Source organism: Pipra filicauda, unplaced genomic scaffold (assembly GCF_003945595.2).
Source record: "Pipra filicauda isolate LSUMZ 115617 unplaced genomic scaffold, ASM394559v2 scaffold72_size3293161_pilon, whole genome shotgun sequence".
NCBI lineage: Eukaryota > Metazoa > Chordata > Aves > Passeriformes > Pipridae > Pipra > Pipra filicauda.
Genome location: NW_024104898.1, coordinates 1,241,435 through 1,500,310, shown reverse-complemented (window position 1 = coordinate 1,500,310; position 258,876 = coordinate 1,241,435). Strand labels below are relative to the sequence as shown.

At 46.7% G+C, this 258,876-nt stretch overlaps 13 protein-coding genes and 1 long non-coding RNA gene across 29 annotated transcripts; 8 read left to right on the top strand and 6 right to left on the bottom strand.

The window, feature by feature from the left end:
- Positions 1-25,608: 25,608 nt before the first annotated feature.
- On the top strand, positions 25,609-35,840 carry LOC113995251 (epoxide hydrolase 1-like). 3 transcript variants are annotated; one of them, XM_027735127.2, is made up of 11 exons: positions 25,609-25,749; positions 27,076-27,099; positions 27,225-27,289; positions 27,959-28,172; positions 28,970-29,150; positions 29,937-30,167; positions 30,547-30,676; positions 31,626-31,840; positions 33,922-34,030; positions 34,362-34,487; positions 35,432-35,840. In XM_027735127.2, exons 1-11 carry the CDS (start codon positions 25,609-25,611, stop codon positions 35,631-35,633), a joined length of 1,638 nt encoding a protein of 545 aa, XP_027590928.1. In that variant the 3' UTR covers positions 35,634-35,840. The 3 variants fall into 3 exon arrangements, with proteins under 3 accessions (XP_027590928.1, XP_027590929.1, XP_027590930.1); XM_027735128.2 differs by lacking the exon at positions 27,225-27,289 and having other exon boundaries at positions 25,615-25,749; XM_027735129.2 differs by lacking the exons at positions 27,076-27,099; positions 27,225-27,289 and having other exon boundaries at positions 25,665-25,749.
- Positions 35,731-38,740, bottom strand: LOC113995252 (MAD2L1 binding protein). The gene is made up of 2 exons (XM_027735130.2): positions 38,486-38,740; positions 35,731-37,967 (listed from the first exon to the last, which is right to left on the bottom strand). Exons 1-2 carry the CDS (start codon positions 38,669-38,671, stop codon positions 37,437-37,439), a joined length of 717 nt encoding a protein of 238 aa, XP_027590931.1. The 5' UTR covers positions 38,672-38,740; the 3' UTR covers positions 35,731-37,436.
- Positions 38,741-39,133: 393 nt separating this feature from the next.
- On the top strand, positions 39,134-50,661 carry GTPBP2 (GTP binding protein 2). 3 transcript variants are annotated; one of them, XM_027735135.2, is made up of 12 exons: positions 39,134-39,326; positions 42,285-42,311; positions 42,939-43,123; positions 43,430-43,538; positions 44,080-44,277; positions 44,560-44,734; positions 45,371-45,590; positions 46,023-46,158; positions 46,557-46,615; positions 47,366-47,537; positions 47,816-47,980; positions 48,402-50,661. In XM_027735135.2, exons 3-12 carry the CDS (start codon positions 42,990-42,992, stop codon positions 48,597-48,599), a joined length of 1,566 nt encoding a protein of 521 aa, XP_027590936.1. In that variant the 5' UTR covers positions 39,134-39,326; positions 42,285-42,311; positions 42,939-42,989; the 3' UTR covers positions 48,600-50,661. The 3 variants fall into 3 exon arrangements, with proteins under 3 accessions (XP_027590936.1, XP_027590935.1, XP_027590933.1); XM_027735134.2 differs by lacking the exon at positions 39,134-39,326 and adding an exon at positions 39,355-39,466; XM_027735132.2 differs by lacking the exon at positions 39,134-39,326 and adding an exon at positions 39,803-40,094.
- A 2,096-nt stretch (positions 50,662-52,757) lies between these two features.
- POLH (DNA polymerase eta) lies at positions 52,758-62,232 on the bottom strand. 2 transcript variants are annotated; one of them, XM_039389495.1, is made up of 11 exons: positions 62,069-62,232; positions 61,850-61,984; positions 61,552-61,763; positions 60,982-61,151; positions 57,704-57,807; positions 56,696-56,815; positions 55,966-56,089; positions 55,458-55,523; positions 54,625-54,788; positions 53,921-54,057; positions 53,738-53,829 (listed from the first exon to the last, which is right to left on the bottom strand). In XM_039389495.1, exons 1-11 carry the CDS (start codon positions 62,203-62,205, stop codon positions 53,816-53,818), a joined length of 1,383 nt encoding a protein of 460 aa, XP_039245429.1. In that variant the 5' UTR covers positions 62,206-62,232; the 3' UTR covers positions 53,738-53,815. The 2 variants fall into 2 exon arrangements, with proteins under 2 accessions (XP_027590996.1, XP_039245429.1); XM_027735195.2 differs by lacking the exon at positions 53,921-54,057 and having other exon boundaries at positions 52,758-53,829.
- Positions 62,233-62,428: 196 nt separating this feature from the next.
- XPO5 (exportin 5) lies at positions 62,429-92,227 on the top strand. Of its 3 annotated transcripts, none has more exons than XM_039389466.1 (33): positions 62,429-62,586; positions 62,852-62,973; positions 63,600-63,672; positions 64,271-64,408; positions 64,711-64,893; positions 65,835-65,876; positions 66,722-66,745; positions 67,037-67,222; positions 67,906-67,982; positions 68,428-68,527; positions 69,964-70,047; positions 70,462-70,587; positions 70,835-70,925; positions 72,334-72,462; positions 73,184-73,299; positions 74,225-74,380; positions 74,800-74,841; positions 75,476-75,565; positions 76,879-77,078; positions 77,673-77,772; positions 78,654-78,835; positions 83,570-83,670; positions 84,779-84,875; positions 85,388-85,524; positions 86,128-86,225; positions 86,702-86,748; positions 86,945-87,039; positions 87,902-87,964; positions 88,442-88,524; positions 89,259-89,366; positions 89,547-89,684; positions 89,829-89,993; positions 90,544-92,227. In XM_039389466.1, exons 1-33 carry the CDS (start codon positions 62,482-62,484, stop codon positions 90,682-90,684), a joined length of 3,639 nt encoding a protein of 1,212 aa, XP_039245400.1. In that variant the 5' UTR covers positions 62,429-62,481; the 3' UTR covers positions 90,685-92,227. The 3 variants fall into 3 exon arrangements, with proteins under 3 accessions (XP_039245400.1, XP_027590841.1, XP_027590842.1); XM_027735040.2 differs by having other exon boundaries at positions 66,719-66,745; XM_027735041.2 differs by lacking the exon at positions 65,835-65,876 and having other exon boundaries at positions 62,482-62,586; positions 66,719-66,745.
- A 1,725-nt stretch (positions 92,228-93,952) lies between these two features.
- POLR1C (RNA polymerase I and III subunit C) lies at positions 93,953-106,394 on the bottom strand. Of its 2 annotated transcripts, none has more exons than XM_039389463.1 (9): positions 106,224-106,394; positions 97,801-97,872; positions 97,522-97,629; positions 96,867-96,999; positions 96,629-96,748; positions 96,265-96,417; positions 95,944-96,093; positions 94,597-94,713; positions 93,953-94,270 (listed from the first exon to the last, which is right to left on the bottom strand). In XM_039389463.1, exons 1-9 carry the CDS (start codon positions 106,230-106,232, stop codon positions 94,152-94,154), a joined length of 981 nt encoding a protein of 326 aa, XP_039245397.1. In that variant the 5' UTR covers positions 106,233-106,394; the 3' UTR covers positions 93,953-94,151. The 2 variants fall into 2 exon arrangements, with proteins under 2 accessions (XP_039245397.1, XP_027590851.1); XM_027735050.2 differs by lacking the exon at positions 106,224-106,394 and adding an exon at positions 97,955-98,057.
- Positions 98,078-103,354, top strand: YIPF3 (Yip1 domain family member 3). Its single transcript, XM_027735051.2, has 9 exons — positions 98,078-98,212; positions 98,291-98,497; positions 98,580-98,686; positions 99,317-99,362; positions 99,651-99,743; positions 100,086-100,217; positions 100,738-100,851; positions 101,326-101,449; positions 102,846-103,354. The coding sequence occupies exons 1-9, from the start codon at positions 98,129-98,131 to the stop codon at positions 102,965-102,967; spliced, it is 1,029 nt and encodes a 342-aa protein (XP_027590852.1). The 5' UTR covers positions 98,078-98,128; the 3' UTR covers positions 102,968-103,354.
- Positions 106,395-107,533: 1,139 nt separating the features above from the next.
- LRRC73 (leucine rich repeat containing 73) lies at positions 107,534-113,951 on the top strand. Its single transcript, XM_027735052.2, has 6 exons — positions 107,534-108,133; positions 108,606-108,766; positions 109,797-109,919; positions 111,108-111,208; positions 111,773-111,956; positions 113,496-113,951. Exons 1-6 carry the CDS (start codon positions 107,862-107,864, stop codon positions 113,564-113,566), a joined length of 912 nt encoding a protein of 303 aa, XP_027590853.1. The 5' UTR covers positions 107,534-107,861; the 3' UTR covers positions 113,567-113,951.
- Positions 111,728-114,019, bottom strand: LOC120324858. The gene is made up of 2 exons (XR_005566524.1): positions 113,421-114,019; positions 111,728-112,181 (listed from the first exon to the last, which is right to left on the bottom strand). It is a non-coding gene; the product is annotated as an uncharacterized LOC120324858 (long non-coding RNA).
- A 1,154-nt stretch (positions 114,020-115,173) lies between these two features.
- Positions 115,174-155,761, bottom strand: TJAP1 (tight junction associated protein 1). 4 transcript variants are annotated; one of them, XM_039389467.1, is made up of 11 exons: positions 155,648-155,761; positions 154,557-154,631; positions 132,495-132,589; positions 127,930-128,088; positions 125,443-125,471; positions 124,161-124,322; positions 123,449-123,515; positions 122,949-122,978; positions 121,593-121,700; positions 120,818-120,901; positions 115,174-119,117 (listed from the first exon to the last, which is right to left on the bottom strand). In XM_039389467.1, exons 3-11 carry the CDS (start codon positions 132,573-132,575, stop codon positions 117,801-117,803), a joined length of 2,037 nt encoding a protein of 678 aa, XP_039245401.1. In that variant the 5' UTR covers positions 132,576-132,589; positions 154,557-154,631; positions 155,648-155,761; the 3' UTR covers positions 115,174-117,800. The 4 variants fall into 4 exon arrangements, with proteins under 4 accessions (XP_039245401.1, XP_039245404.1, XP_039245403.1 ...); XM_039389470.1 differs by lacking the exon at positions 122,949-122,978 and adding an exon at positions 130,345-130,398 and having other exon boundaries at positions 154,557-155,759; XM_039389469.1 differs by lacking the exons at positions 154,557-154,631; positions 155,648-155,761 and adding an exon at positions 130,345-130,398 and having other exon boundaries at positions 132,495-132,581.
- Positions 155,762-166,201: 10,440 nt separating this feature from the next.
- Positions 166,202-175,667, top strand: DLK2 (delta like non-canonical Notch ligand 2). The gene is made up of 6 exons (XM_027734931.2): positions 166,202-166,267; positions 168,387-168,488; positions 170,057-170,120; positions 171,985-172,115; positions 172,723-172,867; positions 173,403-175,667. Exons 2-6 carry the CDS (start codon positions 168,416-168,418, stop codon positions 174,178-174,180), a joined length of 1,191 nt encoding a protein of 396 aa, XP_027590732.1. The 5' UTR covers positions 166,202-166,267; positions 168,387-168,415; the 3' UTR covers positions 174,181-175,667.
- Positions 175,668-176,065: 398 nt separating this feature from the next.
- Positions 176,066-199,268, bottom strand: ABCC10 (ATP binding cassette subfamily C member 10). Of its 4 annotated transcripts, XR_003543282.2 has the most exons (23): positions 199,106-199,267; positions 192,170-192,366; positions 189,879-191,247; positions 188,408-188,635; positions 188,041-188,197; positions 187,208-187,347; positions 186,662-186,741; positions 186,342-186,513; positions 185,225-185,323; positions 184,801-184,990; positions 184,367-184,444; positions 183,798-183,989; positions 183,244-183,379; positions 182,658-182,853; positions 181,579-181,922; positions 181,250-181,419; positions 180,794-180,954; positions 180,128-180,381; positions 179,664-179,809; positions 179,096-179,184; positions 178,786-178,898; positions 176,586-176,824; positions 176,188-176,275 (listed from the first exon to the last, which is right to left on the bottom strand). XR_003543282.2 is itself a non-coding variant. In XM_039389486.1 (22 exons), the coding sequence occupies exons 1-22, from the start codon at positions 199,259-199,261 to the stop codon at positions 176,086-176,088; spliced, it is 4,857 nt and encodes a 1,618-aa protein (XP_039245420.1). In that variant the 5' UTR covers positions 199,262-199,268; the 3' UTR covers positions 176,066-176,085. The 4 variants fall into 4 exon arrangements, 3 of the variants coding, with proteins under 3 accessions (XP_039245420.1, XP_039245421.1, XP_027590728.2); XM_039389486.1 differs by lacking the exon at positions 176,586-176,824 and having other exon boundaries at positions 176,066-176,275; positions 199,106-199,268; XM_039389487.1 differs by lacking the exons at positions 176,586-176,824; positions 199,106-199,267 and adding an exon at positions 192,981-193,130 and having other exon boundaries at positions 176,066-176,275.
- Positions 199,269-199,276: 8 nt separating this feature from the next.
- Positions 199,277-231,503, top strand: ZNF318 (zinc finger protein 318). The gene is made up of 11 exons (XM_039389485.1): positions 199,277-199,772; positions 204,772-204,917; positions 209,742-210,375; positions 211,488-212,912; positions 215,314-215,413; positions 216,171-216,457; positions 219,675-219,878; positions 220,354-220,453; positions 221,492-221,610; positions 222,002-227,024; positions 227,319-231,503. Exons 1-10 carry the CDS (start codon positions 199,419-199,421, stop codon positions 224,669-224,671), a joined length of 6,039 nt encoding a protein of 2,012 aa, XP_039245419.1. The 5' UTR covers positions 199,277-199,418; the 3' UTR covers positions 224,672-227,024; positions 227,319-231,503.
- Positions 231,504-236,630: 5,127 nt separating this feature from the next.
- Positions 236,631-254,666, top strand: FAM98A (family with sequence similarity 98 member A). Of its 2 annotated transcripts, XM_027735084.2 has the most exons (9): positions 236,631-236,830; positions 237,073-237,151; positions 240,034-240,182; positions 241,738-241,872; positions 244,715-244,899; positions 247,106-247,186; positions 248,511-248,627; positions 251,140-251,307; positions 252,801-254,666. In XM_027735084.2, exons 2-9 carry the CDS (start codon positions 237,099-237,101, stop codon positions 253,545-253,547), a joined length of 1,635 nt encoding a protein of 544 aa, XP_027590885.1. In that variant the 5' UTR covers positions 236,631-236,830; positions 237,073-237,098; the 3' UTR covers positions 253,548-254,666. The 2 variants fall into 2 exon arrangements, with proteins under 2 accessions (XP_027590885.1, XP_039245409.1); XM_039389475.1 differs by lacking the exon at positions 236,631-236,830 and having other exon boundaries at positions 237,001-237,151.
- Positions 254,667-258,876: the final 4,210 nt, after the last annotated feature.

Genomic DNA, 258,876 nt, shown 5'->3' with positions numbered 1-258,876 from the left:
GGTTACCATCACTGTTATTAAACAGTTTGAAAGCAGTTTCTCCCATTCCTCGCCATCCCAGGCTCAAACAAGGAGCTGCTCAGCAATCGGGCAGCCAGGAGGGAAGAGAGGCACCAGGCATCATTCAGCCAGCTGCTGGCTAGGTGGCTTTTCTTGAACACCTGCTTTCAGTGAGGGAAGGAGTCACAGCCCAGCAGCTCCCATCAGAGGACTGAGCTCTCCTGCCTCTGCACAGAACACGCACATACCTGTGTGCCAAACAGCTTCAGCTCCTCCCAGCTCTGTCCTTTAGAGCTGGCATCCTTTTGGGTGAGAAATCAAACTTGAGTTCCCTTCCTCTCATCTCAGGCAAGGTACAGAACATCAGAGCAGCATCAGAGTTAAACTACTTGTTTAAGTAAGTTGCTGCTGTGTGCACAGTGACTCCTGTATGTTTGCACAACTTCACAAAACATTTGAAAATACTTTTAGTGATGTAGTAGGAAGTGAGTTCATCTTCCTTCATGTTCTTCGGTATACCTTATCTCAAAAGAAAGAAAAATAGCTACCTTTCCATGTCACTTCAATTTCTGCTGGTACAGATTAAGAAGGCTGTTCTCAAAATACTCTTGCAGGACAACTATTGCGCTGTTCCGGGTTTCCGTTGGGCTGACCCTGATCACAAGTTATACTTCTATCCATCATCCACTTTTTCATGTTGTTGGGATAATCTGCAGCTGGTTCTGGTGCAGCAAAATATAGATAGGGGTCATTCCTTCCAGGTATGTTGAATATAAAGTCTGATTTTCCTACAAATTATCTCAAAAATTCAGACTGTCTCTGGCTTCAGAAACATTGCAGCTTTGAATCATTTCCTTGCATGTAAGTCATTACTGTATAAGGATAGTAAAAGATAGTAAACAAGAGAGAAAAGTACAGAGTTTTTCTGAATAAGGAAGGAGCGAAAGATGGCTGCTTGTCAGGAGGGGAGGAGTCTGTGGAAGACAAACAGCTGAACAAACTTCAAGAACTGCAAAGTGAAGCCTTGAGCTATGCTGAGCAAAAAGTGAGGAACTAGAGCCAAGTAACGGTTTAACAGCAACAGAAGGGATCAGGGATGTCCCTATATGATATAGTACAGACACTTTCCTCTCTCTTGGAAATTGTACTAAATATGGAAAAACTTTGGGAATACTTTGACTGCAAACTGTTCAAAGGAAAAGGATGTGGGTCTTTTGGCTTCCCCAGGATCAATGCCATTTTCTCCATTAGTGAGACCTGAGTTAGCTGTGTGCAGTCATGGGGAGACTCGGAGAAGAAGGGGTGAAAGTGCAGCATGTACCATGAGCTGGACTCCTCCACTTCTGGAATTCAGTCTGGAGTAGCACTCTGGGTAACAAGTCAGCAAGAAATTAGGCAAGTAGGTCAGGATGGGAGCAGCTGTGCTAAAATATAGAGGAAATCTGCAGGATGACTGTGACAAGCCTTCCCTAGAGATTCTCTTTGGCATAATCCTGGGCAGGCAATATGCCCAAAAAAAGTATTTCTCCTACCCAACTCAGGAAGAGACAGGCACAAGAGCCAAAGAGCTTTGTCATTTTGTGACATGAAGTTTTCTATGTCTTTAAGGTCTGTTTCATGCCTTTCATCACTTCCCTAATAGCAGCTGTCATCTTGACTGCTCTTGGTGCAGCGGGCAGGTAAAGAGTCTACTGGGGTAAGAAGTACCAATGTGCAGGGTTATATCATCTTGCCTGGGCATCACATGAGTAGCTGTGATTCTTCTAGCTGGCAGCTGAACACGCATGTCTTGGTTGTTTTTCAGGTACCCAGAGGGGTGTGGTGCAGCATTCTGACCTTGCACACACGATGCTACCAGTCAGAGTGCCTGGGAAAGACAAAACAGAACAGTGAGAAACTGCTACGTCAGTGTAGTTCTGGCTGTGACTAGGCTTCAAGAGAATTTAATGCATTAGTGTAGGTGTTATCCACATTTCAGGCTACTCGTTGTCCTAGCGTATTTGAACTAGGATTTAATAGAACAAATAACTAATACAGGGTTTTTCAAACATCCTACAAGGATAGGATAGGCACTGTATGAAAGATTGCTGAATTGTTTTGGTGATTCCTTGGAAGCAGCTTGCTGACGACAATCCCTGGTCTTGATGAGTTCAATTTTTAGGACTGACACTCATCCTATCTCTGCAAGCTGCAGATGCTACAACAAAATGGTGGAAAAGCATGTGTTATAGTACAGGAACCTGAATGATTTAGGCTTTTCAGAGCCATGACGAAGACCACATATCACAGAGAGGAATGAATCAGAAGCCATCAAGTAATCACAGTCTTGGTGTAACAAAGTTTAATCAACTTGTCCTTGGAAAAGAGCTCAGCAAGTCTGAAGCTTTCAGGTGGCTCCAGGCAGAAGCTTTCTAAAGCATTTAAGCAAAGGAGCAACAGGGACCTGGGTGATGCCTGATGCATGTGGCAAACTTAGGATCGCATGAGAGTTTCTGGCCTACCACTGAAGAGCCTGGAGTTGAAGTGAGGAAATGGATCCAGGGATGATCTGGGATGAGAACAATGGACGGGGCAAATCTCTTTAACTAAAGATGATATTTTCAGAAAATATCTTCCTTGTAGTAAGCCTTGTTTTTATCTAGGCAGAGCTTATTCTGTTGGAGATAACTGCTTGTCTCTCTTTGCCAGATAGTCAGAGGCCACTGGCCTTTTCTCATGTCACTTTCTATAGTGATTGTTATTTTCAACATTTTTTTCTCTCAGGAAAATACTTACCAGTGTGACATTTCTGCCCAGTCTCAGGCACCTGCTTAGGTCTACTAACCTTTAAAAATATGTAGGAATCAGAGACCAACTGACGTGGGGTGCATGGTTTCAGATAACTGTGTCCTCCAAGCATCCAACATCCAGAGAGGTGTGTGCATCCCCATCTTTGGGGCACTGACTCTTGTCAGCAAAGCTCAGCCATCCACTTAACAAGCCTTTTGCCTTTGTATGGATTCACTCACCCACCTGCTGCTGAATTACTTTGTTTTAAAAACCCAGGTGGTTTATGCTGACACTTGTATTTGGTTTCTTTTTCCATTAATAGAGTGGAGCCAGGTAAATTATACCTGAGAAAGGGAGGAAAGAAGGGTTCCCTGCGCAGCATCTGCTGCAGAGTCTGTCCCTCCACATGCAGCATGTGGCCCTCGCCCAACTAGCCTTGCAGTTGCACCAACAAAGTGAAACTCGTTTTTACTGAAAGACTGAAAAATATGTTCTGCCTAGTTTAGGAGAAAATGTTGCTCCTCTGAAATTTTTAGCCTTTCTTTTCCTCCTCTACTCAGTTCAGGGCAGAGATTGAGGAAATCTGAGATGACCCAGGAGAGAGAGCAACAGAGACCTCTGCCTAAACTGTTTGAAAAGATAATACCCTTTCCAAATACTGGCACCTGGGAATCCTTTAATGACTTGGATGGTGCCTTGGGTAGACTAAATATCTCCTTTCAGAAACAAAGGATTATTATTACTATTATTATTCATTTATCTGCCTTAAGTCTTACAAGCAGCTAGAAAGTAACTCTTTCTTGTGTTATATTCCTGCCTGTTCTGAATGTCCTGAGGTCCAAGTGTGTTCTCATTTACTCTGATTTAACTACAAGCGTAAATCTGTATTAGGGCAGGTACCTTACATCAAATTTCCAAAGAGCAGAATTTGTCCCTATTTATTTAGTAAAATCTTAGACACACATTGCCCATTCAGAAAGGAATTATATGTGAAAAATTCCAAATATTAAATGGATGTGTGCCTCCAACATAGCTATTGAAAAGCTAAGTGATCATTTGTAAGTGAGATGATAGGGTTGTCACTGAAAGAGGTAATAGACCACCCTGTAAAATGTATTTTATCCTCTGCATTGGGAAATTTTTTTAAAAACTGAACCTTTATTGACAAAGCTCTAGTAGGATAAATTTTTCCTTCTTGTCTGCACAGAGACTTCTACTTGATCTAAAAAGAGAATGTGGTCTGTGGTTTCATGAGTATGCATGAAGACTCTTCTTAATAACCTGATCCAGAGTCCTAATCCTCTGAAATTTATTTCTTACCTCTCTCTGTCTTACCTTGATTTGTTTATTATTGTCTGCCTCACTGCCAAAATCTGATTACCTCTATAACACCATAATTTGTACACTTGAGCAACACATTCTTTGCAGACTCCAGCCTTATTTGGGTTAAGCTCTTTTCCAGTTCTTTGATCCTTAAACAAGTGGAAGAATTGATAGCAAAAAAAGTGAACAAGTAAATGCTGCAACTTTAGAGCTTTTGCTTTACGTGAGCCCAGCTTACAATTGTAACCTGCAAGGGTGGAGGGCCACTCTGGGTTTGTTTGGGACCCAGCAGAATTAATCCGCTTCCCACTCTCACTTGTTGCCTTCAGTCTACATGGGAATACAAGTAGTGTGGCATGTAATAACAATAACAAGTACCAGCTTGCTTTCCTGCAGTAACTGTTATATATGCCTTTGCTTCTACCAGCCTGTACCTCAGAATTTCCTGCAGCACAGTGACCTTGTCCAGCAAGGTCTGGAGGTCATTGCAGATCTGAGCCAGGGAAGTTTCCTCAATGACAATAAGAGAAACCACATGCCCAAGTCCCCACTGTGAGTTTGTCAACGCAGCAGCACAGCACTATGCCCATTGGGGATGGTGTGGATCTCACACAGCCAGTTATTTGGGTTTCATAGCCAGCCACAGGGAAATTTCAAGCTCAAAAAAACTTTTGAGGCATAGAGGTGCATCGGAACTGCAAGGCCTGGGGCTGTTTTCCAGCTTGGAGGCCCAGATGTGCACTGCAGTCACATCCTGCTTGTTTGTCAGGATGCAACCTGGGTGTGTAACTGTCTGCCCTCTCTTCCCTCTCCTTCCTAACATTCTTCCAGCTTTCCATTGGAAAGAAAACTGGGATTGAGTGTAGGAGAGTGGGTGCTGTGGTGGACTCCTGGTTTAGACTGCTTTAGAATCTTATACAGTTCACCTCAGACTAATAACGTCACATCACGAAGCTTGACCTGACACAGTAGAATCACTGTGGGATGGACTGTTGCCAACTTCTGAGCAACTAAGACATGCAGACTCAGACTATGGAGGTGCTTTTGAATCAAATTTCCTGTCTCTGAGAACCACCACTAGGTGACCTCAAGCACTGTTTTACAGTTACCACTACCAGCACGGATGAGCTAAGGTATAATTGTTTTGGGAGAGGGCTGTTAGGGTCAGTACTGGCTTATCTGGATGCTTAGTTCTAGGACTTCAGTGGGTGTCTGTGTGCAAATGCTTAAACAATTTCAAAATACAAAACAACTTAAAGTTTTCTTTTCATTTGACCACAGCTGTTAACTGCGGTTAAATTTGCCCCTGTTAACCCAGAATCACATCTTGTCAGCTTGAGATCATTAATCTTAGAAATTATGGGCCACAGCTGTATGAACTTGGCTGAGGGAAGGTGAATGCATGCTATTTCTAAACATCATCTACTCGATGTAAACAGAAATTGGAGCTCAAGTAGGCTGTTAGATATGTATTGTTGAGTGGTTGGAAGAATGGTGCTGTGAAAAAAAATGAAATCAGGAATGGGTTAAAATACCAGTTTAGCAACAGCCAGAGGCTATTGGCTGAAGCCTAGGTCCGGCAGAAGTCAGTGTCAAAGCTTTCATTGATTTTGTTGGATCAGAATCTCATCTGGAGAGTGCAAAACGAGGAGTCAACGGAACAGCAATTGCAGAAACAGTAGTAAAACAGTTGTGGTAAGGTCAAGTATGATGGTCAATGTTTCTCCTGGAGAAACAAAATTACAAACCTACAATATGAACTTGATGAGAAAGTTAAGGTGGTTGTGAAGTGCCTACATGTTCTCAAGAGGAGTTGTAAGATAACATCATGGGAGATGATTAGAACATGACCTGGGCTCTGGCCGTTGGGCTTACCTCTCTCGCAGAGAAAGCTCACAGCTGCCTCATATTACTGACTGAAGTGGACTCCAAAGGGAGAGATTCCTCACTAATTACTTGTTGTGAGAGCACAACAGCATGGTTCAAACTCCCAGAGGATTTCTAGTTACAATTATATGACAATGCTGAAGTCCATCGAGTCCATTCCTTAAGCAAGTAACCTTGGCTGATGACTAGCTCCCTTGTATGCTATAGAAATCCTACCTTGTAAACATTCAGAGACTTCATACCCACCAGAGCAGCCCCCTTGCTCCCTCAGTATCAAGAACATCAAGGCACCGATTCCTACCCTTCCGTTGGTTTGGGAGAAGGCTGCATGCAAGATATCTCTTTTTGTTTAGTTTAAACAACACCTCCTTGGGTACTCTGAATAGTAACGTAATTTCTCCTCCCCTCCACTGTTTTTAAACTGAGAGATTTAATGCTAATAGAACCTGAAGGTAGCAAGGGAAGCTTTTGTTTGTTTCTTTAGTAAGTATTTTTTTATAAATCATAAGGGTTTTTGCTTTGCAAGGTTATGACTAGAAAAGACCTAGAGTGGACGAAAAAATATCTCTCTGTCTCAGATACTGTCTTCAGAAAAAAGTAGGAATTATGTTTTATGGGCAACATGTTGATTTCTTTTATTGTTACAGTGGTTGGACCAAAAAAAAATAGTGAAGGTAGTGAATATAGCAGGCCTATGAGCAGCCTAGGGAGCAGGCGAGCAGCAAATGGGAATTCTACTGAATTGATTTTGTACAGCAAAAGCTTGGTACACAGTGCCCCCTCTCTTTCCCAAAGAAGAGTGCATCCCTCTGAGCCTTGCTGTCGCAAGAAGCAGAGTTCTGGCTAAGAAGTATGTTGAAGAGGTGCCAGCCGTTCAGCTTGGCCTCCTCCTTAATCTTTGTATGTTTGGAAATCCTGTGCAAGTCAGGGCTCCTCCAGCCCAAACTGGAGGCCACAACAAATATCTGAGCTTAGACATTTGTGTCCCGGCGGGGAGATCTAACAGACATGGACACACAAGCCTCTGCCAGCAGAAGTAAAGAGGGGCTTTGACCCTCTGTAGGAGCACCAGAATTGTGTCTCCTTCAAACGCTCTTTCTGTTGAAAGACTCTTGGAATTTGGAGCGCTTGCAGGACCCATATGCAGAGATCCAGTGAGATCCTCACTCATTGCATTCTCTGTGCCACTACTAGAGTTCAGGCAGGTTTGTCACAAGTGGAACTGTCTCTCCTCTCCTAATTTTGGTAGCAACAGGAGGATGGGTCTTTTTGGAGAGCCCTCCTGACTGAAAGAAACACAAAAGGCAGAGGTATCAGAGGCTGAGTTTTCACACTCCAGGAAAACACAAAGTCTCCGGAGTTAGAAACAAACCGTCATGGGAAGGATCTGGAAGTAGCCTGTTGCCCAGTGGTGTGGGAATGTGTGTGGTGGAGAGACTGCACTCAGCATCTGGGGATGCAGCAGCTGCCGTGCCTGGCGCACACACAGGTGCTACTGAGGCCTCAGCCGCTCTCAGTTCCAGGAACTGGAGGAAGAGGCAGCCAGGAGGAGCAAAGAAAACATAGACTGAATAATCAGGAAAAGAAGATAAACTGTGCTGAGTGGCAGCTGGTCTTTTGAGAACAGGCTGTGTAAATACCCCAAGGGCCTTGTGCATCATCCCTGGGAAGCTAGTCCCCAGAGAGGGACTCAGTTGGATCACCGTGCCACTCCACACTGGAAGTATGTTTACTTCTGCGCAGTCTTCAGTGTTTCCTGTGAGAACATTCCCCTGCTCATAACCAATATCTGCTGACCTTTCAAAAAGCAATGTTTCCTTTCTGTGTCTGTACACATCTACCCGTGCCAGAAAAAGCCTCCAAATAAACTATTTGCTGCTCATCCTCTTCTAGACACGGAAGACAGAGGTGCAGTCCAGTCCCACTTTTTGCAGTGTCAAGAGGGGAGACTAGCTACCAAATAACAGGATTGTTCATTTTGTCTTCAACGCATAGGTGACACACACTGTAGTTTCTCTACCTGTATGTTCTTATAATGGAAGCGGTTTGTAGGAAAATCTTGCCTGGCATAATTTTCAGCATCATATATACTGACAGCTCTATACTGATACTGTTGCAGCGGTAGAGGATGGGTGTCTTTTAGAGGAGGAATGCAGCTTGTCAGCACGGTGTTTGAATGCCTGCTGTTAATGTTGCTTCTGGCTGTAATTGTGCAAACCATCCTTCAGTGAGTATTTAACAAAAGGTATCACCAGTTTGCCCTTCTAATTTACCCATAAGTCCATTTTGTGTCTGCTATGTCCTTTTCTTTTTCTGCTCGTCCTTTGCTGTGTTTCCCTCTTCTCCCTCTGTCCCTCCCTCCCATTATGAGCCTCATAATGTTCATTCCCTGCAATTCATTTGTACTGGTGGACTTGCCAGTGCTGGAGGCACACAGCGGTTTTGGCACTGGCTTTGACATGATCTCCAGTGATCTTGGCAAAACCCAGCCTGGAGCTGTAGGTTTCCTTATGGTGCTCTGCAGAGGCCCCAAAGAGCAGGGATGAGCAAGGGAGAGGAACAGCTGAAATAATTTACTATCAAATGGTTTCTTTGTCGAGGCTGAGGTTTGTATCAGAAGAGCAGTGCTGTTGAAGCAGCACTAGGTGCCCTCCAGCCCTGCTTGGCCCTTGGGCTGTAGCTACTGTAACAGTGAGATCTTTGGTCTTGCACCAACCAAATCCTTGGTCTTCCTTCCACTCTCCCTGGCCTGTAGTTTCCACCCACCTTTTCCATGCTTTTGGTACCTGTCATTACCCAACTCTTGGTTCAGCAAAGGAGCTATCTGTCAGAAAACTTTCAGTGACTAATTTACTCTAGGTAATAAACAAACAAGAAACTCTGCCTAGTAGAGTCCATACCAATGGCCTGTCAAGCGCACTGCAGTGCTGCAGACACGCTGTGCTTGCTCCCTGACACAGACAACATCCCTGCTCCTAGGAAACTGTCAGTCTGATTTGGAAATGAAAAACAGCAAGAGACAGGGGGAAGAAGAGAGATATCTCTGCTCCATGGCAGAGATCTGCCTTCCCTCCAAAGAATGCATGTTACTTAGAGTGTTTATTTCATGCAGGGTAAAGGAGCTGGGGTTAGCTGTTGTCTTTACTCTGCAGGCAAGCATCAGGTAGTAGAAACAAACCAGAGAATGGAAAAGAAATGTAAAGAATTAACTTGGATGTTCAGAAAAGATGAAAGGAACTAAATGCATGGTGACTCCTGGAGTCTACTTCTGAACTTACTGTTCCACTCCTTAGTTCTTTATCTAAGATCCATACAGTGTCAATTAAGGATCTGCGTCATCCTTTTGTTTACTGGCTGTTGATGGTGCCCACAGACTCCAAATGAGAACAGATAATTAATTGCATTTACTGCAGTACTAGGGAACTTGTGTGTGTATCAGAATCTAATTGTTCTAGGAATACAAACAAACAGACAACACAGAAGCACAGAAAAAAAATCTAAGTTGCTTTCAGACTAAGTCGATAAAAGAAAAAGCTGGAGAGAGAAAGCATTATCACTTCCTTTTCATGTATGGGAAATAGAGCATTAAGAGATCAAATAACTTGCACAAAGTCATAGAGAGGGTGGGCCAGGAAGTGAACCCAATCCATCACTAGCCTTTGCTTGCAATCCCATCTCTTCTTTGAATAAGAGCTCTGCTCCACCTGTGCAGGGAATGTGGTCATTTAGCTACCGGGCAATAGTTTGAAGGGGGGCATAAAACTCCCACTTTAGGATGTAAGTTAAATTGTAGTTTCTATGAGGTATAAGAACTAAACTTCAGGATTTCTGTCAGAACTGATGCTGCTACTGACTGGCTACTCAATTCCACAGATCCATCAGAAGGACTCAGATTATTTCTGTGTTTATACTCACTTGCACCTGTAACTTGCCTAAATCTGAAAACTTACAGGAGCTGCAATAATCACCTAAATACTAAGGGCAATGTTTTAGGACAGGAAAGCAGGGAAACTAAAGACTTGGAACAAAAATATCTTTTGTGCTACCTAGTTTTTAGTGGAGACTGTCCTGAATATCCTCTTGAAGAAAGCCTGTCTGGAAGTTGCTGAGAGATGGAAAAGACAGCTTGTTTTTCCAGAAGCTGAAGTGGTTGCAGCCACTTCTTGTAGAGCAGGTGGGCAGTGGGCATACAGCTGGTGGCTCCTGCAAGCCCATCAATTTGCCACTGTCATCACAGCTGCTGGAGATCCATTCCTGTATCCCGCCCTCTGTAAATAGCAGCTCATAACCACAAAGCATCAAGCGTTTCTGGTCCAGCATCAGCTCAGGGAGCCAGAGAGCTGCTTGCTGAAAGCTGCTTTCTATTTGCTTGCAGATGTGTCAATATTTACTGAGTGAGGCTCCACTCTTGCCCAGCTGGAGCATGACAGCTTTGCCACTCTTGCACTCAGTGGCCCTATCTTCCAGCATTAACATCAGGAGGTGATGAGTGACCAAGCTGGCCTGATAAATGAGAAGAGATCTGCAAACAGAGAACAGCAAACACTTCCTGGGGGGCTCAGGACACCTGCTGAGAAAGATGTTCTTTTTTTTTTTCAAGGATCAGGTAGCTTATGATGCTGTATCAGGAGAGACATGGGAAAGGTGCTATTGGTGGTGTTGGGTGCTGGGGAAGGCTCAGCTATGAGCAGGGGTACACAGGGAGCTGTTAAGGTGGTCTCATGGGGAAGGCATAGTGCCACCTCAGAGTTGTAGCTGTGTTGCTGGACTTTCAGCAGAGCCCTGTGAGTGCAATAGCAGGGAGGGGGAAAGAGTCCAAGAGACGCACCAGCAAGGTTGAGCTCCTCTCCTGTTTTCGACTGCATAGGGGATGGGGAAGGCAGGATGCAGGATACACTTGCGGAGAAGGTACCATCACAGGCTGAAAGGCAGTGAGCTCTGCTGCACGATTACAGCTGCAGTTCCTCAGTTATCAAATGTGTTTGAGTGAGCCATTATATGCAAATAAATTCAAGAGGCCAGTTTCTGACGTTAAATGTTCAAGCTTAATTCTCTGGGATTTCACAGCTATTTGCAGATACTGTGGTGGCAGACACATTACAACTAATGGTTTGAATTTGGCAAGGCTTACTGGCATGTTCTGCTCTGCATTAGGTGGACAATAGCTCTCAGTGGTGGGGACTGGCAGAAGGGAGGGATTAGTAAATAGCAGAAAAGGCTTAGAGATACCAAGGGAGAATGAATGTTCAAAAAAGGATAAGCTGTTCAGTTTGGGCTGCTTGTCTTAGCTATTTTTTTTTTTAAACCCTCTCCATAGGGACCCTCTAGGGAAAGAAATTTGAATTACAAAAACTGGGCCTTTTTGTACTCTCTAAGTGATAGAGGAGCATAAGTTCTCCAGAGCTGGCTGATGCACCTTCGAAAATCCCTCAGGGATGTCAGTGTGGGTGGTAGCATTTCCCTGAGGATTTAGGAAACAAGAGAAGGTGAGCAAGGAGGATATGAGGACAGGGAGTCCAGTCATTATGTACGATCCTAGAATCATTTAGATTGGAAAAGACTTCTAGGATCATTGAATCCAGCTGCTAACCCAGCACCACCACGTCCACCACTGAATGAGTACAACAGAGTGCAGAATAAGGGAAGCAGGGATAGACAGAGTATTGAAAGGAAAGCTATGGACAATGAAAGGAAGACAGGAAAAAAAAAATACAAAAATGGGGAATAATGTAGCTTATGCACTAAGTGAGAAATAGAAGTTTGGCAGCTGAACTGTGTATACAGTCAGATAGTGTCAGTAGCCTTTTCTAGGCTGCCTGATGGCAAGCTTTGCAACATAGATGGTTTAACATGGCTTGGCACTAATGACCCAGAGGTTCAGATTTCCTTTCGCATTATGGATTGGACAGTTCACCTCAGTGGGGACTGGCATCCCACAGTGAAAACAGGGATTCATTTAAATGAATTTTTACAAAAATGTTTGAAACAAGCCGCCAGAGCAGAAACGGGTACCAGCAGGGCCACACTCAGCACTGTCCTCTGAGGAGCAGTGCAAGGTTACAAAGATCTCAGCCCTGCTAACAGAGCCTGAGGCAGACGGCAGCTGCACTGGACTGCCTCCCGGGAGCAAGGTGGACAAGATCAGCCAACATCTGTTCTCCTTTAATCTCTTGTTCCTTTATGTCTTGGTGTAGTGTTTTTGCGCATAATGAGTTGCTCTGGCACATCCCCAGCCACTGTCCTGGATGGTGGTTCCTCAGGCAGGCAGTGCTGCTGGGACTGAAGAGCTCTCCAAGGCTGGGATGTGTCAGGAGGTAGTACAGGCTACAGACTCTGGTGTGTTTCTGATGGCCCACCTCCTCCTGCCCCACCAGACTTGGCATGATTCTCAGGACTCACTAGATCCCATTGGGAAGAGGCTGAACCACACAAGTTGGTTCCCCTTCATGTCACTGCTTCCAGTTGTTTTGATTACAAGGGGTGCGAAATCAGGACAACTTTCAGGGCTTCCTTCCACTCACACCCCTTTACACAGTCAGTGCCTGCACCTGCAGGGTCCACTTGCCTGGAGCCACCAATGCTTTTAAACTTGTGCAGATGCCATTGAGCATACACGGTTGCTCTGGGAGAAATGGAAAGAGGGGAATAATGTACTAACAGTCTTCCACAAAGGCCTTGTGTATTCTCAGCTTCCACCACTGCTTCCAGAAGTCTATTTGGGCCCTAGGAAGGGAGCTAGAGATGATCTCCTGCTGAGAAAAGTGGTCACAGATACTTTGTGGCATATCGCCATTTAACCCCCTGCTGGAGGAACTCACAAAGCAGCATCCAGGGCAGCAGCCTGGAGGATGAAAGCTCCTTGTGAAATAAATGATTTAGACAGACTTCAGGAGGGGAGGTGCTCTTCTCTCTAAGCAATGTATGAAACTCAAGATAACTTCCTTATGTCTTGGTGTTTGACGGTGTGCCTGCAACTCCTCCAGGTCGGGAAGCACAGGAGGATAATGTTAATTGCCTTCCACCTCTGAGCCTTTTGAAACATTAGGGCCAGGATCCTTGCAAATATTTGTCTTCCAGGAAAGCATCAGCAAGAGGAACGTATACAGGACCGAACTTAGCTGAAGTAGTGAGGTACCAGCTTCTGCATGACAGCATGCTGCAGTCAGGAGCGGTAATGATGGCAGTATTGCATGTGGAAGAGCAGTTCAGAGGGAAAAGGAATGTCAGAAATACACAATGAGACAGATACTGGAGGGCAGTGAACACAGAGCAGCTCTAAAGGATTGTGAAATGACCCTTCTCCATGTCCAGCTCTAAGACAAAGCTGGCTTGGTCTGTATTCCCAAAACTCAGAGCAAGGGAGGATGAATAAAGCATGGGGCCCTAAGCAGAGGGAGCTGCTGGCTTCCACATTTTCCAGACCAACATCACTCTGGCCAGTGTGTCTCTGCTTAGGTGGATGTGTTCTCCTCTTGACGTCAGAAGGGGAAAGGGTGGAATAATGACACCCTGCGGCTAAAGTAAAATAGTGAGAAAAGACCTGGAAAGCTGAGCCGCTGTCCTGCTGTGCTGGTTTCAGCTGGGACAGAGTTAATTTTCTTCATAGTAACAAGTATGGGGCTATGTTTTGGATTTGTGATGGAAACAGTGTTGATAACACAGGGATGTTTTCTTTATTGCCGAGCAGTGCTTGCACAGCATCACAGTGTTTTCTGCTTCTCACTTCATCCCACCAGCATGGGGGCTCGGGGTGCCCAAGAAGTTGTAAGGGGACACAACAGGGATAGCTGACCCCAACTGACCAAAGGGACATTCCATATCCTACAGAGTCATGCTTAGCATATAAAGCTGGGGGAAGAAAGAGGAAGGGGGGGACACTCAGAGTTACTGTGTTTTGCCCTCCCAAGTTACTGTTCCACACGATGAAGCCCTGAACACCTGCCTGCCCATGGGAAGCTGTGAATGAATTCCTTGTTTAGCTTTGCTTGTGTGTGCAGCTTTTGCTTTAGCAATTAAACTGTCTTTATCTCAATCCACGAGTTTTCTCACTCATGTGAGGTTAAACCACGACACCTGCTTATACATCCAAGAGGTAGAAGCCGTCGATGGCTGTGACCTGTTGGTGACACACCAGCAGGTATTTGGACACCTTTTCCTGTCCGCATCTCTGTGCTAGAGGGAGGATGCTGGACTTCCTCGCACCTCCTCCTTTGGGCTCTGTGCAGTAGGGAGGAGCTGTCACAGCTGGGGAGCACATATAGCTGTGGAAGCTACTACTCTTCCATGGCTGGCTATTCAAGGGCTCAACCCTTTGTTTTTTCTTTCATGCTCACAACAGCTTTATTTTCCAGAAGCCAGTGAAAAGAGGATATGATGAAATCAAGTGAACCTCTCCGATTGCTTCTCCCAGGAAAACAGCCTATGGGCAAGGACCCTATAAAGCCAGGAAGGAACTGCCAGAAAAAACAAAATAGTCTCTTAGCAGTGACTTCCCCTCCAGCTAGAGGAACCTCTGCCACAGTCTTCCATAACAGAACAATTTGTATCTCCCTCTTCATACCACTGCACAGATCAGGTACTGGGATGCATTGCCTTTTGTATGTTGCTTTGCAACAGTAGAACTTAAGGGTAGGAGAAACAAATACAAACAGAGCAATAAGCACTTCAGTTTCCCCTTCTCATCCCCTGCTGATAGATACCCAGTTTGGGAACCTGCAGAGGATGCTGATAAAGAACAGATGGGGCATTATTTTACCTCAAAGGCCGTGGCTTAGTGCCCTCTATTGGAAAATCACTTTGCGTTTTTTTGCCTTTTTTTTCCCTAACAATTTCTTCTAACTTTGCAGGATAGGGACGTGTTGTATGCCCTTACTTGCTGTGGGTCCCGGCTCCTGTGCCATGGAAGCATGAAAGCCTTTTGGGCGCAGAGCTGCCCACACCAACTACCTGGAAGACAGAAAGAGTAATTTGTCCTCTTTCCTGGGAATCAGTGGTTCTCAGAACAACTGAGCACTCACTTGGTTTGCTTTTACTTAAACAGAGATAGAGGCTTAAATCAGTATAAGAGTCAAAACAAAAGCTGTTTGCTCTTTGATTATTAATCTTTAACAGAAATCTGAAAACAGTGGACTGTAGCAGAGGTGGTGCATTAGTGCCTCCAGGATCTGAGATAGACTGATGTATTTGAGCGTTGACTTCTCAATCTCAGGGAAAAAAATATTGTTGCAAACTGTAGGAAAGGCATCTATTTAGCCATATTTACAAATAAGTTCTCTGAGAGGAGAAATAGATTTTCCTTTTTTTCCTTTTTTTTGAAGACCTATCATCATTGGTACACTTCAGTCCCGTAATGGGGCTGTTAATAGAATCAGGATTTTCTTTCTTAAATATGGAATCTAAGAAGAGAAGGAGGAATTGCTGTATTTTATAGCTTTCTGTTTGGAGTCAATTTGGTTACTTAAGCTTGTTTTACTTCCTAAATTTTCAGGCTTCATCACACATAGGGCATGCCTACCCCAGCATCAGTGTTTAAATGCATCATAGCAACTGCATATAAACTCTAACAGGATTAAGTAACAGCAAGATAGACATCCAGGGAGGCCAGTTAAGTCCAGCCAGGGGCTTGAGCAAGCTTGTTAGACCATGCTTCTGCAGCTCCAATGCTGTTGACAGCTTGGCTACTTGGAGCTAGATGAATCTGCCAGTGCATCATTCCCTTTTCCAATAGCATTTTAAAAAGGAACATCTTGTGGATTCCTCTGTGAAGTCCTGGTGTAATGTGCCACTCTGCACAGGTCCAGAAGTGCCCCTTTGCCAGGGCTCTCCAGTGGCTCCAGATCACCCTAAAGGTTTTAGCTCTACACTTTTTAAGAAAATGAATCCCAAATCCATGCAGAGAGCTCTGTGCAAAGAGCTGATTTTCATGCTGGTGTGTCCCAAGGGCTGGTGTGATCCCATCAGTAGCTAAAGGAGGCTGATGGAAGCAGAGAAAAGGAAGAAGGGGAGAGCATGATATGGGGTGGTTTGAATTTGGGTGGATGATTGATAGTGGTAGAGGAAAAAGTTGGAAAAAGATGGCCCTCAGCTATACCAGTGTCTCTGAGACCTCATCAACAGGGGATACTGAGAGGGGAACAGAGCAGGAGAGCTGAGCTGGTGAGTGTTAGTAGGTCCACGACCTGCACAAAAACACCCATTCGGTACCACAAGGGAGTTGCATATGGAAGACATGCAGACTGGGCTTAGACAAGCAGACAGGAGATGTCACCCCTGTACTGTCCTGGTTTGCAGTGCTCGATCTGTTGAGCACTGCTAATCTGGGCAGGCTGGCAGCTCCTGTCAAATGATAGACCGTGCCTTTGTCTTAGCACCATTTTCTTGTGCTGCACTTACAGGGGCACTCAGAGCCCCCCATGAACAGTGTAAGATTTTCCCTTCCTGAGCAGAGGATGGATGCTAACCTATTGCTGAGTGCCACAGCTTTAGCTCTGCAGCTTTGCTCTGCCTTCAGCACTGGCACAGTGTGATCCTGCCAACTCTGTACATTCTCAGCTTGCTAAATCCACTCTTCGAAGAGGCTCAGGCAGCACCAGGGTCTCCAGTGCCACAGCTCTGCTAGCTTGCCCTGTCCTATCCTCCTCAGTCCCTTACTGAAGGACTCCTTGTACCTCTCTCCAACCTTGCCAGGCATCTGGAAAGGGCTGTCTGCTCCCGAAGAGGGATGAAGCTGGACCACTTCCATCACGGCCATCCTATGGGCTGTTAGAAGTGGGCAGTTCTGTCCACACTGCCTGGTGCCCAGTTCTCAATCCCTTTGGGCCACTGCGGCACAGCCCTCCCAGCCCACAGCTGGTTCATCAGCATGGCAAACATCTCATCGCCCGCTACCATGAGGCTCGGCCAAAGTTCTGCTATAGTAGACAAATCCATGCAGCAAGGAAACCAAACCTGGACAGCAGGGTGGGAAGGACTTCTGTGTCCCCTCTCCAGACCTGTTTGCACACATAGGTGGCACTTCACATCAATGCTATGAATTCAGCACTCCCTTCCATATGCCTTGTTCTAGGCACCAGCTCAGTGTTTGCAGAGAACAGGATGCCCCTCCTCCCCTCCCCACCAGAAAAGTAATTCTCCATAGTCAGAGCAAATCATGGTCCCATGAGCTTCCTCCAACCAAGGGCTCAAACACCTTCCTCCTTGAAAAGGCATGGGAAGGTAGATAAGTCGCCCTATTCTACAATCAGTATTGCTCTAGAGGACCCCAAAAAATATGTCATAGGCTGGCTTTACCCACTAGTCATCTCCTGACTGGGAAGTATATTAGGGAGCTTCTCTTCTTGACCAAGAGTCTCTATTCCTGGCTCATACTGTGCTTACCCTGGCAGAGCCTTTGTCTTTCATTAGAGAAGCTGTATATGAATACCTCCTATTCACAGCCCTGTATCTCACAGATAGGAATAGTATAACAGGAAAACTGGTCACACTTTCCTTGCTTCATTTCCACCAATTACTCATAGCTCTACCTTCCTTTATTATGCTGAATAATTTCTCATCACTTTTCAAATACTTGGAGGCCAGAATTCTGCTCCTAATCAAACATTCCTTAAGTAAACTAGATTTTGCTTTTGTAATGTTTTTCTGCATAGTGGCTCCAGCCTCCTAATCACCTTTGTTGTTGTTCTTTGACCTGCTTCTCCTTTGTCATGATTTTTCTGGTAATGGGGTTCCTTGAAATGAGCACAATATTCCAGCGAGTGCAATATTCCACGCATAGGAGCCCTGTGTGTCCCATTGCATGTGTGATGTTGCCCTCAGGTGGTTACTTCAGAGAGAAGATGCAGCTTTAAAAAAACTGCTGATATTTCAGGACAGAAATTTGTGACTGCATAGGAGCTGCAGAAAGGATAACTGTGCTCTCTTAAGTGATGCCTTTGAGTCAGAAACCAAGGCTGTACTGGCTTTTTCTGGCTGTCCATCCTCAGATCCAGCTCTCTGCATTTCAAGTGTATTTCCCCATGTGGATGCTGCTGTGCTTAAAGAGCAGCAGGAATTCTCATCATGGGAATCCTAAGACGAGAACTGAGAGACTTTCAGAATCTAGTTTTATTACTACAGCTACTTGTCTTGGTCACATTTTTCAGCAATTCTTTTCGTCTCACAATTCTATGCATTATAAAATCAGATTTCCTTTCTTTGTTACACCAGATGTTGTGTAATTCCTAGATTATAAGCCATATAAAGTTATGGAAGGTGTTCAGAAGGTGACAAGAGGCTTTATTAAAGGTCAGATTAGAAATTCATTGTGCTGTCTCTCCCCTAACTCAGCTCTTCACAAAGCTAAACCATTCTGCTCACAAAGTTAAAACATCCTGCTCACTCCTTCCCTTCTCCCCTCACAGCCTTCACTGTCTCACTGATTATCGTGCCATTTTTTTTTTTTTGCCTTCCTTTTCTATTCCTCTCTGCCCCTCTGTTATGAAAGTGATCATACCTAACACTGATTTCAAGGTAGAGATACGCAGCTGATTTATTTAAGGATTATTATGATACATTCCTGACCTATTTAATACATGACAACTTCTTTTGATTTTGCTTTTGCTCTGCACTCTCAACACTGCACTATTATCCACAGAGGTGCCCAGAGTTTTTCACAGAGATCAGCTCTAACTCTGAATCTTTTTCATTCTTATCTTACATACATTTGTCCACCTCACCGAACACTTCATCCTCTGGATATGGTACAAAAGTAAGCTGTAGTCTCACTAATGCCTCTGAACCTTTTGCCACTGAAACCAAAGGAGCTGGATCATTCTTAGCTACTGTATGTGTCAGTGTTGATCATGGGGGGATGCCTTGCAAATCATGTAAATGCCACGCTGCTAAGAAATGGATGCTTTCTCCTATGATTTCTTTCATCATCTCACTTTTTTCCTTGGTTCCCACAGAACAAATGCTTGTACAATACCTTCGTGTGTCTGTAGGTGTGTCCTCTCAGTAATCTCTTGATCTGTTTGCTGATTTCAACAACTTTGGCAAGTAGAAATTTAAAAAATAGTTCTGAAAGGTGTTTCAACATGTTTCATGAAAACTGATTGTTTCGGGAAGTGCAGGGGGAATTTTATGAACACACTTAGAGAGAACAAAGTCTTAGAACAACTCAGTTAGAAAGATATTATGTTTGTATTTGCAGAATACAAAGTCTTTGTATTTGCAAATAGTATCTGTATTTTGCAAATACATGTAGCAAATGAGGAATTATTAGTCCTGCTGCTTGTGGAACTGATTATTAATCTCTGGCAAGGATTCATCCTGCAAGCTGTTGTTGCCAAGTTTTCTTAATAGCCACTTGCAAAGGGCTTTAACCTTGTACCTTTTGGGAAAGGCCAGTCAGTTAGTATGCTGCAATTTTGCTTAGATAAGTCTTTGCATAAATGCTGAAAAGATGGAGGGAAAAATATACTTACAGACTTGCTGATAGAGTCTTGTTTACCATATTCAGACAGATATCTTAAAAAACAATACCTGCTTATTTTCCCACCTGTATTTGTGGGTCCTTGTATAAGGCTCAGGGTCCATAGTGCTATTTTCTTCAAGTGAAATGTCTGCAGTGCTGTTACATTCAATTATTCATTATATATCCTTGGTTTTCCAGACTAGCTGTTTTTAATGAAAGAGGAAAATCAGATCCTTATGTTAGACGTTAAGCTGATTCAGTGTTCATTTTCTTAATTCATCTGGATCTGAAGAGTTTCTTCATATTACTGTTGTTGTTATTATACAATGTAGGCATAACAACTAATAATGGACAGTAGGAAAAAACCATAGAGAGAATAAATAATTACTCAGAAGGGAGGCCACAGAAGTGTTTCCAAATAGCTAGTGCAGTTTCCAAAAAAGGAGGAAATAATGTACAAGATCAGAGCAGAAAAGTCTCCAAAATTTCCAGTGAGCTGAACACATTGTGAGACTGACTTCTCAAAACACAGATCTCCTCTTTCTTCAGGCCTGCAAAGGGGAGCTCATGCTCCGGCATCCACTTATCTGCCTCCATACCAGTTGTGGGATCCCTGTGGGTGCCTAATGCTCAGCTGATGTCTCTGCAAAACCTATGTTTAGACTTGGACTTCTTTTCCCTCTGAGGCCCTTCTTTGTAAGGACTAGTTTTGGGAAGTTGGCAATGCAAAGTTATGGCAGAGCAATGGGACAGAGACAATCTGCCCCACTCCTGCAAAGAACACATTCCACACATCCCACTAATGCTCACCACAAGGAAGAGAGGAGTTTGCCAAGATAAGGATGGAGAAAAGGAACTAGGGATCTGGCCTGTGATAATGGTCACTATTACAGGATCCTCAGTGGTGGTCATTGTTATTGAGAAGGATGGAGATCATTCTCTGCCATTTCTTTTTGCCTCAGCCAAATATAATTGGCTTCTTAGGTTTGGGGTGTTTTTGTGAACTGTATAAATTATTGAGTACAGACCCTCTACACATACTGATTTTTCTGCAACCCTTTGTTGAAGATAAAGCCTTTGCTTCTACCACCAATGCTTGTCATTACTCTAATAACAAATCACCCAGGATATTCTTTTCTATAAGACATTTATATCTATATTGTCCCACAGATCTTTAAACTAGTCCCTCCCTCAGATGCTTTTGACCAGTTGCATCCCATCGTCTTTCTTTAAAGATTCTTGCTTTCTTTGCAACATGATAATTTTACATGGCTTGGACCAATGGTTATAGGAGAGACATAATACACTCCTAAGATTGTAAGATAATAAAAATGGTATAACTGACCAGGGTTTAAAGTTGTTTCTGTACTGACTGTATGTAGTTTCCTCCTGTATAAGAAATTCCTCATATCCAGGCTCCTAGGCACTGGGGATAGCTGATCCAAACCTGCAAGCCTCCACCACACTTACGAAAATGCCAGCAATCTGTGCAAGCCCAAGAGGGCTCTGTCTCACATTATGCCCCAGGTTCAACACTCCTGGTGTGCAGCATAGCAGGACCCATATCCCAGAGCACAGCAGGGACTTGTACACCCGGCTTTCAGTGTGTGGCTGGGTGCACATGCAGAGACCATCACGTTGTGCACATCCAGGCCCTGAGCTCAAGCTCATAGTGCCTGCTGCCTGCTCCCTTCACCAATATCCCCGAGATTATCCCTGGGGTATCAGCGACCTAAATACACTGGTCTGGACTTGAAAGTTGCTTTTGTTTTTAATGGTGTCGTGTCTTTAAAACCAGCACACGTAACAAACTGCCTGTTTCCAAACAGCTGTTGTGTAACACAGCTCTCCGCCCCCAGAGATGTTGCCTGCCATTCATTTAATGGGCTCGGTTTCACTGGGAAGTGCCTGGGGGAACCTCTTAGCTCCCTAATTAGCAACAGAAGGGGCCAGTCCTGGAGGTAGCAGCGAACATTTGTGAGGTCTCATAACAATAAGGGAGGCAGAGAAGGGGCCTTTTCCAACTGGGAAAACATTAACTTCTATTCAACTTACAGTGCAGATCAGAGGACTAAAGAGAAGCTGTTGGAGGAAAGGTACTAGTAGAAATTATATTGGGCTTTCTAGGCAAGAAAAGAGCATTTGTGAAGGGGGAGGAGGGAGTGGGAGAGACTGTCCCTGGCACTCACAAGTTATCCATTGCTCCTGCAGTCTGAGTTTTATATAAGGTACCGTGGAGCAACACACAGGGCTGGCTGCCAGGAGCAAGGTGTTGCTGTGATCTGCTCTCAGATGTTTGAGCTGGCTCTTGTTAATAAGAATCAGGAATTAACAGCTTGGAAGTGCTTAGGAGCTCAGTGTTTCCACTGAGGATGTGATCTCTCAGGCTGAGCACAGACCTTGCCATTCAGGACTGGAGTAGACTTTGGTGCAAAACAAATTTCCCACCAACCAGCTGAATGTCCTGTGACCTTACAAGGAAGGTGAAAATTTTGCTCATCCATTGAAAGTGGGGTGACATGCTTGGGGCTATTCCTTAATCCCCAGGACTCAGCTACATGTGGTAAACTCTCTGATTTTTCCCATGCAATTCCATTTCTGGACAGGGCTTTTTTCATGCAATACCGATTGAGAAGAGTTCTGGAAGTATTGACAGCCCCAGCTGGGACCCATTTGACCATGAGGACCATTCCCCTTCAGAAGTCATGAAGGGAAATACATCATTCAGTATCTTTGGCCTGTGGGAGCAACTATCCAGTGAAGCAAAGGAAAGCCTTTCTAGCCTTAAGAACCTTCCTTAAAAGCAAAGAATGTGAAGTTCAAAGACGAAGTGAAATCATGGGGCAAGCAAGGTTGCAGAAGCTTGGAGGAGCACAGGGGAGATATCTTAATCTTTCAGATATTGCCCTGCACTGCAACATTGCTGGCCAGTAGATCACTGGTAGTGGCCACTGACCAGGTAAAAAGGAGAGAGCTGGTACCTGGTATAAGTCAGAAGACCATATTCAAAAAAATCTCTTGTTGCTGAGCACCATTTGCTCTCTAGTTATAGTCTTAAGACAGTGAAGCTGATATTGTGCATAAAAGAGGAAAATTATGCAACAAAGCCTTCATGCTCTATGGCAAAGGGCAGCATGTTGCAGCCAGGGCCATAAAACCCAACAAGAGCATTGCAATGACTCAGAGTAATAATTTCCAAGTTGCCATAGCACCTTAGGTTATAAAAGAGCTATGCTCAAAGCTTTTGTGGTCCTCTCTTACCCCTGTTCGTGAGCTCATTTCACAACCAGAAATCACCAGCTTTCCTTCTTGTGTCTCAGGTTTTAGTATTAATAGTATTTATGAGGCTTTGCAGTTGGCAATAAGAAAGAAGAAAAGCCCAGGAGAGAAAAAAAATAAGGTCAAATAGGAAAAAAAAAGTGGAATTATGCATACTGCAAGCTCCTCTCACACACTAGTGGGCATCCAGTATTTTGCAGAACTGCTGCTTGGCCTTTTGAGTGCTTTCTCCAGCAGCAGTGAATGGGCCTGGGAGAGCTGGCAGGTTATGTTGTGTTTGGCTCCCCCTACTCACACACAGCTGCTAAACCAGCTGAAAAAATACCTCGTGGTAACAGTTCCACGTGGGCATTTTCTTTCATTGCTGTAGGTGTGATCCTGCAGATCAGTCACAAGAGCAAGACAAAAACATAGGAAACAAGCTCTGTGTTAGTATGTGATTAGTGCCATGGAAACATATTAAATCCCTTTATAAAACTATGCCAATTTGAAAAAGGCTATGGGATGGCAAAGATTAGGAGTTTAGAAAAAGATGTAACAATGAGATACAGTATATCAAATGTTGTTCCCTGTCAATCTTGATTTGGTGGGGTTTTTTGTGGTTGGGGGTGGGGAAGGGTAGATGGATTTCTGTTTTTTTGTTTGTGTTTCTGTTTTTGGGCTTTGGGGAGGGTTCTGTTTTGGGGTTTTTTTGTTTGCTTTTTTGTTTGTTTGGTTGGTTGGGGTTTTTTTTGTTTTGTTGTTGGGTTTTTTTATGCCAGAATAGCAGCTAAACCAGCAAAATCACAGCCTTGGGAAAGAGTCAGAAAACTTTCCAATAGTGCTCCAAGAAGGCTTTTTAAAAACAGGTTTCCTGAGACCTCTGTCAAATAGGGATCCTACTCCAAGGCAGGGATATGCTCTAAGATGCTTTTGTGGTTTTTTCATGTGGGATTCCCCTTTCCTTTTATGGCACACGCATCAAAATCCCATGGGAGGCAGACTTGTTGCGAGCAGTTTCTGCCTGGATATGTGCATTTTGGCCACTAGAGGTTGTAAGAGAGGGGGGAAAATTTTCCACCAGGCAAGCTGCAGCATCATCCCAGAGCAGGATTTTCTCTGGGTCCCTTTGATCTTTGCCCATCAATGCTCACACAAAACTCCTGCACACACCCTGAATTTCGGTACGTAGGATCCTGACATCTCAGCTGTTTCAGATTTATCGGTGTCAGATTGTTGTCTTTTAGCCCTGGGGCACTAATGACCTTAGTGTGATCCCCTTATATCTTAAATTAAAACTGTTTTGATTCTCCTAAATCTTTTAGACGGAGACCAGCAACTTGTATCTTTTCTCTTCAGCGATAACGAGCTCTGTTGGCTCTTTTCCCGCATTCCTGCCATAGACAATTTTACTCTCAGATGTTTAAGCCAGACCTTCCTCCACCAGCCTCTATGCTTTTTCCTAGTGTCAAGTAAGAAACAGAATTTTCTTATGGTCGCTTTTGTCTCCTGAAAACATCACAGCCTGTTGTACCTCAACCTGGCACCTTACAGGGTCCTAGGCTACCTTCCACCTGGGTTGTAACTCTTTCCTCTTGTTGCTAATAATTCTCTAGTCTTCTGACTATAATCCTTCCACAATCAGGGATACCACCTTCCAAGGAGCCTCAAGAGAGCTGAGTTAGTGTGGGAAATAGAACCTTAGAGCTCAGTAATCCTAGACGGATATAACCAGAAATAGCTATGGTGTAGAAATAAATTGAACTTCAACCAGATGAAGGATTTACAAACTTTTCTTCCTGATGGCTCTTTTCAATGGCACAGTGGCTGTATACGAACTCACAGCAGTATGAGACTTAATCATCACAAAGCTCACTGGTGATGGTACTTCACCTTGAGCATTGCACAGAAATAGGAATCATTTCCTCTGATGGTAAAATGCAGTTATTCCTGAAGTGAAACACAGCAAGGACACTGCAACAATTTAGGAAGGAAAAGCCTTTATCCAGTAAGGTTTTACCAGCCATGAGGGAAAATAAATCGAGTTGCCTGAGCTAAAACAAAGCATTGATTTCTGTGGAAAATGAAAAATTGAACTTTTTGTTTTGGCTGCTGCAAATCACAGGTGCATCTGGAATAGAGCCAAGTGATACACAGGTTGCAAGGGACACTTGGAGGTGAGCTCATCCCAATGCCTGCTCCGAGCAGCTTCAGCTATGTCGGGTTGCTCAGTGCCCTGTTCCTGATAAATTTTGAATGCCTCCAAGAATGGAGATCCCACATCCTCTCTGGCCCCCTGTTCCAGTGTCTGAATACATTCAAGTAGTTTGTCGTCATATCTTATCCAAATTTCCCTTGTTGCAATTTGTGTCCGTTGCCTTTTTTTATTCAACTGCTGCTACTCCAGGACAATTCTGGGTCCATTTTTCCTACACTCACCACTAGTTAGCTGTGGATGGCAATAAGACTGAACCCTTTACCCTTCCCTCTCCAGGCTGAGCAAGTCTCTTTGCCTCTCCTCATACCCTACATGCTCCAACCCTGCAGCAGCTTTGTGGCCCTACCCCTCCAAGGGTGGGCTCACTCCAGTCTTTCTTCTACCAGCAAGGCCCGAACTGGACATGGCAGTCCAGAGGTGGTCTCACAAGTGCTGAAGAGAATGAAGAATCCCTTCCCTCAGCCTGCTGGCTAACATTCCTGCTATGCAGCCCTGTATTCAGCTGGCCTTTGCTGGAAGGACACAGCGTTGACACAGCCTGAGCTGAGGACCTCAGGCCAGCCTCCACAGGGTTGCTCTCTGTGCATTTGGTATCTGCTCTGTGCTGGTTCACAGGGCTGCTCCCGCCCCACGCAGGACTTTGCATTTGCCTCTGTTGAACTCATTCTGCAACTGCATACTTAAGCAATAGGTGGCACTGATGGATGATGTAGGATTGTCCCTGAGACAGCGTCACTGCGGAAGAGAAAGTCAGCAGAGGAGAAACTTGGACTGTGTCACTTGGAGCAGCGTCCAGGCAAAGACAAGCAGACATGTGGCAGGAGATTCTTCCAAATGCCTGGTAAGAACTCCTCGACACGGGGAGGAGGGACTCCAAGCTGGGCTCCCTGGGATTGGGGGTGGGAGAAAGCCCCAGGAGGGTCATCAAACCATAGGAGAGTGGGAACATGCAGCAGAGTTTTCCTGAGCATGAGTGCAGAAAAGGTTTTGATAGACTGAGCCTTGTTTTATGTCACTCTGAGACCTGCTTCTGGGACATGTTTGCTTGGTTAGCAGTGCAGAGTTTATGCTATTGCCATAACTGCTTTCATGCCTCTGCTCACTAAGCTCCAGGATGTAAGTACAGGGGGATATTACTACCTGATGCATAAGCTATTTGTTCTCAGGAACCCTGTTCTTCCTTGTCTGGGAGCAATTTAAGGAGTTATGTCCTTAAAAATCACACATAAGCTGTCTCAGAGATTGTTACCAGATTGCCTTGGAGACTACTGGGGTATCCAGTAAAGGCACCAGGTTCTGCATCCCAAACAGCAGAGAGAAATGATACTAGGTGAAAAGAAAATACCCAATGCACTTGGTTTTTCATGGATTTTCACGGCTTTTTCTTTTTTGTTTTGTTTTCTCAAGGTATTGCAATTATGACACCAATAACTCCCTAATCTAGCTGCCTTCCACAAGGCAGAGTAACAAGACTTTCTCTTATTGCATCTAATTTTGCTAGAATTTAGATTGTGCTTTTGTACCAGAATCTACTAGGCTTAAAGAGAACCAAGGAGGATACCTTCTTTTTCTTGCAGGAGAACTAAAAGGTTGTTATCTAGTCAGGAGTATCTAGAAGTGGCAAAGGTAAAGCAGCTCATTGAACTCTGAACAGGAAAGGGCCCTACAAGCCTCTCCTCATGCCAACCCTGCAGCATGTTGAATACTACATGGCTGGCAGCAGAGTAACCCGTGAGCTTGGAGGTCTCCTGCCAAGGCTGTGCACCTGTTGCTACACAGCAATCAAAATAAACTATTTTCTTGGCTGAAGTAACACAGCTGCTCATAGGATGAAACACTGCAAGGACACCTACCCAGTTGTTTAGTGCCTTTTATCTAAATTATGCTAAAGAAGGAAATATTATGGCAACAAATTATCTAGCTAAAACACAGCCTAGGAACACTGTCTCTTTGTGCAGGGACAGTGTTTTCTGAGCCTTTCTCTTTCCACCCTATCCAAAAAGTAGGAAAAATAATGGCAGATATTGCCAGGTGGCTAAACAGCTTGTGATTGCGTGGCTGGGTAATAAATGTGCTGGCAGGTGATACTCTTCGCACCATCCCCAAGGGCTGGTATCAGAAAACACTATCAGACTATAAGGATCCTTCTTTTTTCCCCCTTTTGTAGGAAGAGCGTCTTGTCCCGGATCAGGTGAGTGAAACGGCTGTTCTATGTTGAGGCCTCCACTTTTGATTAGCACCCTAATTGGGGTGCAGCATAGTCCCTTCATTCTCTGGATGACAACAACAAAATCTTCATTCACAATCCCCTTGCAGCCCTCTGCAATAGCCCTAGACACCTCTACTGATACCCAAAGGAAACTGAAGAACTTGAAGCACAGGTCAGAGAGGAGGGAAGGTACTCTACATTTAGGACTGCATGTCCCTAAAATCCAGCTCCAGTAACTTAGCTCCTACACCTCCAGTCTGAACCTTTCTGTTTAGAACAGAAAGAGGGGCACCAGCAGACAAGCCTTACTGGAAAGCTATGGTGGAGGGCCAGTGTTGCCCTAAGAGATCATTATGTACAAAGCACTGGCAAGAGAAGCATATCTAGCGCATCCAGCTCTCTTCAGCAGCTGAAGACTTTTGTCTCTCTGCCTGCTCCTCAGCCCACTCTGTCCATGCAGTTTTTATCCCTGGAGAAGTCCAGCTGCTACTATCTAGTTCACTCCAGCACCTGCCTCAAAATAGATTGGCCCATATGCTATTGAACCTTGTCCCCCTGGGCACCCTGGTTCACAACGAGAGGCACAAGGAAGCCTTGTGATCAGCAAGTCCTGATCAGCAAGGACTTGAGATCCCTAAGAAGCATTGGTAAATATAACTCTGCCCCAATTCTTGCCTGTGGTCTTCAGAAATAATAAAAACATCCAGTCCCTGCTGACTGCATGGGATTTGTAGGCATTTGTTCCTGCTCAGTCCCAACTGGTGTGATCACAAGCCTCAGCATAGTCCCTTTGCCCTTGACACTTCTGTTGTTGAACACAAACAATTTTATGCCTCCTTAGGTCTTTTGAATATTCTCAGAAGAATGCAGTCCTGGTCCCTGTGGCTGCCCTGGGGGTTGGAGGGATCCTGATTTGCTGGCTGAGATCTAGACACAAGATCAAGACTATTGAAATGGGCGATGGATGGTGGGGCTCAGGTGAAAGATCCCTAAAAGGGAGAGAAGATGACAGTATCCGTCCCTTCAAGATTGAAACATCTGACAAAGAAATCGAGGTACCAGCGGCTGGGATGTAAGGAGGGGCAGAAAGCTGCAAGGCATATGGAAGCAATCTATCACCCACCTCACTGCTTCGAGGTGATATCTTGGGGTGACAGCAGTGCCAGTGCAGCTACTTAGCTCCATCAGATGATGCTCTGGCTCACCATCCTTTACGAACAGGATTTGAGCTCAGATCCATTCCAATGTTCAATAAAGACTTTCTGAGACAGCAGACCCTCCATGCAACCTGTGGCTGCTCCTGCAGAAAGGCCACACTTTGAGCAGCAGACTTTGACAGTGTGTCTGTGGATGGTGGAGAGGGGCAGGAGGGTGTTGGGACAGCAGTGGCACCAGGAGGGCAGGACTGACAGATTTCTGCAGAGGGAAGGGCTAGAATGGTGAAGAGGGATGGGGTATTGACTGAGTTGTAGCAGTTCTGTCCCTGCATGCCTATCCCTAATTATCTGGCCAACTAGCATTCTGCAGCTCAGGCTGAGCTTCTTATTCTCCCAGCTGGCAGTGCTGGCAAGCTGCTAGTGTCAAAAACCCTAAAGTGAGTTATCACCAAGTCAAAATTAGGACCCAGTACTCCTGGGTACCCTAGGGGAACTAATAACCTGCAGAAAAATATACTCCCCGTATAAACAATTCAGGAGGTCATGCAGAGTACGGCACTACTTCAGGAGGGCTTGTGGTGTCCCAGAGAGCAACACAAAAGCTGGTGGAGCCAGGAGAGCCTGTCCATGCCTGTCCTGGCATAACACACATGCAGGCAGCTGACAAACCGCTCAAGAAGGGCTCCCTTCCACAGGACCTGCACCGGCGCCTGGATCAGGCCCGCTACACACCGCATGTGGAAGGGGCTGCCTTCCACTATGGCTTCAACTCCAGCTACTTGAAGGAGGTGGTGTCTTACTGGAGGAACCAGTTCGACTGGCGCAAGCAAGTGGAAGTCCTGAACAAATACCCCCACTTCCACACCACGATTGAAGGTGAGGGAACCTCTGTGGCTTGAGCAGGTCTCACTCTGAAATGCACGGAGAGAAGGGGGAGATTTAAGAAATTACAATATTTAAGATAACAGTATGCATAACAGCTTAGTGATATGAGTGAAGTATCACTCAAGGCTCTATTATTATTAACCTTGTAGAGATTAAGTCCATTAAAAATAGCAATAAGATTAGGTCTGCTTCCAGATGAGCTTCATCTGGCTCTGAATCTGAGCTAACTAACAATGAGGTTTTCTTCAGCTATTGCCTTGAAGTCACCCTTGGAAATTGTGAAATTTAGCCCAACTCTGAGGCTAGAATATCTCCCACCACACCCAGTTTAGCCAGGTGAGGATAGTCAGACTTTATGTAAGTGATCTCTAGGTTAAACTTCTATCATGCACTTACTTTTCCGTATTTCTCTTTTAATCAGCCACATATTTTGTAATTTGGTAATGTTGTTGCATGTATTATTATTACCTTCGTTATGCTTTTCATTTAAGTGCAGCTCTACTTATATACTGTGAGACCAGTTTCTCAGGAGAGGAAGCTCAATCTCCTGTGACCCCAATATCTAAGGCTGGGGTCAATACCTCTGTCTGTATGTAAAACATGAGACATAGATACAGGCACCCCCTTTCATTTGGCATCTTCTTGCCATAGGTTGATTAATCATCTTCTTCTGCTGCAGATGCTAATTACAATTTTGCCACCCTCCTTCTTCAGAGTCTAGAGCAGAAGCTTTGATGGAACCTGAGCTTTAATTTATTTGTCTTGGATGTGTGGCAGGGATTGATATCCATTTTATCCATGTGAAGCCATCCTATGTTCCTCATGGTCGAGCTGTTCAACCACTGCTGATGGTCCACGGCTGGCCTGGCTCCTTCTATGAGTTCTACAAGATCATCCCTCTGCTCACGGAGCCAGCCAAGCATGGCCTGAATGAGGGTGATCTGGTATTTGAGGTTATCTGCCCATCCATCCCAGGCTATGGCTTCTCAGAGGCCCCTCACCAGCAAGGTAAGTGATGAAAAGGCTCTGTAAGAATCACAGTTTTGGAGTAACACCTCAGCTGTCCCCAGCCCCTCTGGGCACTGCAGTCTGTGAATGCAGATGCCTGGCTCTTCACTAATGCTCATGTGGCTGAGGCTCTGGGGCTGGCTGTGGAGATTTGGAGCACAATGGTAACTGGAAGCCAGGTCTGCTTTCCACTTTCTCCACTTCCCACTGACTTTCTATCATCCTGTGTTCATCTTATTTCCAAGGAGCAAGGCAGACCAGCATGGCACACTGTGCCTTCCCACAGCCCCATACTCACATGCCTCTGTCAGGCCACAATCTTTGGCCAGGGGATGAACACTAGGACAAACAGATCTCATGTGTTTCTCTTTACCTACAGGCTTTGACTCCATAGCAACTGCTCGGATATTTCATAAGCTGATGAAGAGATTGGGCTTCAAGGAATATTACATACAGGGAGGAGACTGGGGATCTCGTATTACCACAAACATGGCCCAGATGCTGCCACAGTAAGTAGCAAAGGAAACCAGTGCAGAAAAGCTGGCTCCAGTTCTTACCCTACCTTCTGCCTCTGTGGTCCTGCCTTCCGTTCGCCCTACATCTCATCCCCTTCTGCTGTTTCCTTCAGGAACAAACCCACCTGGCATATTCAATTGTATTCATATGTTTTGCATTGATATTGGCACAGTTCTTGTGCTTTCTAGATTTCATTGCTGTTTGGCTCTCTTTCTCTAGACATGGAAGTAAACTCTGTTGCATTTTGATTTGAGATCTCAAGGAGACAGATCATCATTCTAAACGAGGAAGGAAATAAATTTAAAATCAGCACAGAGAAAAGGAAGGGAGGAATTCAGCCTTTCAGCTGCTAAACACACAAACTATAGGACTTTCCTATGTAAAATGCGGGCTTGAGAGTGGTTGGAAAAGAAGCACAATACCTTCTTCAGAAGATAGCATCATGGCTTAGTGCTGAAAAGGCATTTAATGCTCTCCAGGCACCACAGCCACACTTGGGTCAGAGAATAGATAAAGTGGGAAAGCTCCTAAAGCAGTTAGATTACAGGCTGAAGAGCTCTGTCTTCTCAATTGCAGTTGTGCTGTGCAACGCCTAGAACACAGTGGCCACATGTAGTCTACTTGTGCTTTTTAGATAATACCCAGCACAGCCTGTTCCCTACAGCATGGAACAACACAAGATCAACAGCCAGAGCTACCAGCATGGATATGCCACATCCAGAAACTGAGTAGCTGAAGCTAACATCATAGCAGTGGCACAACTGGATGGACATGGGACCATTTCTAACTCCCATTTTTTTGAATCGTGATAAACCTGAAAGGGCTTTGTGTATTTGTCTCAGTAAAATGCTTTTAACACAGCTCCAGTCAGGCATGTTTTCTAGAAAACCTGAAGACAGAAAATCACTTGATTTAACCTTCTATTCATTAAACTAATTTTAGATCTGTGAGAGGGCTTCATCTGAATATTGTCTTCCTTGGCAAACAAAGTTTGGGAAGGTTGATTTCCATAATGCTTGGAGCTTATGTACCATGGCTTGTAGGCCTCAGTAGGGAAGATGCTCGACGTGTCTACCCCTTCATGCAGAAGAACGTCTATGACCTTCTGCGAGAGTCTGGGTACTTACATATCCAAGCCACCAAACCAGACACTGCAGGTAATGTACCTTCTCTCTATCACTGTGAAGATTGTATAGTAAATGCTTATGGTATATAAAATCTCATAGTAAACAAAGACCAACAAAGTTTGAGAAGCAATAAGTTTTGGTGACTGAGCGCAAGACCCACGTGGGCAGTGAGTTCATGGGGACAAGAACTGCGTAAAACAAAAGGAACAGCTCAACAAAAGATGGAGATTTCAAATATCACCGTTCAAGGCCTTTTAAATAGTATGCCACTTCTCTCAGGCAAAGAACCCCTTTCCAAAAAGTCTCCTAAAGTAAAGCACAGAGTCCTGAAATTGAAGCTTCTAGAAATAAATGTGGTTGAAAACAAGAAAAATACCCAAGGCAAGTAAGTACAATGTGAAACTTGCAGAAAGGTAGACACAGCCCTAACACATGAAAAACCAGAAGCCTGACATATTGGATCCAGTAGATAAGGAGTATGAAGAAAGATAGGGCCATTTCATAAAAGTTAAATTATTTGCATCAGTCCCCACTGGAGAGGATTTTGGGGTATTGCTTTATTGAAATAAAGCAATATTTAAATTAAAGCAATGTCTTTCCCCTTGTCAGGAAAGACAGCACAGCTGTCAGTTGTGGAGACCGTAGAACAAATAGCACCCCATCCTGGCAATTCACTGAAGAAGAAAAAGTTTAAACTGAAATGTCAACTAATGTCTAGTCTGTTGCTTGAAGTAATTGCAATACCAAAGAAAAAAAGGAGAAAAACAAGATACCAGTTTGGAAGGGGGTTGTGGCGGTGGCATCTCTGGTTGTTTGGGGTTTTCTTAAGGGCCAAACAGTGAAGAGAACCTCATAAAAATGAAGACTAGTATGTCTAGTCTCTGATCAGAAAACTAGCAGAGCTATTTTAAAGAGGAGAACTGATTTACAGGTGATAATATCACAGGGAAATCATACTTCAAAAATCAGAGCTCTGGCAGAATCAAAGAGTGTGGGTCCAGGAATGGAACTTATATAATTTCCAGAAAATACTTTGCTGAGATACCTCCAGTGTTCTTAAGAAATTCAACTGCCTTAAGAAAAGGATTAAAACTAGTCAACATGAGAATCCAAGCATAAGAATAAATAAGCAAGTTCCAGGGGAGGGAGAGTATCACAAAAATCTGTGCTGGCACCTATAAATTTCAATATGATCCTGATTTCTCTTCAAATAAAAGTTAATGATTAGGTGAAGAATTGACAGCTATCCAAAGTTTAGTTTAAACTAAAGATAACTGTAGAGTTGCAAAACAAAACATTTAAGTGACTGATTGACAAAACTAGCCAATAAAAACTGATGTTAACAAAGTCCAAAGCAATTTAAATAGAGGAAGAAAATCACAATGGGGTCAAGTTTGGCTTCTGCCATATGAGAGAATCCATAAGAAACATCAGCCTGCTCAGAGTTTAAGAGAATCTTATAAACTGTTAAAGAGAATAAAAAAAGAAATCGATGATACTCTGAATCTGTTGCATCCCTGTTAACCCAATTTCATAATTATATTTTAGAATCAAAAGAATACATAAAGGGGAGAAAGACTGAAGTGATTATACAGTGCTTCTATGGACGCTGCTCATAGTCTAGGATTCTTCATACTGTATTTCTATATTTATAATGTTTGCTAATGTTCCCGAAAGGAGGAACAGATAACAGATACACAACATTCCACTGTTTAAATTAGATAAAAAGTGATGAACAGCACTAACAGTCCTGACTGCCCGTTCAAAACAGGATAGTGCTCCCAGATATTTTACCTGAAATTTCTTTTCAGAGTGTAATCCCTTTACATCGGAATTTGCTTCTGCCACACATTACCAAGAAGCCAACAGGACTTTCTTAGTTCCTAGCTTCTTTTGTATAGGAATTACTTGAGTTTGTAGTGCCATCGGTTACAGCCGGAATTCCTTTGGGGGGAATTTGTCATGAATAAAGTACTATCAGGTGTGGTAAAATACAGACTCTCTACTGAATTCTCATAGAAAACTGAACACTTATGAAAGTCCAGTTTAACTCCCACTGAAGTATCACAACGCCAGGCAACTGCAATAGCCCTTCTGTTCTCTTGAATTAGGTTGTGGACTGAATGACTCCCCAGTGGGGCTTGCTGCATATATTTTGGAGAAATTCTCCACCTGGACGGATAAATCATTTCTGCATAAAGATGATGGAGGCTTAGAAAGGTAAGAAAACAGATGTTATTCCATGCAAAGTCTCATTAAAAGAATGAGTGATGATAACTAATATGAGGATTCAGGTAAAAGACTGGCCAGTCAAAACTGAAATTTAAGGATGAAAGACTACAAATGACAAGTAGTAGCTTAAACTTACAGCAGACTGTCTGCAAACCATTGCTTCAGAACAAGGTGGTTTTGCTCTAGGTACATGGGTGCCGATTAATTCGCTGCTTGAAAATGAGTGGAGAACGAGAGGAACAACTTCAGGACATGAGCTCAATACAGTGCATTGAGAAATAGCTTCCAGTTAAATTTCTTCATCCTTCTCTCTCAACAGCAAATACTCTCTTGATGAGCTTTTGACCAATGTGATGATTTATTGGGTGACATCCTCCATTGTGTCCTCAATGCGATACTACAAGGAGAATATTTCCAAGGACCCTAATCTAAATGCTTATAACAGGTAATGAAATGGTAGATGCAAGACAGATTTGCAAATGAGATGGAAACATTTAGGTCACTTAAAACAGCACATCTAACTGAGGAAAAAAAAACAAACAAAAATCAAAGTTCTTATTTTCTTTCGATAAATATAGTTAAGAGTCACTTTTCTTTTGAACCTATAACTCGCACAAGGTGGCTTGCAACCAAGACAACACATTCTTGTCAAAGCATCAAATGCAGCCTTGTGTTCAAAATGCAGGTCTACATAGTTATTCACCAAACAGATGTAAGCTCTAGCTCAGTTCAGTAAAAACAAAACAGAAAATCATGGGCATATCCAAGAGAGAAGTTCAAAGTGAATTAGGAAGGATATGGCTTGCTGGAGGATAAACTAAGAACTATAACGGTTAAGCACAAACTTGGGGAAGGATTTTGGAGAGCAGTGCTTGAAACCAAGCACCTCTTGACAGCTGGTATGTTAAGATGACTTTAAGAGAGGCTGACTAGAAAAACATTGCTGAGTGGATTTCTCCAAGCAACAGATGATACAAACAAACGGGAGAGTGTTTTTCTTTGTGACTGAACCCGTCTACCTTCCCTCTCCAGAGTCATTTGTTACACATTTGGTACCACAAGTTTAAATCAAACGTGAGCTGGTTCATTTCTGACTTTCACACAGAGGTGCAGCATCTCGTCACGTAGCACAAAATTACAGAACAACCTAAACTCAAAGATCTGAAACATTTCAAGATCAAACTGTGTGCTAAGTTGGCTCTACTTTATACATCTTTGGGTATAACCTTCTTAAACTCAAGGATATCTAAACAGAAGTGAAGCCCTTCAGCAGAGTGCAGACCACAAAGTGTGTTGCTGTGGTGAAACTGTGGCAGTTACCAGTCAGAAAGTTTTTATAGACTTTCCCTGGGACTTGTTTCAAAAATGCAATTAACTTATGTCTTCTAGGTTTGGTGTACATGTCCCCACAGGGATTGCGGCTTTTCCTCAGGAGATAGTTCATACACCACGTACCTGGGCAAAGGATGTCTACAAGAACATCGTCACTTACTCTTACATGCCACGTGGAGGGCATTTTGCTGCCTTTGAGGAACCAAAGCTTCTGGCACAAGACATCATGCAGTTTGTCAGAAAAGTAGAACAGATGTAAACCTGCAGTTTACATACATGCATAGAATGGAAGCAAGTTGTTCTGGCACCAGCAGAACCTTTGCTTTGAGGGGTTAAATAAATCCGATGTAATCACATATAGAAACCAGCATTTTATTTTGATAATAATTACAGTACTAAACTTGTTAATCAAGCTGTAAAGATTTTTATAAGGAGAAAAAACAAAAAATTAAAAAACCCCAAAGCATCTTGTGTTCTTTCATTTCCAGCACCATATCACTGCTGAATTCATAGTTCAAGTATAACAGAATATGTAAACAGTTTATTGCAGTAACATTGCATTCATCTGGGACAGAGAGGTGAAAGAAACTGGCTAAGGCTTGTGTTCAAAAGCTTTAAACACTTGGGCACTAGCATTCTTAGACATGTATTACAAGCAGCTTTGGTGAAAGCGTAAAGGGTTTTGATCTCTTGAGCACAAACACTCCTACGTTCAAGTTATATTTCATTCAAAAACCTGTGATCACATATTCAAGTGGGCAGCTGCACAAAAGGCAGCTATCTTCATTCTAGCAGTTTCTCCCCTAGAACAAGTTTTAGCAGCTACTGCATATTGTAAACAGTTGTTAATGGATAATATGGCAGAGACAGCACTCTTAGTGATCTCCAAGCTCAAAAATATCAAATCAAGTTCCTCCCAGTTCTATAATCTCAATCCATTCCAAAAGGTCAAAGTTAAAACATGTACCAAGTGCAGAGGGTTACATCAAACCTTTACACTCTTTTCAAAGGATTTTTACCACCTCATTGTGCAATTTCGGCTACTAACTGCAAGCACCTTCACTACCAGTAGGCTCAAGTTTCTCTTCAAATGGGACAGTTATTTGAAACCACTAAAAGCTCATTACATCACAGATAGCTGTTGGAGTTCTCTTCAGTCAGCTAGGCATGTGTCTACTTATAACACACCACACTCTAAGGATTTCTCTCCCTGTCCTGCACTAGACAACAGCTCAGAAGAGCAGGCTCAAACCTGCTTCCAAGTGATACAATATTACTCAGAACAGGAATTTGGCAGACAAAGATAGTGCTGAACTTCATCACAATCCCCTGACTTCTACACATTCCAGGAAAGTTTAGGTCCTAGACTTGTAAGAGATAAAAGCAAGCAAGAAACTTGCTTACTTTGTTGTTTAGTGAGAGTAAGTCACAATATTGAGGCAGAACTCCTTTTCTGAAGAGGGTTAGCAAAAACTGCTTACTTTTAACTATCTGTATATCTAACTGATTGTCAGGGCTGTTGGACTAAGGATTTGTTAAAAAAAAAAAAAAATATTGCTTATTGTTACCCTGCATCCACAGAACTGGTCAAGCGCTTTCAGTTTCCAGTAGAGGATAGCACTAGGTATAAGACCTCGCAACTGCTGAGAAATCTCACTCTTTGGAACATTAAGGAACTGAAATCGAGTTCTGTGGAGGCCTAATTTTATTAAATAGATGGACAATCACTTGATTACTCAAGTGGGGTGGGCACTGCAGCAGCTAATGGGTTACCAAGAGCTGCAACTGCTTCTAAGTACACAGCAGGGTGCATCCCAACGCACCAATTCATCTGCTCTGCCACAGCTCAAGTCTCTAAGGAATCACTGCACCTTTGCCTTAAAGGGGATTTGCCTTCTACAAGAAGTCAGGAAGTGATGAGAGATGAGTGCAGCCAAGCTACACAAAGACAGTAAACGCTCTGGAGAAAACAAATTCAGACAAAGATACATGGTTACACCGGATAAAATTAACACTTAACAAAGGGTAATTAATACTCCAATTAGACATCTACAGAGCCCAATCATTCACTAAAGCCTTTGAGGGTCACTGGTGCTTGGAACCAGATGTAGTCCTCCCACTCAGGTGCTGTGTGCTGTGGAGGCGAGGCACTCAAGTGGGGGTCTCCGTCACAGGACAATCTAACAGTCAGCTTCCTCCCTCGCGCTGGCACTTTGTAGTTCAGTTTGGGCCGGAACCATTCAACACCACAGTCCCGGTGGCCCTGGACTAGGATGAGCGTGCCTGTGACAGGGAGAGCCTTCAGTTCACTGAAAATGTCTGCAACAAAAAGGCTGTGAAAGAGCTGGCGAACACATGGTGCAGTCTGGAGGCTCTCCTCAGCACTGCCCTCGCAGATCCCTTCCAAGTTCAGCTCATAGAGCTCCTTGGGGTTCATGACATTTCCTCCAAGTAGGAAAAGAACCCGAGGAACCAGTGTTAAACTAAACATGACTTCCAGATGCTGGAACAATCCCTCCAGCTCCATTAGCACCTGCTGGCACTTGCTGCTTCCCAGGCCCATGGAGGGTGGCTTCGCAATCCCATCTCCATCCTGGAAAACAAACAAACAGGTTAGTACATTTAGTTATAAGGATGTATTAGTCCCAATATGCTCTGCAGAAAGCATGGCCCATCCCACAGGGAACAAGGGGGTTGTGTTCCTTTTGAGAGCTACAGGTACTCACACAGAGAATCAGAGACAAAAGAGGAACACAAAAGTACACTCTATTTGACAAACACTCAGTTTAAATCCAAATCACAGTAGAGACAAATTCCCACAAGAAGCCGATCTTTCAAAGATCAGTCAAAGCAGCGACATGCCTTCAGCACAGAGGAGCGTAACAAGCGATAAAGAGAAACGTGCCGAGACCTTCAGCAGCCTGACCTTAATGTTGCCCTTGCCTTTTTTTTTTTTTTTAGGGGAAGACGTAACATTTAGGGATGCAGCTACAACGAGCGCTTTCCTTTAGATGCACCGACACATTACAGTACGTGAACAGGAGCTCACAGGTAGAACTGTGAGCAGAACACGGCCGCCCCGCCGACCTCCCACCCCGAGGGCCGCCTCACCTGTGCCGCCCGCCGGCAGAAGTAGGTGAGTTGCTCGTAGGGCAGCGGGAGCTGGTTCCGCTGGTGCAGCACGTGCTTGAGGAGCTCGCAGACGAAGCGGCAGGCGCTACCCCGGCGCACGGCGCCCGGGAACGCCACGGACACCGAGGGGGTGCCCGGCACCGACCCGCTCCGCCGGGGCCTCATCCCGCGATCCAGCGATGGCAGCGACAAGGAAGCGGAAACCGCGACCACGCCCCAGCCAACGGCCGGACCGGCTTTAAATGCCGCGGCCGCCGCGGGGGCTCACGGGAGCGGCGCGCGGGCCGCCCCGCGCGACCTGCGGCGGCGGCGGGGTAGGAGGCGCAGCGAATGGTGGAAAGGGAGGCGGTGGCGCGCGCGGGCGCGGCAGGAGGCTGGGCCCCGGTGGAGCCCCGCCCCACATGGGCGTGACCGAGCGGGCTGGCCCTGCCCCGCGGATCGCGGTCCCGCCCCGCTGAGGCGGTACCGGGAGCGGCGGTATTGCTGCTCGAGGGACCTCCAGGAGCCGCTGCGCTGGCCTCCGCCCCGCTCCTCGGCAGCCCTTGCGGAGGAACTGCCTTCGCCGCGCCGCAGGGAGGCGGGGCCCGGGGAGCACGCAGGCAGCGCCGTGTTTGGAAACACTGCGCCCGCTGCCCCATTGGGTGCCGCCTCCAGCACACGGCGAGGGGAGGGCGGGCGCCTCTCGCAGCGGGCTGCTGTTGACAGCGTCACAGAGCGTGGCAGGTGTACAAACACTGACCCAGCGCCGCCCGCCTCAGCGGATGCGGCGGAGGAAGAGGAGGCCCGGTAGCGGTGGAATTGGAGACTGGAAAAACACTCGGTGAGGGGGTGCGGCGCACAGCAGGAGAGTCTCTTGCTGTTTCTGCCGCCCCCCGGGTGGAGCATAATGCGTCCTTTGGGACTGCTTCGCACTGAGCTGCTGCCTCTGCGTATTCATGAGGCATCTCCGATGGCACACAGGTTCGAAAATGCACCACTGTCCCGATGCCAGCTGGGTCGGGTGCCGACCGTTCGCTGTCAATGAACAGGGAACCCGGGGCTGTGCAGTGCCAAAGGGGAAACCTGCGGGCCCGACAGGCCCCGGCGGGCAGGGCCCGGAGAGCGGCGGCATCCCGCGCGTTGTCCGCCGCGGCCGGCAGGCGGCGCGCCCTCCCTCGGACTCCAACTCCCATGCGCCCCCGCGGAGGAATCATGCACGGTAGCGAGCAGGTTGCGCCGCGGGGCACGCTGGGAGCCGTAGTTTGGAGCGGACCGCGCGCGGTGCGTTCTCGGCGTTGTAGGCGGGTGGGACTCGCTTTCCCGGGGCGCCGCGCGGCGGTCGGTGACGCCGGGGCGGCGGGGCCGGGCGGGGAGCGAAGCGGAGCGGGCGCCGCACCGGGGCGGCGCGGCCGCGCTGGCCACCATGGATTCGCGGGTGTCGGAGCTGTTCGGGGGCTGCTGCCGGCCGGCGGGCGGCGGGGCAGGCGGGGCGCTGCGCGGGCGCGGGGGGGCCGCGCCCGGCGGCGGCGGCGGCGGCTCGAAGGCGAAGAAGAAGAACGGGCGGAGCCGGGGGGGCAAGGCCAACAACCCACCGTACCTGCCGCCCGAGGTGAGCTCCGACGCCGCCGCGTCCCGTCAGCCGCGGAGGGAGCGGGGTCGGGCCCCGGGGCGGAGGGATGGTGTTCCCACACACCCCCCGGGCTGGTCGGTGCCAGGGCCTCGCAGGTTTGGTCGCGGGTCCGGCTGGAGGTGCTGGTGCGGGGCCGTGCGGGGGTCAGGCCGGCAGCAGCCCTGGCAGGAGCCCTGGGAGCTGTGTGCCCGCCTGCCTCGGTCTCTCCCTCCGCGCAGCGCTTGTGCCTCCGGTGACAGCGAGTTCCCCGCGCAGTCCGCCAGACCCTGTCCGCGAGTAGTATCCCACTGGCTGGCGTCCGTCTGTGGGCGCTTTGCTGTCTGGGAACGACATAGCTTCGGAAATAAAGCTTTGCACGCCTCATAGTCCCGAGCATCCCGTTCACATCTCTCCCTGAGAGAATGATCTGTGGGTCTAAATCCCTTTCCAGCTGCCAAACTCAGCAGGTTCTAGCGACTCCCTTCCCAGCTAATTTGACAACTGTTTTCTTACATGGGGATGCAGGTGGTACTGGCAGGGTGTGAGGCACTTGCCTCTTGCAGCAGGAAAAGGTGCATTGGTCGTAGGTGGGTGTGTGGTTCGCTGAGGCAGCTGGCACTGAACTAAGAGGACTGACACCATGGAGAGAGTTACGTTTCCCCAGACTCCATTGCTCAGCCCCAGTCAGTGAGCTTTCTGTAAAATATATAAGAGCCTGTGCTGGGAGGGAGCAGTCCTTCCACAAGGCAAGGCTGTGACGCTTGGCAAGAAGGGAAAACAGCTCTTTGCTACTGTTAGATCTTCTCCATGGGCAGGACTGTGCCCTGCAGCCACAGTTTAGTTCTTGTTCCTTTCAGCTGGAGGCTGGACAGTCTTCTGTGGTTTCAACGCAGCTTCCTGTCACTGGCTACCCTGTGCAGTGTGTGCCCCAGCAAGTCTAGGCTTGGTGCTTTTCTGTTCTTCAGCAGCCTTGAAGGAGACCCACCCCCTTATTTAGAGGACAGTGCAGGATGTGAATGTGTGTTTCTTAGAACTGGAAAAGTGGTAAGAGAGGAAAACCTTCCACAAGTACCCTTTTCTCACTGCATAGCTCTGCTGCCTGAGAGCTGAGCTGATAATTGAGAACTTCTGTTGGCCTTTTGCCACCATAAGCACCGCTGTGGTTAGGAGCTGAGCTAGAAGGCAAGGAGACGGCTATTGCCCTCTGCAAACACATGCAAATAGGTCCAGAGGAAAAGGAAGTGCTTACTGTTGCCAGCCCCATTTAATCTGACAAAGTACATGGCTTCCTGCAGGCTCCAGCCCTTTCTTCAGCCCCTTCTCTCACACCGAATCAATGGGAAAATTACTTCAGTATTAGCTAGACATTGTCTTTGGATAGTTAGAGTGTGTTGTGGTTGGAGTGCGCTTGAGGAGTACCTGGGCCTTTCTATAACAACCCAGTTGGGCTTCAGCCCTTCCTGGGAAAGTTTTTCTGAGCACATTGCATACAGACAGTCCCGATAAAGTCTGGTACTCCAGAACTGCCAGGCCAGTGACTAGTTTGCTGTACTTCAAAGAAACCATTACCTTGCTTCTTTATGTCTGTAGTCCTTTCTTGTAGAGAGAAGATACACAAGGATATGTAAAGGAGTCAATGAAAAACTAATCGAGTGAGGGAGGGTATCAGTGTGCAGGAGAGGAGGCAGTGACTTGTTCCCAGTCTCCTATTTCTGTGTACATTGGGTGAATGGAAGCTGCTGGATAGGGTGGGAGTGGGATGCTGTTGGTGGCATTTTGTGGATCATGGACGGGTGAGGGGGGAGACTTTAAATCATATGCTAGCCTGTGCCTTTTTGAAACTGGAACTCTCTCTCTGTGTGACTGTTAGGCTAGCCCTATTCTTTACTGTCAGTAAAAAAAAAATCCCCCCTGCCCTGACAGTATTACCCTTGTGTTCCACTTTAGTTTTGTCCTCTGGTGTTCATGATGTGGGATGCAAACAGCAAAAACAAACCATAAGGAAAGTTCTAGTTGAGTGTAGGAAGGAATGACAGAAGAGGGTGTGAGCTAACACAGTCTCTTTCTGCCACTTTCTCCTCTCTCTGAAATCCTCAGCACCAGCTGCAGAGTATCTGGGCAGCTGGTGCCTGTAGAAGTCCTCATGGGCACAGCATCTAACTCTTCTGTCTTGTTTCATTCTCTGACCAGGCAGAAGATGGGAACATCGAGTACAAGGTGAGTCTTTTTGAGGTTGGAGAAGGTCTTCCTCCCAGAGGGTTATTTTGCAGTGAGTAACTTCACCAAAGACAGCCTATGGGTAACATGGACAAGGAGGGGACAGAGAAGTGGACACTCTACTAAGGAACTACCAGTCATCTTCTTTGTCTCTGTGCCTAGCAATACCCAGTATGCTGAGCTTGAAGAGTTTGATCTCAGTACTCCTTTTTAGTAATCTGTTTTAAGAGATGAGGCCCACTGTGTTTTTCCTGAAATGTACATGTTTTGAGAGAGCTGCAGGTGTCCCTAATAATGATTTGCCACTTCCCTGTGGCTGCTCTCAGTCGCGCTTACTTGGCTCCTGTATCACAGATGGGTCCCAGAGTGCTGTCTTTACCCCTGCAGCAGGCAGGGTGCAGATCCCTTTGTCACAATGCAGAAAAGTTCTTCTGCCACATGTATGCACCTTGTGAAACCCTTTCTCACCTGTCCCATAGCTTCTGTGCAGACAGTAACACAGGCTATGCTTTCTAGAGGTGGGTCAGAGTTGGAAGCATTGCTTCATAGTATTGTGAGTTGCTGGCTTGGGCAATTAGATTCCCTCTGCATCCAGGCTGTGACTGGAACTACCCCTCTGTTAAACAGCTGAAGCTGGTGAACCCCTCGCAGTACCGCTTCGAGCACCTGGTGACACAGATGAAGTGGCGACTGCAGGAGGGCCGCGGTGAGGCTGTCTATCAGATCGGCGTGGAGGACAACGGGCTGCTGGTGGGCCTCTCAGAGGAGGAGATGCGTGCCTCACTCAAGACCCTGCGCCGCATGGCAGAGAAGTACGTGTTCCTTTTTGTCTGCAGGGCCCACAAGGATCAACAGCCTCCAGCAGAGAGGCTCAGCCCCAGGAGTCTGCTCAGTGGCCGGTGGCTCCATTCTAAAAAGCCCCTGTATGACTGGAATTCCTTCAGTCATGAGGCTGAGGAGGTTATGAAGGAGGTTATAGGGCTTTTGTCTGGAAGCTTGAGGCTCCTTGCCTGCTATCACCAGCTTTTATCCCACTCTCTTTGTCAATTGTTATTGTAGAGGTGCAAGATCTGTTGAGTACAAGCGTGTCTCACTCCTTCCCTTCATTTTTGTGGCAGGGTTGGGGCTGACATTACAGTGCTGCGGGAAAGGGAGGTCGATTACGACAGTGACGTTCCAAGGAAGATAACAGAGGTGCTTGTCCGAAAGGTGCCTGACAACCAGCAGGTAGGGACCTGTGACTTGGACATCCTCTCCTGCTGGAGACTTAGAGGCTTCATATAATCAGCTTCCTTTTGGGATGGGAGCCCAAACCCTAGAGGTCATAGATTGGCCCATAGCAGATGCTTTAAAGAGCTGCCAGAGGGAGGCTTGATGATAACACTTCTTGTGTCCAGGACTGTGATTTAGGCTGGTATCAGTGGGGGAGATTGCCTGGATCAGAGGTGAAAAATTATTTCATTTCTATGGTAGTGGTTCTGATGCAGGCCAGTGTGCAAACAAGGAAGGATTTAGAGGTCCTGCTGCAGCAAATGGCTTTTTTTGTGATATCAAAGGCTGGTGTGTCACATCACAACTCTAGAGTGTATCACGTCTGCTGGGCAGTGGTTTGCTGGGAGCAAGAGCAGAATCTGAGCAAGATTACACTGCACAGTGTCACTCATCTAGGGATGCTCTCTGAGGTGCATCTCCACTGCGATGTAGTGCTCATGCACACTCAGCACAGCAGTGGTTAAGTTTCATGATTTCTCTCTTCTTTTACCTGTAGTTCTTAGACCTTCGAGTAGCTGTGCTGGGGAATGTGGACTCGGGGAAGTCAACACTCTTGGGTGTACTAACACAAGGAGAGCTGGACAACGGGCGGGGCAGGGCACGCCTCAACCTCTTCCGACACCTCCATGAAATCCAGTCAGGAAGAACGTCAAGCATCAGCTTTGAGATCCTCGGCTTCAACAGCAAAGGAGAGGTGAGGGGAGTGGGCTGCTGAACTCAGAAAGCTGGAGGAGAATAGGACTACCCTCCTATTACAACTGTGAGTGGGACATGAGAGAAGAGAGGTGGCACAGCTCCATGTCCCTTAGGCTGAACCTGAGTGCTACTTGTCGATTTGCAACTGACATTGTATGTTACACCCATGGTGGATGATCTCTCCTTACTGATTCTGAGATCAAAGTGGGTAGATGAGAGCTGGGTTTTCTTCACTTCCCTGCTGGGGCTGCCTCTCTCACCAACTCTTTATGTTCCTCAGGTGGTAAATTACAGTGACTCCAGGACAGCAGAAGAGATCTGTGAAAGTTCTTCCAAAATGATCACTTTCATTGACCTGGCTGGCCACCACAAGTATCTGAAAACAACCATCTTTGGCCTCACCAGCTACTGCCCAGACTTTGCCATGCTGGTGGTTAGCGCCAACACTGGCATTGGTGAGTGTTGCCCTGCTTGCATGGATGAACAGCAATGTGTGAAGAAAATGGAGAATGGTGGGAGTGGGTCCTTTTTTGCTGCAAACAGTTGTCAGAAGAAATTATTAGTCTGGAAACCTTTACTGATTTCTTGTAAGCCAGTGTGTATGAGTGCCTGGTAGGGGAGTAGAGCTGGGATCCTTTTACCAGCTATAGACCACATTAAACTGTATCCTGGACAGAAAGGCTTTTTTTTCGAATTTGGGGCTATGTTTGTCAGAAAAGAAAACAACTTTGACATATACTTAGGGGTGCTGAATTCTGAAGCCTTGTAAAAAGGCAGCTGGAGTTCTCCCACATCTATCTTTGACATTTTTGTGGCTGTTTTCTGGCAAACTCTAGCCCAAGAATGAAAACTGCTGCGTCTTTTTGAAACAACCAGATCAATCACAAAAATTCTTTGTGGTTTTTATTTTTCTGGACTGATGTTTGGTTTGTTTAAAAGAGTGATTTTGCTTTTTCTTTGCCTGATGGACTATGCAGTTACAGGGAAATCTCGAGAGTGGGCCTGTGGGGTGGCCAGGAGATGTAGCCGTGACATAAACAAGCAACAGTGATGACTGCTGCTGCACCTACGCTCTCACTTGTCTCCTGCAGCGGGCACAACGCGAGAGCACTTGGGCTTGGCCATGGCCCTCAAGGTCCCCTTCTTCATTGTCATCAGCAAAGTTGACTTGTGTTCGAAAGCCACCGTGGAACGGACAGTGAAGCAGCTGGAGCGAATCCTGAAGCAGCCAGGCTGCAACAAGCTCCCCCTGCTTGTGAACTCAGACGACGACGCTGTTACTGCAGCACAACAGTTTGCACAATCTCCTAAGTAAGGCACTGTTCCTTTCTTCTTCTGGGAGCAGGCAATTCAGACAAGGCTGCCATGCAGAGCTGGGGAAGGGCAACCACAAGGGGAGCTGACCAAATCTTGAAAATCTCAGCTCCTCATCAAGCTTCCTACCTTTGCATTCTCCCAGAAGGTATTTTCCCCTCCCAGACCTTTTTCTGGGCTCTGGGAGCAGAAGGTGCCCAAGGCTGCACTGGAGTTACTTCTGCATGACAGAAGTGTGGGCTGGCAGGGGATTGGTGCCTCAAGCAACTGTTGAGGCAGGGGTTACTGCAAAGCTGTACCTAGCCCTCGTGTTTTAGCCAATTATCACTGTAGTCTCTGTCCTCCTGCTGATCTCAGTAGATTCAGAATCCCAGAAACCTCCCGCAGCTTCACTCTGGCCTTCTGCTTACTTCTATTTGTGTCTGACAGCATCACCCCAATCTTCACGCTGTCCAGTGTTTCTGGGGAGAACCTGGATCTCTTAAAAGTCTTCCTCAACATCCTCCCTCCACTGACCAACAGTAAAGAGCAGGAAGAATTAATGCAGCAACTTACAGAATTTCAGGTGCGTAAGGGTAGTCTCTGATACTGCAGTCATTGCTGTGCCATGGGAGAAACTTCTGGGGAATCTGGACACCATGGGTAGAGACGTCATGAACTCCTGGACTACTGGAAGACATTAAGGAAAGGACTCGGTCCTTGAGAAAAATGTGATAGGCTGGGCTGTGTCCTAACCAAGGGCTATCTGTCTCAGGGATAAGATTGTTTCTCTGGTTGCCACTTAAAAGGCAGATATTCCTCTAATGGGAGGGTAGTGGGAGCTGGTTAAGCTCCTAGACAGTGTCTGATGACCAGCAGAGAGCTCACCTCCTTCACACAAGGGGAAGGCACCTTGTCCTCATTTCTGGAGTGCTGTTTCACAGCTGTCTGTCTGAGCAGCTTATTCTTGTTGCCTTGCTGCAGGTTGATGAAATTTATACTGTGCCAGAGGTGGGGACTGTTGTGGGAGGAACTCTGTCGAGGTAAGTGAGGCCAGGCAGACAAGTGTGGATGTGAATGGTTGCTGGAGTTCCCTCAAGGGTAGAGTGCCCCACTGCAGAAGTGGAAGCTGGGTGAGGCTCAGTCCCAACTGCTGCCAGGTGGGTGGGCCAAGTGAGGGTAGAGCCCTACAGGGTGCTGGGAGGTGCCATGAGCAGACCATTGGTCACATGGTGGCAAGCAAAGAGTCTGCCGTAAAGTTGCTGGATTAGGAATGTGTTGTGTTGCATGCTGAAAGAAGGCATCCAGGAATCCAGAGTTGGCAGAGGTTAGCCATGATCCCAAGGCATTGCTTTCCTCCTTCGTCAAGCAGAGGGAGGGAATGTAGAGGGCAAATCCTCCCATTCCAGCAGGGGTTAACTACATGCTTCCCCATGAAAAGGCAGCTGTCCCTCCATGTCCGGGAGCAATCAGAACACTTTGGCTACCAGCACATCCACACAGAACAGGCAGCATCCGAAGTCTCTCCACCAGAAACAATGCAGTGTGGCAGAGCACTGGGAGTGGAATGGCCCCTGTCTATACCTGGGACTCTTGGGAGTGATAGTGTGGCTTTCCCTGCTGTAAGAAATCCCTGTTCTCACCAGCTCTGTATCCCTGTTAGTTGGTCCCGGATAATAGTCCAAAGACCCTCACTTCCTTGGCGCTGGGGAATTTGTGCAGGTTGATCTTGGAGGGTGAAATGTCTTTCTTGTCTCCTGATGAACTGTGTCCTGCTCTTCTGCCCTGGGCAGTGGGATCTGCCGAGAAGGGGAGAACTTGGTGGTTGGTCCCACCGACGATGGGAAGTTTCTCCGGCTGAAGGTGTGCAGTATCCAACGGAACCGCTCTGCCTGCCGTGTGCTGCGGGCTGGGCAGGCAGCCACTCTGGCCCTTGGACCCTTCGACCGCTCCCTGCTGCGCAAGGTGAGTCCTGCTGTTGCCAGGTTGTTCACTGGTCCAGTGGGCAGGACTGGAGGCTTCCCTGGAGATCCCCCATTGGAAGGGTGGGAATGAAGTAGAGATGTTTGCAGGAAACTTGCTGGAAGGGGAGGAAATGGCCAAGCTACAAAGTAGGATGAGTACAAGGCTGAGAATGGGATGCAAGCCCCAGTCACAGAGTGGAGACGTGTTTGTGGTTTTGCGGGCTGTTCAGAAGCAAGGGGACTGGCCCTACCTAGTCTGAGCTTTGGGTTGTTCTGCAGGGCATGGTAATGGTGAGCCCAGAAATGAATCCCACCATCTGCTCAGTGTTTGAAGCCGAGATTGTGCTGTTGTTCCATGCCACAACTTTCCGGAAGGGGTTTCAGGTGACGGTGCATGTGGGGAATGTGCGACAGACAGCTATCGTAGAGAAGATCCACGGAAAGGTAGGCCATAGGAAGGAAGGGGAGGAAAATGAACCTTCCCTGTGGGTTTTTTTGGGGATTCCACCATGCCCTATAGTAAAGCTAGGGGCTACTGTTATTTTGAGTAGCTGTGTCTCTTCCTAGGAACACACTCCATCCCTTTATCCTGCCCCTTTGGTTGCTTTTCCTCCCAACATGTTAAAGAATTCCCTCCCACAAAACAAACAGCACGATGAACTACAGCAAGACTGTGAATAGAGGTGAACTCTCCAGAGCTTGTATCTTCCTGTCCTTCCATATGCGTACAGTAATGGGAAGGGCTCAAGCCATGCAGTCTGAGGAAAGCAACCTGCTCATTTGCTTCATCTTACCATCCACATGCATCTCTCCTGCGTGAATTGATTTGGGAGGTAGGTCTAAGCTCTCCCATTTTACTTTTCAGGACAAGCTGCGGACAGGAGAGAAGGCAGTGGTCTGTTTCAGGTTCATCAAGCATCCTGAATACTTGAAGATCGGAGCCAAACTGCTTTTCCGTGAAGGAGTCACCAAAGGTATTGGGCATGTCACTGACCTCCAAGCCATCACCACCAAAGAAAATGGCCTGGAGGAGTCCCTGGGGCTTGGACAGCTGAGCTTCTGACTACCAGTAGGTCAGAGAAATCTCCACTCACCAGCACCTGGGGAGAAGGATGGGAGCTCCTGTGGCTTTCTGAGCGATGCCTGGAGCTGCTGCTGTCCCATTCTAGAGTGGATGTCCCTCCTCTGCACTGTGAGATGGAGCCTGGGAGAGTCTCTCGCATTCAATACCGTACATGGGGCAAGTTAAGCATGTTCTCCAGATCGCCTGCAGCTCTCATTACCCTGCCCTTCTTCAGAATAGATCAGAGGCACCTGCAGACCTGGGCAGGCAAGTTCTGGCTTTGTTTACTGTTTGAAAATTGCTGGTTGGGAGGAGCAGAGCCCTTGAAGATGAGCAGTGAAGGGACCTTTTCCCATCTCTGACACAAGATTTGGTCCCATTTCTGCTCTCTGAGCACTGGGTTGATAACAGTCCTCTCCCAAGTCATCCTGCAGCACATCCTCCTGGGCAGAGGATGGAAGAGGCCATGCTGCCTACTGCAGGGGCTTGGCTGAACCTCTCAGAATGCATTCAGGACACTTTTTAACCATTTGAATCTTGGTTGGCTTTAATCTGCTGTGTGTCCATTTGTGTGTTGGTTTTGCATTATTCCAATCTGAGTGTCTTACTGTTGGACAAATGTCATGTTCCTCACTCACATGTACACGTTTCTTCAGCATCCTGCTTTCTGACTCCTAGGAAGCTGTGGCTGCTCTGAGTGGCACAGCCTCCTGAAATAATGTCATGAAGACAGTTTGTACTTGCATCTGTTCCTTGCAGCAGCTGAATGGGAGGCCATTCTGTGGAGCAGAGCAGGGCCTGGGCCTGTGCTGGTGTGAGCAGGTTGTTCCATGGATGTTCAGCTGACGGTGTCATCTGCACATTGGTAGCAGTGGTTTGCAGTGGGCTCTCTGGTGTGGCTTTTCCCAGCCCAGCTTGCTCCTCACACGCTTGCCTTAATGTGTGAGGAGGACAGGCTACACAAAACCAGGTGACTTATGTTGTTTAGATGCGATTTGACAGTGACATGATTATATTTCTGTTTCTCCTGGAGGAAGAATTCCTTTCTTTCCCTTGCCACTGGGGGTTGTTGTCAGAGGAAAGCTGATGTTGCCAGCAAGGACTCTGTACGTAGAGTGGAGCACATTTGTCTCCCACTCCCTGTTATGCAGCTCTCCTGTGTAGCCTGGAGGATGCAACAAGGTCTGTAAAGTTGTACATAGGCTTTTGGTTTTAGTGTTGACTGTTAGACCAAATGTGTCTGCTGTGAGCAACAGGTCTTCAGCCAGCCCTGCCACGTGGCGTGGTGGCCTGCTAGCCCTGACCAAAGAGAAGGGCAAGGGCCTGTGATAGCGCTTGGACACCCAAAGATCCCTTCTGCCATCCTGAGAGCAAGTTCTGCTTCTGGGCTGCTGGCACAGGCCCTGGCTGTGGGGCTGTGCAGATCTGTGGGCATCGCAGAGCCGCACTTTGCAGTGGGAAGGGCTCTGGCAGGTGAGGAGGGGGGGGCTGCACCCTGCAAAGAGACTGCTGAGGCGGGGGGAAGCCGGTGAAATGGTGGTATAAATGAAGGGAAGGCAGCTCAGGAGTGACCTGTCCCTTGGAGGAAGCACTGATCCAGCTGAAACCTCTGCTGCATCCCTATCAGCCCAGCAGTGAGAAAGGAGCTGCTGGCTCAGGGTCACTGCCCAAGAAGGATCCCTTTTTTCCCATCCTGGCAGTGGGCTGGGTATTCCAGTGACACAGTCTTTTCACCAATGCCTGCAGGCCCCAGCTGCCAGTCTTCCCTTTGGTGCTAGTGGGTCACAAAGAAAGCTACCGGGGAGTATGGGGGGGGGAGCTCCGGCTCTTTGCAGCAGCCCTGGTGTTTTCTGCTCCAAAGTGGGCATGGGGTGCTGTGACCTTTTCTGAAACAGCCAATGGCTGGTCTCACCTCATCCCTGCCATCTGTGGCATGACTGTTCTTGGTGCCATGCTCTTCATAATTGCTGTTTTGTTGTCTTGAATTTTTCTAATGCTGGGGGTTGTCCCTGTTCCCCAAGCATCTATATATAAATGTACAGAATAAAGATGTTTTATTGAGCTTGCTGTCTGAGTTGTACAATAAGCAAGGGTGGAGCTGGGCCCTTACCCTGCTGCCCTTGGGGCTGAATCACAGTTGGAGATGACTACCCTTCACCCGTTCCTAAGCTTCCTGCATTCATTCCTATAAATACCAGTCCGTGGTGTGGAAGGAATGCACGCGCGCTGCTGTTTACAACCCTGCGCTCCCAGCTTATCTGAGTAAGCCTGGGCGTGCAGCCTGAGGTGACAGGCAGCCACGTCACCCTGAGCACAGCACTTCGGGCTGTTGTGGGCGGAACCGGCTGGCGTGAGAGCTTCCTCGCAGTCACAAATTCCCCCAGAGCCTAATTAAAGAGATGCTTTCTAGGGCACACATCTAACCTAGATGGTTTGTTTTTAAAATAGCTTTGACCTTATCAAGGGGTTTGCAACTGCCTTCTCTCCATAAGAACAGGTTGTTCCCTTGGGAAAAAGCAGAGGCAGGAAGGCTTCCCTGTGGAGGGTACCTGTGTCACTGAAGGGATTTGCCTCTTCTAAACTTGTTTTTGTGTCAGGTAGTGGCATCTGCAGAGTCTGGTCCTGCCAGATACTTGGGAAATGAGACGTGCCACTGTCACAGGAGCGTGAGGCAATCTTGCCAGACTTGTTGCTGTTTCTCTTTATGTGAGGACTTAAGAACACTTGTCACTTTGCAACCTTAGGACTGTCATTAGTGGGAGTGACTCCATAATTCCTTCCTCTGCTGATTACCAACAGAGCTGCATGCACCAGAATGAGCTTCTTGTGCTTCTTGAAATCTCACAATTGTGTTGTCAAGTACGAGACACACCCCACCCACCCCTCCCCCAGTAACATAGCACCTTCCCAGCACAGGCTGTCAGCTGGAAGGAGAGAGCAGCTCAACAGCTGCAATTAGGATGGTACAGTCCAGAAAACAGCACATGCAAATAGAGCTGCAGTTTGCATCATTATCTGCTGCCTCAAAGGCTCTCCTCCCCCCTTCCCCGAGGAAGGGAAGCCTGCAGCTGACGAAACTCTCTGCAATGTGTGTTTCCTAACCCCACCCAGTGCTGCCTTGACGTGGCATGTTCCTTCCCTAGGAGCCAAGTTCAAATTATTGGCAGCAGTGCTTCTGGCGGGCTCCAGGCAGCTTGTAGTGTAGCACAGAGCTGAGCCCTGCCAGGCAGCTGAGGGCAAGCACTGCTTTTGCCCTGGGGCCTGTTCCACCCTCTCGCATTGCCTACTTGTCCCTTCCACAATGTTCTGCTTTGTTGGCTGTGTAATTTGTGGGGCGCTGGGGCAGCCACTCTGATGTGAACTGTGGCCCAGAGAGCTGAAAAAGTCATTTGGCAGAGCACAATCAGAACAGGTACCTGTCAACAAGTTGCATCTAGTATCACTCAAGAGTCTGGGAAGGAGGAAAAATGTGGTTATACGCTCTTTCTTTGGCAGAGAAGAGCTTTCACAGTGGGCTGGGTGACTCTGGCATGTCCCCTTCCAGGAAGACTCTAGCAGTAGACTGTTTATGTGTCTACAGCAATTACTAGGAATTAAAGCCAAGATTTCCAAAAGCCCACCAAAAAGTATGCCTGTGCAGCTACTGCTTCCTCAAATCTTATGGTGGGAGTAGTCTTGTGTGCTCCTGAGCTGGTGATAAGCATCACAAAATAGACTGCTACACAGAGAAAATTGCAAAACCATCTATAACAAAAATCCTGGGGGGCAGAAGGGAGGGAATAAAAATCAGTCTTCCAGGTAGAGAGGGGAGAAGGAACCACAGGGCAAAGCTATCATACATAAGTTATACAGTAAGGGCAAGGCCTGCAACTGCAGCAAGAGAAGAACCACCATGAGGTGAAGGTTTCACACTGAGTGATTGGAAAGGAGTTCAAGCCTATGCTTGGCTGGAGATTCCCTGGGATAAGCCATTGTGGCTGCCTTTTACAGGAGGAATAGAATTACTGAGCAGTGATGCTATAGAAATACCTATGGCAAGAGATGTGGGTGAGAGTAGAATGCAGCTTCTAATAGCACCAAGCAGGCAGAGGCAAGCTAGCTGCCACCAGCTAAACTGGGTACATCTAACATCATACACAATTCACAAGTTCCAGTTCCTTTTAGATGTGGGGTAGAGATAATTTATTAGACTTTTCTGCATTAAAACTTGACAGGCAGTATAAAAACTTTTAACTGTGATTAAAAACACCAATTCTTTGAAAACACTGTTTAAAAACACTGATTGTTTAAAAACACTGAGTCTTTAAAAACACACACTGAGTCTTTAAAAACACACACTGAGTCTTTAAAAACACCTCATCTGGCTGGGAGTTACGGAGGTAAGCGCTTAAAGAAAAAATCTAAAGTTCTTGTCACACCTTCTTTGGGTCGTTTTGCACTAGATCCTGCTGGAGTTTTGGGCTTGTTCTTTGCCTTAGCAGGAGACCTGGAACCTTCAGCCTTTGGGTTGGGAGCTGCTGCTGGAGCCATGGGAGCACTGGGCTTCAGAAGGGAGCTTTGCAACTCCAGAGCAAAGTGGTAGTCCATGTGCTCTGGGAATTCCCACACCAGCACAAGCTGGCCACACTTATCACAGCACTGCTGGTCTCCTGGCGAGGCAGGAGGCAGCGGGACAAGCTCAGGAGAGGGCGGAAAATTCTGCTCATTTCCCTCCATAGCTGACTGTAATTTCAGAAGGGTCCTGGAGCTGGGTGGAGTTGAGGGTGTTTGTGTAGCATCTGATGGCAGCTTCTCACAAGGAAGCCTCTTGTAAGGAGAAGGAGGGCTGGCATCGCTGGGACTCTGCTTCACAGGGGACTCCAGGTCACACTGCACAGAGGCAAGTCTAACACCAGCTCTCTCCTGGTGCTCTGGGGGGCTGGGCACAGGTGACCCTGCACTGGTAGCAGTGGGCAAGCTGGTTGCTGCTGCTGCTGCTTGTGATGGCTGCTGTTCTGCTGCCTTTTGGAAGAATGACTCAATAGCATTAGCTGGCTTCTGCCTAAGCTCTTTGCTTGGGCTTCTAAAGAACTTGACCCTGGCCCTCCCAGAAGATGTGGTGTTTTGCCTCGTGGTGGCAGTGCCATCAGGCTGGGTGTCACCCATCAGGAAGGTGGCGATGCCTGCAGAGAGGGTGGCAGGCTCCGAGAACTTGCTTGCTGAGAGATGAACTGATATCAGTGGTGGAGACCTGCACAGGACAGACCAACATCAGCTCAGACATCAGCCTGGGAAGCAAGAAGTCTTTTGAGGTAAGCCTTCAAGCCACATAAATCACTCACAGACAGGGGAACTGTAGTATCTGGCAAGAGGTGGGAGAGACGTTTCCTCTGACAAAACATTAGTACTGCTACCTCCAGAGCAGACATAGCAGGCTGCGTTGGGCAGAGCAGACAACCTCTTCCCAGAACAGCAATTCCTAAAGGAAAGGGCACTAGAGCAGGGGCAGACAACTGCCAGCCTGGACTTCCAGTCCACGACAGGACAGAGCTGCTGTGAGACAAGATGAGAGGGCCCTAAGAGAGCAGCAGCCTTGTCAGAGCCTAACAGACTGTACCTTCTTGCCTTCACAGCAGAGCAGAAGGAAGGAAGGAATGGTGAAGATGGGAGCTGTGTACTTTCATTTTCCTTTCTGCCCCAACGGCCTGCTCCCAAAAAGCACCTTTGTCCTTACGGTAGGAGAGCAAGGCCTCTGCAGCCCAGCAGGGCCAGGACAGCCTCGCTCCAGCTGGACACCCCCCAGCCGGTAGCAATCATCAGCTTCAAGGACAGAAGTCAGAAGGGTCTTGCCACGTGTGGGGCTAGGAGGAGGCCAGGCTCTCATAGCTGTCCTATGGATAGGAGGTTGCTGCACGCCTCTGTGAGGGTGCTGGGAATCACTTTTCCTGCCCCTCAGCGTAACTCTCATATGTCTCTGGCTCAGCCAGCACCTCTCACAGCTAAACCAGCCCTGACAGGGAGGAGGCCCACTGTGTCCCACACTCACCATGCTGCTTGCTGCATCCCAGCCGCATTGCAGTTTTGGATGAGGGTGAAGGCGTCGTTGCACATTTTCTGTGCGTCGTAGCGGGACAGGGCGCAGAAGCGCGACACACGGGTGTCCCCTTGCTGCCGGATGACTACCATCAGCTGCCGGGCCACGCGGTGGTTCTGCAGGGAGAACAGAGCAGCGATGAGCTGTGCTTCCAGCGACTCCTGCAGGAAGAGGGAGGAACGGCCGCGGGGATCGTCCCCTGCCTGGAGCCCGGCGCGACCGTCCTGTCGACAGTGCGGTGGGACAGTGTGTTCTGCTCAGCCTGATCGCCAAGGAACGGAACACACAACAGCAAGTGCTTGTACAGCTGTGCCACACAGCATGGGAAGCGGTTAGTTGAGGGAAGCCTTGCTTTCCCTCAAAGGCAGCTGCGCCACTTTTCCTGGCACCGCTGCAGCGCCAAAGCTGGCGGATTACTCTCTCCCTGGCCTGCAGCCCACCATCCAGATTGGAGCATATCGTTTCCTCCCACAGCCCACAGGCACAGCTACATCAGCACAGGGCTTGCAAGGGAGCAGCAGTCCGCCAGGAGGAAGGTGCAGCGGCTTTCATGTCCCTGCATCCTAAAGCACAGGACAAGGCTCGAGCTTAGCCCTGCAGTGTTCTGAGACAAAACCATCCTTCCAGCCATGCTCCTGCTTGTTGCTTGGGACACATCAGCACATAGGCACACATCCATGGGCAAGCAGATTTCCTCCCTTGCCACACACCACCTTCAACTTCCTGCAAACTGCTCACAGCGCAAATGCACTGTGTGGCTCTGTCTCTGTGCCTCCCCTCCTTACCTGGCTCCTGTCCTTGTTCAGTCTGGATTCCAGCTCCAAGGCCAGCTGCAGGAGCCAGTGTTGCACCTGGACAAAACAGGAGTAACAGACAGTTTGGGCCTCTGCTCCCAGCATTGCCACAACACAAGAGCAACACTCCTCACACCGGGGATCAGACTGGAACGGACACAGACTATCACAAGGCCTCACATCTGTAGTACTCTTGGAGAAATCAGTCCAGGTGAGGATTCAACACTGCAGGCAAGGGCACTGTAGATACCACACAAGCTTTGCAGCATTACTACTAGACTTTGCCAAGTAATCTGGGTCCTCTGTCCTGGATTTCTCTTTCCATCTTCCTACAGCTCAGTGGGAACCTCACCCCAGCTAATAGGTAAAGTGCATCTTCCCTCAGTTTCAGGGCACAGTTGCACAGAAAAGCAGCTTTGCAAGCTAGTCTCAGTTTTTAGTGTTCTTATCTTCTCCAATGTGAAAGCCAAGCCTTGTGCTAGATGTAGGCTTCTCCTACCGCCTTCTGCGTGGCCAAGGCTGTCCTCCCAGGGAAATTCTTGCTGCAGCCAATAGACTGGGGCAGGTACCGGTTTTTGACAGGTTCCTCTTCAATTCCTCTGCACAGGTCATAGAGCCAGGACCTGAAAGCCACAAAGAAAGCATGAGGTGAAGGCAGCTACAGACAAGCATCACTAGGCAGCATGTCAGCCTTCTGCTGAGCCACACTTTCAGCTCTGTGCAAGCTGTGACTCTGCCTCTCATTTTCAGCTCTGCAGTTGTAGCCACAGCTGAACAGCCAGGATTCCTTCAGGCCTTAACTACCTGTCAGCACAACTCCTCTACCTCTTCCTGAAGTGGCAACAATTCATCAGTCTGCAGGGCACCTCAACTGCTGCTCTGGATGCAGAAGTGGTGTTTCAGGCTCCAGTCCAGCCCTGTAACTTCCTCTGTGATGGGACTGTCAAGACTGCTCTCTTCCCAGCCTGCTGGGAGCCATTCCACAGCTTTGCCCCATCCTTGGACACTGTAGAGGAAGGCTGAGGAGCTGGCTGACAGGCAAAACACTATCCTGGGGAGTGTGCCTGGGAGAAGTGAGACTGGAAATCTGTTGTGGGCCTGCCAGACCAGTGCTTCTCAAAGATGTCACTGAAGATTTACCTTCCAACCTTCCTAATAACAGCAGAACCACCTGTGACTGAAAGGGAGTCTCAGTTCCTGCCAAGTTTTGGTGAGTGGTTTATCATTACCCAGTTTTGTCTCCAAAGTGAGTCTGGAGTTCAGTCTCACTGAACTGTGTCAGCTGCCCGATGTACTCTACTCCCAGGATGTCTGTGATAGCAGTGCCAAGCTTGCCTCCCAGGTTACGGCTATGACAGAGAAAGGAAGAAAAAGAGAAAACTGAAATGAAGCATTATGTGGAGACTATGACCAGTCTTCTTGCAGCAGCTGTTCCTAGATGAAGACAGCTAGAAGCACTCAAGAACTAGCAGGACAATAGGGAACTCTTGGCACCTAACAGCTCTTCTGGTCACAATAAAAGGACAATAGGAATTGAGGTAGGAACTGCTCCTTGGTTCACCCTATTTTAGTGCTTCTCCCTCAGCTCCATCTTCAAAAATAGATCCCAAACCATGCTCTGAAGAATGCCTGACATGTGCCCCACTTCCTCCTACACAGACAGGACTCTTCCCCAGACACACCCCCCTCTATCCCTAGCAAGACACTGAAGGCAGAGAACAGCAGTGCAGGTCTGGAAAGCAGGATTAGGGATCTATTCCTCTGGAGCAAGTGGTGCTGGTAATGCTTCCCTACACCAGGACAAGTATTTGTGCACAATGGATGCTCAAAACCAAACCACATCTGTTCTCTAGGAGCACAGCTGTCACTCACACTGGGGAACAGCCTCCTTGCCCCCAGTTGCTCCTGGCTTACACTTTTGCACCCCAGCAATCATCTTAAGCACAGTCCTTCCCAGGGAAAGGATGCCCACAGGCTGCTAATGGGCTCATGGATTGTGGTCACTTCACCACCAGGGCTTCAACTCCCAAGCACACTCCTCCTGAACTGTCATTTATAGCCATGAGGGATTACTGGCAGGATTCCCCCCCTATTTGTTACTGCAAGCATTGAAGAGCACATACTGTGGAGTTCAAAGCCTTTGCTGGCTGCTATCAGCAAGCATCAAATTGCTCTGTGCTGAGGTGGCCAGGAACAGCCCCAAGCTGCACTAGAGCAGGCAGCTCCCCAGTACTTACATGCTGCTGACGGGCAGTTGGCTGAAGAGCTGCGGCACAAACCGTGCTGACACCAGTGTCTGGCGGTTGGGCTTGTTTAACCCGCAGGCCAGTTTTGCCAGTGTCTGTAACAGAGAAGAGGGTGGAAACCCTGTTATTACACACCATGCACTGACTTAATTGTGACTCTACCCAACGGCTTGTGCTGCATCACCTCGAAGAGCTGCCATCAGATAACTGCTAGGAAGATTGAAGAACAACACTGCTTGTTCCCAGGCAGTATCTGCCTTGGGAGGTCACATGCACTGGCTGGGTACTCTGGAAGTAAAGCTGGTGCCAGACTTCTATCTCAGCAAAGGGCTGGACTCCTGCTCCAGGCAGCTGAGGGGATCTCAGTCTATCTCACCTGTTCTGGCTGGCTTAGTTTTCCATCAGGCAAGCATGCTAGAGCTTCCATAGCATCCCCATAATACTCCCCAGGCTATGTCTCTCACTATGTCTTGCCCCTTCAGCTTCTGTGTTTATCTTGCTTCTTCTCAATGTCACTATTTTAATCTTCTCTCTGCAAGATCCACAAAAGGAAATCTGAAATATGCACAATTGCTAGCCTGGAAGGGACGTCCTGCAACCTATCTGCCACACAGTTCCCCTTCCCACTCTAAGCTACCACAGGATCAAGAATACACAGACCAGCTTGAAATATGTTTAGCTGGGTGTTCGGGCTTTTTTTGAGCAAGTCTAATAATTTCCTCTTTCACTGCTTTGCCACACATCCTATAAGTAAGCAAGATCTCTTGCCTGCCTATTGAACTATGACTTTTATTAATAGCCTGTCTTTCAGGCTTACAATTCTTTTCTAGACAAAGTAGATCCCTTTTCAGATGTCCAGTTACTGTTTTTTCTTGTTTCACCAGACGCTCTTCCAAGTTTACCCACAGTAAGTGCTGCAAGCCGAACCAATCACTGAGACTTCACAGGGAGAAACAATTTACTTTTTCTGACACTTTCCGTAAACCACACATGCTGAAACAGGATTTGCTGTTTCTACAAGAGCACTCGTATCACTGATTCATCCTGCTGCTTGTCCACAATAACTCCAGGGTACTTTCTGACTTACTGTGGCTTAGCCAAAAGCCTGCTGGTTGCTTTTTTTCTGTAAACCACAAAAAGTCTGTGAGGAGCACAAGAAGCACTGTTTGGTGATTTCAGACTATTTCTGGGCTTTTTCAAGCCCAGAATTTTCAACTCTAATTTAATCCCTCAGAACTCTCACAGCCCAAGCCCTAAGCCCCATCTGTGCTTAGCATCACCTGAATTCATACAGCTGTTCCCTCTCTGTAGGCTTCACTGAAAATATTGGCTCTTAGCAGACTTCAGACAGATCCCCCCAGGATCCCACTTTAAACATCCTAATTTGAGTGCAATTCACTGAATAAAATCATTATGGGAAACAGCAAGATTTTCTTCAGCTAGATGCATGCCCTTTAGACAACCTCAGTCATATCATGTTTTGCTACAGTATCATCAGCTTATGCAGCTCAGGGTGAGGTGTGTTAGGTTAACACCTCACATTTGCAGTCTCCCCTGAACATTCAACCACTTCTGCCGTCAAAAAGGGCACATAAAATCAGTTTGACACTAGTGGTTCTTGATAAAACCACACCGTTATCCTCCAGGTGCTTCCAAATAGCTCAGTTGATTGGTCTCATGTATCAGCTGGGTTCCCGGTGTACTCTGTCTAACAAGTTACCACACTGGGATGAAAACTCCCTTGGGAGAGTTTCCTGCAGAAAGAACATAAGCTTAAAGCAGGTAATCTCCACCTTGAGTTTCTGGCAACAGTGGCTGTAGCCAGAGAATGGATTTTACTGACACAAATTTCCAGCAACTCGGAAGCAGAACACCACCAGTTTGGGGCACTGAGGCGGGCTCAGCTGCTTTTCCTCTTTCTGGTCAGTGAGTGTGTTTCCCGCTGGCCGCGCTTTGGGTGATGCTCAGCCAGCTGCCGAGAGCAGCCGCAGAAGCACTTGGTGCATGACAGCAGCTGCAGAAACAAACGGACTTTGATGCTGCAGCTACAGAAGGTTTCCTGCGGGGTGAAACGCAGGGTGGTTTGCTGAGAGCCCCTAGCACTTGTTTCGTTCTGCACGTTTGTACCTACAGGGGTGAGCTGGCTGTGGAAGCACAGCCACCTGTAGGCTCTGGTAATCTCTGCACTGTGCTTGCTGGTGCAGATACAGTTCTTCAGGGATAGCACAGTACATCAAAATTTCCTTACTCCCTTAAAAAAATTAAAATGCTGGCCATAGAAAATGGAAGCTGAGAGAAGCTGCTAGGAATATCAGGGATGTTCTCTGTTATTCTTGATGAGAGTAAAAAGGCAAAAATTGAACATCCCTTCCACTGGAAATTTCTACATCAGTGATCTTCCTCAGCTAGCTCATTTCTGCCTCACAGTCTGCTCTAGTTTCAAAATATACTGGTGCAGAATGAGCTCCAGTACCTGTGTACAGCTGGGGATAGTTCCAGTTGTTTCTGCAGCAATCTAAGACTAAATTTATCTTCCTTAAAATCCGAAGCATCTATTTGGTCTTTTTTTTTTTCTTTTCGGTCAGAGTCTGCATTTTTAAAGTCATACCTATACAGATAAGCCCCTTTTCTGCAGAATGAAAGGGGTGCTCTCAGCAAACCACCCTGCGTTTCACCCCACAGGAAAGCCTCAGTAGCTGCAGCATCGAGTCCGTTTGTTTCTGCAGCTGCTGTCATGCACCAAGTGCTCCTGCGGCTGCTCTCGGCAGCTGGCTGAGCATCACCCAAAGCGTGGTCAGCGGGGTACAGACCAACTGACCAGAAAGAGGAAAAGCAATCCAGCCCACCTCAGTGCCCCAAACTGGTGCTGCTCTTCTTCCGAGTTGCTGAGAATTTGTGTCAGTAAAAACCATTATCTGGCTTCAGCCACTGTTGCCAGAAACTCAAGGTGGAGATTACCTGCTTTAAGCTTGTGGGTTTTTCACAGAAAATGCTTCTGGGGGACTTAAATCCCTTTTGTTCCTAGTGAGCTCACTCATTAGGGTACACTAGGAATCCAGGCAGTAAATGACAGGCCACATCTCTGGGATAACAACTTTTCTCATTTCCCCGATGTCCTAAAATTTCCCTGAAGGTGTGATCACACAGGGTTGCATTCCCCACTTGACTCATCTTCTATAGGAGACTTGTAAGTGTGTATAGGAGAGCATCTACAGCATATTTTGACTCCGCTACTCAGAAGAAATCAGGCTGATATGTTATGCGCGTACCTTGTTGTGTGAGATGCCAGCTGAACACCTGAATCCGGTGGCTTCTTCTACAGCCACTCTAATTTCTTCCACAATCACCGCCCCCATGGTCAGTTGCAGGTCAGGACAATCAGGGTTATCGAAAGACAGCGACGCCAGCCACTCGTGCAAGCCACGTTGGCGTAGCTCCTCTAGGTAAGGGACACAAAGAGGACCACAAGGGGACATAGCATGGGTGTTCCTTGCTGAGCCCAGCAAAGGGACCAGTAGCATCAGCCAGCCCCAGCCAGCAGCCACAGGATTCTGTAACCGCATGCCAACCACAGGAAGGAGAAGCAGGCACCTTAAAATCCATGCACTGGGGAAAACACAGACCCCATTTACCACCCTCTTGCTTCAGGGGGAGATAAAGCTGCCTTGCCTCTGCTGATGGCATAGGGAGCGTTACCGATGCAGCAGGAGAGGACAGAACACGGGGGACGGCAGGGGTGTGGGGAGGTGCGGGGGGGGCGGAGGGCGGCACAAAGTGGCACCGTGCTCCTTTCTCGCTGCGTTGTAAAGCCTCAAAGCAAAGCGGGTCCGGGTGCGTACCCTTCCCGCCGGATTCGGGGCCGGGGTCTCCGGGCAGTCCCTGCACGAAGGTGCTGGGCAGCAGCGCTGCGGGCACGGGCCCGCCCTGCAGGGCGCGCAGCCGGTCCCGGGCGGTGCCGGTCAGGTCCAGGTACGCCTCGTCGATGCTGGCGCGCTCGATGGCGGCGAACCGCGACAGCACCTGCATCACCTCCGCGCTCGCATCCCGGTACCTGCCGGGCGGCGGGCACGGGCTCAGCCGCCGCCCCGCGCCGGGAGGAGCCCCCCGCCGCCACCACCGACCCGCTCCCGCTCTCACCGAGTGAGGTCCGCCTTGCCCCGCGCCTGCGGCACCCGCGCCAGCGCCAGCTCCGGGCACAGCGCACGAGCCTCCGACGCCCACATCCCGCGGGACACACCGAAGGCGCGCGCCTCGTAGCTCACGGCGATGATCCTGCCAAGACACGGAAGGGCAGTGCAGGAGCGGCGGGACGCTGGGGAGGGAGCCGGGGTCGCCATGGCCGCCCCGCCGACCTACCCGCCGCCTTGCCACTCGGTGTACTGCACCACGGCGCAGGGGCGGCCGCGCAGCTGCGGGTCGAGGCGCTGCTCCACCTGCATGAAGAAGCAGTCCATGTCCACCAGGGCCACCACGCGCTCCCGGCCCCGCGACATCCCGCCACCGCCGCCAGCGGCTCCCGCCCGGCGGGGTGAATGACCGGGAGCCCCGCCCCGCGGCACCCGTAGTCGTGGGTGTGTCGTTCCCCCGCGCGGGGCACGCCGGGAGTTGTAGTTCTCGCAGGGTGCGTGCCTGTCCCCGCCCCGGCGGCGCGCGGCGCCCGCTCTTCCCCCGCCGTCCTCTCCGCGCCCAAGGCGCATGCGCGGGAGTCGCGTCCCGGCCGCCCCGCTCGTCCGCCCGTGGGTGGCCGGTGGCGCGCGCCCGCCGCCGCCATGTCCGCCGAGCAGGTGAGCGGCCTCTGCGAGCAGCTGGTGAAGGCCGTGACCGTCATCATGGACCCGGCGTCCACACAGCGGTACCGCCTGGAGGCCCTCAAGGTACCGCCCCGACCGGGCAGGGGCAGGTGGAGGGAGGGCGCCGCGCTCCGGCCACGCGGGCGCCCCGTCCCTCTGGCCCCGGGCTGGGCGAGAACGGGGACGGGCAAGTCCCGGGCGGCCCCTGAGGCGCTGGGAGCCGTCGGCAGGCAGGGGGAGGCGGCGGGGCGGTCGGGCGGCTGCCCCCGGGCGTGCTGCTCCAGGGATAGGGCTGCCAGTTCCTGCCCCGGTGTGTAACTGCGTGTCCCGGCCTCTCTCTCTCCCGCAGTTCTGCGAAGAGTTCAAGGAGAAGTGCCCCATCTGCGTGCCCTGCGGGCTGAAGCTGGCGGAGAAGACGCAGACGGCCATCGTCCGGCACTTCGGCCTGCAGATCCTGGAGCATGTGGTCAAGTAAGGCGGCTCGTCCTCGCCCCGCGCCGCCGGGCCGGCCAAGAGTCCCGGCCTGCCGCCACCCCGCCGCTGGCGTGAGGTCTGCGCCCATTCCGGCGCCTCCCGCGCCGGGGAGACACTTTCAGGACGCAGGGAGACTGTTCTGCATCAGAGGACAGTTGCTGTCCTGTTTTGATCCTTTTCTCCTCTGTTAAAGAAGGAGAGGGGAGACTGGCTTTCAGGCAGGTTGGGAAGGTTAATTTACAGAACTATAAGAGACGTTGACATCACAAGATGAAAATAAACCCACTGGGTTACCAGGAGGTCTTTGCAGTGTTCTCTGTCATTAGCCTTGTGCTAACAAAGAGGCTCTGTATTAGTTCAGTTCTGAGATTCCTTTCTCTGCTGCCTCTATAGACCTGATGCTTTGTGCTTTGCTTTGTGCTTTTGCTACTGTGTCTGTTGACCTCGGTGGGGCACGCCCATTTGCCAGCAGCCTTTTCATTAAGGGATTGGGTGCTGGCAGAGGCAGAGAGCTGTAGTGTCTCTAGTTTAGGTAAAGAAGCCAAGCAAAAGTTCATTGAGAATCCAGTCGGAGATCTTTACAAGTGTTTTGACTTGGTGTCCTGTTTGTTTGTTTTTAACAGATACCGCTGGAACAATATGCCTCGCCTAGAAAAAGTTTATCTAAAGAACAATGTCATGGGCCTCATATCCAGTGTAAGTACTTGCTACCCCATGCTGATCTCTGAAATTCTTTCACTTGAAGACAAAATGTGGGAGCAAATGGAAAAAGTGCACCAGATAATTAGCATAGAGGACCTGAATTCAATTCTGCCTTTTATTGCTTTTTCCCTATGCAACTCCAGTTGTTTCAGTGCTTTTCTCTGTCTTGTCGGGTGAATAACCATGTCACCTCACATGGCAGGAAGTTGTGAGGCTTGTATAACTTATGTAAGGTACTTTTTCTTTTCTTAGGAGGAAATTCAGTAACTTTGGATGTTCTTATCCTTTGCAAGAATACTAAAGTTGTTATCTTAGTCATGTTTTCTCTGTTGTTCTGATTGCTTTCGTGACCAAGTGACCTACTTTTGAGGAAAATCCCTTTGGTTTCCAGAATTCACTACTTAGGGATGCTTGGGAGTGTAGGAGTGTCATCTAAGGTAGCTGCAACGAAGAGCTGCCCAATATTGTGTTTTGTTTTGTTGTGTTTAGTTTCTGTGGTTTGCAATATTTGCAGACACTGTACTTCCCAGGTGAGAATTATAAAGGCCTTATCTTTGCTGTTTTGTATAACTCTGCCCCCTTTCTGTCACAGGGAACTCAAAGTATCTTGGAGGAGGAAAGTCACATTAAGGATGTTCTGTCTCGCATTGTGGTGGAGATGATCAAGCGTGAATGGCCTCAGCACTGGCCTGACATGCTAAAGGAGCTGGATACCCTCTCCAAGCAAGGGGTATGAGTCAGAACTGTCTGTTCTCTTTCGCTTGCTCATAGTGTGGGGTTCAGTCTTCCATCATCCTGACTCACTAATGGTCAGGTGAGGCAGGCTGATGATGGACTCAAAAATCCCTGTAAGATTAAGCTATTCTAATAGATGACTTTGACAGAGAGAGGACCATCCTCCTGTCTTGTTTTCCCAAGTTATGACTTGTATCTTCATGCGTGCTTGCTTTCTCTCCACATCTTTGAGTTAGCCTCTAGAGATTTTAATGTTTAGACTGTGCTGATAGAGCGTATTTTATTTTGGGACATCAGGAAACCCAGACAGAACTGGTGATGTTCATCCTCCTACGTTTGGCAGAGGATGTGGTGACTTTTCAAACTCTGCCTACCCAGCGACGACGAGATATCCAGCAAACTCTAACCCAGAACATGGAGAAGATCTTCAGCTTCCTAGTAACTGCCCTGCAGCAGAACGTCAACAAGTACAGATGCGTGGTAAGAGTTTCCTTTCCTTGGGCTCAGTCAGTGCTGCTGGTATTTAGGTACTGGGGAAGCAGGTGCAGAAACTGTGAACTCTGTTGCTGTCACTGTGAGGTAGGATATGCTGTGGCCTGGGAAGCTGGTGTGATGAAAGAGACTGAACACACCAAGTTGATGGGGTTAGTGTTGATAGTTTGGTATTGCTAGTCTAAATGGCTTGAACGGATGTGTGCTTCATCCTTACTGTTGGAATGCTCTGCTGACACTAGGGGTGTATGGCTTAGCAAAATGAAGGTGTGGTTGTGGCAAAAACAGGTAGACTTGGACTCATGTCTGCTCTCTCGTGCTGCAGCGGTGTATTTGAGGTGATGCACCAAAATGCATGTGAGTTTCTGATGTCTCAATGTGCATCTGGGCCTCTGGTCCTTTTCTCCATGAGCTCAAGTTAGGAAGCCCTTTTTTATGTCAAGCTGTGGTGAGGAGTGCTTTTCCCTTTTGTGTAAAGAGAATTTCTTTCCTGAATTCTTACCTACAGTCAGAGATGTGCAGCTTGGCCATGATGGATGGCGAAGAAAGTTTCTAACCCAGTGTGTTCCTGTGAGAAGGAAGTAGATTTAAGAGTGAAGCACAATTGAGAAACCAAGCTAGCAACAAGTTGCTTAGGTGTATCTCTTGTGCTTTTTTTTTCTGTGAATTAAAATCCAGAGTTATACTAAATGTGAAACTGGAAGGCAAAGAAAAACCCTCTCCTACCTGACTTCTGTAATTTTCCTGATGCACTGAGAGGCTGAACAAACTCCCCTTTAGAGCAGTGCAGTTCCTGGTGGTGGGTGGGTGACCCTGGTGTGTTTTGTAGTCTGGTTGAAATGCATTTCCAGGTAAGGTTTGCATTGCAATGCTTGAGACTCTGAAGTGTGGCTGCTTCTGCTAACGGTGGAATCTTTCTGATTGGCAAGGTTGGAGCACCCCAGGAACAAGAAGTCCTCACCACTCCACAGGTTAGCAGATCTTTGGGATGTTTATGCATAGGGTAAATTCTGAGGGTTTGGTGTTCACTTACCTGTCTGCACATTGAGACTGGAGTAGATGACAGACAACTCCCCCAGACCATAATAATCTGCTTATAAGTATGATGGATTAATTGATAAGCATATTTATAAGGTGGGTCATTTATTAAATGTTTGGGACACAAGCCAGTTACCTTAAATTTACTGCAGTGAAAAGATCGATAAACAGAGTTTCCAAACCTAAACCTTGTTTGTGGTGTCTTTGCATCTGAAAAACAAATCAAACTTGAGTGTCTGAGGGACTCGCTTGCATTAGGCAAAAAGATGGTGCAAGCAGTGCATTGTTGCTGTTAAGTGTCTCGGACTGGGAGTCAGGCTGTAAGCTGTTGCCTCAACTCTCTCCAGCCTTTCTGACCACGGAGAAATCACCCTTTTCAGACCTGAATCTTGGCACATAAAAGCCACCAGCATTTTTCAGAGTCTGACTTTTGGATGTAAGATGCTCTTGAAGGTGGAAAATGTCTTCCCTGGAGGCCTCCAGGAAGCACCAAAATGCCTTTCCTTGTCCCATGTGTCTCCCTGGTGCCTGCTGACTGGAGTGTTATCTTTTGGATGAGAAGGAAGGTGTGGCTTAACTTGCAGTTCAGAGTCCTGTTGTCCTACCTCTCAGGGGGCTGTGGTGGTGGTGTTGTTGGCTGCAGCAATGTCCTAAATGGGAGACTGTGATGCAGCCTCTTCCACTAGGGAGCTGTTCTGGCTGCCTTTTCAGCAGTGGCTGGGTGGAAGCATGTACTGTAGTTGGCCACTTACTTAATCTGTTCTTTCTTTTTCAGAAGACTGATCTGGCTCAGGAGCCAAAGGTGAGTGGAGCTATATAGGAGTTAGTGCATTAGTCATTCTTAATATGCAAGTTGTTTAGAACTAGACTTTTCCCAGGCTTTGGAGTCTATTGCCTGCTGTTCTCATTTACATATAGGTTTTTTTCCCTCATAATACAAATGCATTGAGAAGTGAGGCATAGCAGCAGAAGGGTCCAAATTTCTCACTTTACAGGGGGGTTCTTGGCACTGTTATTCCAGGGAGTGGATGGCTTTAGGTGGGAATTGGTGTTTTTCTCTGGCTCTGACCTCTTGCCTCCTCTCTGTTCACAGGCCCAGGCAAACTGCCGTGTGGGGATAGCAGCACTCAACACTTTGGCTGGCTACATTGACTGGGTAGCCCTAAGCCATATCACAGCAGACAACTGCAAGCTCTTGGAGATGTTGTGTCTACTCCTAAATGAGCCTGAACTCCAAGTGGGAGCAGCAGAGTGTCTTCTGATTGCTGTCAGCAGGAAAGTGAGTTCTTCCTCCCCAGCTCCTCTGGCTCCCCTTTATTTTCCTCCTGTTTTCCTATATAATTCTCCAGATTGAGCAACGATATCTTTGCCCTTTTATTTAAGAAACAAAATTCAAATTTCACTGATTATGTTAATCATATTTGGTGTGAACGTCATGCCAGCACAATACGTACAGCAACTGTTGGAACCCTCTCCAACTTCTGTGCTCGCCTCTGCTTGCAGTTCAAAGTTGGAGGTCCCCACTGACTTTTTACCCCCACTTCCTACAACTGTGAAGTGGGAAATACTATCATCAGCTGCGTCACCTGGCAGCTCAGAGGCATGACAGCAGGGTATAAACAGGTGATTTGACCCATACATTCACAAGCACCTTAGTGTCAAGGCTGAGTGTTTATCAGCTGCCTATAGGTAACTAGCCAGTCTTCTGTGAAGAAGAGTTAATGTCTCAGGATCGGTTGTGTGGTTTAAAGTTCCTGTGGGGGCATTGCTTGCAGAATTTTTTTTAGATCAGAAATACCTTAGAATTTTTGGCAAGCTTTTACTTAAATCGTATGTGGACTGTACGCCCCTCCCCTGCTGGAAGAAAAACTGTGAATCTCCTAATTTTGCTTGTCATGGAATGAAATAGTTACATAGGTGGGAATAAATAGTTATGTTCTAATTGAGGCATTTCACATGTAGGGTAAGCTGGAGGATCGGAAGCCTCTGATGGTCTTGTTTGGAGACGTTGCCATGCACTGCATTCTCTCCGCTGCCCAGTGAGTACCATCCTGCCGCTGTGATTTCACACAAAACTGCTCACAAATGACTTTGTAAGTGCAAAAGATATTGCTGCTTAACTGCGGGAAGCAGGGACTGGATAGGAGAGAACGAAACCACCATTTCTTTTGCAAAACTTGAAAAACTGCACTTTTTTTCAAATCCCATAACTGAAGGACAAATATCACAAAATATCACAGCTTCCCTGGCTTTCTGTTTTAGCCTGAAATTGATCAAGAGGAGAAACTCTTTCAGAGAGGCAATTTCAGAGGTTTTAGATGCCAATAAAGCAGTACTTCTTGATAATAGCAAAGAAAATCCCACTGCAATAAAATCAAATTGCTCTAGTCCTCTTTTTATCTACAAGATAGACAGCAGTGTGCCTGTTACCTACAGCATGAGTAACTGTGATCCTGTTTTTCCCCCCCCTCCCCTCATTCCCAGGACAGCAGATGGAGAAGGCCTGGTGGAGAAGCACTATGTTTTCTTGAAGAGACTTTGCCAAGTTTTGTGCGCATTGGGCAGCCAGCTATGTGCGTTGCTAGTAAGTCTTTACTAATACCAACAGCAACCCTGGCAAGGCTAGTTTTTAGGGCTGAGGCTTGAGGCAACCCTGATCTAAGGTAGGACCAGGGTTCTCTCTGCACATTTGGCAACTGTAGGGTTCTCTCCACACATTTGGAAAAGGCAGAAATGGCTCTGCTTTTAAGTGGGAAACTGTATCCCGCTAAGTCATAGGAATGTAGAATGGAGGGACCCTAACTGATTCCAGGGCTTTGCTGTCATCAAGAACCACCTCCTATAACCTCTGTAAAATGCTAAAGCTTCATTTAAGAGTGATCAAGTTTCTTGCTGACTACTGCTACAGAAAATCTACTCCAGGAAATTACTCTTCTATTGGAAGCCTTTTAAATTACCCTGTAAAAATAACTCAGAGTGTACCTGTTCGTTATTCTACCAAGATTCTCTCAAGCCAGAGGAAGAAACGGGTTTTGTTCCTGCTGTTCATCTTTGTGATCCTTTGTGTCAATGTTGAGGTGAAGATAGACGATCATATTGTTCGTGCCATACTGATTGGTCAATCTCACTCCATTCAGCACAGTGCTTCTACAATATTGAGAGCAGGCATGTTGAGAGGCATGTTCGTGGGGAGATTGAGGCAGCCAGCCTGTAAAAGTTATAGAGCAAAGTAAATTCTCACAGGGAGAGAAAGAGAAAAACAAAGCCAACCTTTGAGAATTTACCCCTAAAAAGAATTGACAGCAAACAGAGGTGCATTATTACTTTCAGTGACTCCACTTGCTGTTAGGCAGTGGGAGCTGCCTATCCATAATGAAGTAATGACATGGGGATTTGAGTCCTCTCTCCAGATTCACTTGGGAGAGGCAGCACTGAGCTGTACAACTTCAGAACAAGGATCTTGATGGCACCAGGTCATGTTACGATTAGTGAGGAGTAGCAAAATCTTGAATTTATGACTCCAGGCAAAACTTATTTTCCTGACAAACTTCCCAGAAAGTTACTAGTCATGGATATCTATATGTTAAATACAGGAAACCGAGAAATGGGAGTGAAATCATCTGGATGTATTTACTTGTAAATACTGCAGTTTGAATTGCTCTACTTTGGTACCGCTGGGTGGGCTTGACCCAATAGGAGTAAAATTGTGACTCGTGGCGGCAGCAGCAGTGGTGGTTGTGAATTTGGTTTTAATGGAACTCTACTGTCTGAGAAGTCACCCTTTACTCTGGAATGGGGGTGGGGTCGTGTCTCCAGCACCCCCAGGATGGTCAGCAGAACTTGATGCTCCTTGGGCTATACTGGTTTTGAAAAATCAGTTGTGCAGGATTTCTATCTCTGCTCTTTCACAGTCTATGGCCTTGGATGTAGTGCTCCTGTTTTACCATGAAACATACCATTTGTGAGCCCAGCCTGCCACAGAGTTAGTATTTTGTCTGAAATTGTTCATCTTCCTCATAGGGCTCATATTGTGATGTGGAAACGCCAGCGAACTTTGGAAAATACCTTGAGTCATTTTTAGCCTTCACAACCCATCCCAGCCAGGTATGTAAAGGGTTGAAAGTCTCGTGTATGTCTCTGTAAGTGTGTGAATGCATAATTGAGCTAACCTACAGAAGACTGCAGAACTTCAGCTGCCAAATATTGCTCTCCAGGCTCTCCATTTCAGCTGAAGACCTAGAAGGCAGTGGTTTCTACTCCATTACCACCCCATTTAGAAAAGTGCATGACACAGAGGTGCTGAGTAGAAAAGGCAGAATTTGCAATCAGGCCTACTATTTACTTAGAGATTTTTGGTGTTCTGGAAATTTGGGTTGTGCCCGCAAGGTGCCTTGGCCTCAACCGAATAGTCAGCATAATTTACTGTTGCTTTCTGATAGCAGTGCTTAATGTTAGCAGTGGAAATTCCAGCACTGAAATCCTTCTCTGTTCCTCTCTCTTTTTCTGTTCTCCCTCCAGTTTCTGCGCTCTTCCACCCAGATCACGTGGGGAGCCCTGTTCCGACATGAAGTTCTGTCCCGTGACCCCTTATTGCTGGCTATCATTCCCAGGTATCTCCATGCATCTATGACCAGCCTAGTGAAGGTATGTGGGAACTGCGACTGGTTGGGTGTGACAAGGTGCCTAGGTGAACGTGACCTGTGGGTCACGGGGGAGAAACTACTTTTTTATTGTGTCTGCCAGAGACACGATCTCCAGGCCACTGAGCAGACAGTTCTATCTCAGTGTTTTCCTGTCTGCTCCTTGCCTCCAACCTTCATCTCCTTGAAGCTGGTATTAGCTGTGATGGGTGACTTCTCTTTCTTCCTGACCTTATCTGCTTTGTCTTCAGGTGGGCTTTCCCTCTAAAACAGACAGCCCCATTTGTGAATACTCCCGCTTTGATTTTGACAGTGATGAGGACTTCAATGCCTTCTTCAACTGTAAGTTGCCTTCACCGTTTCTGGATTCTGTTGTCTGTGCCTTTCCTCCTACTGGCTGAGCTTGGAGCCTGCCATATGGACTTGGCAGCTTCCATTTGTGTCTTGACTTTTTCAGCTTGGATCTTGGAGTAAATTAATTAGGATTTTCCTGTGGCAGCTCATGCATGTAATTGTACTTCCTTTTTGCTATTATTTTGCTTGCTGGCCAGGTAGATGGCCTGGTAGTACTTGCTACCTGGTGTCAAAGAAAATGTGCCTCTTGGTCACCTAGAGGAGCAAATGAAACAGCCTCAGGTCATGCTCAGGTTAGGAGAGGAAAGCAGCTTACTAAAGACTTTAAATGTCATTCCAGAAAGAAAATGTGTCTTGGCCCTGGTAAGATGCTTCTGATTCAGTGCGAATAGCTAGAGTTGAGCAATTAAAATGGCCAAATTTAATCATGATCTTAAATCAGCACTGCGTATTAATAATTTTATTTTTTCTTTTGTTTTGTATTCCCAAAATTGAGGTTGGTTCTCACTGGCAGGTGTAGTTTGGTACTTACTTGGTGGGTGGGAGGATATACTTAATAAAATATATAAATTTTTACCGTTTATGTCTGAAGATTATAAGTGTTGCATTTTTTTATTGCTTATTGGATAGTTTATTTTTTACTTACTGTAATAAATCTATTTGGGTAGAAGCCATAAAGTAGCTAAATGCACAAAGCCAGAATTTGAAATAGTTTTAGGGAGTTAAATATATTGAAGACATTACATGTATAAGAAAACATAACTGATTTGAAGCACAAAATAAAATTACCTGAAAAAACAACTTCATTAAAGAATACAAGTTGCATTTGTAGTCAGCAGAGCTGATTCTTTTGCGTGGTCATGCACTGGAATATTTTGAAACAAATGAAATTCCTGTTCTGTACTTAGCTTTTAGTATCTTTGAAAACAAGATGACTGGGCTTTTGAGTTCACATGAATTTGTCGTTAGTTGAATAATCTAGAAAAACTGTGTTTAGCTGAAGGAAGTGGTAGTTATCTAATACTGTTTTTCTACTTAAGTATACCAAGATAATTATAAGCAGCAAACGTTTAGAGTTCAAAGAGTTTTTGAAATTAAAAATAGAGACTTAATTGTGGTAAATCTGGATTTAGAATAGATTTTCATAATTCATATTGCGTTTTAATTGCACCATTTTTAGTGTTAAACCGTCATTTTTTTAGTCCACTTAAACCACTTCAGAAATTGTCCATCCTGTTGGACCTGGTTTATTGACTGTGTATCTGAGTTTACTACACACGGACTGCCAGAGCAACAGTCCATAATGTTCCCAGGCCTGCAAAGCTGGACGTGAGGTTTGGGGGAGGAAAATCTGCAGTATCAGCTTGTTTTTGCATGTGTGATTTTTTCACTGCAGCTTTCCGAGCCCAGCAAGGAGAGGTGATGAGGATGGCTTGTCGTCTGGACCCTCGAACTGGCTTCCAAATGGCTGGAGAGTGGCTGAAGTACCAGCTCACAGCTCCTGTCGATACTGGACCCACGAACTGTAGGTTACCTGAAAAAAAAATAGGGATATGGGATTTGTAGAAACTTCTTGGCCTTTTTTTTGTTGATGTTGTTGGGGTTTTATAAGGGGGGGGCAAGACTGCATACTAGATCTTCAGGCTTTTAAGGTCTTTGTAAGTTAAAAGTAAAATCAAATCAAACCCACCCCTCCCGTAATTTAAACCTTTACAGTCTACGTATGGAATAGCTAATGTAAAGCCCCTAGCTTCTTCTTTCCTCCCTCCAAATCTCTCTGCAGAACAGATACAACTATCCCTCTGATACAATTTTAGAATTATTTGGGCCATTTTATCTCTGTAACATATTGATTAGTTTTGTTAGGGAAGCTGTGCCTGTCTGACAAATCTGTATGTTGCTTTCCTCCTGTGAAGGCAGGCCACTTGGTGCTCTGCACAGTCACACCAAGGGCAGTCTTGCCTGCAGTACTGAGTCTGGGCGTGTAGTCTCCCTCCTTTTCCCTTCTGTGATTTGTTGATGCTCTGAATGGTATCTCCAAGGTCAGACTTATGTCTCAGGAGCCTTCACTTGAATGAAGCAAATCACATGGGAGTATGTTAATTGCTCCCAGTGCATCTCTGCAAGGCATCTGCAGGGGGAGCTGTGTGGACAAAATACTTCGGTGCTAAGATGTTACAGTGCAGGAGCTCATCAGGCTACTGTTGAGGAGCATGGTGAGAGCTCCAGTGTTCTCTTCCTTTCAGCTAAGACTGGCGAAGGTCTCTGCTCCATCTTTTCTCCATCGTTTGTGCAGTGGGATGCCATGACCTTCTTCTCGGAGAGCATCATCAGCCAGATGTTTCGCACCATGGATAAAGATGTATGTGTAGCTGCTGCTCTTGCCTTCTCCCCTGGCTTGTTCTGGGTTGACACAAGTGCATTTTTTCAGCTCTGTTGTTCTTGAAAAGTTTGTAGCAACTGGTTGTAGTAACTGTGGAAAAACTCAGGTTGCTTGGTGAGCCATTATCATGAGGACCCTTCTTTTGATGGGACTAAACTCGTACTGGCTTACTGTCAGGCATGTCTTGGTTCTGGACACTATGCCATGAGAAGTCAAGGAGAGTGCTCAGGTGCCATGTTTTGACATAGTGCCTTGCTACAGGAGGATTGCTTAAGAAGTTTATTCTTTTTAATTTTCCCTTGATTAGATTTTTTCAATTTTCTTTTTTAATGTTTTAACTAAATGAGAGAAACTCATGCCCAGGGAGTAGGCTCAGAAGCATTTTCTCTCTGCTTTTTGTTCAACAACAGGAGAATCAGAAGGAAAGTGGTTTTTTCTCAGTCTGATGTAGACTGACTTGGGGCTTTTTAGGCTGCTCATGCACTTACAGTTTGTTGGTCTCATCACAGTAGAATAATTATATGGGTCAGTACAGTTAGTTAAGCATGGAATCTGTTGGACAGAGTCAAGAGGAGAATTGGGAGCCAAAGAGAGGAAATTTTCCTTTCCCAGAGATGCAAGCAATAGTATGGGGACTAGAGACTGATGTCTCAAGACTGCCCTACCAGCAATGGCAATGCTGCTGTCCTCCTTCCCTCAGCAAGTGCACATAGCACACAGTTAAACTGAGTTTTCTGCTGCTTTTCTTTCTGCTTTGAGAACAGCTGTGTCCAGCCGAGAGGCCTGTTAGGGCAGCAGCAGCTGCACAGCCTAGCTCTAGGTGTTGGTAGGAAGTGTGCTGCAGGCTGAAGTACTGAGTGTTGCCTCCCTTTTTCTTTCCTCCTTCTTTTTGCTACCTTTGCAGGAAATCCCAGTCAATGATGGCATAGAGCTACTGCAGCTTGTCCTTAACTTTGAAACAAAAGATCCTCTCATCTTGTCCTGTGTGCTCACCAATGTCTCTGCTCTCTTTCCATTTGTCACCTACCGGCCGGAATACCTACCCCAAGTACTTTCCAAGGTAGGTGCATACAAAGCATGCTAAAATCAGGTGGGCCTTTTGCAGTGCAGCACTCTTGCACTAAACTGCAGGAGTTAATCCTCTTGGTGTTACTCTCAGGAAAGGACTGTCGTTCATGTCAAAGATGGGAAAAACCAAAACTGAGACTTGTTCAAGAACAATAATGTCAACCCAAATTTTACAGTTCTTAGCCTTAAATCTTAAAGTGCATGCTCTGGCCAGTAAACACCATGTTTTACTTCAAGGCCTCACTGTATTGATGATTCATCTTTCAACTTAGTCAAGGGTTCTTTACTGACTTTAAAGAAATTGCACTATATTCTGATGATCTGTTCCTTGAACTCAGACACAAACAGACACAAGTGCTAGATACTAACAAATGATGTGAATTTTTGGATTTTTCCTCTCTTTTCTTACAGCTATTTGCTTCAGTTACCTTTGAAGTTACAGAAGAAAGTAAGGTACGTCTGAATTATTATCTGCTAATGAGCTGTAACAATTGGATCAAATCATACTCTATTGGAAAGCTTGCTGAGTCTGAAGACTCTGCTGTACTAGGTTTCTCGAGTATAGTTCTGCTCCTGGAAAAGCTGGGGAGTCTAGATATTACTGATCTCTTTGTGGTTGACACAGCCTTCTAAGCTTTGGCTCACAAGCTTAGAAGGCCACAGGCCTTCTAAGTGGTGTAAGGCCAGTACACTTAGTTCCCTGGTTAATGTTGGCTTTCCTGAGAGTGAAATCCCTTGATTAGCTATGTGTATTCTGCAGTATTAGTATATATGGCTCTGAAGGATGGCTGTAAAGCTGCCAGCTATCTAGGGAGTGCTTGGAGTCTTAAAATAGAAAGAACCATGGCATCCTCACTCCTGAAGTACAGCTTGTTTGAAAATGGATGTCTTGAGTTGGCTATTGCTTGGCAGAGGAAATCTGATTGCTACATGATTGTTTAGGGGTAGGGGAGGAGGCATGGAAATGTTTTTTTCATCTGTACTCAACAGTGGAGAAAACTGTATGTAATGCATATGTCTCTTGAAGATACCCTGAATTTGTCTGAACTTCTGTTTTGTTGCATTGATGTTTGTTATGTCTGTCCAGGCTCCTAGAACTCGAGCAGTGAAGAATGTGAGAAGGCATGCATGCTCCTCAATCATAAAGATGTGTCGGGATTACCCTCAGCTTGTCCTGGTATGAAAATGCAACTCCATCAGGAAGAGTCTTGCCTCAATTTCAGTTGGATTTTGTGGGATCTTCAGCTTCCTTGCCTACAGTCTCTGCTTTTCTTGCAAGAAACATTCCTGCTGCACAAATGACAAAGTGTTTTATTCCCTATACCTCCCTTCTTCCCCCCTGAAAAATTTTCTGCCTGAAAAGTTGAATTGTGAAGTGATGAGTTAAATGTAGAAGGGATCAGGAGGAGGATACAAGCAGCAGTGCATTGGTTTTATAGGAACGTTCACCGAATTTCCATGTTGTCACCTGTAGTGGTCTCAGTTGATTCATTAGCTAAAGGCACTAGTGTGACTAATCACTAGACTTTCTTCTGTTGCTTAGCAGAATGTAGGAAGAAGAGGAGAGTATTTGTTTTCTGGATGAGCTTGGGGAGATTAGAATTGACAAACATATTTAAAATCCATGAGCCACGTTTTGTTTGTTTTGCTGAACTAAACAGCCCACATGCAACATGCCTAGCTCTGAACTCCTTTGTTTAGAGGTGTTTCTGTGGAGGGTGCTCTAGGATTATGGGAGCACTGTAGGACATTGCTAGTTTAAACAAAGACATTTTTAAAGGATGCTAATTAAGGTAATTTAGGGGTTCCACTCTGCGTTTTGCAATAAGATGCTAAGAACTAGTGGGTTGGTCTTTGTTCTGCTTTATTGGTCCTTGAGCTTTAGCTGTGTCTTTCCTATGGCCAGCCAGACATCCTCACTGGAAGAGCCAAGGATCCAGAGCTGCTCCAAAAGATGTTCAGAGAACTTTGCTAAAGGGGGCATGATTGCTAATGCTTATGCAAAGTTATAGGTAGATGTGGTTGAAACTAGAGAAGGTAGGGAAGAAACTCAAGAATTCCTGTGGACATAGTAGTATCTATAAGAGTTGTTACTTACCTCATCGTGAGCAAAGAGGTGGAAGAGTCTCAAGTCTGGCCAAAGAAGCAAGGTGCTTTCTGTGAGCAAATAAAAGCACTAGAACTATTTCGAGGTGTGACACTGCTTTAAGGGCTATGACTTCCTAGAGAGAGATTTCCTCTTCCTATTTCAGTCATTCTGGAGAGCGAAAGTAAACTGGATGCAGGATAATGATAGAAGGGTAGGGGAAAATAGAACTTCTCTTAGACTGAACATTCAGAGAAACTTGAGTCTGAGGAGGAGATGGCTATGTAGAGAAAAGGTAACAGACATACTTCTCGAGCTGTACGGTACACCCTTCCTCTGCTTCCCCCAGTCACCCTCCTCCATACCAAATGCATGATGCTCTTCTACTTTTATGTGTTTTCTAGCCAAACTTTGAAATGTTGTACAACCACGTGAAGCAGCTGCTCTCTAATGAGCTACTTCTGACACAGATGGAGAAGTGTGCTCTTATGGAGGCCCTTGTCCTCATCAGCAACCAGTTTAAGGACTATGAGCGACAGAAAGCTTTCCTGGAGGAGCTCATGGCTCCTGTTGCTGGCTTATGGCTCTCCCCAGAGATGCAGAGGTATGGGCTCTTTTTCTGAGCTTTGAGCTGGAGGTGTTGCAGAGGTACTGTTGTGGCCAATAGGGGAACACACAAAGCAAATGAGGGTGGTGGGGTGCCTCATGACCTCCTGTGCTCTGGGCAGTCATTGTGGTAATAGCTCTCCTGCAGTTCAGAAACTGTCAACAGTCTAATTGCTAGGTAAGACTGTTTAAGGAATATTCCCCAGGATGCTCAAAGCATTTGCAGAAAATGAGACATAAAAGATGTCTTTGCTCATCCCCAGGACAAGGTGTGAAGCTGAGCTCTCCTTACTAAAGCTGAGGTGTCCTGCAGCCCTGGGTAGCTGGGCATGCACAAGAGTTTTCCTAGCAGGGCTCCCTTCATAAGAGATTCAGAGGTTTCTGGTCCTCACGACCCAGGAGAACTGGAGGTGTTTGGAGAGTGTACACATCTCTGGTGCTTTCTAATCATGTCCCTATGTACAGCATGGAGCACTAGCTAGTCTCTCTAGCCTGCTCTGTGTTTGTTTAGATGTTTATTGCCAGTGCAAAGCTCCGCTCAAGTACCTTGGTACAAACAATAATCCCTATTGCTATCTTTTGCTGCTACCAGAGTCCTCTCGGATCCTGAAGCCTTTATCTCCTATGTGGGTGCAGACAACAAAACTGCTGATCCAGTCTTGGAAGACCCTAGTGGCCTGAACCGCTCTAGAGTGAGTATCATTATCAGGAGAGGTGTAATTGGTGGTGAGATGAGACTCGCCTCCTTCCATCCCACATTTCTGTTGTGATTACACAGAAGGTCTCCTGATTTAGAGTGCGGATCAGTAGGTTTTTCAGATTGCAGAATAACAGGCTGACTTTTGCTCTTTGAGCATGTAGGCTATGCAAATCCAGAATATTCATCAGAATGAAGCACACTGCCCCCTACTCTTTGTGTAGCAGAGTTTGGTTTTGGAGAAGCAATGGGTTTACGTGATTTGTGGAAATACGGTGCAGGGAATTGTGCTTTTTGAGCCAAGCGCAATGGAAAACATGCTGAGGCTGCAGCATGGAATATAATTTTGTCTGAGGAGATTCGTGTTGTTTGAGTTGTTAGTGGAAAGTCTTCATTTGGACAGACTGCAAACGGAGTTGCTATGTTTAGGTCTGTAGAAGACACTGAAATGTAGCCCACAGAGCTGTGCTTGTGATTTGGGGCTAATGCAGTTGGACCACTGTGTCATCGTGGATCTCTGTATCTGTGCCAGCACCTGAAGGAGATGAGGAACTGATGGTGTAGACCCTTTCTTTTAGAGGGCACCCTACCTGGCTGCTTGCATACTCATGAGACTGTATGTGTTGATGCTTTGTCTGGTAGTGAATTCCTAGGCCGTCATGCCATGGCCAGGGCTGTCTGAAGATGATGGAACGTAGCATGATCATTTGCTGCATTTTCTTGGCAGCAAAGCCACCAGATTTTGTTTCTACCATGAGGTTAGGCTCCCCGTAGAGCATTCCCTTTGAGATGGAATGATGATGGGTTTCTCCGAAAACCTCTTTATTCAGGCTGTGCTCTGGCTAAGAAATGCTTTCTCCGCATCTCTTACTGCAGATAAGCTTTTGCGTGTCCACAATTCTGGGAGTTGTGAAACGAGCTCGCTGGCCTGCTGCTATTGAAGAGGCGAAAGCTGGAGGATTCTTCTTGGGATACCTGCCCAGTGGAACTCCAATCTACCGTAATCCCTGCACGGAGCAGGTCCTGAAGCTTTTTGACAATTTACTTGCTCTCATAAGGTGGGTCAAGTTGACTTGAAATCATTTATGTTGTCTTACCAATCTCTGAAAGCCACACTGTGATAAATACATGGAATACTCAGAGCATGTCTGCCCAGAGAAGCCAGTGGGAACACAGGCTGGTGCAGGTGCCCAAGTACTGTTCCTGACTGTTCACAGTGGGGAATGGCACTGGGGAAACTGGAGCCTTCTGAATGTCCATTGACCTGGCCTTCAAGAGTCCATCAAAGCCAGTGGGAGCTTGGGCCGAGGTTGCCTCCCCCACCTCCACTGCTATAAATCTGCCATCCACTTAATGATTTCTCAACTAACATCTCTGCTCTGCCCTCAGCCCCTACAAGGCCACCTCTCCAGTCAGCACCAGGGCAGTCCCAGCTCTCGTCACATCCTGTTTGTGTTGTTCTCTCTTCAGTGTTAAATTAAGCTGGTCTTGCTGAACATGAACAGCAGCCTCCTGAAGCACTGTCTGCTACGGAAAGCAGTGGATGCATACTCTCAGGCTGTTGCTACTGTGCAGTGTCTCTGCGTGTCACTGGTGTTGTGTAAATTTGGGGCAGCCAGAGGAGGGAGCAAGAGAAGGCAGAAAAGGGAAATCCTGAATAACACAGTTCCCAGAACTATGAAGGAGGAATCTATCTCAGGGTAACTCCTGACAGTGAGATTTTGCCAGACCTATGGAACAATTTTGTGCAATAGCTCTACATGTTAGATACTTGAAAGCTTGAGGCTCTGTCCTTGGCAATGGCCTGTTGGGAAAGAGCATTTTCTGATCCACTTAGATTTTCCATCTCTCAGGTCTGGGAGGAAAGGGGCCCTATTACTTGAGCTCTGTCTAGTAAGGTATGTTTGGTAGTCACTGAGCTCAGGAATGTGCCGCTTCCAGTGAGAAGCAACATGCTGGACTGGTAGGACAAGCACATGTTGTCTTGGCCCACCCGAGCGCTGTTTCTCTTCGCTAAGCTCTGTGTACCACTCTGTGTGGTACTTTGGCCAGTGAGCAGCTACAGCTGCAGAGTTGTGCTTGAAGTGTTTTTGCCTTTTATTCTGGAAGGCTGAAGATCCTGTGATGAACTTTTGGGAGAGCTTAGGTAGAGATGCCTGAGTAAAGGTAGCCTCATGCCATTTCTTCCAGGGCCTGCAACATGTTTCATATTGTGTGAGACCAACTAAACTAATGCCCAAGGTCTGAACAGGCTGCAACAGGCAGACTTTTTGCTCGTGCAATCACTGTTCTTGCCAGAATTTATGCATTAGTAAAAACACTTGGAATCTCTATTACAACAAGCTTAGGAAACTATCATCCAACTTTTATCAGTACCTGTGGAGAAGCAGAAACCCTGTGCCTACCTGTTTACCACTGCCAAGAATACACGTGAATTATATTCTGTAGCCAATACCTCAATATCTCACCTGCCGGCCAGAATATTTTCTGAGTATGTGGTAGTAACATACATGGAGCAGCCTGTCCTTCACTCAGAGGTATCCAGGCTTTTCTTAAGGCTGGATGCTCCAACAGGAACCAATGAATGATGTGTTAAGAGCAGTGGATCTTCATATTTTTCCATCACTACTGCTGGATACAGAGGCCTCTTTGTATGACAACTGCAAGCTCATAGTTGTTCAGTGCCAATGTTGATGACACGTCTTTTTGGAAATGTTGGATCTTGTGCTGTGGAGCTCCTGCTCTCTCCTTGGCTGACTGTAGATGTCTTTTCCAAGTCCTACTTCCTCAGGCCCTCTTTAATGTGGATAACACAGGAGAATTTGGAATCTGGAGCAGCCTATCACCAGGCAGGAAGTATAGGGATGTGAGGAAGGCTGGCTGGCAGGAAAGCTGCCTGTGTTGAGGATACCTTCAGGGACATAGTTGCATTACTCCTTGGGGATAGATGCTTTTCTTAGGTCTGTGCCATTAGGCAGCTCTCTGTAGGGATAAGCAGTGTCCAGTGTTGCTTATGTGGGACAGATGTGGAAGTTCCTGGAGACTGTTGGTTTCCATGTGAGCAGATCTGCAAGTAGCAGCAGCAGGGGTCCTGCTGAGCAGCTGAACTGAGCACCAAGTCAGGCACCAGTGAGCAAAGAAAGGGTATTTTGCAGACTGAGCAGGTGAGTCTGTTGCTCTCTGGGTGGTGTGTGGCATTCTTCTGTGCTAGCAGGCAGAAGCAGTGAAAACCATTAAGCCACTGGGCCTTTACTGGGGTGGTGAGTAGCTTGAATGTAGGTCATGGATGAGACCAAAGGACTGAGAAGAATGACAGTCCAGGTAACAAGACAAAATAAGGTAGTTTTGAGTGGCATCTTTTTGTGCCTACCTGTATTTGTCTCTATAGCTGTATTTACTGAAATATTTTGAGGTTGTTTTGTTAATCTCTGCTAGTAGCTTTCAGAGTGATAATTCTCCTGTCCTCTGTGGTACCTTATTTCATCTAGGTGTTTTCTAGCTTCTGGCTTAAAATGTTCGCTCCTGAATTTAAACGCAAATCATGTTTTCAGCCATTTTTAGAAAAAGGTGCATCTCTGCAGTCAGTAGCTGCATGAACTGATTGGTGCAGTGCCTTTATTGTGCTGGGATTTGTTCCTGTTTTGTTACAAATGGACTGGTCAGGCTCAGCAAATGTTTTGCATAGACAAAGGCTTTTTTGGAACTCCTGATGAGGAGACACTGACATTACTAAATGAAAGAATTCTTGGATAGACATGGGTGCTGTAGGCATTTTCCATGTATATGGCTCCAGCTTTGGAAAAAGATTCTTCAGTCACGGACTGTCCTAAAGGACACATCTTCTGGTCTTCAAGCTCATCTCTCTAGGCATCAGAGGCTCTTTCTAGCAGAGCTGTGACCATCACTGAAAATCCCCCAAGTCCTGCCATATCCTTTGCTTGTCTTTTCTAAAGCGTAAATGTCTCTTGAATTTTGTTGTTCCATGTTCTCCTGTGTGTGGGATGCCCAGGAGCGCAGAGTCTCACATGGAACATGCCTAGGGGTTACATCATCATGGATAAGGGCTATTGCATGTTTTTCTAACTCCCATGGGAAGCAGCTGGTTGGCCATTTTCCCTCCATTACCACTGGGAACTTGCTGAAGTATTAAGGGAGATCAGCCTGTGAGTGAATATCTGCCCTCTGAACTTGAGAAAATGCTTCAAGGACTCTGAAACAACTAAGGACCATGACCACTCCTTTAGGATATGACCGTCTGGCCCATCCTGCTGGAGTTAGAGCAGTGAGATTTCAAGGTTCACCACTACAATTCCATAGTCCTTCAGTTTGTCCTGCTGTCCTTCTGCCTAGCATGTGGCAAATCAACATTGGCATGGAGTGGGCAGGAGACATACAAGAGATTATTTTAGTAGCCAGGTTTCAGGATAGCCTCAAGCAGAAATGCACAATTTTTTGAGTCGGTGGAACAACATTAACCAAACTTTAGTGGAAGCTGGGCCGTTTCCTGGCCCCTCTTGGCAGAGTAGAATCAGCTTGTACCCCTTTGAGGCCTGTTGCATGGGGTTAGGTGCAGCCCAGAACGAGAGTATGAGTCACAAAGAAGTTGTTGTGTAGCTCTTTCATATGAAGGTTCCATACTTGCCTTCCTCAAGTCCAGTGAGCAGAGAAGTATTTAACACTTGCAGAGAGAAACAGGATAGTTGCTGGTTTGGAGCCAACTTGGGCTTTCTGCAAATGCAGGCAGACATCACTGCATTGGGGTTGCCAGGATTATGAGCATAGACCTTAAAAAAAATTAAAAATCAATCATTAATACATGAGTGAAAGCTGAGACTGGAGAACGTACTGAGGTCTGTCCACGCTCCCTTCCCCCAGCCATTCCCATGTACCCCCTGCTTTGGGAAACGCTGCTCGAGGGGGAGATACTGAGTTGCCCTTGATCACCTCTAGCAGCAGGTACAATGGCATTGCAGTTTTGGAGGAGGCTGCAGGATTTGTGCTGTGTGCAGCTGGCGACACCCACAGTGGAGGTCTGAGGTCTCAAAGGAGAGAGGTAGGTGAGAGAGACACCCCCTGCCAAGTCCAGCTCTGAGTGTCAGTGCCCTGGCTAAGAGGGAGGACCCATTTTGGCCTGGATGGCAAGAACCAGCCACCCATGGCTGAATTGGTGTCCCTTGTGGAAAGCTGACTGGCTGCCTCCTGATCATGCGGAATTGTTCGCAGCTGGATATGTTGTCCAAGGGGCACATGCATTTGCCATGAGTAACATCTGATCAGACTGATGTTCTCACTAGAGTCCCTCCAGTGCCACCTGCCATTCTGGGGCCTGTGACCCATCCCTGAGGGGCAGTGTGTGTATGTTAGAGCTGAAAGAGCCCTTCCCTCTGAAGGGGCCTTAGGTGCAGAAGATCTTTTGAGATGTCTTGTCAGTTTTAAAAATACATTCTCTGATCCCTTTGGCCAAGCTAATAAGCTGTTCCCAACAACAACTGTAGAATTGCTGGGAGTTTTTACTGCCAGTGCTCACAAGGGGTGGGATGAACTGAAGTAAATGGAAGGGGCAGCCAGGAGATTCAGGACATGAGGTGGAGTCACTCCATGTCTCTGTCAGGTCAGCTTCCCCAATATTTTTGCAGGTGGGGAAGGGGGATCCCATGCACACGTGCTTGGTCTCACCTTCCTCATCATCTGCCTCAGAAGAGCTGTCCACAAGCTGAAGGAGAGGATCGCACTGTCGAGGGCAAAAAGGGGTTCACTTACATGAGTATAAACCAAGTGCTTTTCTGTTTCAGGACGCACAACAATCTCTACATGCCAGAGATAATGGCTAGGCTGGGAGATACGTTTGCAAAGGCCTTGGACATGCTGGAGGTGGAGAAGAATGCCATTCTAGGTAAGAGGCTTCTCTTCGGGAGGAATGTGTGGACGGATTCTTAGAGGTGTTTGAGTTAGTGGTCCATCCATAGCAGTGGAAATGAAAAGGGGCTGGAGGGGCATTTTTTTCATAGTATTTGTAGCTCGGGTGTGACTTGAACCTGCTGAAATTAAGAAGTTAAATAAGTTATTGGTCTCAGACAAATTGATTTCTTCTGCATAAAAATGAAGGATACCCTACCAAACTGCTTATCTCAGTTGGGTGGTGGTCTCTGCAACATAGCATTTCAGGCTGCAGAACCTGGGGGGTGCTGTAATTGTCTGCCTTTGAGCAGAATTAGTACTCAGCAGGAGCCCTGAGTGCTGGTGCAAAGACCTGTCCTGGAGGGCAAGAGCCAAGTTGTGCAGTATGGCCCTGTCCTTTGTTTCCAGACAGCATATTAAAAAGAGGCTTTTGGAACCATCCTAAAACAACTTTGAGCTTGTGAACACAGAAGCATTTACAGCCAAGCAGAAGTAAGTGGGTGGCCTTTGTGGATAAAGTGTGGATCATGACTTTGGAAACGGAGGTTTAATTTCGGGTCCTGACCATTTAGTGAAATATTTTGGGGAAGCTGCTTTGTCTTTCTTACCTCCATTTCATATCTGTAAAATGAGGACATGCTTCCTTTACCTCTTTTCTGTGACCTATAAACTCTGTTTGTGAACACCTGCACATAAAGCAGCAGGGCCTTGATCTCTGCTCCAAACTTCTTAATGTCATAGTTCAACAGTAGCTTGTGTCCTGACAGAGAATACAAACCTGAAGGGATGAGCTATTAGAGGAGCTGCAGAACTGTCAGCTTTGCTGCTGACTGGGTTCTGATAGCTTGACTAAGTTTTCCTTTGGAGAAATTAGGCAGCTGTAACAATGTCAGTGGAAGCACCTCTGCTCTGGGTACAACCAGCCTGAACTTGTCTGACCTCTGAGGGGAGGTTCTGGCCCGGGGTTGCGGCACCGCTTCCATTTTGGATGCATGTTGTACTTGCCAAAATCTTCCGTTGCTGCCATTAAGCTGGCTAGGGACTGCCCAGCATGTCCTGAAGGTGCTCTCATTAATGAAACTGAAGATTATTCTTTCCCACAGGTCTCCCTCAGCCTTTGCTGGAGCTTTATGACTCTCCTGTTTACAAAACAGTCTTAGAAAGGATGCAGGGTTTCTTCTGTACCCTCTACGACAACTGGTAAGACCACCAGCTCTCTCACACACCATCCAACACTGCCCAGCTGAAGCAGTAGGCTGTTGCTGGGACCTGACTTCTTTTAGAGTTAGACTTTTGATGCGAACCGTATCCAAGTAGAAGCTGCAGTGGTAGAATATATGCAGTGGTTGTAATCTACCATTTACATATGCAACAGTCTTTGAAAAAGTACCTCAAAATGTTAATCTGCTTTTTAGCTCTTCTGCAATTAGGTAGTTGGATTGGAGCACTTACCTAATAGTTTGTCTCTTTAAATTACATGCTGGGATACAGTAACACTTGATAGTACTTTGTGATGCTTCAATGCTGAATTCATTGTCCCTCTGCAGGTATCCCAGAAAAAAAGAGATATGGTGCTAAAATTCTCTATAGTATTTGCTTAAGAACAGGGCAACAATCTGATCTCAAGGTGATAGTACTTGTAGCCTTTGCAGGCCAGAGACATGGTACCTGTTATCTAGCAGACTTGCAACTAACTTGTTTTTTTGTTGAAGTTTTCACATCCTGGGAAATGCAGGCCCCTCCATGCAACAGGATTTCTACACCGTTGAGGGTCTCGCCACCCAGCTCCTTAGCTCTGCTTTCAACAACCTCAACAACATTCCTGATTACAGACTTCGTCCCATGCTCCGTATCCTTCCGTCACTGCCTCAGGCCACCTAGGGAGGCTTTGAACACATAAGCTGGAAACCTGCATTGTTTTCAGTATAGCTGAGACAAAGAAGGGTGATTGAGGAGGTAAAAAAGCAGGGATATTCCTGGTGTGGATGAGGTGTGAGCCCAGGAGGGCATGAGCAGAAACAGTAGTGCTTGGGGTCAGAAACAGTAAATGCAAAGGATTTATGTGGTTCTGGGGACATCGTGAGAGGTGGGTAGTGCCTTCTAGGGGCCAAGGAGGCTTGGATAATGAAGAGCTTGGCAGTAAGGTGTGCTTGTGTGGGAAATCATGTGGGTTTCCCAACCCACTTTCCAGGGCTGGACATTCAGTCTCACAGCTAAGAAATGGTTGTTAAGCGCCCTCAGATTTCTCAACTGAACTGTCAGGGGAAGGATCTGAATACCTCATGGTCTTGCGTATAGAGATGCCACTTGTTAATTGACAGCTGTGAGAAGATGGGCTTTGAGGTGTCTGTTTCTTGGCCTCCCAGTGAAATGGGCTCGTTTAGGTAGTGTGGCAGTCTTCCCTAGCAGCTGGCCTTATGTGCTGGATCTCTTCCTTAATTGGTCTGTGCAGGTGTGTTTGTGAAGCCCTTGGTACTCTCCTGCCCTTCAGAATACTACGAAACCCTTGTCTGTCCCATGCTGGGACCACTCTTTACCTATCTGCACATGGTAAGAAAACTTGTTTGATGCCTGTTTCTTGACAGCCCAGATTCCCTGTAAGCAGCTGACAGGAACATGTGAGAATGTCTGTCTCTACAGAGCCAGAAAAGATGGGGGCAGAACCTCGATGCTTAATGATTTTGATGATGTTTTGGGGGGCTTTTGGGGTGTATTAAGCTCTGGCTGTTGCACAGCACCCCTTGCTGTGAATTCAAACCCATGGACATTAGCTCCTCAACCTGCAGCTATGAGAATTTTTGTGGGTTTTTTTTGCCCGTGTCCTCCCATTTTCCTGACAACTCATTCACATTCCTGCAGCCAGCACAGTTGGTAGCAGTTCTTCTGCCATTCAAAATAGGTCTTGGCATGAGAGCTGTGTTTAAAGCTCTTGTGCTTCTGTCAGCAGCTATCACTTGTGTCTCCTTGCATTGTGTGCAGCATGGCTCCTTAAGAAGGTATTAAATCTTTCCTTTTGTCTTGAACAGAGGTTATCCCAGAAATGGCAAGTGATCAGTCAGCGAACCATGCTCTGGTAAGCTTCCACCCCTAGGTACAAAGGGGGAAATGGGGAATGAGATGGAGGTTTGGTCTTTTATGTGGGCCTTTGCCCAGGAACAGCCCTGCCAGCAGAGGGCTGGAAAACACTGTGGTGACTCATTCCCTGTGCTTAGGCAGAGGGGATACTTTAAGACATTGGCTCCCTTCAAACTAAAATTTTTTCTCCTCAGTGAGGATGATGCTGCAGATGACAACCCCGAGTCTCAGGAGATGCTTGAAGAACAGCTGGTCAGGCTGCTGACCCGAGAAGTCATGGATCTCGTCAGTAAGTGAAATCAAGCTAGATCCCCTGGGATTATTGGGAAGTTTTCCCTGGAGAAGACAACAGGCATTCCCAAACTGCAGTAAAACTTAACTATCACGGTCAGTGGTATTTAACACAGTCTTTAGAAGCCAGGTGTGAGACAGTTAGCCCTGTCAAAATCTTAGCTTAAACCTAATAAGAAATTATTAAAAACCTTCAGAAGAGTTTCTTCCTTTTTTTTTTTTTTTTTTTTTTTGTTAGCTTTTAGGGCTCTGTGGTTTTGGCACTGTCCCTTAGAAGTCCAGTCCTTTGAAATCTGGTTCTCCCTGGAAGTCAGTAGGGGACATGGATTTGTGGACAACCCAAGTGTAGAGCAGTTTTGTTTCTGGCAATTGCTATGTCTCTAACCAGACAGAGGGAATAGTCCCTCCCCCAGAGCTGTCTCCCTTCTTCGTGGTCCATTTCTCCAATGTTTTTTTGTCAACATGGCTTTGAGCAGAGAGGATTGGAAAATTGATTCCACATAGAGATTGTAGATCATCAGTCTTCTATCTCCTTTCTTGATTGGCCTTTTTGCCTTAAAATGCTGTTCTTCTCAGGTTATGGACTTCAAATGGTTTTGCATGTTCCTGGTTCTCAGTAGTCTGAAGCAGCCACTGTGCAGCAGGTTCCACTGGGGAAGACGCTGTGGGTGGGGTGTTACAGCCTTCCATGGAGTGCAGTATTTGGCTTTTATACTGGGCTTCCCCACTCTTCAGGTTCTGTGTCACAGCTGGGGGAGCTTGAAGCAGCTGTGAGCCCATCAGTCTGTAGGATTATCTCTGCATATTCTGAAGTAGCTTCTTCCCTTTTCCGCTTCTCTGACCTGCAACTGTTTTTGCAGCTGTTTGCTGTGTTTCTAAGAAAAATGTTGAACATAACACTACTGCTGCTGTAGATGGAGACGGTGAGTAAATGCCTACCTTTGCCTTTCCTGCCCTTGGTGTACACAAGCACTTTTCCTATTTCATGAGGGAGAGGCTTGCCTTTTGCTGGAAGTTCTGTGTGAGGGGTATAGGTTTGCAAGAAGTCTTCAACTCTGTCCTGCCCAGTGTGTCTGGGGGCCATAGAAAAACCTAGTCTAGCCTAGGAACAAATGTGCTGTAGGGTTCACAGGTTGCAGCAGCTGATTCTTAAGATGCTGAGGAGAAGAGGGGGATATGCAGTCTTCCCAAGACCTGAAGATAGCTAGTTGGGCTCCCTTCCTGCCCCACCAAGGGTGGGTGCTTTTTGCTTGAAAAGAGATATTCTGGGCAAGCTTTGCCAGCATACTGATTCTGTGTGCTGGCTCCTGGCTCCCATCTTAGTCCTTGCAGGCTCCCTGTTCTCTCCCTCAGTCCTTGGGAGGCCATGTTCACAGTGCTGCCTTTGCTCTGCTCTGCAGATGACGAGGCGATGGCCACGGAGGTGACCCCCCCTGCCAGTGCAGAACTCACTGAGCTTGGCAAGTGTCTGATGAAGCAAGAGGTAAGAGCCATGGTCTGACTTCTACCATGCTTTCTCTGCACTCTTTGTCACGCTTGTCTGTTGTGCAGCCAAGCGTTGCTGCAGAGATCGAGGCTGCTGAAGTGCTCCCCAGTGTGAGAATCATCTCTTAGGAACGTGCATGGCTTTTAAGGGCCTTGCAGAAGCCACAAAGGAAATGAGGATTGGGATCCAGTACAACACACAGCTACAGAGTCTCAGCCCCTCTGGGGAAGACAGCTGTGGGCATTCAGCCCCCAGGGTGCTCCCTGGCTCTGCCTTCGTCCTGGGCTCCAGTCTTCATGAGGAAGAACTTCATCCAGAAGCCTTTTGTTTCTTTTTTATTTCTATAAAATCTGCCTGAGCTGGTACAGGAGCCACAGTGTTAACACCATCCACTTTACAGAGTACCCTCATCCCAATGCCTCTGTACTCCTCTGCTGTGGATGCCTCAGAAGCTATTGCAGTGACTTAAGAGTAGCAGCTGATGGGAGTCCATGAGTACTCCGGGGCCTTTCCCAGGGAGATGAAGGGAGCAGGTGTGCTTGACATTGGTCCCTCATGGTTATCATGGTGCACACTGGGTGCCTTTGAGCACCTTCAGGATGCAGGATTCTCAGAAGATAGCCCTTAGGAGCTCTTGCAGGGTATCTGGATTGCTTCTTGGTTCCCTTTAGGTTTGAACACTGGAAGTGGGAAATAGTTCCTCTGACTGGTCCTCTCTGACTCCTTTTCAGGATGTTTGCACTGCAGTGCTGATCACTGCCTACACATCCCTCTCCTGGAAGGACACCTTGTCCTGCCAAAGAACCACAACACAGCTTTGCTGGCCACTACTTAAACAGGTACCTCTGGGAGGAAGAAGGGGTTAGTACTGGCAGGGTTGGGAGACGAAGCTCTGGATGTTGTGAGAAGCATGGCAACTTCACCCCTGGGCACCTTCTCCCTCAGGAAGACCGAGCTGTTGCAGAAATGCAGTCATGTATCGGTATCTTGCTGCAGTGCTGACAGTGCCTCTTCCCCAGGTGCTTCCAGGAAACCTCCTGCCTGATGCCGTGTCCTGGTTTTTCACAAGCGTGCTGAGGGGCTTACAGGTACACGGGCAGCACGATGGCTGCATGGCAGCTCTTGTCAACCTGGCTTTTCAGATCTACGAGGCCTTGGTGAGAAATCCTGTCCTTCAGCCAAATGTGAGGTTGGCTGGGGGCTGGTGGAAAACTAATCCCATGCCTGCTTGGGTAGGGGCAGGGGAGCCCTGCAGGGCTGCTTGCCTAGCAGAGCCATGTTAATTGTACTTCTCCCTGCAGCGCCCTCGCTACGCTGAGCTGAAGGCAGTGATGGAGCAGATCCCAGATATCCAGCTGGACTCTTTGGAGCAGTTTGATTCAAAGCTTCTCAACCCAACACTGCAGAAGGTGGCAGACAAGCGCCGGAAGGATCACTTCAAGCGCCTCATCACAGGTTGCATTGGGGTAGGTGATGTCCTAGAGGAAAATTAACCTGGTCTGTTTCACACCTATATGCTGCAGAAGTGATGGGGTGTCCTGCCTCTCGCCAGCCACCCCGCTTCCCAGCAAGGAGGCTGTTGCAGCATGTTCTTAGTGTTTGTTCTGTCTCTCTTCACCCTGGAGGTACAGCAGGGATGGCAGCACAGACTGAGCAGCCCCTCTATCAATGGCCATTCACTGAGAGGCAGTGGGTACCCTGCACAAGGGTGCCCAAGGGAACAGGGTGATAAAACATTTGAATGAGGCTGTTGGGTCATCTCTAGGCTTTTGTGAGGATGGTGGTGTTGGAACCTTTGGCCTTGGATTAGAAGCTGGGGAGCTGGTATGCTGGTGGTTACCTCAGTGCCCTGGCACTTGTGAAAGGCCAGGTCTGAGACTCCTCAAAATGCAATCACAGGGTCCCGGCCTAGGAGTTGCTCAGAACCTGGGGTCTGCTCTGATCTGCAAGCAGGCTGTCCCTGAGTGGGGGTGTGAAGACAGTAATGACTGATGCCTGCCTGTCTGTCCTCTGCAGAAGCCCATTGGGGAGCAGTTCCGCAAGGAGGTTCATATCCGGAACCTTCCATCTCTCTTCAAAAAGGCGAAGCCATCATTGGAGACAGATGTGCTAGAAAACGAGGATGGAGAGGGCTTCAACGTACTCTTTGAACCCTGAGCCTGGGATGCTGCAACCATCTCCTCCCCTACCTTATATTTTGTCTCCTCCTAGTAAGCACATTAGATTCTCCTTGTCACGCCTCCACAAGCATTCGTCTGAATAAAGCCCTTTACGGGTCCTGTCCCATTCTCCTCCCTACACTGGGATGGGACCTGCAGTGGCATTTGAAGCAGTCTGTTAAACTTTTCCCCTGATTTTTTATCCTCCGTTGGATGAGCATTTTTAGACCTCTGCTTCTCTGCAAGGTGGGAGCTGAGCCTATAGACTCCATTAGGTAAAGCCTGGTCATCTTGTAGCCTTGGGTCACTCTTGCTCCACCTCTTCATCCCTTGGGGTTTAGGATTAATGCAAAAGGCAGAGTAGTGTGCCATGTGAAAAGGGGCTACCCTAATCTTCCTCTGGGTGCTAGTAGCCAGGCTTTGTAGGGAACACATCGGACACTCCTGTCACGTTTATCAGCACTCGTCCCTAGTGGACTGGTATTCTGATGAATCCGTTTCCCTCCAGGATGCTGAGCCTTGGGCTGAGGGCTGTGTGCCAGGAAGCCTAGCAGTGCTCTAGGATCTCCCATGAGATCAGCCTTTCTAAGGTGCAACTGCTCTCTAGAAAGAGGCAGACACTGTCATACACATATATATATATATACATATATATGTATAGATATGATCATACAGTTTGTTCTACCCAGAGCCAAAGGGAAGGCTTTTACTTTGTGCCAGCCTTTCTTGGACATCTCTCAGGGGGAGCAGGGCAGATTATTTTTTTTAATTATTTTTTTTCATTTTACCACACCCTGTAGACTAGAACTTGGCCAGTGCAGGGTACACAAAATTTGGACCAATATCTGAAGCACCTGCAATCCAAAAGGGATCTCCTCACCCTGTTGCAGTGGAGATGACTAGCCCCTGGTTTTACCCACTCTGGTACTTCTCACAGAATTGCATGGTGGGGCAGGAGGAGTGGGCTTTACACTGCAGTTCACAGGGCGGAGCCAGGTCAGAAACTGGGTTCTAGCTGAGGTGGGACTCTATGAAGCCACTCCAGTCTGCAAAGCTGGTTCACACAATCTATCCTAGTGTTAGCACAGGAGCTGGGAGGGTCAGTCCAGAGGTAGCAGGCAGTTTTGCCATCCAGGAGGCAGAACAAGTAATAAGTAGTGGTAGGCAGAGAAGTGGTGTCTCAACATGGACAGACTGGACAAAAAAGCTGGAGTTCGGAGGTGTGGGAGTGCAGATAGGAAGAGCAGGCCTTGGGAATCCACTCACCCTCCTGCCCCTGCTGTTCCACCAGCACACCCTCTACTTTCCTCCTGGCCTCAGACTTTAACCTCTGAGCTAACATGGCTCCTGGCTCTAGCAAAGACTGGGTGTATTTATTGTGTTGTGATATTTTTAACATTCTGTGACTTCATGCTAGACACAAGGGAGTTTTTTAAAATGGATTTTAAACCTTTTTTGTAGGAATGTTTAAATCCGAAGCTGTCTCTGAACTGGTTGTGTTACACCTCTGAATGTCAATAAAGCTATTCCAGTTTCATACACGCAGTGTCATGTTTCATTTTTATTCTTTTGTCTGTTTCAGTAAGATCTGAGGCCTGTGGTCTGCCCACGCTGCCTGCCTAAGGATTGCTCAGCACTCCTTATTCCACCTACCAAAAAGGGGGCTCCTTTGCTGGTAGTCAACATTCATTATCAAGGAGGGGATGAACCATTGCAGACTACGTAGTTAAATTAGAAGGTGAGGGGTAAATTGCATTTTAAAGTACTTACATGTCACTCACAGCTAGTTTATATTAATTCTGGGTCCCAGTTTGTAGCATGAGGTGAATAGGCAGCATGGGAAATATGTGAAGCAGTAGCACAGAGAGGTGTATATGCTACTGAAGTAGCCTGCAAGCCAAACCCTAGCTATTGCTGGGAAGAGCAGTATCTTGTGAGATAGATATCTATGTTTGTGTACATGTGTGTGTGTATATATATATGTGTATATCTATATATATGTATATATATATGTGTGTGTGTGTGTATATATATCACGTGTATCTATGTGTATATATACATATCTATACATACACACACATAGACAGACCCAGCACATGCATGGGTCTGAAACAAAACAGTGACATGGGACAGGTTGGGATTGGAGCCAAGATGCCAACTGTACCTCTCCCCTACAGCATATTCACCTTACCACCTGTAACGTTAACAGTGAAATAACCATTTGCTACACTGAATTCTAGCATTACAGTGTGAATTGACTTAAGCAACTGGGACACACCAGTAACTCCCAGACATTTCTGAAATTCCAGTCCCTTCATCAGCTTGTCAAGAGACTTTCACAAGCCAAGATCTATCCTGTGCTGAGTAACAATAGTGCTCACCACTTAGACTACCTTGCCAGTCCTCCCAGGGTGGAGAGGCCTTTGTCACTTGCCCTCTACCATTCGGTTCTGCTTCGAGGTCGGCCCAGTCACTGAATGGGTGAACAGTGGACAAATAAATTTAACACCTGTGATGAAATGCCTTTCCCTGAGATATCTGAGAAGGGACAGCCTTACAAGCATGTTTTTAAATCTCACCTTTGCACAGAGAAACCCAGTGCTGTATCACAGAATCATAGACTCTTTTGGCTGGAAAGGACTGTCAAAGATCATCTAGTCCAATGCCCCTGCCTTGGACAGGGACACCTTCCACTAGACCAAGTTGCCTCATCCAATCTGTTCTTGGAACACTTCCAGGGATGGGGTATCCACAACTTCTCTGGGCAACCTATTTGACAACTTGCCTCCACCCTCATTGTAAAAAATGTCATATGTCCAATCTAAATCTATCCTCTTCCAGTTCAAACCCATTGTCTCTTAGCCTGTCACTACAGGCCCTGGAAAAAAGTCTTTCTCCACAATCCCTTTGTATGTTGAAAGGCCAGAATAAAGTCTTCCTTAAACTTTCTGTTCTCGGCTGAACAATCCCAGCCCTCTCAGTTTCTTCATAAGGGAGGTTCTCCAGCCCTCTGACAGCACAGCCTTTTCTCTGACATCTTACCTATGCCGGAGCTGGTCTGAGACACCCACAAACAGCCCTGCACTGATACCAACTCATTAAATCTCACTGACCTGTTTTGAAGTGCTTCACCCTACTGCCATATCAGGCCTCTTTACATACTGCATACAATCTAAAATAAATGCTATTATTCATCTTTAGACCTGCTGTCACTTTGTTCTCCATGTATTAGTTTCACAATTGGAAATGGCACAGAAGGAGACAGCTTTAAAGAAAAGCCTTTATTTTAACATATCTCCTCACTGAGGCTAATTACCAACAGAAAACAAATCCAAAGAGATGGTCCAAGGACTCTTGGCAAGCCTGCATCAAGCCTCTTGCCTATGGAAGAGGAATCACCTCTACAGGCAGGTGCAGGAAGCCTGGAAGAGCAGTGCAGGGATATGCTTCCCATCTACAGCCTGGTCACTCCATAGGCACAGAGTCCAGCTCATTCAGGAAACGCTGACACTTTCCCATCAGGATCTTGATGGCTTCACTCACCAGCACATCTGGAGGCAAGATACCCGTCGACTCCACTGAAACTGCACAGAGACACAGGTCAACACAGCCACAAGGCAGCTTCAGCCTGCAGCTGGCTCCATGTTTCTGTCCCTCACCTTCCCTTACACCACACTTGTAACAAGCCAGATCTTCACAGCCAAACAGCTTACATTTGCCAGCAGGAAGCACAAAGAGATTCAATCCCAAAGCAACACCAAACCACAACCTCAGTAGTTACCCACTGGAATATGAATGTATGAATGCTGATGAGGGGGTGGGAGGAGGCAGAAACCCAGCCATACATGCTGGCCATTCTCTTCTTGTTTATACAAACCAGGCAGGGCTCTGTGGGGAACGGGACACTTACAGATGTAATGGTTTCGTACTCTTGCCAGGCGCACAAGGTTTTTCAGACCCTCATGACGGAAAACTTCTCTGCTGAATGTGTCCAGCCGTGCATTGGCGACTCTTGCCACCTTTTTCCCTAAAGGGAAAAAGATGAAATGAGGTGGGCAAATTGCAGTAGATGGGTGCCTTGTGGTCACGCAGGTGCTTACCCCTCAAACAGGCACTCACTCCCCCATCAGCAAAGGCAGGGACGCCACCACCTGAAAGAACTGGCATATACCCAAAATGAAACTCAAGCCAGGCAGAAGTAACTGTAGTGGACTGATTACAAGATGGAGTCTGCTTCACCATTGTCTTGAGCATGGAGTTAAAAAGCCTTGATGCCACAGCTAGGCTGCTGCAGGAGCCAAGCTACTTGAAAAAGCTCCAGGAGGCACCTAGCAAGCTAGCAGAGGCGGGCAGATGAGCAAAAAAGACAGAAAGTTGTTACAGTCAAAAAACATGGGAAGGACTCTCCCAAATAAAGTGTGCCAGGCACATCTTGCTTGGAGATTGGGAACCAGCCAATGGACTCTCAGGGTCCATCTTGCTACCAGGCGACCTTTGCTGGGATACCGGTGAAGTGGCCAATGGACATCCAGGGGCTACCACGGTGAGGGTATTTAAGGCCGTGCCTGGGGACTGCTGGGGGGCTGTTTGAGGAGTGCTGCGGGAGCTGCTGCCACTCTGTTACCCTGTCGGTTCAGCTAGTTCCTCGGAGGATACAAGGCGACCAGGGAAGAAGCCCAGCACAGATCTACCAGCTTGCAAGCCAGCAGAACTTCATGGTGGTGGTAACTCCTGTCCTACGCTTTTAACAGTTACCCTTAGCTTTTCCCACTTTTTTATCTTCCTTCTTTCTCTCTGCTCTTTTGTGTTACAAAATAAAGTCGAATTATCATTTTGAGACCCAGCATCTGGCCTGGTTTGTGCCTTAATCCCGTTTATGGGAATGTTTTAGAACCTGGTTCCCCTCTGCATCTAAGCTGATTGGAACACTAACCCAAACGCAAAGCCTGCATGTACCCCTAGGCAGGACACAAGAAGCCTTCTCCACACTCAGCTGCTTGGAAGGAGCAAGCTCACTTCTCAGTCTGACACATATCCAATGCCTTAGCATTTCAGGGAGATCCCAGTTCAGCACCCAACACATCTGCATGTGGCAGTCACTCATCCATAAAACCAGGCTCGGAAGAGTATGAGCTGTTGCTGACCGGCAAGGCAACACCACAACATGGTTTTGTCACTACAAAGTTTATCTCTAATCTTGAATCGGTCTCAACCAAAGCTTGTAAGGATCAAAGCACTTAGAGCAAAAAAGAAGTACCCTTGATATTCTGGATCTCAATGACTCCAGGGGAAAAGCACTTCTGCAATGTCTCAGCCGCCTCATCCTCAATAGGCTTCAGGAGAGTAATGTCAGGAAGCAGTCGATAACTGGCCGTTGCCACAGGAGAAAACTTGGCATGATCTTTACCTGCAAGAAGAGTTAAGAGTCGAGAACGAGAACAGGCCTCAGGGAACAAGAGTGCAAGGATGCCAGGGCCTAAAGTTCCAGGGGGAAAGCCAGTTCTCCACCCTTCCCCTTCACACAGCAGTGCCCTAGTCCAAGCACTCACATTCCTCCTCCTTCTGCCCCAGGACTCACCTATACCCTTGACACAGTGCATAAGCACATCTATTTCCTGTCCAGGTCGCAACAATGCAATGAGGATATCATCATGAACAGGTCGGAAGTCAGCATCCGGAAAAAGGTCTGTCTGATTCCCCAAGGGCACCCATGTCATATGTTTACTGTACACTGCAAAGAGAAGCCACAAGCATCAGCCAGCTGCTGTCTCAAACCAGGTCACTGATCTGTACAGGACTGGAGATGGCAAAAAGTTGAGCAGAATGGTATCAGCTCTCTCCCTGTGCACACACAGGGCGCACAGGAGAACAGCCCAAATCCTGTCTTTCAAGACCAAAAACACAAAGAAGAAAACAGCACCTATTTTTAAGAAAGATCTCACCTTTGTGATTGCAATATAGTTCATCAGGATCAGATGATTCCTTAGCTGCCTGAGGGTTTCGGCTGCATTTTATTTTCAGCTGAAACTGCAGAGTATCAATTTCTGTGCCTTCTTGATCTCCTGGGAAGGGAAGAACCCCATGAGCCTCTATGAAATCACACTTCTGCTCAGTTCACATGACCTGATTTCCTACTTTGAGGGAAACTTTCAAAATTTCTATTTAATCCAAGACTCTCACCTTGGTTTCTATACTCAAAGAGCCGAGGGTCAGCTCGGATTGGGATGAGGCCCAACCGATGAGCCAGAATTTCATCCTGCACAATGGATGTGTTGTTGTACACAAAGACTTTCTCTACAGCCATCGTTGGCACCTCAGGGAGACAAGAGATCGAGTCAGTAAAAGACGATAGTTGAACTACATGACAACAGATTAGCCAGCTAGAGCGTCCCTCCTCTCCGACAAATAACTGCCATGCAGGCTATTTTCAGAGGTATTTCTGCCAAGCCAGAGGACCCAATATACCCTTACACCCCATATACCCCTTCCCTATTTTTTTTTAAACAATCAATGACAAGAGGTGAAGGGCAGGAGAAAGGGCTTTGAGGCATCCTCAACCATTTAGTATTTGGTAGCATTATGTGGCTTGGTTTGCAACACAGCTGTGTCCAAAAGGCTGACCCGTAGACACCACCAGCAGCACCCTTAAGTGCAACAGGCGGCATTGCCCATGCTGCTAAGCCCTCTCTTCTGGGTTCCTGGCACACATGCGGAATGAACATGTCTTTCTCTTCCAAACCCTGCAGCTATCCACAAAGGCTGGATCTTCCCCGCTCCCCATCACGCAAGTCGTAAGCTGGCACTCCCAGGCGAGCACCCCCGCAAGCAGCGGTACCTCGGCGAGCAGGATGCGGCGGAAGGCGTTGGCGATGGCGGCGTCGATGCCCACCATGTCGAACTCCAGCGAGTCCCCCTCCTCACGGATCACGTCCACGCGGAACGCCTGCAGGAGCCGCGCACCGCGGGTCACGCCGGCCGCGGGGCCCGCATCCCCCCGCATATCCACCTACACCCCCGGCCAGAACCCGCATCCCCCCGCACATCCACCTACAGCCCCGGCCAGAACCCGCATCTCCCCGCACACCCACCCCGGCCGCCGGCGCAGCTCACCCACCTCCTCGAAGCGCTGCTGGTCCCAGGCATCGTCGTAGCCGGGGTAGTTTCCGGGGAAGTCGGTGGTGTGGACCTGCGAGGAGAGGGCAGAGGCGGGGCCGTGAGAGAGTGCGGGCTCCGGGCGGTCGCGGTCCGGCCCCGCCGCGCTCACTCACGTTGCGGACGCCGAACTCGCCCAGCACCACGCGGTCCCGCATCTCGTCCGCGCCCCGCAGGGCCGCCATGGGGGCGAGGGGGCGGCGCTCGCCGGCACCGGGAGCGGCTCCGCGGCCGCCGTCACATCCGTTCCCGCCCATCCGGGCCAGCGCGGCGGGGCCGGGACGGGCACCATGGCCGCGCCGGGGCCGGCGGGCGGCGGCGGCAGGAGCGGCGCCCCCGCAGCCGAGTGGGGCGGCTTCGAGGACAACATGCAGGTGGGGCCGGGCCGGGGCGGCGGCGGCGCGACGGGGCCGGGCCGAGCGGGCGCTGACGCTGTGTCTGCCCCGGCGCAGGGTGGCGGCTCCGCCGTCATCGACATGGAGAACATGGACGACACGTCGGGCTCCAGCTTCGAGGACATGGGGGAGATGCACCAGCGGATGAAGGAGGAGGAGGAGGAGGAGGCAGAGGGCGAGGCGGGCGCCGGCGAGGAGGAGGACGGGGAGTTCCTGGGCATGAAGGGGCTGCGGGGGCAGCTGGGCCGGCAGGTCGCTGACCAGGTGAGCGCAGCCCCTCGGCCGCCCCCGGCCCCGGCGGCCTCGCCTGCCCGCCCGGCCGCTGCCCGCTCCCTTCTCTCCGCAGATGTGGCAGGTGGGCAAGAGACAAGCCTCCAAGGCCTTCAGCCTCTACGCCAACATCGATATCCTCCGGCCCTACTTCGATGTGGAGCCCGTCCAAGTGCGAGCCAGGTGGGCAGGGCCCGGCGGGGGCAGAGGGGGCCGGCAGCTCCGTGCCTGCAGCAGGCTGGCTGTGTCCACCGGGCGAGCGAGCAGGGCTGGGCTGTCAGCCCTGCGGGAAGGCTCACGGATGAGGAAACACTCTCCTTAGTGTGTCCTGCTCTCCTTAGCGAGGTCCTGCGGTTGGGCTGGCAACCCTGCCAGCCAACATTGGTGCTTGGGGCAGGAGAAAGGGCTCTGGGGCATCCTCAGCCTTTTTGTACTTGGCTGTGTTGTGTGGCTTCTATTGGATTTGCAACACAGTTGTGTCCAAGAGGGCAAAGTTTTGTGAGCTTTTATGAAAAGTTGCCTTTTGTTCCTGCTGTTCTGTCAAGGATCTCTCATCCCTGCATGGATCCCTGAACATTTTCATTGAATCTGCCCCCCCTGCCCTCAGCAAAGTTTACCCACTGACAGTAAGATTTTTCTCCTTTACTGACCTTCTGGGACCCATTAGAAAGAATCTCTGTCCCCCAAGGCCTGGGAACACAGCAGCAAACACTAGTAATGGGTGTATGGGATATTTTACTTATGAAGCATTTTGTTAACCATCCTATTGCCCTTCCTGCTCCTGTTGTCATTGCCTGCTTTCCTGTGATGCAGACTCCTGGAGTCTATGATTCCTGTGAAGATGATTAATTTCCCACAGGTGAGTTTCCTTTTGCTGAATCAGACTCCATGGCCAAGTGACTGTCCCACCTTGTAAAACTGAAGTAGACCATGTTATTAATGACCTCAGTTTGTTAGGTGTTCATCTCCCTGAAAATGCTGGTGACCCCTTTCTTGTGGTTGTTCCAAACCTCAGTGTGCTCTCATCTCACCTCAGGCAATAACCTAGGTGATAAACTTCATCCAAGACACTTTGTCACATTGCTTGTGGTGGGGACCCTGGTACTCAGGAGCACTAATCAAACTTTCCCTCATCTGTCTCCTGTAGAAGATTGCAGGCGAGCTGTACGGACCCCTCATGCTGGTTTTCACACTAGTGGCCATTCTTTTGCATGGAATGAAGACCTCAGACACCATCATTGTACGTCAAGTCTCAGTGATAAGTTGTGGTTTGACTGGGCTCTGGATTGCTACAATTACAGTAGAAACAGAGAAGAAACCTCTTCCATAATTGAATAAGCGTCTCACTGAAAGCCGATGGATTTGAGGAAGAACTTGTTGGTTTGGGGGTGGGAGGAAGGATGCACCAGAAAGTCCTGACACTCTGCTGCTGGGAGAGCTGGTGTGTGGGTCATGTGACCCCCTGAACACTGCTAGCCAGCTATTTGCTAATGCCTAGAAAGGCTCTGAGACTCTCAGGTGAAATTTGGGTGCTGGCAGGTCACTTCTATGAGTTTTCCTCATCCTGACGCTCTCTCCACAGAGGGAAGGCACACTGATGGGCACAGCCATTGGGACCTGCTTCGGTTACTGGTTGGGCGTCTCGTCTTTCATGTATTTCCTGGCATATCTGTGCAATGCACAAATCACAATGGTGCAGATGCTGTCACTGTTGGTATGTATAGGTGGAACTGCCTGGAGATGCACATTGGCTGCATGGTGTTCCAGCACAAGCTTTTCTCAAAGAATGGGAAAAGTCCCTGTAAAACATTGGTCCCAGGTAACTGCATTTGGACAACCTGGAATTCCAAGATGCTCTTCAGACCTGCCCCCTTCCAGGCACAGCAATAGTGCAAGGAGGCAGTTCCTTCATGCAAGTCTCCTGCTGTGCACTTCCTGATTTGAGAGCCTAGTGGGAAAAAAACAGGAGACCCCAATTTCTCTGGAATCAGAGAATCTTTCCTTTGTTTCCCAAGTTGTTTCAGTCTCTGACATGCTAGTGAATCCTTCAGATAGACTATCTGGATGTGAGATGCTGTTAAACTTGTTGTTCTGGTTGACTCTTTGGCATTGAATGAGTGGTTTGTGAGCATTTGCCTCAGTGAAGTGGTGCAGGAATAGTCTGTTTGTGCTCTTGATCAATGGCCCTTTGTGTGGGACTGACACTTGTAATATGGACGTTTTTGTTTTGTCAGGGCTATGGCCTTTTTGGACACTGCATCACTCTCTTTGTCACCTATAATATCCACTTCCACTCCCTCTTCTATATCTTCTGGTTGGTTGTTGGTGGACTCTCCACACTACGAATGGTAAGGGACAGACAGCCTGGGGTCTTCCTCTTCCTGGGACAAAAAAAAAGAGAGGGAGGTGGTGTTTGCTTTCTGTTCCTTGGGCCTGGCAGTTCATTTCACAGCCAGTTGGGCTGCTGTGAAGAACAGCCCGATGATCCTGCATCATTTGGCCACTGGTGCATGGAGGTGCTGCTTGGATTAATATCCTCACCCATTCTAAGAGCTGCAGGAGGTTTACTCCCTTACAGCTCTTGCTGCTCTGGAGAGCCAAGCCTGAGCATCCTGCACTCTTGGCAAAACCAGGCAAGGTTCACCTACAGAAAACAAAGTCAGATTGCTCTAAATTTGTTGGTGAAAACTGTGGAAAAGACTCAGATTAGTGTTTCCATGGATTCTCCCTACTTGGCCCATCCTCCTGTGTGCTCCTGACTGCAATGCTAGAGGCTCAGGTAGCAGCAGCTACCTTGTCTCTGGTCTCCACCCCTCTCCTAGGTTGCTGTGCTGGTGTCACGCACCGTGGGACATACCCAGCGGCTCATCCTGTGTGGGACTCTTGCTGCTCTGCATATGCTTTTCCTCCTCTATCTGCACTTTGCTTATCACAAGGTGGTAGAAGGTAAGCAAGGCAGATATGAAGACGTCCTGTTAAATGCAGGGGAAGACAAGCTGCTTTTTGCTCTGAGAGAAAGGATGGACAGTTTGGGTCTGTCCTTAGGGTATCTGTGCTGGTTTCCAACTCAAGAATGATCAGCGCTAGCTCTTTTAGAGGAAGCTGTTGAAATAGGGCACCAGCTAGACAATGGGGTAGTTACTGTCACTGAGTTTTAGTACTTAAGACCCAAGTTGCGAGGCAGGACCCTTATTATTTCCCCACAAGTGAAGTGTAGCAGGACTGACTCTTCTTGCACGCAGATATCAAGCCCCTTACTGAATATTGCTGAAGTCAGGTTGCTTTTCTCTGATCAGGAAATGTGTCATAAGTATTTTTCCTTCTTTGTTTAACACCTTTTTTCATCTTCTGTTGTACAACAGAGATAGCAGAAGCTGCATCTTCCCCAGTTGGTACTGTTCACCAGGCTGTGCTTGTCCGGGTCCCTTTCTGTGTCTCTTTTTGTTTTCTTCTAACAAAGTCTCAACATCCTTTAAAAAAAACCCAAACACCTTCTCCCACTTATCTCTAGAGAGTTTCCAGATCCCTAAATATGCAATTCTGCAAGCATCTTTATGAGTTTAGGCAGCCAGACCCATTCATGATATTTCAGATAAATCTGCATAATTAGGGGTTATAGCACAGCATTACAAGTCCTTCTAGATATAAATCCTGTTCTTTCCTGGATCTGTTCTTATGGTGAAGGTTCTGAGATCTGATGTGCAATTTTTTGGCAGATGAAATAGAATAAAATATACTCCAGTTTTCTTCAAGGCACTCCAAGACTGATGATCAGTCTTGAGAGGTTAATTGACAGGGACTTGAGAACACTTGCATCAGGATATTATTTTCTGCCAAGAATGGCCTATGTTTGCATTGCAGTGATAAAAATTCCATATTGCAGCCCAGCTGCAGCTCCTGATGTAATTCTGCAAGTGTATCTTTAGATGAAAGCAAGCAATTGGTCTAAGAGCAGGACCTGTGCTAGGATGAAGTAGGAACAGGATTTTATCGATCTGCCTCAGCAGAGCAACATCCCTGGCAGTACCTGCATTCAGGTCAAATGGCAGGGGACTGGATCTGACACCCTCAAAGCAAAAAGATCTATGTTACTCTTGGTAACATGCAGTTTTCCTGCCCTGAGGTCAAGCTCTGGTGTGTACCCTGTGGTCTCTGCATGGAGGTGTTTAGTCTTGCTCAGTCTTTGGGGTTAGATGCCTCCTTGCCTGCAAGTGTTTCACATATCCTGGGCCCTGCCACCATCAACCACTACCTGTCCAGAGAGAAAAGCAAGAAGAAACGTGCCATCTACTATCATCTGAACTAACTCTTGCCTCTCTCCCCTTTTTTCTGTTCCTTGCAGGTATCCTGGACACATTGGAAGGACCCAACATGCCACCCTTTCAGAGAGTTGCCCGAGATGTTCCAGTTGTTTCCAATGCTGTACTGAACACAACAGCCAAAGCCATTGCATTGACCCTGTAGTTCACAAACTTGGACTTGCTTCCTTCACTACTTCTGGGGCTGCGTAGGGCCACAGTAACCTGCTGTCTCTTAGGAACAGGACAGAACAACAAGAAGACGACTTGGTTTTGTTTTCCTGGACCTGTCCTTTGGGTTACAGTTTTGAGCAGCTGAGTGGACTCAGCTGAGGTGAGTCGCACCTCAGTGACTCAGAAGAACTACACTCTTCCCCCACCCAGGTCTGGGCTGTCTTGAGTAGAGTGGTTCTGTTGCCTGCATGTTTAGCTGGGATTTCCCGGCACAGTTTGTCCCTTAGCCCTCTTTCCGCTTGCTGATGTAACTCCAGGAGTATCTGCCCTGTTCCTGTCCTGAAGAGGGAAGAATTAAATTGATGTTGGTGCTGAGTGATGTCTTATGTTTGAGCCTGCTTGCCTAGTGGGAGAGTGGTGTTGGGTCTCTATGCCTTTATCTATCCTGTCCTAGACTCAAAGCAGGATTCTTTGCGACTTTCTGCTGTCCTACTTCAAATGTTCTGTGATACATGGCCTCTCTTGGCCACTTTTCCATAGCCCAAGAGGCACAGGAACTTCACTTTCTCTGGAGATTTTCAGAACAGCACAATGTTTAACCGCATGATCTTCCTTGTCGTGCTCCAGATTGACTCTTCTCTCTTCACTTGGTCCAAGCTGCTATCTCGCCTCACCATCCCTTCTCCTGGGATGTCAGAAATGTGTCTGTCCCCAGGCTTTCACAGCACCTTTTGTTCTTAACACCCTTCTGCCCATGTTGCTCTGTGGGCCGTGCAGGGGCAGCATGTTTGTGCATGGTCGTCTGTGGGTTTTTCTGTTAAGAGGCTGGTTCAGCCCACCCTTGTGCTGCTTGCCCTTGTGTCTCCCAGCCAAGGGACTGTCACCTAATTGCTCTGAGCAGGAGTGGTATCCTGCTCCCCCAGGCACCACGGCTGCTGTGTACTGCCTGGCTTTTCAAGCAGAGTCTAGGCCTTGTTTCTGAAAGGACTCCTGGAGCCTTGAGGGTCTCTGGCAAACTTTTTTCCAGTGTTTCCATTAAACAAAGGGAGAAATAGGGGAACATGCAATAGAAGTAGGTTGGCACATGTATCTCCAGCGTACTGATGCTGAGAAAGCTCCAGTAAGGATGGGGAAGCAGAGCAGCCTAGTCTAGGCTTACCTGTGCTGCACTAACACACAAATTATTAGTTCAACCTTCCCTCACTGCTCTTACTTTTACTGGTCTGAGAGTGGAAAGCTGTTAGCTGATAACTGGCTTTCACCTTTTCTTTCTGTATTCCTGGATGTCTAGGAGAGGAGCCACCCCTCAGAGAAAGCACAAGACGTTGCCCTTTCTTGGTGTACCCACAAGTTAGCTGTGCACAAGGCAGCATGTCAGCACTGCACTCTTTGGTCTCTTGTTTATATTAACGGGAGAGGATGCAGCTGTAGTGGCATTCAGACTAGTGCCAAGGTGCAATGAAAGAGAGGAAGATAGTACCAGCTACTGTCATCAGGCTGGTCATCTGCTTCAGTTAAAAACATCACTGGATGTGAGCATTTTCAGTCACAGACCTACTTTCCACTGTTTGCCTATTCCCATGTTCATAATTTGTTCCCTTCCTAGAGCAAGAAGCTTGTGTGCTAGCAATCACATGCATAATAGACATGTTTTCTCACTCTCTCCTCCCCTCCCCTCTCTGCCTGCCCGTCCCCCTCTTTTAGGAAGCATTTTGGCTGAAGAACAGCGCTCAGAGCAAGTTATTTGGGAGAATTGTTAATTATTTGGGCTAGCCTCCACGGTGGTTTTTTTGACTAGTTGAACCACTTTAAACTTCTAGAATTTCTACTATTTTGATACTTGACAAAATGGAAGTGTTAGTTTTTAATGCTGATTCTGGTATTTCCCTCTTTATATCTCCACGGGAGGTTGGTTTCTAATTCACAGTTCTTGCCCTGGCAGCCTAGAATGGATCTGTTTCTCTTGGTGCAAACTCTGGAAGCACAAGCAGGGAGGAAGGAAAAGAGGCAATTGTCACTGGAGTTAAGTCCAGCCGAGAAGAAAAATCATTCTGCACAAACTCTATCACTGCTGATCTACAGAGACAGTCAGAGAAGAACAGCTGTGCTCCCCTCCCACACCGAGCCACTTAGCTGAAGCAGGAGGGTAAAGCTGTGCCCTGTGTTTTCACTCAAAGCACAGGAGAGAGCAGCAAGCAAACTCCTCACGCGTCCCCTGGGCAGCTTGTGTGTCATGTCAGCTGGGAACATGACCAGGGTGACAACCAATCACCCTCTTGGAACCTGTGGGGCTTGCTCTGCTCCAGTTCTTCAGCCCTAATTAATCCTCTGTGCGGCAGCAGCTGGAAGCTGAACTGTTCTGTACTGCCAGAAATTCAGTAGTTGACAGAGCCTCAGCATTGCCTTTTGCTGACAGAGAAGGACAAGGTTTTTCAGGGAAATGTGTGCATGCTGCAGTTCCAGGGAGCATGCTGAGCATGCAGCCTTAGTAAAGTCCTTGTGGGAGGGCATTTCAGTGCTTACTCAAGTCCTCTAGTTATCATGACAAGCCTTACAAGCCTATTGTGCAAGTCTATCTCTACCTTTGTTTCCTGCCACAGCTCTTGCAGCAAATCTAAAATAATTTTCTCCCTCCTCCCTTGGCACAAATCTGAAATAATTCCTCCCATCACCTCACCCTTTTGAAAGAGGGTAGCTCTGTGAACTCTTAATGGCATCAGTCTTTGTGCCCCCAGTAGGTAAACAATAAACAACCTTCCTCATACCTGCTGGGTAACTGCACATAACAAGGAAGCAATATCTAATTCTACACAAAATAGCATTGCCAAGGTCCCCTCTGCATAGCCCTTAATTAGGTTTAGGGAACAGGTTTATCTCCTGTGCCACTTTTTCCAATGTATTTGAGCATAAAGTGAGGTTGGATGCTTATCTCCTCAATGTGCTCTTGCTCCTGACAATAGGCAGTGAAGATGCCAGCACTAGGGCATCTTCATCAGTGTTTCAGGGCTGCTGCTGTCAGTGGAAGTGGGACAAGTCCCAGGGGCTCTCCTTCAAGTACCTCTCTAATAACAGTCTGTTTAAAAAAGCATGAGTTGATTAGTGCCTGGAGGTAATCAAGAGGTGAGACAGTGTAGTCTTCCAGTTGACCTGTATGCAGCAGCAGCTGGGATTTTCTTGGTCACCCATCCCGTGCCCACCACTCTGAGATCCAGCCTTTGTCCCTGCAATACCTAGGATCCCATTCTCACCTGAATCATTTGACGTGACCTTAGAGATCAGTTGCTCCTTTTCTGAAAGCCATCAGCTGTACTACAGCTGGGTGCTCGCAGCTGCTGTTCATATCCCAGTGCAGATGAATTGCTAGGCCGGTGGTCTGTTTTTGGTGTTCCTTGCAGGAACAGTATGAAGGTCATGCATCCCTGTGCAACAGGGAAAGAAAAAGGAGTGTGTAGATAGCTCTAGAGAACAGCAATGGATTACTCAAAGGGCATGGGATACCTACACTGGAAGTTAGATGCTGCAGCCAAAGTCTAAAAGCTGATATCTGAATCCAGCTTCTTATCTGCTTCTTCCCTTGTCTCATTCAGAGCCTAATGTGCACTCTCAGCTCAGGTGATCTGGTCCTCCATTTCAGTGGAGGAGAACTGCTTCACATCCCCTTCCACACCCTATTTTTCCCTTCACTTTCCACCCCCTCTCCCCCACCCTGGCCTGAAAACCAAGCAGAGGAACCTGGGTTTGTCCCAGTGTTACCCACTGGGCTGGAATTCACTTAAGCACTGCTATATGCAGCAGCCAGATTAGTTATGTGCAGAAAGCTGCCTACTTAGGCGGTTTAACCTAATTTCCACATCACTGGCTTCCTTTTTCAGCTCAGTGAAGTTGAAAATGCAGGGGCCCTGCTTCCTATTTCTCTCCAAGAACAGGATTACCCAACGGGGGAGAGAGGGGTCAAATCCCTCTGATCCATACCCGTGCATTAGCAGACGGCAGGTTATGCCCCACACACCTCAGGTCAGGCTGAGGGCGCAGACTGTGTGCTCAGGAAGAAGGAAGCCTGCGGCCCTTCTCCAACCCTCCACCTTTCACCAGCTGCTTCCAAGCACCGGCTCCAAGAGCCCTGGGCCTTGAGGAGCAGCTCACACCGACCTCGCCATTAAGTCATGGGTCCAGGTTTATGCATAAACGTCACTGAAGCCACGGAACATCGCAGTTCCTCAGACCAAGCGCCCAGCGTGCGCCACGGCCCAATAGCTTTGGCCCCCTCCCCAGGTGGGAGAGGTCCTTCCCAGTGGGGCTTCTCCCACCCTCCCTCCGCTCCTGCACCCCCTCGGTGCCGGGGACGCGGCCCCGCCGGCCACGGCTCCGCCATCCCCTCAGGGCAGCAGGCAGGTGCCAGCGGGCGCTGCCACCGCCCCTCGTGTAGTGGGGGACATGCCGGAATGGGGTGGGGGATACGGGCGTAGGGTGAGGGGCCCCTCCACGCCCACCCCGTTCCGAGAAGAGGCGGCTGCCGGGCGGTAGGAGGGCCCGAAGCGGCGGTCGGGAGGAGGCGGGGCGGCCCAGCAGGTGCGGGCGGAGCAGGGCGGGGATCCGTGGGGCTGCCCGGCCCCCGCCCGGCGCTGTGCCCCGGTCCGGATTAGCCCCGGCCGATGGCTCCCCTGGGTCCTGCCGCCCCGCCGGGCGGAGCGGGGTGGCCCGGTGGCCGCCGGTGAAGGCAGCGCGGTGCCGCCCTCGGGGCCGCGGTGGGCCGGGCCGGCACTGCCGGGCAGCGGCGGCGGCGGCGGCGCCCGCCCCGGCCCGCAGCGCACAGCGAGCAGCTTGGCTCGCCCCCGGCGCCCGGGCGGCGCGGCCCCGGGATCGGCGGCTCCTCGAGCCCGGGAAAGATGCTGCCGGGGTCCATCCAGATCTCCGGAGAGACGCTGTCGGGGGCAGAGATCCGGGACATCTGCGAGAGCCTGCGGGAGAACTCGGTGCGGCTGCTGTCTCTGCGGGGCTGCCAGCTCTCCGAGCGGGACTTCGGACACGTCTGCCGTGGGGTGGCCGAATCCCGCTCCCTCGCCCAGCTCAACCTCAACCTGGGCATCGTCTCCAACATCAACCGCGTCAAGCAGCTGGCCGAGGCCCTGAAGACGAACCGCTCCGTCCAGTCCCTCTTGTGAGTACAGCGGGGTGGGGGCTGCTGGGGGGGCTTTGAGCCCGTCCCGGGTGAGGACGGCTCTTTCGGGGGGCTCCGGGCCAGCCCTTGAATTTGAGTCTTGTCGGAGGGAAAATGCCCTTGACGCTGTGGCGGATAAGCCCCTACCCGTCACCTGGCTGGGAGGGAGCCACCTCTGCCCCCGCCGGATGGGCACGGCCCTGGCTTTCAGTCCCAGCCCTCCAGCCTGGCTGCCCCGGTGGTGGGGCTGCCCCTGCCGCGCTGGCATCCCCTGCGTCCCCTCGTCCCGGCCGGGGGAGGAGGGCCACCGCAGCGGCCAGCTGATCCTCGCAGCAGAGGCTTCCCAGCACTTTTTGCCCAGTTAGGGTTAGTATTTGTCATCCAGCTCATTCCGTCTACTTCTCCCTCCCTGTCAGGTTAGTTAGCCCCCGGGAAGAAGGCTCCATAGTAATTTTCCCTTTTACCTGCACAGCCTCCATGGGAGTCCCTTGACAGATGCAGGCTTGGCCCTCCTCAATCCTGCTCTTTCCATCCACCCTTCGCTGGTGGCTCTGGATCTAGGAGACTGCATGCTGGGTGATGAAGGCATCAACCTTATCTGTGGGCTCCTGCCGCCTGATGGGGCCAAGTCCGGTAAGCACCAGGGGCTGTGGGCTGCACAATGATCAGTGGAGCTTTCACACAGAGCAGATGCATGCAGCAGTAAATCCTCAGCCCCGGAGGAGGCAGGCTCTGTAGTTTGCCTAGGCTGAAGAATTTCTTCCCCCCAACTTAAGTAAAGCAGAAAAGCCAGGCAATAAAGAAGTGGTTCCCTTGGGCAGGCATGGGCTTTCTGTAATTGATCTGTCCTGCTGGCAGATTGGAGCTCAGAGACCAACAGGTTGTTTCTGGTTCATGTCAGGAGCATTTGAAACTGGAGGAGGGGACAGCTTGGATTTTGAATTTATTTCGCATTTGAGTGTTGATAATGACCATAGATAAATATATTGTGTGCCCCCACCTCAGCACTTGGCTTTATTGTCAGTGCCTGGGAATTGTCCCTGCTTGCAGGTGCACTGTGTGAGTGTGTAGTTGCATGGTCATAGCCCTAGTGCCAAGTCTCGGGTCTTTGCAGGGAATAATCTTTGGTGGTGTGAGGCCAGTGAGCCAGTTAAGCTGAGAGCTGGCATTTGCAGAGGAGGTAATGCCACTCCTTTCTCCTGACTCTCTTAAGTGCTTTCCACCTCTTCCCAGTACCTCCTCCTCTGTGTGCTCACAATGCCACTGATGCTGTTATCTCTGCTGGCCACCCCTCCCAGGTGCAGGCTTCAGAGCCTACTGTCCTTGTTATCCTCTCTCCAACCGTCACCTCATGTCACCTTCTTCACCCAGTCAGTCGTCTCACACACCCCTTACCTGTTTCCATTGTGTTCGCTACTTAGGGTAAGCAGGACACAGGATGGGAGTGCAGATAAGTGGGGCATTCACAGCATGGATAAATGAAGGGCTACTGCTGAAGGTAGTGAAATATTTCACTGATCTCTGAAATATGTGATGACAGTTGTCAGAGCAAACCAAACCCTTAGATCCCCAAACTCAAAGCTGTTCTGGTGAGCTGAAATAGTTCTCCTGAGACTGCTTTGGTGACCCTAAGGCTCTGGTTTGGCTTCTCTCTCTTCTCCAGGCCTCAAAGAGCTAACACTGAGCGCCAACCCAGGCATCACAAGCAAAGGCTGGGGACGCCTGGCCATTGCAGTGGCTCACAGCTCACAGCTCCGCGTGCTGAACCTGGACTACAACCCTCTAGGTAAGCTGGGGGCCAGGGAGGAGGAGCAGGGAATGCTGCACTCCTGCCTCTCAGTGTTTGTGCAACCGGCACCAGGGGTTGGCTGGGGACCAAGCTCTAGAAAAAAATGCAGTAGTGCATCAACAGTAGGATGGGGCAGTTCCTCGCCTTCTGATCCCCAGCAGCAAGTTCACCCTGCCGGGCACCTTCACCTGTAGGGAAAGCTACCCTCACTGCTCTGGTTGTATGAAGTGGCCACATACCTTGCAGGGAGGTGCAGAAAGGAGGTTGTGCCTTGCCTAGTCCATTGCCTTTGTTGTCATGTTTGACCCTCCATGTCTCCCTTGTTCCTGAAGAACAGGGTGCGGAAGCTGGCTTGGCAGATGCAGTATGTCCCCACACTCCCCCCTTCATCTTCCTGGAGGAGAAGGGAGGAGGAGGAGGAGGAGGAGAGCCTGGCACTCGTTGCCATAGAAACAAACTCTCTCCAGCTCTGCTGCAAGGTGGTGAGGAGGAGATCAGGCCATGCCTCCCTGAGCATCAGCAGGATACTCCCCTCCTCACCCTATCTGCAAACAGAGCCTCCCTCCAGGCCCTCTGTCTGACCAGGTACCTCCTCGTGGGTAGGAAAGGCTCCAGGGTATTATCTGACAGCGCTCTGGGTTTTGCTCTAAGAGAAAGTGTCACAGTTGTATGGCATCTTAGCACTCAGCAGAGAATGTCAGGAGAACACACTGGAGTCTTGTCTCTTCACTACCATCAATCTTTAATGCTGTGTCCAAAAGTTTACCCCCTTTCCAGGGAGGCAGTCCTTCAGCTGGTGCAGAGTCCTCTGTCTGGCTCCAGCCCTACCCTATACTGAAGTATTTAGCTCCTATTCTGTGGCTGTGATGCCTTACAGGGCCTGTTAAAGGCCCTTGCATCCTTGTATAGGAAGGAGATTTGGAAAGATATGATTCCTTTGGGAACAAAACCAGTTTCACTGTGTTCCTTCGTGTTCCCCCTGACAATCAGTGACTGCTCCCATAACCACAAAATGGTGCACCTTTCCTTGTCTCTTTTTTTAGTTAACAGCTTTTTTCTCCCTGAGGAACAGGTTTGGAGGTTGTCTGATGGCAGATATACTCAGAGGAAGTTTCCATGAGGGCATGTGGTATTACATGAGGAAAGGCAGGCACTGCTGATGGCCCTGGTTTGCTTCTCCCACAGGTGACCAGGTGGCAGGGATGCTCGCTGTCGCTGTGGCCTCCAGTCGAACCCTCGAAGTTCTGGACTTAGAGGGAACAGGACTTACCAATCAGTCAGCCCAGGTATGAGAGCCCATAGTTTCTCTACAGCATCACTGACATCTCAGTGGCACAGGACAGGGATGTCTGTAGAGGCCTTAGGATCTACACCTGCCTCCACTCCCCCATGAGTCCACATGCGCCCCCTTCCCTCCCTGCACCCAGGGGTGTTCTTACTTTCCTCTGGCTGTTTTCTTGGAAGAAGTAAGGGGTTGGATTTTTGACTGAGGATCAGAGCTAAAGCTCTGTGGACATATAGGGGCCAAGGCTCGGTAGCACAGGCTCTCCCCTCAGAGCCCCAGCTCCCAGTGGTAAGAGGGAATGAGCCTGGATATTTGGTAGCAACAGGGTGTAGAGCAGTCCCTTCTTTAGACAGAGCCAGGAAATCCAAGCTCAGCTTTTCCCACAGAAAGATGGGAAGTCCTCAGTCTCTCATAAAGCCTGATGAAGGAAGGTCAAGGCCAAGGGAAGGTGGAGGTAAGAGGAGGAGAGCTGGAGTTTGCAGGGAGACAAAGCATTGATGCTTTTTCTGCTCAGCCTGGCTGCTGTTTGTGCTGCTTCAGCCTGTTTATTTCACTCTCCGCCCAGACCTTGCTGGACATGGTAGAGAACTACCCCACAGCCCTACGGACACTCATCCTGGCGGAGAACAACATTAGTCCTGAGCTGCAGCAGCAGATCTCTGACCTTCTCTCAGAGGGTGAGGAAGAGGAGGAGACAGAGGCTCACGAAGTCACAGCCAGGGAGAAGAACCCCTGGATCTGCCAAAACAGTAAGAGCTCTGGGAGCTGGGCTGTGGGCAGGAGCTGACAGGCAGGAGTTGGAGTGTCTGGGGTGTTTCCAGTGCCACTGGTTTCTTGTGGTGAGGTTGGTGAATGGGATCTGTCCTTTCCCCCCATGAACTGGAATACATACAACCTCCAGGCGTGACCTTCATGTTAAACGGCGTTGGGCTGAGCCTCTTGTGGAAAGGCAGCCTCCAAGGACAATGCGGCTGCTGGAAAGAGTGGAAACGGTACCTCTGAGGCGTTTTTCCTGATGCTGCAGGAACAAAATCTTTATGCAAAGTCTTAAAACTCAAGGGCAGGAGCATTAAAGATCTCAGGGGCCTTTGCCAGATTGCCTAGCCAAAACTTGTGTCATTCCTCACTGCTTCCAGAACCTCCCTGCAATCTGCACAGCATTAGCTATTGCTATCTCTGCGTCCCATACATGTGAAGGGTTAGCCAGGTGCCACAGCCTGTCTTTTCCTTGTAATGGAAAAAAGCTGTATTATGGAGATAGCAGTAGCCTGTTTGGTATAGTTTGTATATATTGTATATTGACATTCCTACCTTGTGATCCAGCTGTTTTGAGGGGGAGGTTGTTTTTTACCTTCAGTTGTCCTTCCCCCCTCACAATTCTCATATTAGACTAGCAGGAAACAAGCACAACCACTCCATCAGCCTGAAAACATCTGGATCCTCATTTGTTAAAGCCATAAAAATAATTTAGTGACAGTTTTGTCCAAGTTTTGCATCCAGTTTCCAAAAATTGATCCCCAAAACAGAGATTCCCATGCAGCAGTTTTGAATGTGTAGGACTGCCACTAAAGATCTTCTCATTCCTATCCAGAAAAAAACAGATTTTTTTTCTGTTTAAAAAGGCTTCTGGTTGGGAGACTAGTATCCTACTGAGTTTCTTACTTGCTATGCATACCCATCCTCCTTCCATCTGATTCACTCAGTGTGGGGAGAGTCACAGTGTTCCTGGCTGGTGCTCTGTGCCATCACAGAGCCAGCAAGCTGCCTTCACTTCCCCGAGGCAGGCGGGGAAGGACTGCACAAACCCTCCATTCATGCCGTGCAGAAAGTCAGTATTTCCAGGCCTCTGCTGCCGTAACATGGCTGAGTGCCTGCTGTGTTCCCTGCTCTTGGGAAGGTAGCACCACCACCTTATGTGGGCTTGGTTGGCTTGCAGCCTGACAGCCCATCCCACTTGGACACTGTCTCTCTAGCCAAAAAAGCACTCGGTGAGTGCAGGGCTGGGTAAGGGCACGGCTGGGCCAGCACAAGCAGTATCCCCTGTATGTGGGCAGGGTTCAGAGCTGATGTTCCTCTGGGCTCTTGCTGCTGTCTCTGCTTTCTTCCCCTCTCCAAGCATCGATTCTATTCTGCTGCAAGGCCAGACTACTTAATCTCACACTTCTCTCAGCAGTTCTCCTCCCACCTGCGGTGCTCTAATTCCTCATCCTCACCTCTGCATCTGGAGTACAGCCCTGTACTCTCTGGCAGCCCAAACGGCTCATCGTTTTCTCCCTCTCTCGACACAGATTCCAGCTCCCAGATGGTGCTGATGACGTCAGGTCTCGGTGACAGCCTCTTAGCAGAAACAGAGATGTAGCTGGGCTACCCTGCCTGCTTCTGCCGAGAAGAGCACCGTGCCCGCGGGGGCAGCGTGTGCCTGCCGGACCCCCGCCTCCGCTGGGCTCCCCAGCCCACTTCTCACGCATTTCACCTCCTGTCGGCGCCTCACTCGGCTCTCTGAGCGCCGGAGCCTGGTCCGAGCAAATCTCTACACACGTCTCTGTGTTGTCACACGCCCAGTCGGCCGCTTGTGATTGTCCCGTCGCCGCATGTGTAGCTCACGCCGCCCCCCCCACGCCCGGCTGTGCCCGCAGGGCCCAGGCTGTATTTATTCAGATGTGTATAAGAGATGTCCTTTCTATCGCTTGTACTGCTGTCGCGATGAGAGTTTTATAAAGGTCACAGACGTGGTGGCACCACTCGCGGCAGCGTCCGTCTCCGTCACTGTGTGACTCCGGGGAGGCGGGGGCGGGCAGGTATCGGCAGGGGCGGCAGGAGCCGGTAGGTACCGGCAGGTGCGGGCAGGTATCGGCAGGGGCGGCAGGAGCCGATAGGTATGGGCAGGGGCGGCGGGGAGCGGCGCAGGCAGGCGCTGCAAGAGCGGAGCGCCGGCAGGGGGCGGCAGCCCCTCACCCCGCTGCGCGCGGGCGCTCCCGCCCTGCCGAGGCTCCCGCACAGGCCCGGCCCTGGGGAGAGCTCGGCGACAGCCCAGATTTCTGTCCCCCGGGCCCTCCCCCGGCCCAGGAGGTAGCGGGCAGGGCTAGTCTGGCTCTGCAGGGAGCTTGGCCCCAGCGGCGCACCCTCTGGTGAAGGCTTCAGCCCGCATCAGCACTGCGGCTTGCTCTGCTCGGCCAAGCGTCCCTTGCTGGAGCAGACAAGGAAGATCGTGTTTCAAGGCTCAGATTAGGTTAGAAGATCAAATTGTGGCCGCAGCTGCTACTCAAGGGAACAAGGAATAATATCATTAATTATGGGAACAAAGAAACAAGAAACTCTTCCTGTGTTACGCTTTGCATATATGTAGGTCAGAAAGGCACAGCATAACATTGGAGATGGAAGAAAATTCATCAGAGCCCTCTGACCTCTGCAGCACCATTCAACACAAAAAGGAAGCACTTTTCCAAGTGTCCATAACAGCATCCTGCAGGAATTCTGTCTCATATTTGGACAACTTCCTGCCTGGGGTATGTCCAATCAACCTCAATCCTCCCCACACAAAATACTGCCTCTAGAATTATAACCCCCTTAGGAACTCCAGCAAGGTGGTATGTTGCATGGTTCCACATAACTCAGTTTCTGAAGTGGAGAACTGATACTCTCAGCTGATTCCAAGAACTGGGACTTTATGAAAACCAACAACTATTAAAAGGATTAGCTACACCTCATCCTACTCTAGATCAGCAGGTGGAGAGTCTGCCAAGACACAGCTGGGACAGCTAGCAAAATACTTGAAACGGGGTAGGCAGAATCTTGCCAGTAACACTGAGGCTGCTTACAGGTCACAGGATCACTCTCTCTCTGAGAGCTAACAGGTGGCACACACAGTTCAGCAAACTTGGGACACTGTACCCCGAGCAGCTCTGCTCCTTCACATACTCAGTCCAGGTTTTAAGCAGCATCAAGAACACTACAGCCATTGCCATCTACTTTTAAAATAGTTTATTTCTGGTCTTAAAATATACATCAGTTTGAAAATCTCAGAAAAAAACACATTAGTTACAGATTAACAGTCTGGAGTTGGGACACTGGAAGTGGGATGAGCTCAAGGCCCCAGAGCCAATACTGCTGGAGGTGGGCAGGAATGCCGAGGGCAGCGTGCCCAAGGGGAGAAGGCTCTGCTCCTTGAGGCCACCGCTTCCTCTCAACCTCTGCCAGCAGCCTAATGCTGCAAAGCACAACTGTCTGGCGAGGCTCTGGGCACTCTTTTGCCACCCCTCCACTGTTCTGCTTTTCAGTCTACCTTGACCAAAAGCAGAGGGAGGCTGGCTCTGCCCAGCACCATCAGCACCAGCTGCCTCAGCAAGAGAGATTTTTGTCCCCTGACCAGCATGCCAGGATTCAGGGGAGATGGGGCTGAGCCCTGAGGGGCAATGCCTCCCCCACTGCAGGCCACCAGCAGCCTCAGAGCTAGAGCAGCTTGCTCAGTGAGCATCCAACCCCAGGTGACATCCATGAGGCAGGATCTGGCAGCTGCTGCAGGTGCAAACTCTCAGCAACGCTGCAGAACAGAAGAAATGCAGCAGTGGAGCAGCTGATGACAGCAAATACAAAGATCCTGCCACCACGACTGGGACAGGGGAGATGAACACTCTGCAGGCTCAGAGGACGCTCCTGCTCTCAGCACCAGCCTGTCTGCACAGGGACCAAGCAAAATACTGCAGTGAAATACCGAGTCCCACCTCCCCACCAGAGGGTGGCAGGAAACAAGGTAAGTGTGTAGGCAGCAGCTCTAGCCAGGGTACATAAAGCAACCTACATAACTGCCAGAGAGGCCTGCAGCTCCCTTTCACTGGCCCTGGAGCCTCCAGGCTCGAGCTGAAGCCCTGGCTGGCCCCAGCTGCAAGCTGCAAGCCCTTTGCAGAGACAGGGTTTGGGGAAAGGAGCAGGGCCCTCAGGCAGCTCTCGGCTGTACATCTTGATGTAAGCATATGAACAGAAGCTCCCTCATGGAGACAGGGGTGCTCTCCTCCAGCCCAGTGAAGAGCCCTCGTTGTGTAGGGTGGGAGGACAACACAAACCCAACTCAAAAACCAGACAGCAGACTGAGGGCAGACAGTGGGGTTTGAAGGGGGTGTGGTGCAGGGGAACTGGGCTGTTCTCTGCCTCGCACTCCCAGGGTAGCCAAGAAACACCAGAAAGACAAGAGCACAGGACAAAATTAAAACAGGAGGCCTGGGCTCTGTAAGCCCTCAAAAAAATACCTACATCTACAGACCTCTCCCCTTCCCTCCCCCCCAAGCAGACACTGAGCACACAAGACTGAGAAGAAAAGTCACACAATATCACACTATGCTAGGAAAAACACACAGAGAGCCCCACCCAGAAGGGAAGGCTCCAGAGAGGCACCAGAGCCAGCCTGGAGCCCCCCAGAGAAGGGGGCATGCAAGGAGACCCTGGCAGAGGGCTACTGCCGAGCCATGAGGTAGTGCATCTACAGGGAGCAGCTCCTCAGCATGCTGCCCTCGCATCCCTGCTGGCCCTGCACCAAGCCCTGCCCAGAAAAGCCGGTACCATCCTTCATGCCTTGCTTGCCTGGGGCAAGACCTTGTTCTTGAGTCTGGAGGGGTTTCTACAGGCTGGAGGCCAGGATCAGAGGGAAGCGCAGCTCTGATAGCTGAGCCTCCTCAACACACCCTCAACGCAGGCATCAGACCGGCTGCCAACGGCTGTGTCTGTTTATGCGGGGTGGGGAGAACGAAAAAACAATACACCCCAAAACCAAAGGCTTGGAAAGAAGAAAGAAGCCCACCCAAGAGCAAAGCATCAGCACTGTTCAAACAAAACAACAGCACAGAGAGCAGGGGAAGAGGTGTGAGGGAGGAGACACACAAACACAAACCCCAGGGCCCAGCAGGCAATGCCTCCCCGAACCACCTCAGCAGGCAGCACCCATGTGTTGCCTCTGTGGGGACCAGGTGCTGGGCCCAATGCTGGAAATCTGCAGAGGCAGATTCTGGAGAACAACCCCATGGGCAGCTGGGGAAAAAGAAAACCCAACAGAAAAATGAGATACCAGCAATCCCAGCACATCCCCATGGCACACAGCCATCCGCTGGGAGAGTCCTTGTGCCCCACTCATGGCTCCTGGGGCTCCCGAGGAATCAGACGCCACCACACAGGCAGTCTGCCCTGTTGGCACAAGAAAAAAGAGAGCAGAGCAGCTGTGGGCAACCAGCGCAAGAGCACCCAGGGCCTCAGGTACCTGAGTGGGAAGGGGGAAGGAGGATGAGGGTGTAAAGAGGCACAGGCACCAGGAGGAGGGGTACCAAGAACTAGCTCTGGTACAGGCACCAGTGTGAGGCTGTGGAGAGAGCTGTGAGCATGTCGGGGCAGTGGGTGTGCTTTTGCACACTGCATGTGCTAGTACTGTGGGTCTGAGGTGCCAGGGAAGGGGAACCTCAGCTCTTCCAGGTAGCAAAAGGAAGAGAATAAATATAAAATTTCAGAGCAGACTCCCTCTGGGAGGAGGGTACTAAGGGAGGTTTCTCCCTCAGGTGGACTGATGGAGGCATCCCACAGCTCTGCAGCGTGTGGCTGCTTCTTGCTCTGCCTCAGCTGAGAAGGTTGCCCTGCTCCTGGGCCTGCGTCAGACTGTCCTTGCGATGTAAGTGGTGGACCCCCATCCTCTTGGGGCTGCGGTGCATCCGACTGAAGGGAGGCTTGACCCTGCCTTCTCCACTTTCCTCTTGGGCACCTCTTTGGTTGCTCTCCTTGTTTCCCTGGAGCAGTATTTCTCTTTCCTCAGCTGGGCTCTCAGGCAAGCCAAGGTCCACATAGTCCTTGTGCTTCTCTGGTGAGGGGCTTTCAGGCTCAGCACTGCCTCCACCGCTTTCATGCAACAGCTTCTGGGCTTCATCCTGGGAGAAATCTGTACCATAGTCTGAGGAGAAATGGCTCCTGCGGGCTCTGGACTCAGTGCTGTCTGTGTCCACACTCGAGTCCCGGCTCACGGTCCAGCTGCAGCTCTGCGCGGACTCCTCACCATCTGAGTAAGCCGAGGCTGCCCTACCCAGCTCCTGCATAGAGCGGCTGAACCTTTTCTGGAGCTCAGGGGCTGTGTCACGGCTGAAAGCAGTGCGGTTCATCAGCACTCGCTCTGAGGTGGGGGGTGCCTTGTCCACAAACATACGCTGCCAGTTGGCCAGCAGGTCCTCCTCAGAGCTGGCAGAGCTGGCAAAGGCGCTCGGGATTTGGGGAGGGCTGCTGAATGGGCTGCTCTGGGAAGATCCGTGAGCTCTGGCTGCTTTGGGGGACTGCTGACAGGAACAGCTGGAGGCTGAACGGTGCCCCTCTGAAGCAGGGCTGCCGGGGAGTGTCCGGTGCCTGTCGCAGCTCTCATCTTCACTCTGTACCAGGCTGAGGGAGATGGCCTGGCGCGTAGCATACGTGCAGTTGGGCAGGGGACTGTTCTTTGGGATCCTTACCTTGTCCTCAGAGAACTCAATCACTTTGCGCCCTGGGTACATAGGATGGGGAGGTGAGGGAGTAGGGTATGGGCTTAACTTCTCAAAGGCAGGCACATCCTCAGGCACACTTTCCATGCTACTCTGTGGCTTGCAGCCACCATTCTGCTGTTTCCCCGCATCCCCTCCCTCCTTTCCCGTCTGCCCTGAGCTGTTGGAGGCATCAGGAGGGGCTCCGCTCATGTCCACATGCACAAAGACATCCTCCGCCATGGGACAGCTGCCACTGCTAGACTTGGCTGAATTCAGAACCAGAGATTCTGGTTTCTCCAAGACTCTGGCGATGACTGAGGTGGGCACAACATCAGATGGTGCCAAGGTATGGGCTGCCTCTTGACCAGTGCCTGCAGACTCCTGAGTGCTGTGCAAATGCTTATTGACCATGTCCTGCAGCTCATAGGGAAGCTAGGGAAAAGGAAAAAGACATCAGAAGGGGGCTCCCATGCAAGCCATTTAGTTCCAAATAATCTCCCTTTTCCAACCAACCTTCATGTGTACTTTGTACTCCTTATCTTGACCCTAACATTTACCTACCTTGCCTTGAGAAAGCTATCTCTTTTCAAAGCAAACCTGCCCCATGAGGGCCTGCCAAGGCTCTCTAGCTGTCACACCAGTCATGCTTCTAGGCCGTGGTTCACAGTCCCCATTTGGCAAATAGAACAAGAAAAGATGGCACATGGGCTCAGTCCCACATGCCTGTGAGCAGAGAACAAGGCCCAGCCAGTGCATGGTAGGAAGGAGTCTATTGATCTGTGGAAAATCAGCCAGTGGTTGCACTGCAGTGACTCTACAGCCCCCAGTGCTGGGATCCGCAGTGCTCCCTGAATGCATAATTGCAGCCATGCTGCCCTGGCAGCCTGCCCGCAGACCAGGATCGATGCCTTCCCTTGTTCCAACCAACTCCACCATGTCACCCCACTTCCTTGCTCTCTCCATTTCAGAGAGGCAAATGTGGCGTTATTACCGAAGTTGCAAGACTGGGGTCTTGCCAGGGTGTAAGCACCACCCCTTGTCCTGAAAACGGGCACTACTGCTTTCCCCATCACCCTGCCAAGCTGCCCTCACCTTGGTCACCACATGCATGCACAGCATCAACTGGAGAGCAGAGGTCCCCCCCAAGCCACTCAGTGGCATAGCAAGGTCTGTCCCGTCACAGCCAGAAGGAAACTGCATCCAAAGCCCGGGACACAGGGCACACTGCATGACAACAGCTGGCTGTGAGGCAGGCTGTCTGCACAGCTGCTCAGCACCAAACCCCCTCCAGTGGCAGTCACATGGGACATAGCGCTCTGGGGCGCAGAATTCAAAGCTCCAGAGAGGAGAGACAGCTGGGAAAGAGGTCAAGGTTACCCCAGCAGTAACTGATACACTGACCTCAAGAGTGCTAATCTGAGACACAATGGGGGAGGGTGACATATTGGTCACCTGCTAAGTTAAAAAAGACATGCATGTGGTTTTGCTGAGAGGAAAACAAGAAGGGACAGAGACTAGAGGTGTGGCAAGGAGAGAGCGGGGGTAAGGGCTTGAATGATACTTTCAACCAAACAAGTGATGCTACTAACGTGGAAGACCTAAGCCGCATCTTTGCTCATCCTGAGGGCAGGATGAGCTGAACTCCCCTCCCCGATACCATTCCCCCCCACAAGGGGGAGTATAAGTTGGCATGAACTTCTATTCAGAAGGCCTAGAAGACACCCTGAATGCTGCCTCACACATTTCTCCTCAGGGAAATAAGTGAAGCCAGGCCAGACTACTGCTGCTTGACTCCTTATGAAGCCCTTCCATGTGGCCAGGTGAGGAAAGGAAAAGGATGGAGCAGGGTAAGAGAGAGATCTGTCCTCCTGCCAGCTCCCAGCACACACCCAGCAGGATATCAAATTCAAGGTTATTGTGCTTTTTATAACAGCTCCTGGCTGAACTGTGAAATGGAGCTGTCATGAAAGAGGAGCTGGCAGAAGGTCTGTGCTGCCTTCTCAGTGGGAGTGGGAACAGAAGCCTCCCCCCACCTCTGAGGCTGAACGATGAGAAGCCAGCAGCCCTGTGGAGAAAACTGGAGAAAGTAAGATGCAGCCCTTCTTCCCCACCTCAGCAGGATTGCTACTCACATCGGCAAACTTGTGGTTCCTGAAGTGAGACTTGTTACACTTGAGCAGCTGTACTGCAAGGTTACAGTCCTGTCGATAGCGTTCCTGCAAGAGAGGGCACAGGTGTGCAACAGTGTTAGACTGGCCTGATCTCTTATCCAAAAAGGTCCCACCTGACCGGATGCTGCTTGAACAGAAGCCAGAGGAGGCATCTGATGAATCGCTCCTGAGGGCACCTGTCATTTCCCCCTCCCCACACCCCTGTGTATTTTCTTACAACTTAGCCAAGGTGTCCTTTTCAGCTCCAGTCCTTGCTCCCACCATATACTCTGTCAGAGTATCAGCTATCAACCCCCTCTCCCTCTGGGGATTTTAATAATCTCCAAAAGTCCCACCAGATTTGCTATCCCATCCCACAGCTCTCAGCCGTGCCTGATGATGCAGACAGACTGGAGGGAGTTGAGAGCAGTTAAAAGAATCAAGCATTGGATCCAGAAACTTCTTTATTATTAATGGTGTAGAAAAGGCACCATCTCCCTCTCAGCTCCATTGGTTCAAGCTGGACTCAGGTCAAACTCTAAGCTCAAAAGAGCAAATACATCAAACCTGAAGATGAGTTCTTTCCTGCTCAACCCCTCAGACCCTTTTCTGTTTGTCTCCCTACTGTTGTGTACAGCTCCCACGCTTTCATACACACTGGAGTAATATTCACATGCTCCTTTCCACTGATGACTTTGAACAAAGGAAAAGCCCCCGCCTCACACACTTCCACAGCCATTTGCAGACTGACACTTACATTGAGTTCCTCCAGCTTATTGATGGTGGTTTTGGCATCAAGCAATTTATTAGTGAGCTCTACAATCTCCCAGTCCAGCGTCTTGCGGTCCATTTCTGCCTTTTTAATCTGGGATGCAAGAACACCAGGTGTAAAACTCCCTAGCACAGAAGAACCTGGCTTCACCACCCACCTCAGTCCAAGCATAGCACAATGACATGTGCAGCTGGGACACAAAAAACTTCCAGACAGACAGATAAGGGAGAAAACCCTCTTCAAAGGGAAGGGATTCCAAAGGCCAAATGGAACCAGCCATTCTGCTAGCTACAGAGACAACAAGGTTGAGTTTGAACCTCCTTAATGCAGTATCTCTTCTTGCAGCACTAGCATGTTTCCCCTCTGTCCTTGTTCCCATGGTGCCTGGTAGAAAGCTAGTGGTTTTGAGCAATCAATCCCAACCTGCCAACTCGTAGCAAAGACCTCTGAGCTTGCAATACCCAGCCATCTTCCTTGAGGCAGCAGAACAAGAATACTGCCCAAAAAGATCCAGCCATCAATGCTGAATGGACAAAAAGGCTTTTTTTGCAGGAGGAAGGCACCATCTTGAAAGAGTTTAAGCCTTGCTCTAGTAAAGAGCAACTAAAAGGACCTGTGTAGCATCATCTGGAGTTCAACTAATGCCATCCCTAAAGCAGGCAATCTTGCCTCTTTAGACTTCCTAACAGTTCAGGTACAGAGCAGATAGAGACCTAGATGTAACAGCAAAGAGGGGCAACAGCTCCAAGCCATCACTGTCTCAAGAAGTTCTTCCAAACTGGCCAAAGGTGCTGTAAGGCTGTGGCCACCAGGGCCCAGCTATGTGTCAGGGGTACAGCACAATGACACGCAAGGGGGTACGAGAGGAAATACTTCCTGAATGTGCAGTCTCTTCAGGCACCAGCACAATAAATAATTGAGTAATGAATATTAACCCTAGAAATTCACATGCTAGAACCAAAGAAATCTCACCCTGGGCTACACAGAGGCAATCACCATCTCAGCTATTTGACTTGCCTGCTCACAGCCCAGAAGGGGAAGGAAAGGGAGCAAACGAGGCTCACAGCCATCCACATCTTGTGCAGTGCCGCAGCTTATGGGCACCACTTCCCAACAACGCCATGCTCCAGCTGGCTCAGAGTCAAACACTCTTAAGATGGAGCACTGCAAGCTAGGACCTGCTGCATCTGTGGGCAGCTGCTGGATACCAGGTGAGCCCTTGGCTGGACGAGGGCTGAGGCCCCTTCATCTGGGATGGTATATGTGGGACTGACAATGAAACCAACAGGCTGAGACACGTAAAGAGGAAAAAGAAAAAACACACAAACGAAAAGACGCAACTGCAAAAATCCAGCTTTGGCTGAGAGAGGCCTGAGAGGCGAGTGCGCCCAGCGTGTGCCAGCGGCAGCGTGGGGAGGAGAAAGAGAGAGAGAGAGGGGGAGGGAGAGAAAAGAAACAGCCATGAGTGTTATGAATGCACACAACAGACATACAGGCACATTGGCTCTGCTCTGACTGCTCCCGTCCTCCCAGGATGACCACCCCAAGACTGGCTGACACATCCCTGGCATTTTGAGACGGACTGAAGCAACATGACGGAATACCATGCAGTTATGTTGTGAGGAACCAAAGCTCACGTGCACAACCAAGTAGGGGCTCAATAAATCAAGAAAACAGTTCATGACACCAGCTAGAATGGGGAGTAGATGGTCACAGCCCGAATCTCATCCCTCACCCATTGCCACATCTGCTGGGTAAAGGCAGGGCCCCTTTCCCCCATCTGCTTCCAACTAACAGGTCTCTTCCACCTGATTGCCATAGTGACTTAACAGGGCACTTACCAGGGCATGCAGCTTCTCCTCCAGGTCTTGATTGGTTCTCTGGGAAGCAGTGTAGCTGTTCTGCAACCTACAGAAACAAGATTGTAAGCATGGGAATGGATCACAGGCACCTGGTCAAGTCACGTTCATAGCTGCCAAACAAACCATCAGCTCCAAAACTCCATAAAGGTTGTTGCTAAGACAACCAGGCATACTAGCTATGCCTTACCTCTAGCACACAGGGGCTTTCAGACCCCAAGTTACTGGAGGCAAGATGAAGCTGGCTGGGTGAAAGGATCTTGCAGGAGAGGATGTAAATTACTTTGGAGGACTCCTCTGATCTATGTCATATCTAAGCACATGACCAGTGATTGGTACTGATTTTTAACTGAGGTACTTTTCAGGTGAAGCAGTGATGTACTTTCTTGCAGCCATCGGTGGCTTCTTTTGCACATGTGGGGTAACCATCCGAGCTGGATCCTGCCTTACATGGAATAGATGAAGAATTCCCTGTTGTCAGCCTCTCATGCTGGCAGCATTCCTACACTGTATCCTGGAGAAAATAACGGCTGTCGAGCCTTTAGCTCCCCCCTTACAGTGTGGAGGTGCACATCTTGGAGGATGCAGCATACTTTTGATTTACACCACAGAGCACAGCCTGCTACCACTCGCTGAGGGAGTCCTCAGTGGAAGGATCTCTAACTCTACCCCTTTTTTGTTCTCCTTTTCATACCTACGGAATTTGTCCTTGAATTTCTCCAGTTCCTCACGGTTCTGGCCCAGTTCCATTTCCAGGTAGTCCTGACCTGACTCCAGTTCCCTCTCCATGGCCTCCATTTTGTTCGTCACATACGTCAGCCGTCGACGAAGCTCCTCATTCTCGTGCTGCAGTAGCCTGGGGCAGGAATAGGAACAAGGTATCACTGAATTGCACAAGGGGTACTCCACACCAGCAACCCCACCCCACTGCTCTGCACTAGGGCCCAATGCCCCGCACAGGGGCTCTGAGATGTCAGGAACTAAACTGTCAGGAGACTCCAGCACATGAAGCAAGAGGTGCATCTCTGTCAAGAGACACTCAAACTCTCTTGCAGCAGGGGCAAAGAAGCACATGCCAGCTGGTCAGCCATGGCTCCCAGCTCCCTCTCAGGTTACAGTGCTTGGATAAAGCTCACTAGACAGATGAGCTGTGCAGCTCCAGTGTCCCTCACTGATGAATGAAAACCACTCAATAATTTATCCCAGTCCAGGTTAGAAGAGTTAAAAGCAAGAAGAGCAAAATCATCTTCTCCACTCCTGAACCAAAATCCCTCACACCTTTAATACATGGTGGAAAGAGGACTCCATATAGCCTTAAACCCGGAAGCAGAGGTGGTGGGGTGCATCTACAGATGTGACCACAGCTGGTCAACCCCACTGCAACACAAACTGCTCCATTCCTCCCCAGCCCAGGACATGTCTGCTGGTCAGAAGTATTTCCTGTTGTTTTTCATTCCTTTGTGCTCAGTTGCTTGGAGAAACCCAGAAGCACAGCTTCTCTCTGGCAGCGCAAGCTTTCTCCTCACTATGGCCTGGAGCTCAGTGCTAGCAGCTGTCTATGTCCCACAGCACCACCAGCAAAGGGCTCAGTTCTCACCCTCAGTCAGCAGCAGGCTTCTGCATACTGCTTCTGGTGGCTTACACCGGGACAACAACAAGGATTAAAAAATGCACTCCTATCTCCACCTGTATTAAAGACTTCATCTACCTTTCTTTCACACCCACCAACTCCTCTGCCTGCACCTGCACTGAGGTCTATGTTCCCTCCTCCTCCTCCAGGGAGACGGACATGCAAGGCAGAGCTTGGCAAGGCACAGACCAAAGCTCTGCCCACAGAGCCCCAAGATGACTGAAGATCTGAAAGGAGCCCACAGATCCAGTCAGCTTCGCTGTGCAGGTGGCACAGGCAGGATATGAGGAATCAGCACCCACACAGTTGCAGTATGACAGACATAAAGAGGGACTGGGACACTTACTTCATCCTTTCTGCATCCGTCAAGGGTTCCTGCACAGGAAAGAAAACAGCTGTGAGATTATTTCAGATGAGGAGTTGGTCTCTCATGCTATCCTAAAGGGCAGTCTTGGTTGCTAGACCCTATCTGTGACTCCTCCTCACCTGCTCTGACAGGTCATACTAGGCTACAAGGATCTGTACACACATCGCTCAGACGTATAATACCAAAACAGACTGTGTGTTCTGGTTCAGGGCAGAAGAGCCAGACTAGAAACCACCGTACAAGTTAGGTAAGTTTACCCTCCCAGGGTGTAATCTCAGCATCTCTTGTAAAATCATCACCTTAGCTGGTGTTTCAGCTTCCTCCACATCCACAGTTAGTGGGTAGCAGGAATCTCACAGGCCAGCATACACAGGATTAAATTTTCACCACAGCAATCACTTGTGGGGCCCTTGAAGACCCACAAAAAGCATGAGAGAGAATCATTTGGGAGCTGAAAAATGTGGCTACCATTTACACCACTGCTGTGAAAAAGGTTTCTTTCTGCAGACCTGAAACCAGCCACCGTAACTATTCTAGGACAGCAGAAGAAACACCAAAGATCAGAAAAGCCTGTAAAAGAAATTAACGTTATGGGCAAGATCCCCAGAGATGGCTGGAGCGGGATCCTGCAGAAAAAGGAGACACGGAGCAGTGACAAGAGCACGTGGCTCCGCTATTTTCTCTTACCTTGCACTCTCTAATCCATGACCTGGAATAGCCAACATCCAGTACCCCAAGATACCAGGCACAGGGCACACACAAAGCACCAGGAGCATCCCAGCCCCTCCTGACAACAGAGCTGCCTGCCTCCTGCACACGCCTACTGTCCCAGAGCCTAAAGGGCCTTCAACCAGTAAACACCTGGGAAGTCTGCAGTGGTGAGAACAGCGCCAGTTTCTACTTTCGTTAACTCCTGGGGCTAAAGGGAAGCTGGTTACACCCAGGAAGATATACCCAACTGGTAGCAGAGCCATGAGTGGCACCCCCACTAGAGAGCAGCTTCTGGTCATTAAGCACCCACAACATGAGGTCTGGGGGCCTGCTCTCACTTTCCCCAGTGGCATTACAGACTAGATGAAATCCAGGTGGGGGCTTTGGCCTCCGTGAGACCCCTGTCTGCAAGCTGGTGACCCTGGCACCTACCTTGTTTAGTGCCAGGTTGAATGAAGGGGAGGATCTAGATGGGGTAGGCCCCTCCTCCCGACTCCAGTGTGTTGGAGTGGAGCAGGATCCTTTCTCTGGGTAGTTCGGCTCCACTGCACGCTTCTGCCCAAGCTTAGCACACTGATGGTGTGGCTGTAATAGCCGTGAACAGGGACTGCTTTCATCCCTTCTGCCCTCTGCACTGATTTTCCATGAAGACAGTGAATGCTGCTGCCCAGAGGATGTCCCTGCCAGCCCCAGGTCTGCCAGCTGCTGCAGCTCATACTGACACAGATCTACTACCCTTCTCTCCAAGGAAAGTTTTCCCTTACTGTCCTTCCTCCCAAGGACAGGTTTCTTTCTTAGTCTGGAAACTCTCCCAGCTTCCTCAGCACACTTTCTCAGGCCCGAAGCCATTCCCAGTCCCTCACATTTCTTTTCTGTTTTTCTTCTGCTTGGGCAGGGGGATCTTTCAGTTGCATGCTTGGTTTTGACCCCTTGCAGGTGACCTTCCCCTTGGCCTTCTGGCACGGAGCTTCTGGGGAAAAGGGGAGAGTTCTGGTCTTGTGCTGCTCCCCTAGTCTCTCCCAGTGAGCGCAAGCGGTTGGGACTCAGCACCCGCTTGGTAATCTCATCCAGGAATTTGGAGAACTGCAGTTTTTCCTCTGTGATCTTCTCCCTGCGCTTGACAGAGTCAGCGGCACTGCTGCTGCTGTGCTCCAGGGAGCGCTTCTCCCTAGGGCTGAGGCAGAGCTGAGGATCACTGTACTTGCGTGAGCCATGGCCACGGCAAAGTGTCTCTACTGAGCAGGACTTGCATAAGCTCTCAGGACATGAGCCTGTCATGTTGGTCTGCTTCAGGATCCCTTTGAGAGGCAGGTGTGTAGATGAGACACGAAACTTCCTCGGAGTCAGGACTTCAGGAGGCTCTTTAAATATAAGTGAGCGTTCCAGGCTTCTGCTCTTGAAAGAGCAAGTGGGACGGTGTCTTTCGTCTCCAGACACCAGCACTGTCTCCATGCTACGGCTCACAAATTTGCTGCGGTGCCCACGACTGCGGTTTGGGCACCGCTTCCCGCTTCGCTGCCCCATCTTCCCACTACGTGGAAGTGCTGGCGAGACAGTCTGGCTCTTGATGTTCAGCTCTGCTCTGCACCCTGCCACTTCCTTCTCACTGCTGGACTCCAGGGACCACGATGAGGAGAAGTTCAGGTTGCAAACCTCAAACCCCTCTGCCTGCTCGAGCTGGCCTGCCTCGGTGTAACTAAACCCTGTTTGCTGGTGCAATGGTGTTAAGCCCTTTGTCACCCGGCAAGTTGTTACCTGACTCTGCTCAGCCAAGATCACTCCGTCCTGGTCGTCACGAATGATGGGTACCTCATGGCGGATTTCGCGATGCTGCGGGGGCGCCTTGCGGTAAGGCTTCTTTGACGGAGCTGTGCTCGACATCCTCCCACCTGCGTGGCTCTGAAAGCGGGTTACCTACCAACAGCAGAAAGTGCACAGAAGAGAGAGTCACGGGTGCTCCATCGAGACCTATGAGTGACCCAGCAGGAATTCAGCTCCCCTGGAGTCCCAGAGCACGTCCCCATGCAGAGTGCTAATAGAGCAGTGAAAGGATGTAGCCACAAGCCTTGAGCAGCAGCTGCAGGAGAGGGAGCAAAGTAAGAGGTAGCTGTGTCCTTCTCCCAGCCAGTGAGAGCAGAGGACTGGCACATCCTCTCCCCCCTCTACACACGCTCACTCACGTAGTTTGTGTGTGTCCGGATTATATATAGCAAATGAGAACAGACCTCACAGCAGCATATTGATTAGGCTCTTTAGGAAAGGCCTTTTTCAATATGGAAACTGCAAGCCTCACAGGCAGCAGTGACAGCTGGAGCAGGAGTTATTGATCATGTCCTGTCACTGTCAGCAGGGACTATGTGGGAGGAGACTTCAGCCATTAAAGAGCCCAAACCCAGAACTTTTTGGTTTACACTGGAGTCCCAGTGCAGCAGACCATAGGAGACTTGTCAGAAAGAGGTACCACAGAACTGCTCACTCTCTCAGAAAAGACAAAGACAACCCCCAAGTCAGAGGTGGCATCAAATTAGGGAACAATGTCATTGATGTTAGTTCCTAGGGCCAGATTTTGCAACACAGAACCACAGAATAGCCTGGGTTGGAAGGGACCTCAAAGATCATCTTCTTCCAACCCCTTGCCACGGGCAGGGAACCTGCCACTAGACCAAGTTACTCAGAGCTGCATCCAGCCTGGCCTTGAATACCTCCAGGGATGGGGAGTCCACAACCTCTCTAGGCAACCTGTTCCAGTGCCTCACCACCCTTAGAGTGCATAAGTGCACAGTATATAGACGTGCAGCAGTACTAGTGGGAAGATTAATCCCTTTACCCCAGCCATGCTGGGCAGGATTCTTCCGCCACAGGAGCAGTACAAGAGCAAAAAATAGGGTAGATGAAAAGCAGCTATCTTGTACACATGGAAGAAACACCTTTCTTTCCAGTTTTTTGGGTCTGCAGTAGTGGGCAGGAAGACTTCCCTACAAGCAGTCAGAATTTCAACTACCCTATTGTACACAAGAAGTCTCGGAGATGCCAAGTAGATGCTGCAGAGCCTTTCCTTGATGACAACATTCATGGTTGCCCGATATTTGGAGCAAATGCCCAATTCTCATTCCCCTTTCCCCTGCAGGATCCTAACACTGATCAAGCCTAGCATCTCTGCAATCCTCAGCACCTGACCTGCAACACTTCAAAGTGCAGGACCCGCATCAACTCAGATCACACTCTCCCCTCTTCTATAAGCAGGGCCATGCAACTCCCAGTCACATACCTGGAGTCAATGGATACCACTGGGCCAGTGACCTATCAGACTTCACTTGTGTATTGGATAGTGGGATTTTACATGTTAAGAGTCTAAATGGAGCCCCAAGAATTCTCTCCAATTCTTAACCACTCTCACCTAGCTGCATCTTGTTGACACTTAGACTGAGTCCCCTGAGAGGACTGGCAAGTGTGAGGTGGCTGCACCAAGCACAGATTGGCTCCAAGCCATAACAGGCTTTACACTTCACAGGGACATGTGCAAACTGTCCTTCACTCTGCCATAAATACAAGCTCACAAAAGTTTCTCACACCTTTCCACAAACACAAACAACTTCCTAGGACTAACCTGTAAATCTCCCCCATAAAAATACTGGAAAACTTCCCCTTGCTGCAGTTATTCCCTCAAGGTCCCTTCTCCTGAACAGGCTCAGTTTTGGTGCCATTGACAAGGGAAAAGTAGCACAGCAGAAGTGTACCACAGAAAAAAGGGCTTTACTGCAGTCTCTTTCATGTCAGTGGCAGAGTGGTGGCCACAGAGCTACACTCTTGCAGCTGGCTCCCAGAGTAACCCAATTCTCTTCTTGTACTGATGGGTACCTGTCGTGGTTTAGTATTAGTTTAGTATGAAGTCTCTAATACTTTAGAAAAATCACATCCAGCATACTGAATCACATTTCACTGCATCCCCAAGCAAAACAGATAGTCTGATTTGCTGGGAAGACATTTCTTTCAAAGAGAAATGCTGAAAACCTGACTAGAAGCAGGTTTGTAAACACCCCACTATCAAAGAGGTGAACTAGGGAACCCATCTGTCAATTCCCTACAGGCTAGGGACAGCAGATGTGCATGGAAATATCCCAAGCTGAAATCACAGTCATTTCTCTAGTTCTTAAGGACATGAGCACTTACCAGCCTGGGCTCAAATTTGAAGCCGCATGAAGCAGGGACACTCACTCAGATGCCCTGAAGAAGAGAAACAAATAGCTTAGCATCCACCACAAAAAAACCTTTGAAATATGTAAGGAATAGGGAATATTTATAACTGAGGACAACTAGACGGCCACCTCACTCCAGGAACCTGCCCAAATCCACATTGGATCTTTTGAAAGTAAAGAAAATGAACTTAGAATAGTTGGCCACATAGCCCAGCAAGAGCTGGAAAGGCACCTGGCAAGGACATGTTCAATAGCAATAGCTATTTCCTTGAAGCAATAGCTTCAAGGAAACTTGGTTCCAGGAAGGACTAATCAAATCTCCTATAGAATGGGACCCCCTCCCAGCTAATCTTCCCCACCACTGCAGAGGGATGCTAACTGTGAAGCCTTCAGTACAGAAGTTTGGTAATGCTAACAGTTACCTCACTCATCCTTTTAAGTCAGTGCTTCCCACTCACAAATGAGCTGGCAATTATTACACTCTTGTTTAAGCCAAAACATTACGTCCTCATGCCTACAGCTGTGATAACCCACACCTCTACTAGAGGAAGGCAAGCTACTCTCTGACTTGCATCAAGCATATCAAACCTTACCTTGCTGCTAATAGGCTTCTGTAAAATCTTATCCAGGCCACCAGGGACACAATACAAGTTCAGAAACAACCTTCTTCTCTGTTCAAAGCCCTTGCTTTGGGCATATGTACTGGTTTTGGGTACTGTACTGGTTTTGTGAAGGATAGAGTTATTTTTCTTCCTAGTAGCTAGAACAGTGCTGTGCTTTGGATTTGGGATAAGAACAATGTTGATAACACACTGATGTTTTAGATGTTGCTAAGCAGTGTTTACAGTAAGGAAAGGATTTCTCAGCTTCTCACACCACCCCACCAGTGAGTAGGCTGCAAGGCACAAGAAGGTGGGAGGGGACACAGCCAGGACAGCTGACCCCCACTGTCCAAAGGGATATTCCATAGCATATGGTGTCAGCACACTGAGCATATGCTCAGTATATAAACAAGAGGAAAAGCTGGCAAGGGCCACTGCTTGGGAACTGGCTGGGCATTGGTCAGCAGGTGGTGAGCAATTGCATCGTGCATCCCTTGTTTTGAACACTCCAATTCTTTCATTACTATCCCTTCCTTTTCTGTCCTATTAAACTGTCTGTATCTCAACCCACAAGTTTTACTTTTTCCCCCATTCTCTCCACATTCCACTGAGGGGTGAGCAGTGAGTGAACAGTTGTGTGGTGCTTAGTTGCCAGCTGGAATCAAACCATGACAGGTACCCACCAATACAAGAAGAGAACTGAGTTAATCTGGGAGCCAGCTGCAAGAATGTAGCTCTGTGGCCACCACTCTGCCACTGACACGAAAGAGATTGCAGTGAAGCCTTCCTTTCCGTGATGCACTTCTGCTGTGCTACTTTTCCCTTGTCAATGGCACCAAGCCCTGGGAGGCGGGACAGGAGCGCAGGGTGTGGAGCAGTTGTACACACACAGGGAAAGTCAGATCGAAGGTGAATGGAACAGGCAGGCAACCAGGACCACGCAAACTCAAGCTTTGCCAAAACAAACTGAAGAGCTGCCCAAGTGCTGGCCCTGTCCCAACAAGCTGTCTGGCCCCTTTCCTTACTATAATGCTAGAGTCGGGTCTCAACTAGCACAGGGAAAAACAGCTTCACAACAGCATAACTGCTCTGTGGGGCAAACTGTAAAGTATGGGGGGAAAAAGGGAGAGGGAGAACGTGAACCTCCAGGAAGGACCGGGCCAGCATAGTTTCAATCTGCTTTTCCACCAACTCCCAGCAGCATTGAGGCATAACCACCAGCCACATGGGCTGGCAGACAAAAGGAGGCTTCCAGGAACAGCTGCACCCATGTTTCCATTGCAGCTGTGCTCAGAACAAACATGCCAAAGGCCTCCCTGTCTCTCAGCACACGGTTCCTCAGGCTAAAACAGGACTGTCCTGGTTCCTACCCCAGAGGCAGCAACTATGCTACCTGCTATCTCATTCCCACTTACTTGGAAAAGATAACTGGATTTGAAACCTACCCTCATGATCTGAGAATTTCCAAACACTTAAAAACTCACAGTGCCTCCAGGCAACTTTCCCTCAAACAAGGACTTACAGATGCAAAGTGACGACGTGTCCAAACATTTCTGGTCGCTTGCCTCCAAGTCAGCTTTCCCCTGTTAGCATCCAGCAGCATCTGGCCAACAGCTCCTGAAACATGAGAAAGGAAACTTGGTGTCAGTCACCTATAGCACAAAACATGAAAACAACCAGGCATGCGCAGAGCAACCCACAGCCAGGTGCCAGGGCACGAGTCAACAGCAAACTGCTGCACCATCAGGCTACTATCTAATGCCAGGTCCCTCCACAGTAAAAGCCCCATATCTTCACTGTATCCCAGAAAGGAAAAGTCTTCCAGCCATCTCTCCACTGCGCAGGATACCTGTGCAGACCAGTAACTGACCTTGGAAACAGATGTTTTTTCTAGATGGCTCCAGGGGTCCCTGCTTTCCCACCTGCATTCCCATCCAACATCAAGAATCCGGCCTGTCATTCTGCTCCAATCACTCTGCCACACCAATCTAATTTTGTTCTGCAGATATCCCTGCACTGAACAGCACAGTAAAGACCTCCTCGCCTACAATACCTGAGTATCCCTTGCTACCACAGACAGAGAATCCTGGAGTGGTTCAATTCACCACACCTCTGTTCAGAGTGGAGCAGATATTCTCTGCAGAACAGATGGACCTTGTGCTCCACAGCAGAAATGGATATAGGTAATATCCATAAATAGAAGAAGGCACCAATTCTGCTCATCATGCTATCCACAAGCCTCTCTCTGAAGGAGCTTGCTGTCAAGTCCACATTATGACTACCCTGCAGAAGCTCAATTTTAGCCTGGAGCTACAGCAGGAGGCAGCTCTTCAGCTATTCTAATTAGCACTGTAATACAAGATGAAATTCAACCTCCTGCTTCCTTTTATCTGTCTTTTCCACCTCTCATCAGTAACGCTCCTTAGCATTTACAGTCCTTTTCCTAGCACTCTATTGCCTGCAGTAGCTCCAATTCTACTCTTCTAGCTTACCCACTACTTCCCTACTGTAGTTCCAGTTTGATTTCTAAGCTCACTGGCAGTTACAGCTTCACTGGAATGGCTCATTGAGGGCTCAAGACTCACAATGACCAGCATGAACATTAGTCACATCTTCCAGGCAGAACACACGAACACACTAAGGGTCAGAAAATTGCAGTGTAAACTTAACATTTTGCTTTGTTAATGCAAAGAGCTAAGGATTCCTCCACCCCCTCACAAAGACAAAACACGCACAGCCTCTTTCCTCTTCACAGTGATGGAGTGCAGTGACAGTGTGTCCTCATTTCAGCTGGGATAAAGTTAATTTTCTTCCTGATAGCTGGTACAGTGCTGCATTTCAGATTTGGGACGAGAATAATGTTGATAACACACTGATGTTTTAGTTGCTACTAAGCAGTGCTTACACTAACTCAAGGACTTTTCAGTTTCTCACACTCTGCCAGTGAGGAGGTACACAAAAAGCTGTGAGGAAGCATAGTCAGGACAGCTGACCTGAACTAGCCAAAGGAATATTCCATACCATATGGCGTCATGCTCAGAACATAAACTGGGAGGAGCTGGTTGGGAGGGGCTGATCACTCGTCAGAGACAGGCTGGGCATTGGTCAGTGGGTGGTGAGCAACTGCATTGTTCTTCCTGGGTTGTAGTCCTCTCTCCTCTCTCCATTACAATTAATACTATATTTTCCTTTTTTTCAATTATTAAACTGTTCTAATCTCAACCTACAAGTTTTACTTTTTTTCCAGTTCTCCTCCCCATGCCACTGGGAGCGGGGGGAGAGTGACCAAGCAGCTGTATGGTACTTAGTTGCCAGCTGGGATTAAACCACGACACAGCAGCAGAGTGCAGCTGCAGAGGCAGCATAAAAGCTTGACTCCAGTTGTTTTTACCAGAAAGCATCCCTCAGTGTAAAATCCACTTGCAGAGTAGCTACGTTCTCTGTGTGATCTGAGAATGGAAAAACCTTTACCACACACCAGAAACAGATGTCATCTAGCACAGAATTGCTTGAGACAGTTCTGTGGGCCCTGTACAGAATAAGCAGCCACTTGGCAAGCATACAAAACCACAACACTGCCCATGAGCATCATTTTGTCTTCAGTAACAAGAAAGAGTTTCACAGCAGAGAAAAAAAGGTCCAAAAAGGAATTCTTTGGACAAAAAGGGAAAGAACAAGAAAAAAAAAAAAAGGCAACATTTTCAGGCACCTACTGTCTTCCTGATATTTGGCAAATCCCTTGAAGCCTGAGGTAGCTAATACTTAACTGTGGTTTTAGGATGCACACAGTTTCTGCCTGGTTGCTGTTGCAGCAACTGTGAACATTCTCTGCAAAGAGGCAGAGGACTTGCAGGGTTTTCCTTATCATCACCTTCTCTTCTGTTGCCTTTTCTGACCTTATAAGCAGCAGCCTCACTTCCTCAACAGAAATATGGTGATTATGAGAATGTTCCTTATGTCAGGTACTGTATCATCTTTCCAGCCTTTTCCTGTTACAAGCAGCATTTCTTTAACTTTGCTTTTTATTCAGATGGGTAAACTTGTATAACTGAGAAAATACATTTCATAACACAATTGCATTTGTTTCTAATGCAACACTACAGAAAGATTCTGTAGTGGCTATCACAGTCAGTGCACTCCAAAAACCTGCAAGTGCAATACCCACAAGTAAAAAAACCCAAATGTCCCGTGCCACATATCTGATCACCAGAATTAACCCAGAATTTTCACACTCTGTGGGCCAACCTATACTCTGCATGCATATCCAATACAGGATACTGGCCCAGCCTGCTTTAGGAGACAACAATGTCTCCTCACCAGCATCAGGAGAAGCAGAAGCAAGAGAGACTTGTCCAGCTATCTTCCTGTGCTTATGGATAAAGGCAACCTTAGCTTTCACAAGTCTCAAGCCAGACTTTGTGAGAAGCTACTGCAGTAAGCCTGACCAAGACAACTAATCCATGAGATGGATGATGCAATAACTGCATCAATGGATGTCTCTCCAGGACAGAAAAGCAAGCTATGTGAAGTTAAAAAAAGCACCTGTAGATTGCTGGTGCCAGGTACAGTGGGAAAGGACTGTAAGGTTATCAAAGGGCACTTTAACATCTAAAAAGAGAGATCTTTTCATTCAGATAAGGCATCTCAAAAGAATGTTCAGATCCATTTTGCTGCTGGCTTCTTTGAAGCTCATTTTAAAAGAAAAGGATGACAGCTCCTACTGCAGAGACTCACATCACAGTTCTGCTTGTACGTTAATGCTCACGATTCAGATCTGAGTAATAGCATTATAGTGACTCTTGGATTAAAATTGAGTTTCAGAAGGATTATTGCTCATTCCTTCTTTTCCATACCAATTAACCTTGACTGTTAGGCAGAAACCTCTGTTGCCTGCATGGGAACAATTCCAAGAGCTAACAGGAAAAAGGGATCAGGCTAGCTATTGAACAACAGTCCATGTAACAAGCTCTACTTAACACCTAACATTTCCAAAGAAAATGAAATCCCTGGACTCCACTTGTACATAGTTCTTGTTGAATGGAAATACCACAGGACATATCATGTATCTGTCATATCCACTGCACCATCCAGAATTCTCTTAAAAGTTATCGGAATCACACTTTTCTTACAGTCCTGTTCCCTCCTTCCACAATCCAAAGATCTCAGTTCCCCTAATTCAACTGCACTCCATACCCTTAACTATGCATTTTATTATCTACTCTTTGCTAAGGTAAGCTTAGAGTAGCTTAGCTTTTCTAACCCTTTTATAAAAGCCAGGACAGGTCAACATTGCCCAAGAAACACTAACATTGCTAACACGTAACTGGAATAGAATGCAACAGCTGATTAACATCTGAACAGGAAAAGGGCAGGAAGCAAAGGACCCGAATTCAATCCCCAGAAGGAATGTTAATGGAGAATAAAAATACCCCGGGGAGATTTTGACCAGGAAATGAACACTAGCTTTCTAATGCATATAAAAGCATAAAAACATCTTCAGGGGCTACACCTGAAACTGTACAAGAACCAGCTCAGCAAAAGGTCATTTACCAAGTTACCTTTAGCAGGGACAGCTACGTTGAGGGCTAATGACAACTTCTCATTCAGAAACGCTGACATACCAGAAGCCTGTTCAGTTTGTTCAGTGATCCTGTTAGCTTGATCTCTTTAGTTTGTTCAGTGATCCTTTCAACTTCACAAGGTAGTTTAGGCTACAAACTTTCGGAGTCTCTTCATCTTTGGGCTCTGGGTTTTATCTCCTTCCCCACTGTCTTCGTAACTGTGTTCTTTCTTTTAAGATCTTCCATGGGAAGAATTCTGGAGTATATTGCTCAGATATTTAAAGAAAAAGCAAATCTTGATGCCCTAACAACATATATCTGGCAAAAAGCTGATAGATCACATGAGGTAAATTTGGGAGTCATGGCCTAAAACTTTCTCAAACACAAACAAGGGAATGGCTACAAGTAAACATTTGAAGAAAAGTGAAAGAGGTAGATTTCTGTAGAAAATCAACATGCAGGAATTCCCTTCCCAGACCTCCGTCATCTCCTGCGCTGTGCAGGAGAGGAAGAAAAGGGGAAAAATCATACATTACCTTCCTAGAGCATAAAATCAAAATGCATTTAATAAGGACAAGATAGAAACAGCTTGAATTTTTCAACCACTGAGAGGCAGACTCTCAGCCCCTCTAAGTATTCCCTAAGTCTCACACAACTCCCAGCAGTTAATATCACCACTCCTCTGGTTTCAGCCTTTGGTTCAGAAGTTCTGGGAAAACTACAGTCTCCAGTTCTTCAGTGCCAGGGACTGAATGTCACCAAGTTGTCCCTCTGGCAGAGACATAGTAATGCCAGAGAATACTCCATTACTGGAGCATTCAACTATATGCTTCCCTCAATCTGCTCTCTAAAACATCCCCTCTGTCTGAGAGTCTCAGAGATACACAGATGGCTAACACACTATGCAGTATCTACACAGCAGGACAATGGAGCAGAGCATATTATTCGCATTATTTACAGAGGACAGATGGACAAGTTTCTGCAGTGACCTAGCCTACAGAGCATCTGCAATGTTCAGGAGGCGTTAAGTCCAGCCCTGATGCTTGCAGGTGCTGACAAAAGCAAATGTAAAAAAATAAACCAGCTGTTTACAGCAGCCAGCTTTATGCTGAAATGTTATCACTACGACCACTCTTGCAGAGTAATTCACGTGCCAGTTTTGTTCCCATAGAGCCTTTACCCGTAAGCAGAAAACACAAGATGTATTGACTAGATTTATCCTTTTCAACAAGAAAGAGAACTGACATCTGCACTACTCCTTCCTCTGCCATAAGTTTTGTATGGATGTAAGTCACCATATCTAGCAGGCAGCACATACTGGGGGGAAACAGAATCAGTGAACAGAATCAAAATTGGGTAAAATTTATTTCAAGCTCTGCTTAGCTGTAGAAAAGTCCAGCTCAAACTTGCTCAGTCATCTGAATCTTTTGGAACATTAAAAATTTGTGAAAGTTTTAAGATGTTGCTTTTGCTGTCTAAACAGCACACTAACCAAGTCTGCAGGCACTTTTATTGGCCAGCCGAGGAGGAAACTAAACATCTCAGGGGTCTCACATCTGTTCTAGACAGGAAAAAGCCTAATTTACAAGGAGGAGAGATCTACTTCAATCAAATGCTTATGGATAAGAATGACCAAGTTGTACAAATGTTCGCAATGATCAGTTTGCCCATCCTCCACCAACATGGACCACAACAGGCTCTTTCATTCCATGATCACATGGCTGCAGCCAAACATGACAGACTGTTCAGCAAGTAATAAAAAGGATCAGCTTTTTCCCCAAGGTCTTGTCTACATATACATTGTACTAAATTAAATTGACTTGGAAAATAACATAAAACAGTATAACGCTCCTGGGCAAATGTTCTTAATTCAGTTTAAGAGCACTTTACATTGAAACAAGTTAAATAGATAGATACAAGACACAAACTAAATTAAGGATGCCTATACAAGAATGCTGCACTAATATAATCACAGCTGTTTCTAATCTGATTAAGTTAAATCAGTACAATTTCCCTGCAATGGCAAAATCCTTACCGATATTGAAATTAACCCTTTTTTGCCCCTTTCTACTTCCAAAGTGTGTTTTTCTGGATTTTGTGTTTAGTTTTTTTCTTCAAAAAAACCCACAAAAAACCAAAACCACAACAATGTGACACCTCTCTCTCAGAATCAAAATAAGCTAACTACACCTCACAAGGTATATTAAGGTACTAAAGGTAGTGACATTTATGTGTCTTGAAAGTTTTATTAATCCTATGCCAAATAAACATTGTAACAGTGTTCAGACCAGCATAACATAATATTTTCTCTACTTTCCCCAAGCAAGACAGGAAGAGCGATCACAAATACTTGTGCTGTACCCTGCTTTCCATACGCCCACACAGCTTTTGCTTACTAATGTCCAACATACCTGGAGCAGTTCCGGGAAGACAATGTTCCCCACTTGCTCATTCCTAAGGGTATGGCTCACCATCAGTTTATCTGAGCAAACTGGAACGTGGGGTTAGAGCACAGTTATCTAACTGCCCCCAGGCATGGTCTTACTACTGACCCTCTTCCACCAAAAAATGAAGTTCACTTGCTAACTGTGGGGTAAGCACATACACAAACCATGTCTGGGATCACAGACCTAACATGCTATAAATCCACACTAAAATCACCGCTCATCTCCTCAGTTCCTACAGCATTTCCCCAGGAAACGTACTTGTCAAAATTAAATTTCAACAATTCTAAAATTACTAGTGTTTTTTCCATTCCTTATTCAAAACTATTTGAAAACTTCCTCCTGAATATCAAGACTAGATTTGTCTTCATTCTTTTGGTACTCTTTCACCTCTACCTGGTTTTTCAGTCTGGTCTCTTTGAGCTTACCACAGTCTTCCTCACAATCCCTGCCAGCAATGCAATCACCATCCTCTCCTCAGGGCCACCTTCTACTGCTGCCTCTGAGCTACCATGTACAGAACTAACTTCCACTTCAGTACAAGTTTTCCATTTTCAGCAATCCTTTCAAAGCCCCCTGTAGGGAACTAAATCCCTCACTGGCCTTCAGAAACTAAATTGTGACACAACTCTGAACCATGTGGTGAGCTGTCATTTCTGTGGAGTACCATCAGCAGCCCTGAAATCAACCAGAGTTGTAAGCTGGGTTTTGTTTTTTTTTTGAGAGAGCTGTTTTGAAACCCAATCACCTGGCAACATGGATTGTAGGTACACAGAAGAGTGGAGTTGCTAGGGGAATCACACTTCTACGTTTTCTATTTTACAAGATTTAAACTTCAACTCTCAAAGGGCTGCAGGCACATTTTTGGAATAAACTCTTTGGTCTTGAGTCTCAGATTCACACTGGTAGCTTGTGCAATTATAAGGTTATGTGGTCCCACACCAATTCTAGGATTCATGCTCACCATAACTATATGCAATGAAGGAGGTAGGAACGATTTCCACTCCATAAGTAAAGAAATTGAGGCACTAGGAGAAAAAAAAAAACAGCTTTGTGCACTGTTTTTGCATTAAGTTGCAAGTTAAAGAAAATCAGACTCAGCTGTCATAAGAAAGGAACTGCACAAACATTCAGCAAGACATTTCTTGCACCTAAAGCAAGAATGATCTGGGACAGAAAAGAGAAGGAAACTGCACATGAGCTGAACACCTACCTGACAGCAATTGAGTTGAATAGCCTGCAGTTCTTTATAAGTACAAATAAAGCAGCAACCCTGATCCAGTAGCAGAAGAACAATATTTGTACTATACTCAATTTTTTCTGCTGCTGGGGTTTAATCCCAGCAAGAATCGTTTTGGTGTAATTAGCTTTTCCCTAGCAGATGGTCAGATGTGAGAGGCAGAGAATGGTACAGGCTTAACTGTTGGGTGATTGTGCAGCTGCATCTGTAGCTGAATAGTAAAGCATGTACAGGGGTCCAGCTGTAGTTTGCACGACACAGTCCGTCTCTGCCATCAGCCAAATGTCAGCTTCCTCTTTCTCCAGGTTATATATCAGCCAGAGGCACTATCCAAAGGCAGGCAAACAACTAAGATGCAGTTTCACCACCATCCCCTTTCTCAGACAAAACCCTCAAATCTTAATCAACTAGAAGTCCCTCTTTCTTTGGTGACAGAAGCACATTCAGAAGCATTGCCATGGAAACTTGAGCCATCCTCTGTGCTATTCATCAGAGAAGATCTAGCACAGAAACATTTTATGATCTCTGTAGCACTGAATACAGACAGTAGTTGGTATAATGAAGTAAAATTAGAGACTACAGCATAGTGTGAGGATAGCAGGGGCTCTTTCTTCAATCAAGCTGCCTGAACCTTGCATCACCTACAATAAGCAATAGCTTGTTATCAGCTGGCAGGGAAAAGCAGTGTAGCACTGAGAGAAGCAGAAGTGGTGTTAGAGGAATAAACCTATCCAGCCAGAGGGATAAAAGAGAAAGGGGGTCATCACAGTGTTTTCCCAAAGCTGATTACATCCTGCCCCTTTCCCTTCCCAGAGGTTACAAGTGGTTTTGCTACTGACTCCTTTACAAAGCAGGATTCCTACCAGGTACAGACACCTCCCCCTTAACCCAAGTCACAATCATTGCCTACTCTGGAGACCACATTATTCCCCATTGCCTTCCACTCAGCCCCTGCACCCAGGCACAACGCAGGGTGTTAGATCTCCCACTCCTACACACTGGCAGTAGTCATCTCAACAGGATACAGTGGCAGAACAAGGAGATGGCTTTCAAAAACATGTTTTGGGCCTAGCAGATTCAGAGCCCAAGTCAAGGGTAGGAACGGGCACAAAACTTGTCTCAGCTCTGTAAACAACAGAGCAGCATGGCTCCTGAAGCAGCATGTAATCCTGCAGCATCTCTCTTTTTTGTGGTGTGGCCCTATAGTTAATTTGCCTCAGTTTGCCTCCTTTGGGGTTTTTTGTTGTTTTTTTTTAAGCTTTTTTTTTTTTAATGATTCTCAGTCTTCATCACCACTGAGAGATTTTACTCTGACAGTTCAGTCACAGAAATGTAACATGGCTTAATCCAGTTTAGGAATAACAAACAGATCCACCCATCCATCTTTCACTGGTGATCTGTGTAAAGCACGCAACTGACTATGGCTCCTCTTTCCCTACTCACCTGGGCTCCAGTCAGACCTTTAAATACCAGGACCCAACCCACAGCAGAGGGGACCCACACCTCCACCCCCTGCCCTACACAAGGAAGCTGCCTGTCACCAGCAGTCACAGGCTTGTCCTTCTGCACGTGCTGTATTGTACCTCCTAGGTTCATCTCCCTCCTTTGCTGGCAGGGGGAGGGGGGGAATAACCACAGGTGTCCCACTTGACACCAAACTGGGTTTCTTCAGCTCTTCCCTCAGACCCAGCCTCTCTTGTGGCAGTGTCAGAGCTCTCATCAACTATATCCTTCCACATCTGTCACCAGTGCTGTTCTTCAGTTGGAGCTAGTAACTAGCACCAGTTGTCTCAAGGGGCAATTGCAGCAAAGGCCCAGCACTTGAATTTTACCACAAGGTCAGCCTGTCCAGACTAGCTCTACATCCCCTGCCTGGCATTGCTCTTGTAAAACTGAAATGCCTTCACTGCCGTTATCCTTTGGGATAGCATAAGCCCATGAATTAAATTAAGGTTAAGGAAAAACACTCTTTTTAAGCAACGCTAAAAAGACAAGCTCTTCCCTTCCAAAGGGCTCCTTCCTGTAGACCCCCTCTTAAGTAAACTCTATGCAGCTCTTCAGAGGGCAAGCTGGGAATGAGAGTCAAGCTGCAAGTGATGTCACCTATCCTCAAAGGGGCTCGATAATTGATCCCAGATATCCTAAAGAAAGCAAGCCATCACATTCCAGGTACCTTTTCGTTTGTTTGTTTTTTTTTTTTGGTCAAGTGTCAGACTCAACAACCCAGTGCTAGCTCACTGCTCACCTAAGGGCAAAGACCATGGAGGAATGCCAGAGTATGGCCAGGCAGATGTTGCAAAGATAAGGTGTTTGCAAGCTGTTCACTCATGCCTTCAGCTTCATGCTGCTGCACGAGCTCAGCTCTACAGAATCTGTGACTGTGGCCTAAGGAATGTCTAACTGGACAACCACCACATCTGCTGCCGGCTCAAGGTGCCCCAGGATGAGACCAATCGCCAATTTTACCGCACAGCCGCAGCTGCGCCTTCTGCTGTCTGTTCCACCAGGGGGAGATCTAGCTACTTGGGAGGGTTACAGCTCTAGCCAAAGGAACACATTGCGGGGAGAGAGATGTTTGAGACTGGACACAGGAGCAGAGGGACCTGGATTCCTACACTGTCTTGAAGGCCAGCAGGGAAGCTAAAACAAGGAACTTTCTCTCCACAAGTGACTTTCCACAACACATTAAAATTCACTGACAGGATGGAAAAAGGCCAAGAATCACCCCTACTTCCTCCTTGGCCAATGTCACATCCATTTCATTTTGACTCCCTCGCTCCTTTCCTGGCAACTGGAGGGTGACAGCAGAAGCAGTACGTAATCCTAAACAAGATGTCCGTTCATCTTTGCAGCCATGCCCATATCATATGACAAAGCTGAAATGCCCAGTGATTACAATGATTATACACACTTAAATGTTCTATCAGTAATGTTCCACACAATCCATTTTTAGCCTTACTTATAGTTTGCTACACCTCCTGTGGCCACAGGGCATATTGTCCAGCTTGGAACTGCAGAACAGATGAAGGAAAATGAATATTCAGGCAGCCCACTTCCTCATTAACATCCAAGCCCTAATAGTCAGATATGGAGTCAGTGGTAAGTAGTTCAAAATAAAATGCATAGTTTACATGAAATCAAAAGAGAAGAGAGCCCAATATGAATGACTTCCAACTGTTTCACAGTGCTAAGAGTCTTGCAACAAGAAACATTCCTTTAATCACCTCTCATTGAGATTCTGCTTCGAAAAGTGATATATCCTTCTGGAGAGAGGATGGCATGGACCAGTCTGGTAAGGGGAGCTCTGCAGTGACTCACACAGAGACTGTATTGACAGCTAAAAAGCAAAAACTATGCTATAAAGCCAGAGACCTTCTGAGAGCCAATTCGTTCATTCATGCTACTGTCTAAGGATGGCAATAGGGAAGTCTTCTGCAGAAGACTCACTTTAATATGGAAATGACTGGCAGATTACAGAATTTCAGGCTACTAGACATTGCCAAAAGGGAACCTGCAAGTCCAAAAGATCCAAGCAAACAGGGTGATGAACAGCCCAGGGCTTATCCAGAACACAGAAGACGGTCTGCTGTTGTTTCCATAAGCCTTGCCTATGGGCTGCCCACACTGACACTGCCAAAAAGGGATAACGTTTCCCTTCACCAGGCAGAGGAAAGACTTGTGTAAAGAGGACAAGGATGCTTTGCATGATAAGGGCATAGAAAACCATAAGGCCATTTCTCATACACACCATGTCAAGGATCTCAAAATAATGCATCTGCATCCTGATCTGCCATCCTTCACCAAGGTTCCTGTCCTCAGCTCTTGGGGTTCCAGCCAGAAAAAGAAAGATTTTCCAGAAGAAGCTGGAGCAGTTCAGCTGCAGCACAGAAGTATAAGAACATTTGCCCACCGACTGGGGGAAGCACTCCTGCCCGGATAAAATCCCAGAGCCATTCCATCTCCAGGCAGTCATCTCACGCACAGTTTGTACTGCGCAGAGCTTGATGGCACAAGCCACTCAATCACCTACTGATTGTCAAGAGCGCACAGGCTGCAGGGGGGGTGAGCCAACCTTAATTGGCCTTATCGGTGTAAATTAAACCGTACAACACACCCAAGCAAACAGTCAGTTCCTTTGGAGGAGCAGGCATGAGTTATTTTGCTGCAGCTATAAAGGAAACATTGCTGCTAGGACATGCCCCTGGAGTGACTGTACCGCTCAGCTCTCCCGCTGCATTCCTGGGGTTGTTTAGCATGGACTCAGCTCCAGCCTTTCCACAAGCAAGAAGTCTGAACCCTGAATGCCATCTGCAAACACAGCTAGACTCCACCTCCTGCATGCCTGCAGGCCACCAGGTGTGGCCAGGAATGGCACAAGCTACACACTAAACACACCTTTGATGTGGAGCTGAAAGCATGTAGCCACGGGGCATGAACAGCACGCCGCCCGCCGCCGTGCTGACTCCCACTGCAGGAATGTGGCTGCAACCACAGGCCAAGGAAGGCAAACACATTGCATTCCTCACCAGGCAGCAAAGGAAAACAAGTAGCAAGCCCACACACCCGCCCCTCTGACACCCGCAGCGCTCCCTCACCACATGTGCCTGCACGGCCACTGCCAGGACCCCAACAACACCCCCAGCCCCAAACTCATTTGTGAGAGAATCCAAGTTCTCCAAACGACTTCTTGAGTCACGGGGCAAGAGAAACAGAGCCAGGCAGGAGAGTTCTCAATTGGGTATGCAAGCCACAGGGAGGAGAGTTGCCACCAGGACTGGAAAGTAGCCACAGTCCAGGACAGGAACAACTCTATGCAGTAGCCTGGGAATTTCCCTGACTTTTCCTATAAGGCAAGGGGCAAATGTAACACTGAGACATGCTGAACTGAGAGGGTAGAGCTGAATAAGAAGCTGACTTTAGTCATCAGAAGTGCTTGGAAGGATCCAGGTCTTTTTCCATTCCATCCAGGAAACCAGTCTACCTTAAGCAGCTTCTCTGAGATGCATGCATTTCCTCATTACCCCAAAATCTTTCTGTCAAAACTTGTGTCCACTGCCCATAGACACAGATCTGATCTTCACTGTACACTATTCTCCCCATACAGCACTGACACCTGGTCACTTTAGTGATTAAGAGAAGAAAAACTCAGTGTACAAAAATCCAAGACATCAGGTAACCTCTCGTCTCAGAACCTCACCATTTTAGAGTTGCAAACAGACTCTATGCTCTAGTCAGAAAAAAACACTACTCCTCCTTTATGTGGCACTCCTACAAATCCCAAAGCTTTCCAAAGAATTCACAGTTCCCAAATATGAAGTTACTCTGATTGGAAAAAGATGATGATGCCTCAGGAGGTGAAACTGTCAACAGAATTCTCAAGTCTGTATTGTGAACCCCCCACATTCTGAATCTGTACTTACTTTGTGCAATATAATTAAACACTACCTCACTCCTAAAACCCCTAAAAATCCATGGCCCAGTGCTAAGGGCCAACTCTGACACTGTGCTCTCTCAGCACCAAGCAGGAAAGCCAACACTCTCAGGAGCACTGCTGTGAGAATATTTCCAACTCGAATCTAGCAGACACAGAACAGTGTCAGGAAATTCAGAGAGCACCAACTAAGGGCTGACACACTGTAACCTCTGGGGAACCTGAAAGGGAAAACTCGAGAAACATGCAGATGCATCTAGCAAGTTGACGGAGCAGGGATGGTTTATAAGGCTGTGGCCCAGCTACTCCACACCCTACATGTGCATTTCAAGGCCCTCACAGAGGGGAAAGATATTAAGTAACAACAACAGACCAGACTAGGTCCAGTAGACTTTCCTATGCCCCTTAAAATTCAGGGTCTCGGGCTACCTATTCCCTTCTAAGCCAGTAAGGTAAGCTGCAGCAGTAGCTCCAGTACTTGGAAGAAAGAGGCATGGAAGACCAAATTTACCAATAGATTTATATCCAAAGATATAAATAGAAGCCTGGCAGGATTTACAAAAGCACTCAGACAGATTAGGTGTCTAAATCACTGCACGCAGAAGAAAGGGCTTCTCCCCTTCTAACCACTCCATACCTCTCCAACCCCAGCCACCACAAGAAAACCCATTTCAGAGAGGACGGAAGCCCCTGTTGCTCTACATGTTGCCAAAGGCCATCCCTGTGCAATCCACTTGGATGGTGACGGCACCCAAACTCCCACAAGTCTCAACAGTGCAACCTGCAATGGCTACAGCTCTCACAGAATGTAGGTCTGCCTGTTTCCCAGAATAGGAGCTGCCTCTTCAGCCTCTCCTTTCCCTTCCCCCACTACATCTTTACTTTTCATAGACTTAATACTGTTTCAAGGTACCCTCATCCTGCCACTGGTGGGCGGGTGAGTGGGGGAAAGGGGCCCTTTATAATTGTAGTGTTGCAATCTGCCAGCCCGGCCAGGCAGCCTGTTCCCGCCTGCACTGTATTAAATACCTTATAACTGATTACACCCCCATGGGGCATGATTAGCAGTCTTCAGAGAACAAAGTCTACTTTCATAAGAATAAGAACAGACACGTACTGCTAACCTACTACACAGCTGGGCAGGTGAGGAAACAGAGAAGAAAGGAGGGGGGGGAAGAGTTAACTGTACTGCTAACTCTGTTCCTTCCTTCTCTCCCCTATCCCAGCTGTCTAAGTTGAGACTTCCACTGCCCTTAATACTGGTACCCTTCAGACCTACCCCACAAGATTCAGGTAACGTAAGCTCATAAACAAACTGCTGCCTGTGGAAATCAGGCAAAATCCTAATCTGGAGAGGTAAGGCCTTGAGGCAAGCAGATTGAGCTTTGCTCCGAGTGACAGCAATTCCTTCACACCAATTCCCAAGAAAAGGGAAGGGTGAATTCCAAGTGCAGCAACAAAAACAAGAAGGAAGGAAAGCTTGAAATACGATCACATACCCACACCCCCCTCTAACCTCTGTATACCTCTGGAAAGTCGAAGTAACAGCAAAACACCTAATTCAATCTGGAGGTTAACAGTTCCCCAGGTGATTATTTTTTCTTGTGGGGAGAGAGAAGGCAGCAAACAGGAGGAAAGCCCTCTCCCTCCGAGATAGGTAACAGGGATCCCCAAACATGCACAGTCCATATGCATCGCCGCAACAAAGAACCAACCCGATGGAAACTTAGCCAATCTGACATGAAATGACCTACAGCTCATTAGCAAAGTGCCTTTCCAAATCTCAAAATGCCCACACAAACAGCCACAAATATATTTGGTGCTATCTGGCCTCCACCTCCGCAAAGCACAAAGATTCAGACTGTACAGCCTTTCACCAAAAGCAGTAAGAAAAATGGAGGCAACTCCAATACTAAAACAAGCCGAGGACAAGCCCTTCTAGCTACTCTCCAAACCTACAACAGAGGAGAGCAGAAAGCTCCAGAAAAATGGTCTTATTTGAGATGCCTGTGCAGCAGCTTCAACAAAAGAGTGTCCTAATTGTGTTGTTTCAGAAACAAATCACCTGCTTTACCCAGAGCCCACTGGCCTTGCCTATGGCTCCATGGATGTTCATGATACCGTCTGGAAGCACTTGTGTTCAGCTGATGCCTCTAGAAGGGGGCACCTTGCTGACACATTCCACCCAGATTCTTACCCAACCCACCCAAGAAAGGATTTGTTAATGAGAAACCAACCCAGCTGAAAATGATCTACTTATATCTGCTTTACTCAGCAGTTGGTCCTTCAGCCAGCACGTAGGAGATCTCTGAACTGTACTGTTCAGTCTCATCTGTACAGCAAAATCTGCATATTCTCTTCATTACAGAAAGAATTGAAGACACCAACTGACTTTAGGCTCTGATGTCCTCACCACTATGTAAAGCATCAATACATTTAGAGTTACCAAACAGGCTGTGCTTTCAGGGTTCGGATAAATGGGAGCTTTCACCATAAACACAAGTTAGTCATTAGAATCTCCAGGAGGTAATTTAAATTATCGCAGCCAGCACAAAAATAGTTTTACTTTGGGAGCTGAAAGTTGCAAAGCTATAATAAATCCAAGTAGCACAGTAAAACTTCTTATAAAAGCTTAAAATTAGTTGTGAAGCCCCAGATGGCCTTGCATATAATTTGATTCTGCTATCGTGGGTTAGCAAAAGGGAAACCGTTCTTTACACTGTAAAAAAAAGACCCAAAAACTCTATCACCCTTCAGCTCCTAGGAGACAGAAGAGGTAGGCTTACATTTTGTGCCTATATATTTGTGTAAAATACATAGAAATAATAAATAAATAACTAAAATTTAAAAACCACACAGCTAACAATGACTTGTTTAACCCCCACTGTACTGGGCAGCTATCAATCAGGTATCTGAGCTCCAACTGGAGCACTGCAATCCAAACCTCTCCTGGCTGCTGTACCCTCATGGATACCCTGCACCCACCCCCCACTCCCAGAGTAAATTGCCTTCCACTGCATGGAAGCACTCCTGCTATTCTGACACTGGCATTTGCCACCAGAGCAAGAGATCCTAATTTAGCCCCGCACGGGCCTTCTGCAAACTGCTAATCCCCTGTACACAGCTGTTTTTCAAATGTACGGGCATGAGCAAACCATAAACGATTTATGGCGCGTGGCAGGAAGACTCCTGGCTCCCTGCGTGGGCGGGGTTTTGGGACAAGATCATGCTTGGACTAATGTTTATATTGCAAGTTGTCAGTCAGGTAGTAAATCATCTCCGGAGCTGCACAGTAACACAGCTCTCCCCATCCAGCTGGGGCCTCGATGACACTGAATTCCGTTATAGCCATTTCAGATACACCTGGATCCTGTTTGCAAAGGCATCATCTAATCAAGGAAAAATGGGTACACTTATCAAGTAGACTCCACCAAAATTCTGCAGCCCAGCGAGGGTGATTTGCTTTCAGGAATCAATCCAAACTGGTACGAGATATTTGCCAAAAATGACACTCCGTGCTAGTCCTAGAAGAAATTGGATTGAGTGCCTACGCAGACATTTACTATCAGAGTGTATCACCAGCAAAATGCAGCTACCAGCAAAAACCCTTCTGAGCAAAGTTTTCATTTCCCAGTATTCACATAACCATAGTGCAAGCAATGCTTAGAAATTAAATAATAGAAGGCAAGTAAGTATATTTTGCACACTTTAGTGCAGGAGACACTTTCTGCTCAGAAAAATAAAAGCACTTAAAGGCAGGATGTAAACTTGAAGTCCATTCTCAAGAAAGGTCACTTAAAACAATTCTAATTTTAAACAAATATCCTGTCATTTTCCTTTATTTTCTTTTCCCCCATTTGAAAGGAATGTTCCCACAATACACTGGGTATGGATCTCCCACAGATAAAAGAGAAGGGGGAAGAGTTCTCAATAAGGAAAAAATAAAACATAAAAATACACAAGAAAAACACTAGGATTATCTGCAATCACTTTTCAGTTATGTGAGATACACTGAATTTCAAGTCATCTTCCTAGAATATTTTTAACCTTTCTGTTGGGCAGCAGCAGAGTCCTCACTAATGAACAGCAAAGCTGCAGGAAGAAATCTGATTTAGGAGACAGAGCAGCAAAGCATCTTTGGAAACTGTAGAAAGCTTCTGCAGCAAGACATAATGCCAGTTACCCTGAGTAGCATATGCTAAAACAATGGTCAAAAAACTTACAGCCACAATGATTATCTAATTATTATCTTGGGAAAATAACTTACAGTCTTCTGAAACAAATGCTATAAAGTAAAACTTGTGTAAGGCTTTTTATGAGCCTACATGTAATTCCTCAATAGTCAGAGAAACAACCTCATCTGTCCCTTTTGATTTCAGATCCATTTGTGCATGAGTGTTACATTAACACAGGAGGACAACTGAGACCTAAAACACAAGAGTAAGAATATCCAGTTAGGACTCCTACAACATTGCCAAAGCCAGCTTTAGCACAGAGACAAAATACAAATGTAGAACTCAACTGAACACAGAGCAGTCACTGTGGGACTTCTAGTTCTGAATTTGCTGATTCTTAGAAATCAAAAATTTAAACCAGTACTCTCTTGTCACCAGCAGCTGGTCAGATCCTCTGTGCCTAAAAACCAGTCTAACCCCTGGAGGAAACCTTACTTTCCAATCCTGACCCATTTCACTTTCTCAGCAGCACAAAACTTTTGTGAACATCACTAACCCTTTACTCATAGCTGTTAGGCCTGCCACAAAAGGTTTAGGTTTCACCCTAAAGCACATGTTGTTCCCAGAAAAGCCCATAGGGACAGTATCCATACAGGGATCTTCAGCTTTGCACGACCTGCTCCTAGCTCTGAAAATCTCCACACACACTCTTTCCTTCAGGAGTTCCCCTTGCATTTAGGCATACGTTACAAAACCACACCTTTTTATATACATCTCCATGCCAGTGCCATTACCTTTATTGGCCTATGCATCAAACTGAATGTACACCTACTTGATCAAGCAGCACTGACGATTTTCCTGATCTACAGATTGGACATGAGCAGAGGACACAGACTGTGTCTTCACAGACTTGAGTACATTGAGACTTATGCTACAACTAACTAGAACTCACCTGAACAGTCTTAAAGCCCTGCCTTCCAGACACCTTCCAAAGTCCACTACAAGACTGCAACGTGGAGAGGTCAAACTCCACACATTCTTTTCCCTTTTATGAGCAAAGGCAAGAAGCAGAAAGCACTTTGCCTGAGCACTCAGCACGAAGAGACAACAGCTACATGTCTTCACATTCATCAGTAAGACAGCTCTCATCTATGGACTGCACTATCTTTCCCAGAACTCTGCTCTTCATCAGCTTAAAATCCTCCAGTACCAGGTCTAACCAGAGCAGCTGGAGCGCTTTGTGGATTTGTTGTTTGGCTGGTGGCTTTCGATTTTTTTCCCTAATGCAGTTATCACAAAGGCAAGGTCAGTGAGCAACCCAACACAGCAAATAAGTGTGATTCAACACCTTGCCCCTGACACAGGCCAATACATAAAGGTGGTTTAGCAGATGGAGCGAGAAGCCTTAGTGGAAAATTATGGAACACATTGCCCTTTCTTCAAATCTTTAACTGTTAAGAGATTGGGCTATGTCTGAAAAAATATACCTTCTAAAACAAGTTCTTTAGCTAAAGCAAGTCTGAACATTTCCACTCATAAATGCTTGATCTTTTCTGAATCCTGCTCAGCTCTTAGCCTGAGTGCTATTATGTGGTAGTGAATTTCCACAGATTAGACATCATGTGAAAATACTTTAAAATCATTATTCAGTTTGATGCCTATCAGTTTCACTGAATTGCATTCACCTCAACTGAAGAATACATTCCAGCTCCTTCACCTCTGCACAGAAGTCTTCCTCAGGCTTGGCACCCCGCAGTGTTGAAAAGCAGAGGAAAACTGAGCCCACCCAAGTGATGCTTATTCTACATTCCTACCATTGCAATGCTATTCTCACACTCCTACATGGCCTTCCCCATCATTTCCTTCCTAAGCACAGCTCCCAGGAGGACACTCCCAAGAGGATGGCTCATGTAATTCCAGATATGAAACAGCCCGCAAGATGCTGCATTTGTCCCTCTCTGTCTGTGCATATGAGCCATAAAACCACACATCAACTTCCTGACAATGAAGAGAACAGTTTCCAAGTCTGGAACAAAGGAGCAAAAAAGAGAAAATATTAATTTAAATCAAAAAGATTCAGTGAGACAAGGTGTTATGTGAGAGAAAACAAGCAAAAAGCTCATAGGAAAGGAAAAACTGTGAGGTCTCAGAGTGCCCACCTGCCTTAAACAAGGCAGGGTCTGACTTGCACTCCACAGCAACTTCACCACACGGGACAGTGGATCACACAGGGGTCTGCTTCATTTTGAAGTCATGGCCTGAAATATCTTTTTCATCTCACATCCACCAAGCTTTACTAAAGCATTCAACACCACAGTATCCAAGCATCCATACACTAACGGATTCATCCTCAAATCCCCAGTAAGACGGGCATTAATCATATTTTCCAACCAAAGATAGCAGAGCGAGAAACAGTAATGATCTGAACACACTCACACAGCAAATATGTTGCAGAAATTAGGTGTTCTTCTGACCACAGTGTCATCCTTCCCCTCCAACGAGCTGTAAAGATACTTCAATTTTAAAAAGTAGCACCCTTCCTACTACAGTTACAGACCCAGCCAATCTAGATCTAAGGAAAAGCCCTCAGGTAGGGGAACTGGCAGGGAAACAGGATGGAAGATTTCACGCCCTAAGGCATTAGCCCTGTTTGCATAGATTACACACATAGTTCCTCTGCAGTCCTGCGTAAAATGAATTTCAGAGAGGATCGTATTTACCCAGTAACTGGTGATTTGAAACACACACAGCTAGCATAAATGCCAATGGGCATTCATTCTCTCCAAAGCTCAGGGTGTCACACAGAAAGGAGATATCTTCCCAACCAAAGCCCTCAAGCAAGGAGACGAATATATCCAGCTTCAGGACCTTAAATTTACTCTCAAAGCATTAACCGAGTCTAACAATTGAGAAAATCTGCTCTGTTATGACAATTCCAGTTCTCAACAAGCCCAGTTAAAAGAGCAGAGATGAGTCAAAAAGGTGTCAAGCCAGACTCTCATTTTTCAGTGTAGGAATCCTACCCTCAATCTGTATCACATGCAAGCTCATTTGAGACCCTTACATGTTGTATTTCTCCTAGTAACATGAAAGACAAAGAGTTATTAGCCACCACTACATTATTGTTGTCACTCCATGCTGTAGAAGCAAGGCCATTGATAACAAGTACACGACATGGTTATTTCGCCAGGATCTAACCTCCAGAACTATTTCTTGGGATGACACTGTGATATGGTGAAACATGGAAATCTGAGAGTCTAGTTTTCTGTGAATCCTCCATAAAACATAGCAGACGTTTTAGCAGGTTAGGCAGCTCACCTTCAGAAAAATAATCAGCCTTCAGGACTCACAAGCATCAAATCCACTTCAAACAACCACGAAAAAATACAGTTGCATTTTACTAAAACTTGTTTATTTTGCTACTGTTCAAACAGCCTTCTTCACTTCTTTAAAGATGTTTTATAGGCCACACCAGGTGCCACAAACCCTTTCTCCAAGCCAGCTCTGGTACCATTCAGGCTAGCACGCTGACCAAAAATCATTCATTACATCTGACTTGATTAGTTCTGCTCTGGGACAAAAAGCAGGCAGACTTGCAGAGGAGTACACCTCTTTCAAGGCTATAGTCTATTTCCCCTACATGCTACACCACATGATTGTATTTAGAGTGGATGGTGGAGATAAGAATTCAGGTTTGTTGGCTGCAAAGCAAGTGACTTAGCAGGAGCCAACAAACAACTTGAAACAGACTGGAAAAGCACGCAAGGTCATCTTTAGTTCAGAAAGCTGGTTCGAAGAGGCAACAGGTCTTGGCATGCAACTCATTGCCTCCTGACCCAATGTCTTGTTAATATTAAAGATGAAGATAGCCATGGGTTGCACTTTGGAACTCTGCTGGCCCTGCTAAAATGCATTCCCATGATTTCAAGAGCACTGGGTGCCTCAGAAGGAATGAAAACCCAAAAGCTCCTGATACCACAGCTAAGACCTGGTAGCTTAAATGCAGATTTAACACCCAGAAGCTAAATCATACTGTATGCCACGCACTGCTGAGATATATGTGCTTTCTGCAGTGATTCACCAGAAGGTGAAGAAAAGAGAAAGGAATTGTATTAAATGTGACTTGACAAGTAACTGAAAGGTATGATCCAAAGACCAACTGCTGGGTATCAAACAACTGCACCTCTAAACTGGATCTCAGCAGTGAGTTTGGGAGAGGACAGAAAGGCCAGTGGTATATCTGCATCACCCATCAGGGAAACAGCTACAGTACGGGTGGAAAAAACAATGTGGTGGAAGAAATAACCTGACAGAACAGACTGGAACCACCTAATTTTGACATCGCAATTATTGCAAAAGCAGGTTCCTCAGGAAGGATTTAATTTGGATTACGGCTGGGCAGACCTCTTTTGGATTATATAGAGAGCATGGCTACTTCGGCACCAACAGAGCAGGATTTAGGCTGCTTCTCCAGGTGGCATGTAAAGAGCAGTGGCTTACAACTTTAACTGAACTTCTCTTCCCAGGTACTCTTACTGAATTTCTCAGGGTCACTCCCATTTCACTGACAACCCAGCCTCTCAATTCTGCCAACACAGGCCTACTATGATGCAGAGAACACCAGAGAGGGACAGTGTTTCAGGTATGCAGTTCACATATTATCAAAAAATTCGAGTAGTGGGACCAAAAGCACGCAGTCTGACTCAGCATCAACTCATTTCTGGCTTTCTTACCTGCTGTCTGATGCTTCAGCAAGGATTCATTGCTTCATCTTATGTAGGCCCTTTATCCCCGTTCCTTCTCTGAATCTGTAAAACAGAGATGCATACCTCTGAAAAGCTTTCACTGGCACAGAACTATGTACACGTGATGGATGATTCTTTTCAGTGGACAACATCCACCTGGCATCTCTCCGATCTAGGTCACTCTCAGCCTTGCCAGACTCGCACATCATTTGCACACCCCAACACCTACCAGTGCAACCTCCTGTCCACCTAAAAATCTGTGTATTAGCACTCAGTGTTTTACTGTGCTCCATGTAGAGTGCTCCAGCTTAGAGCTAGATGCAGTTCAGTATTTACTGTACATATGCATTCCTTTAAAGTCTTTCCACGTTCCCAGAGGTTGATTACTAGTCCTACAGCAGGAAGCATCCCTTGCACTACAGAGAACGTTCAGGCTGGTAGAGAATTTCCCATTAACCCCTGCTGAGCCTGACACCAGAGGAGTGCTGATTCTTCCCTTCCAGCCCTGCCTCTGCCAGTTATATTCTGGTTCTTTTAACATACATGCTGGCCCAGACTTGTTCCACTTTGCAGTTCCTACCCCAGCAGCGCTCCCAGCAAGGATACTGCCTTCTCACCCCCCATGCCCCCTAATTCCCCATCACCCAGACACGGCTACACCCTGCGTGGTCCAGGTCCCGCTTCCCTGCCCGCGCTGCTCCCTGACACAGGTCCCTCCCCGTGAGGGAGAGCTCCCTAATACCCTGATGGCTGAGGAAGTGACTATCACCCTTCCCCACGGGGACCGTCCCTTCCCCGGGTCCCAGGCTGTTGCCTCAGCGCCCTCCGGCACCCGACCCCCGCCCCAGCGGGCTGAGCCCTCCCTGCCCGCGGTGCGACCCGCCCGGACCCGCTGTCCTCGGGGCACTGCACAATTCCTCGCCACACACGTGGGTAGGAAGGCCCCCCCACCCCACCGCCCGAAGCCCGCCCGGGAAGGCCGGAGCGGCCCGGGGGCGCAGGGATCCCCGCCCGGGGCTCGGTCTCCAGCCGGTCGCGTTCGCCGCTCCCCGCCCCCGGAGCCCCAGCCCGGCTCTGACCCGGTTGGGCTCGGCTCTGCCGGGGGTCCCAGTGACTTTGCGGCCTGTTCGGCCCCGGATCGGCCCCGCCTCGGGCCCGCCCCAAACTTTGCCCCCGCCCGGCCCCGGCCCCGCTCTCTCGCCTCAGGCCGCCATTTTGCTGCGGGGCACGCCGGGTAATCCGGCGGAATCCCCACGCCGCTGCGCGCCTGCGTCATCGGGCGGCACGCGCGGGGGGCGGGGCCGGGGCCGGGCGGGGCGCGAGTCGGGCAGTCCTGGCAGCGCGAGGGGCGGGGGGGCGGGAGTCGCGCGGCAGTGCCGGGTTGGGCTCCTGGCGTTGCCCACGTGCCCAAACTGCAGGGTCCAGGACCAGCTCCTGCCCCTTCCCACCTACCCCGGGTTAGGAGAAACACCTTGAGGGGGCGGAGGGACAGAACCTTCCAGTGTCAGGGCGAGGGCCCAGGATCAGCTCCTGCCCGTTCCTACGTGCCCCGAGTTCCAGTGTCCATGATCAGCTCCTGCCCCTTCCTATGTGCCCAGGTTCTGAGAAACACGCTGACGGCCTGGGGCGTATCCCAGCCTGTCACTAGGGAAGTACAACCCCAACCGTAGGGCCAGGGAAGGAGAGGGAGAGAGGAGGAGAGTAGTAAATGGAAAAATCTACCCAAAAGCCCCCAAGGACAACTATGTTCTTCTTAAAGGAGAGGAGCTGAGGACAGTGTGTACCTGTCAAAAGCTAGTCAAACCCTGACAAATTTGGGAATGTGCTTTAATATTTATTTACAAAATCTTCCACTATATTTTTCTAATCTTGGAACTTTGAAAAGTCAATGCATTTTAATTTTGAAATCAAACCAGTCCATTTATTCCATTCTGAGCTCAGCTGGGTACTTCTTCCATTGCTTCTCATGCCTGGTGCATAGACTTACCTCTGCTTCTATCCTTTCTTTCACAAACATCTCATGAATAGATTATACACACAGTAAATAATGGAGCCTAGTCCAGAGGGAATTTGTCCAGTCAAAAAAAGTCCCGATAGTATTTGTATGACGTTCTTCAATGTACTGCTACATTTGCAAAGCCTTCAGATTTGCATTCAGGTAGTACCACCCTCACAGCATTGCAAACTCTGCCCAAATGGTCCCCTCTCTTACACAATAAAAGACAGGTGCTCAGCAGGACCCCAATTCCATGACCTTGGGAATATTGTGCAGAAACGTCTGCTGTGCACCCAGCAAGTGCCGTCTGCACCACACCACACGTCAGCCAGGGATATTTCAAGAAAGCCTTCGGTCCTTGTGCCCCCATAAATTCTCCAAATCCTCCCTGTGCTGGAGTCGGATAACAAGCAGAAGGACAATGGCTCCAAGAATCCAGGCTGCCCATCTGCTCTGCACTTCCAGATTCTTGCTTCCACAGCACCAGCTGATGAAATTTTCATAGCTGATGAGGTTTCTCATTTCCACCGGCCCTTGCTGCCTTGGAGCCTTCACAGTTGTGGCCTGTTCAGGTTTCCGTGGGTGCGCACCGATGGCAGCAACCATGAGAGTACTTTGCTTTCTTTTGGTGACTTGTCGGAGTAGGATCTTCAAGCTTTTTGCAAGCCTAGGTGAAATAAGCCCTGCAGGAAGAAGAGTTGGATTTTCAGATGGTCTTGTCATTCACTGCTTCCATTAAACTCAGCTCTTCTCAAAATCAGATCCCAAGGTCAGACTGCCAAAGGGAGACAGGAACTGGACTTGAGCTGGCTGAGCACCAGTCACCTGCTCTGAGCACTGAAAAACACTCTTTCCTCAGATCCCAAAGGCCTTGATTCCCAATCCTTCTCCCTCTCCACATACATCTACCCTGCCTTTCCCTATATCCGGTATGCTTGTGAGCTGGACTCACCACTGCCCTGAGCCCAGAGATGTGGCATGATGAGGAAGCATGACGTTAGGTTACATTATATTCATTTATATAACACCATTAATACCAAAGTGCAGCTCCCTGCTAGAGCCAGTTGCTCGCTAAAGCCTCTGAAGTTCAATTAACAAGCACCAGGTAATCTAACACTTGACTCCCAATAATCCTTTTATTTTAAGGGGCCTCTGGCGGATGTAAAGCCCTCAGCAAACAGTCCTGGAAGTACATTTGAGATTCTCTCAAATAACAGCTGAATTTATAACCCTTAGTGGAGAGCAGAGAGGAATCTCTTCAAAATACTTTCCAGCCAGCAGCACTTTATATAGACCCTTGTAACTGAATAAAAGGAACCCCTGGAGGGGCAGGTGCCACCCTGTGGAGGGACAAATCCCTCTTAAGTGCCTACAGTCTTGGCTAGTGAAAAAGCAGATGCCAGAATTAATGTCTCCCCACCAGAAGAAGGCAGTGCAGGCTTGGTCCTCTCAAGTTTCCCACCAAACCAGGTCAAGCAGGGAAGATGGTGGGTGCTGGACCACCCCTTGGTGGCTGCCTTGGAGGCTGTCACCTGCCAGACAGTTGCATCAAGTCCCATTTTCTCCAGCTTGGATGCTGCAGTGCTGAAGGGATATACTTAGGAAACACTTGCCTCCTCCACTGCTTCTCTAACTCCAGCTGCACAGAGGATTCCCCCGTAGACCTCAGCTGGCAAACCCTCAGAGGCTGAGCCCACCAAAACCAAAAAACTTGAGACTTATTTTGAGCAGAATTTTCACTCTGGGATATGCCAGCACAAGAGGAACTCAGCACCCAAAACTAACAGCATTTCAGGAACAATAAGATCAGTGAAACACAGCCAGCCTGGGACAGTCAAACAAGTCTGTGGATGCCGAATTGGAGAGCCAAATACATCCTGCCAGTATGCCTGGAGCATGCATCTACCAGAAAAAATACACCCCACCAATAAAACAGTTGCTAACAACATACACACGTGTATAATTCAGTCCATACCACTACATAAGAGTGAGGGTTGGGGCTTAATTTTAAGCTGAATTGAGATACCATACTCAAAAAAATCCTGGACTCTTTTCACAAGCAAACTCTTTGCTGTCAGGATCCCCAGCATCAGTGGCTGAAGAACAGAACTGTGCTGACCCATCCCAACCCAAAGTGCTGTTTGCCTTGTGGGACTGCCTAAAGGCACCCATCATGGTTGGGATGTAATTGTGCTGGGCACTGCACAGAAAAACAAGCAGACACAATATCCTGCCCCCGAGGCTTGAATCTCTGAACCTCTTGAATCTCTCTCAAAGCCTCTCTGGCAATACAGAATGGAAGACGAAGGCAGAACTGGAGAACAACAACAGAAATCCACCATTGCAGTACCCTGGCACTTGGCATGGCTGGGTGTTTTCATGCCATCACAGGGTTTGAGCAGGGCACGATGCACAGCTCACACTGGTATTTCTGACATACGTAGAGGCACTTTCCCCCAACCTGCATACTTGAAGAACACACTGCACATCAACACTTGCTCACTACAATTGCTGCCTCTGCATGTTTTGTGTATTTATAAATGAATATGTATAAAAATAGAATAAAATAAATATATATCAGTGACCCCTACTGGCCATTTCTAACTAGCCACAAAACAGTGCAGCAAACAATGAACTCTTGCCTCTTTCCCTGGTACAGTATTTCCATGTGGGGCAGGGAGCACAGGGCCTGGCAGTGGTGGATTTGCCACTCACTTTGTGCCAGCCGCATCACTCTTGGGAGCAGGCAGTTGAAACTGGGATTTTCTGACCTCAAGTATTTGGTTGTGGCATCCCACTCATTTCTCTGCTCACCACCAGCTCCACGCCACAATCCCAGCTCTTGCACATTGAGCCCTGCACAGGTGCCTCCAGCTTTCACTCTGCATGGCTCTGTGACCTTACACACTGTATTCTTCTAGAAAAATTCAGTTCCCAGCTGGAACCTACATCACAGATACCACTGCTCCTTCAGGTGAGCTCCCTGCAGAAGGAGCTACCCCAGCACTGCAGTTTCTCCTCTCAACAGCCTCGCCTGAGCCCCACCAACACTCACTGTAAAGCCTTCGCCCCAATGGGTGCTAAATCCAATATGAATGCTGCCGTGAAACAGAAACTGAAGGGCCCTCTCATGACAGTGACTTACCCTGGTGAAGGTGTGTAGAGAATACGCCCGACAGGCAGGATGGCTGCTCTAATGCAAGCAAAACCCCATGGGAAGCAAAGGCTGGAGTCACCGTGTCAGCCTCAGACCAAGACTTAAGGGGCTCTGCCTCCCTTCCCCTTCGTCAAAACTTGTTTAGCTCGTCATGCTAATACAGTGTTTGAAATAAACTGAGTTCAAAGTATGTGGACAGGAAGGGGGAGGATGTCTGACTGGAGCACATGGGGAGGTGGCGGAGGGGTTAGGTGTGACACTGGCTTTCCTCTGCATGTGCAGGCAGATGGGGCTTCATCCAGGTTTGAGCAGAGCGTTCACCCGTGTGCAAGGGGAGGACACAACACACTGGGGTGTTGGGGTTGGCACTTCACTACAGTACACAAATGGGGAGGGAGGTAGATGACCCCCCCAAGCCCTCTGAGGGCAGAGCAGGGACTCGCAGACTCTTTCAGGTAGAGGCACATAGCTGTGTGTTGTCTCTCGAGGAGCCCTTCTGCATGCCCAGCATACGCCTCCAACTCACACAGACATTTTTTTTTTGTGAAATCTGCAGCACTGCTCTCCCAGAGCAGCTCTCGTTGTTTATAGGGACGGGTCCAGGCAGGCCAGGGAGGAATTACCTTTCTCTAGGACACGCTTGGTGCTTGGCTGAGCACACTGCTTCTCTGCTTCACGGGAGCTGCTGAAGGCCAAGGAGACAGTCAGTCTGCAATTAGCCTCCCCCCCAACACTCGTCCACATCCCCTGGGGCTGCTAATTACGGACTCTTCTGTAGCCAGGGTTCAACTCTTTCTAAGCATAGGCCATAGTTTCGCAAAATGACCTTGAAATTCTCTACAACAGGCTTGCCTGCCAGGTTTCACTGCAAACACCAAGACATGCCAACCTCTGTAAATGCCCAGGAGCAAGCTCAGAGGCAAGCACCAAGGAAGCTCAAAAGGTTTGCTTCAAGAGTCTCCCATTAAATGCTTGCATGCTCCCAGTGAGATTAGGAGGTTTCATTGCTAGAGCTGCCAGCTGGAAAGGCAAAGGGAGACAGTATAGCTGAAGATGGGCTTCAAGGCACCCGCAGGTGTGTGCCAGCAAAGGAATGCCTGGCAGACATCTCCTTCCCATTCCAGTGCTTCCAGACCTCCTCTCAGCAGCAGGAGGCAGATGGGGGGAATGGGTACACCCCCTGAAGTCGATGCCCTTGGGAGAGCCCTGACATTAGCTGTCATACATGCTCTCGGAGGGAAGCCAGAAATCACAGGGCAAAACAAGATCCTACACCTTCTCAGTGAACTCATGTGGGTTCTTTGAAGGGGGGTTGACTCACCCTGTTGAGCTGTGGGGGCGCAGGTAAACGATCTTTTCTCTAACTGCCCTCCATATATACCTCCATCTCTTTCCTTCCTTCTTCAAGTCTAAGTCTTTTTGCCTCCAGTATTTAATCTTTCTTCCCCCCCCCTCCTCCCAGGGTGGCTTTGTCTTGTCTTGGATTGAACTACTTGGACTCAGGGAATCTGTATCTCAAAATAACGTGTGACTTAAGTTTACTTTTCCAGCTACTCACAGCAGGTTTGGAGGCTGTCAGGTACTCAGCCCGTTACAATGACACATGCATTCTCCCACACTCACAGGATCTGTTTTAATGGAGCAGCCCATCAGGCAGTCTGATTTTACCTAGTCCCAACAAAGTAGATGCCTCGAGGCCAGTGCAGGGTGCAGACCACCCCTCAGGAAGCAGAAGACGTGATGATAAGGGACTCCCTGCAGCTGGCTCAGAGAGGAGGAGAGGCAAGCTGGTGATCAGAGGCGTGGCTCTGAACATCTGGGTATCACCTTTCCCAGACATTTCAGCCACTACCAGAGTATCCATACAGTCCATCCCGCCTTGGCCTTGGTGATGGAAAATGTATGCTGGGCCACCCCTCTGTCCAGTGGATATGTATGGATGGTGCCTCCTCTTGCCCAGCGTCCTTCTTTTCCCGGGACTGGGTCGCACGGCTCAGGGGAAGGTATGAGCATTGCCCTGCACAAAATTACTGAAGAACCTGCCCATAAGCTGCTACTTATTCCATGGCCTAGAACTCATATTCAATGCCCTGGAGCAAGAGGGTTTATAGCTCTTTGGAGTTCATTTCTATTTATTCTCATTGTCTATATAAATGTCTAGTCAGGCTTTTTTAATGAATGCCTTTTCTTGTTACCCAGTGGCAATGAGTTACCTGGATCATCAGTATTTAGGATAAAAGCAATCCTCCCTGTCATTCATTTTGATTGCAGTTATTTCTCATTTTGCCTTATGTTCTGGCAGGTTGCAAAAGAAGCAAATAAAGGAGGCTCATGCCAAGCCTAGGCAGTGTTCTCAAGGACTCTGGGGTCACAGGGAATGTGACATTGGGCTTGGGTGGCATTCCTTGAGACTTTGGGAACACATAGAATACATCCTGGGGTAGCCCACGGTGGCTACCCTTAATGCAGTTCTGAAACGTAGGAAGGTGAATCCAAGGGCAACTCCCATTCACTGAGACACCCCTTGCAGAGCCACCAGGCTAAGGGAATTAGGTACTTCCCTTCCAGTGGCATTTCCAGTGGCTTCAGTCACCAGACTGAGGAAGGTTTGAAGGGCTTTTGGAGGCCGAGTGGCACTTTTGACACTAGACAGCAAAACTTAGGGCAGGATGACACAGGAATAGATTCACCAAGACCACAGCTTGTCCTTTTCTCCATCGTTCCCCAGATCTGCAACAACAGTTCCACTGTTGAGTGCACGTATTGTTGCCTGCCAGCTCCACAGAGTGGCAGATCATTGAGCTGGTGCAGATTAGGAGAGAAGAGCTACCTTCGACCTTCACCCTCTCCCTGCTTCTCTTTCGCTCGCCCCCTCCACTTCCCCGCTGAAGGCACAAACACCTACTGCCCATGGAAGCTATTTCTAAGCAATCCCGGGCATCTGGGGAATGAGGCTCTGAACAAATATTGGAGTGTGCGTGTGCAGAGAGTGCACACACATGCACACGCACAGCCACAGTGCTGCTGCAAAGTCAAATATAGACCTTGTGGAAGGGGAACAATGGCCGGGGTTGGGTTACATGGCTGTAGGGCCAGCGAGCTGCTGTTTGTTGTGGGCTGGGGTGGAATGGGAAAAGCAAGGGGGGTGAGATGGGGGAGAACATTTGTTTTAACCTAGAGACCCTGGGCTGGTGCCGTGCATAGGGCGGAGAGGGTGATCTGGAACAAGAGCTGAAGAGGATGATCATTTGAGTTGGCAGCTCAGAGGTGTTTGCAGTCTTTCTCCATTTGATTTGTGCTGCTTTTCTGCCTCCCTTGAGAGATTAGAGGGAGCAGGAAGGGGTGAATTTCTCTGAGATTCTGCACAGGGAAGAGGTTCTTTATCTCCTTGCTCCGGGGAAGGCTCCTCAGTGGAGGAGAAGAGGCAACATCACCTGTTCCCTCAGCCCAGCATCAGCTTCTTGCTCCTGATGTCTGGCTGCCTCCAAGGTGCAGGTTCCAGACGCCGGAAGAAAGAGAAGCAGCTCCAGCTGTTTTTGACAGGTAATTTCTCCCTCTGTCTGTGGGTGGTGATGGTGTGTTGGAAGGATGGCAGGGGATGGAGTCTGTGTCTGGCATGCATTGGAGGGGGAGACCAATACAGAGGTCACTCCAGTTCCCACTCCAGGTCCCTGCTTTGTGGGATTTCCTTCACCAGAGGGAAAAGCCGTAGAGGGACTCTTATGGCTAGGAAAAATCCTTCCTAATTCTGACCCAGCAGCTGTTCCATCTGAGATGCCTCTAGGGATGGCATGGCAGGGATCAGAGCCCAGTAGAGCAGGGTCTAAGCCAAGCACAGAGCCAAGCCCTCCTCAACACCCATTTCTTGGATCTGCAAATAGAGCTGCTCTGCTTGAATCATATTGGGCATCCAGGGACTGACAGAGCAAGCCTGAGACTCGGGATTGTGCCTGGGAATGGGACAGGAGCCCTTCAGTGTGGAGGAAGGAGTGCACCTAAGTTCCACATTTCTTGGGGTTTCTTTTTGGTCCCTTCTCCCTTCTCTGTACTCACTTTTTTTACTCCCCTCCATCCCTGCTTGGTTCTTTCTGTGATACTCACATGCAAACCCCAAACCCCCTGTCTTCAGACATGCCCATATCCCCTCTTCTGAAATCCCACTCTGGTTTCTCTTCTTTGTTCCCCTTCCTCGATATTCAGATCTTCAGCAACCAGCTTTAACTCCTCAGCCTGGCCGGCCCTCGCTCCATGCCATGGCTCTCACCTCCAAGAGGAGCAGCACAGGAAGAGCCACATGTCCCATTCCACTGACTGTAACCTTAACCCCATGTCCCTCTGCTGCAGCGTTCATGCTGTGGACACAGATACTTATGGATATCAAAATATGCAGGGACTCCTCTGCAAGTGCCCTCCTATCTGCCCATTCAAATGCACACACAGAGTCCAGAGGGTTTTTTAGGCACATTTAACCAAGTGAGGTTTAAGAGCACCCAGGCATGGCTGCGCAATGACACTGCCATGCAGCTTGGTCAGGACCGGAGCAGATTCCAGTAGAGGAGTGCAGTAGCAGGTGGGGATGTTGCAGGAGGTGGTGTCATATCTGAGGCAGTCAGTGTAGGTAGTAGAATTTCAAGGAGGAGATGAGGATGAGGCTGAACATCCTACACTCAGCACTGGAGGTGTCACCAGTAAAACCTTGGCCTCTAACCATGACTGGCAAAGAGTGCAAGGTAGGGTGCTGTGGGGGTCAGAGGATAAAGGTGGATTCTCCCAGGTCCTAGAACTGCAGTGACTGAAGCAGAGGCTGCCTAGTTTTAAACCAAGTACGAGGAGCTGTGCTTCACCCTCAGCCTCACCCTCTCCTTTTTGCTGTATGGTAGAAATCAGGGCTCCAAAGCAGGCTGAGCTGGCTGTGAAGGATCTGGGGCTGAGAATAAATGGAGAACCACAGAAAGCATCTTAGAACAGAGCTGGTGCACACCTAGCTCATAAATACCCGAATAGCTGATGGAGCAGCCTGAGCAGCAGGAGGTTTGGACCTCTCTGTCTGTCCCTCAGGGAACAGTTAGGTGGGGTGATGGAGACAAGAGGAGGCAGCAGGGGAAAGGAACAGTGCTCCTGGCCAACAGGAGAGCAGGAAAGAGGCAGGAGGAAGGCGGCTCCTGTGGGCAGGGTGGTAGGCCCCCATTTTATCGCTCAGTCATGTTATGTCGTCCCGACTTGCCGAGGATGGAGCAAGCAGGGGTCTACAAAGACAGCAGAGAGCTGGGCTTTGATGGGGCTGCTGGCTCTTGGGCTCTCTCAAGGTCTTGGGGCCTGCAGGGTGCGTAGTGCTGATGGGACTGTCCAGAACTGCAGAGGGCCAGAGGGGTGGGGTGTGGAGAAGGTGAGAGCAGGTATGGGTTGTGCTTTGTTTAGTGAGATGAGAAGAAATGTGGAAACATCCACTAAGCGCCTGTAGGACATAGTTCTTCTTCCTTCTTGGTGGAAAACAGCAAACCTCGTGGGGTGCAGGGGTAGAAAAGAGCTGGATGAGATGAACTTGTGATATAATTAAGGATTGCTAGGACCTTTGAAGGTGACAGATACGATCTTGTCAAGCAGCAGAAAGGCCATGCAAGGTGAGGAGGAGAATGGGCAGCTGTTCCTTCTGAAGATGTGGCAGCCCAGACCCTCTCCCAGGGTTGTCTTATTGTTCACCGAGGTGCTGGTGTCCACAGCCTGTGAGCAGCAGCGAGAGAAGTTCTGAGGACCACAGCTTTGCTGGTTGGCTTCTTTCTTGTGGGGCAACCACTCCACGTTTCACCTTTACTTTAAGGATGGGGCTTCTTAACCATACAGTTTGCCAGTGGAGGTGTGTTAGTGGCCCCGAAGACATTAGGGAGAGGTTGCAGGAGGCATTTTTGCTTATTATTATTTTTTCAGATAATCTGAGCGAAATGAAGGCTCAGATCATCGCGCACCTATTTCTGAGAGGTGGAGTGCCCCGCGGGAGGCCGGCCGCAGCAGGACCGAGCTCTACCCAAGCCAGAGGGGCGAGCGCTGCAGCCCCCCCAAGCCCAGGGCAGGGGTCTCCCCAGCAAGGCCGCGTCCCGGGGAAGGGGGGGGGGGGGCAGCAGCCCGGGACACCCCTCCATCCTCTGCGGGTCCTTCCTGGGGGACGGTACCGGTGAGCCCTCGCAGGCGCAGCCCCCCGGGTGGTGGGGGGCGGGCGGGCCGTGCTGCGACCCCCCCTCGCCCCCGGCGGCGGGAGCAGGGCAGGGGTGAGCGGGCAGGGCGGGCCGGGTCGGGGGCTGCCTGCGGTTTGGGGCGGCGGGAGGCGGGATGTCCCGGGGAGGGAGCGGGGATGTGCAGGCACACGCAGCCGCTGGCAAGCGGCCGGGGCTGCTCGGCGGCGGCGGCGGCGGCGGGCGGAGCGGCGCGGCACACGCGGCGGCAGCTCCCTCCGCAGCCCCGCGCTCCCCAGCCCCGCCGCCGCCGCACCGGGCATGGCCGCCCCCCGCCGCCGCGCCCCGCGATAGCCCCACGACCCGCCGCGTCGCCGAGGTGAGAGCAGGGGGACCGGCGGGGGGCCGGCGCTGCAGGGACCCGCAGCCCCCCGAGCCGGCCCCCCTTTCTCCGCCGCCGCCCCGGCCGCAGGGGGACCGGCGGGGCTCCGTGTAGCCTCCCCTCCGGGGACGGCCGTGGGGTGGGGTGGAGGGAAGGGCACCCCCGCGGCCGTGCCCCTGAAGGGGGCACCGGGGCTTGGAGTGGTCCCAAAGCCGCGGGATGAGGGGGAAGGGGGAAGGGGGGGCAGGAGCGGCGAGCCGCAGCGGCGCGGCATCCTCCGGGTTCCCACCCCTGCCCCCGGACACCCAGTCCGGAGTGGTCCCGACAGCCCTCAGACTAGAGACAAGGTCTGATAGCCCCCGTCCTGGGGCTGTCCCTGGTAGCCCCCAACCGTACAGAGGTCCCTAATACCCCCGAGGGGGAGGTTAATAGACCCCAGAGGCGTCCTCGCAGCCCCTGGAGTGGTGGTAGCCCCCAACTCGGCCAGGCGCAGGCGGAGAAGTGGGACAGGGGGAGCTCCCTTGCCCGTGTCCCTGCGACCCAAAGCCAGGCCTGCCCGGTGGGAGCTGCTCACACCTCTCTTGGGCACCAGCTGCCCCCCAGGATGCCGGGGTCCGGGGCAGCTCCGAAGGGGAGATGGGGTGGCTATGTCAGGATGTCTGAGAGGCTGTGCCTCGAGTGGGGAGCCGTGGGGGAAGCTGCCTTTGCAATGACATGTGGTCGGAGGCTATGCTCCTCACAGTCCTGAAGGAACATGATACTGGTTTCAACCCTAAATTATTTTATAAGTTTCATAGGAATTGCTTCACCCTTCCCTGAAATGCAGCAGCTGTTTGCCACTGCCCAGTGTTTAGGGGCAGGAGGCAAAGGAGGGTCCTGCAAGCATGGTGACAAGGGAACTGTGGATTCCACAGTGATCTGTGCTGGGATTTGGCTGGGGCAGTGACAATAACATTCTGCAGCCCCTCTGAAAATGCTGCATCTTTCATAGGTGATGGTTTGTTTGCTGGAGAGATGCTTAGAGCAACATCCTTGCTTTTGAGAGCTATGGTTTAGACAGGTGAAGCTCTTAGCAGGGACCCCAAAACCTCTTCCTGCAATGCATGTATATGTATAGGTGGGTGGGAGGACTTCTGTCCCCGTCTGAGAAGTCTTTCATGCAACTATGGACCCAGAACAACCTTCCAACCTAAAGAGCCAAGCTGAAAGTGGAATGGCCCCCGTTCATCACACCCACGCAGCTGGATAGAGTCTGCTTCATACCTTCACCATTCTCCTAGCAGAACTGTTTAACCCCTCCCATCTCATTACAGTAATATATTTATGATATCACCCTCGAATTTCCTGCCCTTAACAACTCCAGAAGGCTGGGAGGGAATGAAGCATTTTTGGAAAGTATTTAATGTTACTTTGAGAGGGCAGGAGGCAGCCGGAAAATAGATGGGTGCAGGAACCTTGGGCTGACGGGGGCTCTCTGCAGGACAGCTGAGGAAAAGGACTACACCTAGTGAGAGGTGCGTGTTTGCCTTTCCTCTCTGGGGCTGCAGCCCAGTTCTAGTGCCTGTCACTTCACTCTCTTGCTTGGACAATGGAGGAGGGCTGCCTGCTCATCTGCTAGATCTTACTCGACTGCCTGCTCTCCTGCAGGGTTCAAAAAGCAGCCTAGGTGCTGTAAAAAAAGACTCAGCCCATCTATTCATTCAAAAATGCATAGGAGGGACCTCATTTAACGTGAAGCTGGAGCCTCCCAGATCTAAGGAGGGAAGATGAAGGTCTCCACAGCTGGGCTGGTATTTCTGGAGGTTTCTGCTCGCTTGACAGCAGCTAGCAGGGGCAGGTGCTCCAAGATGTAGTGTAACAGCTTGAGCTACTACATACTCAAGATTGAATGTGCACACTCAGTTCTCCTGTACATACATTTTTAAAGGCTTTTTGATTCTTGGTGCTCCAACACTGCCTTAGAGGAAGGAGTCTAGAAGGACAGAGAGGAGTGTGGTGACAAGTCTGTACAAAACTGTATGTTTCAACTCAAAACTCCCAGGTAGCAGATAGGAAGGGATGTGTGAAGTGAAGCCGTGGTGCGAGCCAAGGGGTTTTGCTCTTTTTCTCTCTGTAGGTGTTCATCTCGGTGGGGCCACACTGACCATGCTGAGGAGCTTCTGTCTCCAGCTCATGTCCTTGATTTGGATCCTCTTGGCCCATCACCAGCTTGTGCAAGGTGAGTCTCTGTAGAAATGCATCGTTCTCTTTTATATGCATCTTTCCAAACCTGCCCTTGGCATCACTGAAGTCTCCTCAGTTTTCCATGCAAAATAGAACTGGCTTGACCTGTAAGAGTGGAAAATGCTGCTCAGTCATCGATCACCTGGGGGGTGACTGGTGGCAACTTTAGAGACCCTTGCTCTGGTGACCACAGGGGTGGCAGTGCCTGAGCAGACTGGCAGTGAGAGGTCCTGCTGCTCTGTCTCAGTGTGAATGGGTTCCTGAACTGATGAGCCTGTTTGAGGAGGCAGGGCAAGGGGAAAGAAGGTCCCAAAACTGAACAGCTAATCCTGGATCCAGTGAGACAAAATTCCTTCCCAAAGATTAGTTTACTGTCCCCCTGCCAGGAGAAATGATTACAAATACAAAAGGTGATGATACCCAGGCTTGGGGCTGAGCAGTCCCAGGATGCTGCTCCAGCTCCACAGTGGCTCGTTTTGTGAGGCTCTTGTCCTGAGCAGTGGGACCTGCTGCCTCACTGTAGCAAAATCACATGCATGGAAGATTTCTTTTCCCGCTTGCTTTCCTAGGCAGCACAAAATGCTGCTTGGGGAAAGCCTGAGCACTGCTCTTGGCACGGGGGCTTTAACCTATCTCAGTCCAGGATGGAGGAGCTCAGTCAGGTAAGAGTGTTCATCTCTTGGGCCTGGCCTGGGATTGCACTGGGCTTCTGGAGAAACTTCCTGCTTTCTGATATTTGCTCTAGTTCTACTGCTCATGGAGCTAAAGTGAACCAGCTCCCAGGTGGAGCCAAAATGCAAGCAAGTGATGGGGGAGAGGGGAAGGTGGAGATGAAAGGGGACACCTGGCTGGAGAAAGCAGGCCAGCACCAAGCAGAGGACGAGAAGTGGCACGGCTAGGCCATGGCTCAGTTACAGCCTCTGAGGCCTTTAAATAAATAAACAGAACTGGATACCTGGCCCCATGTGATGCCCAGTCCTGCCTCCCCATGCTGGAAGGGGAGTGCTGGCAGCTGGGTCCTGGGGGAGGGCAGGAGCCCCAGACAGACTGTTTTGTGTCAGTAGCTGCCCCTGTGGATGGCAACATCCTGCAAGATAAAGAGGAACCATTCTTTCCATTTCCATCCTCAGTCCCTTTGTGCCCCTTCCACTACCTGGCCCTGAGCTTTCCCACCATACTTCTTCAAGACACTGGGACCAAGGTCCCAGGTGGGTAAGTCCCTATTACACAGGTTGCCTTAATGCACTGGCAACCCCAGGTCTTGCCCAGAAGGGCTCAAAATGTAAGGGAAGGAGCAGAGGGAGGGTGGGGAAGATGACCAGAGAATGAGTAGTTTTGAAAGCAATAAAGGTAGTATTATCACTGCTTGGGTTAATGTGAAATCCTCATCTCCTGTGTGGCATCCAGTCATTGAAAGGAAGGTCCTCCACCTCATGGCTCTGGGGAAGGGTAGGCTGAGCGCTTAGGAAGGAAAAAAGAAGCTGTGGGCCAGCAGGGCCACGGGCAGATCTGGAGTTATCTATAGTCTCTGCTTAACCCAGCTCCACGTTACCTGCTTTGTAGGTGATGACTGCAGTGAGCGCTGTAATCTCGCCCATGGCTGCTGTGACCAGGATGGGAAGTGCAGGTATGGCTTGTCTTTGGCTCTCTGCTGCTTCTGACTGTAACTGCTCTCCCTCCCCTCTTGCTGTGTCTCTTGTGCCTGCCCTGAGCTGAAGCGCCTCCTCCTCCACTCACCCACACCTGGAATCGATGACTCTGCACTCTTCTTATCTGACACCCTCTGGAGTGGGAGATTTTGATCCCTCAGCCACTTCCTGGTGCCCTCCAGCCTTTGCTCCAGTGCTCCCAGAGTCACCACCTCCACATGCTGACCAGTGTTGTTCTGCTGAGCCCTTTTTGTCTAGATGGGAGCCTAGGACAGCCCGGCTGTGCCTGGGGGATTGGAGGCAGCCTTCAGGCTCAGAGGTAATGGGGAAAGCCATCAGGCAGCTGAGCAGGCATGGGAGTTGGCCAGCTTGCATGGCCTCCTCATTGGCTGAGGTAGAGATGCTCTCCCTGGGGGCATGGAAGAGAAGAGCTGCCAGCATGCACATAACTGAGGGCATCAGGGGTCCCCCCTCAGCAGGCTGGGCTATGGTGAGGATCTCTGGATGTTTTCATGACAGGCTTACTAGCAAGCTGGGGGCTACTGCAGCAGAAGTGCATTTGTGATCCCTGGCATGTCAGCTTGAGCTGGTGCCCATATTCCACAGGATCAAGGCTCAGGGAGACTTGACTGTTTACCTTGCCCCCTCCCTGGTACTTTTTAAGTTGGCCATCTGCCTTTCAGAGAAGGGGAAGAGTTGATGATACCTGCTCCCTTGCAGGTACTGGGGGATAGGGGTGTCCACAGCCTTCTGTAAACTCAGGGCTGTCCAGGTATGAATGCATCTCCCCAGACTCTATCAGGCACATGGTATCACCTCCATTTCCATCAAAAAACCCTCTAATTAACATATATATTTATTTTTTAACCATTTTCCTCATTCCCCATCTATTTGGGACAACATGCAATGACAACAGGCAGCCCAGGTGTGAAAGTGCAGCCTTGGGCCAGCCCAACAAAGCTGCAGTCATCACACATTGCACTGAAATGAGCCACAGCCATGAAAATGAATCCCCTTCCTTACTCTAGAAACTGTGTTGTTTTTGTTAGGTTTAATTTCATGCTGGTTTGAGTATAGCTTTTGTTGTGGCTTGGTGCTACCTCCACTCAGCTTTAATCTTGTTATCACTTGCTTTCCCCCTCAGAGCTGGCAGGTCTGAGGGATGCCTGCCACTCGAGCTAAGTAAAGCTTGGCTTTACTTAGCCACTGCCACTGCCCTACTCTTCTGGGACCAGAAGGCTCATTGTGTGCTGCAGGTTTTACCACTGTAGTGCCCTTGTGAGTGACTAATAAGTCTATTCTGTTCAACAGCCATGGCAAGCAAGGTTTCAGAGCTGGATTACCGTGCACTTCAGACAAAAAATGACACACATTATAATTCAAAGGGGTGCAGTGAAACACGTGGACCTCAGGGGCCTCTTGTTGCTTTCCCTCAGGGAGTTCAGGGTTAGGGATGGGCTTTTCTCTGCCTGTCAGACTGGCTGTGCGATGAGGGAGGTGCAGGAATTGCCAAGCTGATGCAGTGGTGTATACGGAGTGGCTGGCTGAAGGAAAGCAGAGAGATGTGGGCACTAAAAGTGAAGCTGCTGAGCTCTGTTTCTGGACCCCACCCTCCCTGGCTGCAGAGGGTGAGTCTGCCCCTGCTCTATCTATTTGCTTCCTTGGACAGATGAGGTGCCAGTGCTGACCTCCCCCAGAGGAGAGAGCCAGCAGGTCCATGGGGGGCTTTGGGAGAGTTTCTGAGTGCTGCTGTATCTGCAGTAACCCTTCATGACACACAGCCAGCTTTTCCACAGCCCTTGATTGGGTCTTATTGTGCTGCTATGCGCTGTCCTCCCACAGGTGTGATCCAGGCTGGGAAGGCGAGTACTGCGAGGAGTGCGTGCGTATGCCGGGGTGTCTCCACGGGACGTGCCACCAGCCTTGGCAGTGCATCTGTCACACTGGCTGGGCCGGCAAGTTCTGTGACAAAGGTGAGTCATGGGCTGGACATCCCAGCCTCCGGTGCTGAGGGCAGAAGCTCAGCACACCCTCCATGGATATGTGAGCCAGCACAGCCAACATAGTCAGAAGCCACCTGGGTGATGCCTCTTGGGCTGCCTGGGAGATAGGATGTTGCCTGGCTGCCATAGGTGGAACCATTCCCTTCCAAAAGAGGGAAGGCTCCAGGCACCTGCTCCCTGGCTGCATGGCAAGAGCTAGCATGACACTGGCCAGCCTCAGGAGATGGAGCAGGTGAACTCATTCCGTTTCTCATGGTGTGTCAGGACTCAGAGCAGCATCCCCTGCCTCCCCCAGGGCTTCCTGCCTTCAGCAGGTAGCTGATGGACTCCTCTTCTCTGACCTCAGAGACTCCTTTGTAGCATGGGGTCTCCACTGGCCAGAGAGATGGCATGCAAAGCATCTTCCACAACCACATAGGCACTGCACTTCTGTTGCTGCAGGTGCCCATTGGCGGGGAGGAGGGAGAAGCTCCTGTCATTTCTCCATCCCCACTGGGTTTGATGGGTTGTGTTTGCACTAAATTGGCCACATCAACCTTCTTTTCTGCCTAATTCCCACCTTTTTCTTTCTCCTCAGACATACACATCTGCGAACACCAGTCCCCATGCCAGAACGGGGCTCAGTGCATCTATGATCGAGATGGGGAATATTCCTGCTTGTGTCCAGAAGGTTTCCATGGAAAGGATTGTGAGATGAAGACAGGGCCTTGTGAGAAGGCAGGGTGAGACACTGCAGTGTTAACTACAGCCAGCATTGACTTTGGGTCACACGCTGCCAAGTGGAGGCCCAGCTTGGCTCATTATCTGTGGATTTCCATGCACTAGTGGAGTTAAGCCAAAATCATCTTTGGCTTTGGTTTAGCAGTGTGCACTGCATCGTCCTGCTGGGGCAACGTCTTTGTTGCAATCTGAGCAGATTGCTGTCCCTCACTGCTGTAGGTGTGATGAGCTGACACTTGTCATGCCTTTGGGGAGCATCAGGAGGGCATGTTTCCTCATCAGATCATTTGGCTGAAGACCTTCCCCAGTGGGTGGTGGACCCATGCAAGGTCACAGCCTTTGAGGAGGTTCCACAGCCTCTCACTCAAGGAGACAGAATTTCCCACCCCGTCTTCTCCTTGAGATAGCTGCCCCCATGGAGAGAGCTGGTGCTGGACACACTTGCCATGCAAGCGGCTCTGTGTGTTTACCTCCCTGGGGTGAGGGAAGTTGCTTGCTCTCCAGGGCCATGACCTCATCCTTGCTCTCTCCACACAGGTCTCCGTGCAAGAATGGTGGGCAATGTCAAGACGAAAACGGCTTCGCCAGCAACTTCACCTGCCGGTGTCTCGCTGGCTTTGTGGGGGCTCTCTGTGAGCATGACGTGGACGACTGCCTGATGCGCCCCTGTGCCAACGGTGCCACCTGCCACGACGGCATCAACCGCTTCTCCTGCCAATGCCAGGTGGGCTTTGAAGGGCGTTTCTGCACAATCAACATCAATGACTGTGCCAGCCAGCCGTGCAAAAATGGAGCAAAGTGCTATGACCGCATCAATGACTATGACTGCTTGTGTCCTGACCGTTTCACTGGCAAAACCTGTGAGATCTCCGTCCCAGAGCCCACCTGGTCTCCACCCTACCACCCTGCAAACCGCGAGAATGGCGGGGCTGTGGAAAGCACCACCAGTGAGATGCCGGGCGTGACGCAGCCAGAGCCTGTCAGGACTGCGGTCACGGGGCGGCGCGTGGCCAACCACAGTGAGAAAGAGCTGGGGGGAGGGTTGTTGAAAATCTCTGTGAAGGAGGTGGTGACCCAAAGAGACTCTGGGCTGAGCGAAGCCCAGCTGGTGACAGTGCTGGTGTTTGGGGTGCTGACAGCAGTGCTGGTCCTCATCACTGTCCTGCTAATGCTGAGGAACTGGCAGAGGGGCCGTCAGAGGTCGAACTGGTGCCAAAGCCCTTCTCAGGCTGCAAGGAAGCTCCAAGACCAGGAGTGTCAGGTGGGCATGCTCAACACCATCTTGATCGAGCCAAGGAAGACGACAGAGCTGTGAGCTGCGAGCTGCGAGGACTCTGAGCCAGGCCCTGGCAGGTCATCATGCTGGCAAACCCCTCAAACTGCATCCTGGGGAGCCGCACTGTCACCAACCGGGCAGCGGGGAAAGGCTTCCAGGGCAGCGAACACATCAACAAAACCCTGGGTGTTGAGCACTGGTGTGATGACCCTGCTTGGGTATGAGCTGTCTCCTGCCAGGCTGTCTCAGCTGGCACCCACGGGCACCTGAATGGGCTGTGTTGGGCCAGCCCTGCAAGGGAGCAGTGGTGTGCTGCTCAAGGCAGCCCATGTCATGCAGCGCCAGTATCATCTGACAGGAGCCCTCAGAAACAGGACAGGTAGTGCTGAGGAAGGCACAGCCCTCTTGCAAGCTGAAATACTGCCAGGCCCCTTGTAACTCCTCTCTGTGACTACTAGGAGGGGTTTGTCCTCATTTCTGATGGTGTTGGGATATTTCTTCTGGGGCCTTTGGGATGGTTGCCTCCCTGCCCCAGTACTGGATGGGGTAGTTCCTGGCTGTTTCTTGAGGCTGTCATTTCAGATGCCATGTCCCTAGGGAGCAAGCAGATACCCTTGCTCCCTGGTCTTGTGGTTCTGAGCCAGTTCAAAGAGACTCTGAAGACCATCTAAGGTCTCCTCATGCCCTTCTTCTGCCCTGGGTGATGCCCCCTCCTCTTACTGTCAGACTTGGGGTTACAAACATGTTTTGTACTTTCCTCCTGACGATCCAGGGGTCTTTTTGACCGACTTACCAAGCCGTCCTTTCTGGTCTGGCCACAGACGACCAAGCTCCTTCACCTCTGCAGTGTGCACTTCTGCCTCACTATTTGCTCCCCTTTGGGGTCCTCTGGGCCTGAACTGGTCCTTCTCATATGTCCTCATAGGTGAAACTGGAGATGGACAAGGCTGGAGCTGTGCTGTAGCTGGTTCAGGAGCAATACAAGATCCAGGTCCTCCTTTCTTCTCCCATTCACTCTGAGGCAGGCAGCTGGCACCAACCTCAAATCAGCCATTGTAGCGTTTCTTGATACAACAAAGGCTAAGCTCCTCACAGTGGATGTGAGGACAGGCTACCAAGCCTGGGGTGACCATAGGAAGCAGCCACGATACTGCCTTCTCTACCATTGCTAAAGCACGGCTAAGAGGCAATAGATTGGTCATGTCACTTAGCCTTTGTACTAGGTCTGTTCCTGCCTGTGCTGGTCTGGTGTTCAGCAATCAGTGTCTCTGCCAGGGGCTTCTGTGTCACCTCATGGGCACAGAGGGCTAAGCAGTGGGGTAAAAACCCCCACAACCCAAACCCTACTACTGGCTTGTAGGGTTGCAGAGCTGGGTTCCACATGGTGTAAAGAGAGCTGAGAAGTGAGCACTCAGGCAGGAGGGAGATTGGGAGAGGGGACTGGAGCTTCAGCAGAAAGATTATTTTTTTAATACATGGATGGATGATGTACCTTTATCAAATAAAACAAGCCCAGAAACAGTGTATCAGAGAATCATAGAATAATTTCAGTTGCAAAAGGCCTCTGGACACCAACCTCCTGCTCTCAGAGATCCAAGTGGATCAGGTTGCTGAGCTACTTGTTCTTGATGAGTATCTCCATCACTTCCCTCAAGAATGCAAACCCAGATTGTGGCTGCAGGGGTGGAGATGGCTCCTGCAGCCTCAGGGAAAGGAATGGCACCTAACTCAGGACAGCATAGCAAAGGTGTGTACAGCCTAGACATTGCCATGAGAGTGTTGGGAAGAAGGGGAAAACCTAAGACTGAGTCCAAGGGTGCTAATGGGAAGAGTAAGATCTAAAACTGAAAACAGCTGTGGGTTTGTGCAGCTGAGAGCAGGGCAGGAAGGACAGAGAGTTTCCCTTAAAGAAGTGGTCTTGAAATAAACTAGCCTTAAAGGCCTTTAATGTAATTGCATTCTGGCCTTCAGGGGAAGGCCTTCTCCACTGTAAACTGGACGAAAACAGCAAGGTCTCTGGGTGCAACCTTCTGGGCTTGGTAAGGTCAGTGCCTTCAGAAAGTAGAAGGGAGCAGGTAGGGTTGTCTTCGTGCAGAGTGGGCACCACTCTTGTATCTCATGAGGAGGTATGTGTCTGGGGAGGAAAAGGGACAAGGACCTGAATAACTGAGCTTCACAAGGAGGTTTCCACTTTATTTTACATTGCATATGTGAGACTAAGTCTCAAACTAGGAGTTAGTTACTGATTCTTCAATCAGTAGAAAAGCCCTCTGTAATCTCAAAGGGGAGCCTTAGAGGGGGGAGCAGTATCCCACCATCCAGGCTTGCATGACTCTAAACACTAGGTCGCATGTTCCCTATTAAAAGAAAGACCACAGCGCCATGCTCCTGTCCCTGAGGACAAATAATCGCTATCTGCAGGCAGGAATAAGCCCTTCTCTCACCTCAGCAGCTCCTGTCCCTGCAGGGACAGGGCTGATGGCTGAGCTTAAAGGAAAGCCAGGCACTGAGCTGGAAGGGCTGCCTGGGCACAGCCCAGGAGGGAGGTCATTGCTGCCTGCTGTGCAGGAGGTGCTGGAACAAGGAGCCATCTTTCTGGCTTAAGCGTGTGGGTGAATCCAACTCTGCCACTCTCCCAGCTTGCATCACCAGCACACGGTCTGAGTCCAAGATGGTGTTCAGCCTGTGGACAACAAATGCCAGGACATATGTTGGTGGATCTGAGGAGAAACTCTGGATACTGCTTCCCCTGCTGTTAAGGGTGGCCCAAGTCATGCCCAACAGTAGGATCTGTGGAGGATCTCCCTCTGCACTCAAGGTCACAGTGCAGTTCAGCTCCCCAGAGAGCCCCTGTGCACTGCTGAAATGCATTACCTCTCAGCAGACCATGGTGATACCTTCCAGCTGTTGGGCACGGCAGGGCACCAGGAATGCAGAGGGGAGTTCTGCATGCCTGATTCTGGGGTTGCACAAAATGTCTCCAGTCCCACAGGGGTTAGTGAATTGCTTCCGTTTGCCCCTACATTTCCTCACCTGCCACCTCCTGAGGGCGGCGGAAATGCACTTGTGCATCAGCTGTCATTCCCTAGCAGACTGGCATCCACAGGACCCACTGCACACATATGTGCCCAGTTCTGCCCAGACTGCTAGCAGGGCAGCAACCTCTGGCCCTGTGTGGGGAAGACAGGGCAGCAAGAATCCCTCTGTACAGTCGTGCACTGTTCAGTGTGGAACTACAGCCCTATAAAGCTGCATGTCACAAGGAAGACACTGCACAGGATTTGAGCAGGCAGAAAGCATTATGGAGTTCAGGACTCTGGTTACACATTCATCCCAAGAGTGTGCAGGCTGCAGCACTGGAAGTGACTTGGAGGGGCAAGTGACAAGTACAGAGTCATTTCCCATCCTAGATTTCCCCAATCCAATTAATGGTTCACCCAAAGCTGAATGGCAAGGAAGAACAATGGGTACAGAACAACCCCATCATCACCTCTCTCTCCTTACTGCTCTCCCCTATTGCTCTTCATTCAGTGGAAGAGGGACTGGAGCTATCTTCAGCTCAGGTTTGCTGCCTTGCCTTCTGCCACTCCTTCCTCTGCTGGTTCTCCTCTCTAATTACTCCTCCATTAGAGGTGGCCTCCCCACACCCAACCCAAACACACACCTCAGCCCACAGTGCCCTTGTGCTTCTATTCTATTTATGTATAATATCCCTAGTGTAGGAACCACATTCCCTTCACACTCCTCCTGCCTCCCTCCTACATGATGTATTTAACAAGACCCACTCGATTCACTTGCCAGGCCCAGCCCACCCTGCCTGTCATCCATCACTCCCACTTCTGTGCAGCAGGACACCAGCCCCTGCCACCTGCTCATTTGATTTTTATTTTTGTGGTAACCTCTGTGCTTTGAAAAAACCCTCCACACAATTTCATAATCCTCCTCCAAATTCTCCTCCACTTGGCAAGAGTAGGAGCAGAAAACACCGTCTAATGCTGGTCCACCCCTTCTCTGCGGTATTCATGTTTTGCCCTCCTCCCTCCAGCTGCAACCATCCACTGACCACTCTTACACTAAATCTCTCAGATGTGGGGCAATCACTGTTGTCCTGTCCTGCCTGGGCAATGTCTGTTACTGGAATCGGGTGCAGGCTGGGACCAAAACTCAGGATTTTGGAAAACAGAACTACCCAGGAGCTGGCTGCAGCCCTTTGCCGCTGGCTGTCCTGTAGTGCCCTCTACTGAGCTGGAGTCACCACCTTCCTGCCCCACCCCTGCCAGTCTCCACACTGCTCCTTTCTGTAAGATTACTTCTCCATTACTCTTCACCCTAATTTGGCAGAACCACAAGGCCTGATTCATCCACTCCACGGATCCCAGGAGGCAGTGCCCAGGAAGAGCAGTCTGTGACACGATGCAGCATTTTGCCCTTTGCTGACATCAATTTCTGGGGACAACATTTTCACGTCCAGTTATTCCCAGCATCCGGCAGAAAAGGCAACAGGCAAAGTCTAGCTTTTGCACTTGAAAAACCTTATCACAGAGACCTCTCTGCTCAGCTTGAGCCCCAGGCATGGCATGTGCAGGCACCTCTACCTGTGAGTGGCAGGACAAATTTAGGCGCAGAGTGCTGCTTCCTCCATACCTGTGAGCAATCGTCAAAACAGTTTTGTCAGCGAAGCGCTGGCGGATGGTCTGCTGCAGCAGCTGGTCTGTCTTCTGATCCACACTGGCTGTGGCCTCATCGATGCACAGCACCTGCCAGGGACAGAGTGTGAAGGGAAGTCCCAAGCACCACAGCAGAGACCCCAATCCCTGCCTAGAGACAGCCTGCGAAGTTAGCACAGGATGTCTGTTCTCATCACACCTCCAACTCTGCAGTGCTCTCCTCTGCTGTCCCCAGACAGCCATCAGCAGCACCCTCCCCCTCACTCCGATGGAGCTAAGACACTCACCTTGGCCTGTGTCAGGAGGGCCCTTGCCAGACACACCAACTGCCTCTGTCCCACAGACAGACTCTTTCCCAGCTCGCTGTCCAGTCCACCTGCAGGGGTCAAGATCAGCAGTCACCCCACCTGCACAGGGTTCACAGGGTCCCAAATGGCACCCCCAGTCCAAGGTTTTCCTAGTAGCACAAAAAATCCCAATCCTGCTCAGGCCCAGGCCTTGGGAACAGTAGTCTTTACACTTAGACAAGCAACATCTGGCACAGAGATGCCATGCTCCCCTAGAACTAAGGCCTGGCTTACCTCTAAGGCACTGCTCTAACATCCACTGAGAACTGGTCTCATCACCAACATTCTGCCACCCAATCCATCACCTGCTAGTCCCTTGCCACTAAATCTCAGAGAATGCCACTGGGTCCTACCAACCTGTTCCCACGCTGGTTTCTAGCATGACCTCACCTAACTCACTCTCTACGGCATCCACCTGGCCCCTTTTCCTCAGCTCCCTGAGCTGAGGCCTCCTCTCCTCTCCCAGCACCAGTGCTCACCAGCTGCTTCTCTCTGGGTTCCAACTCACCCATCTGAGTAACAGCATCCTGCAGATGGCACTGCTCCAGTACTTCATGGAGCTCAGCATCTGTCCATTTTCCCTGGGGGTCCAGGTTCTCTCGGATTGAGCCACTGAACAAAAATGGATCCTGGGGGATGATGGCCAGCCTAGATCTGCAAGCAAATGAGAGCTGAAGGCTCATAGGATAGGTTCTGCAGAAAAGCAAAGGCCTACTATTTTTTTCACGAAGTGTCTTAGCTTGCTACAAATCTTAGAGGCACAGAGACAAGGGTCATATATTCAGCCTGGTTTCCTTAGCACAGCTGTTCAGAAACAACAGAGGAACTCATAAGAAGCTGCCACAGTCAGAGAAGAGGGTGCCTTGACAGTGAGTCCTTTACTCCTCACTCTTCACTTTGGCATCCAACCACTGACAGCTCTCAGCCTCCAGGCCCCGTCAGCTCCCCTTCACTCTGCTCAGCCCTCCATACCTCAGCTCCTCCAAGCCCACCAGCTGGCTGTCAACACCATCCAGGAGAATTCGGCCTGATTTCAGCTCCACCATACGGAAAAGGGCCAAGAAAAGGGTGGATTTTCCAGATCCTGTGCGACCCACAATCCCCAGCTTCTCTCCAGGATAAACAGTGAAGCTCACACCGTCAAGTGCATTAGGCAAGCCTGCTCTGTAGGCCAGGACCACTTCCTGGAACTCCAAAAGCCCCTGGCTTGGCCAGTCAGCAGCAACCTAAGAGGGATATCCAGGTGAGAAAGGGTATGATAGTGATTGTCATCTTCAGCCCCACCTCCCCACAGGCCAAGCCCCCTCCCTCCCTTCAGATGGCTGCTTGGCTTCTGAGCAGAACCAACATAGAGCTCGGTTCCAACTCCAGCCCACTCCTGGGATTGTGTTTCTCTCACAGCTATCTAGCACCTGTTCTGCTCCCCTAGTCCTTCCCATCATTCCAGCCTTCACCAACTCCTGCCAGAGATTCATCCTTCCCAGGGGATGTACTGGTAAAAGATGCATGATCAAGGTGATTTCTGTGGGTGAGGGCCCTCCACCCATTCACCAGAACCCTACGATCTTCCCAGGGGAAAAGTGCAGGGCACAGAGCCAGAAGATGGGCCAGTCCCTGAGAACACATTTGAGCTTTTACCTGGACCAATCTATCCTGGGGCTCCATGGGGATGTCTGTAGTGTATTCCTCTGTCCGCTCCACACTCACCATCATGATCTCTGTGTGAGTAAAGCTGGAAATGAGACCTGAGAGCAGGCTTGTGACAGAAAGGGCATATGAGAGTGCCAGGCCCACAAGTCCTGTGAGGACAAAAGCATAAGCAAGAATGTTACCGGCAAGGAAGAAGCTGGGATCTTGGTGGCCGAACAAAAAATGCAAAGGAAAAGTCAGGACTCTGGAGTCTGGGATCCCACTTGAGGATGATGACAGAAGCAGGGACGGGAGCTGAAGCGCTACATTGTGGGTGACTTCCAGAGGGACAGGGAGCAGGAGCTCTTACCCCAGTGTAGGAAAATGTGCAGCTCTGGGCTAGGAGAGGTGGAACTCCTAAGCCACAGCTTAGGAGTGGACACAGATCAAACCCTGGCAGTCTACCTGGATTTCCCAGTTGCTTCTGGTGCTGGATGATGGCAATTCCTGCAATAGCAGTAACCACAGTAACTCCAATCATCTGTAAGCGGATGTCCAGCCACTCCATTGCTGTGTTGCTGGCAAAGAGGCAGCGCTGGTTCTGCTCCAGGCGCAGCTGATTCTCCAACTCAAACCTGTCAGGCACAAAACAGAGGTTTGCATCGCTCAACCTCCATTTCTGTTGCCCCAGACCAAGGGTGTTCCAGCCACCCTATAACCAGCTCCACATCAGGAAGGCCCTGGCCTATAAAGCCAAAGCTCTGTCTCTTTGGGCACTTGCACCTTCCACTCACCTCTGTGTTGCCCGCATGGCTCTGATGCTGCTCAGTCCCGAGAGGGTCTCTGAGAAGTGAGTGTAGATGGGAGACAGGGTGACACTGTAAAGGCGCTTGAGCTCCCGGGATGTGTGTCGGTAATAGCGCTGAATGGAGAAGTAGAGTACAGCCAGAGGGAGTAAGACCAGACCAATCCAAGGGAGGCCATAGGTTATTATCACTAGTATGCCCAAGAACCCGTACATGTTGGCCAGGAAGATGTTGAGGACAAATGGCAGGCTCTCATCCACACAGTACAGGTCTGAGGAGAAGCGGTTCAGGATCCGGCCTGTTGGTGTGGTGTCAAAGAAGGTGACTGTGGCCTGGCAACAAGGGGACCAGAAAGTAAGAGCTGCAGTGAGAGAGATCCAGCCACAGAACAGTGTGCAGGAGAGCAGCACCAAGGGGAGCACATAAGGCCACAAATGGATGGCCACCACAGCCCACTTCCTTTCCTCAGCTGGAGCAGAAATCTCAGCTTCCAAAGCCCATATCCACTAGCAGTCAAACAACTCACGCTGTTCACATGGTAAAAGGAAGCAGCCCTTCTGTAGCAAATGTCAGATAGCTACCCAGACAGCAGTCACTCAGATGCCATACTTGCCCACCAGCAGCAAGTGAGGCAATTCTTGCCTCTAATTCTAACCCTACCCTGAGGACCCAAGGAAAACCAAAACATAAAGTTAACTTGCACATGCAGCATCAGCCCTAAATCTTGCTTAATAGCTCCTTCAAATCTCATCTGAACCTGAGCTTACAATCCTGCAAAAACTACTTTGACTCAACTGGTCCTTATCTTGGCTATATATCTACACCTAATGAGTGAACAAATGCAGGTGGCAGCCATAGAACACCCCTCCATGGAATGAACAGGGCACACTTTTAACTCCAGCTCATTGACCCCTTTGTGCCGGCTGTGGTGCAGCTCTTTTTGGATATAGGCCTACCAGCCAATACCATAAGAAATTCTAATCTACCTTCCACATCCTTACTCCCAGATATGAGAAGAATGTCAGCTTGCAGGAGCCTCAGCCTGCCCTGGACTTTCTGCCCATTACCTTCAGAGCCCTCTGGAGCAGTCGGTTGTGAATGACAGTGGCAGCACGGAGAGTGCCATAAGCAAAGAGGAACGCCCGAAGAATGGTGAAGAGGGAGTTGGCCCCTGCAATGCTCCCATAAACTATCAGGTAGAAAGTCACATCCACTGAGCCATTGGAAGGGACTGGGGTAGTGTCCAGAGCTTGAATGGGGAAGCTAGAACAAAGGAGGAGGAAGATTATGAATCTGCCAAGGTCCCCCTGAAAGTAAACTCACAGACAGGGCATGAGAACCCAGGAGCATACTCAAAGGGAAATCAGTATACTTCAATACTCCTGTGATATCCCTTTGGAATGTTGGGACAAACACTCTGATTACTGTGCAGCTAGGTGTCTTCCATCAGCTCCAGGCAGAAGCCCTTTGGGCACCTCATCACGTCAGAGATTTTGATTCTCTTTGTCAAAGCAGCCACAGACATCCCCTGCAGTGAGGTGCTCAGCTTATCTATCCCTGCTCTTAATAAGGATCTTCCACAGGAAATGCACTTAAAGACAAAATGGATGTGTTTCCAGCTTCCTTTGGCACCTCCAGACTAGATTCACTTACACAAGCCCAGCAACGGAGAAGAGAAGCAGCTCTGGGGAAGGCAGGGAAGCTGAACAGATCATCACAGAGGTATTTGCTGTCTGGGATATGCTGGAGATCCAGTATGACAGCCACCAATCTGAGATATTTCTGGATGCTACAGAGAAAGACAGACTACATAAAAAGGAATTCAACTTTTAAATCAGCAAATATGAAGCAGAAAAGATGGAGGAGAAGCTGCTGGACAATTTTTGGATTGCCCAGTCTAGTCTTCCCCTGTTAGTAGTAGAGCAGGAGCAAGGGAACAGCCTTGAGCTGCAGCAGCAACAGAGCACTGCTAAAGGCGTGGTAATGCAACTGCAGCAGTGACACACCAGATTCTCTTCCCACATGTGCCCTCTCCTTACTAAAGTAGCTCCTTGAACTACTTTAATTTGGAGAAAAGGAGTCTTCCTGCTCCAGGGAGAATGATTAAACCCCCAGCCTCTTTCCTTCCCTTGGACTCCATGGAACCAGGGAACGAGATGAGAGGACAGGAATGTCAAAAGAAATGTGCTGCTGGGCCACTGCCTCACCTTGCATCAGGAGCAGTGAGAAGAGGATTGATAATGCCAACCAGGTGCCCACTGCCAGCCAATATGCCTTGTACACCTGAAAAGCCACTGCCCCTTCTTTCTTCTCTTCCTCCTTGTGAATGAGATTATTGGTTTGGGTTGATTCTTCTTTCTCTGTCTCTATGGCCTCTTCTTGTCCCTGTTCATTGGGGGCTGTGGGAATGGAGGCAAAAGCAAAGGTCAGTGTGATGTTAAGTTCTTCCTGCAGCTGCTCCTTGCTGTGAAGAGAGCAAGTCTAGGCTATAAGGGAGACTTCTCTCTCCTCTTTCAAGACAGGTGCACTAATGCTGGCAGTTCTTCATCCAAAGCTGGACTACACGTGGAACAACAGGTTCAAATACTGCTCCAGACCAATATATGTGGGCCTCCTGTCCCTCTGTATACACACTACCCACAGATCAGCACTGCCACAGCAGAGCAAGGTGGTGGGAGCTCTGCTCTAGGGCCAGCAGCCATCAGGTACAGGTTCTGTCTGGGGGGTCAGCTGAGCTGTGCTGGCCCAGCCACCCTCAAGCTTGCCAGGAACAGACCTTTATCCTTCCGCTTCTTGTCCATATCCTTGCACTTGGGGAAGGCTTCAACAAGTGGCAGGATATCAGCTGGTGTGCCTGCAAAGACAGACATGCAAATGCTTCAGCATCTGTGAGGAACAGATGCCAGCTACCCACTGCTGACCCAGTTTTGTTCTCTCATAACATTCCTTCCATTATGCAGCAACGGCATCCTTGCTCCATTCAACCTGCTATGGCCTCCTACCTTATCAGCTCCCCACACCTAGGGTTGTCCTGTTTTATCTGTGCATCTGCACATTCTCTTCCACTCCGTCTCTGCCCACATGCAGTGTCCTCAAGTTCTTTTATCATTGGGTTCCCCACTAGTTAATCCTAATCCCTTGTGTCCACCTTTGCTCCAGCCATTCCTAGATACCAGCACAAATGAATGCCTGAGAAGACAGACAGTGTACCTGTCTTAACTATCCTGCCATTGTCTATCAACAACAAGGCATCGGCCTTCTCCAAAAACTCCGTCCTGTGGGTACAAAGGATCCTGGTCTTGTGTTTGAGAACTCCAAGAATGCATTTCTGCATAATATGGTTGGCTACATCTGCATCAACAGCAGCTAGGGGATCATCAAGGAGGTAAAGCTCTTTCTCCTGAGAGGGAGACAAAAAAACAAGGATACAGTTCCTGGCCCTGCTGGAGCAGGCAGCACTGTAAAGAAAAGTGCAAGTGCCTCCATGTGGCACCCTGCCAGCGTCTTTAGGCTAGCACGATGTGCTTTAAGACATGCTGCCAGAGCTCCCTGTACAGCTGGGTGCTTCCAGACTCTTCACATCTGACTTGGCATTGGGCATGATCTACCACACAATAACTCCTTTGTTATTTACCTGATAAACAGCTCTGGCAAGGGCTACTCGAGCCTTCTGTCCCCCACTGAGTGTCACACCATGTTCACCCACCTCTGTCTGATCACCTGCTGGTAAAATCTGAAACATTCAAGAAAACCCATTTAGAAAGGACAGGAAACTGCTGGGGACCCAAAACCAGGACACAGGGGTCCCTCTCCAGTCTCTGGCAGTAATTCCTAAGGGTGACACCTTACCAACAATTAAACAACGGAACAGTCTATACACTGATTCTACAGACAACTGGCAAGCTTAGCATTTATGCAACCAAAATCTCTTCTACTCCAGAATAGAGTGGTCACATCTGAACTACCCATTGAGAGCAACTTCTGGTCCGAGACAATCACATGTGGTAATTTTATAGGACAGCAAGAGCTGTGCCTGCATCAAAATCGTGCCAGGGTCCTTCCAAACAGTTTAGCAGTAAAACCTACAGCATTTCAGTGGCTATAAACAGTTTCCTCTTGATTTGGTAGCATAGGCATATTCTACTACATCTCAAAAATCTTGCCTTTACTGAGTATTCATAGCTCTTGCCAAAGCAAACAGGAGCTGCCAGTGCTTGGCACTTGAGAAAATCAGTCATTGGCTCATAAACTGGGAGGAGAAGGCTAGCTTCCTACCATATATACAGTCAGGTTTACTGGCTAATACAGCCATAAGCCTTAAATTTAGGATATGTGTATTACTGACAGGAGTACCACAGCCTTAGCCCTTTCCAGATCCCAAAGAAGCTTCTGATCCAAAAAAAAAAATAAGCCGCTGATAGGTTATGCCTGAAAAACACAAAAATCTTTAGCTCTGCAAGAACAACTCCTGTCCTCAGGCAGCTTTTGGATCAAGAGCTTTCAAGGACCTAGAACTTTTGGCTCAGCAGCAAAAGAAATCATCCAAATTGCTACCAGAGTGACTTCACACCTTAAAGAATTATGGGGACACCAGGAATGGTCTGGGATTGGTAATCAGAGTAACACTGTGCGATTGGGACATTGGAAAAACAGTCTATAATCTGAAAGAATGAGAACCGCTCCCATTGAAGCTCAGGCTGGATGGAAAAGCTGCAAGAAGGCCCAGACAGGTTTGCAGTTTAGGCACTCACATTCAAGTCCTCGGAGAGGGCACAGGCCTCCACCACCTCCTCGTACAGCCTGGCATCATATTCCCGCCCAAAAAGGATATTCTCACGGATAGTGGTAAACTGTATCCAAGGCTCCTGTGTGGCCAGACCAAATCCTTGCTCCAGGTCACAAATATACACTCGCCCACCTTGTCTGAAAGCACACCAGAAATGGGTGGAAAGGGCAACAAAGGAAAACTGTTGGCAGATCAATATGGCCTACAAGCAGGGATAGCACCGGACAGTCCCCACCTGCCATGGCATGGAAGGACCAGGCAGGGAGAAGTCTTTAGGCTACTTACTTTGTGAGCTCTCCAGTGATGGCTGCAAGCAGAGAGCTTTTGCCAGAGCCGACCTTCCCAACAACCCCTAGGAGCATCCCCTGCAAAGGGAAATGAAAAGAAGCAACCTGATGTGCTAATACAAGGTAACTTGTCCAGATTTCCTGAGCCACACGTAGCTTGTAAGGAAGCTGACTGCTAGGACTGTCTCACAGGTTCAGCAGTGGAGCTGGGTACAGTTGTTGAGTAAATCAGATTGCTGATATGACAGGACACAAATTTGCAAAAAGTGTTAACTCTAGAGCCCTGCTCTGTTCCCTGTCCAATCCTCCTCTGCAGTGATAGTAGAAAGCAAAGGGAACTGGTTCATCTTGTCTGTAAGCCATGCCTGGATGTCCTCTAGCACCCTTCAGCTCTGAGATGTGATATGTGTCCTGTGCCTCTTGACTAAGAGATTTTGATGCACGGCTCCTAAGATGAGGAAAACACGCAAATATGTCACCTCTGCTCCATTATTTGGCTTCTTTACTGTCATTCTTCCGTGTTATCTCCTGTGTCCTTGCTCACCTTTCTCACTGACAAGTCCTCAATGTGCAGTTGTAGAGTGCCTGTGGATAAGGGCTGCCTGGTGCTTTCCTCCTCAACCGGCACCCATGAGAAGGCCGCACATCGCATCTCCATGGCAGTAGCAGTATCTGAAGGGCCATCTGCAAGTGAAAAGCAGCACAGCATTGCACAGCTACGAAAAGGCGAGAAAATTAAAGGCACCTGGCATCACAAATACTATCAGCTTTGTTCCCAAATGCATGAGACCACAGACATGGCACTGCTATGATGCCCCTGACCCAACCACAGAATGAGACTCTTGCCTGTTGACTTGCCCTTAAACTTACATCTCCCTTCCTCCAACCCTCCTGTCTCCAGCTCCCACCAGGCACGCATAGCCGTCAAGGAGACACTGTAAGGATATAAACCTGGTTTTATTATTGCTGAAGAATGGCAGGGAGCTGGCAAAAGGCAATGAAGGAAGGAAAGGGAGCTGAGATGGCTGAGGAGAGGGGCAGCCACTCAAGCCTTTCTGCCCAGCTAAGCCAAGTTCGTTGATGGCTTCAGTGCCAGAAGAGCTTTGGTCAGATAACAGAGCAGCTTCTCCTTGGACACTAATGGCAGGGCTCTGTGGGGACAAGCAGTGGCCTATGCTTGGTAAAGTGGAATGTTACAGCCTTGTCTCCTGTTTTCCACAGAAATGAAGTGTATTCACTCTGCCTCTGACAACATCTTGAATCACACGGTGACAGCCAGCTGGCCTCCAGTACTGTCCCTGGGCCTCACACCTCAGCTCCCTGCTCTGAATGTCCACTGTCTAGGGTCCCAAGCCTGGCAGCTTCCTTCACCATTACCTAGGGCATAATAAGCTTCCAGGTCCTGGTCCATGAGTTCAAGGAAACGTTGGATTCGATCCAGGGAAACTTTGGCTTCCAAGGTGCCATACAACACCCATGGGAAGCTGTTGAGGGGTAGAATGAGCATCCCAACAAGGGCCAATGCTGTGAACACCTGCATGGGTAAGCAAACAGCCATGAGTTGGAACCAGTACCACCCTTGCATCTTGTATCCTCCCTACAGCTTCACCAGGGAGAGCCTGCCGAGCCGTGGGGAGTCACAAGTTGGGTTTATTTCCCAGAGAAGATGCCTCAGGACTGCAGCCCCACTGTAGACTGTGCTCTGCACAAGACAAGTTTGGACCTCTCCCTACCAATTACGCACCTTTGTGGCAGTGAGCTGGTGACCCAAAAGAGCATAGGTGACGAAGATGGCAATGGAGATAACAACAGGCAGTGCTGCCCACAGGTACACGCACACTGCATCCAGGTAACTCATGGCCCGTAACTTCTGCAGCTCTTTAGCCCGGCAGGCATTTATCCTGGTGCCAAAATGCTTCTCCCAGGCGTAATACTTGATGACACGAATGCCAGATAGGAACTCTGTCATTAGCTGCAGGCAGTGAGGAAAAACACATCAAGCAAACAGTGCCTGCCTATGCACCAAATACCAGGCACCTGGACTGTGGCCAGGTGTGCAACTGTCTCCTGCTAAGGGTCAGGCTAGAGATACCAGGAACCATTTATTGCTAACAAAGACTTAAACTCAAGTAGCAGCTACCGGGAGCTTTGTGCTCCCTCATTCCACCAGCTTCTTCAGCCATCTGTGCTGTGTACGACTCAGGAAAAGGCAAAATATTACACCACTTTGCAACTGAAAGATGTGCAACACAGGTGAAGGGATATGTGGAATTAATGGCTCCAATTGGGATACCATTTACCTGTATAGACCTGACAGTATCTTGAGATAACAACACCTGACTCTCAGGCCTGGTGCTGCCCTGACAGCTAGTCTGTATCCAGAGCCTGGCTGGCTCACTTCTAGCAACTCTGGTGTCCCTGGAGGATGCAGTCCTCTCATTTCTGCTCTCAGGTCAACATGTTCAGAGTAATGTGATGTGTTGGTGCCCAACATGAAAGAAAACTAACGAGAGAGTTGACTCAGAAAACCAGTCATAATATTTGGAGAAAGTCCAGCATAATTACATACAACTAGATCACCTTCTGTTGGGAAAATGAATATTTTTAAAGCTCTCAACAGTTCTGACATCGAGTTGACTTAACGTTTCATGCTTCCAAAGCGTGATAGAAATTGTGAGTGAAACCATTGTCCCCTCAGAGATGCAATGCTAAAAAGTGGTAATCAAATGCTTGACAAGTTAGGTGGCACTGCAAATATGCGAAAAACAGTGGAAAAGATGACTTAAGAGTGCCAAGCTTGGAGCAATATAAAATTACATTTATGATCATTGCCTTTGTCCAGACTGCAAGCCACTTAACCATTCATGGTGTTACTGGATCAATAGTATGGAAGCATCTCTAGAGGAAGCAATTGGGAGTCCTACCTTAACTACTACACACAGAAAAGAAACTTGCAAGGGAACCTGAATTAGCCCAGGGGGCAAGACAAGCATTAGAGGTTCACTATCTTATGGGTAGTGAAACTGTGTCACCCTGGAACACTTTTGCACTAAGTGTCTGTGTATGTGTGTGTGTGCCCCCTCTGGCATTTTCCCCAACAGCTGTGATTCAATTAATTTGCCTTGGATCATGACAAGTGGCCAAAAAGCCAACATTATGAGATAAACAGGGAAAAATACAGCAATAAAATCAGAGAGCCAGTAACTGCCCCTCACCTTGACCCGTGTGTCCTTGTGTTTCAGCATCTCCTTGCTGTTCATCATGATGTAGTTAGCTAAGATCTTGTTGATGGGCACAAGCAGCAGTGACAGGATCAAGCCTCCCAGAAAGGCTACCCCCACCTGCTGGTAGAGGAGGTAGAGGGTAATGGCAAACTGGAAAGGCAGGCTCCACACCTCATGAAAACTGAGGCAGAAGTTGACCAATCGATCGGTGTCCGTGCTCATGAAGTTGACAATTTCCCCCACAGTGAAGTGGCTGAGGCTGGTGCTGCTGACACGCAGAGCCTTGCGGTAGATGGCAGAGATGAGGGCAGCCCGTACCATCAGTGTCACCTTGTTCATCTCATAGCTGAACTGGTTCCGCAAGAGAGCGCTCAGGAAGGAGCCAGCAAAGAGCCCAAGGGCATAGAGCACCCCATGGCTCAGGGGCTCCTGCCGTGACTCCATGAAGTTCACCAGCAAGTTCAGAAGCAGAGGACCTGAAAAACCCAGCAGGTTGCCAGCCAGCTTGAGAAGTCCAAGGGAGTAGAAACGAAGCCCAAAGGCCGCATGAAGGACTGAGAAGAGTCGCACGGCCTTCTGGGCACAGCGCGAGCTGTCCGGAACATTGCTACTCCCATCACCTCCAGCAAGGACTGGGCTGGTAAGAGACACTGTCTCCTCCTCTACGTGATGCAGAGCTGCCTTCTTCTGCCAGCAGAAATAAAACCGATCACAGACCGTGGCAGCCTGGAGCTGGCGAGGAAGCACATAGACATCCTGTGGCCGGTTCAGCTTCCCCTGATAACCACGCTTCATAAGAGGGTTCATCCAAAAGTAAAAGAAGCGCGAGAGCCAGCTCTCACCATCTTCTGCCACTGTCTGCTCATCAAGCACTGGGATTCCTGGCTCTGAGGTGAGCTGGTCTTGTTGCCAGGAGCTATTGATGGAGAGGAAGTCTTGCCTGCCAGCGGTGGGGAAGAGGCAGCTGACCATATAGGCAAGCAGAGACGCCAGCTGCAGACAGAGAATGGCGAACCTGGAGGAGGCAGCAGGATGGGAAGGGGACCAAGCTGTCCCACTTTGGCAGTACCACACCAGTGTGATGATGAAAGAAGGTAGGGGTAAGAGAGTGAGGAGAGCCAGGGCCACAGGGCCCCTGGTAAGGCCGTGAGTGGACCTGCAGAGCATGAGAAGAGCGAGACCATGCACAAGCCATGTCAGGGCAGCAGTGCCATCGGCCAGCACTTCCAGGTACACAGGACCCAGCTCCTGCTGGGAAATGGTGGCTGGGATGGTATCAGCAAGGAACAGGCCAGCAAGTACGAAAGACGTGGCGATTCTGCATCCCCAGCCTGACCTGCAAGGCACACCAGAGCCAGACCTTGAGGAAGAAAGAGCAGTGAAAAAAATTACAGTTGAAATTCCACCACCTCTCAGTCAGTACTATCTTTTCTTCCTTTCCTCTTTCCCTTGTTTATGTATTCACTCTTACTTAACCTCCTGGATTTGTAACTTTTTCTGACTGTAAGCATTGCTAAACTACATTAGGTCAATATAGCCCAGACTCTGATCAATACCAGAGATTCAGATACTATCAAAGAATAGCCTTTCTCTAGAGAAATTTCTTTGCAAACTGATATTTTGTGGTCAAATCAGGCTCCAATCCTTAAGAATTAACACCAAAAAAGAAGTATATTTAACCTCTTCAATACAAATCCTGGATGATCAAATTCTCTGTGTCGCATTTTTGATTTTTGATTCCCTTTCCTGTGTGATATTTTGTCTAAAAACATTATTTTTATCACTGTTGGTTTCAGTGGTGCTGTGTACGAAAGTCTATAACCTGCTGCCCAACAAAACATTTCATTATCACTTGGTTCATTATCATTTGTGGCCTTTCAATATCACTGAACACTACCATGTTTGAAAATTTCAGAAGAGGATAAACAGCAAAGCAATTTTTGGTTTCTCTGAACCCCTTATTACCTTATATACATCTTCTATGCCACATTGCATTTATATCCTCTCCTGGAATACTCCCGGTTTTCCCAATCCTCATTCACTGCAATTATTTTTAATTACTTTCTATGATTTTACGCTTACTATTCCCTCTGTTCTTTCTGGATTCCTTTCTGTACACCATATTCTGAATTAGGACAGATGCTGACAAATATATTAGCATAATATTTTGCCCTTCCCTAGATACATATTCAGCACATTACAGGGAAGTATAATTTTCATCCTTTCCACCCCACCTCCAGTCCCACATAATAATCAAGAGCTAGACAAGTCAGTTGTCATACCTTGGAGTGCCAAGGAAGCAGGCACTGACCACTGCAAGGATCACATGAGGGATCACATTTAATGTCAGCTGGTTAAAGCAATGGCCAACGCTGCCATTAACCCACACGGGGAGTGGATCTTCTGGACTGGTCCCACACAAACCAGCCAGGATGCTCTCCATCCTTTGCTGGTAATTCAGCGTGAGAGACAGGAGGTCCTAGGGTAAAGAGAAAAACAGCATGAGGTACAGGAGGAGAACTACAGCCCCAGCCGAAGTAGGACTGTGCTAAGAAATTAACAAAGAGCTAGAAGCAATTTCCTGGGTCATAGTCCACGCCCTGCCATTCTGCACTTGCTATCATATAATCTACTTCACAAAACAATCAAGCTTCAGTTTAAAATAAATTACATTAATCATTCCCCTAAGTCACCCTGGGACCTCAATGCTCTGCGAATTGGAAGCTTTCTGCTTATTTTCAGGCTGATTTTTTCCCCCGTGGCAGGTTTATCCTCTGAAACTAGTATAAGGAAGTATTTGCCTTTCTATTGATCAGTCTCAAAAATACTCTGAGCTGCTTAAACAATAACCTATCCAGTATACCTCCACGTTCTCAACACTTCCCACACCGGTACTCCTTAAGACAGCGTGTAACATTAAACACCCTCCGCATGGCAGGAGAGGCTGCAGATGTCCATCCTGAAAAGCAGGCGGTACCTCCAAGCTACACCGGACTAGGTAACCAGTCCTCTTTGAGTGCCGCCCCGCGGGCCGAGGCACACCTGGGCAGGCTCGGCTTTACAATGATTTCTGCTCGCCCCAGCCCGTCTCACCTCGAGCCCGAGCCCGGCTGACCGCCACGGGCTGGGCACGGGGGGCACTGCGGCACCAGGGCCGGGGAACGCGGCCCCGCCCCGCCGGCCCCCCCGGCACAGCCCTGGGCCAGAGCCAGCCCGGGAACCGGCTCGCCGGGCCAGGGGGCAGGCGGAGTGGCCGCCACGTGCCCGGGGCGGGCGGGACCCCCGGCTCCTCCCGCACCCCCCGCAGCCCGGCCCGGCCCCGCCGTACCTCGGCTCAGCGCCGCGCCCGCCCCGCGCGCCCCCTGCGGGCCCGGAGGACGCGCCGCAGCCGGGGCGGGCGCCGGGCAGGGATTCGGTCAGGAGCGGGAGGCCGAGATAAGGAGGAGAAGCAAACGAATTCAACGTGCACACCTCGTTCTTGTGGTTAAAAAACCGCCAAACCTCAAACTAAAAATCAGTCCCCAGTCATAAAAAAAAAAGTGATTTCTCACAAAATTCCCCTAGTTCCCTCCTGGTGATCTTATCCCTCCCCTCCTTTTCCTATCATATTTAGTTTTTACACCAACAGACACCAGAGGCACATTTCAGAGTTGCAGAGTCACTGTGTCGACCAGCACAGGAATATTTATGGACCGCTTTAGTGTCCAAATGTCACCACCGGCAGGTATAGCCCAGGCAGTACTTCTGCAGGTATAAATGTGCTTTCAAAGGTACAGCGTTCTCTCCTCGTGGCAGATGACATTACTACAAGAGCACTTTGCCAACAACAGGCCTCGTGCAGTAACAGCTGTGCACAGCAAGACCATGATGTTAACCTGACACAACCATTTGGATAATACAAGCTAAAAATTCCATTCCATCTCACCTCTATTTTGTGTTCAGCGGCTATGCCTGTCTGGAGCATAAACGCACCCAGGCAAGCAGCAACCCCAGAAGATGCTCAAATCTTTACTATAAGAGTATGTTGCATTGAGGGGGTGAGTGTGTTGCAAAATAACTGAAGTTTAGCAATTGGTAGTAGAATGGCTAAGGCTTAATAAGAGAGTAGGCCTAGAAAGCAACACTCCAAAGTAGTAAGTTAGCAACCTTGTTTGTGAGCATGGAGTGTTGTGCTGAAGAAGTAGAAACAATAATCAAAGGATTTAGTCAAGCATGTATACAATGATTTGTTACCTAGGATGTGGTAAGAGTCTGTTAAACAGTTTCTAGGGGTAAGACAACTTAAGCAGATTTATGATTAGAGTAGATGATTATTAATTGTTATCAGTATGAAGTATGAACTTGTTTGTAACTGTACCTGGTTTGCTGTGGAAACTGTAACTGTTTTGCTGTGGAAACTGCACGTAAACTTGTTTGTGTATAAAAGCTAAACTGAGAATGAGGGTCTTTGGAATCCTGACTTGGGACGCTAGTCCTCAGGTTCCCGGGCCCCGAATAAAGCACCGCATAAACCGGCACTCTGTTGGTTTGTGTCTTTGTTACGGGCAACAAGTGGATGCTCAACCTTCCACTGAGAGAAAACAAAATGGAGAAGACCTCCAGCCTCATCCCCTCTGGACTAATATTCAGTAACAGGAGTGTGCTGTAAACATCATCACACCACCTGGCAATTTCAGCTTCTACTGGTGAGTTTTATAGCAGTTCTTAATGCTTCCCTGTCCCAAACCTTCCCTCAGTACTCTCTTGCTAGGGAAAACAAGCATATCCCTGTAAATAACTCATCACTGGTAGAAAAGTTTACTTTCAACATGCAGCTCATCAGAGATATAATAAAGCATACTCTGAGCTTAGAAGTGTTATCAGTGGGGTGCTGAGGAAGGAAAATATCAGTAGCATTCAGGTCTGAGACAACAGAACAATCTGGCTGAGGGAGTGTGGAACAGCAGAGAAGAGCTTAGAGGCCACAGTACCCTCTAAACATAGTTACAATTGAAAGGAGCAGAAGAGCGCATTTTTTGTCTCTCTCTCTCTCTCTCTCTCTTTGTTTAATTGTTGTCTTTTCTCACATCCCTGAAAACAATCTTTGCCTGTGTGTCCAAGTTGCAAGGCTGCCTTTCTGTGACCAAGTTGGATGCTGATACTGTACACTGTGCGTATTTGGCGAGTCTGCTCTTTTTCCCCACAGGTCATCCAAAGGTTTCTAGACTTAACTTTCTTGAAGAGGCTGTGAAGGCAGCAAACTCTCAAAACAGCAAATAGTGTGAGGCTGGAGCACTGAGCTGCACACAAGCAAATCTGATTTCATATTTCATGGTTCTGATGTCTTACATATTTCCAAAGGAAAACAAAACAACAACAAAAAAATCAAAAAACTTCAACCAAACAACCACTTTCCCTTAATAAGATACTAGAGAAGTTCTCAGGTATCAAAGACCATCCTTTCTCCCTTGAACTAATCACTCTAAGAGCTTTTTCATTCAGCTACATTGTGTTCTAGCATTCTCTTTTTTTCTCGTGCTGTAATCTGCTTGCTCATCTCTCTTAACTGCTTCAAGTTCAAAAACATGAACTTTTCCATTTCAACCAAAAGACAGACAGCTTTCTGATGCCACAGATTCCTTTTGGTACAAAAAGCATTACCTACACTCATATGGGAAAACAAACACCAAGAAGGTATTAAGAAAGGAACCCTAGAATACCAATCCACCCTAACTGTTCTGGAATCTGCCTGTACATTTAAGTACACTTAAATAGGAGCATAGCAAGAATCTAAATAGATGTTCCTCCTTTTCGGCTTACTTTTGGCTATTTCTCCTCCTCGTGAATATTGCTGCCCATGACAGTTACTGCTATGTATTTGATTGATTTAAGATGTGTGCCATGGAGTACAGGCTTGTGGCTACATTGTTTACAATGTACCTTGCACGCTATAAATAATCACACACCTGACATTTATTAAAAAATCAGAGCCTTCAAAATGGAAAAAAAAACCCATCAACATCAGGTTTAATCTAATCCACCTCCATAGGCCACACAGGCCAGATTTTATTAATTGTCTATTATCCAGAGTTTAATGCTGTAGATTGATATAGCCACAGTGAGGAAGTGCTATCTGCCAAAGGGAGACTGCCTCCCCCCCTTCTCTTACAAGTTCGTTTTGTAACAGATTACTTACTACCCCTCCCAGACTCAGGCAATCAGTGTAGGCTGCATGCTCCTTCCACTTCCCAGCTAAAAGTAAATATTGAGCTGAAACAGAAGCCAGCCTAGACAAGCCTTAAATTCAGAAATATCAACCTTGTAATTACAGATGTAAAAATCTCTGAAAGCAACTGTCTGTTTAGATGCATTTTTTGTGCTCCCAGCCAGGGCTCTGGTATCAGCTGAACCATCCTCAAATTCCCCGATGTCATGACTAAGGAAGGCTTGGTTACTTGGCTCAGTCCAAAATTTTTCATGAGCAGGCTGGTTTGCCTGGACCTGAAGACACAAGATACACATTGTGCCCTGTTTTCCAGGTAAAAAGTAATGCCAAGTTCAGAAGACAGGAATATCTTCCACCACATCTTCTCACGAGAACACCAATTTTGTCATAAAACCACAGAAATTGTCTTTGTTCTTACTCATAGCCTGTCCATTTAACATTACAGGGAGTGCTGCATGGTTGTCTCATGCCCCTGGATCTAGTCTTGACTCAGACATAAGAAGGTAAGAAATTATAATTAAGGTTTTACATTTTTCTCTGTTACTGCTTTGCTTCTTAAACCCAATGGTCCAACCTGAATTAACTTAAATTCAGATTTCTGATTATTCGTTCCTAATGAGCTACCGCTAACTTTTCTCATTCTGTTCTTTTTCAATGCATTTGCCCCCTGACTTTCTCATTCGAGGCCTAATGAGAATTCAGAGACGCCTTATTACCCCAGCATTGCCCTAAGCATCCAACTAGCTAAAATCCCTTCCCTCCAAGCAGCAGCTAATTGCAAGTTCAACTATGAACTTTGGAATTCCAAAGAGGAGTTTAGGAGCTGTACTTACAGCAGACTGACTACAACATCTTTTGTCCAATGAGAGTCTGGAGCACCAATCACAGGAGTGTTAGAAAAACCTCTGCAAAGCAGGTAAGGACCTTGCCTGACTTTTTCAATCCCTGAGACAAACTGCACTGCTTCCTCTTCCAAAGGTGTGAAGACTCTCAATTTGCTCTGCACCATCAAGCCCAGATTTCAGTACTGATTTTAGGAATAATTTAACTGAATACCACTGTGGATGCTCAGTCCCTCTAAAAACTTAGCTCAGTAAGGCATGTGATTGAAAGGTGACACTGCAGCTAGTTCAAAACGTGCTTATAAATTGCAATTATAAATTGTAATTTTGAAGTGATATTCAGTAAGATGACAGGGTGCCACAAAATGTTAATGAGCACTAGTTAGTCTCCAACAACTGGCATTTTTCTCTTCTGAACTCTTTTAACACCACAATATATAGGGTGTTTGCTTTCTTTTTACCATTTCTGCCTTGAGCAGTTTACTTACTCGTGCACAAATAAGATGTTTTAATGAACTTCCAGATTCGTTTTCAGTATCTGGATTCCTTCATCTTCCAATTGCCTCTTAAACCTATGACCACTACAACACCTCCTGTAGAACTCCTTTAGACATAAGGCAAAAGGAAGCTAGAAAAAAAATTCAAGTTCTGGGGGTTTTGCAAAATTTTTAGATATTAGACACATAACTGTTATGTAAAACTGATTAAAAAAAGAGAATTTGCTTGTTTTCTTGGGTTTGTGGCTTTTTATTTTTGACTGCTTTGAAACCAAACTGTGGTTTAAAACTGACGTAAAGAAAGCAACAGCATGGAAGAGATGTACAAAACCAAACAACTCCATTTTCTCACTCTTACTAGGCTATTTTTACTTACTTCAGTTGGTGAAACTGAATGTTGATGCAGACACCTGACTCTAATGCACAAAAACATGGGTTTCCTTTTAATGAAGACACAGAACACATTTGGGATAACAGTATATTCTTTATAGCGATAAACTACTTGGATGCAATCTACATAAAAAAAAAATAGAGAAGAAATTGCTACATACACATCAGTTTTGTAGCTATATTAACACACAGCTCTGTGCCTCTCCAATTGTCACTGAGCCTGTTGCTTAGGGTCGTGAATTGGAACAGGTTGATCGTGCATTGCCTCCACCTCCATTGTGCTCTGCTCCCAGCAGACTGCTTCTGCGAGGCATCCTCAAAGATGAAATTCTTATCCCAGGATACTTGTAATTGAATAAAGGTCACCGATAAACATTGTCAGCCTTTGGACAGAGAGGGAAGGAGTGGACAGTGGTAACAAAAAATAAGAGTCTTTATATAGCTCGTGCTTATTTTGGCAATTGGTGTAACTGAGCGCATTTCCTGAGCCTGTGCAGTGATGCACTCAGGAAATGTCAAAGTTGGCCAATTAAGTTTTAATACAATTCTACTAAACCACTCCTAGCAGAAATACCTTATTATAGTATCAGACAGACCCCCATCCATCAGCCTACTACTCTTGGTTGCCACTACTTAAAAACAGTATGCTTCAAATGGTGTGTTGTGTTCTAGCAAACACATTCCCAAACACACAGGCAAACTTTCATCCAAGCCTGCAAAAATTGACCGGGTCTTCAAATATAAGCCCTCACATGTCGTTTAGCTAAAAACAAATTAGAAGCTTAATGCTGGAAACTTCTCTCCATCCGTAAACAAGATATTAAAACTCGGAAATTTTGGAAATGAACAGCTTTATGAGAACCTTCGTTCCTCTGCTTTCCCTTCTTTCCACTGCTATCCCGTTTCAGTTACTTGAAAACTCCTCCTCGCCGGAGACAGCCCAGAGCATCAAGGAGGATAATGTGTCAGCCTTCACACGAGAATCGAAGCTTCGCAGTCCCGCACCAAACACGGTCGGTAGCAGGTGGTCAGGTGGGGCGAGGGAGGGGGCGGGAAGCCATTTCCTATCGTGTCATCCCTGCTCCTGGCAGACAGAGCTTGGAAATTAGTTCAGGATTTTTCTGAGCCGGAGCCTCAGCCTCAGCACTGCCACATCGAGCAACTAAGGATTGCTCTTAAACACACTTCTCCTGGAGGACAACACCCTTCCCGACCAGCTTCACACCACAGTGCGCGGAAAAAAAAACCCCTAACAACATAACCCAAAACAACAAAAAAACCAACCAAAGTGTCCCAGTCACTGCCGACGGGGATATAAGCGTAGAGAGATGGACAGAAGGAGGGATGGCCGAGCGCGGTAGCGGTAGCGGTAGCAGCAGCTAGCAGCTCGCAGCTCCCGCCCCCCCACGCCACACGTGACGGGGGCCCGGCGGCCGCCATTTTGTGCGGGCGTCCACAGGTACCGCCCCCGCCCGGCCCGGGCTCCCCCCGCCCCCTCGCCCGGCTCGGGAGCGCGCAGGGCGGCCGCCGGCGGCGCGCACGCCCGGGGGGGGCGGATCGGAGGAGCCGTCCGGACCCCCGGGCCGCCGGCGCCATCATGTACCGCTCCAGCAGCGGCCGCTCCGGCCCCTCGTCCTCGTCCTCCTCCCACCGCCTGAAGGAGGGCGGCTCGTCGGCATCCCGCGTCTCCCGCTTCAGCGCATCGGGGCCGGGCCACGGGCGGCCTCCCCCGCCGCTGCCCGCCGCCGCCTCCGCCTCGCCGCCGCGCTCCGCTTCGCCCCGTCCGCCGTCGCTTCGCCGCCACCGCTCCCCGTCGGGACACCGCGGGCCCTGCCGCCGGTCCCCGTCGCCGCACCGCAGCAGGAGGTTGCCATCGCCGCCGGGAGGAGCGGGGCTTGGCGGGCCCCGGGGCCGCCGGGGCAGCGAACACGGAGACAGCGGCAGCAGCCGGGTAAATAGTGCTGGGGGGTCGCGGTGCGGCTCCTGCCCCCTCTCCCAGGGGGCTGTCAGAGCCCCAGACTTAGCCCGGCGTGATCCTTGCAAAACTGAACCGGCCCCGGGCTCTCCCCGTGTCGAGGGAGAAGGGCGATTTCATCCCTGTTCCTTAGAGAGCCAAATGGAAAATTAAAAAGATAAAAAAATTTCTTTCCATTTTAAGCAGTGTTTGTGCTCTGATTTCCATTGCATTTTTATTTCTGTCTTATCGGCTAGAGCCGTTTTAGATAAAGCTCAGAGATGATGCTGTCTTTTGCTAAGGCAGAGATTGTAACTAGTTACTTACCTCCATTTAACACTTTGGTTTGTGTTAGTGCATAAATATCCTTTAAGTGATGGGAATATAACTTTTTTAATAGGATGTTGAATGAGTACTTTGTGTGAATTCTTCCTGCTGTCACGAATGTACAAAGAGAACTGTTCCTGATTTATATCTTGGAGAGGTATTCTTTGATAGGCACTGCTTTGTAGTTGGGGCTGTGCACAGGGTGTTTCAGTTTTCTCCCTCATTCTTGGCAAAGTCTGATTTGGGCATGTGAAACTGTTTTGGCATCTGAAGTGATGCCATCTTGGATGCAGACACTTTCGTACTAAACCAAAGTGTCAAGCCAGATTTTACTTTTGAGTGACATTCACTCACTTAGCTTTTCTCTTGTTGCTCCTTGGTTCAATGATTGTTTTGTCTGAAAACTGTGAGCTGTGGTATGTAATAGGTTAATTATGCTTTTGTATTGTGCTGAAAGAAGAGATTTTCATAGTGGGGTATTTTAGGCAGTGATTCTGTGGTTACTCAGTCCAGCACATGCACAGTTGGAAAGAACGATCTACTTGCTTTTTCCTCTTACTTTGCAGTATATTGTTCCCTTGTGCTCACACTTGGATTTGTGAAGTTGCAGAGTGAGCTGATTTGAGGAAACGAGTTTGCTGAAAGTCACTCCAACAAAAGTATATTGTGTGCCGATGGGACCCCAAGAGAGAATGACCCTTTCTGATGTTGGTGCATGTTCTTACTGGATTTCTTTGGAGTTGCAGCCATAGAAGAGGTCGCGGCCATAGAAGAGGTTACAAGTGGTTGTAGTGGAGTTGAAATTCAGCTGTTGGTGTTATTTCTTATTGAAAGGTCAGCTGCCCTGAAGAGATGGGAAGATAGTGTGTTTGACAGCAGTTAAGCCAAGCCAGGCTAAAAAAGTTGCCTCTGGCCGTTTGGTTTTATGTGGTATTTCACCCTTATCTCAGTCCTCTAAGTTTCCTGTGGGGTAGCCCTGCAAATGGCATTGCTAGTAAGATCCAGGATGGAAAAAGTAATTTTTTAAAAGGAAATACTTTTTAATGCAATTCATATCATTTGGGGTTGTGGCTTGATGGACAGTTGCATGGTCACAATTGACAGGGTGACAAACTGGGACGTGGGACAGAATTTTCTTAAACTGACTTCACCATCACTCAGTCTCCCATTTCACTGTATCCATGATAGACTGTGAACCTGTGCTGGCTGTAACAAAATTTCCAGTGCTGAATGTGTTGGTGATTCAGACTGGGAGAGATTTGATCTAGGAGTTTTAGGCTAGAAGGCTCCCACTCCCCCTTTAGTGGGGGAAAAAAGCCACGAAAAACATCCACTTTACACAAACATTATTCTTGACAAACATTATTCTTCTAGTGTTATTTTGCACCCTCCTGGCTCAAGTTAAAGCAGTAATCTCAGCAAATTGTTGCAGATTAATGGTATTTTCCTTGCCTATTCTAACTTCAGAGAAGGATCGAAAAATTATTAACCCTAGAAAGTAGACTTCAGCAGGCTAGCTAATGCTGAACTGCTGATCCAAATGGATTTTTTATTGATTTACAAGAATGTCATGCATTTAAGGAAAACCTTTCTCTAGAAAGCAACTCTCACAAAGAGAGGGATTTTGAGACAATTAAATAGAGCTCTTTAACCTATGTTGTGCCGACTCTTGTGTTTGCTAAAGCCCAGTGTAAGTAATTCTTAGAGTGTGTATTGTGCACGCTTTTTCTGTGGAAGCTTTTGTCCCCTAGCAGGTGTTTGACCAACACTTCTTCTTTCAAAATGGTGATATAAAGCATAAAATGCACATACAGGTTTGTTTTACTTTTTAAAAGTACTGTTTACAAAAGTAGCATTAATTAGAGATAAAAGCTAGGATTATGTTGATGTTTTCCAGAGGGTGGAACTAAGTGTGATGGAAACAAAACAGACGGCAGATAGGTTGGGTCATCATGACTGGTTAAAGTTTTAATAAAATCTTTAGGTTTTTATTACTTAAGACCTTCTCTCCTCAGAAGTTTGAGGATGCAAAGTGTTCAAATGTGGAAAGTTACACAAATGTGTTAGTGAGATTTTGGAGCTGTCACTGAAAGGAAATGAATTCAGACAAGCCTGAGGAAGCGGAATTTAAGCTGCAAGAAGGAAAGAGGACTTGCAAGAGGGGAATATATGCGTAATGGTGGAAGATACAATGTATGGAATGAAGACACTGATGGGATAAGGGCATAGGGTTGAAATGCAGGAGATTTGAGTACAAGCTCTGTGTTAATGTCTCTATCCTTCATATGAATTGGAGTATGAAAAGAGCAGCCTTAGAGATTTCTTGCTCCATTTTCTTGCTTCTGTTTTGGGGGATTGTTTGTTTCTGAGATAGCTTGCATGTGTTCCCAGGCTATCAGCATTGTTGCATATTTTCTCATGCATAACTGGGATGCTGACTGCCAGTGGAGCTGTGTACTGCACATATTGGACATTGTAAGTATGGATGGTGTTAGTTTCTTAGTAGCTGGGGAAAACCTTGTGTTGACTGGAAGAACGTGGAGTGACAGCGAAGGTTTGGGGTGAGTATTGAAAAATGTAATGGAGAAGAGGAAGGTCAGGGCTTTACAGTGAGAGATTTTGGTGGACTTTTATTTGTTTTTGCAAGGCTGACACATACTGCTTTTATTTATCCTGGCTTATCTGTGTGCTTGTTGTTTTTATAGTTTCTCTAAGCTTCTTTGCTTTCTTATAAGAAAATTGGCTAAGATTAGAGGATAGGAGCATGTTGGGTCAACAGAGAATGGAGAAATGTTGAGCAGGTATGCAACTTGTTCAGTAATATGGTAGTAGTAACTGTGGTTTAGATGACAGAATAGGAAGGGGGAAAAATGCAGTGCAGTGCGTAGGTAGGAATGACTAGTGGTGGTGTTCAAAGCTCCAAATGCAAAAACCTTTTAAAACTGGAATTTCTCAAACTGGGGGAAAAAAAATTCATGATGTTCAAATATATACTGCTGCAACTGCTCTCTCTGGGCAACCTGTACGGCAGGTACAGGTACATTGCCTATTGCCTATGCCCAGTCATAGGCAATCCTAATATCCGTAACTTTCTCAATGTAAACTACTTCTTTCTTTTACCCAGAGTTTGTTCTTAGATGTAATCATCACTTCTCTCTCTTCAGTGGAGATGGTTGTCATCTATGCGCTCAACTTGCTAAAAGTCTTGATGACAAGAAGATGCTCTCGAAGATAGTTGCTTCTTGAGGCAGCCCTCAAAATTTGGTGTTATAATGGGCACAAGTGAACCTTCAGAGTGTGTTTGTGTGAGACACATGCACCTTGTATATGTTGTATCTCAGCCAGGCGGTTGCAGGATCAGGCTGTGCTGTCCAATACAGTTATCTTAAAAAGTAATTAAAATGTATTCTGATAAGTGCTGGGATTCAGATTAATAGAACAAAACAATAATCACTAATATGTTATCTTTGAATAACATTATGCGCACAATGGATTCTAGTGCAGATTTGTACTGCGAGTGAATTTTGTTCAGGCAAATGTGTGAGGGAATTCCTTTGCTTTCTTGTTGGAGACTACGTCCTGTTCTTTTACTCTCTTGGAGGATTCAGCTGAATCTGCTGCATGTCCTCGGGATGGATGCAGACAATATAGTGCACCTGCTGCTTGCTACTGCAGTTTTCTGCATGAAAGCAATATGCAGTGCATGACTGGTTTAGCAGAACTGAAGCTGGTGCATTGCTTCATGTTAAGCAGAATCTAAATCATGTTGGTTTAAAAAAGCAAATCATGTATCTCTGTCTTCAGGCAGTGTCATCCGTTTCTTATGAAACTCTCATTACTTTGATCATTCCTATATTCTAGTGCCATATTGTGGAATAATGTGAGGTGTAACTAGTTAAGCAAAACTTACCAGTAATGACATTTTGCGTACTGCGAATGCGTCCAGTGGAAGGTTGGTGCAGAGGCAATTAGCTCAGGCCTTCTCTGCCTTAGATTTTTCAAAGGCATCTTTACTTAGCGCTGGTTTGTCTCTACCAATAATAAATAATGGTAATGAAAATTCTGGTATAGAAGGTGTTTCTAGTGTCACTGGTGTTTTAGTATTATGTTGGGCTTATCTGTCGAAAGGAGCATGAGGTGAGAAAAACTGTTGAAACCATCACTGCTAGGAAAATCTTTGTTTACACTGGTTTATACTTTGGTTCATGTCGTTACTAAAGTTGGAAAGGTCCAGAAATACAGATACTTTTATTAAGAAATTCCTGGCAATGTTTTTTATTCCATGTTTATTTAGCTGCTGCTTCTCTACAAAGAAAGGAGGACAGCAGCAAATCTGGGACTTTGTGGACTTCTCTCTGTTTTTATGCCTTCTGAAATGGTGCTTTATGAAATGTATTTTTAGTTGAAAATTTCTCTTCTAGATACTTTAAATATGGAGCATGTTACAAGCAGCTGGGATGAGAAATTAAATGCAGTCAATGCCCTCCATTTCTTTAGTAACTAAAGACAATGGAAATATTTGGGACAGTTGTTTTTCTAGTTTGATTTTTTTTAATTGATCCATCCACCCCAGGTCTCACTTATTAAGCAGAGCAGAGTCACTTGCCTTTCTGTAGCTGAGATTAAAATTCCCTGATTGATGGGCTTGCACTCTTTCTTCAATTTACAGAGACGTTCACCGAGTCTCCGCTCTGAGTCTTCACTGGAACACAGTTTGTGGATTACTGTTGGTAATGACCGGTATTGCATTGGCACACCGGAGCGGAGGAGGCTGCCTGATAGACTGGGCTCACCAATTGATAACCTGAGTGACAGGTATGGTCCTCCGCAGATGGGCATTCATTTGAGTGGGTGAAACAGCGGGGGAGTGGCTCTACTGGCCCAAACATCTAATTAGCCCAGGGAATGCCTAGGGAATGACGGTAGGCATGTAGTGATGCTTCCTGGGAGTACTCCCGCAGCCTCTGGCAAGTTGTGGTGCAGGGAATTCCTGAACAAAAATCTCTGCCTGTGTTCATAGTAACTAAACGGATATTTCTTCTCTAATTTTTGTCAGCTGCATCTAAACCCCATAAAAACTAGACATGCACAGTGTGTATTGCAGGAGGGAAGGTGACATTCCACCCTTAGGTGCTTCCTTCCCCTTAAGAGGTTGGGTGTCACAGGGAGACACTACGTTTGATATTTCACTGCTTCAGCCACCTTCTTCTGTTTCTTACAAAACTACCTAGTCCTTACTGAAAGGAAGGTTGTTTAATATAAGGATAGTGTAAAGCTTCAACTTGCTCATTTATTGGGAGGAATCATCTGCTTACCTAATTTTTGAGACTAGTCTATAAAAAAGCTCTAGAGCAGCTTGAAGAAGATTGTTATTTTAATTTTAAAAACCCTGCAGAAGAGAAGTGAATGTAGTCAGACAGTCTCATACATAATAAAATAAGTGTTAGAATTCTTAGGGTCCCTTGATTGAAATTGGAGAGAAACAATTAATGAAGAGACTTCTTTTGTGTTAAAAGTACTGCTGTGAACAGTGAAGTATAAATATTAGTAGATATTGTTTGGAAATTTTTGCCTCCAATAGGAGAAGGGGTATAATCTGGCAAAAGAAATAAAATCAGAAAACTTTGTGCAAATAAAATAGTTCTCTTCGTCTTGAATTGTGAAGCTACAGATGGCATGGTTTGTGCCCCAGAGCACATTTGCAGTTTCAGGTCAGGGATAAGCATCCCAGCGCAAAAAAACCAACTATCACTTTCATTTCTGATGCAAATATCACCAACTGTTAAAAAAAAAAAAACAAAAACAAAACGAAACAAAGAGAGAGAGGGAAGTGACCAGAATAAGTGAATTTCCTGTCTTTCTCAGGTGTAAAGTTAAGTTTCAGCAGGTGTAGAAAACCAAATGAGAGCTTAGTTTTCAGTACTGCACTTTTATGCCTTTACCTCAGTTCTCCTGGGTTCAGTGTTCAATTTGTAAATCCCCTGTGCAGTCTGCAATCTTCTGAATGAAATGAGTGTGTATGCCCAGGGAGAATACTGTGATTGGAAGGAGAAGGAACTGGTATATAGTGTAGGAGAACTGACACTTCTGTGACAAATTAAGAACGTTTGGGGGTGAGGGGTGATGGTGTTTGTCCCATTGCTTCCTTTTCTCAGGTGAGGTTTTATATTTAACCTGTTTTGTGGTGCATAGTTAGAAGTAACATCAGATATAGTGGAGTTTATTTTAATGTAAGAGTAAAAGTCACAAAGAACTTTGACTTTATCTGTGTTACAGAGCCCATAGATGTAAAAAAAATGGTCAGAATAAACTCCAGAGAAGGTATAAAAGTGACAGATGAATCAGAATGAGAATAAGAGAAAGCGAGACCATGTAGACTTTAATTTTTAAGTGACTTCCTATGTATTTGTAGTGTAAGTATGCAAGAACTTCATGTTGTTACATTTCCTTTCTTTTCTGTCTAATCTGTCTGTGCTGCCTGCACTTGTCTGAGTGATACCCTTTGTCCAGCAGCTTAAAGTGTGTGACAATCTAGTCATCTGTTAGCTTTTCCTAAATCATATAGGTACTGCTTCTGAATTTCAAATTTCCTCACTGCTAGCCATTTTGGTTGTTTTCAAGAGACACTTGGTATTGGGTTAAATACACTGCTTATCAAGTATTTTTCATCATGTATTTTTTCCCCCTCTGAGAGGCTGCCCTGGTACCGGGACACTGACTTTATATCTGTCACTGGTTTTAAAGTGGTCCTTATTGTGAATCATCATTGGATTTAATACTGGTCATATCACATTCTTACTTGGCATGTGGTACATTCTCATTCTAATAAAAAATAATTCTGAATTTAGTTATTGTCAGCTATTTTTGCTAGCTACTCAGAGATTTCAAGCAATCACTTTGACAAATTATTCTCCATAAGTTATAGGGCCTTGGGATGGTAGAGAGGTTCATTAGGCTATAAAGCAAATAAAATACCAAAGAATGGAAATCAGGGATGCTTTTAGAGTCTCCTGCAGCAGCGGATTTTCAGGATGCCTCAGGTGAGTTTCTTAGAGTGTGTGTTCACATACAGGTCCATTCTAGAATATCTGTAAGAACTTGTCCCAAGTTTCTAGGGCAGCTGGCCTCCTGCACATGTCTGTGTAGGCATCCTGAATGCTGCTGGCCTGTGTCTTCAAGGTCATCTGAGCAGCTTCAGTCTTCTACTTCAACAGATTAGTATTTTTTTGTCTTCCAGAATCTCAGTTTATCAAAGTGAAGAATAAATCTTATCCCTCTCCCTGTCTTCCACTTCTCCCACTCTCAGTATTTTTAAGACATTCTACTACTGTCTGAGCTGGCATAAGCTACACAGAGCATCCCACTAATTCTTTCACCTGAGGTTAATACAAAAGATAGACTATATGCCTGCAGACACTTGGTCTGCATTAAGCTGTGTTCTAAAATAGCATTTTTTGAGCATAATGTCAAAAGTAGCAGTTGGCTTGAGTGTGAACAGCTCATCTAATTTCCTATTTAAAGACTATGTTAAAATGGAGTCCTGTTGGTTGCTGACAGCAAAATACCATTATTTATTTCTGTGAATAATACCATTATTTATTTCTATTTATGTGAATAAATATGCCAAAACATAAATTACCTTACACTAGTTATAGTTCTCTGAGGCATCATGTCTGTGTAGCCTGTAGTCTGTTTTCTTTCTCTGAAACTGTAATTCCAGTAATTCATGGATTTTGGTGAAAGAATTGGGATGGTCACAGTGGTACCACTTTGTATCCTGTCTCAAGGATGCAATAGCCAGTAGTGGACATTACTGGCTGAAAGTATCCAAACCAATTAAGTGACATACCATAGTTCCTGTAGGACAAGTAATCCTTTTCCTCATACCTGTATTTAATATTTGGGGTTTAAACTTGCATCTTAGCTGTTCAGAGCATATTTGGAACATCTTTCTAGTTGTAAATATAGTAGGTTTGCTGTTCCTTTCTTTCCAAAGTATGATTAAATACTCCTTCTGCTTTGTCACTGCAGTCAGAGTATTTGAATTGTAGGTGACAGTTGCCAGGCACACATTTAAGTAATTTTATTGGCACAATAATTAGCTAAAGGTGTATGGTGAAATACATCTGCTACTCCACCAGGTTTGTTCATGCGGCTTGTATAGGTTTAGCAGACTCTCAGAAAAGGTGACAGTGGAAATAGACATACCTTTATGTAGGTTGTGAACAACATTTAAGTATGAAATTTAATTTTAGCTACTTTTTAGATATTTTTTGTGCTTTTGAAGGAGGTGAATATGGGTAGTTTGCTGGAAACTGGAAAGCTATTATCTAATATGGTGGGTAGATGTGTACGCCAATTTTGCTTTATAAGATGTGTTGGACTCAAAAAGTATCTAATAAATGCTTTGCAGTGATGCAGGTTAGAGATGAAGTGAAATTTTGTGTTGATTTTGTTCTTAAATATGCATGTATAAACTATAAAAATACTGAAGAAAAAAATCTTGTCTGTGCATATCTGTTACTCCTTAGTCTGATTTAAAAACTGGGGCCGTAATTTGTCTGCAGATTTTTTTGAAGGTGTCTTCTGGCATGACTTGATTTGTCTCTCTCAGATCTATGGGAGGACCCTTCTGAGTAGGAGGAGGTGATCTTTGAGGATTCAGGCCATCATACATAGTTTGTCTCAAGTGGATATCTTGATCACTCAGGGGAAGCATTTTCTGTCCCATTGTTTTCACTTAAGGAGCTCATTTTCTTCCCATTCTTGGAGGATCTTGCTGGATTTTGAAATATGAATGAGTAAAATTAGCCAGCAGCTGGTAAATTTAAAGTGGTTTGGTTTGTTTCTGCCTGCTCTAAAGAAGTCCCAGAGAAGTTTTTAGGGGTGGAGAAAAAGACCTTAGTTAAAACAGTACCCCTAATTGGAGGTGTGTGTAGGAATTGGTCCAAAAGAAAATACTCCCAGAGAAGAAGCTGCTTACTCTAGTGTTGTGCCAGTTGCATGTCCACTGTGTGTAATAATGCAGGGCCTGGCACAAAGGAATGATACTGTAACACTTATTCTCCCTTGTTCATAAATATCAGAAACTGTGCTTCTTTTTGGTTATAGCCATTAATGTGATTAGTGACAGTCCTGTCTACAGATCTGTTGTAAGAGAAAATGTAGCTAGAATTTGTGGTCCTTGTCCACAGCTGAAGATAAAAGGAGGATCTGGCTGCACTTGCCAATGTGAAACTGAATTATATCTTGAATAATTCATATGAAATCTGACCTTGGCATCCTGCTGGGAAAAGTGAGAAAAGGGATTATGGTCTGAAATATGATAGTAAGTTTTTTTTAAAAAATGTGTAGTCTTTCACATTCACAGAAGTAAATCCATCCTATCAATTTTTCAAGGCTCTTATTCTGCAGTATGAGTTGAATTGTTCATGCCACTGTGTTTGCAGGTGAACAGTACCGTTAAAAATAAGTCTCCCTCTCTACCTTGCCTTTTACATACATGCAGTGTTGGTTCTGTTTAGTGATGGAGATGTTATTCTGAAAGCAATTTGGAAATTTCTTATCCTTGAGTAGGAGTAAGGCTTAATTGACTCTTGGTTGAAGTCCTTATGTTTATTCTGTGCTTATCTTCCACAGGGATGATATGGCTGATGGTCCAATATTCACTAGAGGCCTCACATGTCCTCGAGGCCTTGAGAGATACCCATCGCATGAAGATCAACCCTCAAGTCCCTTCGTTGTGAGGCATGATGAAGACTACCGCAGCCGAGATGTCTTCCTCCACCGTTCAGATTACAGTCCACATTATGGCCGTCGAGAAGAGCTGCCTCGTGGATCTGACAGAGATGGTGACAAACTGAGGAGATCTCCCTACCCACTGAGGCCAGAAGACAGGGGGCGAGAAATAAAGCGTCCACGGTACGAAAAGGATGAGAAGATGCATGGTGTGAGTGGAGAGCATCAGGGTTTCTCATCAGGAACACGGAACTATCGCAGACGAAGCCGCAGCCATAGTAGAAGCCTGAGCCCATCATACCTGAATGAAGAATTCCGAGAGCTTGACCGGGCAAGGAGGAAAAGAGAAGAAGAAGAGCGTAGCAGAAACGTGAATCATGATGTTTCAGGCAGTGGCTATGTGATCCCTGGCTTGACTAACACACTACAGACTTCTGAGCCTCGGTATACGTACAGGCCTGAAGAAATCCCACCCATGCCCAAAAAATCCATTTTGAAGAAACGAGTGGAGATGGAAGTAGAGTCTTCTATTCAGGTTTGGTCTCTGTCTGTCTGTCTATATGTTTCTACTTTCCAAAACAGTTACTTTATGATACAGAATGTTAGTTTGATTTCCAAAACAGAAATCTTTACATTTTCCTGTCTTTAAGAGGACAGTTGTCTTTTTGCAGACCTATACAAGTTAGAATTGCATTAGAAACTTTAATGGTGAAGGCATTTAATCAAGAATCATATATATATAATCTGAGGCAGAATAAAATGTCTTTGTGGAAATTCAACCCAGGATGCTGAGATCTGGGCTAGCTTTTATAGAAAAGCTGACACTCCTAGTACCACAGGCAGTCAGGACATTGATCGGAGCTCTTTGTCTGTCACAGTGTCTCTTTCTTGTTTCGTTATAGACTTAGAGAACTGCCTAATGCATCCCCAGTACCTCTGTCTGAGAACATCTTTGGAGTTTCCTTTTTTTTTCCCCTTTGGACTGCAGGGCTGGGATCAATCCTACTTAATTTATACCCAACCAATACCAATTGAGTCTCAAAATTAGAACAATGGAAAGATAAGTGGCTGTGACCACTGTGATAAATTAACTTTTCTAGTGTTTTAACGCATCATTTTGATTTGCCCGTTGTACTGATCAGTGTTGGTTTGACAGTGACATGTTTATCTCAGGAGTGTTCCAATCCTGAGGATCCCATTCCATGCCTATTATTGGAAACGCTATTTACATGCCATTGATTGTGAATATTTGAAGAAGACTGGGAATAACCCCAGTGCAGTTGTTTTTAACGGTATTAAGGTGTTGAAAGCCTGTTCCACTGTGACTAAACTCAAAGCGTATCCAAAATTATGTTACAGGGTTTCAATTTAAAAGTTAAAAGTTTTTTGATTGCAAAAAATTTCTGAAATTAAATTGTGATTTTGTGTGTTCTCTGAGATAAGCATTGGACATGTCCTTACAGAATCATCAGGCAACTTGTTTTGTAATCTTCTGTTTGTGTTCTCTTGGAACCGTATATTGTCTTTTCTAACTCTTTTATTCAGCTTGAACTCAAGGAGAAATTAACATGTTCCTTTGTTTGTTCTGTGAGGTGCGTAATCGCCTCAGAAGGCCTTGAGGTAATCAGTACCTTCTCTCTCTTTCAGCCTGAGAGCTTTTCAAGCAGTCCAGCTCCCAGCAAGGATCTTCCTCTTCTTTCTAGTCAGTCATCTTTGCCCCAGAGCAACAACGTGGCTCCTTTTGCCTCTGAAGTGGAGAACTTTCTCAAACGGTTTAACAAAGACTCTCTTGTGGAGTCTGCAAACAAGGAGTTGTGTGAAGGTTTATATGAGTGGAGCCCACTTTCCGGGCCTCCCAAAGACACTTTCACATTTGAAGAGAAGTTTGGAAGCTTCTTAAGTCACAAAGAAAAGGTAGAAGCCAGATCAGAGCCCACTGATCGCCATACTGACTTCCTGCTACCTCACGAGAGGGCCAGTCAGGATGGCAGTGGTTTCTCCCGAATTCTGGGCATGATGGCTGATTCTGTCAGTGCTCAGGAGAAGAGAAGGCGTAGCTTTCCTGACATTGAGGATGAAGAGAAATTTCTTTATGGTGATGAAGATGAGGAGACCAAAGTTGAATCTCTCCCTGTTCAGAAGCCCCCAGTGAGTTGTGGCAATGAGATTATAGTCCAGAAAATGAGCCCACCTCCTTCTCCTGCTCCAGCTGTCAAACTGGATGCTTTAGAAGAGCCAAATGCAGAGTATGCAAAGATCCACGACTTACTCAAAACCATTGGGCTTGACATTGGTGTTGCTGAAATTGGAAAACTGGCTGTCCGTACCCAGGAACGCCTTCATGGCAAAAAATTGGCATCTCGTTCTCCAGATCGGCGCTCTTCAGACAGTCGCAGACTGGACCCCTGGGACTTGCGGCGCAGCCGGAGTGACACTCGTTCTCCTGAGTCGGGCCAGCAGCGTTCAGCATCACCTCCAGTCTCTTTTCAGCAGTCCAAAGATGTGTCCTCTCTTCAGAAATCAGAATATACTAAGAACAAGCCAGTGGGACAGGATATACCTCCATGTGCACCAGAACAGCCTCTTCCTTCTGTCTCTCTCATTCCCTCAGTTCCACCAACTCCTCCTAGTTTGCCGCCTACACCTACTTCTGTTTCCCAATACCAAATTCCCACCTATTCCCACTACACTCCCACTCAAATGCCCCAAAACTATCCACCTCCCACAATGGCTCCTCCAGGATACGATGCATATGGGCATTATATGGCGTATGCAGCTCCTGGCTGGCCCATGTACCCCCCTGCCCAGCAGCCTAATCCTACGCTGCCAGAAGCTCATGGTCTTCTTACGATGGCCATGTCAGCGAACCCCACGCGTCCCAATCTCCGGGTGATTGAGACAGTCTCCTTGGGAAAGGATGTCCCTGATGTAAAAAGAGACGGTTCTGTGCTCGTTCAAGTCCCTACTACTCCTTCTCATTCCAAAGCGCCCCTTCGTCTGTCTTCACACCCTCTCAAAAATACCACAGAAAGGATGTCGGATGAAAAAAATCGGGCAGCTCAAAAGCAGAAGGTATGCTACATATTCTAACACATCAAAATGTGTTGCACTGCATGATGGGTGGGGTGGAAGCTTTTCCTCTTCAGGTGCACCCTTTCTTTTTTTCGTGAGTGGCTCCAGTTTAAAAACAGTTTGACTAAATTTACTTTTGTTAAAGATTTCTAAGCATTTGTCTGTATTAATCTGTGACAATTTAAAAAATGTATTTTAAATCCCTTGAAGTTGTATGCCGTGGCTATGGCAGAACAGATGAAATCAAACATGAAGTTTCTTGAACCAGCCAAAATCCTGCAGAGAAATTACATGGTGGCCACAGCTTGGCTTTATTCTCTGAGCTTTAGATATTGAAATACCTGAAGATATTTAGAGATATATAAATACCTGAAGAGATGGTGAAAAGAAAATGAAACTGGGCTTTTTCCACTTATGTCCAGTGTCAAGACAAGAGGCAATAGGCACAAACTGAAACATAGGAGGCTTCATCTGAACATGGTACATCATACCATGGTTATACCTATATTAGACATTTTTAAATACATACTAAAAGATATCATAATTCACCATGACATACAGTTTTCACTCTACATTTATATTAATTCTTACAAAAATCACAAAATGAGAAGAACTTAAGGGAAACTGTTCTTTATTTGGAGCATCTGACACCAGTTCAGCTTATGGGTATTAATGTTTTTATGTTCTTGTTACCTTGGTTTGTACAACAATTAGAGAGTAGTGGGACAGAACGTATTTTAAAATAGGAAACTGTAGTTACATAACTGTAAAAGAACTGCAAGATTCCCAGAAGTTGTTTGTGTTTTCAAACTGATATCCACTCAGTCTTAGTGGTTAAAATAAGGGCATAGAATGATTTGGGTTGGAGAGTACCTTTAAAGATCATTGAGTTCCAACCCCCTACCATGGGCAGGGACACCTTCCAGTAGACCAGGTCGCTCAAAGCCCCATCCAGTCTGGCTTTGAACACAGGGATGGAGAGTCCACAACCTCTCTGGGCAATGTGTTCTGGTGCCTCACCACCCTCATTCTAAAAAAAAATCTTCCTTATATCTAGTTTTAATCTACCCTCCTTTAGTTTAAAACTGTTGGCACTTGTCCTGTCAGTACAGGCCTTGGTAAAATAGCTGTCCTCATCTTTTTTCCAAGCCCTCTTTAAGTATTGAAAGGCTGCGGTAAGGTCTTCCCAGAGCCTTCTCTTCACTTAAACAAAGTGCTACATCAGCAAATAAGTGAGCTTTTACTGCTTGCAGGAATAATTTCTTCAGCTGAAATTTTGTACTTAATGAAACTCGGTACTTTTGGAAGAGCTCTGTTGGCTAAAGATGTGTGGTTTTCTACTGCTCTGATACACCCTAGTAGCTCATCTGTGCATCTTGGTAGAACTTCTAGGACTTTGTCTGCACTACAGACATCTTTGACTTGGGCTTAGTGCACTGTTTTTTTGGTGCACTGTGGCTTGCAGTATAAAAACTTGCATGCTCCAGTTGATGCCCCCATGCTGCAGAAAACCCATAATGAGAGAATGGTGTTTTGGGGATAAAAAAGAATAGCACACAAAAGCTTACTGTGTTTAAGATGTGGCCTAGCTGTGTTGGTAGAACTACTTTCAGGGCTTACTCCAGGAAGGATCCTGCCAACATTTACATTGCCATAGTAGTAGTGGTTGTCTAGTGAAGTCAAAGCCTTGAGCCACTTGTTGTTTGTTCAAGGGAGGAATAAGTAGTAAATTTTAAGAGCACTGTGAAGGTAAAAATTGGGATTTGTCTCTTGAAAAATGAAGCTGGAAAAGGAATTGAAAGAACTTTTCGGGTTTCATTTTACCATATTACTTTGTTTCCTTCTGTGAGAATCAATGAAAATCAGTGAAACATGGATTTGTGAGCTCCTCATGCCACAGTTTACCTTATTGAGCAAGAAACAAAGTTCATCCTAGTGTTTCATTTCAGACAGTTATGATCAGATTGAAGCAGAAACCTAAACAATAGCTAAAATTGTCCAGAGTCAAAGCAGGAGGCAAGGTGAAGGGCTGTGAAAGCTGATGGAGCATGCTAGCTGTAGAGATCCTACATGAGTTTTGAAGAGCCATCTAGCATTGATCTAGAGAAGATAGTCAGCTGAGCCTCTGCCTTGGGAAGTGGTGCAACAAACAGACCAGTTTTGGGAAATACGCTGCCCAAAAGATAAAAAACTACCTACATAAAGGGCTGAAGCATGACCACACTATATTGTTACCTTCAGATGCATATGAAGAGGTGAATTCATTGTGTTAAAATACTCAAGAATGTTTTGAGAATAGTGAGCAGTGTTCTGTGTCTGGCAAACTGAGGTCTTGCTGCCATTCTTGCAAGACTGATTAACTTGTGTTGGGAAGAGAAGAACATCCCTTCCAATTTTTTAGGTGATAGAAGAGAGAGAAAAACTGAAGAATGATCGAGAAGCACGGCAGAAGAAGCTTTACTATCTCAAGACTGAACTGGACAGGCTTCGTAAACAGCAAGGTAAAGTGCATAACCGCCCTGCAGCCCCTGTATCTTTTTTCCTGATTGGCATGTGTCACAAATCCTGGTGCCTTCCAGGAGAAGTGAAGACCAAAATAATAATAGTCTGTAACAGTAGTTTCATACTCCTAGCAATGCAAAACTCTTGAGAAAGCAGTGACCTAATTACTATATTAAAATTAATTGTGTCAAAATTTGGCTGTTACACTGAAGCAAACAGTTGCTCTTGCATCTTCTTTGGCAGCTTGTTAAGTTGAATTGCACTGTGTGCACTTTAGTGCTTTTTTATAAGAAATGAGAAATAGTAACTGAAGATGTCATCATGCCTTTCACTTTCTCGTGAATCTTACCTGAAGATGGAAAAGTCCTCTCTAGGCAGAACTAAATTTTTGTTTTTAAAACTTGTTTGGTTCTAGTAAACACTAATTTGCCTCACCTGAAAGTGATACTTTCAGGTTAGAATATACAATTTAACTTCTGCTTGTTTTGTCACCCAGGGAAATAGTGATTGTTAAATAGATACTCCTGAGGATTATGGTGCCTCTGTTAGGGTGTATATTAAAGCAGTCCTTTTAGAGGCAGATCATGCAGGTTTAGTAGTGCTGTACCTGAGAGTCACTTCCATCTTTACAACTTTACAGTCAAGATTTAGCTGCAATATTTTATATTAGTATTTTACTTGTTCCTGGAATTGTACAGATCTTAAGTCAATTTTTCTGTTGCATTTCTGACTCTTCAACTTCCTTGACTGGCTCAGGAGAGATGTTGAGGAAAAAACGTCGTGAGAAGGATGGACACAAAGACCCCTTGTTGATTGAGGTGAACAGACTACAAGAGAATATTATGAAGGAGATTGCAGAGCTGCATAAAGAATCTGATGCAGCTGACAAGAAGCAGTCTGAGCTTGACAAAGTAGCACAAATCTTGGGGATTAACGTATTTGAAAAACCCCGGAAACCATCTGTGGAAACTAAAGATTCCTCAGAAAAGAACAGCAAGTCAGAAAATGCAAAAGGTGTGGAGAAAACATCTTCCTCCAACAAGGTAAAGTCTTATGGCTTGTGTCCTAATGATTTTCTCACTAAGAGAAGAGGGAACTGGGGAGACACCTGGTCCCAAACATTTACTGGAGGGTCATTTGATGTCATTTGTTACCACATCTCATACACTGGCTTTGATGGTGATGCAGATGAGAGTCAGTGTATCAGTGTTTATAATTTCCCTTGGAGGTTTGTGCAGTTTAATATCACTTACTGTTTTTGATCTTGGTTTTGCTGAAGCATTGGTTGGATTGAACAGTATCATGAGTGTTTGTAGCTGTTTGGTTTCAATGCCATACCAGGAGGACAGACTTTTCTTTCTGTACAACATTTCTGGCATGGCCTTTCAAGGAGGAGTGCTTGTAGCAGCAAAGCTCTCTGCAAGTTTGGAACATGTTGGTCTTCTCACTGGGTAATGATAGTAACAAATCTCAAGACTTACATATGATTATCAGCTGAACATGATCATTTTGTACATGCTACTTGTTCTCTCTTAAGAAATATCAGTATGCATGATATGATCTCTCTTACACAGTCTGTACTGCTGAGGGCTGGATGTACCAAAACGGCATACCGCATTCCAGAAGATAGATTTTACTTTGGAAGTAGTGTATGATACCAGCATCTGAAAGGTTATGCACATATTCAGAAAATTAATTATCCCGCTTTTCAGATGTTTATTCAAATGCGTAACAGAAATAGCTGATGGGAGATTGTAGATGCATTTTTTGTAGACTTTATATATTTTGTAGACTTTATATATTTTTTGCAGAGAGGAAAATGTTAGTAGGGTATGACTTATAAGAATGACTGAGAGGGCACCTCATCAATGTCTATAAGTATCCAAAGGGAGGGTGCCAAGAGGCTGGAGCCAGGATATGTTCTGTGGTGCCAAGCAATAGGACAAAAAGCAACATACTTGAAATTAATGCCCAGGAAGTTCCACCTGAACATGAAGAGGAAATTCTTTACTGTGCAGGTGACTGAGCACTGGAACAGATTGCCCAGTCTCCCTCACTGGAGATATTTAAGAACCGTCTGGATGCAATCCTGTGCCATGTGCTCTACGATGACCCTGCTGGAGTAGGGAGGTTGGACCAGGTGACCCACTGTGTTCCTTTCCAACCTGACCAATTTTGTGATTCTGTATTTCCTGCAAGGTCACTCAAATCTATGTATCCTGTAAACTTATGATTTATGATGGTCTGGTTTAGAGAACTCTAACTAGATATCTTCCATTTAAAGGCTTGCTTTTGTTTTTGATTTTGTTGTTTCTTGAAATATCACTGAAGTTTACTGTCCACTTACTTTTGCAAATCATTTGCTTCAGTCACCACTTTGTGAAACTAAAGTAGGCAACAATGTCTGTTAAGTTCAACATTGCATCAAGTTATATTGCTTTCTTTTCTTGGGATATGGCATGTGTGAATATACTTTTTATTATTTTCGCTTGCATTGTTTGTATTGTCCAAAACCCATAATGACTTGATCTCCTTTTCATAGTTCCTTATTTTAATGTAGAAAATTCTGAGTTCTGGACAGGAATATTTAACATTTTCAGACATATGTAGGCACATAGGGTTCTGCCTTTAATCTCTAAGATTCACCTTGTAATTCTGATTGTTAACTTTTTTTTCATGAAAAGAAAGGTGGTTCAGGCCTGTTGGCACTGAGATCAGTTGACTCTGCCAACCTAAGGGCAAAAGCATCTGTCTTTCTGCTTATTTGCAAGGTACCTTTTGGTCCCTTGCTGCTGAACCTGTGTCTGTGTGTTGTAGTTCCATAGTCGGTGCAGAAGTGCTAAACAGACAGATCACCCTGTCTGGGCTCTAGATAGCAGCAAATTATAAAAGCATCTTTGAGCTCGGGTAAAGCACAAACTGGAGTTAAGAGTTGGCTGTCACCTATCTGTGTGAGAAGCACTGTCTTTTTAAAGTTCTGATTGAGATAATATTTTTATAGGATATATTGGGTGGGCATATGTCTGTAAATAACATTAACATTGATGCTTCTCAGACATCATGAACAGCCTTCTATGCACTTCTTGCAGATCATAAGTTGGTCTCATTGTTTAAGAGAATGTCAGCTTTTCTGTGTTCTGGCAGACAGAATACGTGCAGATATTCAGTGGGTCACTTGCTACTCTGCTACCAAGAATTAGATTGTATTGGGATATCTGTGGAGTGCATAGAGGCCTAGGTGTCTCTTCATTCCTTGATTTACAATGTATATTGTGTGGGGTGGTGGTAAGGAATTTCAAGTAAGGCAGATGTTATTTAACAATTTTGAATCCACTTAAGTAAATTTGTTCAACACTGATAGTGAATAACTTGGAAATCATGCAACCAACTCAAGTCTGCTAAGTTAACATGCTATTCTTTCTGGACTGCCATGCAGGTTAAAATGATAACATGATGGGCTTTCAGCCATTGAAAATATAACTCAAAACTCAAAATACATCTAGTACTAACGTAATCTAAATTAGCAGGGCTTATTTGTGATCTATTTCAGGGAATGTTGGTTTTTCTACAAGTGTTAGTTTAGTATTAATTTTGGCTAGAGTCCTGAAATGTCTGTGTATCACTGTATGGTGTCTTTCTGTACAGATGTAAGTGCAAACATCACATGTTTAAATCATGAGATCCTTCACTTTATTATGCTTAGGTAATTAACAGAATACCATCTTTCTATTATTACTAAACAGCGAGTCTTCTGGAGAATTCAAGAACACTCAAATAATCCAATAAAGCTGATTGAGTTAAATGCTTTCAGTCAACTAATTTTTACGTCGTTTTCCATTCTGCTTTCATCCAAGCTACTTTTACAGTAACTTCTGAATGCTTTTAAGGGAACCATTTTAGATCTTCTGGGCACTGTTTGGCTAGTACAGTAAATTGGAACTATTCAGATCATTATGTGAAACCAATAAAATGGGAAGGGTGCATGCCATAGGGAATTTGTTCATTTTGGTTCCTTGATTACCTACAACCGTCCAGCATTACATCTGGGAGTCTTATTGGAAACTCTTCACTGCAGCCACGCAGCGTCTTAATCGGCAATACCAGCTCTCTGAAACAGTGGAATTAGCCTGGGCGCTGAAAAGGTGATATATTTTTTTTTTGTGTGTGTGTTTGGCTTCTGCTGGAGGCAGGTTCTGAGTTCTGGAGCATTATGTCTGTCCTGCCTTGTCTTAGAGAAGTGTTTCCTTTTGTTCAATTTAGGAATCAAAAACTACTAATGAAAAATCCAGAGGTAGAAGCCCGAAGCCAGCAGAATCCTCTTCACAGTCCTCCAAACATCCTTTCCAGTTGGCCAATATTTATGAATATTATGATGCAGGGAACCACTGGTGCAAAGACTGCAATACCATCTGCGGGACCATGTTTGACTTTTTCACACACATGCATAATAAGAAACACAGACAGGTATGTTGCAGGCTTCCTTCACTAAGTGCATTTCATGTTGCTATAAATATTAACACTAAAACATACATCACAGAACTACATTTTACAAGAGAACCTGAAGTAGTTATAAAGAACCCAAGAAGTTGCTTATCAAATTCTTTTCCCCTAATATTGGACTTGAGCAGTTGTACAGCTACCAGTGTGTTCCAACTAGTGTAAATGGGGCCTGTGTTCAGTTTTCTCAGGTTTGCCACTTGTGTTTCATATGTTTACCTGTTCTTTGCGATCATTTACATTGTATGCTTTTCACAGGTTATTTTGTCATTGTAACTTGCAAAATGGGAGGGGAAGGAGAGGAAAACTAATTCCTGTAAATATTTGCACATTGATTTTAATGTTCAGTGTTCTAAAAGGATGTTAAAAAGGAAAAAGACAAGTGTACTTGCCTTGCTAATGTAATACATGAGCCTATATACCTCTGTCACTGTGCAAATAGACCCTGGATCCTTACAACAGACCTTGGGCTTCGAAGACCCAGAGTGAGACCAAACAAGACTCCATAAAACGCATCGATAAGATAACGGTTCCTGCCAAAGGTATGTTAGTTTTTATTAACTTGGGTATCATCCCTCTTTGACCTCCAACAGGTTCCAGTTGCTCCGAGTAAGGAATTTCAAACCTTTACCTTGGCATAGGAGCACATATAGATACTGTATTATTAGATAAAAGGCAAATTAATTAATTTCCTGTTTTTTCTTGTGGAAAAGGTCATGAAGAAGGAGTATAGGAAAATATAGTGTGGTGCCTTCTCTTCTCTTTAGAGTTTAGTTTTATATTTTGAATACCACGTGACTTTTTCAGTCTCCACTGTAGTTCTGAAGTGATTTTTGCTAACATGTTAGAATTCAGAGTGTGACCACAAGAGTTTGCCGTGTTTGGGCAGATCTTGTGCAGTACTCCACACAGTCTTGCAAATAGACTCTTCTATTCGGTGCATTTTTAGCAGAGCTTGCCCTGAAAAAGGACTGATGAGTACTTGGTGTAGTGTGGGTACAGAAAATCTGAGAAAGTCATATGGGAGGAGCTGTAAGGGGTTTGAAAATTAATGCAAGATTTAAAATCTGAATGTCTAGTGATCAATCTGCCAGTGATCAATCTCATTTTAATTATCTGTTGGGTACTTGTAGTAGTGCCTACTAAAGAAGAATGTGCAGCGTGTTAGATAACTGTAGCTGATTCTGTAGGCATAAGTCTTGCTGAACTTCAAAGAAAATACTCATATTCTCTTTATAAACCAGGTGTTTAGTATTTGAGCAGACTATACCACAAAGATGGAAAATAGATCAAGACTGTAGGAAATATTGACCTGCTTGAACAGTGGATTGCCTTAATGCGGGTAGAGAGCACCTAAATAATTTCTTGAACCATAGTAACGCAACTTCTTCACTTTAGATGTTTGTTCCTGGTAGTGATGGTTCCTATGCTGTAACTGTCCAGGAGAGCAACATTAACTGTTCCAAAAAGAACATTGCTGGAGATTTTGCTGTTGTTCTTTGATATATTTATCTGACTTTGTTAAGAGCTTGGCATTTATTAAGTTTTGTTTCTCTGATAATTTTCTTTGGCCTTTTCAGGCTCTGAGTTTCTGATTCCCATCACTGGATATTATTGCCAGCTCTGTCATGAATTTTTTGGAGATCAAATCTCAGCAGAGCAGCATGTGAAAAGTCATCCCCACAATGAGAAATATAAGGTTGGTAACTGGTGTACCAGGAGCAAGACATTCCCTACGGTAGCTTCTATTTGTTCCATCTTCCTTTCCTGAAGAATGGCATTTAACTCCTTGGAGTATATGTATTTGGTTATCTTCACTACATTCTACTAAACTAAATAAACAGAGCTTCTCACTACATCACTACATAGAGGCTAATCTTTTATCTGCCTGAGGCTGAAACGGTGTCTTCTGTAGAGTGACAGCTCTGCTGCAAGCACAGAATGTGGAGTTTGTAGCACCTCAGTTTCTTGATAGGAAGAAGTCTCTTGTCTCTTAGCACTCACTGAACAAGTCAAAACTGTCAGAGCTGAATTTATTTATTTATTTTTCATGGAAACAGTGGCTAAAATTGTGCTGTTTATTCCCACAGAAATACATAGATGAAAACCCACTCTATGAAGAGAGGAGAAATCTAGACCGTCAAGCTGGATTGGCTGTAGTTCTGGAAACAGAGCGCAGACGGCAAAATGAGCTGAAGAGGAAACTAGTTGAGAAACAGAAAGAAGAGAAGGATGAGAAAAACCCAAAAATAGTAAAGAAAGAGGAAGTAAAGAGCAACCCAGAGTTTGGAGAAGGGAGTAATGAAACTCAAGGCAAAATAGATTCTTCTGGGCGAAAAATGGGTATCATGGTTAAGCTAAAGAAGGAAGAGAAGACAGAGGAGAAAAAAGAAGAAAAGAAAGAGGAATATAGAAAGGAATCACCAAGCCAGACTTCCTTTGGGAAATTCAGCTGGAAAAAGACTGAGAGAGAGGATAAAACCCCAGGAGGAGCTATCCCAAAGGAGGAGAATACAGAAGGAAACAAAGAGGAGAACAAGTGTCAGACTGTGAAATCCCATATCAAGCCCATTGAAATCAAGCTGTCTGGGAAAACCGTTATTCCACACACTAGCCCATGGATACCAGTTGTTTCCACACCAACATCAGCAAAAGTTTTACCCAATCTACCAGTCCCCACCATGATTTTCAGGAAGTCTAATACTGCAACAGTTAGTAAACCAGCACCTCTGAACACCTTTTTATCCATAAAATCCTCTGGAGCTACCACCAAACCACTGCCAGTGGTAAAAGAAACGAATGCAGATCTTCTACTGCCTCCGGATATCATCTCAAAAGCTTTTGGAGGAGAAGAAGTAATTTTAAAAGGGACAGAGGAGGATTTGAAAGCAGCAGAAAAAACTGAATCTTCTCAGACTTCAGATAGACTACCTCCACATCCTCCTCCGCCAGCAGTCCAGCAGGCAGCTCTCATCCCTGCAGATGAAGTAGCTCCAGGTGTGTCTGAAAGTGAACAGACAATGCTGGCAATGCCTGTGAGACCACCACCACCTTCAACTGCTTTCAGTGAGCAGGCAAAAAAGATAGAAAAACGAAATTCTTGCTTGGCCACAGCCAATGCTAAAGATCTCTATGATATTTTCTACAGTAGTGGTGGAAAGGGTTCAGCTGACAATAAGCTTGCAAGTTCTGCACTTCCAAATGGAGAAAACCCTAACCTAACAAAACCTGCAGACTTGTCTGCAAACCCTAGAACAAACAGTAGCTCATCCTCCTTGAAAGAGGATTCTCAGAATGTGGATTTCTCACAGTGTAATAATCAAGTAACAGGGAGTTTGGTTCCTGGTGAGAATCAGGCTGAAATGAACAAGAAACCACTTCAGCCTCACCTCTCAGAAATATCTGTCACAGAATTGCCAGAAATAAAAACACTTTCTGGTATCCAGATGCCTGTAGAACTTGGACTTGTTGATACAGGAGGTGGAGAGCAGGCAGGCAGTCAGGAATTTTGTGATGTACAGAAAACTGAGGTCCAAGAGAAAGTTGGACAGGAGGATGGAACTAAAACTGCAGTTACAAACATAAATGTTCCTAGTACCTTGGAGAAGGATGCAAAGATGAAGGACTGGGAGGTAAAAGCAGTAAAGCCTAAGCATAGCTTACAGCCAAAGACTTTTTTGCCTGAAATACAGAATGAAATTCAAAATTTGGGGAATTCTCATTTGGTAGAGGAAAAGTTAAATGATAACTGTAGAACTTGCTCAGAATCTGATAGTCCAAACTTGCTCTGGGACGCTTCCAGAACTAGTAATGGAAAAGAACAGGCCATCACAACCCAATCTTGTTCTAAAAGTGGTGGGGATCTATCAGATACTCCAAATGCAGAGATAAAATCTGGTTTTAATGAAGTTAGTGCTTCAGAATTTCAAAACCGGAGGCAGGAAGTTGAATGCTTAGTCAATACCTGCTCAAATATTGTTCACCTCAGATCCAATCTAGAATTAGTAGCTGAAAATGAAAAAAAGTCATCAGAACACACTGGATCTGATGCAAGATCAGATAATTTTTTTATCAAGAGATCATCAGGAGATGTGAAACACATTAAAACTCCCTCACAGAAAGCAGAACTTGAGTTCAAAAGCACTGATTTCAGTTTGGGAGACAGTAAGGTAAAACAGGAATGCTTCAGCATCCATACAGCAGGACTTTTAAATGAGAATACAGAGGAAGTCACAGAACTAGAAACTATTGCATCTGTTAGGCTGGAGTGCAGTAGACATAAAAAGCTGGGCATTGAAAAAACAGTGAATGAAACAGAGATTACTGATTTTGTTACATTGACTTCTGACAGTCGGGAAGATAAATTTTGCACACAGATTTCTCAAAAAGCTCTACTGCAGCCTGAATCACAGACCTCAAATAGTGACACTACAGAGGTGGTCATGCCAGTTCTAGAAATGCAGGGCATTTCTCCCACATCTGAGATACCTCTGCAAGTGGAGGAGAGCAAAGCCGGCACTGTTGAAATGCTGTCACTGAGTTGTGACGGAGGCAGCACAGAAAGTCAGTCTTCTGGGTGCATGGAAACTTTCATTCCTGGGCTCAAAGAAACACATGGAAAGGTTGGTGGCTCAGGAGACAAGGGAGGATGCACTATCCAGAGCAAGAAGACTGAGCAATCAGAAGCTGCTGACTGTAGTTTGGAAGCTACAACACATTCAGGAATTTCTGAAAGTGTAGCAGAAAGCCCAGTGGGTTGAAGTAAACCCAGTCAGTCCCAATATTTGAGGAGCCAGAGCTGGGATTATGTATATGTTTTTTGTTTATTTTTTTTTTTGTTCCAGTTGAGAGTTTTGGGTGTATTTTGCATTCTGTGGTAGGACTTGGCTAAAGTGAAATTTAGATCATCAGAGGGCAGAACATACTTTATTCTGTACATAACTAATTATGTAAAATGTTTTTTCATGTGAATTTTTTTGCCAGTTTCTTTTCTACACTCTGCTATTAAAATGGAATCTCGTTTATAATGCGTGCGTCTTTGTTCTTTATTTTGGGGGCTTTTATTCTTTGACCGTTCCTGGATGATTTCCAGCTCACCCTGTTTGTGTCAGTAGCATCATGAGTAGCCCAGCTGCTGGGACAAGCTCAAGAACAGCAATTTAGAACTTGAGGAAATGGAGACTTGCAGAAGAGCTAAAACTGAAAATTTCTTTGAACTGCAGTGTCTGGGTTTGTTTACTTTGTTTTTTAAAATGCAAGAATGTGATTAGAGTTGATTTTGTTGTTTGTTTATCTGTCTCTGTGAATTGTAATTACTGTTGTATTACATCTGTACTTAAGCTGTTTCACTGTATTGTATAAGCACATGTGTGGATGCCACTTCACTAAGCAAGGGGAGAAAATCTGTTCGACTGGCTTTTGGAGAAGAAGACTAATCGGTAAGGCTCTGTGGCCTGACACCTGGACCAGACAAATTGAGGTCACTTACATGATTTGAAATGGGCTTGCTTTCGTTCTATTGTGATCCAGTAACTATTTGTGTTAAATCATTTAGCAGCTGACCAGCTCTGAAGAAGTAGAAGATCAGAACCCTGGTATCAGGAATTGGACTCGCTTCATGTGATACAGACACATGCATGCCTACCCTGAATGGTCCTTGAGCTATCAAAAGCTCTGGTGTGATGGTTCTCATTTGTATAGCTTGTTAAAGACTAAAGTATTAAATGTGTTTGCTTGGATAAATACAACATTTTTATTTGTAAATTGTTTAAAAAATAAACATATGGAGGTCAACAAGGCTTTCTTCTTGTTTTTCTTTTTTTTCCTTAAGGAAAGTGTTTTATTTCAATTAGTTTCTAACTCCTGTAGTAGTTGATAAAATTGAGAAATTGTAGAGGATGAAGATACTCCACAATTAGCCTGCTCAGTAAAAAAACAATTTGTTCCCAGCTAAAGTCAATGGAAGAACTACTTTCAACATCATCAGTAGAAGTTTGTTTGAAGTCCTGAACACTATGCAAAGCTTGAGGTGGGGTGTCAGGCGAGGACCCCAGCAGAGCTCACATTTCCGTAATTAGTACCTGCATGTGGACTGCCTGAGGGAGCAAAATCACCATTTTTCTTCGGTTTCCATGACTATGTGTGAAGAAGGTATGAACCATTTTTCAGAGTCGTTATGGTGGTTTTCGTACTAGAAATGTAAGAACTGTCTAAGCAGAATTTGGAAATCTGTTATAAATGGTCAAGTCAACAGTAAAAAAGTAATTAAGAAGGGAAGAGAGTTTTGAGAAAGTCTGGTTTTATGATGTTAAGCAGTTACTGCATTGATATAAGAAATCTTTTTTAGTGTCGTTGCACTACTTTCATCAGATAACTTTTTTGTCAACAAAGAGAGCAAGGTTTGACATACTTCGATAGCTTTAAAATCGAATTGTTAAGTGAGAGATTGCTTAAATCCTGGTTTATAAAAAAGTCCTTTGTAGTTATTTCTTGGTTTTCTTCTGTATTTTTTTATTATATACCTGAGTTTATTTGTTTACATTTGACAGCTAAATTTTCCCCTCCTATTTTCTTTTCATTCTCTTCAATGAAGTGCCTGGTCCCTTGTAAATTAACAGAGGAAGAGGGGAACTGATTTTCTTACTTGCCTTTTTATTGAGGGATATCAGTGCAGGGAAAGGAGATATTAAAGGGAAGGCTGAATTTTTCTAAATTCTTCATTTTACCTGGTGCTGTTATGGAACACACAAATGCTTTCTGGTTAGTTTCCTTTTGCAGGTTGGTTTTCATGAAGGTCTCAGTGCATGCAATGGCAAACAAGTAATTTGGACAATCATGTCCTTCAGACAACCTTACTCAGTGCTGTGTTATCTGTGTGGGACGTACTCTTAATTAACTTTATTTTGGGGGAAAGGACAATATAAATCTATTTTCCTTGTTCTGTTCTCTCCTACAGTTGATTCTACAAGTAGTGGTGGTGGTCAGTGCTGAACCTGGCTGGCCATGAATTGAGAGGAGCTAGCAGCAAGCACAAGCAAGAGCTTTGCGAAGGAGAAATTGGGAATTGTTACCTCGTATTTGTCTAAAGCTTTCCAGGATCTGAACCTTCCTCTGGTATAAATTAAATAGTACTTCTTTTCATGCCCTTTATTCAAATAATTGTTCTATCCTTGAATGAAAATCGGGCTCTTTATTCCTGGAAGGAAGGTTAATTTGGTCTTTTTTGAGGAAGAAGTAAAACCACTATTGGACAGGAACAGGTGGTGTAGGTGATGACATCTAGGCAGACTGGCAGACAGAGGCATTAACACTGTAATTTCATGAAATGGCATATATTTTTATTTATGTATTTTTTCTTTTTTCTTTCCTTTTTTTTTCTTCTTTTTTTTTTTTTCCTGTGGTTTCCAGAGGCATGCAGTAAATGATTTATCCACTGTACTGGTCCCCTGTGCTGGCAGAGCTGTAGCATAGTGCACTGACTGGGAAGCCTAATTTCTAGGCTGGCCTTGGACTCTTCCAGATCCTCAGGAGGAGGGGTGAGTTAATGGGGTTTTACTTGTGTGTTTGAATGGTACAATACAGCATTACCTCTCCTTCCTGACCCAGTTCTCTAAAAACTGCATAAAGCATAAGAAATTACCATTCTCCTGGTTTTTTGAAAGCTGCTGATAGGAAGGAAACAATCATAATTTGAATGTTTCTATCTTTACACTACTTCGAACCATACACAAATACCTAGTGAATTCAAAGGACAACTCTAAGCCTTCATTTGATGCTTCAGCCTTTAGTTTGCCATGATGGAGGCTGGCACAAATGCCTTTCTCCTGGATAAAGTTTGTTCCAAAACCAAGCTTGATGAAGCAGTGGAAGAAGAGCCATAGAAAAGCTGCTGGCATCCTGTCAAACTGTTGTAAGTCCAGGTGGGTTTTTAATACTACTTCCACTTTCTTTGAACAGGCATTTGGAAAGGAGAAAGCAGCCTTCATATATTTACAAAAGTAATGTTTTAGATAAATACAGTCATTTTTTTGTCTGGGGTAGTCTCTTGGGCAGGTGAGTCTTGCTTCTAGCTTGCTGGAATCGTGTCATTGACTGAGGTTTAACTAAGCAACAGAAAGGGTTTGGGGGGGGGGATTGTTTGTTTGTTTTAGAATTTTAAATGGCATGTGAGCAGGGAAGAAATGCATAAACCATCATTCTCTTAGTAATTTTTTTTCTGAATGTATTTTTGTCATAGTGGTAAAAAGTACAAGTAGTAGATGAAGATATAAGGTCTCTGCCATTTGGCAGTTATCCCAGGATCGCCATCCCTGGAAGTGTTCAAAAGACACGTGGATGTGGTACGTGGGGACATGGTATAATGGTGAACACAGCAGTGCTGCATTAACGGTTGGACTCAGTGATCTTGGAGGTCTTTTCCAACTTTAATGATTTTACAATTTCTTTATTCTTGCCAAGGAAATCAACACCCAATTCTTATCTAAGAGAAGCTTCACAGAGAACTTTAATTTCGCTCATGGAAACAGTAGGAAAAGGTGGCAAAGGCCAATTATTTTTTTTATCCCGGTAAACCCAAACAGTTTTCAGAAATAGCTACTGGAAGTAAGTAATGATAACAGAAGTCTTGTTAAAGAAAACCCAAACACTAACATCTACCAAACTAATGCAACCCAAAGCATGACAAAACTGTATTTCTTTAGTGCAAAGGGCAGAAGAAATCACATGAGACAGGTTTTTATGGGGTGCTTGATGTGTTGTTTTATTACTCTGAACATTACAAAAACGTAATGGGATCAAAATCACTCTCTGAGACAGAATTCAGTCCCCTTCTGCCTGCTGCACGGTTAAGTGCACACAGCCTACGTGCCACCACTGTGGGAGTATAAAGCAGCCATAAAATTTATTTTACTAGACTCCTCTGCCTCCGTCTAGCATGAAGAAGAGAGATACGCAGGTTATGGTTGCTGGACTATCCTTTCTACCACCTGTTTTCAGCCAATAGGGAGGTATTCATGGTTGTAACTAACTTGAGCAAAACAACGTAGCTGTGGACTATTCTATTCTGCCCCGGAGCAGAAATCCGAGGCTCCATATTTAGAATTAGTTTCTGGGGTTTGTTTTCTGATCCCACCTCCACCTCTTCTTGGGCTGTCTTGCTTGCAATGAGAAGGCTGATTACCATATGTTAGCAGTTCTAGGCTCGGGTAAAATGAGTCAAGCTGCTGTTACAATTCCCATGAAGTTGTCCATCAACTGGGGATGCAGAGAGCAGACCCATTAGAATTGTTCAGGCAGGTGGTGGAGGACAGTTGAATACCTGCAGGAAATAAAACCTGAATTCAGAGCTGCTTCGAGGGAAACAGCATTCCCTTTTCCAGCAGCCTGACTGAAGAATCTTCATTTTACAGACAGTAAAGCACACACAAGAGGTAATGTTCTCAGTTTTTAATCAAAAAGAATTTTTCTCCAAGAAACTGCTTTTGTGGGAGAGTTTCAGCCAGAACCTAATGCTACAAATCATTGGGGATACCAGCCTGTTTAATTTGCATACAAACTTTAGATGAATATAGAAACAGTAAGTCTTTAGGAGCCATGGTAGCTTTGAAGAATATGAAAAGCCCTGTAGCAGCTATCTGGTAAAGAAATGGTAGGCATGGTCCTCATATCAGTACTCATGTTAGAGTGTATTCATGTCCTGTCAAGAGATGAAAAAATGAAATTAAATGTAAATGCCAAATAATTAGATGAGAGAAGGACTCATAACAAGGCACCTGCAAGATGGGTATTTAGACATGCTTGATTAGTGGAAAAAAGAAAGAACAAAGTCAATTAGCAAAGGAATATCAGTCACTGCATTTTCTCCTAAGAACTGAAGGCTTAATGCAATTAAACCCATTTAAGATGGTGCTTTCCCAGGTACTGTTTAAACTTCATGTCCTTTACCAGTTAGTTTCACACATATTTTTTTACCAAGTGTATGAGAGAGGTTCAAAATTAGTATATCTCTGTTGTGTCTTTAGACATACTGTCCAAGATAGGATTACAAAAGTAATTCACACATGTATTTTATGTATTCAGTGCAGTGAAGTCACGCTATGGATTCAGTTTGGCTGGGTGAAAAAAAATCCCATATCTGCATTTGCTGTAGTATTTCATCATTCACATTGGATCTGTCTGGCATTTGAAATAAGATACAGGCATGGACAACCTGCTTCAAGCGTCTACAATGTCTACAGAAGAAAGATCATTCAGGATACTAAATGACCCGTAATTATTTCTCCGAGAGTTGAATTTGTGCTTCAGAATGGAAGAAAGGCTTACAAGTTGAAAATTTTAGTTCAAGTTTTTAAGATGAAACCCTCTGCTTTATATGGTTAGCATCGTAGACCAAAGCATCAAATACATTGCTTTTAGTTATTCTACTTCTTACAAATCCTTTCTCCCAGTGAACTTCCTACATACACAGTATGTTCAATGACAGCTGTTTTCATTTTGTATTAAGCTTATGTTACAACCCGCCCCTGAAGGCAGAGTAGCTGAGGTTCTTGTTAATAATAGATCCCTTGGGGTGGGTTAGAGCAAAACGACTGGTGTTTATAAATATATATATATGGCAGGTTTATTTCAGGACATTTTGGTTGCAATGGAAAGGAAGTATGTAACTGTTTTGGTTATTATCTGTAGAAATATAGCAATATAGAAGCATAAAATTAACACTTAAATTGTATAAGGAAATGAAAGGATAGGTGGAAGGCCTCAGAAATGCGTCTGGGGGTGCTTCAGGGGTCTTTGATGGTTTATGACACCTTCTAAGACATGACAGCTGCCTCTCACATCAGCTAGTTATGGCTCATGAGAGGAGGGATGAATACCTTCAAGCCTACATGTGAATCTAAATGTCCTGATACCTCCCCATCTATCCCACCTCCACAGGGTCTGCTTCTCATCAGCCTTCTCCCTTATCTGGCTCAACACCCAGCTTGTAGCCTCCGGTTGTGGGTGTGCACCCCCTCTGCACTTGGGCTGTTACCTTGCAGAGAGCCAGCAAAGCAGCTGCTTTTGCAAATGGCCATTAACATTTTGGTCTCTCACTGCTTGCCAGATTTCTTCCAGAAAGATTTTGATGCAGAGGGAGGGAAGTAATTAAAAGATTAAAAGGGCCTCAGATTTGGGAATGTAACAGTTGAACCTGACAAATGCTCAGCAAACTGGATTTTGGGATGAACGTAAGAGTTTGCTGTAAAAAGCCCATTGTCTTTGCTGGCTTTTGATTACTTTCCGCAGGAGCTAAGAAAATGTTATCTGAAATTGCTGGACTTCGGTAAACCTGTTCTGAGAAGGTGAGTGCAGATTTGCATGACTGGAATGGTATCTTTTCCCCTTTGGTATGAGGGCACATTCTTTTCATTATTATTAATGTGATTAATCAGTGAGGCTTTTTCTATATTCTTACTGGTTAAACCTGCTGTTCACAGGTATGTCTGTAATTTAAGCTTTTTTGCCAGCATCCAAGAAGACTCTGTATGTGTGGACTCCTTTATCTTGATTAAACAGTGTTATTTTAAAAACAAACATTAAACTTTTATGAAATAACAGTGATTCCTGAGTGCTGTTTGTTTAAAAATTATTTTCTAAATAGAATTTAAAAAGTACAGGCTACTTTCAGGTATTAATAGTGGCAAGAGAGGGTGCTGGATTCTGAGGTTTCTTGATTCCTGGGGCTTTTATGGCCCTGCAGTAATGTAGTTTCTTTGTCACTTGGAAGAGCTGCTTAAAGTAGGGAAAAAGGCTTTTTAAAGCTCCTGTCTCTATACTTAATTTGGAATCTTCTAGCTATTTTTAAACTCAGCTACCGTGTTAAATTATTCATGCAAACTTTTTTGTTATGTGTTCACAGAAATGTCTTGTTGATTCTTTCTGCAAGTATTTCACCTGAAGGGAGATGGTGCTGTGTTTCACTAACAGAAAATGTCCTGACAGCAGCTGCCAAACACATAAAAGAATAAAGACAAACAACAGACAGCCTGCTTTTTTGTGCAGAGATTTATCATAGCTGTTTATTATTCTAGAAAATAACGTGTGAGAGATTGCTTTACAGTATGGGTCATCCTGCTTTATATATGATGAAAAAACACAAACTAGTTTGTTGCTGCTGCTCAGGGACTAACACTTTAGAAATATTTATTTTGTCCACACAATGCTAACATGTTTCCTAGCAGTGCTGCCTGGTAAGTTGTACCTATCAGGATAATCTTAAGTATTGAATTGTCAGCTCTGAGCGTGTTGTTGTGTTATAGATCATCTCCCTTTCTCCTCAATTTGCTCCTGCAGAGGCTGACTAGTAAACTAATTACCATAGCACTGACATCCTTTGGCTGATAGAGACGTAATCCAGGGATGGATTCAAACATTGTGTCTAGAAGGGACAGCCTGTACTTTAATTGTATTCGAAACATCAGAGTAGCAGATATCCAGCTACTCTAGAAAATACAGTAAGCATGCATTTCTGCTGATAAGTCATTCAGGAACTTGGTACAGTATAGCTGGTGAAATAATTAACTGCCACACAAAGGCTGCATTTTAACCATGTTCCTCAGCAGAAATTACCTCCTGCCTGCAGGAGATGCTAAACCTGGTAGCCTGACAGCTATGAAGCTGCCTGCATCTCCATCTCCTCAGGTCCAGCCAGTGTCAAGGCTTAGTGTGTACTCCCAGTAGGCACACACACAAACATGTCTGGGTGTATGCACATGGCCAGCCACACAGATGAACACACATAAAACCAGAAAACAGCACTTCTAAAAACGGAAACAGGATCAATGCCATAATCATGTTCCCCTCTCTGGAATGAAAGTCTGTCATGGAACATACATCATGACAAACAACAGAGGTCCCCTGAGTGCTGCTGGCACTCAGACCTGCTAGCACCCACAGACACAGGCACACACAGACTATGGATCTCTTCAACAACTGGCCTTAGACAGTCCACCCTTTAAACTGGTCCTGGTGCCCTCTCATCTCTACTGGGGCAGAACCTTACAGCACAGCAGTAAGGACTTAGGAGTCTGGAGAGCTGAAAGTAGTCAGAAGCTGCAAGAGTATTAAGGGAAGTGTCCTATGCCATTGTCCTGCTCTTGATCTTCCCATGGTACCTGCTTTTAGTTATACTACCAACAGGCTACTCAGAGCATGGTCTGACCCGGAACTGACGTTCCTATACACCTGGCAAATACAGGTGTATGTCTGGCAGCCAGTGGTCTTTTAGCTGCAACACAGTGGCTGGATTCTGCTGCATCCAAGCACTCTGAAAAAGCTACAGCATCCTCGGAGAAATCAATAAAAAATTTGATTTTGGTGATTAGCAGCACTTGAATATGCACACTCTGCACCTTGTAACACTCCAGTGTGTTTCATGCTTTTCCACAAGTGCAAATTTCAGGATGCCTCTGTCATGGGGATTTTTGACAACCACAGAGCAAAGAGGGAAGACCTGAGGTGGGGTGGTGTAAACACTGAAAATAATTTGGCTGTAATGAAATAAAGCCTGCCTTAAGGTTGTCTTTGGCCAGGTTTCCTATGGAAGTGAGGTTTAAACCATCAGGGGGTGTATGTCTTCAAACTCAGTGACCTGGGCAAGTTCAACAAGCTTCCTCCACACTGGCAGCAGGTTCTTCTGGTGCAGAGGGGCTGCAACCTTATGCTTTATTAGATGTGAGAGAATCTGCTCAGGAGGAAGCCTCCTTTATCTTCAGTCAGAGCTCACATCATCCCACACACCAAAACCAGTCAATCACAAAAGGCAAATACACAGGAAACCAATTGTCTTTGTTAAATGACAGCTGGCATCCAAGCAGTGGAGCACCTCACACCTCTCAGAATAAATACTTCTGGGCTGTGGGGCCTCAGGCCACACATAGGCTGCCAACTTCCTTAACCTGTGTCTCACAGCGTGAGAGCACCTGACCAATATCCACCACACACATCCACATCCCTCCAGGGCTAAGGGGGCCAGAAGGGGTTTACAGTGGTCCACTCCTGAATGGAGAGGACAGCAGCAGCCTGGGCTGGTTTGCTTCTTCCCATAGGGGAAATTGGTGTTACATGGCTTTCTCAGTGCTGGCACAGTGTAGGGAGTCATGTATGGCTCCAGCCAGGACACTGCTGTGAAGCTGCCTGAGGAACACATGGACTCCCAGACCTACAGCTCCCTGTGAGTGAGATGGGGAAGTAGCTGTAGCAAACTCAAACCAGGGAGAGAACAAATATGAGGAGAGCTGAGCTCAGTTCTGCAGGTTGACAAGTCTGCAGAGCTTTGTGTAGCACATGGAAATCTACCCCAGTTACAGCTTTGGTGTGAGCCAACAGCCTGAGCGGCTGCTGCTCCCAGAAGTAACCATTCTAGAGAGTTCTGTGATGTCATTGCACAATAGCAAACTGCTTGGGACAGTATTAGTTTGTTCAAGTAGCACTTGTATGCCAAACAAAAAACTAACTCTCCAATGTTCAAATGGATTTCCTCTGGAAGGGCCAGGATGCTGTACAGTTGCCATTCACACCTCTCATGCCTCCAAAATCTGGGTGATGAAAAACCCTACAGAGATAGGAAAAGAAAAAATCACAACTGATGAGACACAGAATGACAAAACAAAGCTCTCTTTCCTGTCCTTAGGAGAAAATTGTAGCTGCCTGCTCCAGGTTAGCATCACACCTCCAATTGTTCTCCCCAGCCACAAGATCCATATGGTTTTCAAGAGACTGCTGGTTCCCACAGCACAGAAAGGACAATAATGCAGTTGCAGAACTAAGTGATGCAAACGGGAGAAGATGCCTTCCAAATTGTCCCTACCATGCAGTGTTGGCACAACTGAATGAAAGAGAGAAATCTATTTATTTCTTTCAGAAGGCAGATGTCATTAGCTGAGTGCCAAGATGAATACAGTCCTTATCCCTTGCCTATGCTTATCTGAATCATCTGAGTAGTGTCAATATGGCGTTTACGTGCAGGAAATGTAGATGACAGCAAATGTTCCCTTGAAATTAGCACAAAATCCTCACTTCTCAACATGTGCAGATTCAGGAGTGGACACAGAAACAATGTCTGTATAAGAAAATGAATTTTTTCATGTACTGCTTGCTCCTAGTCCTTGCCTGTGGGAAGAAAAAAAGAAAGTTCAGAAGTAAGGGCTAAATGTTATAAAGATGAGAAGCAGCAGCAACTGAGGAGCAAGGCCAGACTGGACATACGGCACTGCTTTGTACACTTAAGCTGTGCAAGCAAGGTGAACTCAACCATTTTTTAATATTTTTTAATATAAAAAAAACAATCAAAACCACCACCAACAACAAAGTCACAAACTTTCAGCAGCAGTGTTGAATTTGTGAGGAAACAATCTAATCCTCCAAAACCCCAACTTAGACTACCCACCAGGCAAGGCTCCCAGGCAAAAACCTGGTAATGCTTTGAATAAATTCCAAATTAATGGACTAGAGTAAAAGCAGCTAATTCTTAACAGCAGTGATAAGACAGCTTGTCAGAAACCTTAATTTCTTTTTGTTTTTAAAAAAATTGAAGTAGCCTAAGGCTACACTTTACCAGCCGCTATACAACTAGAAGCAAATACACAAAGAGGAAAGCCATATTATTTCTTTCACATTAAGATTTTAGTCTTAGGGAAGTAGTTTTCCCATAAATGTATAGATTGACCAGTCTTTAGTAGCAGAACTGGTGACTGAGCTGTCTGTTAGTGAAGAATTTCTAGTCCTTCGAGGTACTGTTTCTTTATCCTCCGACGTATCTTGAGGCTACAAGAGGCTTCGTACTTTGACTGCAGCTTTTCCTCTTTATGCCTGCCAAGGGCAGTTTCATGAAGTACAGGACTCCTCTCCTGCGGTATCAGCTCACTGCCGGTGAGGGACTGGGATTGCTTTTGGCTTTCCCTGGCACGGCCCAGCCATCCGAACAAACCCTGCTTTCTTATCCATGCCTCCTTTCCAGTACCGATGTGCTTTCTGCGGGACTGCTGCATCTCAGGCAGGGGGGCAGTGCTGCCTGACAGAGCTGGGCAGAGCAGGCAAAATTGTCCCCTGTAACCCTGTAACTTAAGTTTTGTCATTAATGATGGATCTGTATCCACGTGCACGGCCTTCCCGCTGAAGATGCTGGCAGCTGAGTGACTGGAAGAAGTGAACGCTGTTACACCCCTCCTCTGCCCCCAGAATTTAAAATAATTTAAAAAAAACGCTGGCAGAGCGTTGCCTCGAGGGGTTTCACTGCCAGCACGGAGCCCTCGGCATCCCCGAACGCCACGTCCTCACCGGGACAGCGGGGCACCGCTGCACACCGCGCCGCCCAAGGAGAAACGAGTCCCGCGGATCCAAATTATTAGTTGAACTGAAACGATTTCGGTTTATCAATGTCATTCTCCCAGGGGCAACCCCCGCGACACGCCTCGCCACGCGCGAGGCATGCCGGGATTTGTGGTCCCGGCGAGACCCCGCGGGGACGCGCTCTCGCTGCGTGGCGCGGCTTGACCCTTCCGCCGCCCCGTCCTCCCGCCCGTTGCGCGACGCCGCTCGCCGCAGCACATTCCAGCGTGGGCCCCGCGGCGGGGAGAGGCGTGTTCTCCTTCCGGGTCTGCCCGCGGTACTGCCTGAACAAAGAAGTGCGGTCCTTGGCTCGTGCCGCGCTCCTGTCCCACACAGACACCCCGGTGCCCGCCCTTACGCCCCCGTCTCAGCTTCACAACACTGTGCGGCTTGGCCGGATAGGCGGAGCCCGGCGCGCGAGCAGGCGGCGGCGGTCAGGCACGGAGGCGGCGGCCCGAGGGAAGCCGGCTGAAGCGCGAGGCGGGGGCCTGCCCGGCTCGGTCCCGCCCTGACATGCCAACCCGGCAGCCGCGGGCGCAGCAGCTGCGAGCGCCGTGCGTGGGAAGGGAGCGGGGCGGGGGCGGCAGCGGGGCGGTGGGGCGGGGGAGCAGGGGACAGGATCAGCAAGAGAAGGAGAAAGAGAAGAGGGGTTGGGGCACTGGGGACTCCCCCACCGCAGGGCGGGGTGTGAGGGTTGAGCTCCCCCCGCGGGGCCGGGACGGGCTGGCGGGGGGGATGGCGGGCGGCGGGAGGTCGGGTGCGGGTGCTGGTGGCGCTGAGTGCTGCTGTCGCGCAGGTCCGCCCGCCGTGCCCCGCCGCAGGATGGAGGTCGAGCTACTGGAGAACGACGTGCTGGAGTCGCTGGAGGACCTGGGGTAGGTGTGCGGGGCTCCCGATGCGGGCTGAGGGCGGGAGGGCGGCCCCGGCGTGGGGCACGGCGCCACTGCCCGCCCCGCAGGGCCGCGGCGCAGGGCAACCCCTGGAATGGCCCCTTTTCGTCAGAGCTGTCCCCGAACCGGGCCGGTGATGGTGCCCCAAGGCCAAACGGGCCGGTTTTCAGCTCTGCGGCCTTGGCGGACGTTTCACGGCTCTCTGCGTGGGGGTTTCCTTGATCCATGCGGTGCTGTCTCGTTGGTAACCCCTCTGTTGGACAGAGCGGCCCTAGCTGAGGGTGGGAAGGGATAAAGAGGCCCTTTAAGATGTCAGACAAGAAGAAAGCTTTCAGCGTTTATATTGGGTGAAAAAAAACGAAAAGAATTGCAAATGACAGAGGATCTGTCCTGTTTACGTTTTTTTTAGTATAATACAGCGCAGGAAATTTCTGCTGTTTAAACCTGTTACTTTGTCACAGTCAGTAAAAGTTATATAAATATGAAAGGAAGAGCTCGGAGAACATGCCCTGTTGTGAGCTCCCATGTCTGTAAGCTGTTGAGAGTTCAGAAGGCAGCTACGATTACACTGCTGCTGGTTCTGTGCAAACAGCTGTATTTACTCACATTGGCCAAGTTCCCATGAATCACTTTGTGGCTAGAGTCATTATACTCCAACAAAGATTATATTTCCAGGCTAAGCTGGTGATGCTAGTTCCAAAGCTTGACAAATAGGCTTCTGTTTTGGCAGGTATTTCTGTGCCTGAAATGTGAAAAGGTCTCTGTGACATGATGAACGCACTGTGATTGGCTCCTTTTTTGTTTTGTGTGTTAAGAAGGATATCACTGGCTTGAAGGACTTGTGATTTGTGCTCCCCTTCTTTGCAATTATAGACAGAAAATGCTGTCAGTTTTCAGCATAAACAAATAAAGTAAACGGTGAAAGCAGGTGAACAGATAAGTCAGATCAACCAAGATTGGCAACAAAGATTGAAAAGAAAATTGGAGGACAAAAGACATGAGACTTCAACTGTAATGGTAACAACGGGGAAAACTGCTGCACCTATCTGAAGGGCTTCTATTTCCTGGTGTCTGGAAAGACCTCTGTTTGAGGTTTTATGCTTTGGCAGTACCTTCACAATTCTTCATGGTTCAGTTTATTTTTTCTAATCAGATCCTGAAGACATTTCTAATATATTACTGGATTTTTTTTTTTTTTATAGCACTTCATGTCAGAACTGTTTCTTTTTGTAATTGTGCTCAAGGTGTTCAGATAGTGGCCTCTTGCCTTGTAAATCAGTTTGTTGAACTGTTGGAAAAGCAAACAGACCAGATAGCACAATGTTACCAAAAGAGGAATGTAGCTCCAGAACATGTGCAATTGGCGAGAAAGGAAGGAAAAAGCTGCTTGCAGTCGGGAATCTGCAAGTTGGATTATTGGCCAGATAGATGTGTAGATGAAGTCATAATTATCAGAGATAACACAGTCAAGATGTCTTATCTGTCAAAGAGAAACTTTAGAAAAGGGGCCTCTGACATGACTAGTGACTTAAATCCTGATCCTTTTGCCAAAGCAAAAGGGTTGTCATCGCTTCCCTTCTACTTTGATCTATAACTGGATGCTTCTGTTTTGAGCCCCAGATGTTCCTGTACATGTGGAGGTCTGAAACGTCTGTGGGATGGGTCTTAAACTTGCTCTAATCAGCTTCTTGGGAGCGTCCAGCCTACTGTGGTCATGGAGTAGGGTTGTAATACATCAGATTACAGTTTCCCACCAGCTGCTAGTAGATTAACTCTCAAGTCAAGCTGCTCTGTGAGGTAAAAGTTATTTTTGAGTGTGGCTTCATCATTTGAGTTGGATGAAGTAACAGACCATTGCAGGGAAGGCCACGTCCTTTGTATGTGACGTTAAGGACAAGAGCAGAGTGAGAAGAATAACATTTCAGTTTGTGCTCTCAGAGATTTTTGTTTTACTCCTCCGTTTGCTAAGGGTCACCTGGACTCACTGGACTGTTTTGATGTAGTGGTGTGACTTTACCCAGGAGTTGCAAAGAGGGATTTTGGTTGGTTATGTGCACTCTTGGATGTCTTTCTGGTTTGAGTGCAGTATATCAAAATAATATTGTGCATTTTTAAAAAAAATACTCTGGTAAATTCTGACTTTGTGCTTCTACCTGATTAATAAGGCAGTCTTCTTCCTATTCTTCCTCCTTCCCCTGAGAGATTATCGGCAAACAGATGTCCTGAAAGCTATGTCTTCTAAGACATGATCTGTAAACATTCTTACATTAGGTCTGATTTTTGGCTTACTTTGTTTATGCAAAGAACTAATTCTTTTTCTTTTTCTTGTGCCCCTTCAGGGAGGTGATTTTTCAAAGGAGGATATTGTTATACAGATCACTTTTGTAACATTTGTATCAAAGGCTTTGTTTTGCATGGCAACCCTTTAGTACGTGATAGGAAATGACAGAAAGGATGCACTTGTTCAGCAGTAATTATTCCACATACTGTAAAGCAGTATGTAGAGTTCGAGAATGATTCTATGAAACTGCTTTTGCCTTGGATAGGTGTATTGTAAGTAACATCTTTTTAAAGAGATGGAGGCAGAGAAGTATAACATTCTCGAGGATGAAACCTTTGATGATGGTTTTTTGTGACACAGTCTTTTTGGCAGTAGGCCGATGCACACGGAAATACTGAGTTTACTCAGGTGTTTTCAGTGTGCTTTTTGTTGCAGTTCAGTGCAGGAACATCGCCCCTTCAGGTGTTCAGCACTGCAGATGTGTTGAGGGTGTGGCTCTCAATATGTATACAGCATGAAATAAATCTATCAAAGGACATAGGTCACAGCAAACATTAATAAGCATTGCTTTTGTTTTACTTTTCAGTTACAAAGGTCCACTGTTAGACGACGGAGCGCTGACTCAGGCAGTCTCTCAGGGAGCCAGTTCCCCTGAGTTCACCAAACTCTGTGCTTGGTTGGTATCTGAGTTACGGCTCTTCTGCAAACTAGAGGAAAATGTGCAGGCAACAAACAGTAAGTAGCACAAACATGCACTGAATGTGTGTTCTTGTGTGCTGTAAAGATTTGGGCTCACAGTATCTGTTGTACCAAGGAGTATTGTCTGCATGCTGCCAGATTTTGGATATTTTTCACCTCAGACTTCCCTAATGAGCAGCCAGTAGATACTGAAATAACAGTGGGGACCAAACAGTCTTTCTTCTGAAATTAGCTTTTTCTTTTAATTGTTCGACCATAGAGTTTTTTTAAAGCTCTTAGGTGTATTTAGGGAAACATTAATACTTGTAGACGTTTTATTAGATTATGAGAACACTTTTATTTCAATGCTTCTGTTTGTAATTTTTATGTAAGAAATACCTACTGTTCAAGGCAACATTCTCATGACTACAGTAACCATATTTTCATTTTTGGTTACCTTAATGCTGTGCATACTATGATTTTTCCCTTTTCATGAAAAACTCTGAGAAGGAGCCTGAAAATGTTTGTTTATTGTTTTGGTGGAGGACGCAAACCTTAGTTTTCAAAAAAATGTTATTTTGGGTCAACTAGTCATGACATTCTATAGATTAAATTGTTAAATTCGTATGATAACGTGCATTTCTGAATATCTAATATATTAACTCATAATGCTTTTATGAGCTTAGCTTTCTGTTTATTCAGTGGCCAAAGGTTGCTGCCTTTCACCTCAACATCTGTTCTTTTCCTCTTTCTTTCTGTTTTTGACATGTTCGTCCTTTCTTCTTTGAATGTATTTCACTCCCTTTCCCTGTAACAATACAGCATCTCACCTATTCTAGTAGTATAGGATTTCTCCTGTATGTTTTGTGTAAAAATACAGTCCAGAAGTATTCTAACACCTATTCCGAATTCTCTAAACACAGCGATAGAAAAGTGTTGGCTGAGCACTATCAAGTCCTGCCTTCATTTTGTGTGCCTTGAGTTTGTAAATAACAGACATTTGGGGCTGAAGTCTCGTTTCAAAAGATAAAAAATGTTACCTCTCATTAATCACTAATTTTTTCTTAACAAATTCAAATTAGTTTCAGTAATTTTTGACAGAAATATCAGTCAAAGGTTTGGTTTATGTGACTTAATTGTTTTTAAAGGTATTGGTATGAAATAAAAGATGTTGACAAACATGATCTTACAGGGAGAAGCAGTAAAAACTCTTAAGGAGAACTTATAAACCATAGTTATTATTTATGACTTTGTCAGAACTCTCTAATATATTTGTAGTGGGAAGAGTTAGTTGATATTTAAAGTATGCCTGTAAGATTTGAATTTTTTAGTGTCACATTTCATTGTAGAAGTTGTTAGTACCTGTCTGTTGTAGGGGGAAAGCTACATCAGTGAAATGTAATTTTACAATAATGAAGAATGTTATAGTTCCAAATAGGTTGTACTGTGTCTTTGAGGAACCTAAGGAATGCATTCGGCTTCCATTAAAACCAGGTTTTAATATTAAATAGTGACTGGAGCAAAGCATGTATTTTTTTAAGTAGCTAATTAATTCTAATCATAACCCCATATATGTTAACTGTAAACAAATTATTGTCCTTTTCTTTCTAAGGTCCAAATGAAGCAGAAGAATTTCAGCTTGAAATGAGTGGGTTGCTGGCTGAAATGAACTGTCCATATGCATCATTAACATCAGGAGATGTGACAAAACGCCTTCATAATCAAAAGAACTGTCTCTTGCTGCTTAGTAAGTTAGAAGGGTGCTTGCAAGCAGATCTGGTTTTGTGCAAGATTCACAGTATTGTTTCTAACACTTAATGAGATACTGTTTTGTTTACCACAGTGTGCCACAACGTAGTTACCTAAAAACATGCATTATTTTTTTCTGTAATTTGCAGCATCAGAATATCACACTTCTGGTTTTATCAGTCAGTATAAAGCCAGTATATGATGGAAAATATTCTGAGTATTAACCTTTTCACATTTGCTAGGAAAAAGCCTGACCTATTATTTCTCAAAAGGTACACCAAAGATGGAATAATTTGAAGACTACTGCCAGAATTTAACCACTGAATTTTATTTAGAATGGTTGTAAAAATGACCACTATCATCAGATGCATCATCATTTTGGAGCCCTCAGTGTGATGACTTGCAAGGTGCAACAAGACTTGCATTTTCCTACACTGACAATGATTGTAATTGTTGTGAAAAAGAGAAAATGTTTTATCCCAATTTCCAGTTCTTTTTATCCTCTTCTTTTGTAAATCACTGGAGTGTTGCTTTCTGCTGATTGAAAGGAAATTAACATGAGTGGTGGTGATTTCTTCTGTTTTCCACCCAGTGGACCTCAATGGCTAAATTGGTTTTATTTCTGCCTAGGAAATGTTAGAGGAAAAGAAATGATTCAATTACTTGAATAATACTGATTCACATTAAAATAAAAAAAATTAAAAACGTCAGAGTTAGAAACTGTAGTACTGATTTTAATCTAATCTTTAACATAATGTTTTATTTGCTTCCTCAGTTGCTGCTGATTCTATAACCTTTCAAAACAAATGTAGTTCTGCCTTCAGCTGAGATGTAAGAAATTACAGAGTTTAGATTCCTGTATTTCAACAGTAGGAGAAAGATGAGTAGACTTAATCTGATTTTTTTTTTTTTATAGTATGTTCAAAAACGTCAGATGAAGTGAGATAGTTGTTGCATTTAAGATGTTTTGTAGCTCAAACAATCGGCCCTTCAGCTTATTTTCTGTAAGCCAAGCCATTCAGTAGGTCTGGCTTGTCTGTGACACACAGTTTATCCCAGAGGTCCTCTGTGATGTACGTTTTGGTAATATAAGGCCATGTTCAGGAGCTGAACTCTGCTATCCCATCTGGCAGGAATGCTGTGTTTACTGTCAAATGTGAAATTCCAATAGTGCCAGACTCCTTTTTTGTGTACCATGATAGTTGCATAGCTTTCTTCAACTGCATTAAGCAAACTTATTAGTTATCCTGTTGTATGTGAGCCATAAAACAGTGTTTTTCTGGAGAAACAGAATAACTCTCTGTAATGAAATGCCAGGGTATTTTGCATTTTAACAAAATGCAGCACAGTTTATGCCAATTGGAAGATGTAGCAGAATTGCTGGGAGGGAAAAGCACCAAGTAAATGTAAGTAGTTAGGATTGATTGCCTTGGTGTGTAAGCATGGCTAGAATACAATATTAAGTACTGGTATCTGCAAAAATAAGAAGTACAAGTTTCAAGTTGGTTCAGAAAAGATCTGCTAAAAAGACTCACTGTCTGAAGAACATTTGTCTTACAGCGATGGACTTAAAAATTTCAGTCACTGTTAGAGGAGGTTGAAAGTAGCTTAGATGTGATCTCTGAATTCTTCAAACAAAATGCTGCTCTTAGTTTTTTTTTCAGGAGACCTGAAAAGAGTGTAAATAATTGAAAGTTCAATATAAGAAAAACCTGTATGAAGTACTGTTGAAAGAACTTAAAAAGGATTTTTAACTGCTTTACATATTCTAAGTATTTTCTAATTTATAAGGTGTTCTGTGTCTAGTGGAAGACATTCTAGAAATTTTGAAGAAATTCTAGAGATCACTAAAACACTGTATTCTTTTCTTAATCTTTTTATCTGTCCCAGTTTTATAAGTAGTAAACTGCTCTTGCATAACCATGGGTTTACTTCCCTGCTCACAAGTCTCTCTGCAGTATCTGTTTTTCAATTCTTATTTTTAGAAACATTTATTTATGTTATTGCTAAGGTCAGTCAGTGTGATTCATGGTAAAAGTATTGGTTAAACCTGTGCATTTTTTAAAATTCAAACTTTAAAATTGTGACAACTGCAAAAAAAGCTGTTTATATCACTGTAACTGATATCTGATGCTGAAATTTTGGGTTTATATCATGTTCAGAAACTATGATTTTGATTTTTCTTTTTTCTTTTTTGATAAAGGAGGTCTAATGTGGTGATAGGCTCTTTCAGTTCTGATATTGAAGAGAACTGCAGGCATTCTAGTTTCTATTTTCATCAGTTAAAGCCTTCCTTTCTGAAGTTATTGTAAACCTGAACTCTCAATAGTACCTTTAAGTGGGATTATTTTTCCGCTCTGCATTTTGCCTGGGGAAGTCGAGGAGATTCCTTCAGCATTTCGCTTCTCTCTACTTGTTTGCTTGCTTTCTTTCCTAGAGCCTCAAGGAGTGCTTGCTTGCCTCTCCTAAAGTGCATATCCCAGTCACTCTTCTGACTTGATTCCATGTTCTCTGTTTCCTATCTTTGCTGGGCTAAGCCTGAGGGAAAAGAGCTGTGTTCTCTTGAACTCTGGGATTAATACCCACTGGAATCATAGGGATTTTTTCCGGGCTTTGATGGTTTGTACTGAATCTGTCCCCTGTTTGTTGTGTTTCTAGCATTGAACTCAGTGATTATTAGAAATATGAGTGTTCTGTGGATACAAAAGTTCTAGCCCACACTCTATCTAAAACAGTCCATTTACACATTTTTTTGGTTGTAAGCACTTGAGTTTTCACTGGTTCTAAAATAATTTAACTCTGCTATATCCGATGCTCAGATCTGATTTTTCTTACCCCAGCATACCTCATCTCAGAACTGGAAGCTGCCAGAATGCTGTGTGTGAATGCCCCTCCTAAAAAAGCCCAGGAAGGAGGTGGCAGTGAAGTCTTTCAGGAGCTAAAAGGCATATGTATTGCTTTAGGCATGTCCAAGCCTCCCGCCAACATAACGATGTTCCAGTTCTTCAGTGGAATTGAAAAAAAAGTAAGATCCAAATAAAGGAAAATTGGAGTATTTATGATGTTACTGTTTTGACATAAAATAGTTCTGCTGCCTGGGCGAGATTTGTCTCTTGTGAAACTCCAATGTTGGAATTGTGAAGGAGAGTTATTGTGTTATACTGAGTATGCCAAGAGTCAGGATTTTGAAAATTAATTTAAAGGCTTTTTTCATGCCAAGGCTCAAGGTCGGGGACTATTGCTATCACTGCCTTCCAAGGTGACTGGTCTAGGTTTTAATGTCATCACTCTTTGCAGAAGACGTGAAAAATGCTGAGCTTAGGCCTCGGGAGGAATGTTAAAGAGAAGTATCTTCCAAGAAATACACCTAGACTAATTTTTACAGGAAACTAATGTTTTAAAAATGTTTATGTTAAAAGGTAGTGTAACTAAAATTTTCACCTTTTCCTTAAGGCTTCATCAGTTCCTGTGATTCCATTTATTTTTGTTCTTTACCATGTGTGTGTTCCCCAGGCTGCTGTAATTTTTTTTAAAAAGAAATTTACTTTTGATTGAATAACTTTGTAAAGCAGAGAAATGAAATGGTACAGACTGTCCAGTGCACAGACCAAGGGTGGGGGACAGAAAGCTTTTAAGTCACGTTTAGGGACTTGCAGAGTAGGGTAGAGCAGAACAGCAGAAGAGAACCTGTTTAAAGAACAGACATGATTGTAAAGCTCCCCAAAATACTTTCAGAGTTTGATTGACCTGTTTCATTGTCCTTAAACAAATCCAAACAACTGAAATAGTGTTCTGTTTCTTTGCAAGAAACCAGTTTGGTTTGACAGGAGGAGGAGGATGGTTTTCCATCAGAAGTCCAGGCTGTAGAATGGAAGCAGCTTGTTTTCTGGTTTTGGCACTGTCATGGGTACTAAATAGACACATAAGAAATCTGTACTTCCATTTTCTGTAAAAGGTAGAAAATATTCATAACAATGAACAATGCTAGCAAGCTTTGCTGTTTAAAGAAACTATAGAAATACAAGATACCAAATAGATCAAAATCCTCTTAATCTGGGAATTCTGTTACGTTTTACTATTACACTTTTCTTTTACATTGTCTTGTAAGGTTAAATTAATGTTATCTCAATGATGTATCAAAAAAACCCTAACAGTCCTTAAGAGCTTCATAAAATACACCAGGAATCTCTGACCTACAGAGTTTTTAGAAATTGTATATAAGGTGCAGTGTTTACAGTCCACATACTTCAAATGTTGGTAGGATTTGAGGAGAAAGTAAATCTGACTAATAGCTGAAAAACTTAAATTTCACTTTGTAACTGAAAATACATCACTAAGCAAAATGTGAAAACATAGAGTGAATATTTTGCTCTTGACTGTAAGATGATGTTTATAAAAAGAGATTCTCCTAAAGTTTTGTACAGTTTGGAGTAGGATCTTTGTATAATTGACTCTCTTTGTTAATGATCCACCACATTAAAAAAAGAAATTGCTGATACTTGAATGACCTGCTACCTCTGCTATTTGAAGAACTTAGGTTTAAAATCTTCAAGTTAAATAAATTTGGCTCAGCAGCATTGGAAAAGTAGGTCACTGAAAGTCTTAAATCAACTGCTGGAATGAACAGCAAGGAAGTTGAAAAATGTGGTTTGCAGCAGAACAGAAGTGAAGTTGTTTTGTTTGGTTTTTCTTCCAATACTTTGGTCCAAGTTTTTGTCACTGCTATTTCATTTCTTACCCCTGAAGTCCTCAGAAATTTTGAGACGTGATAGATTATCTAAGTTGTGCCCAAACTTTTAAAATGCAAGTTAAGTTTTTGTATTAAAGATTTTCTCCTTTTGACTGTAAAGTGAGGTCCTTCTTTAGTCATCTTATATTTCACATAATCTTAATACAGTCTTTTTGATAGAAGTGTGGAGGATTTTCTGAATTAAAGAGATGACGAGTAGAATAATCACTCTGTCTTCAAAAAGACCTGTACCTTCATGGTAACTTTCTGTTTTGTCTGTAGATCTACTCTATAGTCCCTTCTCCTAATTTTTAAGTAATTATAGCTGAGACTACCAGAAATATAAAAATAGTTGCTTTCTAAAAGAAGTGTACTTGGTTCTCTGTTCCAGAGAAAACGACTTGTCATGCCTTTGACTGTCCAACAGTCCTCTCCTTTAATTTGAATCTTGAAAAGCTAATTTTTTTAGCCAATGCTTATATCCTTATATGTCTCCTAACAGCTGAAGGAAACTCTAGCAAAGGTTCCACCTAATCACGTTGGAAAACCTTTATTGAAGAAACAACTGGGACCAGCTCACTGGGTGAGTAGTTGCAGGTATTGGAGCCTGTTGCCCTTTTTTAGGTAAACGAAGTATTGGTCTTGATTCTGTGTGTTGCAGTATGATTTTTCTCTTTCTGAAGATAAGGAGACGGTTTCTTGCAGTATAACATACATATTGGTACAATGAATGTTCAGCAGTTGATAAAATCTTTCTCATGAATCTGTATGTCCAGACGCAGGGTAAACTTCTCCAAAATAAAGGCAATTTACAGATGGTGACCAGCATGCTTATGCAGTAGCTTAAACCTTCCTCTCCTGCCCTTTACCAGCACTGTCTGTGTGACCTAGCCTTGCTGAGATAGTGTCACATCCCCTCTTTTGGCTTCTTTGTAGCCAACTTGTGGGTCTGTCCATAATTTCCTTCTCTTTCTCTCATTTGGAGTAGTCTGCTTCCTTGATAGCCTCTCCAAGAGGCAGTGAGTATACAGGTGGGAGCTAAGAGGGGCTGTACATCCAGGCTGCAGAGGTGAGGTCACTTCCAGCTGGAATTTGTCACCTGCTGTTCTTGGAGGATGGTGCCTGGGTTAAGCATTGCTGCTGCACTGGCACAAAGCTGTGGCTACTACTGCAAGAGTGCAAGTCTCTCTTGTGTCTCTTGCTTAAGGCTGTAGCTCATCTACTCCCAACACTCTCTTTCCTCCAGCAGTTGTTTTGAGACTGAAAGTGGACCCCAGCACCCTGGTCCAGCCAGGCTTCAGTCAGTACATAAATTATTTCCCTAATGGTGCATATCTCACTTGTTGCTCTGACTAGACACTGTGTGCTACCAGGTGTGTTTCTTGTAATGGCTTTTCCCTGTAGGGCACTTTGTTGGCTTGCCTGTATGCAGATTGTGCTTTAATCAAGATCCTCTTACAGTACTTCACTTACTGTTTTTCCTCTATCTTTGTCCTTCCTACTTTTTAAGGAGGCAAGGACTCTCTGGTCCCTAGGATTTATATACGGTCTTGCTTCAACTTCATGCCCGTAGTATTTTCTCACTTTTGTTTCTCTGTCCTGATTGGTGTTGAGAAATGCCTCAGCAGAGTATGCAGTTTCTATGGCCCTTCTGAAAAAGACATCTGTGGTGTTAGAAATGGTAGAAGGCTGAACATAACAGAGCCTTTGAAGCCTTCAGGAAAATTGCATCAGCGAGCATAGCTTGGCTGTGAGTCCATTTGACAAGGCAGATAATTGCAGTCTTAAACTCTGCATACTGTCTCTGTCTTATTCTCTTTCATCCACATAATTTAGTAATTAGTAATTTAGTAAGTAGAAACATTTATCTGTAATCTACAGGTTATGTTTGCAAATTTTTGTTTCAGGAAAAAATTGAAGCAATTAATCAAGCCATAGTCAACGAATACGAAGTCCGAAGAAAACTGTTGGTCAAACGTTTGGATGTTACTGTGCAGTCGTTTGGCTGGTCAGATAGAGCTAAGGTACAAACAACTTGCTGGGAAGTCCTGGTTGATGGTAACACTTTATAATAAGTATCTCTGGAAAACTGCATCGTTTCATCCTTTATGAGTAAAAGAATAATTGCAGGTGTTGTCCATTTTTTGTTTAGAATTTCTGAAGAAGTTTATGACAGTGTAAGATGCCTAAAAAAATTTTACTTAAAACTGATTTGTTGGATTTTAAAACAGTATGTATAATGAGAAGATGGTGTGTAACTATACACCAAAGCCACTGGAAAAGAATAGAGAAGATTAGTGATCCAGCCATGTACTTTCAGAGTACCGTAATGTGAACCATTAAATGCTGTCTCTGTGTGATGGTAGAAAAGCATCTTCCTGTTGACCATCCCTTATCTTACTTTGTGCTGTCCACAGTGATCAGATTTCCTTATCTCAAAGTGTGTCTGCAAGCACAACTCCACAGATGCACATGAAAAAAACTGCTAAGGCACTACTTGTTCTTACCTCATAGACAGGGTAATATTTTATGTGCTTCTTTTGTCTTTGAACTGTGCAAGTGGCTGTGACATGAGATCTGTTCTCTCTTGAGTATGTAATACATATTCTGCCTATAAAAGTAATTACATGGTTTCCTTAGTTCCCATGTTTCATAGTGAAAAAGAATGACAAGATTTAAAAAATAGTACATATAATTTATTTTCTAGGACTAAAACAGATATGCTAGCATGCTTTTAATTATGCTGCTGACAGTGTTTGAGATTGAGTTATTAGTGCAAACTGTGACACATAGAGTCATCAGTTGTTTTTTCTTGATAAATTTTTTAATCAAAAAGCAACTGTACTTTAGTAATAAACTATGGCCTGTCCCCTTTTCTGTTTTGTCACATGAGTAGGACTTCTACTGGTGTAATATCTATTAAACCTTGTATGTCAGATTTTTTAGTAGATGATTGAAGAACTAGCTGATTGTTTGAGTATTTTAATAGTGAATAAAAATGAGTAGAAGCATGGATTATGTTTAAAAAACAGGGACTTCTAATTGTGTTATAGCTTTGGTATTCATATCCATGCATGTTTGGGTTTTTAACTAGGAGAATTTTTAGATGCTTTTGAACTTGACTAGCTACAAGTCTTTTCACAAAACCCACAAATTGTGTATACACATTTATATCTATTGAAATGCAAATCTTTTTTTTTTCAGATAAAAATAACAAAATAACAATACAAAATTGAAGAATGTGGCTCTAGTATTCCAGACATGCAATACAATTTATTTTAACAGTAACTTCTAGCATGAAGTACCATATTCTTTTTTTATTTGAAAAGTATCAGAATACAGTAGTATGACTAAATAGCCACTTCTCCAGATAGTAGAAACAGCAGAGAAAAAACCCACTTTGTAGTCTATTATTAGGGTTTTTTTAAGTGAAAATTTCAAGTTTCACCTAAAACAATATCATAGCACCAAAACACTGTGCTCAGAGCTCAGTCAAACTTGCTAGGGAAAAACATACTAGTACTCTGGTGAATACTTTTGCTTTTCCTATCTTTAGCCAGCGTCATGTTTCTGCGACAGTTTTCCGTCTTTAGACGGAAAATAGGATTTTAGAATTTTAAAATGTGCTCCTGAGTTTTTTGCCCTGTTGAGATATGCTGGAAAACCTGGTTTGCCTGTCCTCACTTCTGTCATCTGGGATCCAGACAAAAAAATGTTCGGATTACAACCTGGTTTATCCTAACTGCATCCCACATTACACTCTGTTGATAACTGAAGAGAGAGGTAACTGGTGTATTAGCTCATGGCTGATAGCACAGATTTCTATTGTGTCTGTCAGCTGGAAAACTTTTGAGATGTTCAAAAAGGCCAAAATGGTTAAAATGGTTAACAGTAGAGAAAGAGAGACTGCATACAAGGGAAAGTTGACTGTAGGATCTCATTTCTTGTTTGGGCACTAAGTTTTCAAGACAAAGGACTGAATTAGAACAAGCACTTGAAAGCTTTAGTTCTGCCAGTATGTGTTGATGCCTTGTCTTTGAGAAGAAGCTGACTGGAATGAAGAGTGGAAAGAGTTAACCTTTTTCTGCTGGTACAGAGTTGGAGATGGAGTGATGCTATGATCTAACTGGAATGGGTGCGGGTCAGGGTGCAGGCACAGTAGGAGGTCTGGAGGCTAAACACAGATGTGTTTCAATATCTTCTAGACATTAGCAGTAGTTCATATAATTATATGACACACTTCTAGTCTGTATTTGACTGCCTGAAAGTAATGCAGTCTGCTTGTATATATTGTTAAAATTGTCAGCTCATTGGCAGTTCAGTCAGAATAGTGTTTCCTATTCACTTAAGAAATTAATTTGACAAATGCTAGCTTTGTTGCAGTAATTCTTAGTTACAAAGTGGTTTTCACTGCCTTTTTATTAATTCTTTGTTCTATTTGCAGTAGTGGCTAGTTTTTCAGTGCTGATTTGATTCTTTTGGTGAGGTGTCCCATTGCTTTAGCTGACTGGGCTTTGGTTTTTTTCTCTTCAACAGAGTCAAACAGAAAAACTGGCTAAAGTCTACCAGCCAAAACGTGCCCTCTTATCTACTAAGTGCACTATATCCATAGCAAATCTCTTGGCAGCTCGGCAAGATCTGTCAAAGATTATGAGAACAAGCAGTGGGTCCATCCGAGAGAAGACTGCATGTGCCATTAATAAGGTACCTTTGGTGACAAATGGTTTGTTCTGTTAGGAATATTTAAGTAACTTTAATGTAGTAATACATCCTGCTTTTTTTTAGAATACTAAGTGGAATTTGGAAATAAAGGATAAGATATTCCAGACTATGCATCAGTGCATTATGAATACTGGAATTTTAGCTGTTTAGGTTTACAGTGCCCCTTCTTTGGGGCAGTAAAAAATCGCTGAAATATCTTTTATTACTTTCAGTGGGAGCAGGCCTGCTCTGTCTGATCAGAATTACTGAAGTCATTACACTGTTACTACCTAATTCTGTCAGTGTGTCTCAAATAAGACCTACATAATAACTATGTTTCTGGTCTATGTAAATAGAGTATATTAAGATCACAAAGCAAGGATCCCACAAGTTAGATTGTCATGTGTACACAAATAGATGATAATCAAGGATGTAGTTCTAATAATGACATAGTAGGAACATGATTTAGACTAAACAACTTGCTTTGTTTCAAAAGTTATGATTTTATAGTAATAGGCTCACAAAAGCATACGTGCAGAACATGAAGCTCAGTAGCTATGTACAGCAGTGTACTTGGTGCTTTAAAAACTGTGAGTATAGATGCATGCTTTTCTACCTTCTGAATACCAGCTGTGTTTCAGGTAAAACTGTAATTTAGGAGAGAATAGTGGTGTGCTGATTTGACGACAGCCCATCCACCCCCAAAAATATTCACATCTTTTTAGTGTTGTTGGAGTGTGGAGTGTAAGAAATTAAGTGGTAAGACAGGTGTGACTGTATCATAAGATTGTATGTATGTTTTACTAGGAACTACCCTGCTGGTGATCCATATTCTGTTAGTTTATCTCCATTACCAATATTAAATGTTTTCCAAGACAGTAACATGAAATAACAAAGTAGCATACTTCCATTGAAGTTCTTTTGTTATGTTGTTTTGAAATTTGAAGCAGTGCAAATGTCCTGGTCCAAGTCTTGCTAAATTCTTAAATCACACCATACTTGGACAGCTGGAGACCTGTAGAGCCTTGCTCAACTCTGATTAGTGCTGTGTGACACCTGTCTGTTGTGTAAGTTTTTGCATGTTCTTACTGAAAAATTGAATTCTTTACCCCCTGTTTATCAAGCCAATGGCTTCTACAGCAAGTCAGAACACTAACTGAGAGCCTGTGTTGCCCTATGCTTGTTTGAGATTAGCAGTCTGCACTAGTAAACAGTTAGGTGAGCGGCTGTATTGGTGCTGCCCATGCTGGTGTGCCTGCCCTGTGAACAAAAAACACAGGTCTCCTGACTTGTCTTGTTAGCAGTGCTTCAAGTACTAGATAATCCCTGTTTAATTTTTATTTACTGGAGACAGAGTTCTGTCACGTTCAAACAGAGAAAAGTTTGCCTCTGGGTATAAAAATTGTGGAGTGGCTGCTGTTTGTGGTGTCTTTCAGTAAATGGACTCTTCTGTGAGGTATTAAAACTCCTATCACAGTTCTCCCTTCCCTTTGCAGGTGCTAATGGGCAGAGTGCCTGACAGAGGAGGAAGGCCCAATGAAATTGAACCACCACCTCCTGAGATGCCACCATGGCAGAAAAGACCGGAAGGTGGTCCCCAGCAAGGCGGTGGCAGAGGAGGAAGAGGTGGCTACGAGTCTTCCTATGGAGGGCGAGGAGGTTATGACCATGGGGGTCATGACCGAGGAGGAAGAGGAGGCTATGACTCATATGGAGGGCGAGGAGGTCATGAACAAGGAAGCCACGATCGAGGGGGACGAGGAGGACGTGGTGGTTATGATCATGGCGGCAGAGGAGGTGGAAGAGGAAACAAGCTTCAAGGAGGCTGGACAGATGGCGGAAGTGGTGGCTACCAGGATGGTGGCTACAGGGAGAGCAACTACAGAGATGCAGGTTTTCAAACAGGTGGCTACCATGGTGGTGGTGGTGGCTACCAAGGAGGAGGCTATGGTGGCTACCAGTCGTCGTCTTATTCTGGAAGTGGCTACCAAGGGGGTGGTGGTGGCGGCTACCAACAAGACAACAGATACCAAGATGGTGGGTCCCACAGTGACCGAGGGGGTGGGCGTGGAGGAGGAAGGGGCGGCCGTGGCAGTCGTGGCCGTGGAGGTCAAGGAGGCGGCTGGGGGGGCAGAGGTGGACAGAACTTTAATCAAGGAGGGCAGTTTGAGCAGCACTTCCAGCATGGAGGTTATCAGTATAACCAGTCTGGCTTTGGACAAGGAAGACACTTCACCAGCTGAGGCTGCTAAAAACACTTCAGGAGAGCTCACATAACAGAAACCTGGTTTCAGAGGCCTTACTTAATTGCTGCTTGAATTAGTTTGTACAGGTTTGTACACAGCAGGTAGAATCTCTCTGGGATGTTTTCCATTGAGCAAAGTACAACTTTGTGTAGACTTCTCCCCACCCACCTCCAATCTGTCTGAATTAAAGGCATTCTCACTGCTCACTGCACCCTAAACATCGACTAATAGCCATGCTTTTTGGAAGTTGGACTGGTTCCCTCTGCTCAAAACACTTTTGTTCTGAGTCTGCCTGCTGTGTTTACCTTCCATTTTGATTTAGAGAAATACCAAGACCTGCCAAATTTGTCTATTATAATACCCAGTAGAATTTCTGCCTTTTTTTCCCCCAAATAATTTTTCAGTTACATGTTCTAATATCGGTTTGGAGTATTGCCTTTTGACTTGCTGACCTCTTGTTCTAGTCACGGTGACGTTACACGGACGTGTGTGCGCACACCGTGAACTCCCTCTGACGAACAGGTTTTTGGTCTATTATATGAGCTCTACTGTGGGTGCCACGTTCAGTAGCCTTATTTCCTGCTAAACAAAGTTTTCCCACCCGCTCAATTTTGAAGACTGACTGCCGCCAAAATCTGCAAAGATCATTTCAAACTAAGCTAAATTGTGAACCAATAGTGTGTGTAGGCCTGTAGTTAGGTGTAGCAATTCAAACTGACCTGCATCCATCCAAAACAAGTTGCTTCTCCTCCAAACCTAATTTTTACTTGAAATCAGCTAGAAGTTACAAACTGAAGTTTATTTTATTTGCAAGTTAATACCACTGGCTCAGCAAATCTAGGGCAATTTGTTTTGGGGGTTGTCTTTTCAAAGAAATGCACTACGGCCTGGGAAGATTAGTTCCTGCCTGGAGGAAGCCCTTTTATTATTGCTGCAGAAAACAAAACCTGGCTGAGTTTGGTGTTCTGACGTTTTGGTTTTTTTTTCTTTACTGAAAGCCACATAATGCTTCTTGCTGGGTTTTTTGTGTACATAAACATTGTCAAGCTGTGAAAGAAAATGGCTGAAGGTGTGCTGTTGTATAAAAGGTGAGCAATAAAAGTATCTGTATGTTCACTTTGCTTTAGTTTCTCTTCCTTGATGTAGTAAGAAGCAGTTACTACAGTTGCTGGAAATTCATGGGGATTTGTCTGCTTCATCTTTTTACATTTTAGTCTATTTTAGATTTTGTAGTTGTCCCAGCTGTACTATACATTCTGTCCTTTGAGAAGCTGTCAGAACAAGAGCATATGGGAGGAACTGATTTTCAATTGCTCTGACTTTTTTTTTGTTCCTCCCTCTGAACTGGAGTAGCAGCATGTAGTACTGTCTCTTGATGTGTAAAGTTATTCTTAGACTATGTGAGCATCTCTCTCCCAGGTTATGCTCCTGCATGCCATGTGAATGTGGTATGCTGCTTCTGGGAACTCTCCTGATGCTCACCAGCCTTGTGGAAAGGTAGGTTCCTGCTACTGTGCTCAGATCACTGTAACAGAGGCTGTGCTGATGGCAGAGTCTACCTGACATGTCCTTGGGGCTAAATCCAGATTGATGAAGACAGGAGGAGTTCCTTGGCTTACAGTAATTGCACAAGTATTTGAGGGAATCTGTGTAAAGCTGGTGTTGCTGTAACTTAAGATAATTGTGTAAATAAGCTGATAAACATTGCTTAGAACTGATTTGCTTGTATTTCATTCCACAGTCAACCTGAAAAATCTCCTGTTTAATTTATTGAGGCCACTAGATGCTGCTAGTGATTCACGGGTTGGAGGCAAAGGTCCCTGTGAATGGCACTTGGGAATCTGACTTAATGGCTCTTCTCCTTTAGTGTTTCAAACAAATTTAACAAACCTGACAAGGGAAAAGCTTTCTATATTGAATCTAGGTCATTGAGGATCACTGATCTAGATTTATCTCTGTGTAATACCGTTCAAATTATGGGCATCTAAAAGTGAACGTTGCTGCTTCACAAAGGTATTCATGGTTTCTTACAGCACCACGCTCCAAGAAGGTATCTTCCTTGTGGAAGAGTAATACCTTGTGAGCATTAGCTGGTGACTAGCTGAATTCATGCAAAAATAATTAGTGGACTTTTTTAACAATTAAGATTCCTGCAGCTGGATCAGTCTTGGACTGGTAAATGCAGAAAGACTAACAGAGTTAAAGAGTCTTCTGCTGGAAATGTAATATCTTCAAGGTTAGAGCTTCTGCTTTTCTTCACGCTTCTCACTGCAAATAGGCTGGTGTTTTCTATCAATGCATTAGAGTGCTGTAAGCTTGTTCCTAGCAAGAGGGAACCCTGGAGGCTCTTCAGAGAGCCCCTAGTAGAGTGGCATCAACACCTTCAGAGATTTCTTTCTGTGGCAGGGCTGCCAGTTCCTCTGCAAGGCTATGGCTGTTGCTGCGGTGAACAGTCTCACGTTTGCACATTGTGACATGATACTGGGGTGGGAACATAGAGCTTCCCCTTCCTCATTCTAGATAGCTTTTTTTCTCATCAAAATATGTTGCTTCTCCTCCCTCTTCCAGGACTTAGGGTAAGCCGAATCCCGCTTTATGCTATTTGAGGGGGAAAGTTAAAAAACTGATAAAAATCAGAAGGCGGCAAAACATGAGGCTTTACTTTTCCAACAGGAAAGAAAACACTTTGCTTCTGCCAGCTGTTGTTGTTTTTCCTTACTCTATTGTTTCCTCCTAGTGTGCTGTGACTTCTTTGTTCCCCAGAGAAAACAAGCTTTGTATATGTGGAGAGAGCAGCTTTGATTAATGAAAGAAAACAGTCACTGCTTTGTTATTGCCTGTATGATACTCTGATATTTACTGTTTTCCAAACATGATTCCTGCTGCACTAGAAGAAATCTCTTAAATAGAAGCTGGGAGAGGAGAGATGGGTTGTAGAGATTATTAGGCTGTGGTGGATTGGATATACAAGCTTGATTTCATTGTGCATCACGATCAAAAGCAGAACTCCAGCAGATAAAGAAGGCAATTAAGTAAACAAGCATTTATACAGGGGAAACAGTGTTCGTCCTTTTAGTGTTCTGTTCTTGCCACTCTTTTTCCACAAGCTGTAGGCATCTTGTTCTGTTTCTTCCATCTGCCGTTTTTCTTTAGCAGTTTTTGTTTCCTAAAGGCTTCACTTGCATTGCCCTTCCATTGCCTCTATTAGTATCACCCTCTCTCAAAAGTTGTCACTGTGTAGTGACGTAACTATTAGGAGCAGAGGATACACTTGCTTCCCACATCAGGTGTAATAGTATGGGACATAGAATACCATGATCCATATTCACTGTGGTCACAGTTGGGTTTTCCTTGCAGGTCTAAGGAACGGATAAGAATTTATTCCTTACTATGTGCACAGCAGTACCTCAACAAGGGAAAGTGGATCAAGTTGAGCTTGCACCATATATCACTCACCCCAGAAAGCCTTTTGGCCTGTAGCTGTTCCCTAAGTAGTTTTATCTTTAGTTGGCTTGTAATATGTAGCTTGATGAGATTCCTCTACTTTCCTAGCCAAAGCCCTGAAGTGTGCAGCTCCATGATGATGTGCCGTGATGGCTGATGGCTCCAGAGAGGCTCCTCAAGATACTGCTTCGATTTCTCAGCCAGAGCATGTGGGTAACCTGCCTTAACACTCTTGACCTTCTGTCTCCATTAAACTGTTTGCATCTGAATTGATGAAACTGGCAAGTGCCTTAACCAACCTCTGGCTTAATTAGAACTTAAATGCTTATCAGTCAAGTATCTAAGATAGGACTGGAAAGAAGGGAAACGAGATTCATGTCAGTAGATAATTATGAGAAGTGGTTGGAGCTTGAGAAGTCCTGTGGCACAAGAGTAATCCCTGTAAGAGGTTATGCACCTAGGAAATGAAAATTAAACTGCTGAAGTGGGAAGAGTGGAGTGGGGAGTAAGAGGATTCTCACTGAGACCTGATGACTCTTTGGGGTGTCCAAAAGGCTCATGTCAGTTCTTAGGTTACTGGAAGTTAATTCAACTCCCCATTAGGTTAACAAAGAGCAGCAAACAAGCACTCTGAAATATCTGCTCATTGCGTATGATTTATTCTTAGTTCTGCCGTATTTAGGACTGCAATAGAGAGTCCAGGTGTTGCTGCTAAAGACTGTCAAACTTGTGATTCTGCTTCCTCTCTGACCTTCTGATTTCCCTGGACAACAGGAATGCTACAGAAGTATCTATATATTTTTAAGGTATTAGGCTTGATTTAGCAGTCCCAAACAAGCTGGCTCATGCTAAACTCCAAGTTTGCTTTATCAGCCTCCTAGCATGCCCTTAGGTTAGAGTCAGACCAGTGTTGTGACTGGAGAGTAGTACACCGAGGTGTTTCCCCTCTGTAGGCTCAAAAATACTCATGTGCTTGCTTGGTTCAGGTTATGCCTTTTCAAAGGGACACAAACTGAAAAAACAAGTGCTATTACCAACTGTAAATATTGCCTTCTCCCCTCTTTGGCCGAAAATGTCACACCTCTAATGGCTTAACAAACAAGGCTAGAAGGGAAAAAATATTTTTCCTTTGTGTTTACTTTGTGCTTTTTACAGCTCTGAGTGCTGTCAGTGTCACTGTTTCCCCTTTATTGTCCAGTAATTTCCCCTCTTGTCCACGTGGGTCTTTCCCACAACAGAGGAGAGAAAAACAAGTACAAAAAGTAGGAAAACACTATTGTAAAACCAAAGAAAGAGGGAGTCTGCCTGTGCTGTGGGCAGGTGGAAGGTCATAACTTTTTCACACGTGAAGCAGAGATGAAGGTGATAAGGACTCTTTAAACTTTCTGGCATTAGCTCAACTCATGGAAAAAGCAGACTTTTTGGCTAAATTTCATACTGCTCCAGCGGTAGCCTTTTGCTGATGGCTTTTCTGTCTCCTAGGACCAGATTGTCAGCAGCTGTAAACAGCACTTTAAAGTTCAGCACACAAATTTTCCAATGAATTTAGCCTGTTGGCTTCAATGCTTATTTTGAAAATCCAGTTCAGATCAGTGCTGATAACTCAAAAACTTTTTCCAAAGTCACATCCATTTCTGCAGTGACCTTGGGTGGGCCAGCTCTTTTGTCAAGACTCTCTGGAGAAGTACTTGGAGCTATTTTTGGTGCTGTATGGAGGCCCATCAGCTAGGAGGCTGATGCTGAATGAAGCAAACTTTGATTAGATTTTTTTTTTTTTTGGCTATAATGATCATGAAACAACAAACCGTTGTTTGTCTTCTCCAAATTTGCATTCGAATCTCCTTTCTTCTTCCCTTCCTTCCTTCCCCCTCTGCTTGGTCTC

What these genes read in the sequence shown, in the direction of transcription:
- LOC113995251 (XM_027735127.2), top strand. Translation starts at nt 25,609, where the DNA reads ATGGATGATGTAGGATTGTCCCTGAGACAGCGTCACTGCGGAAGAGAA. An exon ending in AGCGTCTTGTCCCGGATCAG is followed by an intron (nt 27,100 to 27,224) that starts GTGAGTGAAACG and finishes ATCCCCTTGCAG; the next exon opens with CCCTCTGCAATAGCCCTAGA. An exon ending in CTTCCACACCACGATTGAAG is followed by an intron (nt 29,151 to 29,936) that starts GTGAGGGAACCT and finishes GATGTGTGGCAG; the next exon opens with GGATTGATATCCATTTTATC.
- LOC113995252 (XM_027735130.2), bottom strand. Translation starts at nt 38,671, where the DNA reads ATGAGGCCCCGGCGGAGCGGGTCGGTGCCGGGCACCCCCTCGGTGTCC. An exon ending in TCTGCCGGCGGGCGGCACAG is followed by an intron (nt 37,968 to 38,485) that starts GTGAGGCGGCCC and finishes TTTGTTTTCCAG; the next exon opens with GATGGAGATGGGATTGCGAA.
- GTPBP2 (XM_027735132.2), top strand. Translation starts at nt 39,909, where the DNA reads ATGGATTCGCGGGTGTCGGAGCTGTTCGGGGGCTGCTGCCGGCCGGCG. An exon ending in ACCGCTCCCTGCTGCGCAAG is followed by an intron (nt 47,538 to 47,815) that starts GTGAGTCCTGCT and finishes GTTGTTCTGCAG; the next exon opens with GGCATGGTAATGGTGAGCCC. An exon ending in TAGAGAAGATCCACGGAAAG is followed by an intron (nt 47,981 to 48,401) that starts GTAGGCCATAGG and finishes TTTACTTTTCAG; the next exon opens with GACAAGCTGCGGACAGGAGA.
- POLH (XM_027735195.2), bottom strand. Translation starts at nt 62,205, where the DNA reads ATGTCGCGGGGCCGGGAGCGCGTGGTGGCCCTGGTGGACATGGACTGC. An exon ending in CCCCGAATCCGGCGGGAAGG is followed by an intron (nt 61,152 to 61,551) that starts GTACGCACCCGG and finishes TCCCTTACCTAG; the next exon opens with AGGAGCTACGCCAACGTGGC. An exon ending in TGAACAAGGACAGGAGCCAG is followed by an intron (nt 54,789 to 55,457) that starts GTAAGGAGGGGA and finishes TTCTCCCTGCAG; the next exon opens with AACCACCGCGTGGCCCGGCA.
- XPO5 (XM_027735040.2), top strand. Translation starts at nt 62,482, where the DNA reads ATGTCCGCCGAGCAGGTGAGCGGCCTCTGCGAGCAGCTGGTGAAGGCC. An exon ending in TCACAACCCATCCCAGCCAG is followed by an intron (nt 70,048 to 70,461) that starts GTATGTAAAGGG and finishes TTCTCCCTCCAG; the next exon opens with TTTCTGCGCTCTTCCACCCA. An exon ending in AGTGTCTGATGAAGCAAGAG is followed by an intron (nt 88,525 to 89,258) that starts GTAAGAGCCATG and finishes ACTCCTTTTCAG; the next exon opens with GATGTTTGCACTGCAGTGCT.
- POLR1C (XM_027735050.2), bottom strand. Translation starts at nt 98,023, where the DNA reads ATGGCGGCCCTGCGGGGCGCGGACGAGATGCGGGACCGCGTGGTGCTG. An exon ending in ACCAGCAGCGCTTCGAGGAG is followed by an intron (nt 97,630 to 97,800) that starts GTGGGTGAGCTG and finishes CGGCTCCTGCAG; the next exon opens with GCGTTCCGCGTGGACGTGAT. An exon ending in ACTATATTGCAATCACAAAG is followed by an intron (nt 96,418 to 96,628) that starts GTGAGATCTTTC and finishes TTCTCTTTGCAG; the next exon opens with TGTACAGTAAACATATGACA.
- YIPF3 (XM_027735051.2), top strand. Translation starts at nt 98,129, where the DNA reads ATGGCCGCGCCGGGGCCGGCGGGCGGCGGCGGCAGGAGCGGCGCCCCC. An exon ending in GCCGGCAGGTCGCTGACCAG is followed by an intron (nt 98,498 to 98,579) that starts GTGAGCGCAGCC and finishes TTCTCTCCGCAG; the next exon opens with ATGTGGCAGGTGGGCAAGAG. An exon ending in GACTCTCCACACTACGAATG is followed by an intron (nt 100,852 to 101,325) that starts GTAAGGGACAGA and finishes CCCCTCTCCTAG; the next exon opens with GTTGCTGTGCTGGTGTCACG.
- LRRC73 (XM_027735052.2), top strand. Translation starts at nt 107,862, where the DNA reads ATGCTGCCGGGGTCCATCCAGATCTCCGGAGAGACGCTGTCGGGGGCA. An exon ending in CGCTCCGTCCAGTCCCTCTT is followed by an intron (nt 108,134 to 108,605) that starts GTGAGTACAGCG and finishes TTACCTGCACAG; the next exon opens with CCTCCATGGGAGTCCCTTGA. An exon ending in CCCCTGGATCTGCCAAAACA is followed by an intron (nt 111,957 to 113,495) that starts GTAAGAGCTCTG and finishes CTCTCGACACAG; the next exon opens with ATTCCAGCTCCCAGATGGTG.
- TJAP1 (XM_039389467.1), bottom strand. Translation starts at nt 132,575, where the DNA reads ATGCTGCTGGATGCTAACAGGGGAAAGCTGACTTGGAGGCAAGCGACC. An exon ending in TCTTGGCTGAGCAGAGTCAG is followed by an intron (nt 125,472 to 127,929) that starts GTAACAACTTGC and finishes TTTCCTGTGCAG; the next exon opens with GAACCCTTGACGGATGCAGA. An exon ending in TTCAAGGACAAATTCCGTAG is followed by an intron (nt 123,516 to 124,160) that starts GTATGAAAAGGA and finishes TTGTTTCTGTAG; the next exon opens with GTTGCAGAACAGCTACACTG.
- DLK2 (XM_027734931.2), top strand. Translation starts at nt 168,416, where the DNA reads ATGCTGAGGAGCTTCTGTCTCCAGCTCATGTCCTTGATTTGGATCCTC. An exon ending in CCATCACCAGCTTGTGCAAG is followed by an intron (nt 168,489 to 170,056) that starts GTGAGTCTCTGT and finishes CCTGCTTTGTAG; the next exon opens with GTGATGACTGCAGTGAGCGC. An exon ending in GGGCCTTGTGAGAAGGCAGG is followed by an intron (nt 172,868 to 173,402) that starts GTGAGACACTGC and finishes CTCTCCACACAG; the next exon opens with GTCTCCGTGCAAGAATGGTG.
- ABCC10 (XM_039389486.1), bottom strand. Translation starts at nt 199,261, where the DNA reads ATGGCGGCCGCCGGGCCCCCGTCACGTGTGGCGTGGGGGGGCGGGAGC. An exon ending in GGAAGCTTATTATGCCCTAG is followed by an intron (nt 187,348 to 188,040) that starts GTAATGGTGAAG and finishes TTTCACTTGCAG; the next exon opens with ATGGCCCTTCAGATACTGCT. An exon ending in GCCATGCGGGCAACACAGAG is followed by an intron (nt 181,420 to 181,578) that starts GTGAGTGGAAGG and finishes TGTGCCTGACAG; the next exon opens with GTTTGAGTTGGAGAATCAGC.
- ZNF318 (XM_039389485.1), top strand. Translation starts at nt 199,419, where the DNA reads ATGTACCGCTCCAGCAGCGGCCGCTCCGGCCCCTCGTCCTCGTCCTCC. An exon ending in GGGCAGCTCAAAAGCAGAAG is followed by an intron (nt 212,913 to 215,313) that starts GTATGCTACATA and finishes CCAATTTTTTAG; the next exon opens with GTGATAGAAGAGAGAGAAAA. An exon ending in CCCACAATGAGAAATATAAG is followed by an intron (nt 221,611 to 222,001) that starts GTTGGTAACTGG and finishes TTATTCCCACAG; the next exon opens with AAATACATAGATGAAAACCC.
- FAM98A (XM_039389475.1), top strand. Translation starts at nt 237,012, where the DNA reads ATGGCGGGCGGCGGGAGGTCGGGTGCGGGTGCTGGTGGCGCTGAGTGC. An exon ending in AAATGTGCAGGCAACAAACA is followed by an intron (nt 240,183 to 241,737) that starts GTAAGTAGCACA and finishes TTTCTTTCTAAG; the next exon opens with GTCCAAATGAAGCAGAAGAA. An exon ending in GAACTGTCTCTTGCTGCTTA is followed by an intron (nt 241,873 to 244,714) that starts GTAAGTTAGAAG and finishes TTCTTACCCCAG; the next exon opens with CATACCTCATCTCAGAACTG.